Source organism: Aquarana catesbeiana, linkage group LG06 (genome assembly GCF_042186555.1).
Source record: "Aquarana catesbeiana isolate 2022-GZ linkage group LG06, ASM4218655v1, whole genome shotgun sequence".
NCBI classification, from domain to species: Eukaryota; Metazoa; Chordata; class Amphibia; order Anura; family Ranidae; genus Aquarana; species Aquarana catesbeiana.
Window position 1 is genome coordinate 48,134,055 of NC_133329.1, and position 235,896 is coordinate 48,369,950.

At 43.9% G+C, this 235,896-nt stretch overlaps 1 protein-coding gene and 1 pseudogene across 4 annotated transcripts; both read right to left on the reverse strand.

The window, feature by feature from the left end:
- Nucleotides 1-6,572: 6,572 nt before the first annotated feature.
- On the reverse strand, nucleotides 6,573-192,493 carry LOC141148377 (uncharacterized). Of its 4 annotated transcripts, none has more exons than XM_073635810.1 (12): nucleotides 192,338-192,493; nucleotides 168,006-168,144; nucleotides 96,276-96,563; nucleotides 82,183-82,477; nucleotides 79,688-79,888; nucleotides 77,828-77,902; nucleotides 73,480-73,680; nucleotides 71,618-71,692; nucleotides 43,450-43,557; nucleotides 42,010-42,323; nucleotides 32,559-32,634; nucleotides 6,573-8,012 (listed from the first exon to the last, which is right to left on the reverse strand). In XM_073635810.1, exons 3-11 carry the CDS (start codon nucleotides 96,354-96,356, stop codon nucleotides 32,614-32,616), a joined length of 1,371 nt encoding a protein of 456 aa, XP_073491911.1. In that variant the 5' UTR covers nucleotides 96,357-96,563; nucleotides 168,006-168,144; nucleotides 192,338-192,493; the 3' UTR covers nucleotides 6,573-8,012; nucleotides 32,559-32,613. The 4 variants fall into 4 exon arrangements, with proteins under 4 accessions (XP_073491911.1, XP_073491910.1, XP_073491913.1 ...); XM_073635809.1 differs by lacking the exon at nucleotides 192,338-192,493 and adding an exon at nucleotides 170,673-170,787; XM_073635812.1 differs by lacking the exons at nucleotides 96,276-96,563; nucleotides 192,338-192,493 and adding an exon at nucleotides 170,673-170,787.
- On the reverse strand, nucleotides 14,266-14,514 carry LOC141147557 (small nuclear ribonucleoprotein F pseudogene; annotated as a pseudogene).
- Nucleotides 192,494-235,896: the final 43,403 nt, after the last annotated feature.

A 235,896-nucleotide genomic window follows, 5' to 3' on the forward strand; every position in this document is an offset into this window, starting at 1 on the left:
ACTGGCTGCTGTTACCTGTGGTTCCTCGAGGTTCTTATGTTGCCTAAGCACTGGCACTGCAGCATATCACTGGGCGGCTCGGCCACTGACTGCACTTGAGTGGGCGGATCTTTACACACTACACACACAGGCAGACGGCCAATCACTGAGGAAGAGCGCAGAACGGCCGAGCAGAGGACAGTGTCAGTGCCAGGAGCGGACAGAGGCTGACTGAGTGGATGGATCTACACACTAGGCAGGCGGCCAATCACTGAGGAGCGCAGAGCAGCCAAGCTGCTGAGCGGAGGACAGTGTCAGTGTCATTGTCAGGATAGCCAGCAGAGTAGTGGAGCTAGAAAAAAGTCTGCGGCGCGGGTGGGCGTGGTGAACACTTCAGCACAATCTTGATGATTCCGGGGGGTGGCCATTTCCCCCCCGCCCCTACTTGCGGACCCCCATGGACGGGGATGTTGTGTACCATAACCAGTCTCTTGGGGTTGTGCTGACTACTTCAACCTGACATCATGACATTAGACTTTGCACCATTTTTGCACACCACTTTGTAGATTTGTTTGACATTTTATTGAAAATGGTTTGATGGAGATTGAAGTAATTACAGCATCAGTGATCTGCCCAGGGACATCATAATAGAAAAAAGTGATATCTGAGGAAGTAAAAACCTAAATAATGTCCATACTCTGACAATAGGACACTGCGTCAGTCTCTGTTACTGACTGGCAAAAGAAAAAGGGACGTGCTTCATAGTATGATGCTTAGTTGACATAATACGGATGGAAATATTAGGCTGTTGGCTCAATGTTGTTTCTATGAACTATGCTGTAGGTGCTGCAATATTTTGTACTGTGTTCTAAGGAAGAAATCCAGGTTTACTTTAACTTTTAATCGTTTGGGCCAAGCTGGCCAAAAATAACTATTTTGATCACTAACTGAGGTGGCCATTGTATACACTGTAATATACTGTAGTGCATTTGCATACAGTTAAAGCTAATGAAGTTCATAAGCATAATCCTAATCTTAGTTTGGAGGTAGGAAAGGCTTTTATTAGAAGCAGAATTATCTCATATATGAAAGCATACAAAAAAAAGGAAGAAGCCCAAAGTAAATTAAATCAAGTAATTACATTACAAAATAAAAATGAATGGGATTCTGACAAAAGATAGTTTGATTTATACGGCATATAGGAGATTTAGCAATAAGGCTGGAAAGATGCTAGCCAGATTGTGTAAGGGTATTGGGCATTCTACTTGTACCTATATCTAAATTGAAGAACGCAGGTATCTATACTAGTTCCCCCAAAAAGATTATGTATATTACAGAAAAGTAACATTCCTCTTTATATGCAAGAGATAGGTTAGATCTTAAAATTGGGGAAGAATTTTTGGCAAACTTACCTTTATCGACTGTTCATCCCTCTAAACTGGGAAGATTAAATATCAAAATAACAGTAGAGGAAATCAAGAGTACGATTAAGTACAGTGAATGGTCAATAATAAATCCCCTGGATCAAATGAATTTCTCATTGAATTTTTTAAAATGATATGGGAAGATATTGTCCTAATCCTTATTCCCCTATATGATACTATGTTGGAGGGGGACCATACCTGCACTCTGATTCATAGACTTTTAGAAAACTCCTTCTTAAAAAGGAAAAAGACCCTGGCATCATATAGACATCATATAGACCGATTTCACTATGAAATATGTATTTTAAATACTCTCAAAAATTAAAGCTGTGCATATGACTGATTTCCAGCTCCTATACAGTCTTTTCAATCAGGGTTTGTTAAAGGGAGGTTCGCTATTTCTAACATTCACAAAGTTATATCTGACCTGGAATATGCTAAAACCCTTCCTAAACGATTATGACTTTAGATGAAGAAAAAGCCTTTGGTAATATTGCCTTTGGAGTGCTCACCCCCTAAAGGGCCCACTGTTTAGATCCCAAGGTTCTTTCCTAGACATGTGCAGGATGAAAAAATTTGTTTAGTTTAGTTTCGTTTCGATTCGTTATTTAACTTAATTCGTTTAGTTAAATTCGTTGCATTCATTACATTCGTTTTCGGAATTCGTTTCGTTTCGTATTCGAATTCGAAAAAATTTGACAGCATTCGAAAAAATTCGACCGTATTCGAAAAAAACTATCAAATTCGAAAAAATTCTAACACATTTGAAAAAAACTGTCAAATTCGAAAAAATTCTACCACATTCGAAAAAAACTATCAAATTCGAAAAAATTCTACCACATTCGAAAAAAACTGTCAAATTCGAAAAAATTCTACCACATTCGAAAAAAACTATCAAATTCAAAAAAAATGTTACTACATTTGAAAAAAATATTAAATTCGAAAAAATTCTACCACATTCGAAAAAAACTGTCAAATTCGAAAAATTTCTACCACATTAGAAAAAACTGTCAAATTCGAAAATTCATTTTATAAGAAATTCAAATTTCGGAAGATGGTTATTTATATATATATATATATATATATATATATATATATATATATATATATATATATATATATATATATATAATACATATACATATATATATATATATATATAATACATATACATATATATATATATTATACATATACACACACACACATATATATATATATATATATATATATACATATAAAAAACCATCTTCCGAAATTTGAATTTCTTATAATATGAATTCAAATAGAGTAGAAGAGAAAAGACTAGAAAAACAATAGAACAGAATAGAATAAATTATATATATTATATTTTGTTCTGTTCTATTGTTTGTCTAGTCTATTATTTTCTATTCTAATCTTTTCTATTCAAATTCGAATTCATTCTATACGAAATTCCACTTTCAGAAGCCATCTTCCGAAAATCGAATTTCGTATAGAATGAATTCAAATTCGAATAGAAAAGTTTAGAATAGAATAGAAAAGAATAGCATAGAAAAACAATGAAACAGAATAGAAAATTATATATATATATATATATATATATATATATATATATCATCTTCCAAAATTCGAATTTCATATAGACCGAAATCAAATTTGAATGTAAAAGATTAGAATAGAATAGAAAATAATAGAAAAGAATAGACTAGAAAAACAATAGAACAGAATAGAAGAAAATATAATATATATATTATATTTTCTTCTATTCTGTTCTATTGTTTTTATAGTCTATACTTTTCTATTATTTTCTGTTCTAATCTTTTCTATTCAAATTCGAATTCATTCTATACGAAATTCAAACTTCAGAAGCCATGTTCCGAAATTCGAATTTCGTATAGAATGAATTTGAATTGAAAATACTATTATAGAATATAAAATAATAGAAAAGAAAAGCATAAAAAAACACATATATATATATATATACACACATATTCTATTGCTTTATTATTTTATATTCTACCTTATTGTTTTTTTTAGAAAAACGTTTTCTATTTTTTTTTAATTTGATTATGTTTTCGAATTCGATTCGAATATGTTTTCGAATTCGATTCGAATATGTTTTCGAATTTGATTCGAATATGTTTTCGAATTCGATTCGAATTCGTTCGTTTTTTTTCGGATTCGTTTAAATTCTTTACTTTTGTCATTCGGAAATTCGGATGCATCCGAATTTCCGAATAATGAAAAATTCGTCCGAATTTCGATTCGGAACTAAACGAAATGCACATGCCTATTCTTTCCCCAGTGAATGCCCTAGCATCCAGGTACACAGCAAAAATGGTCACTTTTTGGCTCAATAAGCAGTCTAGGGGTTTGTCTTTTGTAGATTTATTGCTGAATAAACTTGGATAGTGATGAAGGGAAGCATTGGGATACTCCAGTAGCACAGTATAATTATATAAGGACTCTCTTCACTATTTCAAACTTCTTAACATAGTTCTTCTAGTAGTAGCCAGGGGATTTTCCAGCACTAAAACTTTAGAGGAAATGTCATGAAACAAGCAAACACTGACACCAACGCTCAAAGAGTAGTAGCCACTACCAGTCGCTAAATTCCAGCACTAACCTTTATTTGCAATGTCCTTGGAACTGTCTGCCACCCAATCTCCACAGGAAAATCCTTAGTGAAGGAGAGACGAGCGATCCTTAATGAAAAACTCATAGAGTTTTCAGGAACATAGGCCCCCGTGGCTCTGCCACAATCAGAACCTCTAATGAAACACTTGCTGATCTGAAGCTGGGATGCCAAGAAGGGCAGCAGCTCTTCAGGCTGTGGACTTCTCCTCCTGTGGGAAAAAGATGCCTCTGCTCCTGGTCTCCTGGTCTCAAGGTATTTATTCTCCCTCCTAGCCACCATCTGGGCACTTCCCCCTCAGATTGGCTAGAGCTAAATAAATATTCAAGTGTTGACCTGACTCTCCTGACCCACTAATTTCCAGATCCATCCAGAAAACAGAGGGAAGCAGTCAATTCTGCAACCAGTGGGACACAGAACAGACTAAAGTAATCACAAGCAGCTCCACTGATTACAGGAGGACCATTACTAAATTTACCTAACCTAGCACCTATCTAGGAGGGTGCTACATCTTTAAATTGTTGTTTTGAGTTACGGACTTGTCTGGTAACAATTTTATTAAAAAAATCAATTGCTCTCCTTCAGTTAGAATTTATAATATGAATTATCTTTCAACACCAATTCAATTGATGAAAGGCTAGAACAAGAATGCCTGCTCTTATCACATTTATTTAATATAGCTATTAAATACTTTGACAGGAGTCACTTTGGGTGGGGGGCTTGTGAAACCCAGCTTAGGGGGCTTACGGGCACCGCCACCCCCCCAAGGCCATTTAAAAAAAAAATAGAAAAAAATGTCCTTTAACTAAGTGCACTGTGTTCGGCGGTGGACACAGTGCACTATGGGAAGCGCCCTGTCAATGCAATCACAAGATTGCAGACGAGGCGCTTCATTTGCAGGGTTTTGACCTGCTTTGTGGCGCATTCCAAAGCGCCGAACAGCTTCCGCCCGTAGTATCAATATGGATGGGAGATTTGTTGTTTAAGTTAAGAGGTTACTTCCAGCTTCCCTGTTCCAGAGGGAAACTGGAACCTGCTTAGCATTGCATTTTTCTAGACACAGGAGGTCCTATTCGAGATGTGTTTCCAATGAAAGCAGCAGGTGAATTTCATGCCTTTGAGCAGTACTGCCTCTGCCTTAAGTTCAAAAGACAGCATTTGGCAGCAACGCCCATGCCATGGGATTACTATACTTTATTACTTTTATTACTTTATTACTATACTTTTTTTATAATGTAGAGCCTGGTATATGATGTACAGAGCCCTGTGTATAATGTACAGCCTGGTATATGATGTACAGAGCCCTGTGTATAATGTACAGCCTGGTATATGATCTTCAGCGCCCTGTGTATAATGCAGAGCCTGGTATATGATGCACATAGCCCTGTGTATAATGTACAGCCTGGTATACGATGCACATAGCCCTGTGTATAATGTACAGCCTGGTAAATAATGTACAGAGCCCGGTGTATAATGTACAGCCTGGTATATGATGTGCAGAGCCCTGTGTATAATGTACAGCCTGGTATATGATGTACAGAGCCCGGTGTATAATGTACAGCCTGGTATATGATGTACAGGACACTTTTAAGCCCTTCATCGCCCTCGAGTTTTTATCCCCTTCCCTGTCATTTACACAGTAATCAGTGCATTTTTATAGCACTGATCGCTGTATAAATGACAATGATCCCAAAATAGTGTCAAAAGTGTCCGATGTGTCCGCCATAATGTCGTCATGATAAAAACCGCAGATCGCCGCCATTACTAATAAAAAAAACTGAATAATAAAACTGCCATAAAACTATCCCCTATTTTGTACACACTATAACTTTTGCGCAAACCAATCAATATACGCTTATTGCGATTTTTTTTTTACCAAAAATATGTAGAAGAATAAATATTGGCCTAAACTGAGGAAAAATGTTTTTTTTTTATATTTTTTTGGGGGATATTTATTACAGCAAAAAGTAAAAAATATTGCTTTTTTTTCAAAATTGTCGCTCTTTTTTTGTTTATAGCGCAAAAAATAAAAACCGCAGAGGTGATCAAATACCACCAAAAGAAAGCTCTATTTGTGGGGAAAAAAGGACGTCGATTTTGTTTGGGTGTAATGTCTCACGACGGCGCAATTGTCAGTTAAAGCCATGCAGCGTTGAATCGCAGAATGTGCTCTGGTGAGGAAGGGGGTAAAATCTTCCGGGGCTGAAGCGGTTAAACCAATTTTAAATCAATGACAAGTATTGCATTAAAATCATATTTTGTCTCAATAAAAAACAATTTATATTTCATTAAAATCCTTGCAGATGTCATTAAAATTGTCATATAGTTCATTAAAATCATTATACATTTCATTAAAATAATGTTATATTTCTTTAAATTTATTACATATTTCTTTAAAATCATCTTATTTTCATTTAAATCATTATATATTTAATTAAATCATCTTATATTTATTTAAATTCATTGTATATAATAATTGTATAGTCATTGTATATTTCAATAAAATCATTATACATTTTATTAAAATAATCTTGTATTTCATTAAAATCATCTTATATTTCCTTAAATCATTTTATATTTCATTAAAATCTTCTTAAAATTTCATTAAAAATCATTGCATATTTCTTTAAAATCATCTTATATTTCATTGACATCATCTTATTCATTATTTCTTTAAAAGATAAGTTCAACTTTAGGGTAGAACATGTAACATGTTCCCAGTGTTGCATCTGCTGATCACTGGTGCAATGCTTTCCAGGCTTCTACTACCAAAAAAATAAATGCACATTTTTTTTTACCTGTAAAAAGATGCGCATTTATTATTTTTTGTAGGAAGTGAACTTATTCTTTAACCACTTGCCGACCAGCCGCCGTCATAATACAGCGGCAGGTCGGCACGAACCCGTGAACTGTCGTAGCTGTACGTCGGTGGCCGTAAACGGAATAGCAGGAGCGCGCGCCTGCTGCACTGCAGGGGTGCCGATGCTCGTGACCGGCGGTTGTGATGACCGCCGGCCACGGGCGATTGCAGGCACAAGAGGCAAAACAGGGACGTGTGTGTGTAAACACACAAATCCCTGTTCTGTTCTGTGAGGAGAGAGAGTTCATGAGTTCCTAATAGCTAGGAACCACGATCTGTCATTTCCTATAGTCAGTCCCCTCCCCCTACAGTTAGAATACACAGTCAGGGAACACAATTAACCTCTTGATCGCCCCCTAGTGTTTAACCCCTTCCCTGCCAGTGACATTTACACAGTAATCAGTTCGTTTTTATAGCACTGATCGCTGTATAAATGCCAATGGTCCCAAAAATGTGTCAAAAGTGTCCGATGTGTCCGCCATAATGTCGCAGTCACAATAAAAATCGCAGATTGTCGCCATTACTAGTAAAAAAAATAATAATAATAAAAATGCCATAAATCTATCCCCTATTTTGTAGATGCTATAACTTTTGCGCAAACCAGTCAATATACGCTTATTGTGATTTTTATTACCAAAAATATGTAGAAGAATACATATCAGCCTAAACTGAGTAAAACATTTGCTTTTTTTTATTTATTATAGCAAAAAGTACACAATATAGTTTTTTCAAAATTGTCGCTCTTTTTTTGTTTATAGCGCAAAAAAATAAAACTGCAGAGATGATCAAATACCACCAAAAGAAAGCTCTATTTGTGGGAAAAAAAGGACGTCAATTTTGTTTGGGTTTAAGGTCGCACGACCGCGCAATTGTCAGTTAAAGCGACGCAGTGCCGAATTGCAAAAAATGGCCTGGTCATTGGGCAGTCAAATCTTCCAGGGCTGAAGTGGTTAAAATCATGTATATTTCATTAAAATCATTGTTTATTTCTTTAAAATCATTACATATTTCATTAAAATCATCTAATATTTCTTTAAAATAATCTTATATCCTTTCAGGTTATGATTCAAAATATTTCAGAGATTATAATACAGAAGGTGATTTTATCCATAAAGAATATAGAGGTCATGTCCTGAAATTAGAAAAAAAAAATTAGATTAAGACTGTGAATACATAGAACAGTTTACCAACATTAAAGCATCAAAAACACATATAAGTTTTATTAAAAGCAGTACTCCAACAACTGCAGTACATACATTTTAAATTTTTGAACCCCAATTACTAAAATCTCACAGAAGCTTTAAAAGCTAAGTCCACATTTCTGACCATGTTTCGTCTACATCCATATTTAGAGTGTAACATGAAAGTCCACAGCCCCCACCTTCAAACCATCCCTTCTTACAGAATTGTGAGGTTCTGCTCTCCATCAGCTCCTGTCCTATCTGAATTTAGTTCAGCTGTGTGTTGCTCCACCCACCATCCACCTCATTCATTCACTGAATGAAAAATAACTACCACAGCAGAGGAACTTGTAGTTCTCAATGGAGCACACGTGTGGAAACTTTTCTACATTCATACAGTAGTCCAGTGATACTTCCTCCAGCCCGATAACCAAAGGTCCATTACTGGCCATGGATCTGCCCTGGAGGAAAAGTCTGCAGAAGCCAAAGCATTGCACCCTGACTACAGTTGTGAAACCCTGCAGGCTTTAATGCAAAAACATAATAAATGGACATTTTTTGCTTTTTTGCACCAATGGTTCATTTATTTTTATTTTTTTCTGTAACAGGTGCAATTAGCCATTACAGTTTGTATTTAATTAAATAATGATTAATAATAGAAGAAAATGTATTTGCTTTCATTTAATAATGATTTGTAATGCCACCATGCAGGTCCTTGTTCAGGCACTTCTTGGTGTAGAGTGACAACGATCGGGAATTCAGTAAAGTCACTTTTTTGGCAGTATGGCCCTTTTAGCATGGACTGTGCAACGCTGTATCCAGGCCTAGGCCAACAAGTAGCGCTAGTCTTATGGGGTGGACTGGGCTGAGAGGCAAATTAGTCTAGTGCCCCATAAAGCGGCCGCACTGCTTAGTCCTCTCCATAAAATTATCAGAAATTTGTGCTTAAAGTAGAACTAATGGCAACACTTTTTTTTTTCCATTTTGGATAGAATAAGGGAGGGTTATAGCCCCTGTCAGTTTGTTTTTTACCATCCCTGTCCATTGCAGAGATTTCTCTTCACTTCCTGCCCCATAGCCAAACAGGAACTGAGAGGAAATCTATGCAAATTAAGGGAATCCATTGCCCCCCCCAGGCCCTCAGATCTAGTGTCCCCACTCGAAAATTTCAGGGTGGGTCTTAAACAGCAAAGGGTGTGGCCTTGATAGGAAGGGGTGGGTCATACTTAAATTAGGGGGTGCACGAGTTTAGTCAGGCCTAGTGCAGTACAAAACCTAAATACACTACTGGATCTGTGCCTAATTTATGAAATTAAAACCTTACACCAGTACCATGTACTGTCACCTATGTCAGAATCGGGTACTTCATACTACTACTACCACTTTTAGCATCTATCTTTATGGTTGGGACAGATTACAAAATAATTACTGCCAGTTCACAGATAAGCAAACCGGCAGTAAATAAGACTCAATAACTCAATGTTGGCATTTGGGGGGGGATTGTTGTGTGTTCATAACTTTGATAATATGTTTGAATGTGTTTTACATTTATTTCATTGGTTACTAGGATAAAGGTTGTCCTAGCAATCTATGATGATTCATCACACTAAACTGACAGAGGACAGAACGTATGGGGAACTCTGGGAGAATAGTCCCCCTTTAGGTCTGATTTGCCAGTGATTGACAATGGGTGGAGCTTGATGTGGAACTTTGAGACTAGTTCCTCATCAGGTCCCCCTTGCCAGTCATTGACAGTGCATGGCAGTGGACAGATTCGAAAGCCACTATTGGACTAAAGAGCAGATATGGATCCTCTCACTGCTGTGTACTGTCAATCAAAAGGAAAGCAAACCTAACAGGGAACTAATCTCTCAGTGCTCCATCAGGTTTTTCCTACTCTATTACAAATATCCCTGGCCATGCAGTATGGAAACTCCTGCAATCTTATTGACAGATTCATGGAGCGGTCTCTGACAGGCCCATGAATCAAGCACAAACACCATCTCTTTCCATAGTGAGGGGTTAGAGCCTATGTCCCTGTTGGTGAGATTCCTCCTCTTTATTTGTCCTGGTGACTATCATCACTGAGACTGAAAGTGAGGGGAAATCCAAAATATTGAATTGCCTCCAAAATAGAGGTGAAATCTTCCAGCAGGGATACTTTTGCTGGTGACAAAGTATAAGAGAAGATCAACCTTGCTTCTTATTGTGTCTACACAGATTGACAAAACAAAACAAAACAGAACTGACAGGCGTTTTATCCATTATCACTCTATACAAAATGGAAAATTGTTTTCACTTTAGATACACTTTAACCCTTTCACTGTCAGAGCCTGCTCTGCACCTTTAACCTCAGATGCCCAGAACAGTTTTGTTACTTTGCCCCTCTTTTCCAAGTTTCATTTTTTTATCTAACAGTTTTGTAAAATACCCCCCGAACCATACATTTCCTAATAATTTACTGTATAAAAATACACCTCAGTCATTATTAGCACACACAAATACAAGTTACAGAACGCCCGCTAAATCTAAAAGATTAAACTGCATTCATTAAAAAAAAAAAAAAAAAAAGCAAATTTTAACTGTGTAAATAAACTGTAAATAACGCTAAAAACAACTGTAAGTTGTTTTCACACCTATGATTTGTGTTAATGCCTGTGTGTGCTGGATTGGTGTGCATTGCAATAAAATGATCCAGGCATACATTTTAATGCACTGCGTTAAATATGTGGCATAGAGTTGAACAAATGTAATTTTCAAGAATGTTTTCAAAAAAAAAAAAAAAAAGCACTGCAATGAATTCAATGCACTGCAGCACATATACTCAAGGCACACCAACATGCGTGTATTATGCACACCAAAATGTGCTCCTACTGGTGAGAATGGTGAGTGTGTTTGCATTGCATTACCATAATATGTACAGTATCTCACAAAAGTGAGTACACCCCTCACATTTTTGTAAACATTTTATTCTATCTTTTCATGTGACAACACTGAAGAAATGACACTTTGCTACAATGTAAAGTAGTGAGTGTACAGCTTGTATAACGGTGTAAATTTGCTGTCCCCTCAAAATAACTCAACACACAGCTATTAGTGTCTAAACCACTGGCAACAAAAGTGAGTACACCCCTAAGGGAAAATGTCCAAATTGGGCCCAATTAGCCATTTTCCCTCCCCAGTGTCATGTGATTTGTTAGTGTTACAAGGTCTTAGGTGTGAATGGGGAGCAGGTGTGTTAAATTTGGTGTTATCGCTTTCACTCTCTCATACTAGTCACTGGAAGTTCAACATGGAACCTCATGGCAAAGAACTCTGAGGATCTGAAAAAAGATATTGTTGCTTTACATAAAGATAGCCTAGGCTATAAGAAGATTGCCAAGATACTGAAACTGAGCTGCAGCACGATGGCCAAGACCATACAGCGGTACAACAGGACAGGTTCCACTCAGAACAGGCCTCGCCATGGTCGACCAAAAGAAGTTGAGTGCACATGCTCAGCGTCATATCCAGAGGTTGTCTTTGGGAAATAGACGTATGAGTGCTGCCAGCATTGCTGCAGTGGTTGAAGGGGTGGGGGGTGAGCCTGTCAGTGCTCAGACCATACGCCGCACACTGCATCAAATTGGTCTGCATGGCTGTTGTCCCAAAAGGAAGCCTCTATTAAAGATGATGCACAAGAAAGCCCACAAACATTGTGCTGAAGACAAGCAGACTGAGGACATGGATTACTGGAAGCATGTCCTGTGGTCTGATGAGACCAAGATAAACTTATTTCATTCAGATGGTGTCAAGCGTGTGTGGCAGCAACCAGGTGAGGAGCACAAAGACAAGTTTGTCTTGCCTACGGTAAACCATGGTGGTGGGAGTGTCATGGTCTGGAGCTGCATAAGTGATGCTGACACTGGGGAGCTACAAATCATTGAGGGAACCATGAATGCCAACATGTACTGTAGAGACTGGGCTGCAGGGCAGTATTCCAACATGATAAAGACCCCAAACACACCTCCAAGACGACTGCTGCCTTGCTAAAAAGAAGCTGAGGGTAAAGGTGGACTGGCCAAGCATGTCTCCAGACCTAAACCCTATTGAGAATCTGTGGGGCATCCTCAAACGGATGGTGGAGGAGCGCAAGGTCTCTAACATCCACCAGCTCTGTGATGTTGTCGTGGAGGAGTGGAAGAGGACTCCAGTGGCAACCGGTGAAGCTCTGGTGAACTCCATTCCCAAGAGGGATGAGGCAGTGCTGGAAAATAATGATGGCCACACAAAATATTGACACTTTGGGCCCAATTTGGACATTTTCACTTAGGGGTGTACTCACTTTTGTTGCCAGCGGTTTAGACATTAATGGCTGTGTGTTGAGTTATTTTGAAGGGACAGCAAATTTACACTGTTATACAAGCTGTGCACTCACTACTTTACATTGTAGCAAAGTGTCATTTCTTCAGTGTTGTCACATTAAAAGATATAATAAAATATTTTAAAAAATGTGAGGGGTGTACTCACTTTTGTGAGATACTGTATGTTGTCCCACTAACTCTTAGCTGACAGATAGCTAACAAAACTGACAGAAGCAGTGTTGTGTATCATTCTAAATGGAATTTACTTCTGTAGAAAGTTTTCTAATAAAGCATATATGTATCAAAGGGAAAAAGAGCTTCACTGGTGGGCTTCTGAAAGCTAAGATGGCTCTGAACTCATGTGAGGGTGAAACGTTATTAACAAAAACAAAACACATCACACTTCCTTTTTCTTTTCTGAAAAAGAATTAGTCTGCAATTGAAGAGAACAATTAAGGCTCCATTTACACCATGGCGTTCTGTTTTGTGGGCAGAATCGCCGCGATTCTGCACGCAATTTGGAAATGCCAAAAATCATGGGACGCCCTTGCTATCCCTGTCACTTTGAAGTACAATTACTTCTTTTGGGTGTCGGGCATCCCTCGATTCTGTTTGAGCAATTTTACCACAATTTTACTGTGATTCCTTGGACGACAATCGCGGCAAGATCACGCCGCGATTTGGTACCATTCAAAGTAAGGGGAATCTCAAATGCATTCTGGGATTTGCAGCATTTCCAAATCACAAGCAGAATTGCTGCGATTCTGCCCGCAAACTGGAAATGCCATGGTGTGAATGGAGCCTAATAGATGGCTCCTTAATCAACGCAATAATAACAAATAGACAGTACACTCCCCCCAGTATATATATATATATATATACCACTATTGTATATTGTAACATTTAACTCTTCTTTGAAGTTGGGCTGAATCCCCCCCCCCCAGTTTGCCAGAACTCTCGAACATCGCAAAAGTTTGTACCCAAACCACGAACCCTATTAACTTGAAAAATCAAAAGTGATAATTTTGAAGGCTTATATGCAAGTTATTGGCCAGAAAAAGGGCATGGGGCCTGGGTACTGCCCTGGGGAACATTTTTTTTAAAAAGATTGTTTTTAAAGGAGTAGTGATTTTAATGATGCTTAAAGTGAAACAATAAAAATGAAACATTCCTTTAAAGATAGTGCCGGAGGGGCCCCTTAGTTTGCCTGTAAAGTGGCACATCTGGACCATGTATAAACCTGCTGCAGCAAAACTGACATATATACAGAAATAAACTGACATTTAAATTGATTTTCCCAGCAAGCTTACTTTTTTTTGTAAACAACGGCTTGGGGAGCCGGTCTATATGATGAGGCCACAATTTAGTGTACTCGTAACAAGACTAAAGATTTTTTTGGATGCTTTCTGGTGTCTTTTTGGCAGAATTTGAATGGAAATAGCAAATTTTTGCACCACAGTGAGAAAACCTTATGTCAAGAAGCCAAATTACAGTACAATTACAATTACAGCCAAGATTAACAATTTTTTTTAAGATAAAGTTTGGTGTCTCTTTCGCAGACTTTGGATAGAAGTAACAGATGCAGAAAAATTGGGCTTTGGGTGTTGGTGGTGCCTTCACACCGTAACCCTATAGAGGTACTTTTGAAAAAAATCTGTTTGTTTTGAAACTAAAAAATAAACAGATTTTTTTCAAAAGTACCTCTATAGGGTTACGGTGTAAAAGCACCACCAACACCCAAAGCCCAATTTTTCTGCACCTGTGTGATTTTTGTATGTTTTGTTAAGAAAAATAATGTCCAACAATAACCTTAAAAGAGAAGCTTCAAAATAAATTTAAAAAACCTGATTTGGTAATTGCTTTATTCTCTCATGTCGCCATCTTCTTCCTCCTTTTCTACTCCTCGTATATACAATACATTATTACACCTTATTAGAACTTCTCCAAGATGTCCAGACAACGCCCCATATACTCTTCTGTATTGCATTTTCATGTAGCCATCCACAGAGACCAGGTATCCTTTGTAATTCATACCCCACTTCAGTTTCACCATTACTGGCTCACCAGCAAGGCCATTAAGGAATGGTTTGGGGTTTAGTGGCAAACTCATTTTGCCGTTGAAGCCACCACTGATCTACAGACCAGTGAAAGTAGGAGAAAATTTCCCTGTGGAATGCTCTGAGAACACACCGCCAGAGAGAGCAGGAAATGGCTGAAGTACTCTTAATGAAAAGCAAGAATTGGCCTTTCTGTAAAAAATGTAATAGTATATGCACCTGTCAAACAGGTGCAGAAAAATTGGGCTTTGGGTGTTGGTGGTGTCTTCACACCATAACCCTATAGATGTACATTTGATGAATGCAAGAATTGGCCTTTCTGTCAATTTTTTTAATTATATGCACCTGTCAAACAGGTGCGGAAAAATTGGGCTTTGAGTGTTGGTGGTGCCTTCACACCATAACCCTATAGGGGTACTGTTGATGAAAGCAAGAATTGGCCTTGTAAAAAATTTAAATGATATGCACCTGTCAAACAGGTGCAGAGAAAATGGTTCTTGGGTATTAATTGTGCTCATGAAACCTATACCAACAAATTTCTGCAAGACAAAATCAACACCCACAAAACTAGGCAGCCTAGACAGTCTTGCAGAGATTCCAGATCCCAAAAACATTTAATCAGCGACATTTAGCATCAGGGAAGTGAACAACAAAGTTGATCGCCGCTCCAGGTAAGTGGCTCCACATGCAATTCAATTAAACAAGACTCTTCACACGGGTGCAAAACCCTAGCTCGCTTGCCGTGAATGACTGCTTGAAGGAAGAAATTGGCTGCACACCGGCATACTTGAAGTCCATTTATTAAAATTCCATACAAATAATGATACACACCATGGTTGCAGAGTCGGAACAGAGGTGGACTAGTTTCGCACAGCTACACTGTGCTTAATCATCGTGTGTGTCATTATTTGTATGGAATTTTCAATAAATGGACTTCAAATACATTGGTTTGCAGTCAATTTCTTCCTTCAATCGGCATCAGGGGCTTGTTAGCTGCTGCTAATCCAAGACTGGTTCATTTTGACAAATATCAGCCAGTCAACTGACTCTGTAGACAGACACACTCTTTTATTTGTCACAAAAGCTCCAGCAACACTGAATGCCTGTTCAGAAAGCACGCTGGTTGCAGGGCAGCTCAGCAGCTCAATTGCATACTGGGCAAGTTCTGGCTACTGGTCTATTCTCATGACCCACTAACCCAGTGGATCATTTATTGGAAAGCTCTCCATGTCTGTTTTCACCCTAGATAATCTTCCACAATATGATGCAGATGCTGTCGATGGGATGTGGAAGCTGACCGCCCTGGGTACCGAGAACTAAAAAGTATTTAAATGCATCACTTAGGCTAGCCCCCTTCTCCACTGTCCCTCTTTTGACCAACAGAAGCCTCAAAAATACCTTTTCTAAGAGACTGTAACCTACAAGAGTCTGGAAAGGTGTTACATAAACTCCTCTTTAAAGTGTCCTCAAGATATTTCATCCTATGCTCCCTCTGCGAGGGCAGGATGAGTTCTGCGACTTTCCCCTTGTAACAGTGGTCAAGGAAGGTTGCCAACCAATAATGATCCTTCTCCTTGATGCCACAAATTCTTGGGTCCCTTTGCAGGCTTTGATGAATAAGGGAGCCCATGTACCGCAAGTTTGCTGAGGCATGAGAAGCAGAGTCCTCTGGGTCACTGAGGGTTACACTATCTGGAACTGCCTCCCTCCAGCCACATACTACTCCTAAGGTTTCTGGTAATCGAAAAAGATCTCTTAAGATTTGATGTATTTTGTCCTCTGCTTCAATGCCTCCAAAACTGCCAGGATCCCCCCCCCTCCTCCCTCTGCTATTGTGTGTCCTGTGGCGTTGCAAGAATGGTGTCTGCATCAAGCGGGCTTTGAGAGAAAAGGAAGTCTTCTTCTTCCTCCTGCTGCTCTGCCTCGAGTGCCCTGTCCATAATGACATACAGAGTATGCTCCGGCAGGAACACAAGAGGGATAGTGTCACTGATGCTTGCATTGTCATGGCTCACCATCCTTGTCGCCTCCTAAAATGGTGACAGTACAGTGCATGCATCCTTTATCAGCAGCCATTGGTGTGGGGGAAAAAAATCTGAGCTCCCCTGAGCCTGTCCCTCTGCCATACTCATACAGGTACTTGTTGATGGCCCTCTGCTGCATGTGCAGCAGCTGCAACATTGCTAAAGTTGAGTTCCACCTGGTGACCATGTCACAAATCAGGCGTTTTACAGGCAGGTGGAATTCCCACTGAATTTCAGCCAACCAACACTGGCTGTGTATGACCGCCTGAAATGTCTACAGACTCTTTTGGCCTACCTTAGAAGAGCTTGCAACCCTAAATACCTGTTTAAGAAACGCTGCACTACAAACTTTAGGACATGTGCCAGGCATGGCACATGTGTCAACTTTCCCTGCTGAAGGGCGGACAGAAGGTTAGTGCCATTATTGCACACCACCCCCCCCCCCCCCGCCTCAAGTTTCCATGGTGTGTACCACCTCTGGGCCTGTACCTTGGAGAGTTGAAAAAATCTCTGCTCCAGTGTAGCTCCTGTACCCAAGACAGACCAGCTGAAACACTGCATGGCATCTTTTAGCCTGACTCATTGAATAGCCCCTATGAACACTTAGGAGTACTGATGGTTCATAGGACTATTCAGCAGAGGAAGGCATGGAGGAGGAGGGGGTGAAGCTGACAAATTTCACAACTTCACCACTAACTGTATGGGAATGTGGCAGCAAAACAAACTCCAGCACTGAGCCCTGTCCTGCATCCTTCCTAGTTGCAACCAGAGTTACCCAGTGTGCTGTGAACTAAATATATTGTCTCTGACCATGCTTGCTGGACCATGTGTCAGCAGTAAGGTGAACCTTGCTGCTGATTGCCTTGCTCAATGATGCCAAAACATTGCGTTCCACGTGATGGTACACTTGAATGGCCTTACGTGCAAAGAAATAGCAACTGGGAACCTGCCATTGTGGTACATTACATTCTGCAAATTCACAGAAGGGGCAAAATCAACCAGATGGAAAGGCAGGAGTTGTAAAGCCAGCAAATTTGACAAGCTGGAATTTAGACGCTGGGCATGCGGGTGGCAGGGAGTGTGTTTGCTTTTTTCTTTGATGCAACAGCTGAGGCAGAGAAATTTGCCTGCTACACTCCACAGCTGGTAGTGTGCTGCTGGCAGACAGGTTGCAAGGATCTGTGACACTCTTTGCTATACCATTATCCCTGTCAGTGGAGGCTGCTGAAAGGTCATGAGATATAATGGGGGTAGACGTGAAAGGTAAGAAATGAGGAGAAGAATTGCGTCCTTTTTGTGTGGCTTTAAGGTGCTAAGCTCTTGCTAACAGGCACAGTGGTGGGGGGTTAAATGCCTTTGCAAGCATGTGTTACCCAAATAGCTGGTGTTTTTCCCATGCTTGATCTGCTTGCGGCAAAGATTGCAGCTGCACATGTGTTCAAAAAAGGCCCACATAGCTAAGCTGTGGAAAATGGGCTGGGAGATAACAGCTCCACAATCTGATGGAATAGGGTGGGTGCTCTCTACTCTTCCATGATGGCTGCCTCTGGAGGACATCCTACCTCCTTGGGGTTGTGCCTCCTCCTCATTTTGCTCCTCTGCTCTATCCAGCACTCAAATTGCATCATCAACATCCCCTCCATCCTCATCATCACTGGAGCAAACTTGGTAATACGCTGCGGCTGGGGGAACATGACTGCCAATTTGCTGTTTATCAGTGTTCTCCCCTCTCTGTAGGCTCATATTACTCCCGTCCTTAAACTCAGAACCAACATCAGAATAAAGTAATGCCTGTGCATCGTCAAGAAGCAAGTGGCGGATGCTGTGTTCCAATAATTCAGCTGACTCCTCCATGCATGATGCTGGGTCTATGGCAGGAGTAGCTGTGGACAAGGAGGCAGAATAAGCCGCTCTGGCAGCTGCAGTGAACTGCACACTAGTCTCAGCTTGGGTGATAGAGGATGAGGAGGATGAGGATGGTTTAGTAAGCCAGTCCACCACCTCCTCTGCATGCTGTGGATGGATAGCACGGGCAACATCACTAAACAGAGAAAAACATGTCCTGCCTGAGGACAGACATGTCCACTCGTGTCTGTGGACACATACGCTTGTTGACCTCCCAGACATAATGGGGGGGTGTTTATTATCCAAATGTAATAGATACTGGTAAATGTGTAATTAAATGCACTTTATTCAATGCAAAGGGGTGTTTAGTGCACTTTAAATTGAGGACTGCTGATAGAAAAAACTTAAAAAAACGTGGAATAACAGTGTCGCAGTCAGAACAACTGCAGCTGACAATTTAAAAAAAAGGGGGCAGGCATGGGACAAAAAAACGCACACTACACTAACACTACACTATACTCCCACTATACTGACACACTACATTGACACTACACTATACTCACACTATAGTCAATTTATACTCAGACTACACTAATGCTACACTGACACTCTACACAATGGGGGTTATTTACGAAAGGCAAATCCACTTTGCACTACAAGTGCACTGTCAAGTGCAGTCGCTGTAGATCTGAGGGGGACATGCACGGAAAATAAAAAAACAGCATTTTAGCTTGCACATGATTGGATGATAAAATCAGCAGAGCTTCCCCTCATTTCAGATCTTCCCCTCAGATCTACAGCGACTGCACTTACAAGTGCACTTTCCCCAGCATCACACTAACTCTCTAGTAGCAAACAGAGCCCTGTTCTATATATCTCCACTCCAATACCACACTGCAAAAGGTTCCTGTTGGAAGGAACCTTTTATAGTGTGGGGTGGGACTATGACTACTGAGCCATGATGGAGCAAAGTCATTATGACTTTATCCACTCATGGCTTTAATTTGTGAGTGCATCACCATCTTTTTTTATCATATAATACCCAATAAAAATGTTACTGCCCGAGCAGCTGCTTGTCCCCTCTCTCTCCCTTCCTCCCTTTCAGTGTTCAGGTTCCCAGCCCATCCATGAAGGCAGCCTTACTCAGCTAGCTGTAGTCAGCAGCATTCTAATTAAAGAGGAACTGCAGTCTGCTCACATAATTTGTAATAAAAACATCTTTGCCATTCTGACGCTTCCCTACAACCACTTTGAATATTATTTTATATATTCTGTGATTCTTTACTTGCCAAATATGCTGCAGAAATCTCCCCCCACTGAGTCTGGCTGCAACCATTTTAACTGTGGGCAGCTGAAGCTGCTGCCTGTTCACTTCCTGGATTTACACAGACAAACAGAGGCACACCTCCAGCTCTACAGCTCTCATTGGCCCTCTTATGACACACCGCCTCCTTTCCTGGCAAACTCTCACGAGAGGGAGAGAGAGAGAGCTGTGAATGATGTCATAAGCCTAGGATAATGACCAGACAAGAAACAGGAAGTGGGCTGTATAAGGTATTTACTGGCAGAAAAAAAACTACTACCCAGAGTTAAAACAACAAGGGCAGAAGATTTAATAGATGGAAAGATGAAAAAATGACTGAATGTCCGCTTTAATTACTATCTGTTCGAGCCTCTGGGATTGTTGTTGTTGTTAACACATGTATCTTTTATTCATTGTATCTTTTATCTATTGTAGCTTTGATAGAGGTTTACATTTTATCATTTTGCTTTCTAATGTTAGCAGGCTGATTAATCCCAGTCCACCACCATGTGTGGTTGCCCTTTGTCTGTTTTACTGCATGTATTACCAAGCCCCATACACCATTCAATTTAATTGGATAGATACAATTGGTTCACAACAGGATGAGTGCTGAGTTTATGTGTTTGTACTTATAGATCCCGGGTGATGTCTTGGGAAGATGTCTTCCATGCTCAATAGTTCTCGGTGCAATCATCAAATGTCAGTAGCCTAGTGCTCACTAATTCTCACCAAATTAGGTTATTTGCTAGAGCAGTTGTCTCCGAGGATCCTAATGGGCTGTTTCTGAAGGAGGATGCATGATAACCCAGGTAACATGATGGATGCTGAGGGTTGGCATAGTCTTTGCTTTCTTGAATGTGTACACTTGGCACTGGGACATTTTTAGAGTTAATGTGAATAGCGGGGAGAAGTTCAGGTATCTCTGGAGAGGGCTGTCGATATGTCAAGTCAGGAAACTGTGAATCTATGTTGCAGGTAGGCTTGATAACTTGGTCTGGAGCATGGTTCTGTGCATATTCCTGAGCCCTTTGCGCCGAGTCATGGGTTGCTATTTTTGAAAGGTCTTGGCGCAAATTGCCTTCTGGCCCAACTGTAGTTTTTTGTATGTATCACAGCTTTTTCTGATGCTGCTGCTGCCACAAGGGATGAGCCGAACACCCCCCTGTTCGGTTGGCACCAGAACATGCGAACAGGCAAAAAACACCGGTCTATGGTCTAAAGTCTATGGGACACGAACATGAATAATCAAAAGTGCTAATTTTAAAGGCTTATATGCAAGTTATTGTCATAAAAAGTGTTTGGGGCCCCAGGGGACATGGATCAATGCAAAAAAAAGTTTTCAAAACGGCAGTTTTTTCGGGAGCAGTGATTTTAATAATGCTTAAAGTCAAACAATAAAAGTGTAATATCCCTTTAAATTTTCGTACCTGGGGGGTGTCTATAGTATGCCTGTGAAGGGGCGCATGTTTCCCCTGTTTAGAACTGTCTGACAGCAAAATTACATTTCAAAGGAAAAAAAGTCATTTAAAACTACTTGCGGTTATTAATGCATTGCCCTTCAATTAATGCAGGCCCTTCAGGTCTGGTATGGATATTAAGGGGAACCCCGGCCAAAATTTTAAAAAAAAATGGCGTGGGGTCCCCCTCAAAATCTATACCAGACCCTTCAGGTCTGGTATGGATTTTAATGCCGCGTACACACGAGCGGACTTTACGGCGGACTTTGCCCGGCGGATTTTTCTACGTACTTTACGACGGACTTTCTGAATGAACGGACTTGCCTACACACAATCCACCAAAGTCCGTCGAATTCGTAAGTGATGACGTACGACCGGACTAAAACAAGGAAGTTCATAGCCAGTAGCCAATAGCTGCCCTAGCGTGGCTTTTTGTCCGTCGAACTAGCATACAGACGGCGGACTTTTCGACCGGACTCGATTTCAACGGATACATTTTAAACAAGTTTCAAATCTAAGTCCGTCCAACTTTTGAGCAAACAAAGTCCGCTGGAGCCCACACACGATCGAATTGTCCGACGAAATCCAGTCCGCCGGGCAAAGTCCGCCGTAAAGTCCGCTCGAGTGTACGCGGCATTAGGGGAACAACTTTTATTGTTTTGACTTTATTTTATTGTTTTGACTTTAAGCATTATTAAAATCACTGATCCCGAAAAAACGGCCGTTTTTAAAACTTTTTTTGCATTGATACATGTCCTCTGGGGCAGGACCCAGGTCCCCAAACACTTTTTATGACAATACCGTGAATATAAACCTTTAAAATTTGCACTTTTGATTTCTCCCATAAACTTTTAAAGGGTGTTCCGCGGCATTCGAATTTGCCGCGAACACCCCAAATTGTCGCTGTTCGGCGAACTTGCGAACAGCCGATGTTTGACTCGAACTCGAAGCTCATCCCTAGCTGCCACCCTTTCAGTCTCCAGCACACGCATACTAGATTCTAGCTCTGCTTTTTGCCTCAAGGAATTGGCTTCTAACTTGGCTTTCTGCCTCATCAATTTGGCTTCTTTTTGAGAGTATCAGACTTCTGCTTGTACTTCTTCCACCTTTGCTGTTGCTCTGGGGCCTGCAGAACTGACTGATGATCTGCTGAAGTGCACTGAATATCTGACATGTGAGAGTTGGTCTCCGAAGTTTGATGCAAAATGTACACACTCCTATTTGGATTCATGGTGTATATGTTAAAGCGGAGTACTGTCCCAAGTACAGTTATGGATTCTTTCACTGTCAAATGAAGCTCCTCTATCTTCTCCTGTTATACGTATGCTTTTTTTTACTATGCTGTCCCACTAACTCTTAGCTGACAACTAGCTTCTAGAGTTGGGTGAACGGTTCGGGCTGAGCAAAAGTTCAGCCTGAACATCGCCTGTTCACCCGTTCAGCGAATGCCCAAATTTTCAGGTCATCAGTCATGCTGATAATGGTCTTCCCCACTGACAGCTAAATAAAAAAAATAAAAACACTGCCTACTATAAAAAAGTGAAAAAAAAACGGTGTGGGCCCCCTTCCCATTCATACTAGGCCCTTCGGGTCTGGTATGGATTTTAAGGAAACCCCATGCCAAAATGTATAATAAAAATGGCATGGGAGGGGGCGTGGCCAAGATGGCGCTGTGAGAGGACACTTGTCAGAGAGCTCCGCCGGGATCCGAGGCTGTCTTCCTGCTATTAGGCAGAAAAAGTGCTGTGCTACCGGCCAAAATCACCTATATGCGCCGCCGATCGGCTCGGGCATCCAGCGGCAGGGGTAAGAAGTTAAAATTCCCCCCCAGAGGCAGAGATACCTGAGGCGGCCTGTGCAGACCGCGTGGGGGCCGAGAGAAGGGCGCACATGAACATGGCGACTCAGACTGAGCAGCCGGGACAGTCCACCTCCTCCCAGCCTGGTCTGGCAGATGTGCTGGCAGCTATAGCTACCTGCCAGGCCTCTCTCACAGCCCTTACAGACAAAGTGGATGCCGTTCAGTCTGATGTAGGGCTGATCAGACAAGACATGGATAAAATCCGTTCCAGATTACACTCTGCTGAGCAACGCCTGGGGCATGTGGAGGACACTGTGGAGGCTCATGGCGCTGACATCCGCACCCTTCATACCAAAATCAAGGCTTTAGAGTATAAATCTGAAGATGCGGAAAATCGCAACAGGAGGAACAACCTCCGTGTAGTGGGATTGGCAGAGGGAGCTGAGGGTCACCGGCCTACAGAATTTATTGAAGAATTGTTCCGCAGCCCAATTTTCGCCATTTTATGCGGTTGAACGGGCTCATCGAATCCCACCTAAACCAGGCCCCCCTGGAGCGCCACCGCGCACTTTCATTTTGAAATTCCTAAACTTCAGGGACAGAGATGAGGTGCTCAGAGCTGCCAGAGTGAAGGGGGATCTGCAATTTCAGAATAATAAGTTACTCATTTTCCCTGACTACTTGGTTGAGACTCAGAAACTTAGACGCTCTTTCGATCAAGTCAAGGCAGCCATGCACCTAAAGGGCATTCAATACAGCATCCTTTTCCCTGCACGCCTCCGGGTACAAGACAGGGAGACTACAAGATTTTTTACATCTCCCAGAGATGCTTCCCAGTGGTTGGAATCGCTCCCTCCGAATCGCTGACAGGTGCCTGATGTGATATACCAGATTCCTTCCTGACATGCTGTGCAATGCTTCCTCTCCAGCTTACAAGTGAGTTTATGTTGCACCTGTTGTGCCTTTGGAATGACCTTTGATGAGAAGTTTCAAGTACTGAGCCCCTGGTAAATCCAGGAGAATTAGGAACTGTGACTGCCAATAGTTATAGCACAGTGCGATATTCCTACCTTTTCCTGATGCCATCATAATGACAGAGGACTTGCCGGAATGAACATAGAAGTGGTGTTTCTGTCCCTGGCTGTGATTTAGGGGACATATCTTATATTTTCAAATGTCCTTTTTCCCAGCCACAGATGATGCAGTGTGAAGGAGTGACCTTTGGCGGACTCTTGTGGCAGCCCTCAGTACTGCACAATTGCATTGCCTCCCATATGTGCTCAATCTGACATGCATACCAGCAATTATATTGGTCCCTCTATGTTTGTAAATCCTGGAAAAGTATGGTGTGCATACTGCATTCTGGGGCGGCAAGTGCCTCCGATGTCCGGAAGACTCTTCACTAAGACGAGGAAGTTACAGTAACCCTTTTCATAGTTTTTAGTTGTTTTTTCATTTTCCTTGCTTAAATTTTTTACTATACTAGGGAAACCGATGGCAACAGCCTAATACTATCTTGGTAACATTGGGGAGGTAACTCCTCTCCTCTTTTCTGTTTTTTTTTATGGCGGCGCAGACTCTCACCACTCTGACTGGACGTTTCATCTCCATGAGTGACTGCGCCCACTGGTCCACGTTCCCTTTTATTGGGTGTTAATGTTTGGGGAACAAAGCATTCCTTGGTTGGGGTGGGGGTGTTTTTGGAGTTTATTTTTGTTCTATTTTTGTTTTCTTTCTATGTGCTTTGGAGTATCAATACGGGGAAAATTTCTAGATAATGGAGTATGCATGACAGTGTATGTAATTGTGTGTGCAGATGCTGATCCCTCGGGATGGGTGATCCGTGTGCCCTCATTGATTCTCCCACCTAATGGCTGAACTTAAAGTAATCTCATGGAACGTGTGAGGCCTCAATACTGCAGTGAAAAGATCCCTGGTGTTCAAGTTCCTGCAAAAGTATCAACCGCAGATCTGTATCCTCCAGGAGACACATCTGCAGGGTAACAAAACTATTTGCCTTAACAAAACTTGGGTCGGCCTACATTACCACTCCACGTTTTCCACGTATGCCCGTGGGGTCAGCATCTTGGTGCACAAGACATTGCCGTTTAGGCTTCTGGAAGTCAAAACAGACAAGGAGGGTAGATTTATTATTCTACATGCTAAAATATATGACAAAAATGTGGTATTAGTTGGATTATATGTCCCCCCTCCGGCCAATGGTAGTATTCTTCATGAAATCATGCAAACTGTGGTACAATATGATACAGCTCTTGTTTATTTAATGGGAGATTTTAACATGGCCCCCTCGGTGGAACACGATAGGTTACACCTGTCGGCTCTTGACACTCCGGATCTCAGGCAGTGGGCTGATATTTATGCCCTCACTGATGTCTGGAGACACATCTACCCGACGTCAAGGGTATATACTTGTCACTCTGCTTCTCACAAAACTTTATCTAGAATTGATCTGACATATGCTTCATGCCCTGCCCTGCCCTGCAATTTGTTCAAGACATTTCTGTGCTTCCCAGGGGAATTTCTGACCACACGCCCCTCTGCCTGACGTTGACTTTGACTGCCCCCCCAGGCCCCCGACTTTGGCGACTATCCAAATTCTGGGCTGATGACGAGCGACTACAGGAGCCCCTTACAGCTGCCATTTGCAACTTTTTGACAGATAATGTGGATTCTGCCACACCACCCGTGCTGTGGGACACCTTTAAGGCTTGGGCTAGAGGGGAGTTTATGACCAGAATTGCTCACCTTAAACGTGACTCCGCTCATGCATTGGAGGAACTTGAGAGCCGGGCTGTTGCATTGGAGGCTGACTTTGTCGCTGACCCGGGAGATGACCGATATAGTAAGTGGAAACAGGCTTTACGTAGACTCTCCACGGCTAGGATGGCACAAACAGATCGGCACATCACGGATCTTGTGGACAGATTACTGGGAGGGGCTGGGGAAGACCCGGCTGTCATGGTGCACGTTGGCACCAATGACAAAGTCAGAGGCAGATGGAGTGTCCTAAAGAACGATTTTAGGGACTTAGGAGCTAAATTGAGGAAAAGGACCTCCAAGGTAGTGTTCTCAGGAATACTACCGGTACATCGAGCCACACCAGAAAGGCAGAGGGAGATTAGGGAAGTAAACAAGTGGCTGAAGAGCTGGTGTAGTAAGGAGGGGTTTGGGTTCCTGGAGGACTGGGCCGACTTCTCAGTCGGTAACCGGTACTATAGAAGGGACGGACTGCACCTAAATGAGGAGGGTGCAGATCTGCTGGGAATGAAGATGGCCAAAAAGTTAGAGGGGTTTTTAAACTAGGCGATGGGGGGGAGGGTCCAGAGACAGTGATAGCCAGCGTGGAAGATATTCCAGAGGGTAGTATTGGGGGCATTAGTGGTAGGTTAACCAAAGCACAAAAACACAAGGTGAGTATAGTAGCAAGTCCTAGTTGCAATCTCGAAACACCCAATACGAGGACAATATGCGACCGGTCTAAACTATGTGGCATGTTCACCAATGCCAGGAGCCTGGCGGACAAGATGGGTGAACTAGAGATACTGTTGTACAAGGAGGATTTGGATTTTGTGGGAATTTCAGAGACCTGGTTCAACAGCTCTCATGATTGGCTGGCAAACATTCAAGGGTATACCCTATACCGCAAGGATAGAGAGGGTAAAAAAGGGGGAGGGGTATGCCTATATATCAAGAATAATGTACAAGTGAATGTGAGAGATGACATCACTGAGGGGGCTAGGGAGGAGGTGGAATCTTTATAGGTAGAGCTCCAAAGGGATGAAGCTAAGGGGAAAATAATACTGGGAGTATGCTATAGGCCCCCTAACCTGAGGGAGGAAGTGGAGACGGATCTCCTATCACAAATTGGATTAGCAGCATGGATGGGAAGTGTTATCATAATGGGGGATTTTAATTATCCAGACAAGGACTGGGCGGAGGGAACCGCGCATTCATTTAAGGCTCGCCAGTTCCTTAGTGTCTTGCAGGACAATTTTATGGGTCAGATGGTAGACGCCCCAACTAGAAATAAAACATTACTAGATCTACTGATTACCAACAATACAGACCTGATAACAGATGTGGAAATACGGGGCAATTTAGGTAACAGCGATCACAGGTCAATTAGTTTCAGTATAAATCACACAAATAGGAAACATGAAGTGAACACAAAGACACTGAATTTCAAAAGAGCCAACTTCCCTAAACTACAAACCTTGCTAAAAGGCATAAATTGGGATAAAATATTAGGAACAAAGAATACAGAGGAGAGATGGGTTTGCTTTAAGAGCATATTAAATAAGGGCATTAGCCAATGTATCCCATTGGGTAATAAATTTAAAAGAGCGAACAAACATCCTGGATGGCTTAACTCCAATGTAAAAATGCATATAAAAGCAAAGGAGAAGGCCTTCAAAAAATACAAGGTTGAGGGATCATCCTCAGCATTCAGAATTTATAAAGAATGCAATAAGAAATGTAAGGGTGCAATTAGGATGGCTAAGATAGAACATGAAAGACACATAGCGGAGGAGAGCAAAAAAAATCCCAAGAAATTCTTTAAGTATGTAAACAGTAAAAAAGGGAGGACAGACCATATTGGCCCCATAAAGAATGAGGAAGGACATCTGGTTACAAAGGATGGGGAGATGGCAAAGGTATTGAATTTATTCTTCTCCTCAGTCTTCACGAGTGAATCGGAGGGCTTCAGTAACCAAAACTGCAGTGTTTATCCTCATGACACAACACAGGAAGCACCTACATGGTTAACAGAGGACGGAATTAAAATTAGACTTGAGAAACTTAACATTAATAAATCACCGGGACCAGATGGCTTGCATCCGAGGGTACTTAGGGAACTCAGTCAGGTGATTGCCAGACCGTTGTTCCTAATTTTTACAGACAGTCTATTGACTGGAATGGTACCAGCTAATTGGAGAAAAGCCAATGTAGCACCAATATTTAAAAAGGGCCCAAAAAACATCCCTGGGAATTACAGACCAGTTAGCCTAACATCAATAGTATGTAAACTCTTGGAGGGGATGATAAGGGACTATATACAAGATTTTAGTAATAAGAATGATATCATTAGCAGTAATCAGCATGGATTCATGAAGAATCGTTCTTGCCAAACCAATCTATTAACCTTCTATGAGGAGGTAGATAAAGGAAGGCCCGTAGACGTGGTGTATCTGGATTTTGCAAAAGCATTTGACACAGTTCCCCATAAACGTTTACTGTACAAAATAAGGTGCGTTGGCATGGACCATAGGGTGAGTACATGGATTGAAAACTGGCTACAAGGGCGTGTTCAGAGGGTGGTGATAAATGGGGAGTACTCAGAATGGTCAGGGGTGGGTAGTGGGGTTCCCCAGGGTTCTGTGCTGGGACCAATCCTATTTAATTTGTTCATAAACGACCTGGAGGATGGGATAAACAGTTCAATCTCTGTATTTGCAGACGATACTAAGCTAAGCAGGGCAATAACTTCTCTGCAGGATGTGGAAATCTTGCAAAAAGACCTAAACAAATTACTAGGGTGGGCGACTACATGGCAAATGAGGTTCAATGTAGAAAAATGTAAAATTATGCATTTGGGTGGCAAAAATATGAATGCAATCTATACACTGGGGGGAGAACCTCTGGGGGAATCTAGGATGGAAAAGGACCTGGGGGTCCTAGTAGATGATAGGCTCAGCAATGGCATGCAATGCCAAGCTGCTGCTAATAAAGCAAACAGAATATTGGCATGCATTAAAAGGGGGATCAACTGCAGAGATAAAACGATAATTCTCCCGCTCTACAAGACTCTGGTCCGGCCGCACCTGGAGTATGCTGTCCAGTTCTGGGCACCAGTCCTCAGGAGGGACGTACTGGAAATGGAGCGAGTACAAAGAAGGGCAACAAAGCTAATAAAGGGTCTGGAGGATCTTAGTTATGAGGAAAGGTTGCGAGCACTGAACTTATTCTCTCTGGAGAAGAGACGCTTGAGAGGGGATATGATTTCAATTTACAAATACTGTACTGGTGACCCCACAATAGGGATAAAACTTTTCCGCAGAAGAGAGTTTAATAAGACTCGTGGCCACTCATTACAATTAGAAAAAAAGAGGTTTAACCTTAAACTACGTAGAGGGTTCTTTACTGTAAGAGCGGCAAGGATGTGGAATTCCCTTCCACAGGCGGTGGTCTCAGCGGGGAGCATTGATAACTTCAAGAAACTATTAGATAATCACCTGAATGACCGCAATATACAGGGATATGTAATGTAAAGAGCTCTTCCCTCTGGACGATGTAGCTGCCTCTGGGCCACCATCCTCCCCACTACAATGGGTAACGGAGTTCAAATATTTAAGGATAGTAATCACAAAAAACCCATCAGACTTCATAATTAAAAATCTGAGCCCTATCTTGAATACTTTGCGTGAAAAGTGTTTGGCCTGGGCTGATTTACCATTAAATCTATTGGGGCGCATCAACCTCCTTAAGATGATGATACTACCTAAATTTAACTATGTCTTTAGAAACTCCCCAGTATGGGTCCCTGTTTCGTTTTTTAAGGAGGTTGATAGTTTGGTGGGAACCTTTATTTGGGGGGGTGGGAACCCCAGATTGGCGCGCTCTACCCTGTGGCTACCTGCTTGTTTTGGAGGATTGGGCGGCTATGTTGGTGTCGGCCTACTGGTGGTTTCAGGGATCTAAAATGAATGCTGCAGTCTGCCTTGAGGCAAACTATCTGGGCTCCCTCACTGATCTACGTAACTTTCCCTATCGAGGACCGGGTGCGTATACGCGAGTTCCTGGACCCACTCGGGCAACGTGGAGGGTGTGGGTGGCTGCAAGACGTAGATTCCTCTCACCGGGTCAATTATCGCCAGCAAACCCGTTATGGGGAAATCCAGCACTTAAACACTTCCGGACTGTGCCTGACCCACAGCTTTGGGCCAGGTTCGGTATTATAACTATAGAACAAATTATGCCCAGAGGGGAGTTACTTTCTATTACGGAAATAATGACTAAATTCCAGCTGCCCAGAGGGATGAGGTTTAGATGTCTCCAACTTAGGCATGCGGCACGGGCTCAGTTTCCTCAGGCACCTTTGCTTCAGGCAGATCCCATTGAAGAGCTCTTGGCGTCTGGTGATGTCTCTAAGCCCCTTTCCACCTTGTATGTTGTACTCCTAGGTAAGGACTCTCCTAAAATAGCAAAATTATGGGACAGCTGGCATACTGACAATCCATCATTAGATAGAGAGGATTGGGAGGAATGTCTGGATAGTGGTCCTAAACTGGTGATTGCATCTAAAGATAAACTAATCCAGGTTAAATTTATACATAGGATTTACTATACCCCACAGAGACTCCATCGCATATTCCCTGATAGAGACCCTATGTGCAACAAATGTAAGTGTCAAATTGGAACTTTTTTCCACATGTTCTGGGAATGCCCCTTGATAGCAACATATTGGTGTGCGATAGTCGCGGAGATAAATTCCAGGCTGCAAATATCCTTACCAATCACTCCAGAGTTGGCCCTTCTCAGGATTCATGACAATGAACAAAGAGCTTATCACCTAAAATTGCTTGTTTCCTTTTTGCTTTACTATGCCAAAAAGGAGATATTGATGAAGTGGATAGACTCTTCTCCCCCGACCGTGTCGGCCTGGGAGGCACAGATTGAGGCAGCTATACCCATGTATAGAATCACATATATCAATCGAGGTTGTCCATGGAAATTTGAAAAAGTGTGGACTCCTTGGCTCTCATCTTAGGGAACCACAGTTGATTCATGTATTATCTAGGGGGGAGGTGGGGGAGGTCCCCGGACACGTGAGGTACTTTTGTGTAATCATATTGCCTACAATTTCAATTTATACTGATGTAACACTTCTTGCACATGTATAACCCTGCTATGCGATTGCTCATGCTTATCTGTCATGTAATGTTCTGTACCATGTCAAGAGGTATTCTGTAATTTTCTTCTTTATGATACAATAAAGCACATCTGTTTTGTTAAAAAAAAAATGGCATGGGATCCCCCCCAAAATCCGTACCAGACCCTTATCAGAGCATGCAGTCTGGCAGGCCAGGGAAGGTTGTGGTTGTGGGGGGTCTGTGGGCAAGGGGCTTATCAGAATCTGGAAGACCCCTTTAAGAGGGGAGCCCCCAGATCCTGACCCCCCCATGTGAATGAGTATGGGTACATAGTACCACTACCCATTCACCAAAAAAGTGTCAAAAAGTAATAAAAAACAGAGAGTCAGTTTTTGACAATGTCCCCCAATGTAGATCCATTATCAATCACGCCGCTGCCGCACTGCCGGACTCGAAAAATAAAATGCTCTGCTGTCAACTAAGGCAAAATGCTAAATGCCTGGCTTGCCATTTGACAGTTCTTATATAGGTAAGGGGCAGAGACACCTGGCGACATCACCTGGTGGCACCGCCCCTTGTGATGTCATCCACCGATGCATGCTGGGTCGGTGAAGTCACAAGGGGGCGGTGCCACCAGGTGACATTGCCAGGTGACCCTGCACTTACCTATACAAGAACTGTATAAAGTTCTTTTATAGCCAGGCATTCGGCGGTTTGCCTTAGTTGTCAGCGGAGCATTTTATTTTTATTTTTTGGGTTTGGCTGTGGCGGTGTCGTTGTGATTGACAATGGATTTACATTGGGGACGCTGTTTTTTTCATTTTTAATAAAGGAATTGTCTGCCTCCTGTTTTTATTTATTCTTACACTTTTTGGTGAATGGGTAGGGGTATTATGTACCCAATACTCATTCACATAGGGTGGAGGTGGGATCTGGGGACCCCCCTTGTTAAAGGGGCTTCGAGATTCCGATAAGCCCCCTGCCCGCAGACCCTGGGCTGTGGTTGTGGGGATTGGGCCCTTGTCCCCATAAACATGGGGACAAGGTTCTTTGGGGTTGGGGGGAGACCCCCCTGCCCCAAAGCACCCACCCCCCCATGTGGAGGGCATGTGGCCTGATATGGTTCAGGAGGGGGGGCACTCTTTTTCCTAACCTGCCGGGCTGCATGCTTGGATAAGTGTCTGGTATGAATTTTGGGGGGAACCCATGCCATTTTTTTAAACATTTTTCTATTGTTGGCAATAGTATTGCATTGCCGGCAATTTAGTTCTCATTTTATATATTTTTTTTTCTTTAGAAATGTTAGTTTTGCTGCAGCAGGTTCTATACATGGCACAGATGCACCAGTTTACAGGAAGAGTAAGGGTACCCCCCAGGCACTATATTTAAATTAATCTTTCATTTTTATTGTTGCACTTTAAGCATCATTAAAATCATTGCTCCTGTAAAAATGATCTTTTTTAAAAACTTTTTTTGCATTTATACATGTCCCCCAGGGCAGTACCCGGACCCCCACTACCCTCTTTATGGCCAATTGAGCCATACAACTTGTTTAAGCCTTAGCTCAGTGGCTGCAAAAGAGTTACATAACATTCTCTTCAGAAAGTTTGAATTTGTAAATGTGGAGGAACATATAAACCAAGACATGTAAAATTAGGTAAGGAATTCATATACCGAATAATACTATCTTTACAGGGCTTTTAACTAAACTCATTTGGACTGTAAAAAAATGTAATCAATCTGTGGTCTTTAAAGGGCTCATATTGAAGACTCACCTTTATAAAATAACTTCACTCATCTCAAATTTTTCTAAACAATGACATTCTTCTTTTAAGTTGGTTGTTGATCTAGCTGTTAAGACAAGTTCAGCAGACCACAGATTTAAAAATTAACATGAAACATTCTAGGCCGATGAAAAGATAACACATATCACTGAAATATATAAAAAAGATTACAAATAATAGCACAAAGTCTATCAATGACTTTGCCTTAGATTCACACATTTTCCAAATTGAATCCATGTAAAATGATGTGAATCTAGGCTGAAATTTTTGATAGACCACAAAGCTTGCAAAGCTTTGTCTATGTTAGAATTTTCAGACTGTTGATTTTCTGTATAGTTCACAACAAGGGATGAGCAAAACTGTCTGATTTCACTTTGCAAAAATGTTGGCATCAGTTTTATTGTTGCATTGGAACATCACCATTTAGAAAAAATGCACTGAAGTCAAAAGGAGTCAAAAGGAAGAAAAATTCAGTTTGTTTAAGCTGATTTGTGACTCCACAACATGCTTGAAATGGTTTGTGAGTGTTTTTTCTATTTGAATTTTTTTAGTTTTTAGGCATTTAAAAAAAAAAGATGAAAAACTAGCAATTAAAAAAAAATATATAACATAGTGCAGAAAAGTACAGAAATGTTTTATGTTATTTGATGGTTTTACGCATTTAACATGAAAGTAGTTCTAAATATAAATACTAAGTTCTGCGCTAATATTTGAGAAATTAGACACAAATTATACAAAGTCATCAAATAGCAGTATAAAAAAAGGAAAAAAAAAAAGTCTGTTATAGAGGATGTGAAAGCCAATCTCTGTGCACCACTACCAGAGAAAACATGCTTATCTGCTTACCAAACCCATATGACTCTCGTGGATAAAAGATTCAAAAGTTCTTTTTATGGCAAATCCATCTCATGGGCTTAGTGTGTCTCCCTCAAAAGGAACTGAATTTATCCTCTCTTGAGAAGAGGAGATTAAGGGGGGATATGATCAACATCTATAAATACATAAGGGGTCCATATAGTGAACTTGGTGTAGAGTTATTCACCTTAAAGAGGAAGTAAAGCCTATGAAACAAAACAAAACAAAAAAAATACACCCTGCAAGACAAAGGCATAATGAGCTGGTATGCATAGGATACTAGCTCATTATGAATTACTTACCTGAGATCGAAGCCCCCAAAGCGGTCCTTGTTCCCCTCCTCCGACGCCGCCATCTATACCGGAGTGACTTCCGGGTATCGAGGCTCTGGTGCTGTTACTGGCCGGAGCCACAATGACATCACTCCTGCGCTTGCGCGCTGGTGCCGCCACTAACGGCATGATCGACGTTAGAAATGGCACGCTCAGTGCGCATCGGTGCCGCTATTTCTGCAAATATCTCCTAAACATTTTAGGTTTGGGAGATATTTCTTCCACCTACAGGTAAGCCTTAATGTAGGCTTACCTGTAGGTTAAAGTGGTTGTAATGGGTTTACAACCACTTTAAGTTCATCACAGAGTACACTCTTTACGTCTGGAAGAAAAGAGATTTAATCTCCAAATACGGAAAGGGAAGAGCTGTGAAAATGTAGATTAGATTCCCTCCAGAGGTGGTTCTGTTCAGTTCAGTAGATTGTTTTAAAAAAGGCCTGGATTCTATCCAAAATGTACATAATATAACGGGATACTAATATTTATAGGCAAAGTTGATCCAGGGAATATCCTATTCCATCTAGTGGGATCAGGAAAAAATGTTTTTGCCTGTTGAAGCAAATTGGATCATGCTTTGCTGGAGTTTTTTTGACATTCCTCTGGATCAACTGTGGGTATCGGACAGAGCAGCCTTTTTCAACCAGGGTGCCTTCAGGTATCTACAGGGGTGCCTTAGCAAATGCCTAAAAATTGCCCAAAAATTGTACAGAAGCCACCTGGTAAATCCAGGCTGCCTTTTTGTTACACAAAGCCACGGGTTTTCATGGTGCACCATTACAACCTTCTAGCCACTGGCATCCTAACAACCAATGACATCATCAGTTGACAAGGACGTCTGGCACCTGCACAGCATCCTTTCTTTGCCCCCAACCCTGCCCCTCTCCATCAGCACTGGGGTCACATTAACTGAGTAAGGGAGAGAAACTGAGTGAGAAGAGAAACATTAGCATACTAGTCGGTACCAGTGTGCAAAGGTGTTCTTGCTTTGGAAAAATAAATCACCTCTAATGTTGGATGTCCTATGTGTGTGGATGTTGCTATTAGTTTTGTTTTTTACATTTTAGATTGGAGTGCCTCAAGATTGTGCATCATTTTAAAGGGTGCCTTGACTGAAAAAAAGGTTGTGAAACACTGAGTTAGTGCATATGGAGGTTTTCTATTTGTGTGTGTTTATAGATGTATCACCCTGGAGTTTAGGCAGGGTTGCTCCTCACAAATTTACTTGCCAGGAGTAGTTATTCTGGTTGATTGTTAGAGATCTGTTGATTTCTCCCAAAGTTTGACCTTGTTGCACTTTTCTCTTCTATCACTAGGTGGCCGGGTACTTGGTGGTACTAGATATGAGAAGGGCAACCCAAGGTCAGGTTATCGGTATATGGAGTATCTCAGGCAATGGGCGGGGGTTTTCTTAAATCCCTTGGCCTGCTGGGAGAGCCTATGTATTCGGGTGGAGTCAGGTGATCCATGATCTGTGCCATCTGGACGTGTGTCATATTTCCTCGGGCTGCTAGGCTGGAGATTGGGCCTATCCCGGGGGCATCTGGCTCCCAGGCTGAGGGCCTATCCAGAAGCAAGACAGCAGCGCAGGGTTGGAACTGCAGCTTGCAGTCCAACCAGAGTTGACGGTTCTGCCAGCTGGAGACCCTGATGTGGTCGGAGGTAGAGGGGAAGCTGTCGCCACTAAAGTACCACCCGTCTTATTACCAGGGACCACGGTGAGTAACTGAAGCAAGAACCGGAGCAGTATTCTCAGTGAACGGGCATGGTGAAGAATCGGGAAACTTCAGGCGGTGATAAAGTCAGGGACCCTGCCAGCGGAGGTGACGCTTGCAGAGCAGCCTTGTGTGTCAAGCCAGGGACTGAGCAGGCCAGTGGGATGAAGCTTGAGAAGTATCAGGAGTGCCAAGCTAGGGAACCAGCACAGAGAAGCGGGGATGATGCTTGAGGAAGGTACCACCGTGAAGATTGCAGGAGCTCAAGGGATTCAGTGGCAGTGAATCAGTGGGTCTAGTGAGAGACCGGGAGCTCAGTGTGCTGAAGAACTACAAGGAGAAGTTGTAGAGTAAGTGAAGGAACTGTTATGCTTTGTGTTAGGAACTGTTAACCACTTGAGGTCCGGGCCATAGCCAAATGACTGCTACAGCGCGGACCTCAATCTCCGGGAGGACGTCATAGGACGTCATCCCCTGTACACGCGCACCGCGCGCTCCCTGCAGGGCGCGCGGTGTGCGCGCTGTGATCACCGAGTCACGGAGACTCGGATGATCACAGATCCGAGTAAGGGGCCGGTCCCGGCCCCTTACCATGTGATCAGCTGTCAGCCAATGACAGCTGATCACATGATGTAAACAAGACTCGGTGATCGGTTTCGTTTTCTCCTCACGCTGAGAGCGTGAGGAGGAAAAAAAAGCTGATCACCGGCTTATGTGAAAGGGACATCGGTCCCGAAGAGGAAGGAGGCACAGATGCCTCATCTGTGCCTCCAAGTGCCATTTGATATTGCCACCTGCCAGTGCCCACAGTGCCCACAAGTGCCACCAACAATGCCCCACGAGTGCCACCAACAATGCCCACAAGTGCCACCAACAATGCCCACAAGTGCCACCTATCAGTGCCACCTAGCAGTGCTGCCATCAATCAGTGCCCAACACTGCCACCCATCAGTGCCCATCACCGCCACCCATCAGTGCCCATCACTGCCACCTATCGGTGCCCATCAGTGCCGCCTCATCAGCGTACATCAACGAAGGAGAAAAATTACCTGTTTGCAAAAATTTATAACAAAATATAAAAAATATATAATTTTTTTTTTTTAAATTCTGTCTTTTTCAATTTTCTTAACAAAAAATAAAAAACGCAGAGGTGATCAAATACCATCAAAAGAAAGCTCTATTTGTGGGAAAAAAAAGTATAAAAATTTCATTTGGGTACAGTGTTGTATGACCGCGCAATTGTCATTCAAAGTGCGACAGCGCTGAAAGCTGAAAATTGGTCTGGACAGGAGGGGGGTTTAAGTGCCCAGTAAGCAAGTGGTTAAAGACTGTTGCCATAGCAGACGTGCAGATGTGCATCTTGCTGGAGGCCTTTCCCTGCACGGCTGTCTTCCTATTGAAGTCCCAGAGTCTGCTAATTAAACTAGTAACTACTTAAGTGTGTCCTGGCCCTAACTCTCTTTCCCCCATAAAAGTTTGTAAGAGGAGTAAACATCTTTTTTGCATTCAAGAAGTGTCTGGCGCCCAACAACTTTATCCACTTTGCACCCACTATGCCTCACAAACCACCATATACAGAAGGATGTCAGCTATCTCTGGCCCTTGAGGTTTTCATTAGACTGAAGGAGGCCGGAGACCTTGCTACATATATATATATATATATATATATATATATATATACACACACACAGTATCTCACAAAAGTGAGTACACCCCTCACATTTTTGTAAATATTTTATTATATCTTTTCTTGTGACAACACTGAAGAAATGACACTTTGCTACAATGTAAAGTAGTGAGTGTACAGCTTGTATAGCAGTGTACATTTGCTGTCCACTCAAAATAACTCAACACACAGCCATTAATGTCTAAACCACTGTCAACAAAAGTGAGTACACCCCTCGGTGTCATGTGACTCATTAGTGTTACAAGGTCTCAGGTGTGGTAAATTTGGTATTATCGCTCTCACTCTCTCATACTGGTCACTGGAAGTTCAACATGGCACCTCATGGCAAAGAACTCTCTGAGGATCTGAAAAAAAGAATTGTTGCTCTGCATAAAGATGGCTTAGGCTATAAGAAGATTGCCAAGACCCTGAAACTGAGCTGCAGAATGGTGGCCAAGACCATACAGTGGTTTAACAGGACAGGTTCCACTCAGAACAGGCCTCACCATGGTGGACCAAAGAAGTTGAGTGCACATGCTCAGCGTCATATCCAGAGGTTGTCTTTGGGAAATAGACGTATGAGTGCTGCCAGCATTGCTGCAGAGGTTGAAGGGGTGTGGGGGTCAGCCTGTTAGTGCTCAGACCATACGCCGCACACTGCATCAAATTGGTCTGCATGGCTGTTGTCCCAGAAGGAAGCCTCTTCTAAAGATGATGCACAAGAAAGCCCACAGTTTGCTAAAGACAAGAAGACTAAGGACCTGGATTACTGGAACCATGTCCTGTGGTTGTGGTCTGATGAGACCAAGATAAACTTATTTGGTTCAGCTGGTGTCAAGTGTGTGTGGCGGCAACCAGGTGAGGAGTACAAAGACAAGTGTGTCTTGCCTACAGTCAAGCGTGGTGGTGGGAGTGTCATGGTCTGGGGCTGCATTAGTGCTGCCGGTACTGGGGAGCTAAAGTTCACTGAAGGAACCATGAATGGCAACATGTACTGTGACTTACTAAAGCAGAGCATGATCCACTCCCTTCGGAGACTGGGCCCCAGGGCAGTATTCCAACATGTTAACTACCCCAAACACACCTCCAAGATAAGCACTGCCTTGCTAAAGAAGCTGAGGATAAAGGTGATGGACTGGCTAAGCATGTCTCCAGACCTAAACCCTATTGAGCATCTGTGGGGCATCCTCAAGCGGAAGGTCTCTAACATCCACCAGCTCTGTGATGTCATCATGGAGGAGTGGAAGAGGACTCCAGTGGCAACCTGTGAAGCTCTGGTGAACTCCATGCTCATAAGGGTTAAGGCAGTGCTGGAAAATAATAGTGACCACACAAAATATTGACACTTTGGGCTGAATTTGAACATTTTGACTTAGGAGTGTACTAACTTTTGTTGCCAGCAGTTTAGACATTATGGCTGTGTGTTGAGTTATTTTGAGGGGACAGCAAATTTACACTGTTATACAAGATGTACACTCACTACTTTACATTGTAGCAAAGTGTCATTTCTTCAGTGTTGTCACATGAAAAGATATAATAAAATATTTACAAAGATGTGAGGGGTGCACTCACTTTTGTGAGATACTGTATATATATATACAGTCCCTGACAAAAGTCTTGTCGCTTCTCTATTTTGTAGAAACTCCTGCTATTAACCTGACTTTTAATTAATCAATTGGTGTTAGAAATAGCTCATATGAAAAGCTAAAGCCCTCCCAAATGATGTTTAATGCACTGAAATAAATTAGTTTCACTGAAAAAAGATTTATCATTTAATCAAGACAGACAGGTCAAATTTTGGCAAGACAAAAGTTTTGTCGCCTATACAGAAATTGAACAACTTTACTGAAAATCCAAAAATATGTCAGCAAATTAAGTAGTGGTGCTGTGAGATCCAAATTTAATATCTTGTATGACTTCCATGAGCTTGAAGGACAGCATCCATGCGGTTTGGCAAGGATTCATACAATTTATTGATGAAGTCATCAGGAATAGCAAAGAAAACAGTATTGCATGCCTCCCAGAGTTCATCAATATTCTTTGGTTTCGTCTTCCATGCTTCATCTTTCATCCTACACCACATATGCTCAATGATGTTCATGTCTGGTGACTGGGCTGGCCAATCCTGGAGCATCTTGATCTTGTTTGCCTTAGGGAACTTTGATGTGGAGATGGAAGTATGCGATGGAGCACCATCCTGCTGCAAAATTCGGCCTTTTTTATGGTTGGGAATATAAGAGGTAGCTAAGATTTCTTGGCATTTTAGACTATTGATGTTGCCTTCCACCCTGCAGATCCCGTGCACACCCCATTCTGGATGTAACCCCAGACCATGATTTTGCCTCCACCAAACTTTACTGTTTTCTGGGTAAATCTCGGCTCCATGCGGGCTCCAGTAGGTCTCCTGCAATATTTGCGGCGACTGTGGTGTAATTCAACAGAAGATTCATCTGAAAAATCCACCTTCTGCCACTTTTCCAGAGTCCATCCTTTTAGCAGGCTGTGGCCCTTGGCAAATGCCACACGGTTTTTCAATTGTCTTTTGTTTAGTGCTGGTTTATGGGCACTGATTCGACCATGGAGGCCATTTCAAGACAGAATCCGACAAACTGTTCTAGTTGACACAGGGACTTCAGGTGACCAGGTCTCGTGGAGCTCTGCTGCAGTGGAAAATGGGCTGGCCTTGGATTTTCGAGCCAACAAACGGTCCTCTCGAGCAGTTGTCTTGTGTCAGCCTGACCTGGCCTTGTCCAAAACATCTCCAGTCTCTTCAAATCTTTTTTTTATCCTCTGAACTTGACGCTGAGACACATTGAAGGTGTCTGCCACATCAGCAGTGGATCTGGTCTTCAGCCTCTTGAAAATCAACACTTTAGTCTCCGGGTGAATCTTAGGCATGTTTGCAGAGGTCTAGTTGCAGTTGAGAAGGTCTAGTGTACTGGTGTTCTTTTTATACACACCTGAGACCTAATTGATCCATTATTAGTCACAGGTGAAGCTCATATAACAAGGCGACAACACTTTTGTCTTGGCAAAAATTGACTCAATGGACTTTACCAAGCTGTGAATATTAGAATACTTTTTGTCAGTTTCGTTTTGCACTGAAACATTATTACAAAAGCTGTTGGGATTAAAATGACCCATTTCTTGTAACAAAATCTTGATTAGAAATATATTTTAGCGGCACTTCAGGTCAATTTGTACACAAGCGACAAGACTTTTGTCAGGGACTGTATATATATATATATATATATATATATATATATATATATAAAACTGGATGGAAGTGTCTGTTTTTAACCAGATTAACTATGTAACTATTAACTATGTTTACATCCAGCGAAATGGGAAGTAACAAAATACTCGTTGCTTCCGGTTTCTTAGACCATAGAGATGATCAGGGACATTCTGGTCCTCGATCATATCTATGTACAGCCAGTTGATCTTCTGGCTGCAGTCCTGGACTCCCCGGTGGAACAGAAAAGCCCGGAAAAGTGTCAGAAGGTGGCAGGAGGGGGGCATCTAACTACCCCTGACATTGGGGAACAGGTGTTCCTAGACCTATAACAAAAAAGGAGACACAGCGAGTAGAATATTTCACAGGTTGAACATTTTTATACACTATTACCAAAGAGTGTTGTTTGGACTTTGCAACACTAGACATTTATGTTGAGGACCACATGGCAAACAAAGGTGGTGGCCATTTTCTAGTAGCCTTCCTGTTTACTCAATGGATGACTTATTGAAAATGTCCGCAACCTTTGTTTGCCATGAGGTCCTCAACAAAATGGCACTAATCTGTCACTTCCATCCTATTTAATGACACCTCACTTTTTATCCTTTCACCCCTGATGAAGTCACATGACCCGTGACAATAGGCATCGGGATTGGCTGACAGGCGCAACCTGAAGGGACACTGGTGACGAGCTCGGCACTTGTGGAGTTTTTACTTGCTTTACTACAAACAAATGTGAGTATTACCTTTACTGTGTTTTTATGAAATAAAACCTTTTACAAGATATACTACACTATCTGGGCATTCCTCTCCTTCCACCCCCCTTCTTTTTTACCACGTCTGGGGTGTATGTGGAAGTGGAGTATATCAACCACTACCATTTGCTGGATTTATACAAGGAGAACCCCCCCCCCCCCAGGAGATAGGATCCACCAGACATCTATGAAAGGACCCACAGAGGAAATCAGACCATTGCTACATTTTCATGCTGTTACTTTTCAGCCGTAAGGTAAAAGGCTACCCCCCGTTAGAGGTGTCACTGCATTCGCATTATATAGATTAGGACAATCACGTTTTATTTTTATCGAATTCTGAGAACACCATTAATGTACTTTACATACCTTTCAAGAACTTTGTGATTTCATAGACTGTGTGGATATAGTCACTTCATAATTTGTGTATTTGCACTGAACGTTTTATTTCACTATTGCGCTTTAAGAAGTTTATACAGTGGTTATTGGATTTTCATCTTGTGTTCATTTTGAGTAATACACTGTTGCATTTCAGAAGCTTTATGTAGTTGATATCAGTGTTTGTTTGCCAGCTGGTGTTCAAATTGTACTTGTATTTAACATAGTTTTTGTAGTTTATTACTTCGTTTTCAGCAGCACAGCACCCTTTACAGCATATTACTGTATAGACTACACATACACTATACACACAGTATCCTAAAATATTTTCTGTGGACGTGGAGCAAAATGCTCACTATATTTTTATATACTTACAGTATGTTTCTGATGGAGACACAATACAACCAGTGCCCACCCACAATCAAAATATACATTTTGTTGAATTGAACTGTTTTTGCATTACGGCAGAGAGAACAGTTGTTTTATTACTGTAGGCATTTGTTTTTACTCACCTCTCTGAAATCTTTCTCAATCAACGTTTTTATATTGTTTTCTTGCATTAATAGAAGAAATGTGTTTATTGTTTTTATCACATGTTCCACAGTATGGTGGTGAATGATGAGGTCAACCATATCCTCCACAGATTTATCTTTAACATCGCCTGTGAGAATTTTGTCTTCTTTTATAGGTGGTTCACTGAAACAGAGAAAGTCTTTAAATTGTTTTATGCGGTCCTCTTCCAGTTTTTTCAAATGTTTTGCCAGGATGTTGCTTATTTTCTTTTCCATGCTGGTGTTGGGCAGAGGTTGTTTTGACTGTGAAGGTTCTGGAATAGACAAGTAGATATGAGAATCTGAATAAATACAGCACATGAAAAGGTCAGTCCACCCAAAACTAATATTTTTAATGCAGTAAATGCTGATAGATTGAATCCCCTCGGCCTCCAGCACCACACATTTGTTTTCTATGTGTTCTCCTATACAGATTTTTACTACTACTTCTAGAGTAGTCCCGCCCATCACATTGCATATTCTGTAAAGTATATTATCTCTATAAAAGAAACATTCACAAGACTTAAAGCCCCACAAATGCAACAACAGCAGTTTAGAACTGAGCCTTCTATTCATAACTCATGAATACAATTTTGATTGACGGACCTTTTAATAATATTCAAAATTAGACAATAAATCTGGATATTACTATTAGAAAAAAATTTGCATTACAAGATTAATTTACAAAAATTAAGGCTAATTTATGAACACAGCAGGGGACATTTTTCCTGCATCAGTCCTCCGTAAAAAATTTTTAAAAAGTAATGGAATTGGTTGATTCCGAGAATTGCTCCACTTTTGCTTCAGTTTTCTAATGTAAATCAATTTGGAAGGTTTACCATACCAATATTATATGAAAAAAAAAGTAAGGTCACAGTAAGGATAGTTATCAATACAAAGAAAAAAGATTGACTAAAAGGTACATAGTGCTCAATTATAGGCTCTTAGTGCCAGCCATACTATTAATATGATTCTAAAGCTTCCAGGAGTTTTCCAATAAAATAACAAACATGTCAGTCTTACCTTCTCTGTGTAATGGTTTTGCACAGAGCAGCCCCGATCCGCCTCTTCTTGGGTCCCCTAGGTTCTCCCCCCCCCGAGTGCCACCACAGTAAGCGACTTGCTATGGAGGCACTTGTGCTTGCTCACTCCTGAGCCATCCTTGCGTGTCTATAAGACACACACAGCATGGTTCAGCCCCACCCCCCATTCCTTCCTCACTGGCTGTGATTGACAGCAGCAGGAGCCAATGGCTCCTGCTGCTGTGTCTCAGCCAATCAACCCTGGCGTTTCTTATGATCAGCATATTTGTACATGCACATTAAATGTAATAGAGTGTTTAGCTTTGTTCCAGATGTCTCTAGCAGCAAATGCCCTGTGACCATCATAAATTGGTCTTACCATTGGAGGATATATGGGAAGGAGATACTCCCAATTGTTTGTTTGAAGTTGTTCCAAATAAGTTCTTTGTAATATTGCCTTTTTCCAGATTGACTTGTGGTTGTGGTGCTGCAGAGCACAGAAAAGAGATGTGTAGTGATTAAACTGCAAATATATATATTTTTTCCATAAAGTGTTTATTAAAAGTAAAAGAGGACAAGCAAAATATGATACAATACAGAAACACTGAATATAGATCATTAGATGTATATCATTATCTTCACTAACTGGATCAATGAACAAGAGGGGTACATATTAAATATAGTTACAGAACAAAAAACATTTGTATAGGTACTTTACCAGAGATAAGCACGTGACAAAACAGGTATCATTAGAGGAGACGTAATCTAGGCAAATCACAAAGGAATAAAAAAGAAAAGAATGAATAAACCCCACCTAAGACAGGGTTACTCCGCTTAAAGGATCTCCAGGTTATGTGATGTCAGAAGGGGCAGTGCCACCCGGTTATGTAGCCGGGTGGCCCTGCCCCTTGCCTATATAAGAACTGTCAAAGCGAAGAGCGGGCAGTTGGCAGGTAGCCTCCCAGGAGGCGGAGCGGTTTTTGCATTTTTTCCGGCGGGCGTCGTGATTGTCAAAGAATACATTGAGGGCCACATTTTTTTGTTTTTTTTTTTTTAATAAAGGACTTGTTAAAAAATGTTACTTGCGGTTTTTAGTTTTTGACACACCTTTTTGGTGAATGGGTTGGGATACCCGATACCAATTCACATGGGGGGGATCTGGGGGCCAGATTTCAATAAGCCTCCCACCCGCAGACCCCGACAACCACAGCCCAGGGTTGTGGGGAAGAGGCCCTTGTTCCCATCAACATGGGGACAAGGTGCTTTGGGGTGGGGGGCTCAGAGTATGGTTCAGGGGGGTCCCATCTCCCCCCTTTTCTGACCTGCCAGGTTGCATTCTCAGATAAGGATCTGGTGTGGATTTTGGGGGGCACCCCACGCCATTTTTTTTAAATTTTGGTGTTTTGTCTGTTTTTTTAAACATTTTTCTATTGCCGGGCAATTGCCGACATTCTTTATCTTTACCGGCTTACCGTCCCGCTGCTTAACAACCAGCTATTTCTTCACACAGATTTCAAATCGGTCAATCATTTTTCTACCGATCCGAATTCTAATCGTTCTGAAAAAATGGAATTCGTTAGAAAACAAATAAACAAAACTAATTATAATGGATTTTAACTAAATTGGTTACTATTTGTTACTATTTCATTCGCAGATTCGGATACATCCGAATCTCAGAATAACCCAAAATTTGTCCAAATTTGTATTTGGACCAAAAGGAATTGCACATGTCTACGAGCAAGTCTTAGGATCCATTAGCACAGAGGTGGGGGTGAGCGTAATAGTCTCAGGGTTGGTTCCATCTATTGATCGATTATTTTGGTTTTAGGTTGATTGACAACTATCAAATGTACCTAGAAATGTAATTTGAATTATAAGAAAGGTGGGGAGATGAAGCTCACACAGGAAGTGATGGGAAGATATCCACAATGGGGTTGGTCTATGAAGCTCGAGTATGTCATAAACTTTGAGTAATATTTAAAGGGAAGTCTCTGTAATTTAAAGAGAGAGCTCAAGGAAGAGAAGAGGAAGGAAAGAAAAAGGAAAAGAGCTGCTAAAAGGGGGGGGGGAGGGATTCTAGGAGATCTATCTCTCCCTCTCTCTGCCAGATGGTGGAAGACAGGGTGAAGGGGTTGGGATTGAAGTTTGATAATGGATGAGAGGGATTATATCTAGAGGGAGGAAGAAAAAAAGAAAAAGACACTTGGTATTGGCGTTTCTTAGCAGACTAAATGGGTCAGGTCAATGGTCAGCTCAAGTTGTAGGTTGTTTGGTGGGATTCGTCAGGTCATTGTACTCTGCAGTGGTCAGGAAATGGGTCCAGCATGCCCATTTGGCCGAAAATTTAGAAGGGGTATCGCAAGCTATGCTGATCAGACGTTCGATTTCAGATATCTTATTAACTTTAGCTAGCCATTGTTTAACTAAGTGGGTTTGTGAAGTACTCCAGTGGACCAGTACGCATTGCAATAACCATGTGCATGGCTAGGGATTTAAAATAGATGCTTTCTGGGAGGGAGGAGTGGTGTAGTAAGAATTGCACTGGGGTGCAATATAACTCATACGTGGACACTTTTGAGCTAAAATGGTGGACCTAATAGGTTTAAATACTAGGGCATGCCCGCCATATGTGCAGGATGGTCCCCCAGTCGGATAGACATCTCCAGCAAGTCTGAAATGTCAGGGCAAATTTTGTGGATGAAAGTGGAGGTACAAGACCATCCCAATTGAGTTTTGTAACTGTGTTTTTGTGTAGATATATTTATAGAGCCCTTATGAATCTTTAAGTATATTTGTTCCCAATCTTCTGGTGATATGGAAAGTGGGAGATCTTTTTCTCAGGCTGTGCAAGCTAGTCCAGAATTGGGGGTGGTGTCTGCAAATAGAAGGGAGTGCATAGTGGATATTAAATGCCATTGAACAAAGACAGTTCCCCTAGAACTGTCTTTGTTCAAACTCTTATTTTAGGATGTGGCACAACCCGCAGATAATTAGCCGGCAAACAACCCTTGTTCTTAAATGCCATTGAGGACTTTCTTTAATGCATTGGGTTTCAAAGGGGATTTAGGGTCTAGAGACATTGAATTTCCTATCCAGTTAGTGGATATAGTGTGAGAGTAATGTATTAGTTCAAGGGTAGGTAGTGGACCCTTCTCTACTTGATATGAGGTTTTTTGTGTTAAAAATCTACCTTGTCACTAGGGCGTGGTTTGGCTATGCAGCGGTGAGCACGTGTCTCTCTCGTGCTCCAGCGCCGACACATTATTTTCAGCACTTTTACTGATCTGCTCGCTCCCATCCACCTTATAAAGATGCGGAAGAGATCTGGGAAGCCCCTGCCTAAAAAAGGAGCTGCCGTGGGATTGATTAAACGGTTCCTGGCCACAGAACCAGAGGATCCAGAGGACATGGACAGCCTAGGCCGCTCTCCTGGTGGCATGAGCTCCGGTACAGGCTCCGCCTCCCGACGCAGGCCTGAACACAGACACCGCTCTCCAGTATCCTCAGCCGGCTCGGAGGGAGAGGAAGACTCCTCCAGACGTTCAGGAGTAGAGGCACTGGTAAGCGACCTGCCAACTAAATCTGAGCTGGCTTCCATGCTATTGGGCCTAGAACGTGCTCTCACATGTTTTAGAGAGAGTAGAGGAGTCGGAACAGCGTCTTGATCGCCACGCGGCGGCCATTAGACATTTACAAACCTCAACCCGCGCACTTACTATAGCACACAGAATGGCGCTGTATAAAATTGAGGACCAGGAAAACTGCAACAGGCGGAATAACATCCGGATTAGAGGCTTGCCGGAGGCCACTGGGGATGAGGATCTTCTCCCCTCCGTCCGGGGCATTTTCAACGGCTTACTGGGCCAGGCCGCAGACTACCCATTGAAAATAGACAGAGTGCCCAGGGCCCTTCTCCCCCGGAATCTCTCTTCAGATGTCCCTCGCGATGTCATTTGCAGGATCCACTATTATGAGGAAAAAGAACTCATCATGAAAAAAGCTAGAGATGCTGCTTCACTGGATTTTGATGGTGCCATGCTATCTTTTTTCCCAGATCTCGCTAGGGAAACTCTGGAACGCCGTAGAGCTTTGCGCCCCTTGACGGAGAAATTGCGAGCTGCCTCGATTAAATACAGATGGGGGTTCCCGGCTGCATTGATCGCTAACAAGGATGGTAAGACTGTGATTCTCCGATTCCCCAAGGAGCTGGAAAAATTCTGTATGGATGTTAACATTTCTCCGCCGGAGCTTCCCGACTGGCAAGATCACATCCCACCTCTGCCTGCTAATGCCGAATCAAGATGGCAAAAGAATGATCGTAAAAATCGCTCTTCTGCTTCTGGAGGTTCACCCGAAATGGGTTGATACTATGAGTTGGATGGCTCAAGCTCTTTGCCCACTCCATTGCTGACTGATTAGGGTCGCATCTGCCTTTCAATGGGTCTTACGTAGCCTGGTAATAACACAGACTTTGACGGTTATTGTTTAGCCCCTCAGCTGTATGTCTACATGGCGTAGCCATGACAATCTTATGTTAGGCTATAATTTTGTTTATTTTGTTTCTTTTTATATATGTTCCCTTTTTGTTATAGGGGTTTTTTATTCATTAACAAGTGTTATATGTTTTAAGCTCCGGGTAACGTTTGGCCTTTCATGATCGGGTCATTGTGGCTATGACGCACCATAAGTGCCTTGATATTTGCAATTATCACTTTGTGATGTTTTGGTGTTGGCGCCGGAGCAACCCGACGACGCCCACGCCAACCTTGGTGACCGTGTGCATATGCACGGAGACCTTCACTCCCCTGTTTATGGGGTGCCATGCCGGCTGACATCCCATGCCCCAGCTCATATTTGGGCGACGGGTGTGGGGTTGTTTTGCCGCTGGTGTGCCCCACCATGCACCGCAGTTCAATGCGTGCACTTCTTGACCACCCCCCCCGAATGGTCTAAATTTCATTTGGTAATGGATATTGATCGTTCTTTTTTCCTTTTCTTTCTTATAACTTCTTTACTTTTTTTCACCTCCCCCCACCCCGTCCATCCCCCTCTCAAACTCTTCTTCCCCACCTCAGGTCCGGCTCCTCAGGTTACAGTGGACGTGGGTTCCCCTTGCTGGTCTTCATGGCTAAGGTAAATCTTATCTCTTTTAATGTATGGGGGCTGTACGCCCTGGGGAAAAGGCACAACTTATACAGGGAGCTGGGTCGCCTGCGGGGAGACATTGTTTTTCTGCAGGAGACCCACCTCACTCACTCAACACGGGTAAAACTTTTTTCTTAACAGTACCCCATGTGGTACTATAGCTTATCGGATGTACACAAAGCTAAAGGTGTGACCATTGGGTTCCGCAGGGGCACCCCGTTCACATTTGAAACCATGTTAAGCGATCCACTTGGACGTTTTCTGTTCATTAGAGGCAACCTGGGTAGTATGGCCTGCACTCTGGCAACTATATATGCACCCAACCGAGACCAAGCAGACTTTATTGCCTCCACTCTTAAAAAACTTAGAGATTTCGCACGCGGGTGTGTCCTCCTGGCTGGAGATTTTAATACCCCATTAGAACCTGCCATAGACACGTCTAGAGGCAGAACTAATATTCCACATAAACGTTTACTGTTTATTAGCAAACGCCTACATGAATCCCAGTTGGTTGATATATGGAGAATTATGCACCCGCGTACGAAAGATTATACCCATTTTTCGCAGGTACATCACACCTACTCCAGAATAGACTTTTTTCTCATTGATCACCACCATCTTTCACTCCCTACCAACACTCATATTGACTCATCTCCTCTATCAGATCATGCCCCAATCACACTGACCATTAAAATCCCCTCCCTACCACACAGATTTGCCAATTGGAAGCTTAACGAACATCTCATAGATGAGGAAATAGATAGAAAACAAATAGGTAAGAATTTATCCCTTTACTTTGCTGAAAATAAACACCCTGACATTTCATCAGGCACACTATGGGAGGCGCACAAGGCCCATATTAGAGGAAAGCTCATAGAAATGGGGTCTAGAAAAAAGAAGGAACAGATATTCCAACAATCTAAGTTGCTAAATGAGATTAAGGACCTTGAACAATCACATAAAGCGAACCAATCGCAAATGGTATTTCACAATTTGACTTTGAAAAGGGAAGAATTAAAGTCTCTTTTCCAAAAACAACAAGCTCGCATAGTGGCCCAAAGTTTTTACGAATGGGGTAATAAACCGAGTAGACTATTGGCACGTTCACTGCAACAAAAGAAAACAGCCACCTTTATAGCTAAAATTAAAAACACTGCAGATGATTTGGTTCATGACACGCCATCAATAGCTAAAGAGTTTCGGGAATTCTATCAACACTTATACCACGTCCAACACTCAGTAACAGATCGAGACACTAAAACTAAGCTTATCAGGGAATATTTAGCCCAAGCTAACCTACCCAGACTATCACCTGATATACTAGACACTCTGGATGGGGAGCTCACCACTGCGGAGTTACGCGTTTCATTAACCACTTGCCGACCGCCTCACGCATATATACGTGAACAGAGCGGCACGGGCAGGCAAAATCACGTACCTGGTACGTGATTGCCTTCCCGCGGGCGGGGGGTCCGATTGGACCCCCCCCGCTGCCAGCGGCGGTCGGCTTTTGTCTGGCAGCAATCAGAGATGAGGGGGAGGCCATCCGATCGTGGACCCCCCTCATCATCGCTCCCAGCCAATGATAAACATCCTCTGCCTCTGTATTGTACACAGAGGCAGAGGATGTGATGTCATCTCTCCTCGGCTCGGCAGTTTCCGTTCCGGCGCCGAGGAGAGAAGACATGTGAGTGCACAACACACACAGTAGAACTTGCCAGGCATACTTTACACCCCCGATTCCCCCCCGATCCCCCCCAATCACCCCTCCCCCCCTGTCAAACTGACACCAAGCAGTGTTTTTTTTAATTTTTTTTCTGATTACTGCATGGTGTCAGTTTGTGACAGTTAGAAGTGTTAGGACAGTTAGTGTTAGCCCCCTGTAGGTCTAGGATACCCCCCTAACCCCCCTAATAAAGTTTTAACCCCTTGATCACCCCCCGTTGCCAGTGTCACTAAGCGATCATTTTTCTGATCGCTGTATTAGTGTCGCTGGTGACGCTAGTTAGGGAGGTAAATATTTAGGTTCGCCGTCAGCGTTTTATAGCGACAGGGACCCCCATATACTACCTAATAAATGTTTTAACCCCTTGACTGCCCCCTAGTTAACCCTTTCACTACTGATCACCGTATAACTGTTACGGTTGACGCTGGTTAGTTTGTTTATTTTTTATAGTGTCAGGGCACCTGCCGTTTATTACCGAATAAAGGTTTAGCCCCCTGATCTCCCGGCGGTGATATGCGTCACCCCAGGCAGCGTCAGATTAACGCCAGTACTGCTAACACCCACGCACGCAGCATACGCCTCCCTTAGTGGTATAGTATCTGAACGGATCAATATCTGATCCGATCAGATCTATACTGGCGTCCCCAGCAGTTTAGGGTTCCCAAAAACGCAGTGTTAGCAGGATCGGCCCAGATACCTGCTAGCACCTGCGTTTTACCCCTCCGCCCGGCCCAGCCCAGCCCACGCAAGTGCAGTATTGATCGATCACTGTCACTTACAAAACACTAAACGCATAACTGCAGCGTTCGCAGAGTCAGGCCTGATCCCTGCGATCGCTAACAGTTTTTTTGGTAGCGTTTTGGTGAACTGGCAAGCACCAGCCCCAGGCAGCGTCAGATTAGCGCCAGTACCGCTAACACCCACGCACGCACCGTACACCTCCCTTAGTGGTATAGTATCTGAACGGATCAATATCTGATCCGATCAGATCTATACTGGCGTCCCCAGCAGTTTAGGGTTCCCAAAAACGCAGTGTTAGGGGGATCAGCCCAGATACCTGCTAGCACCTGCGTTTTGCCCCTCCGCCTGGCCCGGCCCAGCCCACCCAAGTGCAGTATCGATCGATCACTGTCACTTACAAAACACTAAACGCATAACTGCAGCGTTCGCAGAGTCAGGCCTGATCCCTGCGATCGCTAACAGTTTTTTTGGTAGCATTTTGGTGAACTGGCAAGCACCAGTGGCCTAGTACACCCCGGTCGTAGTCAAACCAGCACTGAAGTAACACTTGGTGACGTGGCGAGTCCCATAAGTGCAGTTCAAGCTGGTGAGGTGGCAAGCACAAGTAGTGTCCCGCTGCCACCAAGAAGACAAACACAGGCCCGTCGTGCCCATAGTGCCCTTCCTGCTGCATTCGCCAATCCTAATTGGTAACCCACCACTTCTGCAGCGCCCGTAATTCCCCCATTCACATCCCCAACCAAATGCAGTCAGCTGCATGAGAGGCATTTTCTTTATGTCCTCCCGAGTACCCCTACCCAGCGAACCCCCCCAAAAAAGATGTCGTGTCTGCAGCAAGCGCGGATATAGGCGTGACACCCGCTATTATTTTCCCTCCTGTCCTGACAATCCTGGTCTTTGCATTGGTGAATGTTTTGAACGCTACCATTCACTAGTTGAGTATTAGCGTAGGGTACAGCACTGCACAGACTAGGCACACTTTCACAGGGTCTCCCAAGATGCCATTGCACCTGGAACCGGTTACAGTTACAAAGAAAAGTGTAAAAAAAAAAAAAAAAAACACAAACAAAAATATAAAATAAAAAAAAATAGTTGTCGTTTTATTGTTCTCTCTCTCTCTATTCTCTCTATTGTTCTGCTCTTTTTTACTGTATTCTATTCTGCAATGTTTTATTGTTATTAAGTTTTATCATGTTTACTTTTCAGGTATGCAATTTTTTATACTTTACCGTTTACTGTGCTTTATTGTTAACCATTTTTTGGTCTTCAGGTACACCATTCACGACTTTGAGTGGTTATACCAGAATGATGCCTGCAGGTTTAGGTATCATCTTGGTATCATTCTTTTCAGCCAGCAGTGGGCTTTCATGTAAAAGCAATCCTAGTGGCTAATTAGCCTCTAGACTGCTTTTACAAGCAGTGGGAGGGAATGCCCCCCCCCACCGTCTTCCGTGTTTTTCTCTGGCTCTCCTGTCTCAACAGGGAACCTGAGAATGCAGCCGGTGATTCAGCCAGCTGACCATAGAGCTGATCAGAGACCAGAGTGGCTCCAAACACCTCTATGGCCTAAGAAACCGGAAGCTACGAGCATTTTATGACTTAGATTTCAAAAGGGGGGAGAAAGCAAGGGGGCGGGACTTTAAATGAAGCATGTGGTAGCAAAATGTCTTTGGGGGGGTGGGGGCGCCGCCACTACGCATCAACGTCACGCATCCCGTGTCTGACGTGCGGCGCCTGTCTGAGTGCCATCGCGCCATGACACGTGGGAGCCACGCTCGCAAGCACACTGGGGGTTTGTGAGTGCGGGCTGGCCGGACACCTTGCCCGGCACGTCTCGCCCCTCCCCCTGCCACGCTATGCGGCGTGACATCAGTGGGCGGTCCTGTTGCGGCGCCTACATTGGCGCCTTCCGGGCGGTGCTCGGCACACGAGGCTTCCATTCACTAAGAAAAACACTCAATCCAGGCTCTTTTGCTTCCCAATTACTCCGGTCTTATCACAGGTATCCATCTTACCATCACTTGTCTTTCACACTCTTCTTTTCCTTTCCACCCACGGTGGCAATCCTTGCTTTCTCTCACCTCTTTTCTCCATCACCTGCAGTGTCATTTCTCACCTTCCACCTTCACCTTTTCTTCCCCCTCCCCTCACCTTTCCTCTGTTTCTTCACCTCATTTGTTTCTCCCTATAACACTTTTGCTCACTTTACTTCTCACCTCACACTCAGGTTGCCTGGTTCCGTGCCCGCCCTGGTTGGCGCCTTTGGGGCGCCGCTGCAGGTCTGCCCGCTGCGGCTCCCGGTGGGGAATGCGCCTGGATGGCTCGTACCGCCCGACACCACACCTCCATCTCTTTTTTGAATTCGAGTAAGTTAGAATGCACTGGGGTTTTGTTGGGGGGCTTTTTCAGTTTCACCCCCGCGTACCCATGCATTCACTTCACCAACCATTAATCAAGTTAATGCCAATATTTCTACTTTTAGAAACATCAAGTGCTGGCTCCTGATGAGTGGCCCTTCAGCCACGAAACGCGTAGAGCTGCCCCACGCCTTGCCACCCTATATTTACATAGCTTTACCAGCTCAACTATATAACCCACTTTAAGATCCAAGAGGCTCGAGTCTCTGCAGGCATTATTATATTTTATCATCTTACCCTTATGATATATGTGGTGTACTTTGGAAAGTTGTTGCTTGCCATTTCTTGTGATATATAATATTGCTTGTTAATTCTTGTGATATTCAAGTCATGATTGAGATGTATTATATTATTATATTATTCATGCATTACTACCCTGTATATGTATATTTATTATTGTACCCTGTCTTTTATTTGATGGCAACCAATAAACTCCCTTTTATGTTTCACCACATGATGCTTTTGCTACCACATGCTTCATTTAAAGTCCCGCCCCCTTGCTTTCTCCCCCCTTTTGAATATGACTTAGATTTCGCTGGATGTAAACAGCGCCATTGGGAAATTGGGAAAGCATTTTATCACACCGATCTTGGTGTGGTCAGATGCTTTGAGGGCAGAGGAGAAATCTAGGGTCTAATAGACCCCATTTTTTTCAAAAAAGAGTACCTGTCACTACCTATTGCTATCATAGGGGATATTTACATTCCCTGAGATAACAATAAAAATGATTTAAAAAAAAATGAAAGGAACAGTTTAAAAATACGATAAAAATGCAAAAAAAAAAAAAAAAAAAAAAAAAAAAAGCACCCCTGTCCCCCCTGCTCTCACGCTAAGGCGAACGCAAGCGTCGGTCTGGCGTCAAATGTAAACAGCAATTGCACCATGCATGTGAGGTATCACCGTGAAGGTCAGATCGAGGGCAGTAATTTTAGCAGTAGACCTCCTCTGTAAATCTAAAGTGCTAACCTGTAAAGGCTTTTAAAGCTTTTAAAAATTTATTTAGTTTGTCGCTACTGCACGTTTGTGCGCAATTTTAAAGCATGTCATGTTTGGTATCCATGTACTCGGCCTAAGATCATCTTTTTTATTTCATCAAACATTTGGGCAATATAGTGTGTTTTAGTGCATTAAAATTTAAAAAAGTGTGTTTTTTCCCCAAAAAATGCGTTTGAAAAATCGCTGCGCAAATACTGTGTGAAAAAAAAAAATGAAACATCCACCATTTAAATCTGTAGGGAATTTGCTTTAAAAAAATATATAATGTTTGGGGGTTCAAAGTCATTTTCTTGCAAAAAAAAAATAATTTTTTCATGTAATCAAAAAGTGTCAGGGTTTTGTCTTCAAGTGGTTAGAAGAGTAGGTGATGTGTGTGACATAAGCTTCTAAATGTTGTGCATAAAATGCCAGGACAGTTCAAAACCCCCCCAAATGACCCCATTTTGGAAAGTAGACACCCCAAGCTATTTGCTGAGAGGCATGTCGAGTCCATGGAATATTTTATATTGTGACACAAGTTGCGGGAAAGAGACAATTTTTTTTTTTTTGCACAAAGTTGTCACTAAATGATATATTGCTCAAACATGCCATGGGAATATGTGAAATTACACCCCAAAATACATTCTGTTGCTTCTCCTGAGTATGGGGATACCACATGTGTGGGACTTTTTGGGAGCCTAGCCGCGTACGGGACCCCGAAAACCAAGCACCGCCTTCAGGCTTTCTAAGGGCGTAAATTTTTGATTTCACTCTTCACTGCCTATCACAGTTTCGGAGGTCATGGAATGCCCAGGTGGCAAAAAAACCCCCAAATGACCCCATTTTGGAAAGTAAACACCCCAAGCTATTTGCTGAGAGGTATAGTGAGTATTTTGCAGACCTCACTTTTTGTCACAAAGTTTTGAAAATTGAAAAAAGAAAATAAAATGTTTTTTTCTTGTCTTTCTTCATTTTCAAAAACAAATGAGAGCTGCAAAATACTCACCATGCCTCTCAGCAAATAGCTTGGGGTGTCTACTTTCCAAAATGGGGTCATTTGGGGGGGGGGGTTGTGCCACCTGGGCATTCCATGGCCTCCGAAACTGTGATAGGCAGTGAAGAGTGAAATCAAAAATTTACACCCTTAGAAATCCTGAAGGCGGTGATTGGTTTTCGGGGCCCATACGCGGCTAGGCTCCTAAAAAGTCCCACACATGTGGTATCCCCATACTCAGGAGAAGCAGCTAAATGTATTTTGGGGTGCAATTCCACATATGCCCATGGCCTGTGTGAGCAATATATCATTTAGTGACAACTTTGTGCAAAAAAAAAAAAAAAATTTGTCACTTTCCCGCAACTTGTGTCAAAATATAAAATATTCCATGGACTCAACATGCCTCAAAGAAAATAGCTTGGGGTGTCTACTTTCCAAAATGGGGTCATTTGGGGGGGTTTATGCCATCTGGGCATTTTATGGCCTTCAAAACTGTGATAGGTAGTGAGGAGTGAAATCAAAAATTTACGCCCTTAGAAATCCTGAAGGCAGTGATTGGTTTTTGGGCCCCCGTACGCGACTAGGCTCCCAAAAAGTCCCACACATGTGGTATCCCCATACTCAGGAGAAGCAGCTAAATGTATTTTGGGGTGCAATTCCACATAGGCCCATGGCCTGTGTGATCAATATATCATTTAGTGACAACTTTTTTGTAATTTTTTTTTTTTGTCATTATTCAATCACTTGGGACAAAAAAAATGAATATTCAATGGGCTCAACATGCCTCTCAGCAATTTCCTTGGGGTGTCTACTTTCCAAAATGGGGTCACTTGTGGGGGTTTTGTACTGCCCTGCCATTTTAGCACCTCAAGAAACGACATAGGCAGTCATAAATTAAAGGCTGTGTAAATTCCAGAAAATGTACCCTAGTTTGTAAGCGCTATAACTTTTGCGCAAACCAATAAATATACACTTATTGACATTTTTTTTACCAAAGATATGTGGCCGAATACATTTTGGCCTAAATGTATGACTAAAATTGAGTTTATTGGATTTTTTTTAGAACAAAAAGTAGAAAATATCATTTTTTTTCAAAATTTTCGGTCTTTTTCCGTATATAGCGCAAAAAATAAAAACGGCAGAGGTGATCAAATATGATCAAAAGAAAGCTCTATTTGTGGGAAGAAAAGGACACAAATTTCGTTTGGGTACTGCATTGCATGACCGCGCATTTAGCAGTTAAAGCAACGCAGTGCCAAATTGTAAAAAGTGCTCTGGTCAGGAAGGGGGTAAATCCTTCCGGGGCTGAAGTGGTTAAAAGCCATGGCAAATGGTAAAGCCCCAGGTCCGGACGGTTTTACTGTAGCATATTACTGTACATTTGCAGATATCTTACTTCCGCACCTAACCTCTTATGCTAACGCGATCTCTGATGGTGAGTCCCTCAGGCCTGAAACTACCCACACACACATTACTATTATTCCCAAACCTGGCAAAGACCCCAGTGCATGTGGAAGTTATCGTCCTATTTCACTGTTGAACATTGACGTCAAAATTTATGCTAAAGCTATAGCGAATAGACTGCTTCCCTTGATCCCGCAGTGGATTTCTTCCGACCAGACGGGATTCATTCCTGGTAGGGAGGCAAGGGACAATGCCCTTCGTACCCTATCTCTAATAACACATACCCGGGGGTCGTCCCAACCCACCCTCTTATTATCAACGGATGCTGAAAAAGCGTTTGATAGGGTGGATTGGGACTTCCTCATGGCTACACTGACCCATCTGGGCATTAAGGCTCCCTTATTGACTCAAATAAAGGCACTGTATAATTTCCCTACGGTCCAATTAAGAGTGAATGGCACCCTTAGTGCCCCATTTACTCTGTATAACGGCACTCGACAGGGCTGTCCTCTTTCACCTATTTTATTCGCCCTATCGCTTGAGCCCTTTTTGTCTACTGTGAGACATAACCCCATACATGGGATTACCATAGGCCCAACTGAACACAAATATGCCGCATATGCAGACGACATTTTGTTTTATGTACAACAACCCCTTATATCTCTCCCTAATCTTATGTCGGAATTCGCAAAGTATGGTGTCATCTCCAATTTTAAAATTAATATGTCCAAATCAGAAATACTAAATATAACAGACTGCTTCCCAACTGAAAAGTTCCTTTCCCTTTAGCTGGCAGGCACACAAAATGAAATATTTGGGTATTTACCTTACTCCAAACCCAGGCGCCCTATTCCGCTCAAACTTCTTGCCTTTATTAAACGCGATTAAAGCTGACTTACAAAAATGGTCTCAGATGGCTCATTCCTGGTTGGGGAGGATAGGGGTCATTAAGATGAATATACTACCCAGGTTGCTGTTTTTATTTCAAATGATCCCGTTTGGAATACCAGTAGGTTTCTTTACAATATTAAAATCGCTGGTTGGCAAATATATATGGAATAGAAAGCGTCCCAGGATTGCCAGGACCCTTCTCAATAGATCTAAACGAGAAGGAGGCTTAGCCTTACCAGACTTTAAAAAGTATTTCATGGCGATCACCTTGACCAGAATCTCTGACTGGAGTTTCCATAAAACAACTAAGCTTTGGGTAGAGTTGGAAGCAGAGCTAAGTGGCTCTGATCTCTTTACGCAACTATGGGTCCCTCAGAAATATAGAGCCCTATCATCCAAGACCTCTCCGCTTACTCATTCCACCCTTATGATGTGGGACTCTCTCTGTAAAACAAATAACTGGCCATATAATTCTCCCCTCATGCCACTGACAGGTCATAACTATTTCCCGCCGGGGAACTTAGACCTCAAAACTCACCCATGGACCCTGGGGACGTTGACCCAGCTACATCAGGTCACTACCTCGACGGGAGTTATCCCCTTGAATACAATTCTGCAAGACTCGATGGCTACCCCTATGGATCATTGGAGATATAGACAACTTGCGGCCTTTATCCATTCTCTTCCTAAACCCATCAGGCCTGTCACTGAACTGACACCTGTTGAAGCAGGCCGAGCCACAACCAGTGGAGAAGCCTGTCTCCCACTTTTATCAAATAATGCAAACACTAAACCCTGCAGGAGATCCGGCTTTCCTACACAATTGGGAAAAGGAACTTCAGAAAGAACTGTCTCCAACCCAAAAATCCGCTATCCTCATAATGTCTCATATTACTTCCTCAGCCACTAAAACAGCTGAAGTGAACTATAAGCTTGTAACAAGATGGCGTTACACGCCAGTCCTTCTTCATAAATACTTTCCACACATCTCCCCACTGTGCTGGCGGGGATGTGGGGAGTGTGCAACCCACGCCCACATCTGGTGGTTCTGCCCGCTGATACGACCATTCTGGTTGTCTATCCTTCACTGGATTAAGGAGATTCAAGGATCTGAGGTTCCTAATGATCCGTTTGTTGTACTATTACATTGTACAGGCAAATCAGTAGGTGCATATAAGAAATCTATAACCCCTCACCTCCTTAATGCTGCTAAAGCACTTATCCCCAGATTCTGGAAACAAAAAATATACCTACTTTACGCCAATGGCTAATGGAAGTTGATCGTACATACAGGGGAACCCTGCACCCAAATTAAAAAAAGGAAAGGCGTGGGGCCCCCCAGGCCCTATATACTCTGAACAGCAGTATACAGGCGGTGCAAACAAGACAGGGACTCTAGGTTTGTTGTTACCGTAAGTAGAATCTGTTTGTAATTTTGAACTGGTACATTTTTAAAGTGTAGCTCCAGCCAAAAAATCTATTTTTAAGCTTTTTGGAAAACATAGGGAAGGGTTATCACCCCTATAACATTTGTTTTGCTGTCTGTGCACCTCTTCAGAAGATTTCACCTCACTTTTTGTCCCAATGACAAATGTTTTTTGAAAACTTGGGGTTTTTAGTGAAACAAGGATTGGTGATAAAGCATCAATGAAGACGTTTTTCCCATATTAACTCTTACAGGAGAGAATTTCCCTTCCTAGGGGTAGATTTCATCTCACTTCCTGTTGTCTCCTTCCATTTGCAAGTAGGAGTCCTTTGTAAGTTGGATGTTTGAAAGTAGGGGCCTGCCCTATATACTCTACAGAAATTTGGGCCTTAGGTGTTGGTGTTACCACAACGCTGTAAGCCCTCACAGTTACTCTTGGTGGGCGCAGGAATGGGCCCTGCTGTCAAATATTAGATCAAGAATTGTAATTACATGTCCCTGTTGAACAGGGGCAGAAAAATTGGGCCTTAGGCACTGGTGCCACAACACTGCAACCCCTCACAGATGCTATAGTTGGAGCACAGGAATGAGCCCTGCTGCAAAGTATTGCATCAAAAATTGTAATTATACACCCCTGCTAAACAGGGGCTGAAAATTTGGGCCTTGGGCACTGGTGCTGGTGCCACTACACTGCAACCCCTCACAGATACTATAGTTGGAGCGCAGGAATGAGCCCTGCTGCAAAGTATTGCTTTAAAAATTGTACTTACACGCCCCTGTTAAACAGGGGCAAAAAAATTGGTCCTTGGCCACCGGTGGCGGTGCCCAGAACCAAAAATGTTCTTACAGGCTATCAGCATGAAAATTGAGGAGGAAGAGGACTGTAACTCAGCATAACAGGATAGTCACTCAGCAACAGCATAGGCAGTCTTGAAGGGATCTCACATTAAAAAATAAAAATCAATCGGTTACATCAGCATCAGGTGCTTGGTAGCTGATGATCCAAGACTGATTCATTTTTATGAAGGTCAGCCGATCGACCAATTCGGTGGACAGGCGCACCCTGTGATCGGTTACAAAGCCTCCAGCAGCACTGAATGTGCGTCCTGAAAGAATGCTGGATGCAGGACAGGCCAGTAGCTCAATTGCATACTGTGCAAGCTCTGGCCAGTGATCCATCCTCAAGACTAGGGATGAGCCGAACACCCCCCTGTTCGGTTCGCACCAGAACATGCGAACAGGAAAAAAGTTCGTTCGAACACGCGAACATCGTTAAAGTCTATGGGACACGAACATGAATAATCAAAAGTGCTAATTTTAAAGGCTAATATGCAAGTTATTGTCATAAAAAGTGTTTGGGGACCCGGGTCCTGCCCCGGGGGACATGGATCAATGCAAAAAAAAGTTTTAAAAACGGCCGTTTTTTCAGGAGCAGTGATTTTAATAATGCTTAAAGTCAAACAATAAAAGTGTAATATCCCTTTAAATTTCGTAGCTGGGGGGTGTCTATAGTATGCCTGTAAAGGGGCGCATGTTTCCCGTGTTTAGAACAGTCTGACAGCAAAATGACATTTCGAAGGAAAAAAAGCCATTTAAAACTACCCGCAGGTATTGCATTGCCGACAATACACTTAGAAGTTCATTGATAAAAACGGCATGGGAATTCCCCACAGGGCAACCCCAAACCAAAATAAAAAAAAAAAAAAATGACGTGGGAGTCCCCCTAAATTCCATACAAGGCCCTTCAGGTCTGGTATGGATATTAAGGGGAACCCCGGCCAAAATTTAAAAAAAAAATGACGTGGGGTTCCCCCTAAATTCCATACCAGACCTGGTGTATGGATTTTAAGGGGAACCCCGCGCCAAAAAAAAAAAAAAAAAACGGTGTGGGGTCCCCCCAAAAATCCATACCAGACCCTTATCCGAGCACGCAACCTGGCAGGCCGCAGGAAAAGAGGGGGGGACGAGAGTGCGGCCCCCCCCTCCTAAACCGTACCAGGCCACATGCCCTCAACATTGGGAGGGTGCTTTGGGGTAGCCCCCCAAAACACCTTGTCCCCATGTTGATGAGGACAAGGGCCTCATCCCTACAACCCTGGCCGGTGGTTGTGGGGGTCTGCGGGCGGGGAGCTTATCAGAATCTGGAAGCCCCCTTTAACAAGGGGACCCCCAGATCCCGACCCCCCCTGTGTGAAATGGTAAGGGGGTACTTACCCCTACCATTTCACTAAAAAACTGTCAAAAATGTTTAAAATGACAAGAGACAGTTTTTGACAATTCCTTTATTTAAATGCTTCTTCTATCCTCCTTCATCTTCTTCTTCTGGTTCTTCTGGCTCTTCTGGTTCTTCCTCCGGCGTTCTCGTCCAGCATCTCCTCTGCGGCGTCTTCTATCTTCTTCTCCTCGGGCCGCTCCGCACCCATGCATGGGGGGAGGCTCCCGCTCTTCTCTTCATCTTCTTCTTCATCCTCTTCTCTTCTTCCTTCTTCTCTTCTTCTCTTCTTCATTTTCTTCTCCGGGCCGCTCCGCACCCATACTGGCATGGAGGGAGGCTCCCGCTGTGTGACGGCGTCTCTTCGTCTGACGGTTCTTAAATAACGGGGGGTGGGGCCACCCCGCCCCCCTCTGACGCACAGTGACTTGACGGGACTTTCCTGTGGCATTCCCCGTGACGTCACAGGGAAGTCCCGTCAAGTCACAGTGCGTCAGAGGGGGGCGGGGTCACCGGGTGGCCCCGCCCCCCGTTATTTAAGAACCGTCAGACGAAGAGACGCCGTCACACAGCGGGAGCCTCCCTCCATGCCAGCATGGGTGCGGAGCGGCCCGGAGAAGAAAATGAAGAAGAGAAGAAGAGAAGAAGATAGAAGAGAAGAGGATGAAGAAGAAGATGAAGAGAAGAGCGTGAGCCTCCCCCCCATGCCATGGGTGCGGAGCGGCCCGAGGAGAAGAAGATAGAAGACGCCGCAGAGGAGATGCTGGACGAGAACGCCGGAGGAAGAACCAGTAGAGCCAGAAGAACCAGAAGAAGAAGATGAAGGAAGATAGAAGAAGCATTTAAATAAAGGAATTGTCAAAAACTGTCTCTTGTCATTTTTAACATTTTTGACAGTTTTTTAGTGAAATGGTAGGGGTAAGTACCCCCTTACCATTTCACACAGGGGGGGCGGGATCTGGGGGTTCCCTTGTTAAAGGGGGCTTCCAGATTCCGATAAGCTCCCCACCCGCAGATCCCCACAACCACCGGCCAGGGTTGTGGGGATGAGGCCCTTGTCCTCATCAACATGGGGACAAAGCACCCTCCCAATGTTGAGGGCATGTGGCCTGGTACGGTTCAGGAGGGGGGAGCGCACTCTCATCCCCCCCTCTTTTCCTGCGGCCTGCCAGGTTGCGTGCTCGGATTTTTTTGGCGCGGGGTTCCCCTTAATATCCATACCAGACCTGAAGGGCCTTGTATGGAATTTAGGGGGACTCCCACGTCATTTTTTTTTTTTTAATTTTTGATCGGGGTTGCCCTGTGGGGAATTCCCATGCCGTTTTTATCAATGAACTTCTATGTGTATTGTCGGCAATGCAATAGCCGCGGGTAGTTTTAAATGGCTTTTTTTCCTTCGAAATGTCATTTTGCTGTCAGACTGTTCTAAACACGGGAAACATGCGCCCCTTTACAGGCATACTATAGACACCCCCCAGCTACGAAATTTAAAGGGATATTACACTTTTATTGTTTGACTTTAACCACTTCCCACCCGCCCTATGGCGGATTGACGTCCGGGAAGTGGTTCTGTTATCCTGACTGGACGTCATATGACGTCCAGCAGGATAACATGCCGCAGCGCGCCCCCGGGGGCGCGCATCGCGGAGATCGGTGGAGCGGTGTGTCAGTCTGACACACCGCTCCACCGATCTTGGTAAAGAGCCTCCGGCGGAGGCTCTTTACCACGTGATCAGCCGTGTCCAATCACGGCTGATCACGATGTCAATAGGAAGAGCCATTGATCAGCTCTTCCTCACTCGCGTCTGACAGACGCAAGTAGAGGAGAGCCGATCGGTGGCTCTCCTGGCAGGGGGGGGCCTGCGCTGATTGTTTATCAGCGCAGCCCCCCCGCAGATCACCACACTGGACCACCAGGGATCGCCACTAGGACCACCAGGGAAGGGGCAACATGTGGATGGCCAGGTATGTACCCCATGGCCATCCACATGTGCCCAGTGTGCCAAATCTGTGCCAATCAGTGCCCACAAATGGGCACTGATTGGCACCATCATGTTGCAGTGATGCCCAGCAATGCCACCCTTAGGGGCATCACTGCAAACAAGCACTGCCATCAGTGCCACCCATCAGTGTCCATTCATGCCACCTGTCAGTGCCCATCCGTGCCCATCAGTGCCCATATATCAGTGCCCATCCGTGCCCATCTGTGCCAACTATCAGTGCCACCCATAAGTAACCATCAATGCCACCTACGAGTGCCCATCAATGCCACCTACGAGTGCCCATCAGTGCCGCCTATAAGTGCCCATCCATGCCACCTATGAGTGCCCATCAGTGCCGCATACCAGTGCCACCTATCAGTGCCCATCAGTGCCACCTATCAGTGTCCATCAGTGCCGCCTATCAGTGCCCATCATCAGTGCCCGTCAGTGCCACCTCATCAGTGCCACCTCATTGGTGCCACCTCATCGGTGCCCATCAGTGCCGCCGTATCAGTGCCCGTCAGTGCAGCCATATCAGTGCCCGTCATTGAAGAAAACGTACTTATTTACAAAAAGTTTTAACAGAAACAAAGAAAAACTTGTTTTTTTTCAAAATTTTCTTTTTTTTTTTTATTTGTTGCGCAAAAAATAAAAACCACAGAGGTGATCAAATACCACCAAAAGAAAGCTCTATTTGTGGGAACAAAATGATAAAAAATTTGTTTGGGTACAGTGTAGCATGACCGCGCAATTGTCATTCAAATTGCGACAGCACTGAAAGGTGAAAATTGGGCTGGGCGGGAAGGTGTCTAAGTGCCTGGTATTGAAGTGGTTAAGCATTATTAAAATCACTGCTCCTGAAAAAACGGCCGTTTTTAAAACTTTTTTTGCATTGATCCATGTCCCCTAGGGCAGGACCCAGGTCCCCAAACACTTTTTATGACAATAACTTGCATATAAGCCTTTAAAATTAGCACTTTTGATTTCTCCCATAGACTTTTAAAGGGTGTTCCGCGACATTCGAATTTGCCGCGAACACCCCAAATTGTTCGCTGTTCGGCGAACTTGCGAACAGCCAATGTTCGAGTTGAACATGAGTTTGACTCGAACTCGAAGCTCATCCCTACTCAAGACCCAGTAATCCAGATTTTCGGTGGGAAAGGTGTCCAAGTCTGATCTTGCCCCTAGGTAATCCTGCACCATGTGAATCAGACGCTCGCCCTGGTTGCTGGAGACCTTGGGGCTGCGGACCAAAAAATTGTCTGAATGCATCGCTCAGACGGCCACCTTCTCCACCGCTCCTTCTCCGACTGACCGAAGCCTCAGCAACACGTTGTCCAGGACCAAGAAATTGTAACCTCCCAGGCTCTGGGAACGCGTTGTACAAACTTTTCTGCAAGGCCTCACGAAGATGTTTCATCCTCTGCTTCCTCTGTGACGGCAAGATAAATTCTGCAACCTTACCCTTGTAACGTGGATCAAGGAGGGTTGCCAGCCAGTAATCATCACTCCCCTTAATACCACTAATACGAGGATCCTTCTGTAGGCTTTGCAGGATCAGGGAGGCCATGCAGCGTAGGTTTGCTGAGGCATTCGGTCCAGAGTCCTCTGGGTCACCAAGGACGACATGATCCACAGTCACCTCCTCCCAGCCACGTACAAGTCCATGGGTTTCTTCGGACTGTAAATGATCCCTTGAAGACTGCTGCTGATGCTGAGTGCCAGGCTCCATCTCCATGCTGACACAATCCTCCTCCTCCTCCTCGTCCTCTTCCTGTGTGATCGGTGGGCTGCAGAAACACTGTCTGGATAAAGGGGGCCTTGAGAGGTAAGGAAGTCCTCCTCTTCCTCCCTCTGTTCTGCCTCACGTGCCCGGTCCATTATTCCACGCAGCGTGTGCTCCAACAGGTGGACAAGAGGGACAGTGTCACTGATGCATGCACTGTCACTGCTCACCATCCTCGTGGCCTCCTCAGATGGTGACAGGACAGTGCATGCATCCCTGATCATAGCCCACTGGCATGGGGAAAAAAACAAGGTCCCCTGACCCTGTCCTGGTCCCATAGTCGCATAGGTACTCATTGATGGCCCTCTGATGCGTGTGCAGCCGCTGCAGCATGGCCAACGTTGAGTTCCACTTGGTGGGCATATCACAGATTAGGCGGTTCTTGGGCAGGTTAAATTCATTTTGGAGGTCAACCAGCCGAGCACTGGCATTATATGACCTGCGGAAATGCACACAGACTTTCCTGGCCTGCCTCAGGGCATCCTGTAAGCCCGGGTACCTGCCCAAGAACCGCTGCACCACCAAGTTAAGGATGTGAGCCAAACAGGGAACATGGGTCAGTTGTCCCTGTCGGAGGGCAGAGAGGATGTTGGTGCCATTGTCACAAACCACCATTCCTGGCTTTAGCTGTCATGGTGTCAACCATCTCTGAACCTGCCCCTGCAGAGCTGACAGAATCTCTGCCCCAGTGTGGCTCTTGTCCCCCAAGCACACCAGCTCAAGCACTGCATGGCATCTTTTTGCCTGCGTGCTTGCGTAGCCCCTTGAATGCCTACGGAGCACCGCTGGTTCCGAGGACAAATCAGCACAGGAAGAGGCCATGGGGGAAGAAGTAGAGGAGGGGGTGGAGGAGAGAGGTGTGGCAGAATCACCACTAGTAGAATTTTGGAGGCATGGTGGTGGAACAACCTCCAACACTACTGCACCCTGTCCTGCATCCTTCCCAGCAGTCACCAGAGTCACCCAATGCGCCGTGAGATAGGTAACGTCCTTGTCCATGCCTGCTGGACCATGAGTCAGCGGTAATATGCACCTTACCGCTAACCGCCCTGTCCAGCGAGGCTAAGACATTGCCTTCCACATGCCGGTATAGAGCCGGAATCGCCTTCCATGAGAAAAAGTGGCGTTTGGGAACCTGCCACTGAGGAATTGCACATTCCACAAACTCACGGAAGGGGCAGAGTCTACCAACCGAAAAGGCAGCAGTTGAAGTGCTAGCAATTTAGCCAAGCTAGCATTCAACTGCTGGGCATGTGGATGGCTGGGAGCGAACTTCTTTCGGTGGTGCAGCAGCTGGGGCAGGGAAATTTGCGTGGTACAAGCTGATGTCGGTGTACCAATAGCAGATTGCCCGCAAGTACTTGGCTGTGACACACCTAACACACCTAATTCTACACCTTCATTCCTCTCAGTGCAGGTTTCAGAGAGGACTGAAGGTATAGTGGGATTGGAGATCCCAGCTGATGAGGAGCAAGAAGAGGTCCGCTTTGTTCTTTGGTGTTGGTCTTTTAGGTACGTTTGCCAACGAACTGCATGGCAGGTCGACATATGTCTGGTCAAGCATGTGGTGCCCAAGCAGGTGATGTTTTGGCCATGCGAGATACGTTTGAGACATATGTTGCAAATAGCAGCGGTGGGATCCGATGCACTCATCTCAAAAAAGGCCCACACCAAAGCACTTTTGGAATAACGCGCAGAGACAGCAGCGCCCTGGACACGCGAAGCTCTGCGGTGTGATGCAGTCGGTGTGCTGCCCTTAAGCTGGCCCCTGGAGGGCATCCTGCCTCATTGGAGATGTGCCTCCTCCTCCTCCTCTCTCCTATCAGGCACCCACGTGGAGTTAGTGACCTCATCATCCCCTCCCTCCTCATCACTGGAGCAAAGCTGGCAGTATGCTGCAGCTGGGGGAACATGACTGCCAGATTGCTGTCCTTCCTGGGCACCCCCTCTCTCTGGGCTCACGTTACTGCCTTCCTCTAGCTGGGTACCATCATCGGAGCCTTCAAAACGCTGGGCATCCTCCTAGAGCATGTACCCAACACTGTGGTCAAACAGATCGGGGGACACCTCAAGAGGACATGGTGGGGCTAGGGAAGGAGTGACTGATGCCATTGAGCCGTGGGTAGAGGCTGCGTTGGCAGCTGCTTTGCCGAACAAAGTACCCTGAGCCTGGGTGAGAGAGGATGAGGAGGATGAGGACGGCTTCTCATCCACTCTACCAAGTCTTCTGCATGTTGCGGCTCAACACGGCCAGCTGCCAAAAAAAGGGCAAGCGTGTCCCACAGCCACGTGCTGATGAGGATGCACTGTCTCCACGACCACCACTGTTGCCTCTAGATACAGAGCCTGCTTGCCCTCTTTTATTGGCATGTGACTATCTGCCTTCTCCTTGACCTTCCAGACATACTAATGGCCTGCAGTGAGATGTAGCTGCACAAAGCTGGGATGTATATACAGTCAGGTCCATAAATATTGGAACATTGACACAATTCTAATCTTTTCGGCTCTATACACCACCACAATGGATTTGAAATGAAAGGAAGCTGGGCTTTAACTGCAGAATTTCAGCTTTAATTTGAGGGTATTTACATCCATTTCAGGTGAACGGTGTAGGAATTACAACAGTCTGTATATGTGCCTCACACTTTTTAAGGGACCAAAAGTAATGGGACAATTGTGTTATTCCCTCAGTATCCCATTTACAAGGAGCAGATAAAAGGTCCTGAGTTCATTCCAAGTGTGCTATTTGCATTTGAAACCTGTTGCTGTCAACTCTCAATATGAGATCCAAAGAGCTGTCACTATCAGTGAAGCAAGCAATCATTAGGCTGAAAAAACAAAACAAACCCATCAGAGAGATAGCAAAAACATTAGGTGTGGCCAAATCAACTGTTTGGAACATCCTTAAAAAGAAAGAACGCACTGGTGGGCTCAGCAACACCAAAAGACCCGAAAGACCACGGAAAACAAGTGTGGCGGATGACCGAAGAATTTTTTCTCTGGTGAAGAAAACACCCTTCACAACAGCTGGCCAGATCAAGAACACTCTCCAGGAGGTAGGTGTATGTGTGTCAATGTCAACAATCAAGAGAAGACTTCACCAGAGTGAATTCAGAGGGTTCGCCACAAGATGTAAACCATTGGTGAGCCTCAAAAACAGGAAGGCCAGATTAGAGTTTGCCAAACAACATCTAAAAAATCCTTCACAGTTCTGGAACAACATCCCATGGACAGATGAGACCTAGATCAACTTGCGCCAGAGTGATGGGAAGAGAAGAGTATGGAGCAGTAAAGGAACGGCTCATGATCCAAAGCATACCACCTCATCAGTGAAGCATGGTGGTAGTAGTGTCATGGCGTGGGCATGTATGGCTGCAAATGGAACTGGTTCTCTTGTATTCATTGATGATGTGACTGCTGACAAAAGCAGCAGGATGAATTCTGAAGTGTTTCGGGCAATATTATCTGCTCACATTCAGCAAAATGCTTCAGAACTCATTGGACAGTGCTTCACAGTGCAGATGGACAATGACCCGAAGCATACTGCAAAAGCAACCAAAGAGTTTTTTAAGGGAAAGAAGTGGAATGTTATACAATGGCCAAGTCAATCACCTGACCTGAATCCGATTGAGCATGCATTTCACTTGCTGAAGACAAAACTGAAGAGAAAATGCCCCAAGAACAAGCAGGAACTGAAGACAGTTGCAGTAGAGGCCTGGCAGAGCATCACTAGGGATGAAACCCAGTGTCTGGTGATGTCTATGCGTTCCAGACTTCAGGCTGTAATTGACTGCAAAGGATTTGCAACCAAGTATTAAAAAGTGAAAGTTTGATGGATGATTGTTAATCTGTCCCATTACTTTTGGTCCCTTAAAAAGTGGGAGGCACATATACAAACTGTTATAATTCCTACACCGTTCACCTGATTTGGATGTAAATACCCTCAAATTAAAGCTGAAAGTCTGCAGTTAAAGCACATCTTGTTCGTTTCATTTCAAATCCATTGTGGTGGTGTATAGAACCAAAAAGATTAGAATTTTGTCGATGTCCCAATATTTATGGACCTGACTATATATACACGGATACTGCAGCTAGCAGAATCACTTGCCTGCCTGTGGTACTAATAGGATCAGAAGAACACCACCAATTTTCTTCAGGTAAATTTAGGTGCACACTGTGCAGAGGACACAGTACACTAACTGTAAATACTGTAGCTGCTTGCCTGTGGTATTAATAGGATCAGTACAACAGCAATTGTCTTCAGATAGCTTTGGTGCACACTGTGCAGAGGACACAGCACACCAACTGTAAATACTGCAGCTGCCTGCCTGTGGTATTAATAGGATCAGAACAACAGCAATTGTGTTTGGGTAGCTTTAGGTGCCCACTGTGCAGAGGACACAGTACACTAACTGTAAATACTGCAGCTGCCTGCCTGTGGTATTAATAGGATCAGAACAACAACAATTGTCTTCAGGTAGTGTAAATACTGTAAAAACACCTGCCTGCCTGCCAGTAGGAAGAGAATAACAGGAACTAGGATCTAGCTAAACTTAGCTAAACTGAATACAGTGTATATATCTATATATATATAGATATATACACATACACACACACAAAACACCTAGAATGCATATATATATACACAATACACTGTAAGTATCTAACTTAAATCAAATGACACTGTCTCTCTGTCTATCTCTCCGCCGCAACACACTGCACAAGGCCACCAAAACCAAAACCTAAACCTAAAATGCTAAAACCCCTGAGCCATAATTGGCCAAAGCCACCCTGGCTTTGGCCAATTACGGCTCTCTGTACAGACGGCGCTGTGAATGGCCAAGCATGCAGGTCATAGCGCATGCTTGGCCAATTATAAGCCAGCAATGCACTGCGATGCCACAGTGAAGTATGGGCCGTGACACACCACTCGAATTTGGCGCGAACGGCCCATAACGTTCGCAATTTGCCGAACGGTCTAATAGGGCGTACACACGGTCGGACTTTGTTCGGACATTCCGACAACAAAATCCTAGGATTTTTTCCGACGGATGTTGGCTCAAACTTGTTTTGTCTACACACGGTCGCACAAAGTTGTCGGAAAATCCGATCGTTCTAAACGCGGTGACGTAAAACATGTACGTCGGGACTATAAATGGGGCAGTGGCCAATAGCTTTCATCTCTTTATTTATTCTGAGCATGCGTGGCACTTTGTCCGGATTTGTGTACACACGATCGGAATTTCCGACAACGGATTTTGTTGTCGGAAAATTTTATCTCCTGCTCTCCAACTTTGTGTGTCGGAAAATCCGATGGAAAATGTCCGATGGAGCCCACACATGGTCGGAATTTCCGACAACACGCTCCGATCGGACATTTTCCATCGGAAAATCCGACCGTGTGTACGGGGCATAACAGGCGATGTTCGAGTTGAACATGGGTTCGACTCGAACTCGAAGCTAATCCCTAGTCTACAATACCAATGTAGCCATGCCCCCATAGGACTCGCTGAATGTAGTGGTTCACCTGTCACCCTGCCCAGCCCAACATCCATCTCTCAGACACTCAGCCACATAGAACAGTCCATACACATCCAAATATAGACAGGAGACTCAGTCAGAATATGAGGGAAGTTCTTTACCTGGCAGGACTGCAGAGAAAGAGGGAGAGAATCCCTCACAACTGCAAACCTCCAAAATCATTTACACCATTACATGGTGTCTGGCAGTTCCCATCCTGTGCTGCCCATCTCCCTGCCCCCTGTGACACCATTCACAGCTGCTCACAGAATGACAATAAAGCCAGGAGAGCAGTGCGGTGCACTGCATATAAAAAGACAGGAAAAAACCCAGAGGCAATGATTACATTGCAGAGCTCTTATAATACCATACCTGTACAATATCAATGCTGTTTAACCATCATTTTGCCTGTGGCCTTGGCACAAGGCACCTAGTTTTTAGAAGGATTTACCTTCAGCACTCAGGGTCTTCCAACTCCATGAGAGGCTGAACATGGAGGGGTAGGTTGGGCAAGGGGGGATGCAGCAAACAAATTATATACCAACAGGTGGCCTGGAGCAGACCAAAAAAGAACATCCTAGTTGGAGGAGGGGCTGCTTTTTATTCAGCTAGATACAGGTGGTCATGTGGTGTTAACACGTTGTGTGCTGACGCGAGGTGGGCCAGGTAAAATAATTATACACATACAGTATTTTTATCAGAAATAGGTTAAATATGCTTCTTGGAATGTGTAACCTTGATACCCCCCCCCCCCCCATAATCCCCATGTGAAAAAAAATTATATGCATATTCCTATCAGAAAGAGGTTATATATGTTTCTTGGAATGTGTAACTATGATATTTCCCCCATAATCCCCAAGTAGAAAAATAAGTATACCCATGTTTTTATCAGAAATAGGTTAACTGAGCTCCTAGGCATGTTTAGCCATGATAATCCACCCATAATCCCCATGTAGAAAAAGAATTATACATATATTATATATATATATACACACACACATACAGTATGTACCTATCAGAAACAGGTGGAACAGCATGGGCACACATCCTATGTAATGCATTTGACCTAAGTATTGTAAAATAATTACTATTATTGTAAAGCTGCAAGTAAATAAATCAGCAAGTAAACAGTTAAACATTAGCATCTGCTTCTTGCAACATTGTATTAAGCACTGCAGAAAAGAATAACATATTTTGAGTCATTACCATATATGTGTGTAAAAAGTATACTGACATCTAGTGAGAGTTTTGTGCTTTGTAGCCAATAATCCAATCATCCCAATAAGCAGTTTAGTATATCATATACTACCAACATTTCTCTATATTACCTGGTTTTGGTTGTTTTTGGGCTGGTCTGGGTCCTTCCTTTTTATTCACACTTTGTTGAATTAATTGTGAAATTCCTGGAACATGAAATAAGTGAGACTCAGGCAGGGTTTCTGATGACATCAAGAAAAATACACAGATCAATGTTACAGAATCATCCACAATACCAATGTAGCCATGCCACCATTGGGGTCGCTGAATGTAGTGGTTCACCTGTCACCCTGCCCAGCCCAACATCCATCTCTCAGACACTAAGCCACATAGAACAGTCCATACACTTTTGTTTTTTTTTTGTTTGTTTTTTTATAGAGGGGATTGAATTTGGATGGCAATGGGAAATTATGGGATGCCCAGGAAAATTCAGCACAACTTGCTTGGGACTTCTATATACACTCCAGTATATACACTCCAGTTTTCTCTCCAGCACAAACTCTTGCTTAAAGTGGATTTAAACCCAATGTCATCCTTTCTAAACTACTGCCATAGGGGTTATCTATAAGGATATACACGCCTCCTGCATGTATCTTTACCTGTCAAATGTCTCCCCTCTGTCTGTTATGAGACCCGAAAAACTGCAGATTCTGTGGGTGGGTCTGTTGTTTGGAGCTCGGTGGGTGGGGTCATGATGTCAGTAGACTCCCCGCCCACCTCTACACTCACCTTGTAAATATGCATTTTCTCCTGTGTATTTCTAACACCGAACTTCTGCTATGATCTCTAACATCCAGTGAAAAGACAGGAAAGTAACCACATGACTTCAGCATGCCCAATCATACTGAGGTGTGGAACAGCCAATCCTTGCAGAGCTGCTGAAGAAAGGAGTGGGGGAGGGAATTAAAAAATAATGCATGTCTTAGGCTAATGCACGAGATATGTAAATCACCTGTCACTCACAGCAAGGGGGAGGATTTGACAAAGTTTTTCTCTGTCAAGTTTTATCTCACTGAACAATAAAAGAGGATTGCTCAGAGATGGATTAACTCTTTGTGGCAAGACTGGGCTCAAATGATAGGAAATCTTATACTCTACATTATGACATAAAAAAAAAAAAAAAGTTTGGGTTTACATCCACTTAAAGACCTCTTATCCTTCACTCCTCCAGCACTTCACTTGCTGCAGACTCTTACTCCTCCAGGCTAGCTAACACTGCATGGTTAGGTCTGACAATAACTCAACTAGGCCTCAATGAACTGCTTTTTGCGGGCAGGGACCTTGGGCCCCTGTGGTGTAGAAATAGTTCAGGTGCTAGCTGTCCTCTACTCAGCTACCAAGTCCAGATAGCTTTCTTCAGGCCTTGCCAGCCAGCCTCGCTGCAATGACCTCTTTCCACTGCCCTTCCCACAATCCTCTCTTCTGGTTCTGCTCCCAGTTCTCCCAGGCGTGCCTCCCCAGTCCTCCCAACTGTGCTTCATTCACCAGCCCTCCTGGCTGTGACCAGTTGTCCTCCCTGGAGTCTCTTAGCAGTGTTCTTTCCTGCTGTCCTCCCGTGGGCCCCAACAGTCTCCACACTCTCTCACTCCAGCTTTTCCACCCGACAACCCCCCCCCAGCTGGGCTGAACCAGGGTAATTATGGAGACCTGCACCCTGCCAATCCAAGTTGGGGATTGGTCAAGGCTCAGTAAAGTACCCCAGGCAGCTCCACCTCCCCTCTCCTCCTCTCTTTCTAGCACTTTCTAGAAAGAAGAGGGAGGTGACAGTGATGCTACCTGTGAATCGCTCTGCCCTGAGCCACTCCCAGCCAAGAATGAAAACAAACAGGCCTAGTCACCAGCTAGGCCTGCCTAAATATCCCTACGCTATAGAAAAATCCTCACTCTAGCACCTACCTACCTAGAGGGTGCTACACCAACATTTATCTGTTACCTTGACTTGCTTGTTTCTGGATTGGTCTGGTCTGTTTATTCACATTTTGTCCAGTGTTATGTGACTGTTTTGGAACATCTCCATCTCGTCTTATCATTTTCTTCGCTGGGATTCCAGAGCTTGATACAGAATAATCATTCGTAGTTGCAGCTTCGGAACCCATACTGCTGCGCACTTGCATATCATTCATGGCTTCAGAAGCTTTAAAAAAAACAAAAAGACACATTAGAGCTGTCACTATCAGTGAAGCAAGCAATCATTAGGCTGAAAAAACAAAACAAACCCATCAGAGAGATAGCAAGAACATTAGGTGTGGCCAAATCAACTGTTTGGAACATCCTTAAAAAGAAAGAACGCACTGGTGGGCTCAGCAACACCAAAAGACCTGAAAGACCACAGAAAACAAGTGTGGCGGATGACCGAAGAATTCTTTCTCTGGTGAAGAAAACACCCTTCACAACAGCTGGCCAGATCAAGAACACTCTCCAGGAGGTAGGTGTATGTGTGTCAATGTCAACAATCAAGAGAAGACTTCACCAGAGTGAATTCAGAGGGTTCGCCACAAGATGTAAACCATTGGTGAGCCTCAAAAACAGGAAGGCCAGATTAGAGTTTGCCAAACAACATCTAAAAAATCCTTCACAGTTCTGGAACAACATCCTATGGACAGATGAGACCTAGATCAACTTGCGCCAGAGTGATGGGAAGAGAAGAGTATGGAGCAGTAAAGGAACGGCTCATGATCCAAAGCATACCACCTCATCAGTGAAGCATGGTGGTAGTAGTGTCATGGCGTGGGCATGTATGGCTGCAAATGGAACTGGTTCTCTTGTATTCATTGATGATGTGACTGCTGACAAAAGCAGCAGGATGAATTCTGAAGTGTTTCGGGCAATATTATCTGCTCACATTCAGCAAAATGCTTCAGAACTCATTGGACAGTGCTTCACAGTGCAGATGGACAATGACCCGAAGCATACTGCAAAAGCAACCAAAGAGTTTTTTAAGGGAAAGAAGTGGAATGTTATACAATGGCCAAGTCAATCACCTGACCTGAATCCGATTGAGCATGCATTTCACTTGCTGAAGACAAAACTGAAGAGAAAATGCCCCAAGAACAAGCAGGAACTGAAGACAGTTGCAGTAGAGGCCTGGCAGAGCATCACTAGGGATGAAACCCAAGGTCTGGTGATGTCTAAGCGTTCCAGACTTCAGGCTGTAATTGACTGCAAAGGATTTGCAACCAAGTATTAAAAAGTGAAAGTTTGATGGATGATTGTTAATCTGTCCCATTACTTTTGGTCCCTTAAAAAGTGGGAGGCACATATACAAACTGTTATAATTCCTACACCGTTCACCTGATTTGGATGTAAATACCCTCAAATTAAAGCTGAAAGTCTGCAGTTAAAGCACATCTTGTTCGTTTCATTTCAAATCCATTGTGGTGGTGTATAGAGCCAAAAAGATTAGAATTTTGTCGATGTCCCAATATTTATGGACCTGACTATATATACACGGATACTGCAGCTAGCAGAATCACTTGCCTGCCTGTGGTACTAATAGGATCAGAAGAACACCACCAATTTTCTTCAGGTAAATTTAGGTGCACACTGTGCAGAGGACACAGTACACTAACTGTAAATACTGTAGCTGCCTGCCTGTGGTATTAATAGGATCAGTACAACAGCAATTGTCTTCAGATAGCTTTGGTGCACACTGTGCAGAGGACACAGCACACTAACTGTAAATACTGCAGCTGCCTGTCTGTGGTATTAATAGGATCAGAACAACAGCAATTGTCTTTGGGTAGCTTTAGGTGCACACTGTGCAGAGGACACAGTACACTGACTGTAAATACTGCAGCTGCCTGCCTGTGGTATTAATAGGATCAGAACAACAACAATTGTCTTCAGGTAGTGTAAATACTGTAAAAACACCTGCCTGCCTGTCAGTAGGAAGAGAATAACAGGAACTATGATCTAGCTAAACTTAGCTAAACTGAATACAGTGTATATATCTATATATATATAGATATATACACATACACACACACACACACAAAACACCTAGAATGCATATATATATACACAATACACTGTAAGTATCTAACTTAAATCAAATGACACTGTCTCTCTGTCTATCTCTCCGCCGCCGCAACACACTACACAAGGCCACCAAAACCAAAACCTAAACCTAAAACGCTAAAACCCCTGAGCCATAATTGGCCAAAGCCACCCTGGCTTTGGCCAATTACGGCTCTCTGTACAGACGGCGCTGTGATTGGCCAAGCATGCAGGTCATAGCGCATGCTTGGCCAATTATAAGCCAGCAATGCACTGCGATGCCACAGTGAAGTATGGGCCGTGACACACCACTCGAATTTGGCGCGAACGGCCCATAACGTTCGCAATTTGACGAACGGTCTAACAGGCGATGTTCGAGTTGAACATGGGTTCGACTCGAACTCGAAGCTAATCCCTAGTCTACAATACCAATGTAGCCATGCCCCCATAGGGCTCGCTGAATGTAGTGGTTCACCTGTCACCCTGCCCAGCCCAACATCCATCTCTCAGACACTCAGCCACATAGAACAGTCCATACACATCCAAATATAGACAGGAGACTCAGTCAGAATATGAGGGAAGTTCTTTACCTGGCAGGACTGCAGAGAAAGAGGGAGAGAAGCCCTCACAACTGCAAACCTCCAAAATCATTTACACCATTACATGGTGTCTGGCAGTTCCCATCCTGTGCTGCCCATCTCCCTGCCCCCTGTGACACCATTCACAGCTGCTCACAGACTGACAATAAAGCCAGGAGAGCAGTGCGGTGCACTGCATATAAAAAGACAGGAAAAAACCCAGAGGCAATGATGACATTGCAGAGCTCTTATAATACCATACCTGTACAATATCCATAGGCGTGCACAGGGGGTGTGCCAGGTGTGCCTGGGCACACCCTAATCATTATGGGCAGTGCCGATTCCCCCTACTGCCTGGGCTTCCTCTGTGTTAGCCCCCCGCCCCACGGTGCTGCTGGCTTCCCTCATCTCCCCACAGCTGCTGCGGAGAATGCTTCAGGATAGAAAGTGAGGGAAGAAGCTAGTAAATATGTAATTTACCGGCACTTTCCTTTTATAAATGAACACAGTGAACACACTCACTCACTGTGTTCATTCATAACTTAAGCATAGTAAACCGTGTTTACTATGCTTCAGTTTGTGAATAAACAGGAAGCTGCTCAGCACAGAGCACTTCCCATTCATTCCCTGTCCAGTGCAGCTGCGGCTATAGAGAAATGCGTGCTTGAGCTTTGGGGTGCACACCCTAATGCAATAGGCTGCGCACACCTATGACAATATCAATGCTGTTTAACCATCATTTTGCCTGTGGCCTTGGCACAAGGCACCTAGTTTTTAGAAGGATTTACCTTCAGCACTCAGGGTCTTCCAACTCCATGAGAGGCTGAACATGGAGGGGTAGGTTGGGCAAGGGGGATGCAGCAAACAAATTATATACCAACAGGTGGCCTGGAGCAGACCAAAAAAGAACATCCTAGTTGGAGGAGGGGCTGCTTTTTATTCAGCTAGATACAGGTGGTCATGTGGTGTTAACACGTTGTGTGCTGACGCGAGGTGGGCCAGGTAAAATAATTATACACATACAGTATTTTTATCAGAAATAGGTTAAATATGCTTCTTGGAATGTGTAACCTTGATACCCCCCCCCCCCCATAATCCCCATGTGAAAAAAAATTATATGCATATTCCTATCAGAAATAGGTTATATGTGTTTCTTGGAATGTGTAACTATGATATTTCCCCCATAATCCCCAAGTAGAAAAATAAGTATACCCATGTTTTTATCAGAAATAGGTTAACTGAGCTCCTAGGCATGTTTAGCCATGATAATCCACCCATAATCCCCATGTAGAAAAAGAATTATACATATATTATATATATATATATATATATATATATATATATATATATATATATGTATATATATATACACACACACATACAGTATGTACCTATCAGAAACAGGTGGAACAGCATGGGCACACGTCCTATGTAATGCATTTGACCTAAGTATTGTAAAATAATTACTATTATTGTAAAGCTGCAAGTAAATAAATCAGCAAGTAAACAGTTAAACATTAGCATCTGCTTCTTGCAACATTGTATTAAGCACTGCAGAAAAGAATAACATATTTTGAGTCATTACCATATATGTGTGTAAAAAGTATACTGACATCTAGTGAGAGTTTTGTGCTTTGTAGCCAATAATCCAATCATCCCAATAAGCAGTTTAGTATATCATATACTACCAACATTTCTCTATATTACCTGGTTTTGGTTGTTTTTGGGCTGGTCTGGGTCCTTCCTTTTTATTCACACTTTGTTGAATTAATTGTGAAATTCCTGGAACATGAAATAAGTGAGACTCAGGCAGGGTTTCTGATGACATCAAGAAAAATACACAGATCAATGTTACAGAATCATCCACAATACCAATGTAGCCATGCCACCATAGGGGTCGCTGAATGTAGTGGTTCACCTGTCACCCTGCCCAGCCCAACATCCATCTCTCAGACACTAAGCCACATAGAACAGTCCATACACTTTTGGTTTTTTTTTTTGTTTTTTTTTTATAGAGGGGATTGAATTTGGATGGGAATGGGAAATTATGGGATGCCCAGGAAAATTCAGCACAACTTGCTTGGGACTTCTATATACACTCCAGTATATACACTCCAGTTTTCTCTCCAGCACAAACTCTTGCTTAAAGTGGATGTAAACCCAATGTCATCCTTTCTAAACTACTGCCATAGGGGTTATCTATAAGGATATAAATGCCTAGTGCATGTATCTTTACCTGTCAAATGTCTCCCCTCTGTCTGTTATGAGACCCGAAAAACTGCAGATTCTGTGGGTGGGTCTGTTGTTTGGAGCTCGGTGGGTGGAGTCATGATGTCAGTAGACTCCCCGCCCACCTCTACACTCGCCTTGTCAACATGCATTTTCTCCTGTGTATTTCTAACACCGAACTTCTGCTATGATCTCTAACATCCAGTGAAAAGACAGGAAAGTAACCACATGACTTCAGCATGCCCAATCATACTGAGGTGTGGAACATCCAATCCTTGCAGAGCTGCTGAAGAAAGGAGTGGGGGAGGGAATTAAAAAATAATGCATGTCTTAGGCTAGTGCACGAGATGTAAATCACCTGTCACTCACAGCAAGGGGGAGGATTTGACAAAGTTTTTCTCTGTCAAGTTTTATCTCACTGAACAATAAAAGAGGATTGCTCAGAGATGGATTAACTCTTTGTGGCAAGACTGGGCTCAAATGATAGGAAATCTTATACTCTACATTATGACATAAAAAAAAAAAAAAGTTTGGGTTTACATCCACTTAAAGACCTCTTATCCTTCACTCCTCCAGCACTTCACTTGCTGCAGACTCTTACTCCTCCAGGCTAGCTAACACTGCATGGTTAGGTCTGACAATAACTCAACTAGGCCTCAATGAACTGCTTTTTGCGGGCAGGGACCTTGGGCCCCTGTGGTGTAGAAATAGTTCAGGTGCTAGCTGTCCTCTACTCAGCTACCAAGTCCAGATAGCTTTCTTCAGGCCTTGCCAGCCAGCCTCGCTGCAATGACCTCTTTCCACTGCCCTTCCCACAATCCTCTCTTCTGGTTCTGCTCCCAGTTCTCCCAGGCGTGCCTCCCCAGTCCTCCCAACTGTGCTTCATTCACCAGCCCTCCTGTCTGTGACCAGTTGTCCTCCCTGGAGTCTCTTAGCAGTGTTCTTTCCTGCTGTCCTCCCGTGGGCCCCAACAGTCTCCACACTCTCTCACTCCAGCTTTTCCACCCGACAACCCCCCCCCAGCTGGGCTGAACCAGGGTAATTATGGAGACCTGCACCCTGCCAATCCAAGTTGGGGATTGGTCAAGGCTCAGTAAAGTACCCCAGGCAGCTCCACCTCCCCTCTCCTCCTCTCTTTCTAGCACTTTCTAGAAAGAAGAGGGAGGTGACAGTGATGCTACCTGTGAATCGCTCTGCCCTGAGCCACTCCCAGCCAAGAATGAAAACAAACAGGCCTAGTCACCAGCTAGGCCTGCCTAAATATCCCTACGCTATAGAAAAATCCTCACTCTAGCACCTACCTACCTAGAGGGTGCTACACCAACATTTATCTGTTACCTTGACTTGCTTGTTTCTGGATTGGTCTGGTCTGTTTATTCACATTTTGTCCAGTGTTATGTGACTGTTTTGGAACATCTCCATCTCGTCTTATCATTTTCTTCGCTGGGATTCCAGAGCTTGATACAGAATAATCATTCGTAGTTGCAGCTTTGGAACCCATACTGCTGCGCACTTGCATACCTTTCATGGCTTTAGAAGCTTTAAAAAAAACACAAAGACACATTAGAATACCAAGTGACTTTTCAGCAACCCCTAGATTCAAAAGATCTATCTCATTAAAGCAGTATTAACCCCCCTCCCCCCCAAAAAAAATTGTTAAAATGCAGCTTACCAATTCTTAGATGTTATGGCTGTATTCAATTTTTTTAGGCGTTTTTCCTTTATATTCACCTGGTGAAGCGGCCAGGAAGTATGTTATTTTTAAACTTCCTTTAACAGTTCAGTTTTTAGTTATTTAGGTTAAAGTGGATATAAACCCCATTCATGACATCTGACATGGGCACATAACCTATATTGCCAAAAGTATTGTGACACCTGCTTTTACATGCACATGAACCTTAATGATATCCCAGTCTTAGTCCGTAGGGTTCAATATTGAGTTGGCCCACCCTTTGCTGCTATAACAGCTTCAACTCTTCTGGGAAGGCTGTCCACAAGGTTTAGGAGTGTGTCTATGGGAATGTTTGACCATTCTTCCAGAAGCGCATTTACGAGGTCAGGCACTGATGTTGGATGTTGAGAAGGCCTGGCTCACAGTCTCTGCTCTAATTAATCTCAAAAGGTGTTCTATCGGGTTGAGGTCAGGACTCTGTGTAGGCCAGTCAAGTTCCTCCACCACAAACACACTCATCCATGTCTTTATGGTCCTTGCTTTGTGCACTGGTCCAAATCATTTGGTGGAGGGGGGATTATTGTGTAGAGTTGTTTTTTAGGGGTTGGACTTGGCCCCTTAGTTCCTGTGAGGAAACTCTTAAGGCATCATTATGCCAAGATATTTTGGACATTTTCATGCTCCCAACTTTGTAGGAAAAGTTTGGGGATGGCCCCTTCCTGTTCCAACATGACTGCACACCAGTGCACAAAGCAAGGTCCATAAAGACATGGATGAGCGAGTTTGGGGTGGAGGACCTTGACTGGCCTGCACAGAGTCCTGACCCAATAGAACACCTTTGGAATGAATTAGAGCGGAGACTGCTAGCCAGGCCTTCTCGTCCAACATCAGTACCTGACATCACAAATGCGCTTCTGGAAGAATGGTCAAAGCCTTCCCAGCCTTCCCAGAAGAGTTGAAGCTGTTATAGCTGCAAAGGGTGGCACTACGGACTAAGACAGGGATGTCATTAAATTTCATGTGCGTGTAAAGGCAAGCGTCCTAATACTTTTGGTATTATAGTCTATATCTGTAGTGTTTACTTACCTCTCTCCAAAGCCCTAAGTGCCGTATCTTTCTGCTGCTCCGCTCCTCAGTTATCAGCATGATAACTTCTAACACGTTCTTCCGACACAGGAGGTAAAAGCAGCTGGAAATTGCTGGAGGGAACGAAGCAAAAGATAAGCAGAGAGCTTGTCTATTCACAGTACAGCGCTGCATGTTTCTTCCATCATCTGCCTATGTGGAAGGGGTGTGTGCCTTTCCTTCAATCAGCTCTCACACAGTGCAAGCCAAGAATCCACATCCACTGCTGAAACTGGAAGAAAATTTTCTAACACAATGTAAACTTTCTAAAAATTATATAAAGTTGAAGACAGCAGATATCCATGTAAAACTTATATAGGGAGATTTGTTTCATCTCTGTGTATCATCTGAGGCTGTTCACTTCACTGGGTATATGTGAGGGTTTACATACACTTTAACTCTTTATTCCAAAAGGAAAAAATAACTGTTGCTGTAACTGCTTATAAATGGTTAGCGGGAGTTCATCTTAAGGGTAGATTTACAAATGCTCTTGGATTGCACTCCAGAGGCTACTGACAGGCACTGAGGAAGTGATGCTTGTGTAAATTATTATCTGCCAGGGAAGTTGCTAATTTTACCCAAATTTTTACCAAAAAGTCAACTGTCATCTGTCTTTCACTGGGGCCTCTTCTGTGAGTGGAGACAGCTCATCCAGCACTGCAATCTATGCTTGCCGATGGCCAATCCCCTCATTGTGACATCAACATACTGTTGCAGTCTTCAGGACCTGAGAGGTCCCTGCTACTTGATAGCCAATAGGAAGTGTCCACATCACAGGCAGACGCTTGATGAAGAACCCTCCTACTTTGTAATCTATAAAATAGAAGACTCAGAACCTGGTGCATCATGTGACCAAAGTTTTGGGTAAGTAAAAGGGACTTTTAGCTTCTAATTTTTAAAACACTAACAAGGTAATTAGTTTGGGGAGTGGGGGTTGCTTGCTTTAAACAGCAAATGCACTCAAATTATGGCTGTGATCATCCTTATACAGAATATATCTTTAACACAATATACTGTAGAAATGTATGTTACCCACCTTTCCTAATGTCTCTCTCGATCGAACACCTTATCTCATTTTCATTTAGAGCTTTAAGGATGTCCTTGATGATTCCTGGCCCACGTCTATTGGTGAAACACCTGAAGATTGACTCAACAACGTACTCCACAGATTTATCATTAAGATTTCTCATCTTAATGCTTTCAGCTTTACCTGAAGGCTTTTTTCTGCAAAGAGCCAACTTAAAGTTTATCCATCTTATCCCTGTAAGCCCTATAAGATGCTTTGCACATATTGTTTGCTTGTTCATATTTAGGCTGGGAGGTACTGAACTCTGCCAAATGAAAAAAAATAAAAAATATATGGAGTATATATTAAAAAAAACAAAAACCTAGAATGGTCAAACTTAAAAAGATAATATTAGACGAAAGTTCTTCAAAATATGAATTTTTATGAATACTTATTTTTACACAAGCTTCTAGGGCTCATTTGCTGTAGCGGCAGACTTTGTCCCATCTTCCTAGTGCTGTCTAAGGCTAGCTGTGAGATTGGATGGGGTTCATCGTCCTCCCTCCATGGCCATCCGACAATGCAGCTAGCAAGGAGATTGCTGCCTTTACAGACAGCATAAGAGCAAGGTGCAGCGTGGTATGGAGGGTTGTAACACACATGTAAGGTAACAAAGGGATAGAAGGATTGGGCCTTTGAAACACGTTACCGGCCCCTTCTTCCATCAGCATGTAGAGCTTGCCATAAGGCAGTGCATTTCGGTGCTGGGTGCATTGGCAGCTTTTTAACAGCTGTCAAATCAGGTCCCCTTGATACCGGCCAGGGGATCAGGAGCTGCCGATGCACACATACAGCCTTGAGGTGTCTCTATCCTACCTCTTATGCTGAATGTCAAGAATTTTATTTTTATTTCTTTTTTAAGAATTTTAAATGTAAGTGTGCTATATTTTGTTTTAATAAATTATTACTATTATGCTATTAAGAATCTTATGTTGCTGTTTTTTTGTCGTTGGAGTCTTAAATAGACTATGCCTGACCCAAGATGGCCACTGGGGTCACACAGATAGCCAGCATCCAGTCAGACAACTGTCCCCCTGTGACCACAGGAAGTCAAAGAGGAGCCAAGTTCCTCGCAACTTCGGTTGAGCGCCACCTGCAGTGGGCAGTACAGACTGCATCTGCCTAAAAGCACTTTTCTCCATCTCCATAAACTCACCTGAGACAAGAATTCCACAAGGAATGGAGGAAAAGGGGGGCTTGTCAGCTAAAATGTTCCAGGTAAGTGTGGAAGTGTTTGGGGAAGGAGAAAAGTGCAGCCTGTCAAAGAAACCATGTCCATGCTAGCTGCTCAGGCAGCTATGGAGGCAGGAGGTACTCCCTGTCTGACTTCACAGCTAGCCTTAGACAGCACCTAGGAAGATGGAACAAAGTACTACATCTACTTTGTCCTCTGGGGAAAAGAACACATTAATAAAAATGAAAGTGGGGGAAATAGGCGGAGCTAAGTGGAGCGGACATGCATGCCTGAAGCACTGCTATCGGAGGAAGGCTAGTTCGCGAGACACACACACACTAATATTACCTACCTGTGCCCATTGAGCTCAGGAAGCCGGCGATATAGTTATAAGTGATCCTCCGTAGAATATGAGGGAGAGAAAAAGCAAAAACTCACCGGCCCATTCTACAGCTAAAATGGCACCGCCGACATTCTCCTCAGTTACCTCACGCAGTGCTGTGAGAGCCTTAAAGGCAAACATACAGGTACTGAACAATTCAGAAGAAGAAGAATGAGATTCTGTGTGTGGGGAAGATTCCTTTAAGAGTGAACATATATCCCCTGCAATGTTAAAACAAATTGAAAAAATGCTTCAAAAGGCCTTAAAGAGAAAGTAATCCCTGATGGGTTTACTTCCTCTTTGTTTGCCTGCAAAGGTAAAAGCATAATGGGCTACTATGCATCGCATAGTAGCCCATTATGTGTCACTTACCTGACACAGGAGCTTGCGTTGTCACCGCTGTTCGCTCTTGTACGACGTGTCCATCTTCCTTCCGGGTATCATCCGGGATTACGTCACTCCCGCACATGCACGCGGGAGCCGCCACTAACGGCATGGTCGCCGTTAGTGACGGCGCGCTCAGTGCGCCGCTGCGCACAGTGCGCCGCTGCGCTCAATGCGCCTGCACACCGTTGTCTACGGCGCCTGTCTTTTTGCAAATATCTCCTAAACCATGTAGGTTTAGGAGATATTTCAAGCACCTACAGGTAAACCTTAATCTAGGCTTACCTGTAGGTGAAAGTGGTCCCAGAGGGTTTACAACCACTTAAAAGCGCACCTCTGACCACATAACTACTAGATTCACTAAAGAAATTAGGGAACGGGGCCATCGCTTGTCAGAACTAGAAGCACGTGTGGCTGATATGGGAAAATATACTGTGAACTATACAGCTGAGATTGAATATCTAAAAGATGAAAATTTAATGCTGCAGACCCATTTGGAGAATTATGAAAACCATGCAAGACTGTCAAATTTATGCATAAGTGATATTCCTGAATCTGTGATAGATTTACAGGCCACAATGTTAGCACTATTCCAGGAATTACAACTGGCCATTCCAGTTGAACGCCATGAAATGGACAGAATTCATAGAGCTTTGACCCCCAAAAAAACAGGGCTCCCCTCGGGATATCTTTGCTAAATTTCATTTTTATCGCACAAAGGAACAGCTTCTGTATGAAGCAAAAGGAAAAGAGTCTCTAATCTTCCAAAGTCACAATTATCAACCCTTTGCTGACTTGGCGCAGTTAACAATCAATAAAAGACGGGCCTTGAAACCTCTGCTTCAAGTACTGTACTAAAACAAAACCAAATAATCTACCAATGGGGCTTTCCCTTTTCAGTCCGATTCTCATATCGTGGTTCCAAATACTGTATACTTGTCCTTCTGGGATTGAATTACAACACACACTTCAAGACATACATCTGATGGATCTATTACAGAATCCAGAAACTTTATGTAGTATGTGTATGTGTATGTATTTCATCTTCCACACACAACTCGCCTACCTTAGCAGGGAAGAATTAACAACAAAGTTCAAATAAAAGAGGTAATTTCAGATCCTCAGATCCAGATCCTGTTGACTCAATGGATTGATAGCCCCAATAAGCTGTGGTCTTTTTGTTTCCCAATGCTTGGTAGAATATGCCAACCTATACTGGTTATCCGTCTGTGGCCCTATGAAGGCCCCTAGCTCTCCTACAATTTTTTCTTCATTTTTTTATTCATTTTGTTATAAATTTTTAAATTTTTTTTCCCGATATATTAATATCAGGTTTTTGATTTGATTTACATATATATATATCCCTATGTCCGGAAGAGATGTGAGCCACATAAACATGTCTGTTTACAAAAGTTTTATTTGGAAGTTCAAGTAAACATACAATGAGTATAGTTAATGAGAGTATATAACATTAATACAAAACTTATTTTTATACAGGATTATGACTTCAAGTTACAGACAGAGTGGCAAGAACTTAGGGATAAGTTTCACAGGTATGATGTGTTGTGTGATATATCTCAAGTATAACAGGTTATAGAAATGAGGGGTAGTATGATATAGGTATATGTTAGATTGGATTCAAATAAGCCCATTTTCTTTTGTGAATATGAGTTGTATCATTAAGAGTGTGGTATATCCATTTGGAGAGTTTAACCACTTGAGCCCCGGACCATTATGCTGCCTAAGGACCAGAGGTCTTTTTCCAATTTGGCACTGCGTCGCTTTAACTTTTAATTGCGCGATCATGCAATGCTGTACCCAAACGAAATTTGCATCCTTTTCTTCCCACAAATAGAGCTTTCTTTTGATGGTATTTGATCACCTCTGCAGTTTTTATTTTTTGCGCTACAAACGGAAAAAGACCGAAAATTTTGAAAAAAAATGATATTTTCTACTTTTTGTTATAAAAAAAATCCAATAAACTCAATTTTAGTCATACATTTAGGCCAAAATGTATTCGGCCACATGTCTTTGGTAAAAAAAATGTCAATAAGCGTATATTTATTGGTTTGCGCAAAAGTTATAGCGTCTACAAACTAGGGTACATTTTCTGGAATTTACACAGCTTTTAGTTTATGACTGCCTATGTCATTTCTTGAGGTGCTAAAATGGCAGGGCAGTACAAAACCCCCACAAATGACCCCATTTTGGAAAGTAGACACCCCAAGGAAATTGCTGATAGGCATGTTGAACCCATTGAATATTTATTTTTTTTGTCCCAAGTGATTGAATAATGACAAAAAAAAAAAAAAATATTTACAAAAAGTTGTCACTAAATGATATATTGCTCACACAGGCCATGGGCCTATGTGGAATTGCACCCCAAAATACATTCAGCTGCTTCTCCTGAGTACGGGGATACCACATGTGTGGGACTTTTTGGGAGCCTAGCCGCGTACGGGACCCCGAAATCCAATCACCGCCTTCAGGATTTCTAAGGGTGTAAATTTTTGATTTCACTCTTCACTGCCTATCACAGTTTCGGAGGCCATAAAATGCCCAGGTGGCACAACCCCCCCCCAAATGACCCCATTTTGGAAAGTAGACACCCCAAGCTATTTGCTGAGAGGCATATTGAGTCCATGGAATATTTTATATTTTGACACAAGTTGCGGGAATGTGACCCTTTTTTTTTTTTTTGTTTGCACAAAGTTGTCACTAAATGATATATTGCTCACACAGGCCATGGGCATATGTGGAATTGCACCCCAAAATACATTTAGCTGCTTCTCCTGAGTACGGGGATACCACATGTGTGGGACTTTTTGGGAGCCTAGCCGCGTACGGGGCCCCGAAAACCAATCACCGCCTTTAGGATTTCTAAGGGCGTGAATTTTTGATTTTACTCTTCACTGCCTATCACCGTTTCGGAGGCCATGGAATGCCCAGGTGGCACAAAACCCCCCCAAATGACCCCATTTTGGAAAGTAGACACCCCAAGCTATTTGCTGAGAGGCATGGTGAGTATTTTGCAGCTCTCATTTGTTTTTGAAAATGAAGAAAGACAAGAAAAAACATTTTTTTTTTTTCTTTTTTCAAATTTCAAAACTTTGTGACAAAAAGTGAGGTCTGCAAAATACTCACTATACCTCTCAGCAAATAGCTTTGGGTGTCTACTTTCCAAAATGGGGTAATTTGGGGGGGTTTTGTGCCACCTGGGCTTTCCATGGCCTCCGAAACTGTGATAGGCAGTGAAGAGTGAAATAAAAAATTCACGCCCTTAGAAAGCCTGAAGGCGGTGCTTGGTTTTCGGGGTCCCGTACGCGGCTAGGCTCCCAAAAAGTCTCACACATGTGGTATCCCCATACTCAGGAGAAGCAGCAGAATGTATTTTGGGGTGTAATTTCACATATTCCCATGGCATGTTTGAGCAATATATCATTTAGTGACAACTTTGTGCAAAAAAAAAAAAAAAAAAAAAAAATTTGTCTCTTTCCCGCAACTTGTGTCGCAATATAAAATATTCCATGGACTCGACATGCCTCTCAGCAAATAGCTTGGGGTGTCTACTTTCCAAAATGGGGTCATTTGGGGGGGTTTTGAACTGTCCTGGCATTTTATGCACAACATTTAGAAGCTTATGTCACACATCACCCACTCTTCTAACCACTTGAAGACAAAGCCCTTTCTGACACTTATTGTTTACATGAAAAAGTTATTTTTTTTTGCAAGAAAATAACTTTGAACCCCCAAACATTATATATTTTTTTTAAAGCAAATGCCCTACAGATTAAAATGGTGGGTGTTTCATTTTTTTTTTCGCACAGTATTTGCGCAGCGATTTTTCAAACGCATTTTTTGGGGAAAAAACACACTTTTTTAAATTTTAATGCACTAAAACACACTATATTGCCCAAATGTTTCATGAAATAAAAAAGATGATCTTAGGCCGAGTACATGGATACCAAACATGACATGCTTTACAATTGCGCACAAACGTGCAGTGGCAACAAAATAAATACATTTTTAAAAGCCTTTAAAAGCCTTTACAGGTTACCACTTTAGATTTACAGAGGAGGTCTACTGCTAAAATTACTGCCCTCGATCTGACCTTCGCGGTGATACCTCACATGCATGGTGCAATTGCTGTTTACGTTTGACGACAGACCGCCGCTTGCGTTCGCCTTAGCGCAAGAGCAGGGGGCGACAGGGGTGCTTTTTTTTTTTTTTTTCTTTATTATTTTTTTGCTTTTTTTATCTTATTTTTAAACTGTTCCTTTCATTTTTTTTTTTTTTTTTATCATTTTTATTGTTATCTCGGGGAATGTAAATATCCCCTATGATAGCAATAGGTAGTGACAGGTACTCTTTTTTGAAAAAATTGGGGTCTATTAGACCCTAGATCTCTCCTCTGCCCTCAAAGCATCTGACCACACCAAGATCAGTGTGATAAAATGCTTCCCCAATTTCCCAATGGAGCTATTTACATCCGGCGAAATCTAAGTCATAAAATGCTCATAGCTTCCGGTTTCTTAGGCCATAGAGATGTTTGGAGCCACTCTGGTCTCTGATCAGCTCTATGGTCAGCTGGCTGAATCACCGGCTGCATTCTCAGGTTCCCTGTTGAGACAGGAGAGCCAGAGAAAAACACGGAAGACGGTGGTGGGGGGGGGGGGGCATTTCCTCCCACGGCTTGTAAAGGCAGTCTAGAGGCTAATTAGCCGCTAGGATTGCTTTTACATGAAAGCCGATCGCTGGCTGAAAAGAATGATACCAAGATGATACCTAAACCTGCAGGCATCATTCTGGTATAACCACTCAAAGTCGTGAATGGCGTACCTGAAGACAAAAAAATGGTTAACAATAAAGCACAGTAAACGGTAAAGTATAAATAAATATAATTACGTTTTTGGGAACCCTAAACTGCTGGGGACGCTAGTATAGATCTGATCGGATCAGATATTGATCCGATCAGATACTATACCACTAAGGGAGGTGTACGGTGCGTGCGTGGGTGTTAGCGGTACTGGCGCTAACCTGACGCTGCCTGGGGCTGGTGCTTGCCAGTTCACCAAAATGCTACCAAAAAAACTGTTAGCGATCGCAGGGATCAGGCCTGACTCTGCGAACGCTGCAGTTATGCGTTTAGTGCCTTGTAAGTGACAGTGATCGATCGATACTGCACTTGGGTGGGCTGGGCGGAGGGGCAAAACGCAGGTGCTAGCAGGTATCTGGGCTGATCCCGCTAACACTGCGTTTTTGGGAACCCTAAACTGCTGGGGACGCTAGTATAGATCTGATCGGATCAGATATTGATCCGTTCAGATACTATACCACTAAGGGAGGCGCATGCTGCGTGCGTGGGTGTTAGCGGTACTGGCGCTAATCTGACGCTGCCTGGGGCGACGCATATCACCGCCGGGCGATCAGGGGGCTAAACCTTTATTAGGTAATAAACGGCGGGTTCCCTGACACTATAAAATATAAACGAACTAACCAGCGTCACCCGTAACGGGGTAAAGGGTTAACTAGGGGGCAATCAAGGGGTTAAAACATTTATTAGATAGTATATGGGGGTCCCTGTCGCTATAAAACGCTGACGGCGAACCTAAATATTTACCTCACTAACTAGCGTCACCAGCGACACTAATACAGCGATCAGAAAAATGATCGCTTAGCAACACTGGTGACAGGGGGTGATCAAGGGGTTAAAACTTTATTAGGGGGGTTAGGGGGGTATCCTAGACCTAAAGGGGGTAATACTCACTGTTCCAACACTGTAACTGTCACAAACTGACACCAATCAGTAATCAGAAAAAAAAAAACAAAAAAAACAAAAAACTGCTGGTGTCAGTTTGTGACAGGGAGGGGGGTGATTGGGGGGGATCGGGGGGCGATCGGGGGGGGGGATCGGGGTGTTTTGTATGCCTGGCATGTTCTACTGTGTTGTGTAGTGTTGGTGCACTCACATTGATGTCTTCTCTCCTTGGCGCTGCAACGGAATACCGAGCCGAGGAGAGATGACATCATTTCCTTTGCTGCTGTTTAGCATACAGCAGCAAAGGAAGTGATCTGATTGGCCGGCGGCGATCGCGAGGGGGGGGCCACGAACGGATGGCCTCCCCCTCATCTCCGATCGCCGGGGGACCAAACGGGACCGCCTCGGGCGACGGGGGGGGGTCCGATAGGACCCCCCACCCGCGGGAGGCAAATCACGTACATGTACGTGATTTTGCCTGCCCGTGCCGCCTTGCCGACGTACATCGGCGTGAGGCGGTCCTTAAGTGGTTAAGCAATTCCATTCTGGTGATTACTTGTTGCCAGGGTAAATTATTGGTTTTCCAGTTGTAGGCTATCATCCAGTGGATTGAACTGCACAATGAGTGAAATAATCAAATGCAAGGAGAAGGAATGTTTGGTATGTTTGCGTATAATAAACATATTTGGGGGGTGGGAGTAATTTTTTGTTTGGAGGATTTTTCTATTATATCTATGGCTTTGTGCCAAATTTGATTAAGGTGATTGCAACTCCAGAATGTGTGCAAAAGTGTACCTGGTTCCGAGCATCCTCTGAAACAATTTGGAGAGATTGAAGGGTAGTATGTGTGAAGTTTTGAGGGGGTTAGGTACCATCTGGAGAATATTTATAATGGGGTTTCTCTAAATGAGATGGCTTTGTTACTTTTACGGAGGTTGTCCGACATGAAGAGCCACTCATCATTACTGTATGAGCTATCCAGGTCCGATTCTCAATGAAGCATCTGAACAGATTTATCTGGTACATCAAAGTTATTAAGGTAACTATTACTATTATTATTATTATTATTATTATACGAGATTTATATAGCTCCAACAGTTTACGCAGCGCTTTACAATGTATAAGGGGGACAACACAATTACAGTACAGTTAAATACAAAAGGTACAGGAGGGCCCTGCTCGTAGAGCTTACATTCTAAAGGGAGGGGGTGGTGGTACAAAAGGTAATAGCTGCAAATAATGATTTGATGGGGGTGGCTCAGGATTATAACTATATAATCTTGAGATGAGGCCTCTATCTCTGGATGAGGAGATGCAGATTTGTTCAAAGGTTGTGTTAGAGGGATTTGTTGGGAGTGAAAAATACTCAGCGTAAAAGGTTTTAATTAGATGGTAGTGGTGGAGCTCGGAGGAATGGAGATCATAGGTAGCTTGTAATGTGGAAAATGGAATAAATTCCCATTTTGACTGTAAGGATCTAAGTGTGGTTAGGTTTTTATTGATCCAAGGAGAAAAGGAGTGGCTGTTGTTATAGGCATATGCAAATCTAGTGTCTCCTATGAAAGAGGCTAAGGGAGGAGTGTCCAAGGAGAGTTTGAATATATCTTTGTCCCTAATTCATAGTTGATAAAATTGACCAATGAATATGTTGTGTTTGGAAAGTTTACTATAGGAAGTGGTGTTGGACCATAATATACCCTGTAGATGTAGTGAGTATATGGAGATGGTTTCAAATTATTTCCATGGAGTTTCCTGGGTAGAGGTGAACCATTGGGTTAGTTGCGTTAATCTGGCTGGAAGAAAATAGAGCCAAAGGTTGGGGAGACCCAGGCCGCCTGTGGATTGGGATCTATGCATAAGGGCATAGCTGCATCTGGGTTTTTTTTCCAACCATATAAATTTGTTGATGTCTCTTTGAAGGGAAGTCAATTTAGTTTTTGAGACATTTATAGGAAGGGCGTGGAAATGATATAGGAGTTTAGGGAATATCGTCATTTTAATGGCACATATTCTACCCAGGAAAGATATATGGAAAGATGACCAGGATTTTAAAAGGGAGGTGATCTGAGAAAATAGAGGGACATAATTGGTTTTATATAATAGGTTGTGTGTTGAGTTGATTGTAACTCCAAGATATTTAAATGATTGGGAACACCATATAAATGGGAAATTATTTGATAATAAGGTTCGAGTATTTTGGGTGTAATTAATTGGTAGAGCAGAACATTTATTAGTGTTAATTTTAAGGCCTGAAATGTCATGGAAGATTTTGAGTTCTTTAAGAAGAGATGGGATGGAGGTAAGAGGATCAGTAAGAAATATAAGAGCATCGTCGGCACATAAACTGAGTTTGAAATTTTTATCTCCCTTAGTGTAGCCCTTTATATCGATGCTATTTCTGATCTTGTGAGCTAATGGTTCAATTGCTAGGGCAAATAAAAGTGGGGATAGGGGACAGCCCTGTCTAGTTCCTCTACCGAGGGGAAAGAAATCAGAGTTATGCCCAGGGATTCTGATTCTGGTTTGAGATGAATGATATAATGCATTAAATCCTTGCAGAAATTTGTCTGAGATGCCATATTTAGGCAAAAGAAAGTTGAGGCAGGTCCAGCAAACGCTGTCGAACGCTTTATTAATATCCAAACTAAGGAGGCAGAGTTGACGAGAGTGTATATTTGCGTCCTGTATAATATTAGTGACAAGTCTAATATTATCGATAATCTGCCGACCGGGGATGAATCCTGTTTGGTCTATATGAATTAAATTTGTGATGACAGCTGCCAAACAGAGTCCGCAGCGCAATTGTAGGGCAGTAGGTTGTTTAGAAGGGAACGCTGTGAGGCGTGACCAGGAAGGGGCTCCTGACCTCCTGTTAGCGTGGCGTGGAATGGGCACAGAGTGGAAGTCATAGTGTGCCCCGGGTGTCCGTGTGACTGCTATGGTCCAACCCTGGGGGAGTGAGAGTAGGGAAAGCAGGGATAGACTGGGAAGGAAGAAACATGACAGAGTAAACGATGGGCACGGCATTCAGGACCACCCACAGCCGAAGCCCATCAATGTGTCAAAATAACAGTGCGCTCTCCAGTTATATACCTTAATTTTTACAAAAATACAAATATAAAATCAAAATTTCATTGAGTACATTAAATAAACAAATAAAGAAATGAAAAATCAATAATGAATGTTGAAAGAAAAAGAAAAAACCAAAGCATAAAAATGGTTAGGGAAAGAGAAAGAAAACAAAAGGATGGGAGGGGAAGGAGAAGGGAAATTCCAGTACTAAAATTATAAAAAAGGCCTGAAACTAAGGCTTTCATTAAATCCAGGAAATGTGGTCGCTCTGAGATCATATATACAACGGGCTTCAATTTGGAGCAGTGTCCTATCCACACTGCCCCCCCTTGCATCCAGTGGAACATGCTCTAATGCTAGAAATTTGATAGTATGGGGATTAAAATCATCCTGAATACCAACATGTCTGCTGCTAGCAGTATCCATCTTTCTTTTCTTTATAGGTTTAATATGATCCCTTATGCGTTTAAAGAATTGTCGCTTAGTTTTTCCAATATAAAAACCGCCACAAAAACATTGGGCTAGATAAATGACACCTGGTGTTTAGCAAGTAATCCTGGATTTAGTGGATTGCCATTTCCCATTAGGGAGTAGGAATCTATATTTGTGGTCCACAAATTCACAAACATCACAGTGTCCACAGGGAGAAATGTCCCTATTTGTTTGATTATTAATTGGTGGGATGTAATTGAAATGACTATGCGCTAAGCGGTCCTTCAAAGAAGGAAATCGTCTGAAGGTTATCTCAGGAAAATCTTTAATATATTTCCTGGCAACAGGATCTGCTGACAGGAGAGGCCAAAATCTATTCAGAATTTTTCTAATCTCGTTGTGTTGGTTTGAGTAGCGAGTAATGACTCTTACTGTATCCACTTTTTTTGGGGGTTTAGAGGCAAAGTTCAAAGAGTCTCTCTTCTGGACATTGACACGGTTATATGCCCTCTTAAGGCAGGTGTGACTAAAACCTTGAACTCTCAATTTATCATACAGATCTTTAGCAGATGCTTGAAAATCTGAGTCTCTGCTACAATTGCGTTTGAGTCGCAAGTACTGGCTATATGGAATGCTCTTTACCAGTGAATCTGGATGGAAGCTTCTGGCATGTAGAATAGTATTGCCCGCAGAGGGCTTCCTATATAGTGAAGAATCAAACTTTCCATTAGTGTCAATAGAAATCATCAAATCAAAAAAGTGATATTGGTTTGACTATATTCCATAGTAAATCCAAGATTGAAATCATTAATCGAGATCAATCTTAGAAACTCATTTAATTCTGATTCAGTTCCAGACAAAAAATAAGAACATCGTCAATGTAACAATGCCAAGAAATCACCTTATCCAAGAGGTGGATCAAATCATCCCTGGAAAAAACATCCTTTTCCCACCCCCCCAGGTACAGGTTGGCATACGATGGGGCACATTTAGTCCCCATCGCAACCCCCTGCACCTGGAGGTAGTGAGAAGAATCGAAAAGAAAAACATTATGTTTTAAAATATAATCAAGTAGCTCCAGCACAAACTTGATGTATTTGAAAAAGGAAGGACCTCTTTTGTTAAGATGATTTTGTATCACTTCAATGCCCTTATCGTGGGGGATAGTGTTGTAAAGACTTTCAATGTCAAGTGCTACAAGCCAAGTATCTGGGGGAAGCGAAATACCCTCAATGGTTCTTAAAAGGTCAATTGTGTCCTTAATTTAGGAAAAAAGCGATGTTACATGGGGATGCAGGTAGCTGTCTATCAAACAGCTTGCATTCTCAGTGAGGCTGGAACACCCTGAAATTATGGGATGTCCAGGAGGTTCAGTCAGAGACTTGTGTACCTTAGGTAAAGCGTAAAAAGTAGGGATCTTGGGATCCTTCACATTTAGGAAATTCCAGGTGTTTTGGTCAATAATTCCCTGATGATAGGCTCTAAAAATGATAGTGCGATATTGTGTATGAAAATGATTAATTACTGTTTTAGAGATGGGTCGATACCAGTCACGATTCAATAGAATTTTTTTACACATAATTACATATTGAGACACTTCCATAATAACCAAATTCCCGCCTTTGTCCGCGGGTTTAATTATTATTTCCCGATTGGATTCAGGCGATCTAATCGCTTCTTTTTGTTCAAGAGTTGAATTAGAGGGCCCTGGGAAAGAAAAGTTTGATTCTTCAATAGCTAGAGAGGTCTGTCTGACAAAAGCCCAAAAATTTGGATTAATATTTAAAAGTGGAAACAGCATTGATTTCGGCTTGAAGGATTGTAGAGAGGGGAAAGATATGCCAGTGACAGACAACCCCGGTAGGGAAACAAACCCAGAGTCATCGTCCGTGACATGTCCCTCTTCCCAAAGTTCCATCAAATCCTCCAATGCCTGATGCTCCCCGATGTTTTCTTGAATATTGGGAAGTTTATCATATGAATGTGGTTCTGTTGAAGATTTATCAAAAATAACCCTATAAAGAAACCTTAGTTACATAGTTACATAGTAGGTGAGGTTGAAAAAAGACACAAGTCCATGAAGTCCAACCTATGTGTGTGATTATGTGTCAGTATTACATCATATATCCCTGTATGTTGCGGTCATTCAGGTGATTATCTAATAGTTTATTGAAGCTATCAATGCTCCCCACTGAGACCACCGCCTGTGGAAGGGAATTCCACATCCTTGCCGCTCTTACAGTAAAGAACCCTCTATGTAGTTTAAGGTTAAACCTCTTTTCTTCTAATTGTAATGAGTGGCCACGAGTCTTATTAAACTCTCTTCTGCGAAAAAGTTTTATCCCTATTGTGGGGTCACCAGTACAGTATTTGTAAATTGAAATCATATCCCCTCTCAAGCGTCTCTTCTCCAGAGAGAATAAGTTCAGTGCTTGCAACCTTTCCTCATAACTAAGATCCTCCAGACCCTTTATTAGCTTTGTTGCCCTTCTTTCTACTCGCTCCATTTCCAGTACATCCTTCCTGAGGACTGGTGCCCAGAACTGGACAGCATACTCCAGGTGCAAGCAACCTGCGAGCAAATAAATGAAGGTCCTTAATAAGATGAAATTTATCAATTTGGGAATCAGGACAAAAAGTTAGGCCCAATTTAAGGACTTGTATTTCTGTTTCAGTTAGAACATGAGAAGATAAATTGATAATGGATAACTCTTGGTCACTTGGTACAGAATCTGGGGTATTAGGCAGTGATTCTACATTGGAACAATCTCCTGTTCTTTCCCTAAAAAAATTGGTGCTAATTTCATATGCGCTGGTACTGGGGTACTTAGAGGGGAAACAATCACATCAACATTGCTTACCTTGGTGGTGGTGTTCAAGTGTAAAGGAGAGACAGTGACCGAAGTGGAAGGTGATCTAGAAACAATAGTGTGAGTGGCCATAAGCTGAGGGCCTCGAGAGATATGTGATGAAGGGTGAAACAGCGGAAGGTCGAGAAGGTGCCTGTTTAGGGTGACTTGGCTGTGATCGACGAGGTAATGAGGTGCCTAATTGGTGTTTTAATGACTCTGTAGAAGCGGTGTCCGAATTGCCCTTGCGTTTTTTTAGGCAATCTATCTTCAGAGAGATCACGATACACCGTGGACTGACTGGAAGAAAGAGAAGAAGAAGATGACAGATTAGATACATTATCATCATTTCTAGTGTTGCGTTGATTGGTGGATCTGAAAGATCTAGTATTAGTATTTTGAGTCCACTTATAAGCAGAGCCATTCATATGGGCATTAGTGTCACATGCAAATTTGTTTTCTTTTGTGGGAAGGTATACTGCTCTATATGTGTTTTGAGTTTCATGTTCCTTTTTCTTAAATCTGGCACTGGCAGCAATAAGACCATAGTCATTATACCATTTTGATACAGACTCATCCAATACATTCAGTTCATGTTCATACTGGGTACATAATAATTCCATCATTCTAAAAGAACAAGATTGCAAGTTTGCCTACTATTTCGATTTCAAAGATTCTTCAATTTTTCTCAAATTGGGGAAAATCTGTACTCTGAGTCCCCATGGGACTATCTTATTGTCAATGTATTTGTGAAAATACCTCTAGTGCCAGAATATTCTTACTTTCCGTTCTAAAAGACGGTGTAGTCTCAAAAAGACCTGTTCCAAATCTTTGTCAGAAATTTCCCCTGAGTTTTAGGACTGTTGGATTTTGTCCATAAGGCCTTCCAAGGTCTCCCCACTGAAAGCAGCCATAATGGAAAAGGGGAGAGGATGAAGGGGGAGAGAGAAAAGATCAGGGGTGGGGAAGGTAGAGAGAACAGAAAGAGAAAAAATAATGAAAAAATGAGGTGAAAAAATCAAATAAACAAAAAACTACTAATACAAAAATAAGAAAAAAATGTGAGTTCCTAGAGTAGGACAATTTTTTCTAAAAAATATATCAAATGGAATTATTGTTTTTTGTTGTGTTTCCCAAATCGGACCAGAAGGAAGGTGTATTGAAACACTTGTGGTAAGCAAACTACAAAAAATTGGTCCTGATTAATGGTGAAACACCCAGAATAGATGGCACCACATCCCTGAAGGAAAAATGAGTAAAAGTAGGGAAAAGCAAGGGATTTTAACAGTACAAGAGAATCCACAAAAAAGAATGACCAGCAACTAGCACAGAACCCCAAGAGAGGCCATCTTGGTGCAGTCACAGAGGGCAGAAGGGTCAAACTAGGAGTAAAGAAGAATATATATATATATGTTTAAACATACATATATAGGTGATAACATGTGTATATGTAACAAGAGCCAAAAAAAGAAGGATTCTGGCTAAAAATGACAAATGGCCAGGAAAACAAAGGGACATAAGTTAGTACTTACTTTAAAATTATTAATTAACAAAGCATATGGTAAGGGGAAGACTTCAGACGGCCTGCTGATGGTGATCGCAGGGATACAGTCTGGTAGCTATTAAAGTAGAGAAGGAAAAAATAAAAAGGAAAAAATAAGGAAGGGAATATAAATTGCTAAATGTTCAACTGATTGATGGAAATGGGAAATAACTAAATAATGAGGTGTTATAAAAATATCAAAAATAGATTCTACAAAGGACAATGTCTCTCCAAAAGATGTAAGAATAGAAGGGTAAAGCATTATTTTTAAAAAAGGTTGATTGAATCTAAAATAAAAAATGATCATGTGGAACCGAACAATGGTCATATAAACGGAACAGGGGCATTACACAGTGTATGGCAAAGACTTACCAGTCACAAACACTGTCTATGTTGAGTTTCACCCTCCGGCTCTGGCAGCTGAACTGCCAGATGAGCCGGCTTTATCTGCCCTCCATCGTGTTGGCGTGTGACGTCACCAACACGATGCGGACATGTGGACGCCTATAAATATGCGCAGGGAGCTGAGAGCCCGGTAAACTACAAGCCCCAGAATCCAATGCGGCAAAGAGAAGGCTCCGACCGACGCACAGGCTAGAGGCTGGGCGAACGGCACGCAACCTAAACAGAGTCCGCAGCGCAATCGTAGGGCAGTAGGGTTTTTAGAAGGGAACGCTGTAAGGCGTAACCAGGAAGGGGCTCCTGACCTCCTGTTAGCATGGCGTGGAATGGGCATAGAGTGGAAGTCACGGTGTGCCCCGGGCATCGGTGTGACTGCTATGGACCAACCCTAGGGGAGTGAGAGTAGGGAAAGCAGGGATAGACTGGGAAGGAAGAAACATGACAAAGTAAATGATGGGCACGGCATTCAGGACCACCCACAGCCGAAGCCCATCAATGTGTTAAAATAACAGTGCCCTCTTCAGTTATATACCTCAATTTTTACAAAAATACAAATATAAAATCAAAATTTCATTGAGTGCATTAAATAAATAAATAAAGAAATTAAAAATCAATAATGAATTTTGAAAGAAAAAGAAAAAACAAAGCATAAAAATGGTTGGGGAAAGAGAAAGAAAACAAAAGGAGGGTGTCAGGTCTCTCACTTACCAGACCGGAGAGTCCACTTGGGCAGAGGGTAGGCTGCCTTACGTATCCGACTTGCGGCCCCTGGTAGAGCAGACAGGAAGCACATGAGTACGGAGTGGTATGAGAGCCTGTACAGGAGTCCGTATTCCGGAAGCTGGCAGTCTTCAAACAGCAGATGATAGTCAGGGGCACAGGCAACGGATGCTGAGCAGGAGCTAAAGACAGGTCAATACACAGGCTGGGTTTGGCAACAGGCGGGCAGCGGAGGTACAGGAGGAGCAGGCAGAAGCGAGGTCAAAACAAGCCGGGGTCAGATGCAGGCGGAGATTAGAATAGTCCAAAAGGCAAGCCGGGTCGTCAACAGATCAGGAACACAGGAACACAGAAACTAGGATCATGAAACAGGAACTAGGCACGGAGCTGTTGATCAGGCAGCACTGATCAGAGGGAGGCCTAAATAGGCTGATTGGTGCCAAATGCCGCGCCTGTGCGCCCGAGCGCGCCCCCAGACAGCGGCACGCACACCAGCACCACCAGGCAAACGCATAGCAGCGCCCACAGGTGAACGCGCGCTAACGAGAACACGCGTACGCGCCCAGGCACCACCGCGTCCACCACGGCCAGCCGGAATGCCAGCACCAGTGCCCATAGAGGCAGGTGCCCATGCACCCGCAGGAACGCACGCACCAACGCGCCCCGGCGTGCGACGACGCCCAATCAGGTAACCTCTCTGACAGTTCCCCCTCCTCAAGGGCAGACACCGGATGCCCAATTGGGCTAACTTGGAAGCATGTGAGTCCTTGAAAGCCTGCAAGAGTTCTCCAGCATGCAAGCTGTCTTCTGGTTCCCATGAGTTGTCCTCAGGGCCATATCCCTTCCACTTTATGAGGTATTGGGTTTGATTATGTCTCCTTCTGCAGTCTAATATTGCTTCCACTTCGAACTCCTCCTCGTTGTCTACAAGGATGGGTTTAGGTGGACCGACACTACGGCCAACAAAAGAATTGGGGATAACCGGCTTCAAGAGAGATACATGGAAGACCGGGTGCACCTTCAGAGAACTCGGCAGATCAAGCTCGTAGGCGACATTGTTAATCTTCCTCCTTACTAGGAAGGGACCCAGGAACTTAGGGCCTAGTTTTTTAGATGGACATGTCAGCTTCAGATTGGCGGTAGATAACCATACTGGGTTGCCAGGTTCCAACACAAAGTCTCCATGCCTCTTTTTATCAAACATCTTCTTATATCCTTCTTGGGCCCTGGCCATGGTATCTTGTAATAGTTTGTTGTTCACTGAGAAGAAATTCAGAGTCTCAGATACTGCAGGAACAGAACACTCAGGTATTGATCCAGGCAAAAAGGTCGGATGAAAGCCATAGTTGGCATAGAATGGAGTCTGGTTGGTGGCTGAATGCAAGGAATTATTGTAAGAAAACTCCGCAATAGGGAGTAGGGGAGCCCAATCATCCTGGGAGAAGGCGGAAAAGCAGCGGAGATATTGCTCCAGAGTCTGATTCATCCTCTCAGTTTGCCCATTAGACTGGGGATGGTAGGCCGAGGAGAACACCAACTCAATTTCCAAGGAGCAACAGAGGGCCTTCCAGAATCTGGAGGTGAACTGGACACCACGGTCAGAAGCTATACTCTTCGGAACTCCATGTAACCTGACAATTTCTTTAATAAAAATATCAGCTGTCTCTGTGGCCGATGGAGTACCCTTCATTGGGAGGAAATGAGCCATTTTAGACAATCTGTCTACCACGACAAAGATGGAGGAAAAGCCTTCTGATGGGGGGAGTTCAACGACAAAGTCCATTGAGATCATACTCCATGGTCTCTCTGGGACTGGGAGAGGTTTCAATAGTCCCCAAGCTCTAGCCCGGCTGGTTTTGCTTCTAGCGCAAGTATTGCAGGAATCAACGAACATTCTGCAATCCCTAATGAGATGAGGCCACCAGAAGGTACGTAGTACCAAATTACTCGTTTTTCGTGTGCCGAAATGTCCAGCTAATTTGTGATCATGACACGGTTCCAATACCTGTACCCTTAGTTCTTCGGGGACCACAATCTTGTTTTCATGCCAAAACAGGCCATCCTTGGTACAGGCCCCAGCGGGTGGCGTTGCCCCCATAGACGCCCGTCTCATTTGAGAGACTAGATCTTCTTGTAGAAGCAAGAAATTCCCAGGGGGAAGGATGGTATCTGGAGGTAAGGTTTTTTCCGAATCATGGAACATACGTGAGAGTGTGTCAGATTTAATATTTTTGGATCCGGGTCTGAAGGTGACGTGGAACTGAAATCGAGAAAAAAAAAGTGCCCATCTGGCCTGCCGGGGTTTTAGCCTCTTAGCCGTTCTCAGGTATTCAAGGTTTTTATGGTCCGTGAAGAGCAGAATGGGATAAGCAGCACCCTCCAGAAGGTAACGCCATTCCTCTAAAGCCGCCTTAATAGCCAGGAGTTCACGATCTCCCACGTCATAATTTCTTTCAGAAGATGAAAGTTTTCGTGAGAAAAACCCCACAGGGTACAGAAGAGCTTGGGTGCCTTGTTGTTGTGAGAGTACAGCTCCTACCGCAATTTCGGAAGCGTCAACTTCTAACACGAATGGTAGAGCTGGGTTGGAGTGCTTTAAAATGGTGGCTGAGGTAAATAGAGCCTTGAGTTCCTCAAAGGCCGACTGTGCCTTAGGAGTCCAGCAAAACCAACTTCCTTGTCTGGTGAGTTCAGTAATGGGAGCGATTATCAAGGGGAATCCTTTTATGAATTTTCTATAGAAGTTGGCAAAGCCAATAAAGCGTTGTACCCCTTTTTTATCAATAGGTGCAGACCAGTCCAGGACAGCAGAAACCTTTTGGGGATCCATCTTGATGCCCTCAGGGGAGATGATCAGGCCCAGGAACTGAATGCATTGAAGCTCGAATTCACATTTTTCAAGTTTTGCATAGAGCCCATGTTGCCTAAGTCGGGTGAGAACATTTCGCACATGCCTGCGGTGGTCGGCCAGAGAGGCGGAGAAAATCAGGATATCATCCAGATAGACTATGACATAGAGGTCCAGGAAGTCACGGAAGACGTCATTGACGAAGTGTTGGAAGGTGGCTGGCGCGTTACACAGGCCAAAGGGCATGACAAGGTACTCGAAGTGCCCAAATCTAGTACGAAAAGCCGTTTTCCACTCATCCCCTTGTCTTATGCGGATTAAGTTGTACTCCCCGCAGAGATCCAGCTTGGTGAAAACTTTTGCGGTTCCCAGTCTTTGGAATAACTCGGGTACTAAAGGTAACGGGTATCTGTTCTTTACAGTGATTTTGTTTAATTCCCGGTAGTCGATACAGGGGCGTAGGGTGTGATCCTTCATCTCCACGAAGAAGATGCCTGCACCAGCTGGAGACGTGGAAGGGCGGATGAACCCTTTCTTTAGGTTCTCGTCAATATAATTTTTCAAGGTGCCCAGCTCCTGCTCAGTTAGTGGGAAAATCCTCCCGAAGGGAACTTCGGTTCCAGGTAAGAGTTCTATTGGGCAGTCATAAGGCCTGTGAACTGGAAGGGTCTCTGCCCCCTTCTTACTGAAGACATCCTGGAAATCCCGGTAGGCCTCGGGAAGGGATTGGCAAAGCTTGGTATCAGAATCCAAACAAAGACACTGAGTCGGTGTCATGGGTGTCCCATGTAAGCAATGTTGCCTGCAGTAGTCAGATAGGAATTAGATTTTTCCTGTAGACCAGTCAATGCTGGGGTTATGTGCCTGTAGCCAGGGCATTCCGAGGATCATTGGGAAGAGAGGAGAGGAGATCACATCCAAGTGTAAAAGTTCCTGGTGTTCCGGGCCTATGGTGGCCAGTAGTGGAACAGTCCCACAGGTGACTGGACCAGAACTAAGGGTAGAGCCATCAGCTAAGAATACTGCAAGACCTTGGGTCTTAGGTTGAAGAGGAATGCCATGATTATTAACGAAGGTCTGATCGATGAAGCCACTGCATGCTCCAAAGTCAATAATGACCGACACCGGGATGTTCTTTCCGGGAAGCTGTAATACAACAGAGATTGTCAGATGGTTACCAGATTTGGGCAAAACAGATGCACAAAAAGAAGAGGACATCAAACACTTACGTATCCTGTTGGGGCAGGTCCTCACAAAATGTCCTTGTTCCCCACAGTACAGGCATAAGTTGTGAGTACGTCTGCGCATCTTCTCTTCGGAGGTAAGGGATGGCCGGAGCAGACCAAGTTGCATGGGTTCGGGTGCTTCCGTGACTGGAGTGGAGGAGAGAGGCAATTGGTTGGGAGAACTGGGAACCCTAGGGAGCATCCAGATAGGACGAGGATGATTGAGGACCTCTCAGAGTGTCTTTCTCTCAGACAAATGTCAATTTGAATAGACAGGTTTATGAGTTCATCCAGAGTCTGTGGTATCCCCACACGTGCCAGCTCAACCTTAAGAGGATCAGATAACCCCATCCGAAATTGATGACGCAAGGCAGCGTCGTTCCACTCTTTATCAGAGCTCCAACGTCGGAAATCAACTGCGTAGTCTTCGGCCGCTCTGCGGCCTTGCTGCAGGGAGTGCAAGGCTGCCTCAGCAGTAGTAGTTAGTTGAGGGTCCCCGTATAACTGCGACATTGCCAGGAAAAAAGCATCCAGGGTATCCAAGGATCTAGACTTCTGCTCCAGTAGATGTTGAGCCCAAGTCTGGGGCTCGCCGGACAACAGTGCAATGACAAATCCCACCTTAGTGGCGTCCAGAGAGAACATGCGAGGCTGTAATGCAAAATAGAGCTCGCAGGCATTACGGAAGGCCCGGTATTTGCGACGGTCTCTAGTACATTTTTTGGGTGTGGGTACCCTGGGCTCCGGAGGGAGCATTACTACGGAGGGTGCTGGGGAAAGTCCGGCAGATGGTGCCCCCTGGGGGGGAGGAGCTGCTGAGAGGGCTTGGACCTGACCCTCTAATCTGGTGTAGCCTTCTTGTAGGCTCTTGACTGCTTGGGTGAGGCCCGCAAGGTTCCTACAAAGTTCATCCATAGGGGAGGCCCCCTGCCCGGACTCGGTCATGGCTGCCTGATACTGTCAGGTCTCTCACTTACCAGACCGGAGAGTCCACTTGGACAGAGGGTAGGCTCCCTTACGTATCCGACTCGCGGACCCTGGTAGAGCAGACAGGAAGCACACGAGTACGGAGTGGTATGAGAGCCTGTGCAGGAGTCCGTATTCCGAAAGCTGGCAGTCTTCAAACAGCAGATGATAGTAAGGGGCACAGACAACGGATGCTGAGCAGGAGCTAAAGACAGGTCAATACACAGGCTGGGTTCGGCAACAGGCGGGCAGCGAAGCTACAGGAGGAGCAGGCAGAAGCGAGGTCAAAACAAGCCGGGGTCAGATGCAGGCGGAGATTAGAATAGTCCAAAAGGCAAGCCGGGTCATCAACAGATCAGGAACACAGGAACACAGGAACTAGGAACAGGAAACAGGAATTAGGCACGGAGCTGTTGATCAGGCAGCACTGATCAGAGGGAGAGGGAGGCCTAAATAGGCTGATTGGCACCAAACGCCGCGCCCGTGCGTGCGCCGTTATGCACAGGTGCCGGCGCACCCGCACGCGCCCAAGCTCACCCCTGGACAGCAGCGCGCACACCAGCACCACCAGGCAAACGCATAGCAGCACCCACAGGCGAACGCACGCTAACGCGAGCGCGCGTACGCGCCCGGGCACCACCGCGTCCGCCACGGCCAGCCGGAATGCCAGCACTAGTGCCCATAGAGGCAGGCGCCCGCGCACCCGCAGGAACGCGTGCACCAACGCGCCCGGGCGCGCGACGACGCCCAATCAGATAAGCTCTCTGACAGAGGGGAGGGGAAGGAGAGGGGAAATTCCAGTACTAAAATTATAAAAAAGGCCTGAAACTAAGGCTTTCATTAAATCCAGGAAATGTGATCACTCTGAGATCATATATCCAATGGGCTTCAAGTTGGAGCAGCGTCCTATCCACACTGCCCCCTTGCATCCAGTGGAACATGCTCTAATGCTAGAAATGTGATAGTATGTGGATTAAAATCATGCTGAATACCAACATGTCTGCTGATAGCAGTATCCATCTTTCTTTTCTTTATAGGTTTAATATGATCCCTTATTCGTTTAAAGAATTGTCGCTTAGTTTTTCCAATATAAAAACCGCCACAAAAACATTGGGCTAGATAAATGACACCTGGTGTTTGGCAAGTAATCCTGGATTTAGTGGAATGCCATTTCCCATTAAGGAGTAGGAATCTATATTTGTGGTCCACAAATTCACAAACATCACAGTGTCCACAGGGAGAAGTGCCCCTATTTGTTTGATTATTAATTGGTGGGACGTCATTGAAATGACTATGGACTAAGCAGTCCTTCAAAGAAGGAACTCGTCTGAAGGTTATCTCAGGAAAATCTTTAATATATTTCCTGGCAACAGGATCTGCTGACAGGAGAGGCCAAAATCTATTCAGAATTTTTCTAATCTCGTTGTGTTGGTTTGAGAAGCGAGTAATGACTCTTACTGTATCCACTTTTTTGGGGGGATAGAGGCAAAGATCAAATAGTCTCTCTTCTGGACATTGACACGGTTATATGCCCTCTTAAGGCAGGCGTGACTATAACCTCGAACTCTCAATCTATCATACAGATTTTTAGCAGCTGCTTGAAAATCTGAGTCTCTGCTACCATTGCGTTTGAGTCTCAAGTACTGGCTATATGGAATGCTCTTTACCAGTGAATCTGGATAGGAGCTTCTGGCATGGAGAATAGTATTGCCCGCAGAGGGCTTCCTATATAGTGAAGAATCAAACTTTCCATTAGCGTCAATAGAAATCATCAAATCAAGAAAGTTGATATTGGTTTGACTATATTCCATAGTAAATCCAAGATTGAAATCATTCATCGAGATCAATCTTAGAAACTCATTTAATTCTGATTCAGTTCCAGACCAAAAAATAAGAACATCGTCAATGTAACGATGCCAAGAAATCACCTTATCCAAGAGGTGGATCAAATCATCCCTGGAAAAAACACATTTAGTCCCCATCGCAACCCCCTGCACCTGGAGGTAGTGGGAGGAATCGAAAAGAAAAAAAAAATGTTTTAAAATATAATCAAGTAGCTCCAGCACAAACTTATTGTATTTGAAAAAGGAAGGACCTCTTTTGTTAAGATGATTATGTATCACTTTAATGCCCTTATCGTGGTGGATAGTGTTGTAAAGACTTTCAATGTCAAGTGCTACAAGCCAAGTATCTGGGGGAAGCGAAATACCCTTAATGGTTTTTAAAAGGTTAATTGTGTCCTTAATATAGGAAAAAAAGCGATGTTACATGTGGATGCAGGTAGCTGTCTATCAAACAGCTTGCATTCTCAGTGAGGCTGGAACACCCTGAAATTATGGGACGTCCAGGAGGTTCAGTCAGAGACTTGTGTACCTTAGGTAAAGCGTAAAAAGTAGGGATCTTGGGATCCTTCACATTTAGGAAATTCCAGGTGTTTTGGTCAATAATTCCCTGATGATAGGCTCTAAAAATAATAGTGCGATATTGTGTATGAAAATGATTAATTACTGTTTTAGAGATGTGTCGATACCAGTCACGATTCAATAGAATTATTTTACACATAGTTACATATTGAGACACTTCCATAATAACCAAATTCCCGCCTTTGTCAGCGCTTTTGATTATTATTTCCCGATTGGATTCAAGCGATTTAAACGCTTCTTTTTGTTCAAGAGTTAAATTAGAGATATTTAATAATAGCTATGATTAATTGCTGAAATTGTTGCTAAAACTGCTGAAACTGTTAAAATCTCATATATTGTCATAACAACATGTTTTGCATATGCCGTATCCTCTGTCTGAAAAAAGTGTATAAAACTGCAGGAAAAAGAGGAAATAAAACTCAGAAATGATTCACACTGAGCCTTGTCTCAGGGGACATTTTTTCAAGAACGAGAAGTGTACATTTCATATATATTTTCAACAATTTGATCGGGGGTAGATATAATAATATCAGACTTTGTTCTGAATCCAAAACATTTTGGCGCTCAAACGTGGGGCTCGAGGCTAGGGTCCCAAGTAGCCAATCCAAAAGGGACCGGGACAAGCCAACACGGTGAGATAGGAAGAGACTGATTACCTCTAAAAACGGTAAGACACTTTTGATATCTTGTATATCTAGTCTACTGTTAATCCTGTACCCGTGGCTGGTCAATCTCTGTGCCCATATCGGCTTCCTGCGGCCCTCAAAGACAGGTATTAATCTTGCCTCAAGTCTGTTGATAAGTTAAGGAACCTGCAATTATATCTACCACCTGTTTTGTTCTGTTCTGTTTTGTTCTGGTCAATTTTGTGTTTTGTGGTGGCTGTTGTAGTCAGGAATGACTGATGAAATTAGTTGACGTGGTTTAAACTTCTCCTGAGACTAGGAGAAGGCATCAGGACGTGGTTAAACTTCTCCTGGGGGGAATAAAATAAATAATTGTGTGGCAAAGCATGGGTAGTACAGTAAGTACGGGCAACCGGGAAACCCCAGGGGGGGCGTCAGGATCCCATGACAGTTTGAGTAATCCTGTACTTCACTGTGGCCGTCACTAGGGATGAGCTTCGTGTTCGAGTCGAACCCATGTTCGACTCGAACATCGGCTGTTCGATCGTTCGCCGAATTGCGAACGTTATGGGCCGTTCGCGCTAAATTCGTGTGGCGCGTCACGGCCCATAATTCACTGCGGCATCGCAGTGCATTGCTGGCTGATGATTGGCCAAGCATGCACTATGACCCGCATGCTTGGCCAATCACAGCGCCGTCAGTAGAGAGAGCTGTAATTGGCCAAAGCCAGGGTGGCTTTGGCCAATTATGGCTCAGGGGATTTAGTACACACCCCACACTATATAAGGCCGCCTGCACGGCGGCCCTGTGTAGTGTGTGTTCCGGTGTGCTGAGAGACAGAGAGAGAGAGAGACAGTGTCATTTGATTTGAGTTAGATAGATTAGGCAGAACAGTCAGTCAGTTAGCTGCACTTACAGTGTATTGTGTATATATATGCATCCCAGGTGTTGCATATATATATATACACTGTATTCAGTTTAGCTAGATCCGTTCCTGTTATCTTCTATCTAGACTATTTACATTTAATGCAGTGCGTCCTGCTCACAGTGTTCAGCTAGATCCGTTCCTGCTATTTACATTTAGTGCAGTGCGTCCTGCTCACAGTGTTCAGCTAGATCCGTTCCTGTTATCTTCTAGACTATTTACATTTAGTGCAGTGCGTCCTGCTCACAGTGTTCAGCTAGATCCGTTCCTGCAATTTACATTTAGTGCAGTGCGTCCTGCTCACAGTGTTCAGCTAGATCCGTTCCTGCTATTTACATTTAGTGCAGTGTGTCCTGCTCACAGTGTTCAGCTAGATCCGTTCCTGCTATTTACATTTAGTGCAGTGCGTCCTGCTCACAGTGTTCAGCTAGATCCGTTCCTGCTATTTACATTTAGTGCAGTGCGTCCTGCTCACAGTGTTCAGCTAGATCCGTTCCTGTTATCTTCTAGACTATTTACATTTAGTGCAGTGCGTCCTGCTCACAGTGTTCAGCTAGATCCGTTCCTGCAATTTACATTTAGTGCAGTGCGTCCTGCTCACAGTGTTCAGCTAGATCCGTTCCTGCTATTTACATTTAGTGCAGTGCGTCCTGCTCACAGTGTTCAGCTAGATCCGTTCCTGCTATTTACATTTAGTGCAGTGCGTCCTGCTCACAGTGTTCAGCTAGATCCGTTCCTGCTATTTACATTTAGTGCAGTGCGTCCTGCTCACAGTGTTCAGCTAGATCCGTTCCTGTTAAATTCCTACTGACCGGCAGGCTTGTCTGGTTACAGTATATAAAGCTACCTGAAGAAAATTACAGGTGTTCTATTTGATCCTATTAGTACCACGGTCAGGCAGCTAGACTATTTACATTTAGTACAGTGCGTCCTGCTCACAGTGTTCAGCTAGATCCGTTCCTGTTATCTTCCTACTGACAGGCAGGCTTGTCTGGTTACAGTATATAAAGCTAACTGAAGAAAATTACAGGTGTTCTATTTGATCCTATTAGTACCACGGTCAGGCAGCTAGACTATTTACATTTAGTACAGTGCGTCCTGCTCACAGTGTACAGCTAGATCCGTTCCTGTTATCTTCCTACTGACAGGCAGGCTTGTCTGGTTACAGTATATAAAGCTACCTGAAGAAAATTACAGGTGTTCTATTTGATCCTATTAGTACCACGGTCAGGCAGCTAGACTATTTACATTTAGTACAGTGCGTCCTGCTCACAGTGTTCAGCTAGATCCGTTCCTGTTATCTTCCTACTGACAGGCAGGCTTGTCTGGTTACAGTATATAAAGCTACTTGAAGAAAATTACAGGTGTTCTATCCCAGCTTAGTGCAGCTACAGGCCATTAGTATGTCTGGAAGGCCAAGAAGGAGAGGCAGACAGTCACAAGCCAATAAGAGAGGGCAAGCAGGCTCTGTGTCTAGTGCTGGTCGTGGAGACGGTGCATCCTCATCAGCACGTGGCCATGGGACACGCTTGGCCTTTTTTTCGGCAGCTGGCCATGTTGAGACGCAACATGCGGAAGACTTGGTCGAGTGGATGACCAAGCCGTCCTCATCCTCCTCATCCTCTCTCACCCATGCCCAGGGTGCTTTGTCTGGCAAAGCAGCGGCCTCTTCCCTCAGCTCAATGTCATCAGTGACTCCTTCCCTAGCTCCACCATGTCCTCATGAGGATTCCCTCGAACTGTTTGACCACAGTGTTGGGTACATGCTCCAGGAGGATGCCCAGCGTTTGGAAGGCTCTGATGACGATACTGAGCTCGATGAAGGCAGTAACATGAGCGCGGACAGAGGGGGTGCCCAAGAAGGACAGCAATCTGGCAGTCATGCTCCCCCTGCTGCAGCATACTGCCAGGTTTGCTCCAGTGATGAGGAGGGAGGGGATGATGAGGTCACTGACTCAACGTGGGTGCCTGATAGGAGAGAGGAGGAGGAGGAGGAGGAGGAGGAGGAGGAGGAGGAGGAGGCGGCAGCACATCACCAACGAGGCAGGATGCCCTCCAGGGGCCAGCCTAAGGGCAGCACATTGACTGCATCACACCCCAAAGCTCCACATGTGCAGGGCGCTGCAGTCTCTGCGCGTTATTCAAAAAGTTCTTTGGTGTGGGCCTTTTTTGAGACGAGTGCATCAGATCGCACCGCTGCTATTTGCAACATATGTCTCAAGCGTATCTCGCGTGGCCAAAATATCTCCCGCTTGGGTACCACATGCTTGACCAGACATATGTTGACCTGCCATGCAGTTCGTTGGCAAGCGTATCTAAAAGACCCACACCAAAGAACAAAGAGGATCTCTCCTTGCTCCTCATCAGCTGAGATTTCCAACCCCACTAGACCTTCAGTCCTCTCTGAGACCTGCAGTGAGAGGAATGAAGGTGTAGAATTAGGTGTGTCACAGCCAAGTACTTGTGGGCAATCTGCTTTTGGTACACCGACGTCAGATTGTACCAGGCAAATTTCCCTGCCCCAGCTGCTGCACCGCCGAAAGAAGTTTGCTCCCAGCCATCCACATGCCCAGCGGTTGAATGCTAGCTTGGCAAAATTGCTAGCACTTCAACTGCTGCCTTTTCAGTTGGTAGACTCTGCCCCCTTCCGTGAGTTTGTGGAATGTGCGGTTCCTCAGTGGCAGGTACCCAAACGCCACTTTTTCTCACGGAAGGCGATTCCGGCTCTCTACCGGCATGTGGAAGGCAATGTCCATGCCTCGCTGGACAGGGCGGTCAGCGGTAAGGTGCATATTACCGCTGACTCATGGTCCAGCAGGCATGGACAGGGACGTTACCTAAGTTTCACGGCGCATTGGGTGACTCTGCTGGCAGCTGGGAAGGATGCAGGACAAGGTGCAGTAGTGTTGGAGGTTGTTCCGCCACCACGCCTCCAAAATGCTGATTGTGACACACCTCTCTCCTCCACCCCCTCCTCTTCTTCTTCCTCCATGGCCTCTTCCTCGGAACCAGCGGTGCTCCGTAGGCGTTCAAGGGGCTACGCAAGTACGCAGGCCAAAAGATGCCATGCGGTGCTTGAGCTGGTGTGCTTGGGGGACAGGAGCCACACTGGGGCAGAGGTTCTGTCAGCTCTGCAGGGGCAGGTTCAGAGGTGGTTGACGCCACGCCAACTTAAGGCAGGAATGGTGGTTTGCGACAATGGCACCAACCTCCTCTCTGCCCTCCGACAGGGACAAATGACCCATGTGCCCTGTTTGGCTCACGTCCTTAACTTGGTGGTGCAGCGGTTCTTGGGCAGGTACCCGGGCTTACAGGATGTCCTGAGGCAGGCCAGGAAAGTCTGTGTGCATTTCCGCCGGTCATATAATGCCAGTGCTCGGCTGACGGACCTCCAAAAGGAGTTTAACCTGCCCAAGAACCGCCTAATCTGTGACATGCCCACCAGGTGGAACTCAACGTTGGCCATGCTGCAGCGGCTGCACACGCAGCAGAGGGCCATCAATGAGTACCTGTGCGACTATGGCACCAGGACAGGGTCAGGGGAGCTTGGTTTTTTTTCCCCACGCCAGTGGGCTATGATCAGGGATGCATGCACTGTCCTGTCACCATTCGAGGAGGCCACGAGGATGGTGAGCAGTGACAGTGCATGCATCAGTGACACTGTCCCCCTTGTCCACCTGTTGGAGCACACGCTGCGTGGAATAATGGACAGGGCACTTGAGGCAGAACAGAGGCAGGAAGAGGAGGACTTCCTTAGCTCTCAAGGCCCCCTTTATCCAGACAGTGTTCCTGCGTGCCCGCCGATCACCCAGGAAGAGGACGAGGAGGAAGAGGAGGAGGAGGAAGATTGTGTCAGTATGGAGGTGGAGCCTGGCACTCAGCATCAGCAGCAGTCTTTAAGGGATCAGTCCCAAGAAACACATGGACTTGTACGTGGCTGGGAGGAGGTGGCTGCGGACCATGTCGTTCTTAGTGACCCAGAGGACTCCGGACCGAATGCCTCAGCAAACCTACGCTGCATGGCCTCCCTGATCCTGCAAAGCCTGCGTAAGGATCCTCGTATTCGTGGTATCAAGGAGAAGGACCAATACTGGCTGGCAACCCTCCTTGATCCACGTTACAAGGGTAAGGTTGCGGACCTTATCTTGCCATCGCAGAGGGAGCAGAGGATGAAACATCTTCGGGAGGCCTTGCAGAAAGGTCTGTGCAACGCGTTCCCAGAGACTGGGAGGTTACAAACTCCTGTTTCTGGACAACGTGTTGCTGAGGCTTCGGTCAGTCAAAGAAGGAGCGGTGGAGAAGGTGGCCGTCTGACCGATGCGTTCAGACAATTTTTTGGTCCGCAGCCCCAAGGTATGATCGGTTCCAGCAACCATCGCCAGCGTCTGTTTTACATGGTGCAGGAATACCTAGGGGCAAGATCAGACTTGGACACCTTTCCCACCGAAAATCCTCTGGGTTACTGGGTCTTGAGGATGGATCACTGGCCAGAGCTTGCACAGTATGCAATTGAGCTACTGGCCTGTCCTGCATCCAGCGTTCTTTCGGAACGCACATTCAGTGCTGCTGGAGGCGTGGTAACCGATCACAGGGTGCGTCTGTCCACCGACTCGGTCGATCGGCTGACCTTCATAAAAATGAATGAGTCTTGGATCACCACCAGCTACCAAGCACCTGATGCTGATGTAACCGAATAATTTTTTTTGAAATCTCAGATCCCTTCAAAGACTGCCTATGCTGATGCTGAGTGACTATCCCTGAGTAATTATCCTCTTCCTCCTCAATCATCACGCTGATAGCTTGTAAGAACATTTTTGGTTCTGGGCGCCACCACCAGTGCCTAAGGCACAATTTTTCAGCCCCTGTTTAACAGGGGCGTGTAATTACAATTTTTGATGTAATACTTTGCAGCAGGGCTCGTTCCTGCATTCCAACTAGAGTGTCTGTGAGGGGTTGCAGTGTTGTGGCACCAGCACCAGTGCCTAGGGCCCAATTTTTCTGCCCCTGTCTAACAGGGGCGTGTAATTACAATTTTTGATGCAATACTTTGCAGCAGGGCTCGTTCCTGCGTTCCAACTAGAGTGTCTGTGAGGGGTTGCAGTGTTGTGGCACCAGCACCAGTGCCTAAGGCCCAATTTTTCTGCCCCTGTCTAACAGGGGCGTGTAATTACAATTTTTGAAGCAATAATTTGCAGCAGGGCTCGTTCCTGCGTTCCAACTAGAGTGTCTGTGAGGGGTTGCAGTGTTGTGGCACCAGCACCAGTGCCTAAGGCCTAATTTTTCAGCTCCTGTTCAACAGGGGCATGTAATTACAATTCTTGATCTAATATTTCACAGCAGGGCCCTGTGAGGGCTTACAGTGTTGTGGCCACAGCAACACCTAAGGCCCAAATTTCTGCTGAGTATATAGGGCAGGACCCTACTTTCAAACATCTAACTTACAAACGACTCCTACTTGCAAACGGAAGGAGACAACAGGAAGTGAGATGAAATCTACCCCTAGGAAGGGAAATTCTCTCCTGTAAGAGTTAATATGGGAAAACAATTTCTCCTTTCCACTGATGCTTTCCAATCCTTGTTCCACAAAAAAACCCAAATTTTCAAAAAACATTTTTCATTGGGACAAAAAAGTGAGGTGAAATCTTCTGAAGAGGAGGAAAGACAGCAAAACAAATGTCACAGGGGTGATAACCCTTCCCTATGTTTTCCAAAAAGCTTAGAAAAGATTTTTTGGCTGGAGCTAAACACGTTAAAAATGTTCAAAATTACAAACAGATTCTACTTAACAACAAACCTACAGTCCCTGTCTTGTTTGCACCGCCTGTATACTGCTGTTCAGAGTATATAGGGCCTGGTGGCCCCACACCTTTCCTTATTTTAATTTGGGTGCGGGGTTCCCCTTAATATCCATACAAGACCCAAAGGGCCTGGTAATGGACTGGGGGGTACCCATGCCGTTTGTCTCACTGATTTTCATCCATATTGCCATGACCCGACATGACATTAAACCCGCAAGCAGTTTTAAATGAGATTTTTTCCTTTAAAAATGACATTTGGTGCAGGGACTGTTCTAAACATGGGAAACACGCGTCACTTTACAGGCATACTATAGACACCCCCCAGGTACGATATTTAAAGGAATATTTCACTTTTTTTTTTTTTACTTTAAGCATCATTAAAATCACTGCTCCCGAAAAAACGGCCGTTTTTAAAAGTTTTTTTTGCATTGATACATGTCCCCTGGGGTAGGACCCGGGTCCCCAAACCCTTTTTAGGACAATACCATGCAAATTAGCCTTTAAAATGAGCACTTTTGATTTCGAACGTTCGAGTCCCATAGACGTCAATGGGGTTCTAACGTTCGTGCGAACTTTCGGTCCGTTCGCGGGTTCTGGTGCGAACCGAACCGGGGGGTGTTCGGCTCATCCCTAGCCGTCACATATCTTGTTGTTGGTTGATTATGTCATGTCCTAAATGTGTTTGCGGGGGCTGTTGTTTGGCATACATGAAGGAGGCTGGGGGTTGGTTAAAGTGGTAGAGCCAGGATATAAGAGAGAAGCTCTTGGTTACAAACCCTTGTTAGCGGAGATCACAGATATGTTGGTATTTAGATTAAACTTAAATTATCCAGTTAAACTTGAAGTTGGCAAGTCGCCACAGGCTATAGAGAGTGAAGTTAAAAGGAGGGGACACGCAGCCGAAAGGTGTCCGTTGCAACTTCAACAACCAGAACAGTTTGGAGAGGAAGAAAAAAATAGAGTGAGGAATTTGGGCATGGTTCTGGGAAATGTAGATGACATTTAAAGGGGTGCATTGAATATTAGTTACTGTACTCCTTTTCTGTTTGTTTACTGTCTTGTTGAGAGTAATAAGTAGGCAGGGCTGTGACTGGTCTACGTTTTGGGAAGACGCGTGTAAGGAGACTTGCACGGCAGTCGAACACTGTAGACGTTCCTTTCTCTCTCTCTCTCTCTCTCTATCCATTTTGTCCTCGTTAACTTGAGACTGTGATATGGTCTGAACCGGTACCAGGTGACAGATAGAGGAATTGTCAGATCCTTAAGTCAGGACAGCCTCGTGACCTGTCTGAAATCCTGAGCAGAAGTACATCTTCGCCAGCACACCATGGATCAGCAAACAAGATTGTCCAAAAAAGGTTTTTAATCGAAAACGGTCACATCACAAGGGAGGTGCAATGTTTCGGGGCCACGCAGGACCCCTTTGTCAAGCACTCGCCTGACGAAGGAGTCCTGCGCGGCCCCGAAACGTTGCACCTCCCTTGTGATGTGACCGTTTTCGATTAAAAACCTTTTTTGGACAATCTTGTTTGCTGATCCATGGTTTGCTGGCGAAGATGTACTTCTGTTTGATGCTTCCAGAACCCAACTGGTAATCGTTACAGCACCCATTAATGTTCTATTGCCATTTGTCCGGGAACGTGTGCGACTGGAATATCGAATTGAAATCCTGAGCAGACACACATAAATATCACAGTCATCAAGACAGAACATAGCAAGGTAGTGTTATATATTGGAAGGTAGTCCGAAAGAGGACAGGTGGTGGTCAGAGGATTGTCGGACCCTTGAGTCCAAGACAGCTCCATAAAACCGCCATACAAATCCTGAGCCTGGACACATAAACTTCCCAATAGCTAATGATGGGGCAAAAGTTAGAGAGACCTAAAGAGGGTAGTTTGGCTTGTGATTTGGTATTACAGCGAGAAGGAGAGGGTGCTGTAAAAAAAAAAAAAATAGAAATAAGTTGGCAAAAGTGTGGGGGGTTGATATACATTTGGGCAGAAGGCTACAGGTAGATGAATAGCGTACTGTTTTGAAACATAAAAAAAGGTCTGTTGTCAGATCATGGGTTGCTACAAACAGCAGACGCTTGGTTCAAAGTTGCAAAAGCTATTCATGAAGAAGGCTTGGTTCAAAGTTGCAAAAGCTATTCATGAAGAAAGGTGGACAGAACAGGAAATGTGTTGAAATGGTTGTATTATGTATGTGTACAAAAAGCCAGAAAAGGGGTCAAAATCAAAGACAGACAGTCAGCCACCGCCCTATAATGGCGATTGGACCCCAGGAAGTAGACACTCCCTTTCGTCTACTGCCCCTCTGCTACGAGTGACAGAGGAGCCTCTGACACCTCCCCCGCCCTGCTTAATAGTAGACAATGTACACTTGTCTTTGTACGGCTCGGGTGGTTGCTGCCACACATGCCCGACCCAAACTGTACCACCTGCACCACCGCCCAAACCTATCCACATATATCCAGTGATAGACCAGTCCTCGGTATCGTATTACAAGCCCAACCTACCCCATTAATGACAAGTGTACATTCTGGGGAAGACTCGGACATCTCCCAAGGGGGGAAACGCAGACACTCAAGCCTCAGGAGGTTCCCCCCTTGGCCCTCCTGCCCTAACAGACCTGGGACTAGGGACTCAGACTCAGCCCGACCTAATGCTAATGGATCACGCCGGCCCTGCCAGGATGCACCAAGCTGACAGGCATGCCAGAACAGGTACAACCCCAAAACGACAGACTGTTACATTTCAAGGCACACCTCGCATTGGATCCATCCCCATGTATGACTCATCAGCTGGGGCAATGGGTTCCTTCGCGCCATTGTCCAATGACCCATTTGACCACCTATATGGTGACACACATTTACAGTCCCTCTTACGCCCCTTGCAATCCAATACACAAATCCAGCAGCCATTACCCAGTACTTTCCCTAAACCCCCTTTGTATGGGTTCCTGGACCCAAAGACAATGGCCCCAATACGGCCCCTTCCCTTCATCACAGAGAGTCTGACTTTAAGGAGTTTCTCTAAGAACAGTGAATGTAGCAAATGTGCTATATTTATGCAAATGGTTTTAATTGTGTTTAAGCTGTATTAGCAATAACTGGTTTAAAATGTAGTTTTTCAATGTTCAATCAAAAATAGATTTAAGAGTATTTTAAATAAAAGGAGGTTTATGTATTCTGGGCGTTATGCCAAAAGAAGAACGAAAGAGGAAGTGCTTTCCTTGCTTAAATCTATATCTAGATTTAGGACCCATTCACATCTGAGCATTTTGTAGGTTATTCTGAAGAAAAAAAAAAAAAAAAAAAAATTTATTCTGTATGTATTCATATCTCCACTCTAAAATGCCTGAAGCCTATATGTGTACAAGAGGTCACACAAGGAAAGGCGAATCTGTTGAGAAATAGCACAAGAAGTTTACTGATTTGGGTTTTAGTGTGCTGAACAAAGCACATAGACACATGTTAATTTATTTTAGGTCTTAAAGAGTCAATCCGAAAGGGTCTGAGTATAGAGCAATGGAGCTTGAGACGTTGTTATTAATAGTTATTAGGTCCAAAATCCTCACAGAGCAGTAGATAGTAGCTCCTCTCATGATGGCCTCTGACACACCCTATCTGCGCCCACCAGTACCAACTCCACGTGTCTGCTACAACTGCGGAAGACCCAGCCATTCCAGAAGGGAATACCGAAACCCCCAGAAATTCACCCACAGGCAACCAAGCCCCAATTGTGGTCCACCTCGCCTACCACCTCGCCCACCTCTCCGGATCACATGGACCCCTTCTTCAAGCAAGCCTGTGTCACCTGCCCGCTACACCTGGACTGTTATGCCACAAGGTGCCCAGAACTCCCCCTCCCAATTTGCCAAGGCAATGGCCCTCATTCTGGACAACTGGATGAAGTTATGCCCAGACGTTGTACTCCTTCAGTATGTAGATGGCTTCCTACTTGTGCAGATACCTTTGGTGATGCCTTAATCTTCTCTGAAAGCCTCCTCCACTACCTGGCTGAGCAAGGATGCAGGCGACCACGAAGGGACTGGCCTTAAAGCAAAAAGTCCAGAGAGAAAGTGATTTTCCTAGGCCTCTGCATCTCCCAAGGCACTCGACATCTCACTGAAGAAAGAGTTGCTGCAATCAAAGCCATCCCTTTGCCTCAAGGTCATAAACCCTTACATGCTTTCCTAGGATTAATCTCCTATTGCTGCTCTTGGATCCCAGAAGCCTCCCTCTTGATACAACCCCTTTATGATGCCCTTTCTCGCTTTCTCCAGAAGCTGTGGACGATTTTGAAACTCTGAAGGAGATCCTTTCAACAGCCCCTGCTTTGGGACTAAAAGACTTTCAAACTGTTTGTCTCAGAGAGGCAAGGACATGCCACAGGAGTTTTGGCTCAGGCCCATGGTAACAGACTCAGACCCATTGGGTATTACTCCTGTCAACTGAACTCAGTGGCCAGGGGGGGACCCTCCTGCTTCAGAGCCGTCTTTGCAGCCCAATGCCCCTCATGACATAACTGCCCCGCATGACATAACTGCAATACTAAACCAAGTACAGCCCAAGCACCTGTCTTCAGCAAGACACCTCAGACTCCAGTGTGCCTTTCTCCTACCTGATAACATCACTTTCCTCCGATGTAATACTCTCAACCCATCCACTCTACTTCCACTTCTCGAGGGGGGAACCTCTTTGGAGAATGATGCTCATCTCAGCGCTCATGACTGTTTCGAGGTGATAAAAAAAGAGACTTCACATTTACAGACAGTCAGTGAAACAGCCCTTGAGAATCCTGACTTGACAATCTTTGTGGATGGTTCTAGGTATGCTGACAGCGCTGGACGGTACCACACAGGATACGCAGTCACCACCGAAGATACAGTTCTTCAAGCTTCAGCATTGCCTTCCTCCATGTCTGCCCAGGAAGCAGAACTCCAGTCCCTAACAATGGCATGCAAATTGGCAGAGGGGAAAAGAGCTAACATCTATACAGACTAAAGATACGCCCTCACCATTGCCTGGGATTTTGGGGTCATTTGGAAAACCAGAGGGTTCCTAACAGCAGCAGGTACACCTGTAAAACACAGTACAGCTATCAAGGATTTAATGGATGCCCTACTCCTACCAGCACAAGTGGCTATACTCAAGATAAAGGCGCACGGCAAGCTGGATTCCCAAGAAGCACGAGGCAATCACCTGGCAGATACTGTTGCGAGACAAGCTGCAAACAAAACACAAGAAGTGGTCAGTGGAGTGGATGCACCCATCCTCGATGGTACAGTGGATACCCCTGAAGAAACTATACAGACCACCATGATTCTACAAAACCCTCCTGTGAGCAGGACCTATCTCAAGGAGCAGCAAGAAGCAGCTGACAAAGAAGAAAAAGAAGTGTGGATCAAGAAAGGAGCCATAGAAACTGAAGGAAGCATGGAATTAAACAAGAGGCCGTGTCTGCCAAGATCAATGTTTCCTGCAGTGGTACAGTGGGCCAACGGTGCCTCTCATCTGTCAAAAACGTTGATGAATGCCCTGATCAATAAATACTACTTAGCCCCGGGGATTACACCACTTACCAACAACTTTTGCAAGTCATGCACTATCTGTGCTAAATGTAACCAAGGAAGAACGGAAAAGGTACCTTTGAAGCATCTAACAAAGGCCCAGTACCCCTTTCAAAGGATACAGATCGACCACATCCAGATGCCAAAGAGTAGCCAATATGAATATGCATTGATTGACAGCAAAATGCACGGCTAAAAGACTTTTAACGGAAATAGTGTGCGGGTATAGTGTGCCAGAGGTTATAGAGAGTGACCACGGGCCGGCTTTCACGGCCTCAGTGACCAAGGAAATATGAGCAGCTTTAGGGGTCACATTATCTTTCCACACCCCATACCATCCTCAGAGCAGTGGGAAGGTGCAAAGATTAAACGGCACAATAAAATTTAGAATGCTAAAAATGTCTCAGGAAACAGGGATGAGTTGGCCAGATAGCCTGCCCATAGCCTTATTCAGTGTTAGGTACACTCCAAGGGGAAACCATGGTTTGTCACCCTATGAGATATTATTTTGTTCAGCCCCCAGACTGGGTTGTTACTTTCCACCGCAATTACAGCTCCAATCTGATGTATTGACTGATTATGTGACTGCTTTATCTCGAGAATTAACCTGTATCCATTCGTAAGTATTCTCCTCCATTCCAGATCCTTAGCGAGATACAGGATCACACAAGTTGGTCCCCGGCGACTAGGTCGTGGTAAAGAAGTTTGTGAGAAAACAAACCCTTGAACCCAGATATGATGGTCCTCTCCTGGTTCTCCTAACAACTGCCACATCAGTCAAGGTGGCCGGGAAGAACACGTGGACACATGCCTCCCACTGCAAGAAAGTCCCTGTACCTGAGGAAGAGGCCAAGGGGACCGAACAATGATTCTGTATATCCTTTTCATAGTAATCATTGCCCAGGCGCAAGAGGTAGCCATCAAACAAAAAGATGGTATAACCCAGTTCTGGTATAACTCATCCAATACACATGTTGCCACTTTTATATCCTCTTATGAACAGATAATTCCAGGTACTATGTACAAGATCCGGCCCCGGGATGAAGCAGTAAGACCCATGACTGTGTATGTATGCGTCACCGACACCTATTGGGGTGACAACTGTGATTCCTGGGGAGCAGTGGGTTGGAACACTGGGGGTACAAACTGGGGGTACAAACCTGAAAACATAGATCAGCCTTACACCAAAGAGTTCAGGCTGACCATTGAGAATCATAGCCCAAAAGACAGTGGGACCTATGTTCTGGGCCTTTGGTGGGGAAGTGGGTATCCCGGTTTTAGAAAGCCTTTCCAACTGAAAGATATGTTCAATAACCCGGAGTGGGGAGTTCCCCAATCCACATCTAGCTCAAACCCCCCTGAGGCCCCATATACAGAAGTTGGGACATGGTGGCCATAGCAGACCCTACTTTCAAGGACACGATGGCCGCAGAAATCGGGTTCTCAGATGTCAACTTATGGCTCCTGGAAGGCCGCAGAAACCGGGTTCTCAGATGTCAACTTATGGCTCCTGGAAGGAGGAATATCCCATAGTCACCAAGACTCCCAAGGCAGGAGAAGGTATCACCATATATCCTGGCAATTACACATGCTATGGACGGTATTAGGGAGTGGGGAAACCCTTTGGGAATTTCACTAAGGGTTACTGTGGACCTTTTAGTGAGGCCTCTGTAGATCTAGTACAGAATCAAGTCCAGTCTTTGGGAGACGTATACTGGATTTGCAGAGGCATGAAAATCAGAAGCAGATTGACAGAGCAGTGGACAGGAGAATGCGCATTGGCCAAGGCCATAATGCCTCTGCATATTTTTCCAGAGGCCACTCCACAAATAGAACCAGACTTAAACAACATGCCCAGGCCTAACAGGAGGCGTAGGAGTGCCCCAGCAGGAAGCTTTGACCCTCATGTATACGTAGACACCACAGGGGTCCCTAGAGGGGTCCCATATGAGTTCAAAGCAAGAGACCAAGTAGCAGCAGGATTTGAATCTTTGATCCCCATCATCACTGTAAATAAGAATGTAGACTGGATAAATTACATCTACTATAACCAACAAAGGTTTGTCAATTACACCAGAGATGCACTCCAAGGTTTAGCCGAACAACTAGAAGCCGCGTCACACATGACTTTCCAAAACCACATGGCCTTAAATTTGGTCCTAGCTGAAAAGGGGGGTGTGTGTAAAATGGTGCCTAAAACAGGTACATGTTGTACCTACATCCCAGACAACACTGGCCCAAACAGTAAGTTGACTTTGGCCATCAGGAAACTTGAGGATTTGTCCGAGGAACTAAGAAAGAATTCAGGGCTCACCAACCCTTAGGATCAATACTTCACCTGGATTAGGGGAGGGTGGCACGGATTACTAACACAGATAGGAATACCAATCCTGATAATTTTGGTGACCTTGGCTGTCATAGTTTGCTGTATTCTCCCCTGTCTTAAAAAGTGTGTAGGAAAAGCTATTGACTAATGTTCTCCTACATTTATGAATCAGGAAATACCAGATGCAAATTATGAAATGCACTCCATTACAGTCACCTCCCCTCAGGATGCAACGCCATAAGGTTATAGGGACAGACAGCACCTGATTGCCCCTCCAAGCTGTATCGAGTAGGGTAATGAGTTAGTAATTGCTCTTCTCTATATACAGTTGAAAAGAGTTGCAGGGGAGCGGGCCAGGGGACTGGATAGGATTTTTAGTGTAAGGGACAGATTTTAAAAAGACATTTTGAAGGGGGGAACTGTAATGGATGTGATTAAGATGTTACCAGGTAAAAATGGTAAAATGCCTATTTCAAATGTAATATTGTGTCAGAAGCTTAGCTTGTTAAATCTTAACTCTAATGCTGTGTACACATGGTCAGACTTTTCGGCTACAAAAGTCCGACGGACGCCGCCGGACCAAATCCGTCGGACAATCCGACTGTGTGTGGTCTCCATCGGACTTCCGGCGGACCGTTTCGGTCGGAAATCCGACCTACTTTAGATTTGAAACTTGCTTCAAATCTTTACGTCGTAACTCCGCCGGACTCAGTTCCTGACGGAAAGCCCGTTCGTCTGTATGCTGGTCCGACGGACCAGATAAGACGGAAGGGCAGGGTACTGCATCTCGCACTCGCTGCAATAGGAAAAACAAATTTTCCTATTGCGACGAGCGCGGGGGGGGGGGGCAGCCCAGGCCCTTAGGTCTGGTATGGAACTGTAGGGGGAACCCCCTACGCCGAAAAACCGGCGTGGGGTCCCCCCAAAATCCATACCAGACCCCGATCCGAGCACGCAGCCCGGCCGGTCAGGAAAGGGGGTGGGGACGAGCGAGCGCTCCCCCTCCTGAACCGTACCAGTACCAGGCCGCATGCCCTCAACATAGGGGGGTGCTTTGGGGGAGGGGGGTGCCCTGCGGGGCCCCCCCACCACAAAGCACCTTGTCCCCTTGTTGATGAGGACAAGGGCCTCTTCTCGACAACCCTGGCCGTTGGTTGTCAGGGGTCTGCGGGCGGGGGGCTTATCGGAATCCGGGAGCCCCCTTTAATAAGAGGGCCCCTAGAGCCCTACATGGTACCCCTACACATTCACCTAGGGAAAAAGTGTCAATAATAAAACACACTACACAGGTTTTTAAAGTCATTTATTAGACAGCTCCGGGGGGTCTTCTTCCGGCTTCGGGGGTCTTCTTCCGACTTCGGGGGTCCCTCCGGTTCCTCTTCTCCCGGCGTCCAGTTAGTTCTTCTCCGCTCCCTCTGGCCTCTTCTCCCGGTGTTCCAGTTCTTCTGCCGGCTCTTCCGCTGTGTTCATGCCGCTCTTTTGCCAGCGGAGGTCCGGACTTCTGGCCTGTGGCTTCTGGGCTTCTTCTCTTCTTCCCATGTTGACACGACGCTCTCTCCAGCTGGAATGCTCTCTGGGCGCTCCGCTCTGACTTATATAGGCGGAGACCCCGCCCCCTTATGCCGTCACAGTCCCTGGGCATGCCGGGACTGTGACATTTTAGGGGGCGTGGTCACCGGGTGATGTTGACCACGCCCCCAAAAATGTTGCAGTCCCAGCATGCCCAGAGACTGGGATCTGGGGGCCCTCTTATTAAAGGGGGCTCCCGGATTCCGATAAGCCCCCCGCCCGCAGGCCCCGACAACCAACGGCCAGGGTTGTCGGGAAGAGGCCCTTGTCCTCATCAACATGGGGACAAGGTGCTTTGTTGTGGGGGGCCCCGCAGGGCGCCCCCTCCCCCAAAGCACCCCCCCATGTTGAGGGCATGCGGCCTGGTACGGTTCAGGAGGGGGGGCGCTCGCTCGTCCCCACCCCCTTTCCTGACCGGCCGGGCTGTGTGCTCAGATCGGGGTCTGGTATGGATTTTGGGGGGACCCCCACGTCTTTTTTTGGCGTAGGGGGTTCCCCTTATAGTTCCATACCAGACCTAAGGGCCTGGGATGCCCGCGACGGGGCTCGCAAGGTTTCAATCTCACCGATAGAAGTGGCGAGATTGACTTCCTTTTCTAGTCCCGTCGTACCTGAGTCACGTTCAAAATGAACGGACTTGTCCATGTTTGGGAAAGTCCGTTCATTCGGAAAGTCCGGTGGAAGTCCGTCGGGAAGACCCGATTCCGGAAAGTCCAGTCGTGTGTAGGCAAGTCCGTCCGTTCAGAAAGTCCGGTAGTCCGCCAAAAGTCTGGCGGCAAGTACGTCGGACCTAGCTTCCCAGAAAGTCCGACCGTGTGTACGCGGCATAAGAAATTCAGATAACAACAGATATCTGCTAGCTCCCTTTTTTCAGTCTGAAGCCAAACCGGATTTAACAGGATTATAAAAAGATTGCCCCTCCTGAGAAATTGCACCAAAGGCAGACATGACATCAACATCCTTTGATGAGGAAGTTACCAAGATATTTAATAATGGCTATGATTAATTGCTGAAATTGTTGCTAAAACTGCTGAAACTGTTAAAATCTCATATATTGTCATAACAACATGTTTTGCATATGCCGTATCCTCTGTTGGAAAAAAGTGTTTAAAAAATTAAAAAAAAAAATTTGGCTCAGGGTTCCCCTTAATATCCATACCAGAAGTAAAGGGCCTGGTATGGAATTTGGGGGGACCCCCACACATTTTTTAAAAAATTTTGCACGTTAATATCTCCTCAGCCAATCCCTGGTCAATATGGCAGATGACCAGCAGGGAGCTGGGTGGTATAAATGGGCTAGGGCCCAAAGCAGAGGTCTCTTGTTCCTGGGGGAGTAAGACCCAGCCTGAGGTTGTGGAATCCCTGGGAAATCTGCCCGGAACTGAAAGCACTTTTTATGGGGTCCCAGCTTCTGTTTGGCTTACAGAAAGCCTCCCAAGGAGCCAGGACCCAGGCAACCGGAGAAGAGAAGTTGACTGACCTTGCACGTAGCTGCACAGTGATGTCAATTAAACTGAACTTCTACCACCAGTGCAGATACAGGCTCATGCTTGTGCACATTGCACACATGCTAATATTTATAAGTGAAAGACTAAAGTCATTTGTGCAGTGCCAGTTCATCGTGCACGTATTTGTGCGCATGCGCGCACGTGAACGCGTGTGCGCACACGATCACATACCAATTAACATTTGGCACCCAGTGGTCTATAGCAGAAAGTAAAAAAAACATTGTTTTTTTTTCAAAATTTTTGGCTTTTTTATGTTTATAGCGCAAAAAAATAAAACCGCAGAGGTAATCAAATGCCACCAAAGGAAAGCTCTATTTGTGGGAAAAAGAGGACATCAATTTTATTTGGGTACAGCATCGCACGACCGTGCAGTTGTCAGTTAAAATAACGCAGTGCCGTATCGCAAAAAATGGCCTGGTCATGAAGGGGGTAAATCTTCCAGAGGGCAAGTGGTGAAAGTGTATGCTTTCCAAAAAAAGTTTGTTTGAAAAATCGCTGTGCAAATACCGTGTGACATAGAATATTGCAACGACCACCATTTTATTCTCAAGAGCCTCTGCTTAAAGCGTTTGTTAACACCTCCCCCCCCCCCCAAAAAAAGGATCCTGCTCCTTTAAAGCATGTTATATGACACAGTGCTTGTGCTGTGTTGTTTGGCCCCCTGTAACACCTAAAAAACCTGGCTGATCCTGCCAGTTTCTCCCCACCCCTCTGTAAACTGACCACAGTGTATTATGACTGCTGAGCCCTGACACTGTGGTCAGTTTACATGCCTCTGTCATAAGCAGATTCTAACTGCTCTCCTCCCTGCTTCTGTGTCCTCCTCCCCCCTCCCCTCCCTGTCTGTGTGTGAGCCGCCCTCCCCCCTCCTGCTGCTCTCATAACACTAACCTGTATACACTATCAGCACTGCCTCCTATTGCAGCGTCACCCTCTGTGAATGATTTATAAATATAAATGCGGTAAATACCTAATTTAAAAGCCAAGATTACGATCACATGACCAGCCAGCTCTCTCCTCCTTTCCTCCTCCCCTCCAGACTGACATCAGCAGAGGAATCTCAGCCCCGCCCACTGCATCTCTCAGAGGAGGCAAGGAGAAAGCTGGCCAGTCATGTGATCACAATTTCGGCAGTGAAATTAGGTATTTGCAGCATTTATTTTTATAAATCACACACAGAAGGGGATACTACATTAGGAGGCAGTGCTGATGGTGTATACAGGTTAGAGTGGCTTAACAACCACTTTAATATTAACATATATATATATATATATATATATATATATATATATATACATATATATATATATATATATATATATATATATATATATATATATATATATATATATATGTGTACAGTATCTTACAAAAGTGAGTACACCCCTCACATTTTTGTAAATATTTTATTATATCTTTTCATGTGACAACACTGAAGAAATGAAACTTTGCTACAATGTAAAGTAGTGAGTGTACAGCTTGTATAACAGTGTAAATTTGCTGTCCCCTCAAAATAACTCAACACACAGCCATTATTGTCTGAACCGCTGGCAACAAAACTGAATACACCCCTAAGTGAAAATGTCCAAATTGGGCACAATTAGCCATTTTCCCTCCCCGATGTCATGTGACCCGTTAGTGTTACAAGGTCTCAGGTGTGAATGGGGAGCAGGTGTGTTAAATTTGGCGTTATCACTCTCACTCTCTCATACTGGTCACTGGAAGTTCAACATGGCACCTCATGGCTCCCTGAGAACTCCCTGAGGATCTGAAAAAAAGAATTCTGGCTCTACATAAAGATGGCCTAGGCTATAAGAAGATTGCCAAGACCCTGAAACTGAGCTGCAGCTTGGTGGCCAAGACCATACAGCGGTTTAACAGGATAGGTTCCAATCAGAACAGGCCTCGCCGAGGTCGACCAAAGAAGTTGAGTGCACATGCTCAGCATCATATACAGAGGTTGTCTTTGGGAAATAGACGTATGAGTGCTGCCAGCATTTCTGCAGAGGTTAAAGGGTTGGGGGGTCAATCTATCAGTGCTCAGACCATATGCCGCACACTGCATCAAATTGGTCTGCATGGCTGTTGTCCCAGAAGGAAGCCTCTTCTAAAGATGATGCACAAGAAAGCCCGCAAACAGTTTACTGAAGACAAGCAGACTAAGGGCATGGATTACTGGAACCATGTCCTGTGGTCTGATGAGACCAAGATAAACTTATTTGGTTCAGATGGTGTCAAGCATGTGTGGCAGCAACCAGGTGAGGAGTATAAAGACAAGTGTGTCTTGTCTACAGTCAAGCATGGTGGTGGGAGTGTCATGGTCTGGGGTTGCATGAGTGCTGCTGGCACTGGGGAGCTACAGTTCATTGAGGAAACCATGAATGCCAACATGTACTGTGACATACTTAAGCAGAGCATGATCCCCTCCCTTCGGAGACTGGGCCACAGGGCAGTATTCCAACATGATAATGACCCCAAACACATCTCCAAGACGACCACTGTCTTGCTAAAGAAGCTGAGGGTAAAGGTGATGGACTGGCCAAGCATGCCTCCAGACCCAAACTCTATTGAGCATCTGTGGGGCATCCTGAAATGGAAGATGGAAGAGCGAAAGGTCTCTAACATCCACCAGCTCCGTGATGTCATCATGGAGGAATGGAAGAGGACTCCAGTGGCAACCTGTGAAGCTCTGGTGACCTCCATGCTCAAGGGTGTTAAGGCAGTGCTGGAAAATAATGGTGGCCACACAAAATATTGACACTTTGGGCCCAATTTGGACACTTTCAGGGGTGTACTCACATTTGTTGCCAGCGGTTTAGACATTAATGGCTGTGTGTTGAGTTATTTTGAGGGGACAGCAAATTTACACTGTTATACAAGCTGTACACTCACTACTTTACATTGTAGCAAAGTGTCATTTCTTCAGTGTTGTCACATGAAAAGATATAATAAAATATTTACAAAAATGTTAGGGGTGTGCTCACATTTACTGTATATATACATACTGTATATATATATATATATATATATATATATATATATATATATATATATATATATATAATAAGATTGGGGTGATCAGACTCAAACGGTAGGTGCGTTTTCAGTGAGTACTCCAGTACAAAACAGTATTTTTAAGGGCCTGGTAGCCCACTTTTATTTAAAAGCACAGAAAAGTTCACAAAGACATCAGTAGCCCATGTAGGGGGGTTCCACCATTACCGTATCTTGCACACTCAATACTTTAGCCTCCTGGCTTACATTCTTGTCATACGGCTGATTCAGGCCTCTAGCCTAGGCCTTAGGTCTGCTCCTCAGACCCAAAAGTTTCCCAGAGTTAAGCTCTCTCCTAGCGCACTCCTGATCAGCGCCTTGCTGCTCTGTCACCAAGTACGTCGGCCTCCTGCAGACATGCATACTCTGGCTGCCCCCTGCAGCCTCTGACTCCTCTCAGAGGAATGGGAGTCCACCTGACTCCCATGCACAGATTTCCTGTCTGTTGGGTGGAACCCTGAGCCATAGCCAGGTCACAACTAAATAGCCCAGCACACAGCTGTGAAATCAGCGTGCCTTTCCCTCCACAATCTGGCGTATACCAGCAATCAGCACAGGGTCCTACTGCCACAATATATATATATATATATATATATATATATATATATATATATATATATTTATATATATATATTTATATATAATGTTTGTGGGTTCTAAGTATATTTAAAAAAATTGAGATTTGAGAAGTGTTATGCCTCGTACACACGATCGGATTTTCCGCAGACAAACCTTAGGCTTATGTCTAAAGGTGTGTGCCTGGATTTTGTCTGTACACAATTTTCGGTCAACAAGCACGAACGTAATGACGTACTAGACATGGAAGGAAGTTCAATTGTCAGGCGCCACCCTTTGGGCTCCTTCTGCTAATTTCATGTTAGTAGAAGTTTGGTGAGTGTTGATTCGCAGTTTTCATTTCGCACTTTTCAGTTTGTTTCTGAATGGCCGTTTGTCAACCAGCCATGTTGCGGAATCGGAGGAGATAATGTGTTATTTATTATTGGCCTTAGAGTTATTGCTTTGACCCAAGTCCAGTCCAGGAACAGGAGGAGGAGGATTTCTTGGACCAAAAATTGGTTGCTTTATTAATCGTGACCAATTATGTCATATGCCTTTGCTGCGGGAGCTTCAGGAGAATAATCCAGATGTTTTTTGGAATTATCTCCGGATGACGGACCCCTGCTTTCACCAACTCTTGGCATTGAAGCAGGACACATGCATGAGGCTTTTATTTTATTTTTTGGTTGAATAATAATTTAATTTGTTATATTTTCTATATTTTTGGATGCATAGAATGCACTTTTTGGTTAAGTTCTATTGGCAGATAGCATGTCTCATTTGTTTTCTTTTTTTAATGTACAATAAAAAAATTGTGTAGAATAATACTTGGCTATGTGTTTCACTTCAAATGACGGTTTGGGAGTAGGCAGTTATATTTAAAAAATACAATGTAAAATTGACAAGAGACACCAACATAGTTGTATCTTTGATCTTAAAAACTACGGGATAATGGTGTTGTGGTAACTTGCACCAAAAAAAAAAAAGAAATCAAGCATAATAATATTATTCTTGATATCACTAGAAAAAAAAAGCCTTTGAAAATGTGTTTGCAATAACTCCATCAGTATCACCAGCAAAGCAGCTTCATTATTATCCCATTAAAGAAGAAGAGAATTGTGCGCTGCATTTCGAGATTTCATAATTTGCCACGTCGCGAATGTTAATTCTCCATTACGAGCGCTAGTTTACAAGACCGACCGATTCTGGCTCGTCCTTGCTTCTAAGCATGCGTGTTTGTACTTTGGACTTTTGTCTGATGGACTTGTGTACACATGATCGGAAAATCCGACAACAGACATTTGTCCGCGCAAAATTTTAAAGCCTGCCATCCAACATTTGTCCGCGAAAATCCAACAACAATTGTCTGATGAAGTGTACAAATGGTCAGATTTTCCGCCAACAGCCTGTCATCACACAATTCCTGTCAGAAAATCCGATCGTGTGTACGAGCCTTTAGATTTGGCCAGGAGCTGAAGTGGTTAGAGAAGCAAACAGACCTAATAATGACATCACTGGGTCTAAAATAAGGTATATAATGAAAATGGAAAAGGTTTATTTATAATGTCATTATCATGTTGATGAAGGGGAAGGAAGGAAGCATGAAAGACAAAATATTAAAAAAAGAAGCTTCTGATTTAAGTACGTTTTGGCGCCAAGACATTTGAAAGATTGACATTTGATCTTCCCCGGTGTTGACATTTTAGTACATGAAGCCTGAATGAGGAAAAACCGGTCCTTGTCTGTAGACAGTGAGCAAAAAACATGTTACAAAACAAGTTTCATCTGTCATGTCTATTTTTTTTACTTTAGTTTTTTCCTCTATGGAACTTTATTTTCTCACTCCTGCAGACATGTTGTGTTTTTTCTGCATTTTTGTCACATTTTTAATTCGTATTTGCCAGGGTTTCCATTCAGTTCAACTGCACCAAAAATGCAGCAAGCAGGACTTGCAACTTAAAAATGCAACTGAAACAAAATGCAAGGGACAGGTGTGAAGAGTTCCATAGGATGTAAAGGGATGCATTTTTTATGTATTTTTCTTCAGATTTTTTCTTTTTAATGAAAAACTGATCAAAAAGTGATCAGTGTGAAAGGACCCTGAGGAATACATACCTCGTAAAGGTAAGTAAATGTACCAACAAAGTACATATCCCTGTACTAGTTATTCTTCTGGCTGCCTTCAGTCTGGCTACCAGTAATACACTTCCTGTCCAGGAATGCTGCGTCCTTGTCACCTTCTGCATTCTGATACTTCCACACCTCCCAACATTTTGAGATGGGAATGAGGGACACCTACTAGCAAATGTATGTAGGCATAGGACACGCCCCCTGCCACACACCTTAAATGAGATTTAACCAAAAAAAAGATACAATTCAAAAGTGCTTTTTTTACCACTACTATTCCTTTATATTGGCTTTTAAATTTGCAAATGCAGCAATTTAGAATTTGGATGTACAGTTTAGCACTGGGAAACACTTTTTGAAAGATAAAAAGTGCATTTTATATACAACTATATAGATCAGAGCAAAATGAGGGACAAATGAGGAGGAAAGAGGGACAGAGGGACATTGCTCCAAATCAGGGACAGTCCCTTGAAATCAGGGACAGTTGGGAGCTATGGATACTGTACATCTTCTGTAAAACCCTAAATCTCTCCCATCTCCTTTTAATAGAGATAAGGAGAGGAGGACATGTTTGTAGTCCAAATTAAGAGAGCAGCCTATGATGACAACACTGCTCTTCCATGAATACAGTACAGGAAGTGTTGTCACCTCGGCTCCTGTATACAGCTGCTATAGAAATGGTGTCACTTGTCCTAAGCTGGTAATTCAGAGACTTGGTTTGCTGTTCTGTTGACAGTTCAAATTTCCCGTTTCCGCAGCAGCCGGTAATAGGAACAGGGAAAAGTATAGATGAAGATCAGTCACGTGTAGCATGCACCCCTCTGTCCTTGTCATTGTGTAATAATATAATTATACCAAGACCCTGTACACATGTAAACAGCGATCGCACCATGTGAGGTATCACTGCGAACGTCAGACTGAGGGCAATAATTCTAGCACTGAACCTTATGAGTAAATCTAAAAAGGTAACCTGTAAAGTCTTTTAAACATCACCTATGGATAATGTAATGTACTGTAGTTTGTTGTTGTTCCACAGGTGCGCCCAATTTTAAAGTGTGACATGCTTGATATCTGTTTACTCAGCATAACATCATTTTATATTTTACCAAAAATTGGGTATTATATTGTGTTTGCGTGCACTAAAATTCATTAAAATGTATGCTTTCTAAAAAATGTGCGTTTGAAAAACCGCTGCACAAATACCATGATATACTGATGAGTATAGCCTGTTTGCAAGTGATAGACAAAGATAATGCATCATTTTAAAATTAGAGTTAAATGCTGAAATTAAAAATAAAAGAATGCCCAGCAATCATTGTTATTATTATTATTATTATCATACAGGATTTATATAGCGCCAGCAGTTTACGCAGCGCTTTACAATATAAAAGGGAGACAATACAGTTATAATATAATAAAATACAAGAGGATTAAGAGGGCCCTGCTCAGAAGAGCTTACAATCTAATAGGGTGGGGCAGGTGGTACAAAAGGTTGTAACTGTGGGGAATGAGCTGATGTAAGTGGTAAAAGATTAGATGAAGATGTGATAGGCTTTCCTGAAGAGATGAGTTTTCAGGGATCGCCTGAAGGTAGCAAGAGTAGGGGATAGATGGACAGGTGGAGGTAGCGAGTTCCAGAGGATGGGAGAGGCTCTGGAGAAATCCTGGAGACGAGCATGGGAGGAGGAGATGAGAGAGCTTGAGAATAGGAGGTCATTCACTGCGTGAATTGCACAGTGAATTCTTTATCAATGGAGCCCTAGGGGTAAGAGCGGGGCCATCTTTAATGCAGGGCAAAAGGGGAAGCTGCCCTGGGCCCATTCATTGTTGTGGGGCCCAAAGCAACTGCCCCTTGAGTCCACACTGCTCACAAATACTTGATAAGTAGATTCGAGAGGACCCAAGAAAATGTTTGCCCAGGGTCCAATCAATATAATAATATAAAGACGGCCCTGGGTAAGAGTGTTTCCTGAAATGAATGATCTCTGTGTAAATCCTGTCATTGAGGTTACTGATTGTATAATTAAACTTGGTTGAAGCCACGCTCTTTATCTTTTGCTCTATTAATATGATACCATAATGAAGAATGCTGAGCAAGCATTCCATTTGGGGTGATATAAGGGCTGGTTCACACTAGAACACGTACACTCCCGTACATTCTGGTTTTGACAGCCCATTCAGTTCAGTGGGATGCAAAACACACAGGAACACGCATGTAGTGCAAGCATTACTTTACAAATCACGTCACACCAAACCACATGTTGCCATGTGGTTTGGTGGCCGCAAATGTTCTACATTTGTGAGATGCAATTCATGACACCTGAACATGTCCTGCGTGGGCAGTATGATCACGTGCGGTGCAGGAAACACGAAGGGAATGTGTCTTTCCAGAACTGTGTTCTAGTGTGAAATCCAGAACTCTATCCAAAATTTAAAAAAAAATAAAAGATTGCCTTTAGTTATAGGTTAACATTTGGTTTTGGAATGAATGGATTTTCCCGACCAAATACCACATACACTGTTTCTACTCCTTTGAATCTTATCATCACTCCAGTCGAAACTGAACATCTTATTTGTTCCCACTACTGATTAGAAAATGGAATGAAGGTTCTTAAAAGGAAAACATGTTAAACACAATTCTACTAGTGTATGGCCATCTTAAAGCTAAATCTTTTATTTTTAGTTTTGGATAGAATAAGGAAGATTTAAAACTTTTTTTTAGCTGTTTGTGTCTCATTGGGGAGATTTCCTTTCATTTACTGTCCCTCAAACACAGCATAAGGTGTGTAGCGCTGGTAGATTTTCCAATCTACCGCTTATAGGTAAATTTAGTGGGTTATCTGTTCATACATAGTCAGATTTGCCTCTGTTCCAGTTTGGCTGCGTTGCGTGTAGTTTCACACTGTGCCTGTGGGTGTCGTTGTCACCATGGGTCGGTGTTGGAAAGGCAACACGTTGAGTCGTATGAGTGCTCCTCTGTCCCGGAGATAACTCGGTGGAGGTGGTCCTCCAAGTTGCATTCTGGGAGAGGGTATTTATGGGAGAGACGCCATGTTTAAGGGTCTTTTTCGTTCCACCTGCTGGCCCTCCTGGCTGACAGGTATGTGTTAGGAGTGCTACCTTGTGGTCCTCCGGCCGGGAGGACCACGTTGCTGCAGCTTGTGGGTGGGCCCAGAAGTCTGTCTGGGGCCTACTACAGTGGCGGTGGGAATGGTCCTGTGCTGTCTGTCCTAAGGAAGAAGCTGGACAATTGAGAAGATCCCAGGGGAGGACCCGTCATGGAAGGATCATGCGGAGTGCTGGCATGGAGAGGGGCCTGGTGACTCAATTGAAGGACGCATCTTAACCACTTCAGCCCCGGAAGGATTTACCCCCTTCCTGACCAGAGCACTTTTTACAATTTGGCACTGCGTCGCTTTAACTGCTAATTGCGCGGTCATGCAATGCTGTACCCAAACGAAATTTGCGTCCTTTTCTTCCCACAAATAGAGCTTTCTTTTGATGGTATTTGATCACCTCTGCCGTTTTTATTTTTTGCGCTATACACGGAAAAAGACCGAAAATTTTGAAAAAAAATGATATTTTCTACTTTTTGTTCTAAAAAAAATCCAATAAACTCAATTTTAGTCATACATTTAGGCCAAAATGTATTCGGCCACATGTCTTTGGTAAAAAAAATGTCAATAAGTGTATATTTATTGGTTTGCGCAAAAGTTATAGCGCCTACAAACTAGGGTACATTTTCTGGAATTTACACAGCCTTTAATTTATGACTGCCTATGTCGTTTCTTGAGGTGCTAAAATGGCAGGGCAGTACAAAACCCCCACAAATGACCCCATTTTGGAAAATAGACACCCCAAGGAAATTGCTGAGAGGCATGTTGAGCCCATTGAATATTCATTTTTTTTTGTCCCAAGTGATTGAATAATGACAAAAAAATAAAAAATAAAAAAAAATTACAAAAAGTTGTCACTAAATGATATATTGCTCACACAGGCCATGGGCATATGTGGAATTGCACCCCAAAATACATTTAGCTGCTTCTCCTGAGTACGGGGATACCACATGTGTGGGACTTTTTGGGAGCCTAGCCGCGTACGGGGCCCCGAAAACCAATCACTGCCTTCGGGATTTCTAAGGGCGTACATTTTTGATTTTACTCCTCACTACCTATCACAGTTTTGAAGGCCATAAAATGCCCAGATGGCACAAAACCCCCCCAAATGACCCCATTTTGGAAAGTAGACACCCCAAGCTATTTGCTGAGAGGCATGGTGAGTATTTTGCAGCTCTCATTTGTTTTTGAAAATAAAGAAAGACGAGAAAATTTTTTATTTTTTTTTTTTTCAATTTTCAAAACTTTGTGACAAAAAGTGAGGTCTGCAAAATACTCACTATACCTCTCAGAAAATAGCTTGGGGTGTCTACTTTCCAAAATGGGGTCATTTGGGGGGTTTTTTTGCCACCTGGGCATTCCATGGCCTCCGAAACTGTGCTAGGCAGTGAAGAGTGAAATCAAAAATTTACGACCTTAGAAAGCCTGAAGGCGGTGATTGGTTTTCAGGGTCCCGTACACGGCTAGGCTCCCAAAAAGTCCCACACATGTGGTATCCCCATACTCAGGAGAAGCAACAGAATGTATTTTGGGGTGTAATTTCACATATTCCCATGGCATGTTTGAGCAATATATCATTTAGTGACAACTTTGCGCAAAAAAAAATAAAAAAAATAAAAAATTGTCTCTTTCCCGCAACTTGTGTCACAATATAAAATATTCCATGGACTCGACATGCCTCTCAGCAAATAGCTTGGGGTGTCTACTTTCCAAAATGGGGTCATTTGGGGGGGTTTTGAACTGTCCTGGCATTTTATGCACAACATTTAGAAGCTTATGTCACACATCACCCACTCTTCTAACCACTTGAAGACAAAGCCCTTTCTGACACTTTTTGATTACATAAAAAAATAATTTTTTTTTGCAAAAAAATTACTTTGAACCCCCCAAAATTATATATTTTTTAAAGCAAATGCCCTACAGATTAAAATGGTGGGTGTTTCATTTTTTTTTTTCACACAGTATTTGCGCAGCGATTTTTCAAACGCATTTTTTGGGGAAAAAACACACTTTTTGAAATTTTAATGCACTAAAACAAAATATATTGCCCAAATGTTTGATGAAATAAAAAAGATGATCTTAGGCCGAGTACATGGATACCAAACATGACATGCTTTAAAATTGCGTACAAACGTGCAGTGGCGACAAACTAAATACATTTTTAAAAGCCTTTAAAAGCCTTTACAGGTTACCACTTTAGATTTACAGAGGAGGTCTACTGCTAAAATTACTGCCCTCGATCTGACGTTTGCGGTGATACCTCACATGCATGGTGCAATTGCTGTTTACATTTGACGCCAGACCGACGCTTGCGTTCGCCTTAGCGCGAGAGCAGGGGGGACAGGGGTGCTTTTTTTTTTTTTTTTTTCTTTATTATTATTATTTTTTTTTATCTTATTTTTAAACTGTTCCTTTCATTTTTTTTTTTTTTAATCATTTTTGTTGTTATCTCAGGGAATGTAAATATCCCCTATCATAGCAATAGGTAGTGACAGGTACTCTTTTTTGAAAAAATTGGGGTCTATTAGACCCTAGATTTCTCCTCTGCCCTCAAAGCATCTGACCACACCAAGATCGGTGTGATAAAATGCTTCCCCAATTTCCCAATGGCGCTGTTTACATCCGGCGAAATCTAAGTCATAAAATGCTCGTAGCTTCCGGTTTCTTAGGCCATAGAGATGTTTGGAGCCACTCTGGTCTCTGATCAGCTCTATGGTCAGCTGGCTGAATCACCGGCTGCATTTTCAGATTCCCTGTTGAGACAGGAGAGCCAGAGAAAAACACGGAAGACGTTGGGGGGGGGGGCATTCCCTCCCACGGCTTGTAAAAGCAGTCTAGAGGCTAATTAGCCGCTAGGATTGCTTTTACATGAAAGCCGACCGCTGGCTGAAAAGAATGATACCAAGATGATACCTAAACCTGCAGGCATCATTCTGGTATAACCACTCAAAGTCGTGAATGGCGTACCTGAAGACAAAAAAATGGTTAACAATAAAGCACAGTAAACGGTAAAGTATAAAAAATTGCATACCTGAAAAACAAACATGATAAAACATAATAACAATAAAACATTGCAGAATAGAATACAGTAAAAAAGAGCAGAACAATAGAGAGAATAGAGAGAGAGAGAACAATAAAACGACAACTATTTTTTTTTATTTTATATTTTTGTATGTGTTTTTTTTTTACACTTTTTTTGTAACTAAATTTTATAACTGTAACCGGTTCCAGGTTCGGGTCTCTCAAAATGCGATGGCATCTTGGGAGACCCTGTGAAAGTGTGCCTAGTCTGTGGAATGCTGTACCCTACGCTAATACTCAACTAGTGTATGGTAGCGTTCAAAACATTCACCAATGCAAAGACCAGGATTGTCAGGACAGGAGGGACAATAATAGCGGGTGTCACGTCTATATCTGCGCTTGCTGCAGACACGACATCTTTTTTGGGGGGTTCGCTGGGTAGGGGTACTCGGGAGGACATAAAGAAAATGCCTCTCATGCAGCCGACTGCATTTGGTTGGGGATGTGAATGGGGGAAGTACAGGTGCTGCAGAAGTGGTGGGTTCCCAATTAGGATTGGTGAATGCAGCAGGAAGGGCATTATGGGCACGACGGGCCTGTGTTTGTCTTTTTGGTGGCAGCGGGACACTACTTGTGCTTGCCACCTCACCAGCTTGAACTGCACTTATGGGACTCACCACGTCACCAAGTGTTACTGCAGTGCTGGTTTGACTACGACTGGGGTGTACTACGCCGCTGGTGCTTGCCAGTTCACCAAAACGCTACCAAAAAAACTGTTAGCGATCGCAGGGATCAGGCCTGACTCTGCGAACGCTGCAGTTATGTGTTTAGTGTTTTGTGAGTGACAGTGATCGATCGATACTGCACTTGGGTGGGCTGGGCTGGGCCGGGCGGAGGGGCAAAACGCAGGTGCTAGCGGGTATCTGGGCTGATCCCGCTAACACTGCGTTTTTGGGAACCCTAAACTGCTGGGGACACTAGTATAGATCTGATCGGATCAGATATTGATGCGTTCAGATACTATACCACTAAGGGAGGTGTACGGTGCGTGCGTGGGTGTTAGCGGTACTGGTGCTAATCTGACGTTGCCTGGGGCGACGCATATCACCGCCGGGCGATCAGGGGGCTAAACCTTTATTCGGTAATAAACGGCGGGTGCCCTGACACTATAAAAAATAAACGAACTAACCAGCGTCACCCGTAACACTTATACGGTGATCAGTGGTGAAAGGGTTAACTAGTGGGCAATCAAGGGGTTAAAACATTTATTAGGTAGTATATGGGGGTCACTGACGCTATAAAACGCTGACGGTGAACCTAAATATTTACCTCCCTAACTAGCGTCACCAGCAACACTAATACAGCGATCAGAAAAATGATCGCTTAGCGACACTGGTGACAGGGGGTGATCAAGGGGTTAAAACTTTATTAGGGGGGTTAGGGGGGTATCCTAGACCTACAGGGGGCTAACCCTAACTGACCTAACACAGTAACTGTCACAAACTGACACTAATGCAGTAATCAAAAAAAAAAAAAAACCTGCTTGGTGTCAGTTTGTGACGGGGGGGTGATTGGGGGGGATCGGGGGGCGATCGGGGGGGGGATCGGGGTGTAATGTGTGCCTGGCATGTTCTACTGTGTGTGTGTGTGTTGTGCACTCACTCACATGTCTTCTCTCCTCGGGGCCGGAACGGAAAATACCGAGCCGAGGAGAGATGACATCATTTCCTCTGCCTCTGTGTACAATACAGAGGCAGGGAAATGATCCCATTGGCTGGGAGCGATCGCGAGGGGGGGGCCACGAATGGATGGCCTCCCCCTCACCACCGATCGCCGGGGGAGATTTGCCGACCGCCGCAGGCACCGGGGGGGGGTCCGATCGGACCCCCCACCCGCGGGCAGGCAGGGACGTACAGGTAAGCCCTTTTGCCTGCCCGTGCCGCTCTGCCGACGTACATCGGCGTGCGGCGGTCGGCAACTGGTTAAAGTTAACCTACCGCATAGTACTGCCGGGTTGACTTAAAGGTTCTGGTACTGTGTTTGCTGTTTATCGAAAACCATTACATCCTGTGGCATTGGATCGTACGGGTTTTATTTCACTCAAGTCTGTGGCAGAGACTTTTTGTTTGTGCTACGTACCGGCTGCTAGGTTAGTGAGAGAAACCTATCCGGGTGGGCAAAGATTTAATTCTGAAAAGAAAAGTACATTCATCCCCAAGATTTAAATTCCTTAATGCTACACCAAGAAAAGGTATTTGAACTTCCCTGCAACTCTTCTTCTACCTCTTTCCTGCTACTTCTTCCAGTTATCTCCCATTAAAGCATTGGAAAAAATACTCAAGTGACTGGTGCCTACACTGTCTGGTATTAGGCTCAACGGGACCCTAGACCCGGTACTGGTGAAATTGCAGGTAACAAAGGTGACGGCAACAGCCCGCTTTAAATCAGCAGCTCCACCGTGAGTTATTTCTACAGGTGTAAAGAGAGATCAAAGTTTGATGATCCCCCCTTAGGCTGTGGTCAGTAGAACGTTGTAAGTCATTGAAGATTTCCCCTCTATTCTTGTTCTGCTGGAACATTTTGGATCTCCCTTCACTTTCTGTCTCAGAGACATCAGTGGCCATGACAAATAAAGAAGATGAATCTCCCCAGTGGGGACACAAACATCACTAAAAACCCAAGAGTGGGTTTCAGCCTTCCTATACTCCATCCAAAACAACAACAAACACGTTTTGACTTTACATGCACTTTTTTTTTTTAAATCTTCATTATTTATTAAAGCTTTCAAACATTACAACAGATCAGCAAAACAAATTACATTATCTGTAGATTCACGTTATTTCTTTACAATACCACTCTCTAGTTACAGATAATCTCCAGAATACTAATTTTTTTTTAACAGAAACGTTTTTATTTATCTCTAGTAGAGATGATTTGCATTATACAATACAATTAGTGAACATATAAATAATAAAATCGAACAGATGATATATCAACAAATATTACAGTACTGTGTAAGACATATTAACCACCACGTAATTTACACATACTTCTTTATGCATAGAATCTGATATACATTCTCAGTACAAGAGGTGTCATAGTTGTCTGTTGACGGGACTTCCCTGTGACGTCACGGGGAATGCCACAGGGAAGTCCCGTCATGTCCCGTGCGTCAGAGGGGGGCGGGGTCACCGGGTGGCCCCGCCCCCCGTTATTTAAGAACCGTCAGACGAGGAGACACCGTCACACAGCGGGAGCCTCCCTTCATGCATGGATGCGGAGCGGCCCGCAGAAGAAAAGAAGAGAAGATGAAGATGAAGAAGATGAAGAAGAGAAGAGGATGAAGAAGAAGATGAAGAGAAGAGCGGGAGCCTCCCCTCATGCCATGGGTGCGGAGCGGCCCGAGGAGAAGAAGATAGAAGACGCCGCGGAGAAGATGCTGGACGAGAACGCCGGAGGAAGAACCAGAAGAGCCAGAAGAACCAGAAGAAGAAGAAGATGAAGGAAGATAGAAGAAGCATTTAAATAAAGGAATTGTCAAGAACTGTCTCTTGTCATTTTTAACTATTTTGACAGTTTTTTAGTGAAATGGTAGGGGTAAGTACCCCCTTACCATTTCACACAGGGGGGGGGCCGGGATCTGGGGGTCCCCTTGTTAAAGGGGGCTTCCAGATTCCGATAAGCCCCCCGCCCGCAGACCCCCACAACCACCGGCCACGGTTGTGGGGATGAGGCCCTTGTCCTCATCAACATGGGGACAAGGTGTTTTGGGGGGCTACCCCAAAGCACCCTCCCAATGTTGAGGGCATGTGGCCTGGTACGGTTCAGGAGGGGGGGGGGGCCGCACTCTCGTCCCCCCCTCTTTTCCTGCGGCCTGCCAGGTTGCGTGCTCGGATAAGGGTCTGGTATGGATTTTTGGGGGAACCCCACGCCGTTTTTTTTTTTTTTTTTGGCGCGGGGTTCCCCTTAAAATCCATACCAGACCTGAAGGGTCTGGTATGGAATTTAGGGGGAACCCCACGTCATTTTTTTTTTAAATTTTGGCCGGGGTTCCCCTTAATATCCATACCAGACCTGAAGGGCCTGGTATGGAATTTAGGGGGACCCCCCCACGTCATTTTTTTTTTTTTTAATTTTGGTTCGGGGTTTCCCTGGGGGGAATTCCCATGCCGTTTTTATCAATGAACTTCTATGTGTATTGTCGGCAATGCAATAGCCGCGGGTAGTTTTAAATGTGTTTTTTCCTTCCAAATGTCATTTTGCTGTCAGACTGTTCTAAACACAGGAAACATGCGCCCCTTTACAGGCATACTATAGACACCCCCTGTAAGGAAAATGGCTGCACTTTGGTTCACTTGGTTCACTATATATATATATTTTTGATAATAGGCCTGAACTCCTTTTTGAAATGCTTTTTTATGGTGTCAGAAGTGGGATATATATTCTGAGGTCCGGTGGTCAAGCCAAAGCCAAAGAAATTTTGGCCAAGGCCAAAAAGGTAAGGTCTCTTTAAATTTCTTTTGCAAGGTGGTTTTCTTGTGCTTGACCGGACTTCAGAATATGTAAGGTCGGATCTGGTAAGGTCAAGTAGCTCGTCAAAATATAATAGGAAAGTTATTGTATAAGTGTCCCCGCTAGGTTGGCCAGGACTGGTAGAATATTGTAAATATTTTACTAAGAAATAGGACTGGACATCAAGAACGTCTATGTTGTATTATGTTGTATTGAGTTATGTCTGATAAACTTAAGGTGGCCACCAAGGGTGAAAAATATCACGCAGGACGCTGCGATAATTTTAGTCTTGGATTGTTATTTGTGTCATAATCAGGTTCCTTTAAGACAGTAGGTGCTGTAAGAAGTTTTATAAAGATATCTGATGGAGTGTGCCAGAAAAACCCAAACCTCTTTGCTTGCCTTTTTTTCGCTTAGGAGATAAAATAAGTACATAAAATAAGGTAATCTGTTTGTCTGTGTGGAATTTGTCAGGTGTCATAAGGTAAGATGACACCTTTCCACTGCATTGTATTATCATTGTATTATAATGAAACGTAGAGTGATGTTATGATATTTGGTGATGTATTGATGCTGACTTTTAATGATTTATATATAAATGCTTTGACTCTAAAGTATAAGATATATATAGTTGGCAGGATGATTCTGGCATTGATGCAGTGAGTAGGCATGTGCATTTCGTTTCGTTCCGAATCGACATTCGGACGAATTTTTCATTATTCGGAAATTCGGATGCATCCGAATTTCCAAATTACAAAAGTAGAGAATTTAAACGAATCCGAAAAAAATGAACGAATTCGAAAACATATTCGAATCGAATTCGAAAACAAATTCGAATCAAATTCGAAAAAGATACAAAATATTTTTCTAAAAAAAACAATAAGATAGAATATAAAATAATAAAGCAATAGAATATATATATGTATATATATATATATATATATATATATATATATATACATATATATATATATATATATATATACATATATATATATATATATATATATATATATATATATATATATATATATTTTTTTTTTTTTTTTTTTAATTATTCTCTTCTATTGTTTTTTTATGCTTTTCTTTTCTATTATTTTATATTCTATAATAGTCTTTTCAATTCAAATTCAAATTCATTCTATACGAAATTCGAATTTCGGAACATGGCTTCTGAAGTTTGAATTTCGTATAGAATGAATTCGAATTTGAATAGAAAAGATTAGAACAGAAAATAATAGAAAAGAATAGACTAGAAAAACAATAGAACAGAATCGAAGAAAATATAATATATATATTATATTTTCTTCGATTCTGTTCTATTGTTTTTCTAGTCTATTCTTTTCTATTATTTTCTATTCTATTCTAATCTTTTATGTTCAAATTTGATTTCGGGCTATATGAAATTCGAATTTTGGAAGATGTTTTATATATATATATATATATATATATATATATATATATATATATATAATTTTTTTCTATTCTGTTTCATTGTTTTTCTATGCTATTCTTTTCTATTCTATTCTAAACTTTTCTATTCGAATTTGAATTCATTCTATACAAAATTCGAATTTCGGAAGATGGCTTCTGAAAGTGGAATTTCGTATAGAATGAATTCGAAATTTGAATAGAAAAGATTAGAATTGAAAATAATAGACTAGACAAACAATAGAACAGAACAGAATCAAATATAATATATATATTTTATTCTATTCTGTTCTATTGTTTTTCTAGTCTTTTCTCTTCTACTCTATTCTAATCTTTTCTATTTGAATGCGAATTCATTCTATACGAAATTTGAATTTCTGAAAATGGTTATACAGAAACAGAATGAAATAGAATGAAACCGAACTCTAATAGAAAAGACTAGAACAGAACAGAATAGAAAAAAAATTTATATATATATATATATATATATATATATATATATAAAACCATCTTCCGAAATTGGAATTTGGTACAGAATGAATTCAAATAGAAAAGATTGAATAGAACAGAAAATAATATAGGGGAATAGCATAGAAAAACAATAGAACAGAATAGAAAAAAATATAAAATATTCTATTCTAATCTTTTCTATTCAAAGTCATTCTGTACCAAATTCCAATTTCGGAAGATGGTTTTATATATATATATATCTCTATATATCTATATATAGATATATAGAGATATATATATGTATATATATCTCTATATATCTATATATAGATATATAGAGATATATATAGAGATATATATATATAGATATATATATATCTATATATACACAGAAAAGATTAGAATATAATAGAAAATAATAGAAAAACAATAGAACAGAATAGAAAAAATATAATATATATATGTATGTATAAAACCATCTTCCGAAATTCAAATTTCGTATAAAATGAATTTGAATATGAATAGAAAAGATTAGAATAGAGTAGAAAGAATAGACTAGAAAAACAATAGAACAGAAGAGAAAAAAATATAATATATATATTATATTTTATTCTCTTCTGTTCTATTGTTTTTCTAGTCTATTCTTTTCTATTATTTTCTATTCAAATTCGAATTCATTCTATGCGAAATTCGAATTTCAGAAGCCATCTTCCGAAATTCGAATTTCGTATAAAATGAATTCAAATTCGAATAGAAAAGTTTAGAACAGAATAAAAAAGAATAGCATAGAAAAACAATGAAACAGAATAGAAAAAAATATAACATATATATTATATTTTATTCTCTTCTGTTCTATTTTTTTTCTAGTCTATTCTATTTCTTTTATTTTCTATTCTAATCTTTTCTATTCAAATTCAAATTCATTCTATACGAAATTCTAATTTTAGAAGCCATCTTCCGAAATTCGAATTTCGCATAGAATTAATTCAAATTCGAATAGAAAAGTTTAGAATAGAATAGAAAAGAATAGCATAGAAAAACAATGGAACAGAATAGAAAAAAAATATAATATATATATAACCATCTTCCGAAATTGGAATTTGGTACAGAATGAATTCGAATTCGAATAGAAAAGATTAGAATACAATATATTATATTTTTTTCTATTGTACAATATATATACAATATATTCTATTGTTTTTCTATGCTATTCTTTTATATTTTCTATTCTATCCTAATCTTTTCTATTGGAATTCGATTTCATTCTATACGAATTTCAAATATAGTTTACTTTTTCAAATTCAGTTAATGTTTTTTTTCGAATGCGGTAGAATTTTTTCGAATTTTATAGTTTTTTTTCGAATGTGGTAGAATTTTTTCGAATTTGACAGTTTTTTCGAATGTGGTAGAATTTTTTCGAATTTGATAGTTTTTTTTCGAATGTGGTAGAATTTTTTCGAATTTGACAGTTTTTTTCTAATGCGGTAGAATTTTTTCAAATTCGAATACGGAACTAAACGAATTCCGAAAACGAATGTAACGAATGCAAAGAATTTAACTAAACGAATTTAGTTAAATAACGAATCGAAACGAAACTAAACTAAACAAATTTTTTCATCCTGCACATGTCTAGCAGTGAGTAAAAATATTTTCTTTGCCTTGCTGTAATCAGGCGTTCAGTGTCATCTTAAGGAGAGTTTAAAAAAAAAAAAGTGTCCTGATTGTATTACTGGTTTACACAAATTTGTGTTTCAAGAAGGATTGACAGTGCAGGGAGTAATGTCACTTATTGGAAGAGCAGGGGAGACTTATCAAGTCTGTCCCCGGTCTTTGAAGTATTGTGACATTAGGGACGTTTTTACCATTTAAAATATGGGTAGAGCGTTAACACTTTTTTAAGGTAATACATAAATTGGTAAGGCTAACTTTTGATTAAAACATGTTATTTGAATAATTCTTTTTGCTACTGACATCTCTTGCAAAGAGGAAGTCAGGTGCAAAATTTGGACATTTGCTTTTTGCCAACAGGGTACAAGTACTAATATCTCACTGACTGTAATAGATGGTGGGGAATTGTTTGCGGCATTAGTACTACCGCAATTGAAGGCACTGTTTGAACCTGTTGGCATACTGCAAAAAGGAATAAAGAGACTCAGTATCTAATTACAATGTTTAGAAAGAAAAAAAATAAATATATATGTTGTGGAGATCGGCTGGACCGAGGCTCCCTATAGTATCCTAGCCCATACATTGTTCATGATGGGTTTAGCAGAGTCATGGGATGGTAAATAAAGGTTTAAATCTTACATACCACAACGCAGAAATTGAAAGCTGCAGAGGCTGCACACGTTGTATAAAGTCAGAATACAAAACACGTAGTTTTAAAGCAAGCAGAAAGCACAGAGAAAAAAAAAAAAAAAGGAAGTAACTACGCAGTTAGTTAGTGCTCTAGGTTTCCTTTCATTACACGCCAGATTTAACACTTAAGATAAAATACACAGTCTTTTAATACAGACTTATTAAAGTCTGTCTTCAAAAAAAAAAAAACACGAGGAAATTTTTTTTTTATGTGAAGATTGTACGGAGGGTTGCTCTATAGGGATCAATGGAACTGATGTGGTACACAAAATTACACCTCTCCTAGAGGTCTGTGACTTGGAGAACAGAGTGTTAACCAAATCTAAGTTTGCAATATTACCACAATGTCCCCTATGCCTAATGGGCAGGGACCTAATGTCTAAATTAAAACTGAATATAACTTTTACAGCAGAAGGAGGGATTATTGCCAAATCCCCTCACTGTGATTTACAGATGCCAAAAAGACAAGATTTTCTGTGTTACTTCATGTCAGTTCCTACATACTTAGAAACACATACCATCTGGGCAAAGTCCAAAACTGATGTAGGACACATACCTTGTAAACCATATGTGCCTACCTTCAAACCAGACACAGTACCCACATTCCAGAAACAATACCCTTTGCCAAAAGAAAAGATCATGGGACTTCAGCCTCTGATAGAAGAATACCTAACATTAGGTATTCTAAGGCCTATAATTAGTCCCTGGAACACACCAGTTAATCCAGTAAGGAAGGCTAACAGGGAATGGAGGATGGTGCAGGATCTTAGGGTAGTCAACAAAAGTATACAACCCTTACCCCCATTAGTGACAGACATTTCAGGGATATTCATCAATATTCCTGCACGGTCCTCCATATACACGGTACTGGACCTGTCAAACGCATTTTTCAGTATAGAAGTGCATGAGGACTTCCAAGACATCTTTTCTTTCACATGGTCCACCGAGCAGGCCATTGGCCAGCAACTAACCTGGACCAGGCTTCCGCAAGGTTATGTGGACAGTCCGGCAGCCTTCTCAATGGTGCTTAAAGCCACCTTGGATGACTGGGTCCCCCCAATGAAATCCACACTCTTGCAGTATGTTGATGATCTACTGATATGTAGTGAAAGTAGGGCACAATGTGAGGTCGATTCCGAGAGTCTGATGTCGCACCTAGCACTCAAGGGTCATCTCGAGTCTAGAAAGAAGATTCAATGGGCCCAAGAGCAGGTAGAGTACCTGGGGTGCGTCATTGCAGAGGGAACACGGATGGTGTCTCCAAAACGGGTCGAAGCCCTCACTTGTCTCGGCCCACCAAAGGACAAAGCATCACTATTGTCCTTTCTAGGTTCAATAGTTTACTGCAGACAGTGGATTCCTGATTGTTCCTACTATGACTCTCTGCTAAGGCAGGCTTCAACAGCACAGGCGCCAAAGCTGATCACATACACCCCAGAAATGACTGAAGCCTTTCAAATTCTTTTGAAATCACTAGCCTCGGCCCCGGCCCTCGGCTTGGCAAATTATGAAAAGCCCTATGCCCTATACTGTGTGGTCAGGGGTCATGCCTTTGCTGCAGTTCTAGCCCAAATGCATGGCACCCACTACCGCCCCGTAGCCTACATCTCAAAAAAATTACCAGTGACAGTCCAAGGGATGCCGGGCTGCTTGCAAGCGCTGGCAGCCTGTGCAATGACTGTAAAAGAAGCACAAAAGATCACTTTAGCGACTCCAACCACCCTATACACATCACACAGTGTCCTCCATTTGTTACAAAACATGAACACCCAACACATGACTACGCAACGTTCATCAGGGTATGAAATCATTCTTACAAACACGCACAACTTAACTGTCAAAAGCTGTGCTGAAGTAACACCGGCAATCAAACTCTTACACGCTTTGCTAAAACTCCCAGTCACTCCCCAAGACTGTCATGACTGTACACAGGAACTTCTCACTGTCACAGCACCTTGAAGAGATCTCACTGATCTGCCTAATCCAGACTACCCTAATGTCTTTATAGATGGTAGCTGCACACGTCCAGCAGACAATCAATACAAGACAGGCTATTCGGTGGTAATGCTACCGGATCTCATTCTAGAGGATTGTTACCTTACTGGCGCAACCTCCGCACAACAAGCTGAGCTGTATGCACTCACCAGTTCATGTTTAATACACAAAGGAAAAAAGGTGAACATTTACACAGACAGCAGGTACGCATTCGGGGTCGCGCACGATTATTGTATGATCTGGTTTAGGCGTGGTTTCCGCACCGCAGATAACAAAAAAATAAATAACAGTGGTTATGTGTACGATCTAATTAATGCAATACAACAGCCCGATAAATTAAACATTGTCAAAGTTAAGGGACATGCCACTGACGGATCTCTAGAGTCACAGGGAAACGCTCTAGCAGACAGAGTAGCAAAAGCTGCAGCAGAAAGGCAGCCACAACCACATGACACAAAGCTCCTATTATTCCAGAATGACTTTAACACCCCCTCGTTCCAACACACATCTGCACTCTTGCAAAAACAGGCATCTGCTGATGACCTGGACTACTGGAGCGATTCAGGTTTGACCAGAGACCCTACAGGTCTCTGGACAAACAAGGAGGGAGTCATAGGGATACCTAGAGCAGCAGCGCCCCTATTGCTGTCTTATCTCCATGGCTTTCAGTAAGGCTAGGGGTCCTCTTCCAGATAAGAACCACCCCCCACAGTAGGACAGGCTTATCCCCATATGAAATACTAATGGGAAGGCCGGCCCAAAAGAAAGCAATTGAGGGAGAGGAGGTTAATCTTTATTCCTTACAGGAAGAGCACGTGAAACATCTGGTAAGTAGCCTTACTGAAAACTATGACAAGGTAGCTGTCACTTTTCCTCCTCTTTCCACAGAACCTACACACCCCTTCATACCCGGTGACAGAGTCTTGATAAAGCAGCTTGCAGCAAGGAAGGTACCAGGGCCCATCTACCAAGGACCATTTGAAGTACTCAAAGCAACCCGAAATGCCATCCTCACAGACCAAGGACCACAATGGATCCACGCATCAAGGATAAAGAAAGCACCAAGCCTGGAAGCAAGCCGGGGACCACGAAAGAAAAAGAAGCCAAGCCTAGAAGCAAGCCAAAAGAAAGAGACATTGAACTCAAACCCCTGCCCAAGCCCTCTACTATCTCCACCCGAAAGCCCCCCAACCCCCCCCCAATCCCTAGAGATCTTAAGCAATCCCTCTGCAGCACCCTCCCTAAAGGACTTGGGAGCCCCAGAAACATTAAGCAAACCCCCTGCAGCACCCTCCCTAAAGGACTCCGGAGCCCCAGAGACCTTAGACCTAATGACATTCGAGTAATAGATGTTCAGGTATTTCCCCCAGGTTCCCTGGACCCACCCGAGCAGCTCTGGAAATGTACCACTCGAATAATTTTAGTTTTTGCCATCCTGGTTACTTTTAAGATTATTCTGATAACTACTTTTGTATGTTGGATGACTAACAGTTGTAATTTTCATCCCCCCTCTAATTATACTAACCGTACTCGGCGAGGTTTTATGGGAACTTCTATTTATCCCTGCTGTACTCAGATAGCCGGCCAGATGTCCAAAGCCCAATCTCAAGCCGTTACGGGGTATCACATTCAAAGGAGGGATGGGAATTGTCACATAGCAGCCATTGTCTTTACAGCCAAATATAAGGGAGTAGAAAGGACTTGGTGTATGGATCCCAATCATAAACCAAGTCAGAGCCTGGTGTCCAAGTTTAAAAAGGCCAAACTCAGAGATATAGGAATCAGCCAAGTTATTCAAAATAAAAGATCAAATTATGCTCCCTTTGCACCATTAAATGATACTAGTATGAAAAAGGCCCCCAAATCAGAATTCCAATTTTTAGAATCCAGAAGGGAACTCCTAAGACCAGACTTTAGAAGTATTAATAATGGGGCACAGCTAGATCCTGAAACTTATTCAGTACCCGGGACCTCACAACCAATAGTAAACCCCTTCTCTTTACAGGATACACCAGGAGTCCACAATTTAATCTTAATGGAGCAGGTAAAGACTTGTATAACGGTAGATTTTGCAGAGACACAGTAGTAAATTTTACACTGGTGGATTTGGGGCTCATAGCCAATGGGACACTAGATATAGAGGGACTTCTCACACACAACATAACAGACCCTGATGAACGCATTGGGAACATGTCCTCCTACAGTATTTCAAATTGTATGAAAGGGAATAGCTCGATCACAGAATCTTGGCTTATCAGCACACATATGAATAGTTCATGGATGGAGGAGCGGGAGGATGAGGCACCCTCCATAGGGGACTGGATGTGCCTAGTGGGACTAAGGTTCAACCTACATTCAACTGGGGATGTACCCGCCCCTCATATGCCCCACGGATGGATGGTGTGCTGCGGCCTTTGGTGCCACACCACCATCCCATATCCCCTTGATAGAAAGACCTCAGGGTGGTGCACCCTGGTAGAAATGATTCCTTTCATGGGTGCTACTCCAGGGGACTCCCCTGTTGAGATGATACAAGCACATGGTCATTTAGAGTTTGGGAGGCACAAAAGAGAGGTCACAGTGTAATAGTGGGATAGTGTAATGGGTTTCTTTAAAAAGGCAGGCATGATATTGATCATGATAGTACTCCTGGGTATCGCCATTTATGCCACTATTAAATTCCTATTCTATATAACCAGTAAAGTCCCTGATATTACAGCAAAGATTAAATCGGACTCTGAGCTCAAGGAAACTATGGCCATATTCTACATTGACCCCCTCTACATTGAGCCAGAGGAAGCCACGGCTATGTTCTACACAGAACATACCTGGTACTCCAAACATTAGGAAATTTATGATCAGGGAGAATGAAATCCTCCCTGATCAAAGGAGGGATTGTAAGGAAAATGGCTGCACTTTGGTTCACTTGGTTCACTATATATATATATTTTTGATAATAGGCCTGAACTCCTTTTTGAAATGCTTTTTATGCAAGGCTTTGACAATGTTTAAGTGGAAATTTTACTGCGATCTGTCTGCAAAAACAGAAGGTTTGCAGTGACAGATCTTGTACATATGTACAGGAACAAGACAGGACATCTCACCACAAGTCTGGGCCTAATGCCAGGAGGCACCTTATCGAAAGTACCTTTAAAGGTTATTTCTATATTACTCTCTTTTGTAGGAATTAAGCTAAGAAAAATATATATATATATATATATATATATATATATTTGATAAGGAAACTTTGGGGTAACTTTTTTTATTAGGTACTTTTTAAGCACGTCATCTAGCAGAAAGGTCATTGTCTTTTTCCTATATGCCATATACCATGTAACTTGTGATACTTGTACTCTTGTGATTGGATAAGCTAAGGGACCGCCCCTTGGTTTGCCCCTTATGATGTATATTGAATTGTTATCATATATACCAGGGAAAGAAAAACATAAAGTTATATTTGCGATATCCAACTGACTTGTGTGGTGTCGTTCATATCACTCATTTTTCCAATCGATTGAAGAGGCCTTCTTGATGTCCAAGTTCAGCTCGAGCAAGGAAAAGGTTTGGGGGCGCACTTGACCAGTTGACCAGTTGACCACTACCCTCACACCCCCCAGGTACGAAATTTAAAGGGATATTACACTTTTATTGTTTGACTTTAAGCATTATTAAAATCACTGCTCCTGAAAAAACGTCCGTTTTTAAAACTTTTTTTTGCATTGATACATGTCCCCTGGGGCAGGACCCGGGTCCCCAAACACTTTTTATGACAATAACTTGCATATAAGCCTTTAAAATTAGCACTTTTGATTTCTCCCATAGACTTTTAAAGGGTGTTCCGCGGCATTCGAATTTGCCGCGAACACCCCAAATTGTTCGGTGTTCGGCGAACTTGCGAACAGCTAATGTTCGAGTCGAACATGAGTTCGACTCGAACTCGAAGCTCATCCCTATCCACCATGTGTGACTCCAAGCGAACATCAGTGGGAAATTGGGCTTGTATGGTGTGTCGCAATAGTAGATAACGAAAAAACATCTTCGCTGGAAGTTGGAAGGTGTGTTTTAGCTCATCGTATGATAGGAGTCTGCCTGCTGGCATAATATGCTGTACAATTTTTATTTTGTATCTCGCCCAAATAGCCGGGTCAGTGATAGATAGGAGATATGGTAGCCTAGGGTTGCCCCACAGTGGTGTATAGGGGGAGATAGCATTAGGTGGATTACGTTTAGCTGTCAGTTGTTCCCAAACCTTAATCGTGGTGCGCATAGGGACAGTCATCCCAACCTGTGCCCTCTGGCCCCTGAACACCAGGTTACTCAGTGCCGAATATGACTCCAGGATGGCTGCCTCTAGGTTAACTGATACTGATGTGTTATTACGTGATTGGGTGAACCACCAGCTTACTGTTACCAGCACCGCTGCCCAGTAATATTGCTTGAAGCACGGCAGTGCCAATCCACCTGCAGAGAGGGGAAGCTGTAAAGCAGTTTTAGCCACCCTAGGGGTCAGTCCGGCCCAAATGAAGAAGTTGATCACCTGGTCTAGTTTTTGGAAAAAGGAGTTGGGGATGGGGACTGAGGTGTTCTTGAAGACATATAGAAATTTGGGGAGGAACGTCATTTTGAGAAGGTTAATCCTCCCTACTGGAGTCAAATGAAGAGACTTCCAAGTCAAGCATCTTGTGAGTTCTTGTAAAATAGGATAAACATTATCCGTTAGGTAGCAGGAAGGTTCCTTCTGTACTTCAATACCCAAATATCTGAATTTAGAGACTGGTTGTAATGGTATATGGGAAGGAGGGAGAAGGGGTGGCGAGGTTAGTGGGAATAATATGGATTTAGTCCAATTAATACGTATCCCGGAGAAGGATCCGAACCGGTCAATAATCAGCAGGGCCTCCTCCAGGGAATCCGAAGCATCAGGGAGATAGAGGAGGGCATCATCTGCGTAAAGGGAGATCTGTTTCCTCAGTGGGCCCACCTCTATTCCCTTTGTGGCCGTAGATGACCTAATGAGAATGGCCAGGGGTTGGATTGCTAGAGCAAACAATCCCGGAGACAGTGGGCAGCCTTGCCTAGTTCCTTTGTGGAGATTAAAGGGGGATGAGAGTGTGCTATTAGTTCTGACTCTAGCCGTGGGATTAGCATACATTAGTTTCACCCATGAGATGAATTTGGGTCCAAAATTAAACCTCTCTAATACCTGCCAAAGGAATTCCCATTCGACCGAGTCGAAAGCCTTCTCGGCATCGAGGGAGGCCACCACCCCAGGGGATTTCGTGGCCGTCGCATGGGATATGTTCGTGTATAACCGACGTAGATTGATGTCTGTACCTTTCCCTGGCAGGAAGCCTGTCTGATCTCCATAAACCAGAGAAAGAATGACCAAATTGAGACGATTTGCCAAGATTTTAGTAACTATTTTTGCATCCACGTTAAGGAGCGAAATGGGTCGGTATGACTCACAAAGCTCAGGGTCCTTGCGTGGCTTAGGGATTACTACGATCACAGCTTCCGACATAGATGGGGGAAGACTCTGAGCCTCCAACATGGGTAAGAGAAGCTCGTGAAACTGTGGGGCTAGGGCTTCACTATTAGTCTTGTAAAATTCGACCGGTAGACCATCTGGGCCCGGTGTTTTGGCAGGCTGGAGCGATGAAATCGCCAGTTGTACTTCTTTAAGAGTAATTGGTGCATCTAGCTTGGCACTGTTAGCCTCTGATAAAGTAAGGAATTCTACCTGAGCCAAGAAATCCCGCAAAGAGTCTGGTGTGTAGCAGTGGCGTAGCGTGGGTTGTCAGCACCCGGGGCAAGGCAAGTCATTTGCGCCCCCTAACCTGTGGACTTTTAGAACCTAAGAAGGGGGGCTCAGGGACTGCTCTGCTGCTGCTTACGTGCTGTGGCTGTCGAAACACAAAGGATTTCCCCACTCACAGCCTGAGCCTCTGATTGGCTGCCTAATAATAACCCAGATTTAAGGGTTGTGCATAATATTTAGTGCTAGACATGATACAGAAGATGGTCAGAGACTGCAGACATGATACAGGAGATGGTCAGAGACTGCAGACATGATACAGAAGATGGTCAGAGACTGCAGACATACTACAGGAGATACAGTGAAAGACTGCAGACATACTATATGCAGGGCTATTTTCCTCAGATAATAGGTGCAGGAACTTAACCATGCCGCAACCACAACTTAACAGTGGGAGAGTCTTAATGGGGCATTGTTAAATACCACTTATGCATTCTACACAGAGTGAAGAGTTCAGGAGTTTGCTACGTACAGAATGCAAAGATCAGGAGTGTGCTATATACAAAATGCAAAGATCAAGATTGTACTACGTAGACTGCAGAGTTCAGGAGTGCACTGCATACAGAGTGCAGAGTTCATGATTGTGCTACGTACAGATTGCAGGGATCAGGAATGCATATCTCACAGGACAGTTTACAACCCCCTTCCAGTACAGAGCTCTCCTTCCACTCCCAAATCATCTCTTCCCCACCAAAAGCAACTACAACTTACAGTAGGAGTGCAATTTTAAGTGGAGAGAGGGGTCATTAGTGCAAAGAGAGGGGATAGGGGATGACATTGGTGCTACGTTAATGGGGCATTGGTGCTAAATGGGGGGGGGGCAATGTGCTAATTTCTAACTTGGGGGAGAGTGTAAACATTGTTGCTAAGTGGGGGGGAGGGGGGCATTGGTGCTAAGTGGGGGGAAATGAGGGACATTTGGAATAAGTGGGAGAAGGGGGACATTGGGGATAAGTGGGGGATAAATGGGAGGAGGGGAGGGACATTTGGGATAAGTGGGGGGAAAGGAGGGACATTGGGGATAAGTGGAGGGAGAGGAGGGACATTAGGGATATATGGGAGGAGAGGAGGGACATTTGCTACGTACAGAATGCAAAGATCAGGAGTGTGCTATATACAAAATGCAAAGATCAAGATTGTACTACATACAGAGTGCAGAGTTCAGGAGTGCACTGCATACAGAGTGCAGAGTTCATGATTGTGCTACGTACAGATTGCAGGGATCAGGAATGCATATCTCACAGGACAGTTCTCTCCTTCCACTCCCAAATCACCTCTTCCCCACCAAAAGCAACTACAACTTACAGTAGGAGTGCAATTTTAAGTGGAGAGAGGGGTCATTAGTGCAAAGAGAGGGGATAGGGGATGACATTGGTGCTACGTTAATGGGGCATTGGTGCTAAATGGGGGGGGGCAATGTGCTAATTTCTAACTTGGGGGAGTGTGTGAACATTAGGGATGAGCTTCAAGTTCGAGTCGAACATTGGCTGTTCGCAAGTTCGCCGAACAGCGAACAATTTGGGGTATTCGCGGCAAATTCAAATGCCGCGGAACACCCTTTAAAAGTCTATGGGAGAAATCAAAAGTGCTAATTTTAAAGGCTTATATGCAAGTTATTGTCATAAAAAGTGTTTGGGGACCTGGGTCCTGCCCCAGGGGACATGGATCAATGCAAAAAAAGTTTTAAAAACGGCCGTTTTTTCAGGAGCAGTGATTTTAATAATGCTTAAAGTCAAACAATAAAAGTGTAATATTCCTTTAAATTTCGTACCTGGGGGGTGTCTATAGTATGCCTGTAAAGGGGCACATGTTTCCTGTGTTTAGAACAGTCTGACAGCAAAATGACATTTCGAAGGAAAAAAAGCCATTTAAAACTACCCGCGGCTATTGCATTGCCGACAATACACATAGAAGTTCACTGATAAAAACGGCATGGGAATTCCCCACAGGGAAACCCCGAACCAAAATTAAAAAAAAAAAAAATTACGTGGACGATAGTAATGTTCGTGTCCCATAGACTTTAACGGTGTTCGCGTGTTCGAGCGAACTTTTTTCCTGTTCGCATGTTCTGGTGCGAACCGAACAGGGGGGTGTTCGGCTCATCCCTAGTGAACATTGTTGCTAAGTGGGGGGGGGGGCATTGGTGCTAAGTGGGGGGAAATGAGGGACATTTGGAATAAGTGGGAGAAGCGGGACATTGGGGATGCGTAAACAAGGAAGGGGGACATTGGGGATAAGTGGGAGATATATGGGAGGAGAGGAGGGACATTTGGGATAAGTGGGGGGAAAGGAGGGACATTGGGGATAAGTGGAGGGAGAGGAGGGACATTGGGGATATATGGGAGGAGAGGAGGGACATTTGGGATAAGTGGGGGGAGAGGAGGGACATTTGGGATAAGGGGGGGGGAGAGGAGGGACATTTGGGATAAGTGGGGGGGAGAGGAGGGACACTGGGGATAAGTGGAGGGAGAGTAGGGACATTGGGGATATATAGATAATCAGGGTTATAGTGTCCAGCAGCAGGACTCCTATCACGGATATTTTGTCTTTATAATTTATTCATTCACCAATTATCCACCTAGCGCAATTCTTTGTTATAGCTATATTGGGGATATATGGGAGGAGAGGAGGGACATTTGGGATAAGTGGGGGGAGAGGAGGGACATTTGGGATAAGTGGGGGGAGAGGAGGGACATTTGGGATAAGTGGGGGGAGAGGAAGGACATTTGGGATAAGTGGGGGGAGAGGAGGGACATTTGGGATAAGTGGGGGGAAAGGAGGGACACTGGGGATAAGTGGGAGGAGAGGAGGGACATTGGGGATAAGTGGGAGGAGATGAGGGACATTGGGGAAAAGTAGGAGGAGAGGAGGGACATTTGGGATAAGTGGGAGGAGAGGAGGCACATTGGGGATAAGTGGGAGGAGAGGAGGGACATTTGGGATAAGTGGGGGGAGAGGAGTGACCTTGGGGATAAGTGGGAGGAGAGGAGGGACATTTGGGATAAGTGGGAGGAGAGGGGGGACATTGGGGATAAGTGGGAGGAGAGGAGGGACATTGGGGATAAGTGGGAGGAGAGGAGGGGCATTGGGGATAAGTAGGAGGAGAAGAGGGACATTTGGGATAAGTGGGGGAAGAGGAGGGACATTTGTGATAAGTGGGGGGAGAGGAGGGACATTGGGGATAAGTGGGGGGAGAGGAGGGACATTGGGGATAAGTGGGGGAAGAGGAGGGACATTGGGGATAAGTAGGGGGAGAGGAGGGACATTGGGGATAAGTGGGGGGAGAGGAGGGACATTGGGGAAAAGTGGGAGGAGAGGAGGGACATTGGGGATAAGTGGGAAGAGAGGAGGGACATTTGGGATAAGTGGGGGGAGAGGAGGGACATTGGGGATAAGTGGGAAGAGAGGAGGGACATTGGGGATAAGTGGGGGGGAGAGGAGGGACATTGAGGATAAGTGGGAGGAGAGGAGGGACATTGGGGATAAGTGGGGGGAGAGGAGGGACATTGGGGATAAGTGGGAGGAGAGGAGGGACTTGGGGATAAGTGGGGGGAGAGGAGGGACATTGGACATAAGTGGGGGGAGAGGAGGGACATTGGGGATAAGTGGGAGGAGAGAAGGGACTTGGGGATAAGTGGGGGGAGAGGAGGGACATTGGGGATAAGTGGGGGAGAGGAGGGACATTGGGGATAAGTGGGGGGAGAGGAGGGACATTGGGGATAAGTGGGGGGAGAGGAGGGACATTGGGGATAAGTGGGGGAGAGGAGGGACATTTGGGATAAGTGGGGGGAGAGGAGGGACATTGGGGATAAGTGAGGGGAGAGGAGGGACATTGGGGATAAGTGGGGGCAGAGGAGGGACATTTGGGATAAGTGGGGGGAGAGGAGGGACATTTGGGATAAGTGGGGGGAGAGGAAGGACATTGGGGATAAGTGGGGTGAGAGCAGGTACATTGGGGATAAGTGGGGGGAGAGGAGGGACATTGGGGATAAGTGGGGGGAGAGGAGGGACATTGGGAATAAGTGGGGGGAGAGGAGGTACATTGGGGATAAGTGGGGGGAGAGGAGGGACATTTGGGATAAGTGGGGGGAGAGGAGGGACATTTGGGATAAGTGGGGGGAGAAGAGGGACATTTGGGATAAGTGGGGGGAGAGGAGGTACATTGGGGATAAGTGGGGGGAGAGGAGGGACATTGGGGATAAGTGGGGGGAGAGGAGGGACATTGGGGATAAGTGGGGGGAGAGGAGGGACATTGGGGATAAGTGGGGGGAGAGGAGGGACATTGGGGATAAGTGGGGGGAGAGGAGGGACATTTGGGATAAGTGGGAGGAGAGGGGGGACATTGGGGATAAGTGGGAGGAGAGGAGGGACATTGGGGATAAGTGGGAGGAGAGGAGGGGCATTGGGGATAAGTAGGAGGAGAAGAGGGACATTTGGGATAAGTGGGGGGAGAGGAGGGACATTTGGGATAAGTGGGGGGAGAGGAGGGACATTTGGGATAAGTGGGGGGAGAGGAGGGATATTGGGGATAAGTGGGGGGAGAGGAGGGACATTGGGGATAAGTGGGGGGAGAGGAGGGACATTGGGGATAAGTGGGGGGAGAGGAGGGACATTGGGGATAAGTGGGGGGAGAGGAGGGACATTGGGGATAAGTGGGGGGAGAGGAGGGACATTGGGGATAAGTGGGGGGAGAGGAGGGACATTGGGGAAAAGTGGGAGGAGAGGAGGGACATTGGGGATAAGTGGGAAGAGAGGAGGGACATTTGGGATAAGTGGGGGGAGAGGAGGGACATTGAGGATAAGTGGGAGGAGAGGAGGGACATTGGGGATAAGTGGGGGGAGAGGAGGGACATTGGGGATAAGTGGGAGGAGAGGAGGGACTTGGGGATAAGTGGGGGGAGAGGAGGGACATTGGACATAAGTGGGAGGAGAGGAGGGACATTTGGGATAAGTGGGGGTAGAGGAGGGACATTTGGGATAAGTGGGGGGAGAGGAGGGACATTGGGGATAAGTGGGGGGAGAGGAGGGACATTGGGGATAAGTGGGGGGAGAGGAGGGACATTGGGGATAAGTGGGGGGAGAGGAGGGACATTGGGGATAAGTGGGGGGAGAGGAGGGACATTTGGGATAAGTGGGGGGAGAGGAGGGACATTTGGGATAAGTGGGGGGAGAGGAGGGACATTTGGGATAAGTGGGGGGAGAGGAAGGACATTGGGGATAAGTGGGGTGAGAGCAGGTACATTGGGGATAAGTGGGGGGAGAGGAGGGACATTGGGGATAAGTGGGGGGAGAGGAGGGACATTGGGAATAAGTGGGGGGAGAGGAGGTACATTGGGGATAAGTGGGGGGAGAGGAGGGACATTTGGGATAAGTGGGGGGAGAGGAGGGACATTTGGGATAAGTGGGGGGAGAAGAGGGACATTTGGGATAAGTGGGGGGAGAGGAGGTACATTGGGGATAAGTGGGGGGAGAGGAGGGACATTGGGGATAAGTGGGGGGAGAGGAGGGACATTGGGGATAAGTGGGGGGAGAGGAGGGACATTGGGGATAAGTGGGGGGAGAGGAGGGGCATTGGGGATAAGTGGGGGGAGAGGAGGGACATTGGGGAAAAGTGGGAGGAGAGGAGGGACATTTGGGATAAGTGGGGGGAGAAGAGGGACATTTGGGATAAGTGGGGGGAGAGGAGGTACATTGGGGATAAGTGGGGGGAGAGGAGGGACATTGGGGATAAGTGGGGGGAGAGGAGGGACATTGGGGATAAGTGGGGGGAGAGGAGGGACATTGGGGATAAGTGGGGGGAGAGGAGGGGCATTGGGGATAAGTGGGGGGAGAGGAGGGACATTGGGGATAAGTGGGAAAAGAGGAGGGACATTTGGGATAAGTGGGGGGAGAGGAGGGACATTGGGGATAAGTGGGAAGAGAGGAGGGACATTGGGGATAAGTGGGGGGAGAGGAGGGACATTGAGGATAAGTGGGAGGAGAGGAGGGACATTGGGGATAAGTGGGGGGAGAGGAGGGACATTGGGGATAAGTGGGAGGAGAGGAGGGACTTGGGGATAAGTGGGGGAAGAGGAGGGACATTGGACATAAGTGGGAGGAGAGGAGGGACATTTGGGATAAGTGGGGGTAGAGGAGGGACATTTGGGATAAGTGGGGGAAGAGGAGGGACATTGGGGATAAGTGGGGGGAGAGGAGGGACATTGGGGATAAGTGGGGGGAGAGGAGGGACATTGGGGATAAGTGGGGGGAGAGGAGGGACATTTGGGATAAGTGGGGGGAGAGGAGGGACATTTGGGATAAGTGGGGGGAGAGGAGGTACATTGGGGATAAGTGGGGGGAGAGGAGGGACATTTGGGATAAGTGGGGGGAGAGGAGGGACATTTGGGATAAGTGGGGGGAGAAGAGGGACATTTGGGATAAGTGGGGGGAGAGGAGGTACATTGGGGATAAGTGGGGGGAGAGGAGGGACATTGGGTATAAGTGGGGGGAGAGGAGGTACATTGAGGATAAGTGGGGGGGAGAGGAGGGACATTTGGGATAAGTGGGGGGAGAGGAGGGACATTTGGGATAAGTGGGGGGAGAGGAGGGACATTTGGGATAAGTGGGGGGAGAGGAGGGACATTTGGGATAAGTGGGAGGAGAGGAGGGACATTTGGAATAAGTGGAGAAGAGGGTGATGCTCTGTGTATGTGTGTAGTGTAGACTGTAAGTGTAGTTTGTCCTATGTGACTGTGTTATACATGCTGAGTGTCACATACCACAGTGAGTGACCCAGAGATGTCCGTCATAACATGTTGGGTACAGCAGCACACATGTCCATGTAACAGCAGAGGACCTCTGAGCAGTATGCTTTGGACTGGAAGCTGCTCAGTGTCCCGAGTCTCACAGCCAATAGGAAGCCAGGAAAGTATGCATGCACTTCTTGTGAGGAGAGAGGCAGAACTCACAGTGCTGGCTTTGCCTTGGAGAGGATGATTAGCTGCAGTAAGGGCTGCTCCCTCGTCTCACCTGCTATTTTTTTGCTCACCATCGATCTGACCTCTGTCTGCCACAACCAACGGGGAATGATTCAAGTCCCAGATGATGCGGTCAGGAGGAGAGGAGACAGAAAAGAAGATAGCAGAGGCAGGACTCCAAGAGCATTAAGGACAGGTCAGCTCCACGCCTCAAATGACCGCATTCACCCATTTACAGGGTGCCGCCCACCCAACTGACATTAAACATGGCGGCCGGATCGCAGGGGACACAGTATATAGAAATTAGGATGGCGGAGCCAGAGTGACACACACTGACATGGGATTGCGCCCCCCCCCAAATGTTGCGCCCGGGGCCTCCGCCCCCCTCACACCCCCCATGCTACGCCACTGATACGTGGTATATATTCTGTGTTGTGAAAGTTTACATATTTATTTTTTATCTTTTAGCTAGCAAAAACAGCAAGATCATGGAAACTAAAATAAATGAGGGTAAGTAAGGGAGGCTTCTGTTTTACCTCCCTCTTTGATCAAGTTCTGCCATGAGAGTAGGAGCACCGTTATCGATGGTCCGATCATAGATGTTCCCCTAATATGTAAAGCAGTGTATAAATGCAAGCGAACCACCAGATACCTAATGCTGTTTTTGACTGCCTGTAATAGAGGTCAAAAAGTTCCGGTGAGTGGGCTGTGTGCTTGTGTGTTGGTGAAGAGGAGACACTCAGGGTCACATTCGGTGTGGAACTACTGTGGTGTTTTTTGGATTCACTTGGAATTTTTAAAGGACACTATAACTATATTGTTCGTGTTAACTACCTCAAACACATTTCACTGGAGTTTTAGCACTTTATGAGTACATTTACAAGTTTGTGGAGGTGAGAGCGCAGTTAATAACTATATTGTTATTTACAATTTTTCAGGCTATTCATTAGCTTTATAAAGAGCAGCTCTCTAACCTAAGTGTAAGGTTGTATTTTAGTATTTTGTTTGTTTTTTGCTTAGCATTTTTGTATTTTTAGCAATATCACAATTCTTTACTGATGCATAGATTTGTGCAGGTCTAGGATTGCATAATTCTATTAATTACAAGTAAGAATTGCGGACTAATAATGACTTGATGAGTTGAATTGTAGAGTTGCACAGGGGTTGATTTACTAAAACTGGAGAAAGCTAAATCTGGTGCAGCTCTACATGACAGCCAATAAACTTCTAACTTCCGCTTGTTCAATTAAGCTTTGGTAAAAAAAAAAACTGGAATCTGATTGGTTTCTATGCAGAGCTGCGCCAGATTTTGCACTCTCCAGTTTTAGTAAATCACTCCCATACTGTTTTTAGCATTAGGAGTAATAGTAATAGTGATAATAGTAAATAATTAGATAATTAAAGTAGAATTCCGGGATATCACTAACTAATCTCAAACACCCCACCCCCTTCTAACACCTATACTAACTAACAGTGCCAGCCGGTGGTTATTTTCTTTGTTGGGGGGCGGCAGCAAACAGTAACACCCCCCCGGTCCGTCCATCCGTCTGTCAGTCAGTCGGGTCTAATGCACTTACCCTATCTAGGCAGCGCTTTTTTTCCATCCCTGTAGATGAGGAGACACGGCCACTGTACTCCAAGCCACCCTTGGGCCCTGGACTGCCCCTCATGGTTCTGTACTGTTGCAGTATGTTGATGATTTTTTGATTTGTAGTTTTTCAGAGGAGGACTGCCGAGCCGATAGTCTATCTTTATTGAAATGGTTACATGTCTGTGGTCACAAAGTGTCTAAGAAAAAGTTACAATGGTGTTAAATAAACAGTTGAATATTTGTGCTCCCAAAAGGAGAAAGAAGAGTCAGTCACAAAAGAGCTGCGGCTCTGATGGGTCTGCCCCGTCCACTTCACAGGAAGCACATGCTCACCTTCCTAGGTATGATTGGTTACTGCCGCCAGTGGATACCTGACTGCTCTTTCAATGACAATATATTGAGACAAGCAACCCTCTCTGAAATGTCTGATACTGTAAAATGGTCTGATGAAATGTTAAATGCTTTTGCCATGTTGAAATGTGCAATGGTTACCAGCCCCAGCTTCGGCCTCCTTGAATATGGCAAAATGTTTCACTTGTTTGCCAGAGAAAATTGCAGAACCATGGCGGGAGTACTGGCCCAGGAACATGGTGTGAGACTGCGCCCTGTAGTTTTTTTGTCAAAGATGGTCCCGCGTGACTCAGAGGTCTAGCGTGCTTTGCGATGATGGTTGGTGGCAACATCTTTCACTCTGGGACACGACACCACACTTCAGACCACCAACAATGTGTCAATCTTGTTGAAAAATGTACATACACAGCACATGTCTGCTCAGGGGTTGAGCGGATATGAGGTGATCCAATCCAAAATTGCACATTAAATATGCTTCTCCCACTGCAGGCCCAGCACCAATTTTAAACGCCCTTTTAGGATTAAAAGGAGAACAGGATGAGGTCGTGCCACAACATGACTGCATAAACCTCATTCACCAAGACACATCCCCCAGGTCTGATTTATCTTCCACAGCACTACCAGAAACACAGAATGTTTTTGTGGATGGTTCTTGCTCTAGGCTATAGTACACTGCAGAGCACACACAGGCCAACAGACAGAGATAGCCAGGGAAAAATGGCTGACCTTGCTGCTAAACAAGCTGCTATCTCACAGACAGCAGACATCCAAATTGCTATGCTGATACCTGACCTATCCCCATTTGAACAGTCACTTGCAGATCTCCAGGATTATGCATCAAATTATGAATTAAGGGACTGGAATGGAAAGGGTGTGCAGAGAGATCCAAGGGCTGGACTTCTCTGCAAAGAGGGGAAACCATGTATACCAACGGCAAGTTCATTCACAGTACCACGGAATAGGCCACGCAGGTATACAAGTCACAGCTGATCTCACACACATGCCCAAACTAGGCAAAAGACAGGAATATCTTTTGATAATTGTGGACATGTTCTCAAATAGTCCAGCTTTTATAGCCAGGGTCTGCCAAGACTTGGTAAAAACTCTCAAGATAGAATGGAAGTTTCACATTCCCTACCACCCTCCAAGTTCAGGAATAGTAGAAAGAATCATTAGAACAATAAAAGACAAGATAAGAAAGGCCACAGGAGAAACCTTTGCCAACTGGAGAAAGGTCCTCCCAGCAGTCCTGGCAGAAATAAGTTTTTTAAGTTTTGATGGGTAGACCTTTCCCCACCCCATAGGCCAGAGCACCTTTAATGGTAGAAAAGGGAGATTTAGACTTAATACAGGAAGAATATGTAAGAAAACTGGTTGAAACATTGGATACAGTCAAAGAAATGTTGCTCGCACCTCTCCTTTTTCTTCACAGGAAGCTACTCACCTCTTTAAGGAGGGAGACACCGTGGTGGTCCAACAGCTGAACAGAAATAAGAAGCAAGAGTATCCCTTTGGACCTCCTACCACAGCGGTTGCAGTGACCAGATCATCTATCCTGGTGGAAAACTGCCAGTCCTGGATCCATGTCAGCCGAGTGAAAAAGGTTGCCCAAAGCCCCAAGAGCAGGAAGAAGATCCTAAACACAGGAGGCCCTCAAGCTGAAGTCCAAGCAGATGAAGGAGGAGTTCCTGGAAAAGCAGGTCCGGCCAGAGAAGATGACCTCGCTTATTTCACCACAGACTTCTGGCAAAGCATTTTGCCTCCTGTTATGGATCACCCTGATAGTGTTCCCACCCATTTGGATCATCACTAACTGTACTTACCACCCTGAAGATTTGGGTGCCAGTAAAAGTTTTTGTGGGAACATACATACACAGGAGAACATTACAGTGATACAAGTTAGAAACAAGAGGATAATTTTGCTGATAAAATGCTTTTGCTAAAATTTAAATATGCTTATGCTCAGAAATCAGGATTTCAGAAATGTTGGTTTTGTAGCAAATTGCACCCTAGCACTGTTAGGATACCATTAATGGCCATGCCTTAGAATATCACCCCCTTTTTTTTAAAGGAAAAACTCCCCTTGATCTCATAAAAATCAGTAGAAGAACAAATAATACCATTACCTTTCACATTATTAGTAGAAGCCATAATCCTACGGGGTGTTATAACTTAGAAAATTCCACTAGAAATGCTCACACTTGTAGTATGTATTATCAGAAACAGACTGATTGCACCATCGTGACAAGGAAGTGAGATCATACAAATATGATCTAAGAGGGGATTGTAAGGATATTTTAGCTTGCTGTCCACCATTTTAAAAGACTATCCATTTTAGAATAATATGTATATGTGACGTTTATGAGAAGTTACGTTTCAATTTCTTATAAATGGCCTGACTTCTTTTAAATTATGTGATAGCCCCTTTCCTGTTAGCCTTTTCCTGTTGTTAGTTTCGATATGAGAAAATAGGGCGTTATATTGTTTTATACATGTACTCAGTAAATTTCCACTCTTGCTTGCTAGATGAAACATCCTGTATGTCTGTATCTTTACCATATATTAATGAAAGGGTTTAACTTTTGTTGTGATGTCATTTTGGTTAAATAAGTGGAAACACGGAAATAAATTGAGCAGATCATTCTGAGAACTGCATGTCTTGTGTGCGTGTCATAACTTTCATCAGAATGGTCTCCAGATCTGAATGGGTTTGAAGGAACACTCTAGGCAGGATATCATACGAGGGTTCACTTGCTTTTAGAACATCCCTACACCCCATCAAATATCAATCAGTGCACAGCTCACTTCAAATAAATAAATTAGATAAGTTCAAAAAGATAATAGCCAACAGAATATAAATGTGCATAAAATTGCAAAAAAATTGCATAAATTTCATGTGATAAACACACTAATGATGTGTATACAAGTGTGCGTGAATTATATAAATTCAATAGATAAAGCCACCAGCACATAAATGCATGAATGTCTTACAAACAGGAAGTCAGCAGGCAATAACGTTTTTTTCCCAGCAAGTTCAGCAGCCTATTACAGAGCAACTACAGAGCTCAGAAGAACATGAATGGCAATCTTGGTGAAGATAGGAGATCAGAAACAAGGACATGGAAAAGAAAACTTTGGTCGGAGTTCTGCTTTAATGGCTGTGTAACCCAAAATTATCCCAAACAGGGGGGGACCAAGAAGAAAAGCGGGGCTCAAAGGATATGTGGCCGGCCATCCAGGTGCACCTGTTGCCCTCCATACGGCTGTTCCGAACCATGGAGCGGAACGCTCCCTCAGTAGGTGAGTCGGCTAGCCCCACCGGGGGATGACAGCGGGCGTGACGTCCGGGCGGAGTGACGTCAAAACGTGTGTAGCTTCATCTGGACGTTTTTGTTTAGTTTTGTAAGTCCATACATGTTTCATGTTCCCCATGTCTGTGATTTGTTTGTTTTTGATCAATCTAGGTATTGATCAATTTTATTAGGGCAGGGTTATTCATTGGTAATGCTCTTGTACATATCTCCATGTTTTTCTATTTTGTACCAATAAATATTTATTCGCATTCATCACTATTATTGTGCCTCTCCTTTGAGCCTCGCTTTTCTTCTTGGTCCCCCCCTGTTTGGGACAATTTTGGGTTACATGTGTATAGGGGTTGGAGGGCAACCTTAGTTCCATGGTACCGAATTCATACTGTATACATGTTAAAACAAGCCTCACTATACCTCATTTGTTTTATGTTTAATGGCTGTGTGTTGAGTTTTTTCGAGAGGACAGCAAATTTACATTGTTATACAAGCTGTACACTCACTACTTTACATTGTAGCAAAGTGTCATTTCTTCAGTGTTGTCACATGAGAAGATAGAATAAAATGTTTTACAAAAATGTGAGGGGTGTACTCACTTTTGTGAGATACTGTATATTGGTAAGAAATCACCATAGGCTTAAAGAACTCAGGAAACTGTTGTGGTGTACTATTGAGTGTCTGAACAAATTCATATTGTTATTAAGCTTTTTACTAATTGCCGTAATCGGCTAGAGGCACTGTCTTTCAACTATATTTATTATTCAGGCACCACCCTTTTATTAATCATTTACAATTCGCCAAGCTCGTCCTTTTTATCTTATTACATATTCCCCAAATTTATCACAATTCGATTTTAAAAACACACACTCACGACAACTCATCTTCCTCTGTACTGTTACTTTCACTTCTCCTGAGCTATAATCACAAAGCTCTTACCTGTTCTGCTGATAGTTTCGGTTTCCTGCAAAACCCTCTGGAAATAAAAATCTGTTGCAACACATCCAAAAGCAGTACAGTAAGAAATGGAGCTGTTAATTATATTAAGTGAATTCTAAGCTTCCACGTATTACTGTATATGGCACTGAAAACAATATTAACCGCTTGCAGACCACCCCACGTACATGTGTAGCACACCCCCGTAGGGACTGCTGATAACCTGGATCCCCCACTTCTGCACAGCCAGGCACACAGAATCTTCACAAGCACCCCAGAGACAGAGAACAGTCTGTAACTTTATTTTTATATTTTATTAGGGGTTTCAACTTGGATAGGGATGGGATGTTATGGGATGCCCACTTTAGGTGAGAAAAAAGAAAAAGGTGCGTGATCTAACACATAGATCAAAATGATATTGTTTATTCTAAACAGAGTAGATGAGTACAAAGGAATTACTACATATTCATGAAACCTAGGTTACAAAATATTAATTTAAAATGAGTTAAGCCCATGCAAGGGCAAACGCTCAATGGTAGGTTAATGTGTTTTGAGAGGTTCCCTCTTCCTCAGAGCCTTGGAAAACAAAGGGAGGTCTGTATAGTGTGGTAGGTTTACATAGAGAGGAGTGGCTGAGTGGGAGATGTATCACATGATGGGTGATGTATTCTGCTTGTCTCTAGTGGTATCCACATCCCAGTGCTCTATATAAAACAAATACAAAATATATATGTGTAGGTAGGTTGTAGATGAAGAGACACTTATGCCCCGTACACACGGTCGGACTTTGTTCGGACATTCTGACAACAGAATCCTAGGATTTTTTCCGACGGATGTTGGCTCAAACTTGTCTTGCATACACACGGTCACACAAAGTTGTCGGAAAATCCGATCATTCTAAACGCGGTGACGTAAAACACGTAGGTCGGGACTATAAACGGGGCAGTGGCCAATAGCTTTCATCCTTTTATTTATTCTGAGCATGCGTGGCACTTTGTGTGTCGGATTTGTGTACACACGATCGGAATTTCCGACAACGGATTTTGTTGTCGGAAAATTTTATATCCTGCTCTCCAACTTTGTGTGTCGGAAAATCCGATGGAAAATGTGTGATGGAGCCTACACACGGTCGGAATTTCCGACAACAAGGTCCTATCACACATTTTCCGTCGGAAAATCCGACCGTGTGTACGGGGCAATAGTGTCTCTTCATCTACAACCTATTCTATTTTATTTGAGAATCAATCCTGATGTGCTGACGGCCTATTTGATTTTTGAAAATTTCAGGACAGTACAAATACCCCCAAATGACCCAGTTTTGGGAAGTAGACAGTCCAAGGTATTTAGTAAGAGGCATGGCACATTTTTTTTAACCGCTTGCTGACCAGCCACCGTCGTTTCCATTTTTTATCTAACTGCTGCATCTGTTCAGTGCACACATATGACATATGACACATATGGGAGCTATGACTATAGGCGTGTGCAGGGTGTGTGTCGGGTGTGCCTGGGCACACCCTAATCAAGGACCCAGCATTTATGGCAGAATCAATTGATATTCTCTGTACTTCCTGAAAATTAACTATGCATTAAAAAAAACAAAAACAAATGCAGCCACCAAATCTAAGGACCGGTAAGATGCAATATGTCACATTTCTGTTCTTGGGGTTAGATACACTTTAAATTGCAGTTATAAGTGCAGATTGAGCACTTACCCCTTATAAGATGAGGGGAGTGATTTGACTTCAGTACAGATGGTGTCACTTATCCCGAGATGGTAATTCAGAGATTTGGTTTGCTGTTCTGCTGACGGTTCAAATTTCCCGCTTCTCCAGCAGTATCATGGGATTCTCACTGTTGCAGCCAATAGGAACAAGGAAAAGTAGACACGAAGATGAGTCACCTGTAGCATGCACCCCCTTGTCCTTGTCATTGTGTAATAATATGATTATAGCAGCACCCAAAGCTGAGAACTCGACTCCATCCTCTACCTGAAATCAGTAAGCCCAGGTTCACATCGCCGCGATTTGACATGCCAGACAAATCGCAGCCTATTGCCGGCAATGGCACTGTCCCAATCGGTGCAACACCGACTTTGCGGCGCCTCAACGATTTCAAAAAGTAGTACTTTTGGTGACTTCGGGGGCGAATTCAATAGACATCTGTGCATGACGCTGCACAGATGTCTTTCAAGCCGTACCCGATGTCGTACTAAAATGTGGCTTTGAAATTGTACGAGTTTAGATGTAGTCACACGATTTCAAAGCCTCATTCAATGTGAATGTGGGCAAAAGTGAAGGCTAAAATGAACTTAACTGCTACAGATCACTCCATGTTAACCTGTCATTGTTAAAGAGGAACTCAAAGCACCTATAGAAAACACATTAACCACTTCACCTCCCTGAATGTACTACGTAAACCTAGAAAGTGAAGGGTTTAAAAGAAGCTTGTGGCTGCAGTAGCAGATATAAGCTCCGAGTTGTCATGTAAAAGTGATCCAGGTGGCTATATAGCCAACCCCCCCGCTAATCCACCTGCTAATCCACCCTCTGTGGTTCCTGGGCTCTCCAGCTAAAACATCCACACATTTATGCCCTGTACACACGATCGGACATTCCGACAACAAAATCCATTGGATTTTTTCAGACGGATGTTGGCTCAAACTTGTCTTGCATACACACGGTCACAAAAAGTTGTCGGAAATTCCGAGCATCAAGAACGCGGTGACGTACAAAATGTACGACGAGCCGAGAAAAATTAAGTTCAATAGTGTAACTCTTCTGCTTGATTCTGAACATGCGTGGCACTTTGTGTGTCGGAATTGTCCACACACGATCGGAATTTACGCGATCGGATTTTGTTGTCGGAAAATGTTATAGCCTGCTCTCAAACTTTGTGTGTCGGAAATTCAGATGGAAAAAGTCCGATGGAGCCCCCACACGGTCGGAATTTCCGACAACAAGCTCCGATCGGACATTTTCCTTCGGAAAGTCCAATCGTGTGTACAGGGAATAAGACTGAAAATTTACATACTTTCTCTTATGTGTAGTTTCTATATCAACAGCATCACTTAGTGCCCATAATTTTTTCCCATAAATATCTCAATCAGGTTAAAACTCTCTAGGTTCACTAGGTGGTGCTGATAAGGGGGCTATATATATATATTGGAGAAAATAAGTTGATTTTCATTCTAAATGTGTGGATATTTGTCACATCCATACAATGAACATTTTCTACATAAACCCCTAAGTGTTCTTTGTATTCAGATTTTTCCCTTTTTTTTGCATGTATATGGTTGGTATTTCTGCACTATCACTATAAGGGGTCTATTTACAAAGGCTCCATTTAGATTTGTGTGACTTGTCATGCGCCTTTGGACACATTAAGTCGCAGCCCATGTATTTTAATTGAAACCAATCTATCAAATGAGGACCGAGACAGCAGCTGGAGCTGCTGGGCTCATTCTCACTGCTGGAACGATCGGGTTCAGGTAAGTAAGGGGGGGGGGGGGCAGCTGCATGACAGGAGGTTTTTCACCTTAATGCATAGAATATATTAAGGTGAAAAACCATGAGACTTTACAACTCCTTTAAACTCACGTTTAGCTGTATCTCCTTTAGAGGCGTTTTTTTAAAAAAAACGCTTCTAAACGCAGCAAAACGCAGCATGTAAACACAACAAAACAGATGTTTTAAATGTGGGTTACTATCTGTCAAGTTAAATCGTTCAGGAGAGGTTGTAAAAACGTCCCGTGTACATGAAGCCTTAAAATCAATCACACCTTCTTCTTTGAAACATCTAAAAGGTAAGAAATATATATATATTTTTATATGCAGTGTGAATAGGAACATATAGTGAGGTTTTCTTAAATTTGACTGCCAAAGTGGAAATACACTTTAAAGGTAAACTTTAAAACGTGTGAATGAGCACAAAAACTTGAATTCAAATGAATATGTGGTTTCTGGTCAGTAAAGTCTATTTGTTACAAAATCAAATGTGAAAATAAATAAATAACATTTTGAACTACTTTTGAACAACATTCATCAAGCCATCAAATGAACTGAGAATTTTTATAGGAACTTTCGTTCTACATTCTACTAGTGTATACTCAGCTTTTGACTGGTCAGCAGAAAAAAATGATTTATTGAAGATTTCCCCTTTATTTTTGTTCTGGTGGCACACTTTGGATTTCCCATAACATTCTATTCCAGAAACAATGGTGACCAGGACAAATGGAGAGGGGGAATCTCCCCAGTGGGGATACAGACAGCAATTAAAACCTGACATAGTTTTCAGTCCTTCTACACTCAACACAAAAAAAAACACTTTAGGATTTTCATGCACTTTAACTTGTAGCTATGAAAAGCAGATTGTGTACTCACCTTCCTCTGAGACACGACGTGGCTTCTGTACTATCAGTTTCACTTCTCCTGAGTTATAATCACGGACCTCTTACCTGTTCTGCTGATAGTTTGAATTTCCCGCTCACTCAGCAATGTCGGGGAAATTCCCCGCGTATTGCAGCCAATATGAGTGCAGAAGGAATAAATAATGAATACAAGTGTGTCATCTGACACCGGTTTATTCAGTAAAATAGTGTAAGGAATGAAGTTCTAAGAGCAAGCACACATTCCATAGTTTGGTTTCAGTAAAATCTATTACTGTATGAGGAACTGTTAATAAAATTAAAACTCAACTCCATGAAACAGAAAAAATCTACCCTTGGAGTGCCACCCTCTCCCCCTGCAATATTTAAACAATTGTTTTTTCTAGGGTGGTGGAATAAAGAGAAATACTTTCCATATTTCATGATCCAGCAGGGTCTCTTCAGTGTGCGACCAATCCCGCTCCTCTAACCCACACACCCCCACCAGATTAATAGTAATGATGCCCACAGATTGGTGACAAGAGGGCAGCACCGGAGCCAGGTGGACAGGGGGAAGAGGGAAAAGCCTTGTGCACAGTGGTAGCTGGTGCTCCAAATTTTTGGGGGGCACAAACAAACTGAAAAATTCTGAAAAAAAAAATCAATTACAGCCACTGTGCCATCAAACGCAGCCACTGTGCCATCAAACGCAGCCACTGTGCCATCAAACGCAGCCACTGTGCCATCAAACGCTGCCACTGTGCCCATCAATTGCAGCCACTGTGCCTATCAATTGCAGCCACTGTGCCATCAAACGCAGCGACTGTGCCCATCAAACGCAGCCACTGTGCCATCAAACACTGCCACTGTGCCATCAAACACTGCCACTGTGCCATCAAACGCTGCCACTGTGGCCATCAAACACTGCCACTGTGCCCATCAATTACAGCCACTGTGCCATCAAACGCAGCCACTGTGCCATCAAACGCTGCTACTGTGCCATCAAACGCTGCCACTGTACCCATCAAACGCAGCCACTGTGCCATCAAACGCTGTCACTGTGCCATCAAACGCTGCCACTGTGCCCATCAAATGCAGTCACTGTGCCCATCAAACGCTGCCACTGTGCCCATCAATTGCAGCCACTGTGCCATCAAACGCAGCTACTGTGCCCATCAAACGCAGTCACTATGCCATCAAACGCTGCCACCGTTATTTTTTATCGCTTGAATTATTTTTCCCATTATGGGTGTGAGTGGGGCCTCATGTGTGATTGTATAGACAGGGCCTCAGTGCACTGTATTGCCCGGGGGCCTATAATGCTCTTAGGATGGCACTGGCCACTGTGCCCATCAAACGCTGCCACTGTGCCCATCAATTACAGTCACTGTGCCATCAATTGCAGCCACTGTGCCATCAATTGCAGCTACTGTGCCATTAAACGCAGCCACTGTGCCCATCAAACTCAGCCACTGTGCCATGAAACGCAGCCACTGTGCCATGAAACGCTGCCACTGTGCCATCTAATGCTGCCAATGTGCCTATCAAATGCCGCCACTGTGCCCATCAAATGCTGCCACTGTGCCCATCAAATGCTGCCACTGTGCCCATCAACTGCAGCCACTGTGTCATCAAACGCAGCCACTGTGCCCATCAAACGCAGCCACTGTGCCATCAAACACTGTCACTGTGCCATCAAACGCTGCCACTGTGCCCATCAAACGCAGCCACTGTGCCCATCAAACGCTGCCACTGTGCCCATCAATTGCAGCCACTGTGCGATCAAACGCAGCCACTGTGCCCATCAAACGCAGCCACTGTGCCCATCAAACGCAGCCACTGTGCCCATCAAATGCAGCCACTGTGCCCATCAAACGCAGCCACTTTGCCATCAAACGCTACCACTGTGCCCATCAAACGCTGCCACTGTGCCATCAATTGCAGCCACTGTGCCCATCAAACGCAGCCACTGTGCCCATCAAACGCAGCCACTGTGCCATCAAACACTGCCACTGTGCCATCAATCGCTGCCACTGTGCCCATCAAATGCTGCCACTGTGCTCATCAATTACAGCCACTATGCCATCAAACGCAGCCACTGTGCCATCAAACGCTGCTACTGTGCCCATCGGATGCTGCCACTGTGCTCATCAATTGAAGCCATTGTGCCATCAAACGCAGCCACTGTGCCCATCAAACGCAGCCACTGTGCCATCAAACTCTGCCACTGTGCCCATCAAACGCAGCCACTGTGCCATCAAATGCTTCCACTGTGGCCATCAAACGCAGCCACTGTGCCCATTAAACACAGCCACTGTACCATCAAATGCTGCCACGGTCAGGGCCGTCTTTTCGCATGGGCATGCTGGGCAGTTGCCCGGGGGCCCCATCTGCCCAGTGACCCCAGCCAAGCATCATTCAGATGTCCGGGCTGCCCCAGGTGCCACACACTGGGAGGGGGTGTCAGGCAGGCACCCCCCCTCCGCGACTGAATAGGAGATAGCAGGCGGGTTAAGGCAGTGGCACTGACTAGTGGAGATAGCAGGCAGTGACAGGCACATGGAGAGCCTGAGGCGAGCTTCAGTGGCTTTGCAGGGGGGTGCGAGCCACACCCGAGTGACACCCGTCGGCACACCCGGCCACAACGATCCCCTTCTCTCGTGACCGCCTCCTCCTCCTCCATTATATTTACACATGGGGAGGGGACCCAACCAGTGCTGAGCATGTCCCACCTGATCATATGAGGACTGAGGTACATTATGGGTCTGAATGGGGGGGTCTGTATTGTAGGGAGGGTCTGCACTGTAGGGGGGGGTCTGCACTGTAGGGGGGTCTGCACTGTAGGGGGGTCTGTACTGTAGGAGGGGGTCTGCACTGTAGGGGGGGGTCTGCACTGTAGGGGGGGGTCTGTACTGTAGGAGGGGGTCTGCACTGTAGGGGGGTCTGCACTGTAGGGGGGTCTGTACTGTAGGGGGGTCTGTACTGAAGGGGGGGTCTGCACTGTAGGGGGGTCTGTACTGTAGGGGGGGTCTGCACTGTAGGGGGTTCTGCACTGTAGGGGGGTCTGTACTGTAGGAAGGGGTCTGCACTGTAGGGGGGTCTGTACTGTAGGGAGGGGGTCTGCACTGTAGGGGGTAAGTACTGAATGGGGGGGTCTGCACTGTAGGGGGGTCTGTGTAACATGCAGGGGGTCCAGAACTGTTAGGGGGTGTCTGTGTAACATACAGGGGTCCAGAGCTGTGGGGGTCTGTGTAATGTAAAGGAGTCCAGAGGTGGAGGGTGCTGTGTAATGTAAAGGGGTCCAGGGTTGCAGGGTGCTGTGTAATGTAAAGGGGTCCAGAGGTGCAAGGGCTGTGTAATGTAAAGGGGTCCAGAGGTGCATGGTGCTGTGTAATTTAAAGGGGTCCAGAGGTGCAGGGTGCTGTGTAATGTAAAGGGGTCCAGAGGTGCAGGGTGCTGTGTAATGTAAAGGGGTCCAGAGGTGCAGGGTCCTGTGTAATGTAAAGGGGTCCAGAGGTGCAGGGTGCTGTGTAATGTAATGAGGTCTGGAGGTGCAGGGTGATGTGTAATGTAAAGGGGTCCAAATGTGCAGGGTGCTGTGTAATGTAAAGGGGTCCAGAGGTGCAGAGTGCTGTGTAATGTAAAGGGGTCTAGAGGTACAAAGGCTGTGTAATGTAAAGGGGTCCAGAGGTGTAGGGTGCTGTGTAATGTAAAGGGGTCCAGAGGTGCAGTTGTGGAGAGGGGGTACACAGTAGTGACCAAGAGACATTGAAGGATGTGCCGCGCGATCAGTCCCGATATCAGTCAGCGACTCAGCGGTGGGCAGTAGGGTTTCCATCTGTTCGGTTTTGACCTGGACATTATGGGCTTAGGAGGCTGTGCCCAGGTTTCCCTCTGCCTCACACCCAGACACCATTTCCAGCTGACAGGGGGTACCATAGGGCCAAAGTCAGCTGTCCCATTCTCCCCTCCGATCCACTCTGCTGTTATCACTGAATTGCTGGAGGAAGCCAAGGATACAGAGCTGCGGGGAAACTGCAGTGTGTTGTCAGATAGCCTGGGACGCTGTGACCAATCAGAGCGTTCCGGAGGCTTAACTACGCCTCAATAATCAGAGGCTGACAGTTCACATGAGTTTCCAGCGGCTCTCTGTTTCCTCCAGAGATTTAGTAGTAACAGCAATGTAGATCAGAGGGGAGAATGGGACAGCTGACTTCACAGACTGACATATACAGCTCTGACATGAAGATTGAGTGGATTGTTTTTAAGCATTTATTTTATTAAAAAACATCTGCCCCAGCAGCTGCCCGTCGCCTCTCTTTCCCTTATGTTTTGACTCCTCTGTGTTTGCCCCGCCTCTGTATTTGCCACCCCCTCCTTTGTATTTGCCACCCCCTACTCTGTATTTGCCACCCCCTCCTCTGTATTTGCCACCCCCTCCTCTGTATTTACACCCCCCTCCTCTGTAATTGCCCCCCTTCTCTGCAATTGCCCCCTCCTCTGTAATTGTCCCTTCCTCCTTTGTAATTGCCCCCCCTCCTCTGTAATTGCCACCCCTCCTCTGTATTTGCATCCCCCTCCTCTGTATTTGCACCCCCCTCCTTTGTATTTGCACCCCCCTCCTCTGTAATACCCCCCCTTCTTTGTAATTGCCCCCCTCCTCTGTAATTGTCCCCCTCCTCTAATTGCCCCCCTATCTCTGTAATTACCCCCTCCTCTGTATTTGCACCCCCTCCTCTGTATTTGCACCCCCTTCTCTGTAATTGCCCCCTCCTCTAATTGCCCCCCAATCTCTCTAATTGTCCTCCCTCCTCTTTAATTGCCCCCCACACCCACCGCTCAGAACCCCCTGCTGTCCGGGCCCCCCCTGTGTGCTGGGGCCCCGTGATACCCCCTGTCGGCTGCCATGGGGGTATTGGAGGGAGGAGGATTTGTGCTGGTAAGGGAAGAAGATTTTTAATAGGAGGGGATGGGGATAATGGCACCCCAATCGCAAAGCAAAACTTCTTTTAGGTGACAGGCATCCCACAATTCTGTTTACATGATTTTGCCGCGATTTGTCGGGTGACAATCGCGACAAAATCGCACCGCGGTTGGGGTGCCATGCCGTGTCCCACTAAAGTGTTTGGGTTTGGCTTGAAGAAAAGGTGGCAACCCTAGCGGGCAGTGTGCAGTGTGAGTCAACTGTCACTGTGAAGAACGGAGCCGATGCTTTCTGTGTAATTCTGGCTCTTTACAGACAGAGTGATATGAAATGCACTCCGCCTGGGACAGATACAGGAAGCATTGGCTCTGCTAATGCGTCCAATCACAGCGCCTGATGTTTCAGCCAATCAGGTGACGGGTAACAGACTGGAGCACCTGATTGTCAGAGAGGTGGTTCAAATATTCATTCGCTGTTCTAACACACCTGGGTGAACTCCGAGCATCAAGCATGGCTATAATCAGGTATTCAAAAACACCCCCGCCACTGTAATTCAGGCACCCGGCGTCTGGAAAGGGGGGTGTCAGCGGCGGCCATGGATAGATTCATGCATAAATCTATCTATTGGTGATAAAGGGGGTGGCTGGAGAGAGGGGGCGCCGCCCGTGCGCCCTTATGGACGCACCGCCACTGCGAGTTGTGCACATGTGCCAAAAAATCTTCTGGTTCAGCAGGATCTAGCTGACTTTTGGTCCATTTGTACAACTTTGGATAGAGAAGATTACCGCACTAGTAAATTTGTGCAGAGCTGCTAGCACCACAATTTACAAATATTGTGTAAAACCTCAGAAATCAAAGTGTTGCGCTGAACAATTGTTTCATAGATGATCATAAATGTATGCATATGTCACAAACCAAGTGGAAAAGAAATACAAAAGTCCAAGGAAATGTCCACAAGGGGTAACCAATAATGTACCCATGCAAAATCAAAGTCCATGAAAGTGCTTGAAGTGATGATCCATAAATAGTGACAGAGAGACAGAGAGTGTGGACCCAGACACCCTAAGGTAGTGAGTCAAATAAGCAGGGGTAAGTAGACATCTCATAGGGAAGCAAAATCGCTTAGGTGTCTCATATGGATGGATCTTACGAATCCCTTCGTGTCAGGGAAATGCCAGAATCAGGGCCTGTCAATATAGGCATTTCCCCATGCGCCTGCGTGGTAGAATTGCACATCGGCACGTACCGTTTCACAGTCAGCGGGTACGAGCGCGTGTTCCGAACAGATCCGCTCACGTGGGTGCACGACGCAGCGCATCGTTACGAACGTGTGCACGCACATCGGGACGTTCCCCTGGCGGGCCTATATAAGGACGGCTATGGCCTGTGTTTTGTTGCTGGTTTGTCTTTTCAGCTCCTGTAACCTGCTCCTGAATCCGTGTACCTGTGCCTACCCGTTGTGACCCGGACCAACCCCGACTCTGCTTGAACCTCTCTTGTGCTTGACCCTCGGCTGCCTTCTGGACTTCGCTACCTGCCTGACTACCTGTGTTTGACCCTCGGCCTGCTCCTGGACTTGCTTCTGCCTTACCCTACTGTGGATTATCTGCCTGCCTGATTACCTGTGTTTGACCCTCGGCCTGCTCCTGGACTAGCTTCTGCCTTACCCTACTGTGGATTATCTGCCTGCCTGATTACCTGTGTTTGACCCTCGGCCTTTTCTTGGACCTTGTCGCAACCTTACCCAGTGTTGGACTTTTGCCTACTTGCATACCGGTGACCCTCGGCCTACTTCCAGACGTCTGCCTTGTGGTTGACCCTCAGTACCCGGCTCAGCTACCCAGCACGGATCTCTTCCCTGCCTGAAGAATCGCCCAGCTCCTCTACTACCTGCTGGCGACCCGTGCTTCTTCGTGCCCAATACCCGCTGTGCCACTTCCAGAGGGTATCGTGCGCCCAGCTGCAAGGGGAGCCTCTCTCAGCAACTCGGCCTTGGTGAGTACCTGACAGTACAAACCAGCCATGAGCGAGGCCGACAGAGCTGGCTCTCCCATTGAGGCACTCTGCCAGCAAGTCACAGCCCTCACCCAGGCTGTCCAGAGACTCCAAGACGGCTACTTTCAGATTGAGGGTCGTCTGCAACATCTAACCACATTTCCTAACCCCTCGGACGCCGCATCAGCATCTGCTAGTGGAACCTCTCCCTCTCGGGATCAAGCCAACCCGGCTTCTGCAGCCGTAATGGCCTTACCTGAACCCAGGATTCCCATTCCGGAACGATTCTCCGGTAACCGGAAGAAGTACAGGGCATTTAAGAACGCTTGCCTACTATACTTTGCCCTTCAACCCAGGACTTTTTATTCTGAGACTGTGAAAGTGGGGTTCATTATCTCTTTGCTTTCTGACGAACCGCAATCCTGGGCTCACAACCTCCTTGAGCAGAAGAGTCCCCTCCTTGACTCTGCAGATGCATTTTTTGTTTCCATGGCCCAGCTATACGACGATCCTCAGCGTACTGCCACGGCTGAGTCCGTCCTGCATACCCTAACCCAGGGAAAGAGACCAGTGGAAGATTACACTGTGGAATTTCGCAAATGGTCAGGGGACACCAGCTGGAACGAGGCTGCATTAAAATATCAGTATCGCCAGGGACTCTCTGAGATCCTAAAGGATGAACTGGCTCGAGTGGATACCCCGGCCTCTCTAGAAGACCTGATCCAGCTCGCTATTAAACTGGACAGACGCCTCCGGGAACGTCGCAGCGAGCGTTTCCAGTCTCCAAGGCCCACTTGGATGATGCCACGGGTACCACCTGTTCCTGCACCCCCTACAACTTCTTCGTCATCCTCTCATGGTGAGCCCATGCAACTGGGCCTAGTTCGACCCCCACTCTCTCCTGATGAAAAGCTCCGCCGGCGCCAGGCCAACCTTTGTCTATATTGTGGAGGAGCCGGTCACTTCCTAAACAACTGCCCTGTGAGACCCAGTAAGTACCGCACTCGGTCTGCCACCAACTTTCAAGTCGCTAATTCAAGCCAGTCTCATCTTGTCCTCATGATCTCATTACAGGTGGCGGAAGAGAAGGTCCGGTTGCCAGCCATCGTTGACTCAGGAGCCTGCAGTTGCTTCTTGGATGCATCTTTGGCCCAAAATCTGCACATCCCTCTCCGAGTTAAGGAGCAACAGCTACAAATCCATCTGGCAGATGGATCCCTACCCTGTTCTGGCCCTGTCACACAGGAAACAAAGCCTATCCTCACTCATATAGACTCAGATCACTCCGAATTTCTTTGCTTTGACATTATAAGTTCACCGATGTTTCCCATCATTTTGGGGTTTCCATGGTTGCAGGCCCATGATCCTCAGATAAACTGGAGCAAGAAAGAAGTCCTCTTCTCTTCCATGTACTGCTCTCAACACTGCTTTTCACCAAAATACGACAGAACGGTTCCATGTCTAACGTTACAACCAGTACCAGATAATCTCCAACACGTCCCAGCAGTATACCATGAATTCCTGGACATCTTTGATAAGAAGAAAGCTGACAGTCTACCTCCACACCGACCCTATGATTGCCCCATCGACCTCCTACCCGGTTCCGAGATCCCCTTCGGCCGCATTTTCCCTCTATCAGAGATCGAGCTAGAAGCTCTTCGCTCCTACATCGATGAAAATCTTGAAAAGGGATTCATCCGGGCTTCTTCTTCTCCAGCTGGAGCGGGAATCTTTTTTGTGGAGAAAAAGGATGGATCCTTGAGGCCTTATGTGGACTATAGGGAGCTTAACAAAGTTACCATCAAGAACAGGTACCCGCTCCCTCTTATTCCTGAACTGTTCCAGCGTCTCCGAGCCGCCCAGATCTTTACTAAATTAGATCTTCGGGGGGCGTACAATTTGGTTCGGATACGAGAAGGAGATGAATGGAAGACAGCTTTCCGGTCCAGATTCGGGCATTTCGAATATTTAGTGATGCCTTTTGGTGTCTGCAATGCCCCGGCTACGTTTCAACATCTAGTCAATGACATCTTCCGTGAGTATCTAGATAACTTTGTAATTGTTTATCTCGATGACATCCTGATCTTTTCCACCACTTTAGAAGCACATCGTACCCATGTGAAGAAAGTACTCTCGGTCCTCAGAAGACATGGCCTATACTTAAAGGGGGAAAAATGTGACTTTGAGAAAACCACCATCCAGTTCCTTGGATTCATTATTTCAGTAGGAGGGGTCGCAATGGATCCGCAGAAAGTTAGGGCCATCCAGGAATGGCCAGCTCCCATAGATAAAAAGGGAATTCAGCGATTCGTTGGCTTCGCCAATTTCTATCGCAGATTTATTAAAGATTTCTCCTCTATCATCTCCCCTATTACTCAACTAACCCGCCAGCAGACTAGATTCCAATGGTCCCCAGATGCTCAAGAAGCCTTTGATGAACTAAAGAGACTGTTTATATCGGCTCCTGTCCTCCAACATCCCAACCCAGTCCTACCCTATGTGCTTGAAGTGGATGCTTCGGAGTCGGCAATAGGGGCGATCCTGTCTCAGAGAAGTGGCTAAAAAGCCTTGCTCCATCCAGTGGCCTTTGCCTCTCGCAAGCTCACCCCTCCTGAGAAGAATTATGATGTCGGGGATCGAGAGTTACTTGCTATAAAGTTTGCCTTAGAAGAGTGGAGATATCTGCTGGAAGGGGCTTTCCAACCCATCATGATCTTCACCGACCACCGTAACCTAGAATATCTTCGAACAGCTAAACGCCTCCGACCTCGTCAGGCCCGTTGGGCATTATTCTTCTCCAGGTTTAACTTCCATATTACCTATCGACCTGGCTCCAAGAACGGGAAGGCGGACGCACTTTCCCGTATGTTCCCAGAAACCAGTGGACCGGAAGAACCCGGAACCATCCTAGCTCCTCACCACTTTCTCAGCCTGGTTCAGCCCAACCTTAGGTCAATTATTATACAGGCCTCCAGTCAATGTACAGAACCTGAAGTATCCGCCCTAGAAAAGAAGGATGGTCTGCTTTGGGCCCAGGACAAGGTATTTGTGCCACTCCCAGTAAGACTTCAGATTCTTCAAACCTTCCACGATCACAAGTTGGCAGGACATTTTGGTATACAAAAGACCTCCGAACTAATTAATCGCTCATTCTGGTGGCCGGGGTGGAGACAAGACTGCAGAAGATATATACAATCTTGCATCACTTGCCAACGCAATAAGGGATCTAATGCCAAGTCGTGGGGACTTTTAAAATCTTTATCTATACCAGAACGTCCCTGGACAGAGGTCTCTATGGACTTTATTGTCGATCTGCCTCCTTCCGAGAAGTTTACTACCATCTTAGTGGTTGTTGACCGCCTTTCAAAGATGGCCCACTTCCTGCCATTGGTAGGCACCCCCTCTGCTTCCACAACCGCAGAGGTTTTTATAAAAGAAGTAGTGAGACTCCATGGCGTCCCACACAACATTGTATCCGATAGGGGGATTCAGTTCACGTCAAGATTCTGGAAAGATATGTGCAAGTCCTTAGAAATCAAGACATCCCTTTCTTCCGCCTATCACCCACAAAGTAATGGCCAGACAGAAAGAACAAATCAATCTTTAGAGCAATACCTTCGATGTTTCTGCTCCTGGTCCCAGGACAACTGGTCTTCCCTCTTACCGTGCGCAGAGTTCGCCTACAACAATTCTGTACATTCCACCATCAACCAAACACCTTTCTGGGCAAACTATGGTTTTCACCCTTCCTTTCTCCCGGATTCTATTCCCGAAATCACTACTCCCGCAGTTCAAGACCGTATACGTGCTATTCAAACAAACTTTTTGCAAATTCAGGAAACGATGAAGAAAGCTCAAGAAAGTTATGAAAAATTCTATAACAGGGGAAGAAGAAGTAACCCAAGTTTCAAGGTTGGAGATAAAGTTTGGCTATCAGCCATCAACCTCAAATTGCCTTGCCCATCACGCAAATTAGGGCCAAAATTCATTGGTCCTTTTGAAATTAAGAGAGTTGTAAACCCCGTGGCTTTTGAACTGACCCTACCTAATTCTTATCGGATACATCCGGTGTTCCATGCCTCCTTACTAAAACCGGTCACTCCTAATTCTTTTCCAGGAAGGGAAGAACTACCTCCTCCACCAATCCGGATTGAAGGGGAGGAAGAATTCGAAGTGGAGGCAATAGTAGATCACAAATGGAGGGGGGGGGCAGGAACAGTATCTAGTTAAATGGAAAGGGTACCCCCCGGAGGACAATTCTTGGGAGCCCGCTAGCAATATTCATGCCCCTCGTCTTGTGCGAGAGTTTCACAGAAGACATCCTGGGATCCGAGCTAGGTTGGGCACCCGGAGGTTGCCCCTTGGGGGGGGGGCACTGTCAGGGAAATGCCAGAATCAGGGCCTGTCAATATAGGCATTTCCCCATGCGCCTGCGTGGTAGAATTGCACATCGGCACGTACCATTTCACAGTCAGCGGGTACGAGCGCGTGTTCGGAACAGATCCGCTCACGTGGGTGCACGACGCAGCGCATCGTTACGAACGTGTGCACGCACATCGGGACGTTCCCCTGGCGGGCCTATATAAGGACGGCTATGGCCTGTGTTTTGTTGCTGGTTTGTCTTTTCAGCTCCTGTAACCTGCTCCTGAATCCGTGTACCTGTGCCTACCCGTTGTGACCCGGACCAACCCCGACTCTGCTTGAACCTCTCTTGTGCTTGACCCTCGGCTGCCTTCTGGACTTCGCTACCTGCCTGACTACCTGTGTTTGACCCTCGGCCTGCTCCTGGACTTGCTTCTGCCTTACCCTACTGTGGATTATCTGCCTGCCTGATTACCTGTGTTTGACCCTCGGCCTGCTCCTGGACTAGCTTCTGCCTTACCCTACTGTGGATTATCTGCCTGCCTGATTACCTGTGTTTGACCCTCGGCCTGTTCTTGGACCTTGTCGCAACCTTACCCAGTGTTGGACTTTTGCCTACTTGCATACCGGTGACCCTCGGCCTACTTCCAGACGTCTGCCTTGTGGTTGACCCTCAGTACCCGGCTCAGCTACCCAGCACGGATCTCTTCCCTGCCTGAAGAATCGCCCAGCTCCTCTACTACCTGCTGGCGACCCGTGCTTCTTCGTGCCCAATACCCGCTGTGCCACTTCCAGAGGGTATCGTGCGCCCAGCTGCAAGGGGAGCCTCTCTCAGCAACTCGGCCTTGGTGAGTACCTGACACTTCGGTTCTGGTGTGGATGGACTCCAACTTGGACACACCGTCTCTCTCAGATCAGACACATATGTGGAAGCACACCAAGTAATTGCACACAGAGTAAAACCATCAAAAACAGTTTTCTTTTTAAACTACAGAACACTTATAGGAAAAAGATGTATACAGCACTTGTTAAAATATTTTCCCAAATGGTATGCAATGACCTCAGCAGGAGCTGAACCCAACACATTTCATCAGAAATGACATCCTCATGGGGAGGGACCCGTGTGTACAACTGACTGTACGGGCATGCTGGAAAACTAGCATATGACCCACATACAATCAGTGCTTGCAGCCAATGGCTAAGTGCTTTCTGGTGGGTGGGGGCACAGAAAGGCACAGGGTGGTAGATCGCTGCACTAGCATCGCTTGTGTTAGTAAATCAATCTCTCTGTTTTTTGTTTTTTCTTCATTCAGCTCGCTGGTTTGAGAAAGGCTACTCTAAACATAATGAGCATGTAACTTGTATGTTTTATGATATTCTAGGCAATAGGGAGTGGTACTATCCTATTGATCTACAAATGGTCTCATCATTTGAGAGTGAGTTTCGAGACCTGTGTACTCAGGCTCACATGAAAGGACTGATTGCTAAAGATGTTTTGAAGTATCTTGTCAATCCCTACCCGCGGACCTCCACATTCTACACTTTTGTCCATCAGGGAGACCTATTATTTCCGGTATTGGATCTCTATCTGAATGTGCAAGCAGATATGTGGACTCATTTCTTCTCCCACACGTAACTAGTCTACCTTCCTTTATTAAGGATACACCCGGTCTACTTAGACATGTGGAGGGTACTCACATCCCTCCGGGTGCCCTGCTTGTTGCTACTGATATTGAATCCTTGTGTTAGAGTACTCCGTGCGAGCAGGGCGCCTGAATGGAGGAAGACAGACACTAAACCATTTTGTTTTAGATTTACTTACTTTCATCTTGACAAAAAAATATTTTGTCTTCATGGATCAACTGTTTTTGCAGGTGCAGGGAGTAGCCATGGGCACATGTTGCGCTCCATCCTATGCTAACTTCTATCTAGGGGGGGTGGGAGAGAGAGGTTTTCTCCAGCGATATATAAGTGTCCTGGCTCCCCTGCATCTTGTGTTGGTTTAGGTACATCGATGACCTTTTGGTCATCTGGCCTGGCACAGAGAGGGACCTACATAGGTTTTTGGATCGATTGAACTCCAATTGTTACAATTTAAAATTCACATATGCGTGAATATATCCTTTCTCAATTTTTTTTTCCATCGACCCAGAGGCTTATATACAATCTGACCTTTACCGCAAGCTGAGTGCCGGCAATACCTTACTCCATGCCAGCAGCTCCCACCCAAGCTCACTGATTCGGACTATCCCGTATGCCCAGTACCTCCGCTTGCGGAGGAACTGCACTTCTCATTTAGATTTCAAAAGACAGGCAAACCTGCTGCGTGAGAGGTTACTAGCAGGAGGCTACTCTCGCACACTTCTGAGACATTCCTATAATAGGGCATGGACAAAAACAAGAGGGTCCTTATTGTACAATATTCCATCCAAACAAAGTCCCCAAACTGTGTGCCTAGTTACAAGGTTCTCCACTCATGAACCACAATTGCGAACACTGATCGCAAAAAATTGGCATTTCCTCACTAAGGACTACACCAGTTTTAAATTTGTAAGATCTACTCCAGAGCTGATCTTTAGACGAGCCATCACTTTAGGAGAACAACTTACTAGCCACTATGTGCCGCTTAAAGATAGTAATTCCTCACCACGAAGAACATAACGCTGTGGCAGCTGTCCACGCTGTCGCTGGATTAAGGAAGGCCAGGTCATCATATTACCAAACGGCCAATTGCATAGATCTAGAACCTTTGCCAAACACACACAACAAACCAAGTTTAGCGCTGTGCCCACTACATCTATTCCAACAGTAAACAGTCTGTATGTATATTCCTCGCTCTAGGTGTTGCAGCTCTCCCACAAGTCCACTGGGTGGCGGACATGAATCTGAAAATATAAAAAGCAAGAGAGTGCGCATGCCAGCCCTAGTGTATGGGACCCTACCATATACATTTTTATAATATATAATATATTGTTCTTATAATTAATATCAATAAACCAAAAAACCATATAACACATTATACATATAAATTAATTCTCAGATTTAATATTGTATTTTTATATATCATGAATTGATTTAAAATGTATGACTATGATCTTGCAGCGTGATTTTCTGTTGTTGATGATATTAACCTATATATAGTACATTTTATATAGTACTTCTCATATAAGTACTTTTTATTAAGTTTTAACAATATATGATTAGTATTCTTTTTTCATTTATTTAGATTGATATTAAAGTTAGTGTAATTCTTCTATATTGAACTGTATTAATATCATTTTAGGAAGCTGTTGCTATATAACCCCCTCCCATTTATATACATCTTTTACTGGGAACTCCGTGCCCCTGGTCTGCTATGATGCCATTGGTTCATTGATAGGAGGGGCGGGGGGTTTGAGCATATAATGTCACTTGAGGAGAGTAGGGCGTTACCTGAAGAATTAGGCCACGCCTCCAAAACATGTTGTCTTAGCAACCGCATGAAGTGTATTAGAGTAGTCAGCTGCCACACCGTGCATCCCCTCCCAAGCCACGAGTGACGTCATGCAACACCGGCTGGTCCGTGCGAGTGCCCTGAGCGGCGGCGTGTGTTACAAGGTAGCAGGCGGCTTCAGCTTACTGAAACCCTTCACCACGCTGCAAATCACTGTGAACCAACTGATTTCAACAGACCAGGAGAGGAGGCATTTATGGAGCTGTTTATGCCATTTAACATCGGATGTTTGTGAGTGCAAACCCTCATTTTTAATATACTGATATTCATCAATTAAAACGAAAATACACTAGGGCTGGCGTGCACTCTATCTTGCTTTTTATATTTCTAGAACCTTTGCCGACTGCTCTACAAGAGGAGTTATATACATTATGTATTGCCGATGTGGTGTATTCTACATCGGCAAGACTAAACGTGAACTTAGACAGAGAATCGGTGATCATACTTATTACTCAAGTGGAGGTAAAAGCCTTACGCCCGTCACTAGACATATAGGTCTATACAATTAATACCACACTGAAATAGTATCTTTTTTTTGTCCTTGAGGTGATCTCAATGAACCCCAGAGGAGGGAATTGGGAAAAACTCATACTTCAACATGAGATGCTCTGGATAGAGCGTCTGAAGGCTATGACCCTGCCTGGCCTGAATGAGGCCAACTCATACAAACCTTTTCTTTTAATGTATGTGTTCAATGCCTTTTGCTGTTTTTGTGTCCCCCTCATCTTTCATTGTTCATCAATTCTTTTCCTGCTTTTCTTTTTTTCTTTCCTCCTTTTTTTTTCTTTTTCTTTCCTTTCATAATGATTTGTAAGTTTAGGACTTCTAGCGGTCACTTTGCAGACAGACTTTAATGTATTGTATATGTTTATTAATGACGTTTTATGTTATACATTTTTTTCACCTTACTTCTATTGTTGTGATGAGTCTCTGCTGTGGTGTATGTGCCCCCTCTTTGGGTCATTATTGATGCTCCCTTTGGAGCGTCTACCCATTTTGATCCACTAGGGGGCCCCCTGTCATTATCATCTAGGTAGGGTCTTCAACATGTCTGCCCCTTACTCCTTGCCTTGGAGCGTGGTGTTTGCGCAACGGCCCTGTTTTTTTTGTCTCTCCCCGGCTGGTTTGCTGTCCTGGAAGGGCGCTGAAGTATATGCAGCTGCAATGCTCAGGCCTCGTTGCCTTTATGGCCATGTGCGGATGTCCTCCGTGGTGTGCAAGATGCCGTGTTTGGACACCAAACATGCCCTGAACTAGCGCATGTGCATTCCGAGTCTGGAGACGTCACATGCTATGCGGCGTTGTGGGCATCGCCAGATAGGAGCTCACTTGTGCATGGGCACATAAATAGAGAGGATGCTATGCTCATCCTCTCTGCTGTCACTGGGGCTATGCTGGCGTTTTGGTCTGTCAAGCTAGGCTCACTCCATTTATGTCTTTCATTCCAACTTTCCAGTTTTTCCAAGTCTTGCATAGTTTATATATCTCACTGCTGCCTATGTGCCCACTGTGTTTCATTTTAGGGGGTTTACTATTCATAGTAGCCCCGGTGGATATCTCTATATACCTACCCCCCCATGGGTGTCAATGATCTTTCTCAATCTTTCAAGGTGAGACAAGTGTACTACATGGTGCATGTAGCCTTTCTTTGCTATACACACTGATGTCTTTATAATACCCTATATTTTGGTTCTGGTTTCAGACTGCCTTGAGAATTTTCTGAACAGAGTCCCAACCACCATTCCTATATAAGATATACCGTTTGTGATACACAGACACATTGAGGTATAGTATATATATATATATATATAGAAAAAGAGTCCAAGAGGTTGCTGCACTTAAAAATTTCTTTGCTTTATTTCACAATATCTTCAGTAGGGGTTTACAAAGCAAGTATAATCCAAAATCACAGGCACAAAGTGCCTACACAGTTTCAGACACAAGTAGGCTCAGATATGGATGGATGGATGGATTACAGATGTGCTTCAATGGATCTTAGGAAGGGCGTAAGCTGACTAGCCCGAGACGTAATCCATCCATCCATCCATATCTGAGCCTACTTGTGTCTGAAACTGTGTAGGCACTTTGTGCCTGTGATTTTGGATTATACTTGCTTTGTAAACCCCTACTGAAGATATTGTGAAATAAAGCAAAGAAATTTTTAAGTGCAGCAACCTCTTGGACTCTTTTTCTATATACAAGGTCGGTGGGAAGACCTGATTGCTGGCACTAAATTGTAAGCAGAGTGCGGTTCTCCTCCACAAGTGAATATATATATATATATATATATATATATATATATATATATATATATATATATATATATATATATATATATACACAGAGGGGACGGAAAGCATTTAGACCCCTTAAATTTTTCACTCTTTGTTATATTGCTGCCATTTGCTAAAATCATTTAAGTTCATTTTTTTTTCCTCATTAATGTACACACAGCACCCCATATTGACAGAAAAACACAGAATTGTTGACATTTTTGCAGATTTATTAAAAAAGAAAAACTGAAATATCACATGCCCAATGTGAAGATGGCAATGTTTACACACCCCTTCCAGAGCTGAGATGGATCATTCAGTGGCCAGGTCAATAAAATTACAGTTGCCCCTTCTGTTGGTCCATGGAAAACTACATGTAGTTGTTGATGAAAGGGGGATCTGCACTACTGGAACCCTTGTCATTTAGTAATGAGTATTGTGAAACAGAGGCAGGTTTTTACTATATAATAACCAAAATGTTTTAAATGTTTCTTTTTTTTTTTTTTTTTTGCGGTTTGGTAACCAATGCATATTTTAACCTAATTTGTATTTTAATTTTATTACAATTTCATGAAAATTTTGACACTAAAATTTTGTTTTTGGCACAATGCATGGTGATGTTAAATTAATTCCACCTGCGATTTGGAATGCGGAGTCCCATTGTGTCAGCAGGGCGGGAAAAATAATGAGTGATCGGTCCCACCTAGGAAACTATCTTTTTGAACTTCTGCCATCTGACAGGAGGTTTAAAAAGATAAAGTTGAGGACAAACCGATTGAAAGAAAATTTCTTTCCAAGAACTATCAAGGCCCTAAATCAGGGGTCCTCAAACTTTTTAGACAGGGGGCCAGTTCACGGTCCCTCAGACTGTTGGGGGGCCGCACTATAGTTTAAAAAAAATATGAACTAATTCCTAAATTCCTATGCACACATCTTTTTTGTAGTGCAAAAGAATAAAAGAATGAATAATAATATATTATAGGGGATGGACAGGGGGACAGAGGGATGGACAGGGGGACAGTGGGATGGACAGAGGGGTGGACAGGGGGACAGAGGGATGGACAGGGGGACAGAGGGATGGACAGAGGGGTGGACAGGGGGACAGTGGGATGGACAGAGGGGTGGACAGGGGGACAGAGGGGTGGACAGGGGGACAGAGGGGTGGACAGGGAGACAGTGGGGTGGACAGGGGGACAGTGGGGTGGACAGGGGGACAGTGGGGTGGACAGGGGGACAGAGGGGTGGACAGGGGGAGAGAGGGGTGGACAGGGGGAGAGAGGGGTGGACAGAGGGGGGGACAGGGGGACAGTGGGGTGGATAGAGGGGGGGACAGGGGGACAGTGGGGTGGACAGAGGGGTGGACATGGGGACAGAGGGGTGGACAGGGGGACAGTGGGGTGGACAGGGGGACAGTGGGGTGGACAGGGGGACAGAGGGGTGGACAGGGGGACAGAGGGGTGGACAGGGGGACAGGGGGACAGAGGGGTGGACAGGGGGACAGTGGGGTGGACAGAGGGGGGACAGTGGGGTGGACAGAGGGGGGACAGTGGGGTGGACAGGGGGACAGTGGGGTGGACAGGGGGGTGGACAGAGGGGGGACAGTGGGGTGGACAGGGGGACAGTGGGGTGGACAGGGGGACAGTGGGGTGGACAGAGGGGGGACAGTGGGGTGGACAGGGGGACAGAGGGGTGGACAGGGGGACAGTGGGGTGGACAGGGGGACAGTGGGGTGGACAGGGGGACAGAGGGGTGGACAGGGGGACAGAGGGGTGGACAGGGGGACAGAGGGGTGGACAGGGGGACAGTGGGGTGGACAGAGGGGGGGACAGGGGGACAGTGGGGTGGACAGGTGGACAGTGGGGGGGACAGAGGGGTGGACAGGGGGGTGGACAGAGGGGGGACAGTGGGGTGGACAGGGGGACAGTGGGGTGGACAGAGGGGGGACAGTGGGGTGGACAGAGGGGGGACAGTGGGGTGGACAGGGGGACAGAGGGGTGGACAGGGGGACAGTGGGGTGGACAGGGGGACAGTGGGGTGGACAGGGGGACAGAGGGGTGGACAGGGGGACAGAGGGGTGGACAGGGGGACAGAGGGGTGGACAGGGGGACAGTGGGGTGGACAGGGGGACAGTGGGGTGGACAGAGGGGGGGACAGGGGGACAGTGGGGTGGACAGGTGGACAGTGGGGGGGACAGAGGGGTGGACAGGTGGACAGTGGGGGGGACAGAGAGGTGGACAGGGGGACAGTGGGGTGGACAGGGGGACAGAGGGGTGGACAGGTGGACAGGGGGGTCGTCACCTGTTCGTAGGCTGTTGCTTGAAGCCTCCGCTCTCTGTCACTCTTCGCGCCTTCTGTCTCACTCTCCGTGCGGGACTGTGCTGGGAACTACACTTCCCAGCATGCAGCGCAGCACACGGAGCCCTCCAATACTGGTGTGGGGGAGGCGGCTTGAGCGGAGCGGATATGCTCCCTGCCGAAGCCGAGCCGACCTGGCCCCGGCCCGAGCCTGGATTGTCAGGAATCCGGCCCTGGGTCTTTTGGGCCGGATAAATGTCCTCGGCGGGCCGCATGTGGCCCGCGGGCCGTAGTTTGAAGACCCCTGCCCTAAATGGTCATTTTGAATAATATTATCTAACTGTAGGTGACTTGACTTTGCTGCGGTAGCGGAGGTTTCCTTTAGGCTTTTTATATGGGGGGCGTAATTGTTTACATGTGTGTATGTTGAGGTTGTTATATGTTTACATATGTGTGGAGCTTGACTATGGCATTAAATATGTCTTGTTACTGCTATACCAAGAAAACCCCACCTTTTCCCTTAGTGACCACACCACACACAATGGAATAAATTGGCCATAGCAGCCTTTTTATTAAACTAATATAAATAACCAATAATTAACATTAATAACATAAAAAACCAGACCAGACTGTTTATTAAAGAGAAAAGGCTGCAAGGTCCTAATAGGCATAAAACCCAGGACAGTACCTGCTTGTCACTTCACCAACTCGAAGACAACTAGCAGGTACACATCCACCACCTGGGAGCCGTACCTCAGACGGGTCCCTACACCATACCTTTTGGTGCCCATATAACTTAAAAAAGGACCTTGCACTCCGCCATCAACACGTCTTGCTTAGAACGACCCCCTGACTCCTTAACTGGTTCCAAACCACCATATTCGGGACGGGAGGGTGGGAAGTTGCTCAACTCTCTCTTCTCCGACTGGAGCCCTTCCCTTCCTGTACTGCTTCACTACCCTTTCCTCCTCCCAGCTCAAACCCTGCCCCCTGCAGCCTGCTCACCTATCCTGTACCCTTAGACTAGGTACCTAACAAGCCCCTTTAACCCCTGTCATGCCGGCCTTATGTCTACTGCTTTCTTTCCTTTACTCCAGGCCTTTCTTTTATAGAATTTCATTGTAATTTGCGTTGCAATGACAATAACGTACAGCATTTATCTTTATCTTATTTTAGCATGTATGCTCAAGAAAAGAAAAAAAATAAGCTGCCTTAGGCACACTCTCTTGGGCGAAAGGTTAATCAAGTCCAGCCCTGCCTGGTGAATGACACATGGAATTCGACTTTTGAATCTGGTTGGTGTCAATGCGAAATAACAAGACATGCAATATAATTAATGAGGAAAAAACAGTTTGCTTGATATGTTCATGTATAATCATGTTTTCATAATCATGTTTTATTTGAAATGTTGAAGTTATTCTTTAGCTAAGGATTCTGAGATGTATTTTTGAGGTCCACAGACCTAAATTGCTGTTGAGGATGTGGGAAGTTTCCTCCTATTGATTGTTATCTGAACTTTGAGAATATTATCGTTTGCACACAAACTCTGCTATTCTGAGATTTTCTTTCCTGAGAATGTATTCCTGCTATACATACATCTGTTTCCTTTACGTACAGGCCTATTGTTAATTATCTTTTGTTGACTATTAATCGTGAAGGACTATTTCCTATTATGCATAGGCAGCTGGTGTTTTTTCTTTCTTTTGGGGGGATGGGCAGCAAACAATCCACCCTCCAACAACACTGACGGTACAAGCCAGCCCCCCCCCCCCAAGTCGGTCAGTCAGTAGTCGAGGCCCCACACTTATCCCATCTCACAAGCAGCGCTCCCAGCGGCGGGTGGCAGAGGCTTCTCTCCAGGCTGCGGGCGGCTGTTTCCTCACTTTCCCTTGTGTCTCCTCCCTCCTCCTCCTGGCGGACAATCCGACCGGATCTCCTGATTGGCCTGGAAGGAGAATCAGTGTTACAATATGCAAATATTCATTCGCTATTGTCACACAACTGGGTGCTCTTCGGGAGCAGTGCTCTGCACCCCGAGCCTACCCTTTTTTGAAGCCTATTCGAAAAGCTCTGATCAAAAAAAACTGTGATTGGAATTCATGCATCCGATGCCTTGCATGTAGATCAGGGGTCCGGACACATGGATGGGGGGGGCGCCCGTGTGCCCCTAATGGGCATAGGTCTATTATGCATAGCTCTATTGTTCATTGTATGTAGAATATTCCGTGTATAAAATGGAAATATGGCATGGTCATATCCTGTTGTGTAAACTGTATTTAATACATTTAATTATTAATTAAGTATTTAAGGAGAGGAATTAAAACCAAGTAATCATTCACCATGATCTTGTATGTGGACATGTTGCTTCCAGGACTCTGAAATCTGGATCTGTGGAATGGAAAGATATGCCAGCAAAGGTTAGTAGAGATTACATAGATAGACAATATAGAAAGAGATAAATCCCTTAGATAGATACAGTTAACTCGTTACAGAGCTGGGATAATCTTTTAGCTAGAATATAAGTAATTTATAAGGGAATATGGATGTGTACCATTAACTTGTTATACAGTATCTCACAAAAGTGAGTACACCCCTCACAATTTTGTAAATATTCTAACATAACTTTTCATATGACAACACTGAAGAAATGACACTTTTCTACAATGTAAAGTAGTGAGTGTACAGCTTGTATAACAGTGTAAATTTGCTGTCCTCTCAAAATAACTCAACACATAGCCATTCATGTCTAAACCGCTGGCAACAAAAGTGAGTACACCCCTAAGTGAAAATGTCCGAATTGGGTCCAACATGTCAATATTTTGTGTGGCCACCATTAATTTCCAGCACTGCCTTAACCCTCTTGGGCATGGAGTTCACCAGAGCTTCACAGGTTGTCACTGGAGTCCTCTTACACTCCTCTATGATGATCATGGAGGTGGTGGATGTTAGAGACCTTGCACTCCTCCACCTTCCGTTTGAGGATGTCCCATAGATGCTCAATAGGGTTTAGGTCTGGAGACATGCTTGGCCAGTTCATCACCTTTACCCTCAGCTTCTTTAGCAAAGCAGTGGTCATCTTGGAGGTGTGTTTAGGGTCGTTATCATGTTGGAATACTGCCCTGTGGCCCAGTCTCCAAAGGGAGGGGATCAGGCTCTGCTTCAGTATGTCACAGTACGTGTTGGCATTCATGGTTCCCGCAATGAACTGTAGCTCCCCAGTGCTGGCAGCACTCATGCAGCCCAAGACCATGACACTCCCACCACCATGCTTGACTGTAGGCAAGACACACTTCTCTTTGTACTCCTCACCTGATTGCCGCCACACACGCTTGACACCATCTGAACCAAATAAGTTTGGTCTCATCAGACCACAGGACATGGTTCCAGTAGTCCATGTCCTTAGTCTGCTTGTCTTCAGCAAACTGTTTGCAGGCTTTATTGTGTATCATCTTTAGAAGAGGCTTCCTTCTAGGACGACAGCCATTCAGACTAATCTGAGCACTGACAGGTTGACCCCCCCACCCCTTCAACCTCTGCAGCAATGCTGGCAGCACTCATGCGTCTATTTCCCAAAGACAACCTCTGGATATGAGATTCATGCATCCGATGCCTTGCATGTAGATCAGGGCATGTGCAATTGACTTCTCTGGTCGACCATGGCAAGGCCTGTTCTGAGTGGAACCTGTCCTGTTAAACCGCTGTATGGTCTTGGCCACCATGCTGCAGCTCAGTTTCAGGGTCTTGGCAATCTTCTTATAGCCTAGGCCATCTTTATGCAGAGCAATAATAAGGTGGAAATGTCATAAGGTTTCACCAAGCTTGCTCAATAAGGGCCACATGTCCAATAAAACAGTATTTACCTACCCTGGTATTTTTTGCCCCCTTTTTTTGGCATACCGACCAGCTAACCAGGGCACACCTCAGGTCTGTGTTATGTTGTGAGTCTTGTGGCATTTTTGTGTTTCCATGTCTATCTTGATTGAAGGACTCCGACCATAAATAAGAAGGCCAGTATTGTGGCCTGAATTTATGGGAGAATTCTGGGGGGTATATTAGCAGCCCACTCACCTGTATTCCTTGTCAGTCCAGGTACCCTCCCACCCATTCCCCTTTTCAGGGCACCTCCTTGCAAATCCCTCTTCTACTATCATCCATTACTTATCTTGGGTATGCCCCTTTTTTAGCATAAAGACCAGTTGACCAGGGCACACCTAAGGTCTGTGTTATGTTGTGAGTCTTGTGGCGTATTTATGTGTTTCCATGTCTGTCTTGGTTGAAGGACTCCGACCATAAATATGGGATGTACACTGTATGCAGTGTGGTATAAAATGCAAAAGAGAAAGAAATGCACTTAGTGCAATGGCAAGCTTCAACATTCCTCCACAAAACCAATGTGTAACTATGAATTTAATAAATTAACCTCTTGCTGACTGTATAACACAGATATACGGCGGCAAGGTGGCTCTTCTGCGCTGGATCATGAACTACGTTTGTGATCCAGCACTTCCGGAAAGGGGCGCATGCGCGTGCCACCGGCGACCTGGCTCAGCTGTGCATAGACACAGAAGTTGCCGATCAGCGGGTATCGGCAAATGGATTACCGTCAGCAATCACTGATTGTCTGGAAGACACACAGGACTGAACTCTGTATGTAAACAAGGCAGAATTCTGTTCTGTCATTGGGGAAACAATGAATTTTCTTTGTCTACAAAGCAGGGAAAGAAAATCCAGCACATGCCTTAGTAAAAGAACAACACAGCTTACACCAAAGCACTGGTTAGGCACACATTTAACCCTTTGATTGCCCTAGCTGTTTAACCACTTCCCAGTGAATGCCATTAGTACAATGACAGTGCATATTTTTAGTACTGATCACTGTATTAGTGTCACTGGTCCCCACAAAGTGTCAAAAGTGTCAGTTGGTGTCAGAATGTAATACAATTTTACAATAATTTTAATAAAGCCACAAAGTTTACAATGTTCTGTAAGTCATTCTGGTAATTGACTACTAGATGGAAACAGAAGGCTGTTAGTAATATTTTCCATGATACATTATTATTATTTTAATGCAGGATTTATATAGCGCCAACAGCGTGTGCAGCGATTTACTATGTGAGGGCAGACAGTACAGTTACAATACAATTAAATGCAGGAGGAATCCGAGGGCACTGCTCAATAGAGCTTACAATCTAAAAGGAATAGTGTGGGTGGGAGGTCTTGTGTACAGAGAAATCCAGATCACAAAAAAGGGGCGGCACAAGCCTCAAAAATACAATTAGTAAAGAGGATAAAGACTCCCAATTGGGAGTTTTAGGGAGTCTTTATCCTTTTTACTTACAATCTAAAAGGGACTGTCAAGTTATACAAACGGTAATAACTGTGGGGATGAGCTGATGGGTAAAATAAAAGTACAGTTGTTAGGTGGAGGCCAGAAAAGTTTTCAGGGATCGCCTAAAAGTGGGTAGAATAGGAGATAGTCAAACAGATTGGGATAGGGAATTCCATGGGGGAGGCTGGGGAGAAGTCCTGGAGGCTACTTTACCACCGGGTCATGTGTTGAGCTGCTGTCCTGCTGCATAGCAACCACAGGGGGGTCACTAGCTTAGCATGGCTGCCTTTCACAGCACAGTTAGTATTTCTCTCAACTAATGTAAAGCATTTTCTGATTGGATGAGATGAAGATGTAGGACGATGATATCACAATCACCACCTCTTACATCAGAAAATGCCTTGTACTCTTTGTGCAATGCCTTGTATTAAAAAAATACAAGGTGTTTTTCGGAATGGTGTCCGTGTAGAATGGGTGACTACCTAGGGTTCCTATGCAGCCGCTTGGCACAGGACCCGGACGACAGTGAGGATTACTGTAGTAGTGATGATCCCTACAGTGATTCTCCATCCCATGTTGATGAGGACAAGGGCCTCTTCCCCACAACCCTGGACCAGTGATTGTAGGGAAGTGGGGGTGGGGGGCTTTTCAGAATATGGATGCTCTCCATAACAAAAGGTGGCCCCCAGATATCTACCCCATGTGAATAATTAAGGGGTGTATATATATGGGGTACATACAGTATATAGTATCTCTACTAACAAAATATACTTGTAAATAAGCACACACAAGTTTTTGGCAAGTCCTTTATTAAAAATAAATAAAAAACAAACTCCCCAATAGATCCAGCGTTGATCACAATGAACATTGCCAGTAAATTGTTGAAAGAAGAAACCTGTCTATACGCCAACCTGTCCGTTGCCACACTCCAACACTCATGGCAGCTCTCCAGATCTGTCATTAGGTTTACATACAAGTGGGTGGGATATGGTGACAACACTGACCAAGCATTGACATGATCATGGCCATATTTGTTCGGTGATGTCACCATTATCCCACCCAAAACCCTTTTGCTTACATGGCTGGGGATTCAGTGGGGTCTGCATTCTTAACAACCATTGATAGTGGGAAACTGTCATGTATAATAGTTGCAGTGATACCGCTTTTATACCTGAGGTCCAATGTTCAGGTGTTTGTCTGAATGTCCAAACAGTCAAGGTTCTGTCCAAACTTGTGTTCATCCCCTAGAGATCATCCCAATTGGATAGCCAATAAGAAATGTCTATGCTATACCGGCAGACACTAGAGGAAGAACTCTCCCACTTTGCGATGTAGAGGATAGAATACTTGGTATTCAGAACACCACATGACCACACATTTAGGTAAGTGAAAGGGACTTTTAGATTTGTTGGTGATTAGTTTGCTTAGCACTGTACTGGGATCATGGCTGTGCTAGAGCAAATTCTCATTAACCTATTGCATTCACACCTGTGACATGTTACATGTTGTGTTTCTTGTTTTCGTGCGTTTTTGGCGCATTTTCATGTGACAGTCCATTGACTTGAATGCGCTGCCTGTTGTGGGACAAAGCGCAAAAGAAGCTCAAGAACCAAATTTTACCACTGAGCCAACGTGCTTTTTTGTGGTTTCCACCTTATGTCCAAACAACTGTTCCCCGTGTTTGAGGTGCCATTAGGAAAGAATGACGCTGCAAGCACAGTGCACAGTTTAATGCATTTATTATGCGTTTCCAGAAACATGGGCACAACCGTGCATTTCTGCCCGCATTTCCATGCTGATCAGGTGTGAATGCAAATTTATACAGAATATATTGTTAGACTTGTATACAATATACTGTATAAATTTATGTTATCCACCTTCCCGAAGTTCTCTGTATATTTTAGTCCTTATCTCATTTTCTTCTGTTTTGAAGAATCTTTATGATGATTCCTGGCCCGAGTCTTTCAGTGTAACACCTGAAGATTAATTTGATTGTAAAGTCAGAATTTTTTTTATCTTAATGCATTCTATGCCTTCTGTGTATAGCAGCCCCCCTTAGCCCCTCTAATACTTATCTGAGCCCCCTCTCTATTCAACGATGTGCACAATTCCCTCAGCCATCCGGGACTCTCCTCCTGATTGTCCGAGTCACAGCAATGGCGCCATTGGCTCCTGCTGCTGTCAATCAAAGTTAGTTAGCCAATCAGGAGTAAGAGGGAGTGGGGCCAAACCAGGGGTTCTGTGTCTGAATGGACACAGGGAGCTGTGACTCGGCTTGGGGGGGCCCCATAGCAAGCTGCTTGCTGTGGGAACACTTAACGGGAGGGAGGGGTCAGGATCACCAAAGAGGGACCCGAGAAGAAGAGGGGGAGAAGAGGGGGATCCGGGCTGCTCTGTGCAAAACCAACGGCATAGAGCAGGTAAGTATAACATAAAGTATAACATAAAGAAAAAAAACAAGACTTTATTATGACTTTAACTCAACAATTTGCTTATTGGATTAACATGTAAGACTTCTATTGCAATGCCTTCACCACTTTGAGACTTCATGTTACAAAGAACCTCCTGGAATGTTCTCTGTCTTTTTCCTATAAATTCTTTAAGATGTTCTGCTATCATTGTTTGCTTTTTCATCTTTAAGTTGGTAAATGCTAAATCTGCTAAATATACAGTGGGGACGGAAAGTATTCAGACCCCGTTAAATTTTTCACTCTTTGTTATATTGCAGCCATTTGCTAAAATCATTTAAGTTCATTTTTTCCTCATTAATGTACACACAGCACCCCATATAGACAGAAAAACAGAGAATTGTTGACATTTTGCAGATTTATTAAAAAAGAAAAACTGAAATATCACATGGTCCTAAGTATTCAGACCCTTTGCTCAGTATTTAGTAGAAGCACCCTTTTGATCTAATACAGCCATGAGTCTTTTTGGGAAAGATGCAACAAGTTTTTCACACCTGGATTTGGGGATCCTCTGCCATTCCTCCTTGCAGATCCTCTCCAGTTCTGTCAGGTTGGATGGTAAACGTTGGTGGACAGCCATTTTTAGCTCTCTCCAGAGATGCTCAATTGGGTTTAAGTCAGGGCTCTGGCTGGGCCATTCAAGAACACTCACTGAGTTGTTGTGAAGCCACTCCTTCATTATTTTAGCTATGTGCTTAGGGTCATTGTCTTGTTGGAAGGTAAACCTTCGGCCCAGTCTGAGGTCCTGAGCACTCTGGAGAAGGTTTTCGTCCAGGATATCCCTGTACTTGGCCGCATTCATCTTTCCCTCGATTACAACCAGTCGTCCTCACCCTGCAGCTGAAAAACACCCCCACAGCATGATGCTGCCACCACCATGCTTCACTGTTGGGACTGTATTGGAGAGGTGATGAGCAGTGCCTAGTTATCTCCACACGTACCACTTAGAATTAAGGCCAAAAAGTTCTATTTTGGTCTCATCAGACCAAAGAATCTTTTTTCTCACCATCTTGGAGTCCTTCAGGTGTTTTTTTAGCACACTCCTTGTGGGCTTTCATGTGTCTTGCATTAAAGAGAGGCTTCCGTCGGGCCACTCTGCCATAAAGCCCGACTGGTGGAGGGCTGCAGTGATGGTTGACTTTCTACACCTACTTTCTTTACCTCTCTCACCAAGGCTCTTCTCCCCCAATTGTAAGGATATTTTAGCTTGCTGTCCACCATTTTAAAAGACTGTATCCATTTTAGAATAATATGTATATGTGACGGTTATGAGAAGTTAAGTTTCAATTTCTTATAAATGGCCTGACTTCTTTCAAATGATGTGCTAGCCCCTTTCCCGTTAGCCTTTTCCTGTTATTAGTTTCTATATGAGTTATTAATATTCTATTTTTGTTTGTCTTAGAACATCCTGTAGAATGTCCTATATGTCTGTATCTTTACCATATATTAATGAAAGAAGGGTTGGACTTTTGTTGTAATGTCATTTTGGTTATATAAGTGGAAACACGGAAATAAATCGAGCAGATCATTCTGAGAACTGCATGTCTTGTATGCGTGTCATAACTTTCATCAGAATGGTCTCCAGATCTGAATGGGTTTGAAGGAACACTCTAGGCAGGATATCATACGAGGGTTCACTTGCTTTTAGAACATCCCTACACCCCATCACGATAGCTCAGTTTGACCGGACAGCCAGCTCTAGGAAGGGTTCTGGTCGTTCCAAACATCTTCCATTTAAGGATTATGGAGGCCACTGTGCTCTTAGGCGCCTTAAGTGCAGCAGATTTTTTTTGTAACCTTGGCCAGATCTGTCCCTTGCCACAATTCTGTCTCTGAGCTCTTCAGGCAGTTCATTTGACCTCATGATTCTCATTTGCTCTGACATGCACTGTGAGCTGTAAGGTCTTATATAGACAGGTGTGTGGCTTTCCTAATCAAGTCCAATCAGTATAATCAAACACAGCTGGACTCAAATGAAGGTGTAGAACCATCTCAAGGATGATCCGAAGAAATGGACAGCACCTGAATTAATTCATTTTTAATAAATCTGCAAAAATGTCAACAATTCTGTGTTTTTCTGTCACTATGGGGTGCTGTGTGTACATTAATGAGGAAAAAAATGAACCTAAATGATTTTAGCATATGGCTGCAATATAACAAAGAGTGTATATATTTAGAACTAAATAACTGTTCTCATCCAATTGGAAAATAAAACATATAAACTTTAACTGCAAACATCTGCACTCTTGCTCAAATTTAACAATCACATTTTTTCAGAGTATTTTTGTACAATTTTTGTTCACTGGTTAGTGATCTCAAAAAAGAAACTGTAAACTTCTGTGGTCCTGTGCAAATTTATCAATTACTTTGTCAATCAACTGTTGTTTGTTTTCAGCAATTTTTGCTCTATGTATGCTCATCATGCACAAACCAGATAAGTGATCATCTGCCATTGTCGATCTCAGGCAGGTTTTCACCCTTCTCATTGTGCTGAAAGACCTTTCCACTGTACAAGTGGTCACTGGCAATGGGAGAGCAATGAGAATTGCTTGCTGACGGAAACAAATCTGTGTGGTTTAGCAAATCCAGAAATCCATTGTCAAGCTGCTCATCCTTCGTTGACCAGATCTGAAACCATGTGACTGCTTTGGCTTCCAGGTTTTCAATGCCGTAAATTTCTTTGATGTCTGCAATATGGCATTTGTATTGCTCAAGTGTCATTTTTGTCATTTGTTTTGGGTAAAGTGAGAACAGACTGAAATATTTCTTGTTTTCATTGCCAAATCGGCTTTGTAATGATGCAATGATTGAGTCCATGTATGGCACATAGATAGACTGGCCATAGTATTCTTTCACAGAATAGGAACCAAAATTAGAACAAAATACTTGCCTGCCACACTGTCTGGGAACACAAAGTTCGATGTTCAATTTTTCTGCCATTGTTTGAACATTTGAAAAAGTTAAATTGTTCTTATGCATTTTCTCTGTGATCACGGAACACAGTCAGAAGGTCTTGCGCGTGATTACACACATTGAGGATATCAAGCTGAATAGCTTGGAGAGCCTGGCTTACTGATTCCAATCTTGATGAGTAATTTGAAATGATGGTCAAGCAAAAGAGGAAGCTCACTGTGCTTGAAGAACATTGCAATCGATGTGCATCCTGATGTGTTTTCCCTGATGCTGTAGTGACCAGTAAGCTTAATTGATTAAAAATATCTTCAAAGTTTGAGCTAAAAATTTGAATGGTTTTTGTATTTGGCTGTCCACCGTGTTTCACTCAGCAATGGCACATTAGGAATAAGAGATCTTCTTTTTGGACTCTCACGGAAAAACTTAATGATGGTTTTCACTGTGCCAATAGAATTCCGTATATCAGGAACAGCATTCAGGTCATTAACAACCAAATTGAGTTTATGTGCAGCACAGTGAGCAAAAGCAGCTTTAGGATATTTTCTCTTTATTATGGCTTGAACTCCACCTTCTTTTCCTGCCATTGTAGAGCATCCATCATATCCTTGGCCATAGAGTTTTTCTAAGTTTAATCCAAATTTAGAACATGTATCCATAATCATATTTGCAATTGAGATGGCATCCATTTCTTTTAAAGTTTCCAAGGAATTCTTCTCTGATGACAGCTACGGTGCTGCTTGTGTCTACAAAACGTACTCCAAGTGACATCTGTTCTTTTCCAGAAATGTCAGCACTTTCATCAGCAACGATTGAAAACCCATTTGACATGTTGACTAAGGATACGAGATCTTCTCGGAATATTTCTTCACATAATCGAATCAATTCATTTTCAACATGAACTGATGTATAACGTGCATTAACTGGTGCATTTTCAAGATGGTTCTTTAGGATCACATCTCCTGCTTCAATGTGAAATTGGTACAGACTTTGCACGTTTCCAGTTGTGGTTTGTTTCCCACGTAAAGCAATGTCATGTGTTCCACAAAATAAGATAGTAGGCAAAATTGGAAATAACTTTTTCCGATTTTCTTCAACTTGCCTTTTCACAGCGCTGTCTATTTGGCAAACAATACTTGTTTCAGGTTTCTTTCTGATCTCAAAAAAATTTGTTGCATCCACTTGTGCATTTTTATATTCTGTGAAATCTTTATATTTTGTGAAAGGCCTAGTTATGAATGCTCCTTGTATCCCACGATGAACTGGCTGTGGAAAAACTGTACAATACTTGCAAATCGCACCTTTCAGTTGTGGAGAGTAGCTAAGCCAAGGTGAATATTGATTAATCCACACCTGACAGAAAAAGCGTGGTCAGGTTGAATCCTTCTTGAAGTCATAATTTTCTGGTTGGTTATATGTATTTATTAGCAGATTGTATTTAAGATCATCTGTTAGTTTTTTTGATGAATTTAAATACAATCCAATATCATTTACAAGAGCATCAACAGGAGCATCAACATGGCTACATTCTGTTGGAGCTGGACCTGCAGAACTGCTTGTGCTTGATTCTGCCTCTTGGTTGCCTTGTCTAGATTCCTGCGTTGCTCCCTTATCAGATTCTACATCATCCAATTTGCGTTTTGAAAAAAATTTGCGGATATCCATTTCTAAAAAGAAATGGGGATCATTAAATACTCTGCTCATCGCCTGGCTACATCACTAGATTGCACCCAAAAGACTTTCCACAGCACCAGCTCTATAGATATAACCCCACGGCACCAGATCCACAGCACTTGAAATAACCCCACAGCACCAGATATAAATTCACTGCACCAGATATAGATCCACTGCACAAGATAAAGATCCAGAGCACTAGAAAGATGGCACCACCAGCTATAAAACCACAGGACAAGATATAAACCCACAGCACAAGATATAAACTCAGAATGCAGGGTTCAGGAGTGCGTTGTGCTCAGAATGCAGGGATCAAGAGTGCATTATGCTCAGAATGCAGAATGCAGGGTTCAGGGGTGCGTTGCGCTCAGAATGCAGGGATCAGGAGTGCATTGCGCTCAGAATGCAGGGATCAGCAGTGCATTGCACTCATAATGCAGGGATCAGGAGTGCATTGCGCTCAGAATGCAGGGATCAGGAGTGCATTGCGCTCAGAATGCAGGTATCAGGAGTGCATTGCGCTCATAATGCAGGGATCAGGACTGCATTGTGCTCAGAATGCAGGGATCAGGAGTGCATTGCGCTCAGAATGCAGGGATCAGGAGTGCATTGTGCTCAGTTTGCAGGGATCAGGAGTACATTGCGCTCAGAATGCAGGGTTCAGGAGTGCATTGCGCTCAGAATGCAGGGATCAGGAGTGCATTGCACTCAGAATGCAGGGATCAGGAGTGCATTGCGCTCAGAATGCAGGGATCAGGAGTGCATTGTGCTCAGAATGCAGGGATCAGGAGTGCATTGCACTCAGAATGCAGGGATCAGGAGTGCATTGTGCTCAGTTTGCAGGGATCAGGAGTACATTGTGCTCAGAATGCAGGGATCAGCAGTGCATTGCGTTTAGAATACAGGGATCAGGAGTGCATTGCACTCAGAATGCAGGCATCAGGAGTGCGTTGCGCTCAGAATGCAGGGATCTGGGGGAGGGGGAAGGTGGGGGATGATATGAAGGGTGCTACAGGACACTGCTATGGGGGTGACCCTGCCCATAACAGTGTCCTCTGCCCCCTTCACATCACCCCCCCCCCACACACACAGTGGTGTCTTCTGCCCCCCCTTTACCCTATAGCAGTAACCAACCCCCAGTGTCCTACCTGTTTCCACAGTAGAGACCGGGAGGCAGCACAGTTCTGGACAGAGGGCGGGAGCTGGCAGAGTAACTTTTTATATTAGCAAGCTGGTGATTGGTTGCTTAGAACCACCCTGTGTGCTAGGAACCAATCACCAGTGGTTTAACATAAAAAGTTTGTTTGGCCATCTCCTCTTCCCGCCCTCCGTCCTGGGCTGTGCTTCCTCCTGGTCTCCGCTGTTCACTAATGACAGTGGTGGATAGAGGAATAGAGGTGGATAGAGGCGGGAGGGCGAGAGAGAGACGGGGACATAGATGGTGGTGGAGCCACAGAGGAGGCTGGGATGGGAGACAAGGACTGGCACATTGAAGGCGGGGGTTGGCGGCGCAGAAACCCGTTCGCGGGCAACAGGTGGACTAAGATCAACAGGTTGCCGACCCCTGTTATAGTGAGTACTGAAACATTTTCAGTCTTGTGGAGGAAACCTGGAGCATGGGCTGTAATAACAATTCAGTCTTTTTAAAAACCACAAAAAAATTTCAAGTATAGGCTGTTTTCATCATCAAATCAAAATATGGTCAAAACAGATCATGTATTGCTATACATTGCAAATACATTGCAAATTTGCAATATAAAAAGGATGTACATTCTCCAGGCTATATTTATATGGACTGGTACGCATGCCTGGCCTGAGCAAATTCCAATACAATGTGGAGCTGAATATGATCTATTTTGTCTTGTATAACACCTATACCTTTCAAGCATAGGGAATGAACATCTTTTTATTTTGCAATACATCTGTTATGGCCATATTTTGATCTTGATGAAAACAGCTATACAGACTGTATAGCTGTTTTCATCAAGATCAAAATATGGCCATAACAGATGTATTGCAATACAAAAAGATGTACATTCTCTAGTTTATAAAAATCCTCCTAACTGGCTGCTGTTACCTGTGGTTCCTCGAGGTTCTTATGTTGCCTAAGCACTGGCACTGCAGCATATCACTGGGTGGCTCGGCCACTGACTGCACTTGAGTGGGCGGATCTTTACACACTACACACACAGGCAGACGGCCAATCACTGAGGAAGAGCGCAGAACGGCCGAGCAGAGGACAGTGTCAGTGCCAGGAGCGGACAGAGGCTGACTGAGTGGATGGATCTACACACTAGGCAGGCGGCCAATCACTGAGGAGCGCAGAGCAGCCAAGCTGCTGAGCGGAGGACAGTGTCAGTGTCATTGTCAGGATAGCCAGCAGAGTAGCGGAGCTAGAAAAAAGTCTGCGGCGCGGGTGGGCGTGGTGAACACTTCAGCACAATCTTGATGATTCCAGGGGGGGGCCATTGCCCCCCCGCCCCTACTTGCGGACCCCCATGGACGGGGATGTTGTGTACTATAACCAGTCTCTTGGGGTTGTGCTGACTACTTCAACCTGACATCATGACATTAGACTTTGCACCATTTTTGCACACCACTTTGTAGATTTGTTTGACATTTTATTGAAAATGGTTTGATGGAGATTGAAGTAATTACAGCATCAGTGATCTGCCCAGGGACATCATAATAGAAAAAAGGGATATCTGAGGAAGTAAAAACCTAAATAATGTCCATACTCTGACAATAGGACACTGCGTCAGTCTCTGTTACTGACTGGCAAAAGAAAAAGGGACGTGCTTCATAGTATGATGCTTAGTTGACATAATACGGATGGAAATATTAGGCTGTTGGCTCAATGTTGTTTCTATGAACTATGCTGTAGGTGCTGCAATATTTTGTACTGTGTTCTAAGGAAGAAATCCAGGTTTACTTTAACTTTTAATCGTTTGGGCCAAGCTGGCCAAAAATAACTATTTTGATCACTAACTGAGGTGGCCATTGTATACACTGTAATATACTGTAGTGCATTTGCATACAGTTACAGCTAATGAAGTTCATAAGCATAATCCTAATCTTAGTTTGGAGGTAGGAAAGGCTTTTATTAGAAGCAGAATTATCTCATATATGAAAGCATACAAAAAAAAGGAAGAAGCCCAAAGTAAATTAAATCAAGTAATTACATTACAAAATAAAAATGAATGGGATTCTGACAAAAGATAGTTTGATTTATACGGCATATAGGAGATTTAGCAATAAGGCTGGAAAGATGCTAGCCAGATTGTGTAAGGGTATTGGGCATTCTACTTGTACCTATATCTAAATTGAAGAACGCAGGTATCTATACTAGTTCCCCCAAAAAGATTATGTATATTACAGAAAAGTAACATTCCTCTTTATATGCAAGAGATAGGTTAGATCTTAAAATTGGGGAAGAATTTTTGGCAAACTTACCTTTATCGACTGTTCATCCCTCTAAACTGGGAAGATTAAATATCAAAATAACAGTAGAGGAAATCAAGAGTACGATTAAGTACAGTGAATGGTCAATAATAAATCCCCTGGATCAAATGAATTTCTCATTGAATTTTTTAAAATGATATGGGAAGATATTGTCCTAATCCTTATTCCCCTATATGATACTATGTTGGAGGGGGACCATACCTGCACTCTGATTCATAGACTTTTAGAAAACTCCTTCTTAAAAAGGAAAAAGACCCTGGCATCATATAGACATCATATAGACCGATTTCACTATGAAATATGTATTTTAAATACTCTCAAAAATTAAAGCTGCGCATATGACTGATTTCCAGCTCCTATACAGTCTTTTCAATCAGGGTTTGTTAAAGGGAGGTTCGCTATTTCTAACATTCACAAAGTTATATCTGACCTGGAATATGCTAAAACCCTTCCTAAACGATTATGACTTTAGATGAAGAAAAAGCCTTTGGTAATATTGCCTTTGGAGTGCTCACCCTCTAAAGGGCCCACTGTTTAGATCCCAAGGTTCTTTCCTAGACATGTGCAGGATGAAAAAATTTGTTTAGTTTAGTTTCGTTTCGATTCGTTATTTAACTTAATTTGTTTAGTTAAATTCGTTGCATTCATTACATTCGTTTTCGGAATTCGTTTCGTTTCGTATTCGAATTCGAAAAAATTCGACCGCATTCGAAAAAATTAGACCGTATTCGAAAAAAACTATCAAATTCGAAAAATTTCTAACACATTCGAAAAAAACTGTCAAATTCGAAAAAATTCTACTACATTCGAAAAAAACTATCAAATTTGAAAAAATTGGACCACATTCGAAAAAAACTATCAAATTCGAAAAAATTCTACCACATTCGAAAAAAACTGTCAAATTCGAAAAAATTCTACCACATTCGAAAAAAACTATCAAATTCGAAAAAATTCTACCACATTCGAAAAAAACTGTCAAATTCGAAAAAATTCTACCACATTCGAAAAAAACTGTCAAATTCGAAAAAATTCTACCACATTCGAAAAAAACTATCAAATTCAAAAAAAATGTTACTACATTTGAAAAAAATATTAAATTCGAAAAAATTCTACCACATTCGAAAAAAACTGTCAAATTCGAAAAATTTCTACCACATTCGAAAAAAACTATAAAATTCGAAAATTAATTTTATAAGAAATTCAAATTTCGGAAGATGGTTTTATATATATATATATATATATATATATATATATATATATATATATGTATATATATATATATATATATATATATATAAAATACATATACATATATATATATTATACATATATATATATATATATATATATATATATATTATATTTTGTTCTGTTCTATTGTTTGTCTAGTCTATTATTTTCTATTCTAATCTTTTCTATTCAAATTCGAATTCATTCTATACGAAATTCCACTTTCAGAAGCCATCTTCCGAAATTCGAATTTCGTATAGAATGAATTCAAATTCGAATAGAAAAGTTTAGAATAGAATAGAAAAGAATAGCATAGAAAAACAATGAAACAGAATAGAAAATTATATATATATATATATATATATATATATATATATATAGATTAGAATAGAATAGAAAATAATAGAAAAGAATAGACTAGAAAAACAATAGAACAGAATAGAAGAAAATTAAATATATATATTATATTTTCTTCTATTCTGTTCTATTGTTTTTATAGTCTATACTTTTCTATTATTTTCTGTTCTAATCTTTTCTATTCAAATTCGAATTCATTCTATACGAAATTCAAACTTCAGAAGCCATGTTCCGAAATTCGAATTTCGTATAGAATGAATTTGAATTGAAAATACTATTATAGAATATAAAATAATAGAAAAGAAAAGCATAAAAAAACACACACACATATATATATATATATATATATATATATATATATATATATATATATATATATATATATATATATATATATACACACATATTCTATTGCTTTATTATTTTATATTCTACCTTATTGTTTTTTTTAGAAAAACGTTTTCTATTTTTTTTTAATTTGATTATGTTTTCGAATTCGATTCGAATATGTTTTCGAATTCGATTCGAATATGTTTTCGAATTCGTTCGTTTTTTTTCGGATTCGTTTAAATTCTTTACTTTTGTCATTCGGAAATTCGGATGCATCCGAATTTCCGAATAATGAAAAATTCGTCCGAATTTCGATTCGGAACTAAACGGAATGCACATGCCTATTCTTTCCCCAGTGAATGCCCTAGCATCCAGGTACACAGCAAAAATGGTCACTTTTTGGCTCAATAAGCAGTCTAGGGGTTTGTCTTTTGTAGATTTATTGCTGAATAAACTTGGATAGTGATGAAGGGAAGCATTGGGATACTCCAGTAGCACAGTATAATTATATAAGGACTCTCTTCACTATTTCAAACTTCTTAACATAGTTCTTCTAGTAGTAGCCAGGGGATTTTCCAGCACTAAAACTTTAGAGGAAATGTCATGAAACAAGCAAACACTGACACCAACGCTCAAAGAGTAGTAGCCACTACCAGTCGCTAAATTCCAGCACTAACCTTTATTTGCAATGTCCTTGGAACTGTCTGCCACCCAATCTCCACAGGAAAATCCTTAGTGAAGGAGAGACGAGCGATCCTTAATGAAAAACTCATAGAGTTTTCAGGAACATAGGCCCCCGTGGCTCTGCCACAATCAGAACCTCTAATGAAACACTTGCTGATCTGAAGCTGGGATGCCAAGAAGGGCAGCAGCTCTTCAGGCTGTGGACTTCTCCTCCTGTGGGAAAAAGATGCCTCTGCTCCTGGTCCCCTGGTCTCAAGGTATTTATTCTCCCTCCTAGCCACCATCTGGGCACTTCCCCCTCAGATTGGCTAGAGCTAAATAAATATTCAAGTGTTGACCTGACTCTCCTGACCCACTAATTTCCAGATCCATCCAGAAAACAGAGGGAAGCAGTCAATTCTGCAACCAGTGGGACACAGAACAGACTAAAGTAATCACAAGCAGCTCCACTGATTACAGGAGGACCATTACTAAATTTACCTAACCTAGCACCTATCTAGGAGGGTGCTACATCTTTAAATTGTTGATTTGAGTTACGGACTTGTCTGGTAACAATTTTATTAAAAAAATCAATTGCTCTCCTTCAGTTAGAATTTATAATATGAATTATCTTTCAACACCAATTCAATTGATGAAAGGCTAGAACAAGAATGCCTGCTCTTATCACATTTATTTAATATAGCTATTAAATACTTTGACAGGAGTCACTTTGGGTGGGGGGCTTGTGAAACCCAGCTTAGGGGGCTTACGGGCAACGCCACCCCCCCAAGGCCATTTAAAAAAAAAAATAGAAAAAAATGTCCTTTAACTAAGTGCACTGTGTTCGGCGGTGGACACAGTGCACTATGGGAAGCGCCCTGTCAATGCAATCACAAGATTGCAGACGAGGCGCTTCATTTGCAGGGTTTTGACCTGCTTTGTGGCGCATTCCAAAGCGCCGAACAGCTTCCGCCCGTAGTATCAATATGGATGGGAGATTTGTTGTTTAAGTTAAGAGGTTACTTCCAGCTTCCCTGTTCCAGAGGGAAACTGGAACCTGCTTAGCATTGCATTTTTCTAGACACAGGAGGTCCTATTCGAGATGTGTTTCCAATGAAAGCAGCAGGTGAATTTCATGCCTTTGAGCAGTACTGCCTCTGCCTTAAGTTCAAAAGACAGCATTTGGCAGCAACGCCCATGCCATGGGATTACTATACTTTATTACTTTTATTACTTTATTACTATACTTTTTACTATACTTTTTTTTATAATGTAGAGCCTGGTATATGATGTACAGAGCCCTGTGTATAATGTACAGCCTGGTATATGATGTACAGAGCCCTGTGTATAATGTACAGCCTGGTATATGATCTTCAGCGCCCTGTGTATAATGCAGAGCCTGGTATATGATGCACATAGCCCTGTGTATAATGTACAGCCTGGTATACGATGCACATAGCCCTGTGTATAATGTACAGCCTGGTATATAATGTACAGAGCCCGGTGTATAATGTACAGCCTGGTATATGATGTGCAGAGCCCTGTGTATAATGTACAGCCTGGTATATGATGTACAGAGCCCGGTGTATAATGTACAGCCTGGTATATGATGTACAGGACACTTTTAAGCCCTTCATCGCCCTCGAGTTTTTATCCCCTTCCCTGTCATTTACACAGTAATCAGTGCATTTTTATAGCACTGATCGCTGTATAAATGACAATGATCCCAAAATAGTGTCAAAAGTGTCCGATGTGTCCGCCATAATGTCGTCATGATAAAAACCGCAGATCACCGCCATTACTAATAAAAAAAACTGAATAATAAAACTGCCATAAAACTATCCCCTATTTTGTACACACTATAACTTTTGCGCAAACCAATCAATATACGCTTATTGCGATTTTTTTTTTTACCAAAAATATGTAGAAGAATAAATATTGGCCTAAACTGAGGAAAAATGTTTTTTTTTTATATTTTTTTGGGGGATATTTATTACAGCAAAAAGTAAAAAATATTGCTTTTTTTTCAAAATTGTCGCTCTTTTTTTGTTTATAGCGCAAAAAATAAAAACCGCAGAGGTGATCAAATACCACCAAAAGAAAGCTCTATTTGTGGGGGAAAAAAGGACGTCGATTTTGTTTGGGTGTAATGTCTCACGACGGCGCAATTGTCAGTTAAAGCCATGCAGCGTTGAATCGCAGAATGTGCTCTGGTGAGGAAGGGGGTAAAATCTTCCGGGGCTGAAGCGGTTAAACCAATTTTAAATCAATGACAAGTATTGCATTAAAATCATCTTTTGTCTCAATAAAAAACAATTTATATTTTATTAAAATCCTTGCAGATGTCATTAAAATTGTCATATAGTTCATTAAAATCATTATACATTTCATTAAAATAATGTTATATTTCTTTAAATGTATTATATATTTCTTTAAAATCATCTTATTTTCATTTAAATCATTATATATTTCATTAAATCATCTTATATTTATTTAAATTCATTGTATATAATAATTGTATAGTCATTGTATATTTCAATAAAATCATTATACATTTTAATAAAATAATCTTGTATTTCATTAAAATCATCTTATATTTCCTTAAATCATTTTATATTTCATTAAAATCTTCTTGAAATTTCATTAAAAATCATTGCATATTTCTTTAAAATCATCTTATATTTCATTGAAATCATCTTATTCATTATTTCTTTAAAAGATAAGTTCAACTTTGGGAACATGTTACGTGTTCCACCCAATTTTAGGGTAGAACAAGTAACATGTTCCCAGTGTTGCATCTACTGATCACTGGTGCAATGCTTTCCAGGCTTCTACTACCAAAATAATAAATGCACATTTTTTTTTACCTGCAAAAAGATGCGCATTTATTATTTTTTGTAGGAAGGTGAACTTATTCTTTAACCACTTGCCGACCAGCCACCGTCATAATACAGCGGCAGGTCGGCACGAACCAGTGAACTGTCGTAACTGTATGTCGGTGGCTGTAAGCGGAATAGCAGGCGCGCGCGCCTGCTGCACTGGGGGGTGCCGATGCTTGTGACCGGCGGTTGCGATGACTGCCGGCCATGGGCGATCGCAGGCACAAGAGGCAAAACAGGGACGTGTGTGTGTGTAAACACACAAATCCCTGTTCTGTTCTGTGAGGAGAGAGAGTTCATGAGTTGCTAATAGCTGAGTTACTAATAGCTAGGAACCATGATCTGTCATTTCCTATAGTCAGTCCCCTCCCCCTACAGTTAGAATACACAGTCAGGGAACACAATTAACCTCTTGATCGCCCCCTAGTGTTTAACCCCTTCCCTGCCAGTGACATTTACACAGTTATCAGTTCATTTTTATAGCACTGATCGCTGTATAAATGCCAATGCTCCCAAAAATGTGTCAAAAGTGTCCGATGTGTCTGCCATAATGTCGCAGTCACAATAAAAATCGCAGATCGTCGCCATTACTAGTAAAAAAAATAATAATAATTAAAAATGCCATAAATCTATCCCCTATTTTGTAGATGCTATAACTGTTGCGCAAACCAGTCAGTATACGCTTATTGCGATTTTTATTATCAAAAATATGTAGAAGAATACATATCGGCCTAAACTGAGTAAAACATTTGCTTTTTTTTTATAGCAAAAAGTACAAAATATTGTTTTTTCAAAATTGTCGCTCTTTTTTTGTTTCTAGGGCAAAAAATAAAAATTGATCAATGAGATGATCAAATACCACCAAAAGAAAGCTCTATTTGTGGGAAAAAAGGATGTCAATTTTGTTTGGGTACAACGTCGCACGACCGCGCAATTGTCAGTTAAAGCGAAGCAGTGCCGAATCGCAAAAAATGGCCTGGTCATTGGGCAGCCAAATCTTCCAGGGCTGAAGTGGTTAAAATCATGTATCTTTCATTAAAACCGTTGTTGTTTATTTCTTTAAAATCATTACATATTTCCTTACAATCATCTTATATTTCTTTAAAATAATCTTATATCCTTTCAGGTTATGATTCAAAATATTTCAGAGATTATAATACAGATAATACAGGTGATTTTATCCATAAAGAATATAGAGATCATGTCCTGAAATTAGAAAAAAAAATTAGATAAAGACTGTGAATACATAGAACAGTTTACCAACATTAAAGCATCAAAAACGCATACAAGTTTTATTAAAAGCAGTACTCCAACAACTGCAGTACATACATTTTCAATTTTTGAACCCCAATTACTAAAATCTCACAGAAGCTTTAAAAGCTAAGTCCACCTTTCTGACCATGTTTCGTCTACATCCATATTTTGAGTGTAACATGAAAGTCCACAGCCCCCACCTTCAAACCATCCCTTCTTACAGAATTGTGGGGTTCTGCTCTTCATCAGCTCCTGTCCTATCTGAATTTAGTTCAGCTGTGTGTTGCTCCACCCACCATCCACCTCATTCATTCACTGAATGAAAAATAACTACCACAGCAGAGGAACTTGTAGTTCTCAATGGAGCACACGTGTGGTAACTTTTCTACATTCATAGTCCATTGAGACTTCCTCCAGCCCGATAACCAAAGGTTCATTACTGGGCATGGATCTGCCCTGGAGGAAAAGTCTGCAGAAGCCAAAGCATTGCACCCTGACTACAGTTGCGAAACCCTGCAGGCTTTAATGCAAAAACATAATAAATGGACATTTTTTGCTTTTTTGCACCAATGGTTCATTTATTTTTATTTTTTTTTCTGTAACAGGTGCAATTAGCCATTACAGTTTGTATTTAATTAAATAATGATTAATAATAGAAGAAAATGTATTTGCTTTCATTTAATAATGATTTGTAATGCCACCATGCAGGTCCTTGTTCAGGCACTTCTTGGTGTAGAGTGACAACGATCGGGAATTCAGTAAAGTCACTTTTTTGGTAGTATGGCCTTTTTAGCATGGTCTGTGCAACACTGTATCCAGGCCTAGGCCGACAAGTAGCGCTAGTCTTATGGGGTGGACTGGGCTGAGAGGCAAATTAGTCTAGTGCCCCATAAAGCGGCCGCACTGCTTAGTCCTCTCCATAAAATTATCAGAAATTTGTGCTTAAAGTAGAACTAATGGCAACACTTTTTTTTTTTCATTTTGGATAGAATAAGGGAGGGTTATAGCCCATGTCAGTTTGTTTTTTACCATCCCTGTCCATTGCAGAGATTTCTCCTCACTTCCTGCCCCATAGCCAAACAGGAAGTGAGAGGAAATCTATGCAAATTAAGGGAATCCATTGCCCCCCCCCAGGCCCTCAGATCTAGTGTCCTCACTCGAAAATTTCAGGGTGGCTCTTAAACAGCAAAGGGTGTGGCCTTGATAGGAAGGGGTGGGTCATACTTAAATTAGGGGGTGCACGAGTTTAGTCAGGCCTAGTGCAGTACAAAACCTAAATACACTACTGGATCTGTGCCTAATTTATGAAATTAAAACCTTACACCAGTACCATGTACTGTCATCTATGTCAGAATTGGGTACTTCATACTACTACTACCACTTTTAGCATCTATCTTTATGGTTGGGACAGATTACAAAATAATTACTGCCAGTTCACAGATAAGCAAACCGGCAGTAAATAAGACTCAATAACTCAAAGTTGGCATTGGGGGGGGGGGATTGTTGTGTGTTCATAACTTTGATAATATGTTTGAATGTGTTTTACATTTATTTCATTGGTTACTAGGATAAAGGTTGTCCTAGCAATCTATGATGATTCATCACACTAAACTGACAGAGGACAGAACGTATGGGGAACTCTGGGAGAATAGTCCCCCTTTAGGTCTGATTTGCCAGTGATTGACAGTGGGTGGAGCTTGATGTGGAACTCTGAGACTAGTTCCTCATCAGGTCCCCCTTGCCAGTCATTGACAGTGCATGGCAGTGGACAGATTCGAAAGCCACTATTGGACTAAAGAGCAGATATGGATCCTCTCACTGCTGTGTACTGTCAATCAAAAGGAAAGCAAACCTAACAGGGAACTAATCTCTCAGTGCTCCATCAGGTTTTTCCTACTCTATTACAAATATCCCTGGCCATGCAGTATGGAAACTCCTGCAATCCTATTGACAGATTCATGGACCGGTCTCTGACAGGCCCATGAATCAAGCACAAACACCATCTCTTTCCATAGTGAGGGATTAGAGCCTATGTCCCTGTTGGTGAGATTCCTCCTCTTTATTTGTCCTGGTGACTATCATCACTGAGACTGAAAGTGAGGGGAAATCCAAAATATTGAATTGCCTCCAAAATAGAGATGAAATCTTCCAGCAGGGATACTTTTGCTGGTGACAAGGTATAAGAGAAGATCAACCTTGCTTCTTATTGAGTCTACACAGATTGACAAAACAAAACAAAACAGAACTGACAGGCATTTTATCCATTATCACTCTATACAAAATGGAAAATTGTTTTCACTTTAGATACACTTTAACCCTTTCACTGTCAGGGCCTGCTCTGCACCCTTTAACCTCAGATGCCCAGAACAGTTTTGTTATTTTGCCCCTCTTTTCCAAGTTTCATTTTTTTATCTAACAGTTTTGTAAAATACCCCCGAACCATACATTTCCTAATAATTTACTGTATAAAAATACACCTCAGCCATTATTAGCACACACAAACACAAGTTACAGAATGCCCGCTAAATCTAAAAGATAAAACTGCATTCATTAAAAAAAAAAAAAAAAAAGCAAATTTTAACTGTGTAAATAAACTGTAAATAACGCTAAAAACAACTGTAAGTTGTTTTCACACCTATGATTTGTGCTAATGCCTGTGTGTGCTGGATTGGTGTGCATTGCAATAAAATGATCCAGGCATACATTTTAATGCACTGCGTTAAATATGTGGCATAGAGTTGAACAAATGTTCCTGTTGTTACTCTGCCTGATTGACCTTGTTCCTGAAAACCCGGCTATCTTCTGACCATTCTCTTGGATCTCCCCTGCCTGCTGAACCTGCCTCTACTTGCAATACTGACCTTGACTTGAACTTATGATTACGGCTCTGCCTCCTGATTCTGTACCCTGCTGCCCGTCTGTTGCCAACCCCTGCCTGTTCCTGACTACGGTTTTGCCTTCTGACTTGGTACCCCGCTGCCAGCCTGTTGCCGACTCCTGCCTGTTCCTGATTCTGCAGTTGATCCTGATCTGGCTCCCGCTGAACAAGTTTGGTGATCAGTTTCCACATCTCCTCAGCAGAGGTTCCTATATCTCCAAGTTACAGCCTCCTGCCTGCAGGCACCTGCACCCTTTCGTCGCCCTCGCACTCCCTGTACCCACCACCAGGGGTGCTTGGACCGGAACCGTGCAAGAATCCACCCTCATCATTTCGGGCTCTGCTGTAAGGTACGTGACAGACCCCAAACAAACCTCCAAGACGACCTGCCTTGCTAAAAAGAAGCTGAGGGTAAAGGTGATGGACTGGCCAAGCATGTCTCCGGACCTAAAACCTATTGAGCATCTGTGGGGCATCCTCAAACGGAAGGTGGAGGAGTGCAAGGTCTCTAACATCAACCAGCTCCGTGATGTTGTTGTGGAGGAGTGGAAGAGGTCTCCAGTGGCAACCTGGATCTCTGGTGAGCTCTGGTGAACTCCATTCCCAAGAGGGTTGAGGCAGTGCTGGAAAATAATGGTGGCCACACAAAATATTTACACTTTGGGCCCAATTTGGACATTATCATTTAGGGGTATACTCACTTTTGTTGCCAGCGGTTTAGGCATTAATGGCTGTGTGTTGAGTTATTTTGAAGGGACAGCAAATTTACACTGTTATACAAGCTGTACACTCACTACTTTACATTGTAGCAAAGTGTAATTTCTTCAGTGTTGTCACATTAACCACTTCAGCCCCGGAAGGATTTACCCCCTTCCTGACCAGAGCACTTTTTACAATTTGGCACTGCATCGCTTTAACTGACAATTGCACGGTCATGCAATGCTGTACCCAAACGAAATTTGCGTCCTTTTCTTCCCACAAATAGAGCTTTCTTTTGATGTTATTTGATCACCTCTGCCGTTTTTATTTTTTGCGCTATAAATGGAAAAAGACCAAACATTTTGAAAAAAAATTATATTTTCTACTTTTTGTTATAAAATAATCTAATAAACTCAATTTTAGTCATACATTTAGGCCAAAATGTATTTTGCCACATGTCTTTGGTAAAAAAAATGTCAAAAAGCGTATATTTATTGGTTTGCGCAAAAGTTATAGCGTCTACAAACTAGGGTACGTTTTCTGGAATTTACACAGCTTTTAGTTTATGACTGCCTATGTCATTTCTTGAGGTGCTAAAATGGCAGGGCAGTACAAAACCCCCCCAAATGACCCCATTTTGGAAAGTAGACACCCCAAGGAAATTGCTGAGAGGCATGTTGAACCCATTGAATATTTATTTTTTTGTCCCAAGTGATTGAATAATGACAAAATTACAAAAAGTTGTCACTAAATAATATATTGCTCACACAGGCCATGGGCCTATGTGGAATTGCACCCCAAAATACATTCAGCTGCTTTTCCTGAGTATGGGGATACCACATGTGTGGGACTTTTTGGGAGCCTAGCCACGTACGGGGCCCCGAAAACCAATTACTGCCTTCAGGATTTCTAAGGGCGTAAATTTTTGATTTCACTCCTCACTACCTATCACAGTTTTGAAGGCCATAAAATGCCCAGATGGCACAAACCCCCCCAAATGACCCCATTTTGGAAAGTAGACACCCCAAGCTATTTCCTGAGAGGCATGTTGAGTCCATGGAATATTTTATTTTTTTGACACAAGTTGCGGGAAAGTGACAATTTTTTTTTTTGCACAAAGTTGTCACTAAATGATATATTGCTCAAACATGGCATGGGCATATGTGGAATTACACCCCAAAATACATTCTGCTGCTTCTCCTGAGTACGGGGATACCACATGTTTAGGACTTTTTGGGAGTCTAGCCGCGTACAGTATTTCTAAGGGCGTAAATTTTTAATTTCACTCCTCACTACCTATCACAGTTTTGAAGGCCATAAAATGCCAAGATGGCACAAAACCACCCCAAATGACCCCATTTTGGAAAGTAGACACCCCACGCTATTTGCTGAGTGGCATGTTGAGTCCATGGAATATTTTATTTTTTGACACAAGTTGCGGGAAAGTGACAAAAAATTTTTGTGTTGCACAAAGTTGTCACTAAATGATATATTGCTCACACAGGCCATGCGCATATGTGGAATTGCACCCCAAAATAAATTTTAGCTGCTTCTCCTGAGTATGGGGATACCACATGTGTGAGACTTTTTGGGAGCCTAGCCGCGTACGGGGCCCCAAAAACCAAGCACCGCCTTCAGGATTTCTAAGGGCGTAAAGTTGTGATTTCACTCCTCACTACCTATCACAGTTTTGAAGGCCATAAAATGCCCAGATGGCACAAAAACCCCCCAAATGACCCTATTTTGGAAAGTAGACACCCCAAGCTATTTGCTGAGAGGCATGGTGAGTATTTTGCAGCTCTCATTTGTTTTTGAAAATAAAGAAAGACAAGAAAAATGTATTTTTTCTTCTTTTTTCAATTTTCAAAAGTTTGTGACAAAAAGTGAGGTCTGCAAAATACTCACTGTACCTCTCAGCAAATAGCTTGGGGTGTCTATTTTCCAAAATGGGGTCATTTGGGGGGGGGGGGGTGCCATCTGGGCATTCCATGGCCTCCGAAACTGTGATAGGCAGTGAAGAGTGAAATCAAAAATTTACGCCCTTAGAAAGCCTGAAGGCGGTGCTTGGTTTTCGGGATCCCGGACGCGGCTAGGCTCCCAAAAAGTCTCACACATGTGGTATCCCCATACTCAGGAGAAGCAACAGAATTTATTTTGGGGTGTAATTTCACATATTTCCATGGCAAGTTTGAGCAATATATCATTTAGTGACAACTTTGTGCAAAAAAAAAAAATGTGTCTTTTTCCCGCAACTTGTATCACAATATAAAATATTCCATGGACTCGACATGCCTCTCAGCAAATAGCTTGGGGTGTCTACTTTCCAAAATGGGGTCATTGGGGGGGGGGGTTTGAACTGTCCTGGCATTTTATGCACAACATTTAGAAGCTTATGTCACACATCACCCACTCTTCTAACCACTTGAAGATAAAGCCCTTTCTGACACTTTTTGTTTACATGAAAAAATTATTTTCAAGAAAATTACTTTGAACCCCCAAACATATATTTTTTTAAAGCAAATGCCCTACAGATTAAAATGGTGGGTGTTTCATTTTTTTTTCACACAGTATTTGTGCAGCGATTTTTCAAACGCATTTTTTTGGGAAAAAAACACACTTTTTAAAATTTTAATGCACTAAAACACACTATATTGCCCAAATGTTTGATGGAATAAAAAAGATGATCTTAGGCCGAGTACATGGATACCAAACATGACATGCTTTAAAATTGCGCACAAACGTGCAGTGGTGACAAACTAAATACATTTTTAAAAGCCTTTAAAAGCCTTTACAGGTTACCACTTTAGATTTACAGAGGAGGTCTAATGCTAAAATGACTGCCCTTGATCTGACCTTCACGGTGATACCTCACATGCATGGTGCGATTGCTGTTTACATTTGACGCCAGACCGACACTTGCATTCGCCTTTGTGCGAGAGCAGGGGGGGACAGGGGTGGTTTTTTTTTTTTTTTTTTTTTTTCTTATTTTTTTGCTTTTTAATCTTATTTTTAAACTGTTCCTTTCATTTTTATTTTTTTTAATCATTTTTATTGTTATCTCAGGGAATGTAAATATCCCCTATGATAGCAATAGGTAGTGACAGGTGCTCTTTTTTGAAAAAAATTGGGGTCTATTAGACCCTAGATCTCTCCTCTGCCCTCAAAGCATCTGACCACACCAAGATCGGTGTGATAAAATGCTTTCCCAATTTCCCAATGGCGCTGTTTACATTCGGTGAAATCTAAGTAATGAAATGCTCATAGCTTCCGGTTTCTTAGGCCATAGAGATGTTTGGAGCCATTCTGGTCTCTGATCAGCTCTATGGTCAGCTGGCCGAATCACCAGCTGCATTTTCAGGTTCCCTGTTGGGACAGGAGAGCCAGAGAAAAACATGGAAGACGGTGGGGGGGGGGCATTCCCTCCCACTGCTTGTAAAAGCAGTCTAGAGGCTAATTAGCCGCTAGGATTGCTTTTACATGAAAGCCGACCGCTGGCTGAAAAGAATAATACCAAGATGATACCTAAACCTGCAGGCATCATTCTGGTATAACCACTCAAAGTCCAGCAACATACCAGTACATTGCTGGTCCTTGTTGGGCATATATTGTAAACTTTTTTTTCATGCAGCCTGTGGGCTGAACGAAAAAAAGATATTGATCGGTGGGTATGCCCACCATTAGAATACCTCCCTTCATCCACCCACTTCTAATGATGGGCATACATGCACCGTTTATATATGCCGAAGCATGGGGGGCATCCTCCCGCAAAAGGCAGAAGCAAATCTCCTCCACCCACTACTGCCCCCACGCTTCGGCATATATGCTGAAGTATGTAACTGTGGTGGTGAAATCACTTCCGACAGCGCTGGAGTCATGGCTTAATGTATCGTGGGAGCAAACGCTGTTGTTGTCACGATAAATAAATCCGCGCTGCAACTGAATGGCGTACCTGCTAAGCAAATGATGGTTAACAAAAAAACAAAGTAACATTACAGTATAACAGTAATACTTACCATACCTGCAAAGCAAATACCAAAAAAACATAGTAAAAAATAAAACATTAAACGCAACCTGTGCCTAAAATATATATATGCCGAAGCATGGGGGCATCCTCCCGCAAAAGGCAGGAGCAAATCGCTCCTCCACCCACTGCTGCCCCCACGCTTCGGCATATATGCTGAAGTATGTAACTGTGGTGGTGAAATCACCTCCGACAGCGCTGGAGTCACTGCTTTATGTATCGTGGGAGCAAACGCTTTTGCTGTCACGATAAATAAATCCGCGCTGCAACTGAATGGCGTACCTGCTAATCAAATGATGGTTAACAAAAAAACAAAGTAACATTACAGTATAACAGTAATACTTACCATACCTGCAAAGCAAATACAAAAAAAAACTGTAAAAAATAAAACATTTAACGCAAACTGTGCCTACCTAAAATATATAAATGCCGAAGCATGGGGGCATCCTCCCGCAAAAGGCAGGAGCAAATCGCTCCTCCACCCACTGCTGCCCCCACGCTTCGGCATATATGCTGAAGTATGTAACTGTGGTGGTGAAATCACCTCCGACAGTGCTGGAGTCATGGCTTTATATATCGTGGGAGCAAACGCTGTTGCTGTCAAGATAAATAAATCCGCTCTGCAGCTGAATGGCGTACCTGAAAACAAAAAAGTGGTTAACAATAAAAAAACAAAGTATAAAAAATTGCATACCTATAAAGCAAACATGATAAAAACATAACAATAAAACATTGCAGTATAGAATACAATAAAAAAGAGCAGAACAATAGAGAGAGAATAGAGAGAGAACAATAAAACAACAACTATTTTTGTTTTTTTTTTATTTTATATTTTATTTGTATTTTTATTTTTTTTATTTTTTATTTTTTACACTTTTTTTAGTAACTTTAACTTTTTTAACTGGTACCAGGTTTGGGTCTCTCAAAATGCGATGGCATCTTGGGAGACCCTGTGAAAGTGTGTCCTAGTCTGTGCAATGCTGTACCCTACGCTAATACTCAACTAGTGTATGGTAGCGTTCAAAACATTCACCAATGCAAAGACCAGGATTGTCAGGACAGGAGGGACAACAATACCGGGTGTCAAGCCTAAATCCGCGCTTGCTGCAGACACGACATCTTTTTTGGGGGGCTCGTTGGGTAGGGATACTCGGGAGGACATAAGTAAAATGCCTCTCATGCAGCCGGCTTACTGCATTTGGTTGGGGAAGGTGAGGTGGAGCACCGTGTGGAAACAGAAGGGCTCTGACGATGTCTTCCTGGAATTTAAGGAAGGATCCAGTCAGTCCTGAAGCTCTGTATAGCACATGAGCATTCAGCAAAGCCAATTGAAATAAATAAACAGACACTTTTTTGTACCAGCGTCTGGCCTTACGGGCAACTAGGTACGGCGCCAACAACTGGTCGTTGAAGTCCACCCCTCCCATATTGAGGTTATATTCGTGGACACAGAGGGGTTTCTCCACAACACCAGTCGCCGTAGTAATTTGGGTCGTCTTGTCTGCATGAAGGGAGGTAAGAATGAAAACATTCTTATTGTCCCTCCACTTCATAGCGAGCAAATTATTACACTGCAAGCAGGCTCTCTCCCCCAGCCTAAGACGGGAATCTACAAGCCGCTGGGGAAAGCCCCGGCGATTAGGTCGCACAGTGCCACATGCTCCAATCTGTTGATCAAAAAGGTGACTAAAAAGTGGCACGCTCGTGTAATAATTGTCCACGTACAAATGGTACCCCTTTCCGAATAAGGGTGACACCAAGTCCCACACTATCTTGCCAGCGCTTCCTATGTAGTCAGGGCAGTTTGTCGGCTCTACGTGACTATCTTTGCCCTCGTAAACCATAAAACTACATGTATAGCATGTGGCCCTGTCACAGAGCTTATACATCTTGACCCCGTATCTGGCACGCTTGCTGGGAAGGTACTGTTTGAATGACAAGCGGCCAGAAAATTTAATCAGGGACTCATCAACGCAGACAACTTGATGGGGAGTAAACAAGTCTACAAAACGTTGGTTGAAGTGGTTTATGAGGGGCCGAATTTTGTAGAGCCGATCGTATCCAGGGTCTCCACGAGGACGACAGAGTTCATTGTCGTTGAAGTGTATGAACCACAAAATCTGCTCGTATCGTTCCCTGGTCATGGAGGCAGAGAACACGGGCATATGGTAAATTGGGTCAGTGGACCAATATGACCGCAATTCACTCTTTTTATTTATGCCCATGTTGAGGGAAAGGCCCAGAAAGAGCTTAAATTCGGGGACCGTAATTGGTCTCCAATCTCTGGCAAGGGAGGACTGGGGAATAGTGGCAATGTGTATACCAGCGTATAAATTGCTTTGGTCCACAATAGATCTATAGAGATCTTTCGTGAAAAACAGCGAATAAAAGTCCAGTGGCGTAAAATCAACTGTTTCCACCTGAATTCCGGGTTGGCCAGTGAATGGGGGAAGTACGGGTGCTGCAGAAGTGGTGGGTTCCCAATTCAGATTGGCGAATGCAGCAGGAAGGGCACTATGGGCACGACGGGCCTGTCTTTGTCTTCTTGGTGGCAGCGGGACACTACTTGTGCTTGCCACCTCGCCAGCTTGAACTGCACTTATGGGACGTCACCAAGTGTTACTGCAGTGCTGGATGTACGACCAGGGTGTACTAGGCCGCTGGTGCTTGCCAGTTCACCAGAAGGAATATCGGCGCTAGTACTTCTCTGCTCCATACGAGGGACCTGCGGTTCTTGCACTTCAAGAACAGAAGAAGTTCGGGGTCTGGTACGCCTGACCTTGGCAGGGACCACAACTCCGTCGTCAGAGCTATCTGTCATGGAGCCGCTGTCCTCTACAGGATCGTATTCTGAGCCTGAATCTGACAGATGAGTGACTTCCTCTTCACTATCTCTCATGCTCAGAAACGTGTAGGCCTCTTCACTAGTGTACCTTCGATTTGCCATTTTGGGCTCTAAATTTAGGGGTACACTAGTGAGACTCACAGGCAAAAAAGCTCCTGACTGTTAGCGACTGATTCAAAACGCTACCAAAAAACTGTTAGCGATCGCAGGGATCAGGCCTGACTCTGCGAACGCTGCAGTTATGTGTGCTTAGTGTTTTGTAAGTGTCAGTGATCGATCGATACTGCACTTGGGTGGGCTAGGCTGGGCTGGGCCGAGGGGCAAAACGCAGATGCTAGCAGGTATCTGGGCTGATCCCGCTAACACTGCATTTTTGGGAACCCTAAACTGCTGGGGACGCTAGTATAGATCTGATCGGATCAGATATCGATCCATTCAAATACTATAGCACTAAGGGAGGTGTATGCTGTGTGCGTGGCTGTTAGCGGTACTGGCGCTAACCTGATGCTGCCTGGGGCAACGCAGACCTTATCTGATCCTAAAAACATAACTTATATCACCGCCGGGCAATTAGGGGGTTAAACCTTTATAAGGTAATAAACAGCGGGTGCCCTAAAACTATAGTAAACTATAAAAAACAAACTAACTAACCAGCGTCACCCGTAACACTTATACGGTGATCGCTGGTGAAAGGGTTAACTAGGGGGCAATCAGGGGGTTAAAACCTTTAGTAGGTAGTATATGGGGGTCCCTGTCACTATAAAACACTGACAGCGAACCTATATACTTACCTACCTAACTAGCGTCACCTGTGTCACTAATACAGCGATCAGAAAAACGATCGCTTAGCGACACTGGTGACGGGGGGTGATCAAGGGGTTAACCTTTATTAGGGGGGTTAGGGGGGTACCCTAGACCTAAAGGGGGGTACCCCAGACCTAAAGGGGGCTAACCTAACTGCCCTAACACTTATGTCACAAACTGACACCAATGCAAAAAAAACAAAACTGCTATTGGTGTCAGTGTGACGGGGGGTACAGGGGGGTGATCGGGGGGTGATCGGGGGGTGATCGGGGGTGAAAAGTGTGCCTAGTGTGTTCTACTGAACGTGTAGTGTTGGTGCACTTACTTGGATGTCTTCTCTCCTCGGCGCCGGAACGAAAAGACGGGCTCGAGGAGGGATGACATCACTTCCTCTCCCTCTGTTTACATTACAGAGGGAGAGGAAGCATTTTCATTCGCTGGGAGCGATCGGGAGGGGGTGGCCAACAATGGATGGCCTCCCCCTCACCTCTCATTGCCCGTGAACAAATGTTGGCCGCCTCTGGCACCGGGGGGGGGGGGTTCCGATCGGACCCCCCACCCGCGGGAGGCAGATCACGTATGGGTACGTGATTCTGCCTGCCCGTGCCATTCTGCTGACGTATATCAGCGTGAGGCGGTCGGCAAGTGGTTAAAATATAATAAAATATTTACAAAAATGTGAGGGATGTACTCACTTTTGTAAGATACTGTATGTTGTCCCACTAACTCTTAGCTGACAGATAACTAACAAAACTGACAGAAGCAGTGTTGTGTTTCATTCTAAATGGAATTTACTTCTGTAAAAAGTTTTCTAAAAAAGCATATATGTATCAAAGGGAAAAAGAGCTTCACTGGTGGGCTTCTGAAAGCTAAGATGGCTCTGAACTCATGTGAGGGTGAAACGTTATTAACAAACACAAAACACTTCACACTTCCTTTTTCTTTTCTGAAAAAGAATTAGTCGGCAATTGAAGAGAACAAGTAGAGCTCCATTTACACCATGGTGTTCTGTTTTGCAGGCAGAATCCCTGCGATTCTGCACGCAATTCGGAAATGCCAAAAATCGTGGGACGCCCTTGCTATCCCTGTCACTTTGAAGTACAATAACTTCCTTTGGGTGTCGGGCATCCCTCGATTCTGTTTGAGCAATTTTACCACAATTTTACTGTGATTCCTTGGACGACAACTGCGGCAAGATCACGCCGCTATTTGGTACCATTAAAAGTAAGGGGAATCGCAAATGCATCCTGCGATTTGCAGCATTTCCAAATCACAAGCAGAATTGCTGCGATTCTGCCCGCAAACTGGAAATGCCATGGTGTGAATGGAGCCTAATAGATGGCTCCTTAATCAACGCAATAATAACAAATAGACAGTACACTCCCCCCAGTATATATATATATATATATATATATATATATATATATATATATATATACCACTATTGTATATTGTAACATTTAACTCTTCTTTAAAGTTGGGCTGAATCCCCCCCCCAGTTTGCCAGAACTCTCGAACATCGCAAAAGTTTGTACCCAAACCACGAACCCTATTAACTTGAAAAATCAAAAGTGCTAATTTTGAAGGCTTATATGCAAGTTATTGGCCAGAAAAAGGGTATGGGGCCTGGGTACTGCCCTGTGGAACATTTTTTTCAAAAAGATTGTTTTTAAAGGAGTAGTGATTTTAATGATGCTTAAAGTGAAACAATAAAAATGAAAAATTCCTTTAAAGATTGTGCCGGAGGGGCCCCCTTAGTTTGCCTGTAAAGTGGCACATCTGGACCATGTATAAACCTGCTGCAGCAAAACTGACATATATAAAGAAAAAAAAGACATTTAAATTGATTTTTCCAGCAAGCTTACTTTTTTTGTAAACAATGGCTTGGGGAGCCATTCTATATGATGGGGCCACAATTTAGTGCACTCGGAACAAGACTAAAGATATTTTGGATACTTTCTCGTGTCTTTTTGGCAGAATTTGAATGGAAATAGCACATTTTTGCACCACCGTGAGAAAACCTTATGTCAAGAAGCCAAATTACAGTACATTCAGGCCAAGATTAACAATTTTTTTTTAGATAAAGTTTAGTGTCTCTTTCACAGACTTTGGATAGAAGTAACAGATGCAGAAAAATTGGGCTTTGGGTGTTGGTGGTGCCTTCAAACTGTAACCCTATAGAGCAGTGGTTCTCAACCCCTTAGTGCCGTGACCCCTTGATAAAATTTCCCACGTTGTGGGGACCCCTAACAGTAAAATAATTTTTGTAGCGTGGGTTGTCAGCACCCAAGGCAAGACAAGTAATTTGCGTCCCTAACCCATGGACATTTAGCGCTCCCTGAGTCCCTTCCACTCGTACAGTATTAAAACCACTTATGGTACATTTTGGCATGTACCACTCTTTCTCTTTGTTCTTCTTTCTTTCCCTTTTATTTCTCCCTATCCTAATTTCTGAGAGAGTGGTGCGGGCTTTAGGAACAGCCCAGGATTTGGTGACCCTGGCAAATCATCATTCGACCCCTGAGGGGGTCCCGACCCCCAGGTTGAGAACCACTGCTATAGAGGTACTTGTGAAAAAAATCTGTTTGTTTTGAAAATAAAAAATAAACAGATTTTTTTCAAAAGTACCTCTATAGGGTTACTGTGTAAAAGCACCACCAACACCCAAAGCCCAATTTTTCTGCACCTGTGTGATTTTTGTATGTTTTGTTAAGAAAAATAATGTCCAACAATAACCTCAAAAGAGAAGCTTCAAAATAAATTTAAAAAACCTAATTTGGTAATTGCTTTATTCTCTCATGTCGCCATCTTCTTCCTCCTTTTCTACTCCTCGTATATACAATACATTATTACACCTTATTAGAACTTCTCCAAGATGTCCAGACAATGCCCCATATACTCTTCTGTATTGCATTTTCATGTAGCCATCCACAGAGACCAGGTATCCTTTGTATTTCATACACCACTTCAGTTTCACCATTACTGGCTCACCAGTAAGGCCATTAAGGAATGGTTTGGGGTTTAGTGGAAAACTCATTTTGCCGTTGAAGCCACCACTCATCTACAGACCAGTGAAAGTAGGAGAAAATTTCCCTGTGGAATGCTCTGAGAACACACCGCCAGAGAGAGCAGGAAATGGCTGAAGTACTCTTAATGAAAAGCAAGAATTGGCCTTTCTGTAAAAAATTTAAAAGTATATACACCTGTCAAACAGTTGCAGAAAAATTGGGCTTTGGGTGTTGGTGGTGTCTTCACACCATAACCCTATAGATGTACATTTGATGAATGCAAGAATTGGCCTTTCTGTCAAATTTTTTTATTATATGCACCTGTCAAACAGGTGCGGAAAAATTGGGCTTTGGGTGTTGGTGGTGCCTTCACACCATAACCCTATAGAGGTACTCTTGATGAAAGCAAGAATTGGCCTTGTAAAAATTTTAAATGATATGCACCTGTCAAACAGGTACAGAAAAAATGGTTCTTGGGTATTAATTGTGCCCATGAAATCTACAGTAGGTGACCGCGATATTGTGTCAATTTTGCCGCATTTCTCGGTGAGATTTGACACCTGCGAACCCTGTCGCAGGAGCAAGCTCCGAGATGGCTCACTCATCGGGAAAGGAAAACTTTTTTTTCCTTTCGCGATGAGTGACAGGCAGTGCTGACAGCTGTCTGGTATAAATCGTGAGGGGGAACGCCTCGCCAAATTTTAAATGAGAAAGTGGCATGGGTTCCCCCCTAGAGGCAGAGGCAAAAAGTTTTCCTTTCCCGATGAGTGAGCCAGCGCGACATGCACAGCACCCTGTCGCCGAGAACCAGCGCGATGGGATCGCGCTGGAAACACAATCTCACGGTCAGGTACTGTATACCAACAAATTTCTGCAAGACAAAGTCAACACCCACAAAACCAGGCAGCCTAGACAGTCTTGCAGAGATTCCAGATCCTAAAAACATTTAATCAGCAACATCAGCATCAGGGAAGTGAACAACAAAGTTGATTGCCGCTCCAGGTAAGTGGCTCCACATGCAATTCAATTAAACAAGACTCCTCACACGGGTGCAAAACCCTAGCTCGCTTGCCGTGAAGGACTGCTTGAAGGAAGAAATTGGCTGCACACCGACGTACTTGAAGTCCATTTATTAAAAATTCCATACAAATAATGACACACACCATGGTTGCAGAGTCGGAACAGAGGTGGACTAGTTTCATACAGCTACACTGTGCTTAATCATCATGATTAAGCACAGTGTAGCTGTGTGAAACTAGTCCACCTCTGTTCCGGCTCTGTAACTGTGGTGTGTGTCATTATTTGTATGGAATTTTCAATAAATGGACTTCAAATACATTGGTTTGCAGTCAATTTCTTCCTTCAATCGGCATCAGGGGCTTGAAAGCTGCTGCTAATCCAAGACTGATTCATTTTGACAAATGTCAGTCGGTCAACTCTGTAGACAGACACACTCTTTTATTTGTCACAAAACCTCCAGCAACACCGAATGCCTGTTCGGAAAGCATGCTGGTTGCAGGGCAGCTCAGCAGCTCAATTGCATACTGGGCAAGTTCTGGCTAGTGGTCTATTCTCATGACCCACTAACCCAGTGGATCGTTAATTGGAAAGCTCTCCATGTCTGTTCTCGCCCTAGATAATCTTCCACAATATGATGCAGATGCTGTCGATGGGATGTGGAAGCTGACCGCCCTGGTTGCCGAGAACTAAAAAATATTTAAATGCATCACTTAGGCTAGCCCCCTTCTCCACTGTCCCTCTTTTGACCAACAGAAGCCTCAAAAATACCTTTTCCAAGAGACTGTAACCTACCAGAATCTGGAAAGGTGTTACATAAACTCCTCTTTAAAGTGTCCTCAAGATTTTTCATCCTGTGCTCCCTCTGCGAGGGCAGGATGAGTTCTGCGACTTTCCCCTTGTAACGGTGGTCAAGGAAGGTTGCCAACCAATAATGATCCTTCTCCTTGATGCCACAAATTCTCGGGTCCCTTTGCAGGCTTTGATGAATAAGGGAGCCCATGTACCGCAAGTTTGCTGAGGCATGAGAAGCAGAGTCCTCTGGGTCACTGAGGGTTACACTATCTGGAACTGCCTCCCTCCAGCCACATACTACTCCTAAGGTTCCTGGTAATTGAAAACCATCTCTTAAGATTTGATGTATTTCGTCCTCTGCTTCAATGCCTCCAAAACTGCCAGGATCCCCCCCCCCCCTCCCTCTGCTATTGTGTGTCCTGTGGCGCTGCAAGAATGGTGTCTGCATAAAGCGGGCCTTGAGAGGAAAGGAAGTCTTCTTCCTCCTCCTGCTGCTCTGCCTCGAGTGCCCTGTCCATAATGGTATACAGAGTATGCTCCGGCAGGAACACAAGAGGGATAGTGTCACTGATGCTTGCATTGTCATGGCTCACCATCTTGGTCGCCTCCTAAAATGGTGACAGTACAGTGCATGCATCCTTTATCAGCAGCCATTGGTGTGGGGAAAAAAATCTGAGCTCCCCTGAGGCTGTCCCTCTGCCATACTCACACAGGTACTTGTTGATGGCCCTCTGCTGCATGTGCAGCAGCTGCAACATTGCTAAAGTCGAGTTCCACCTGGTGACCATGTCACAAATCAGGCGTTTTACAGACAGATGGAATTCCCACTGAATTTCAGCCAACCAACACTGGCTGTGTATGACCGCCTGAAATGTCTACAGACTCTTTTGGCCTGCCTTAGAAGAGCTTGCAACCCTAAGTACCTGTTTAAGAAATGCTGCACTACCAACTTTAGGATATGTGCCAGGCCTGGCACATGTGTCAACCTTCCCTGCCGAAGGGCGGACAGAAGGTTAGTGCCATTATTGCACACCACCCCTCCTGCCTCAAGTTTCCATGGCGTGAACCACCTCTGGGCCTGTACCTTGGAGAGTTGAAAGAATCTCTGCTCCAGTGTAGCTCCTGTACCCAAGACAGACCAGCTGAAACACTGCATGGCATCTTTTAGCCTGACTCGTTGAATAGCCCCTTGAATGCTTAGGAGTAATGATGGTTCATAGGAGTATTCAGCAGAGGAGGGCATGGAGGAGGAGGAGGGGGTGAAGCTGACAAATTTCGTTTCATCACCACTAACTGTATGGGAATGTGGCAGCAAAACAAACTCCAGCACTGAGCCCTGTCCTGCATCCTTCCTAGTTGCAACCAGAGTTATCCACTGTGCTGTGAACTAAATATATTGTCTCTGACCATGCTTGCTGGACCATGTGTCAGCAGTAAGGTGAACCTTGCTGCTGATTGCCTTGCTCAATGATGCCCAAACATTGCATTCCACGTGATGGTACACTTGAATGGCCTTACGTGCAAAGAAATAGCAACTGGGAACCTGCCATTGTGGTACATCACATTCTGCAAATTCACAGAAGGGGCAATATCAACCAGATGGAAACGCAGGAGTTGAAAAGTCAGCAAATTTGACAAGCTGGAATTTAGACGCTGGGCATGCGGGTGGCAGGGAGTGTGTTTTTTTTTCTTTAATGCAACAGCTGAGGCAGAGAAATTTGCCTGCTACACTCTACAGCTGGTGGTGCGCTGCTGGCAGACATGTTGCAAGGATCTGTGACACTCTTTGCTATACCATTATCCCTGTCAGTGGAGGCTGCTGAAAGGTCATGAGATATAGTGGGGTTAGACGTGAAAGGTAAGAAATGAGGAGAAGAATTGCGTCCTTTTTGTGTGGCTTTAAGGTGCTATGCTCTTGCTAACAGGCAGAGTGGTGGGGGGGTTAAATGCCTTTGCAAGCATGTGTTACCCAAATAGCTGGTGTTTTTGCCATGCTTGATCTGCTTGCAGCAAAGATTGCAGCTGCACATGTGCTCAAAAAAGGCCCACACAGCTAAGCTGTGGGAAGTGGGCTGGGAGATAATAGCTCCACAATCTGATGGAATAGGGTGGGTGCTCTCTACTCTTCCATGATGGCTGCCTCTGGCGGACATCCTACCTCCTTGGGGTTGTGCCTCCTCCTCATTTTGCTCCTCTGCTCTATCCAGCACCCAAATTGCATCATTATCATCCCCTCCATCCTCATCATCACTGGAGCCAACTTGGTAATACGCTGCGGCTGGGGGAACATGACTGCCAATTTGCTTTTTATCAGTGTTCTCCCCTCTCTGTAGGCTCATATTACTCCTGTCCTCAACCTCAGAACCAACATCAGAATAAAGTAATCCCTGTGCATCGTGAAGAAGCAAGTGGCGGATGCTGTGTTCCAATAATTCAGCTGACTCCTCCATGTATGTTGCTGGGGCTATGGCAGGAGTAGCTGTGGACAAGGAGGCAGAATAAGCCGCTCTGGCAGCTGCAGTGGACTGCGCACTAGTCTCAGCTTGGGTGATAGAGGATGAGGAGGATGAGGATGGTTTAGTAAGCCAGTCCACCACCTCCTCTGCATGCTGTGGCTGGATAGCACGGGCAACATCACTAAACAGAGAAAAACATGCCCTGCCTGAGGACAGACATGTCCACTCGTATCTGTGGACACATACGCTGCTGGTCCCCTCATAGTGGCATGGAAATGTCTGCCTCTCTCTTTGTTGACCTCCCAGACATGATGGGGGGGTTGTTTATTACCTAAATGTAATAGATACTGGTAAATGTGTAATTAAATGCACTTTATTCAATGCAAAGGGGTGTTTAGTGCACTTTAAATTGAGGACTGCTGATAGAAAAAACTTAAATAACGTGGAACAACAGTGTCGCAGTCAGAACAACTGCGTCTGACAATTTAAAAAAAAGGGGGTGGCCATGGGACAAAAAAACGCAGCAACCAATAAAAAAGAAGGGGGGTTTACAGCACTGTATACTGCACTACACTAACACTACACTATACTCCCACTATACTGACACACTACACTGACACTACACTATACTCACACTATAGTCACATTATACTCAGACTAAGCTAACGCTACACTGACACTCTACACAATGGGGGTTATTTACGAAAGGCAAATCCACTTTGCACTACAAGTGAACTGTCAAGTGCAGTCGCTGTAGATCTGAGGGGGACATGCACGGAAAATAAAAAAACAGCATTTTAACTTGCACATGATTGGATGATAAAATCAGCAGATCTTCCCCTCAGATCTACAGCGACTGCACATACAAGTGCACTTTCAGTGCACTTGTAGTGCAAAGTGGATTTGCCTTTCATAAATAACCCCCAGCATCACACTAACTTGCTAGTAGCAAACAGAGCCCTGCTCTGTATATCTCCACTCCAATAATACACTGCAAAGGGTTCCTGTTGGAAGGAACCTTTTATAGTGTGGGGTGGGACTATGACTACTGAGCCATGATGGGGCAAAGTCATTATGACTTTATCCACTCGTGGCTTTAATTTGTGAGTGCATCACCATCTTTTTTTTATCATATAATACCCAATAAAAAATGTTACTGCCCGAGCAGCTGCTTGGCCCTTCTCTCTCCCTTCCTCCCTTTCAGTGTTCAGGTTCCCAGCCCATCCATGAAGGCAGCCTTACTCAGCTAGCTGTAGTCAGCAGCATTCTAATTAAAGAGGAACTGCAGTCTGCTCACATAATTTGTAATAAAAACATCTTTGCCATTCTGAAGCTTCCCTACAACCACTTTGAATATTATTTTATATATTCTGTGATTCTGTACTTGCCAAATATGCTGCAGAAATCTCCCTCCACTGAGTCTGGCTGCAACCATTTTAACTGTGGGCAGCTGAAGCTGCTGCCTGTTCACTTCTTAGATTTACACAGACAAACAGAGGCACACCTCCAGCTCTGCAGCTCTCATTGGCCCTCTTATGACTCACTGCCTCCTTTCCTGGCAAACTCTCACGAGAGGGAGAGAGAGCTGTGAATGATGTCATAAGCCTAGGATAATGAACAGGGCTGTATAAGGTATTTACTGGCAGAAAAAAAACTACTACCGAGAGTTAAAACAACAAGGGCAGAAGATTTAATAGATGGAAAGATGAAAAAATGACTGAATGTCCGCTTAAATTACTATCTGTTCGTGCCTCTGGGATTGTTGTTGTTCTCAACACTGTATCTTTTATTCATTGTATCTTTTATCCATTGTAGCTTTGATAGAGGTTTACATTTTAACATTTTGCTTTCTAGTGTTAGCAGGCTGATTAATCCCAGTCCACCACCATGTGTGGTTGCCCTTTGTCTGTTTTACTGCATGTATTACCAAGCCCCATACCCCATGCAATTTAACTGGATAGATACAATTGGTTCACAACAGGATGAGTGCTGAGTTTACGTGTTTGTACTTATAGATCCCGGGTGATGTCTTGGGAAAATGTCTTACATGCTCAATAGTTCTCGGTGCAATCATCAAATGTCAGTAGCCTAGTGCTCACTAATTCTCACCAAATTAGGTTATTTGCTAGAGCAGTTGTCTCCGAGGATCCTAATGGGCTGTTTCTGAAGGAGGATGCATGATAACCCAGGTAACATAATGGATGCTGAGGGTTGGCATAGTCTTTGCTTTCTTGAATGTGTACCCTTGGCACTGGGACATTTTTAGAGTTAATGTGAATAGCGGAGAGAAGTTCAGGTATCTCTGGAGACGGCTGTCAGTATGTCAAGTCAGGAAACTGTGGATCTATGTTGGAGGTAGGCTTGATAACTTGGTCTGGAGCATGGTTTATTCCTGAGCCCTTTGCGCTGAATCATGGGTTGCTATTTTTGCAAGGTCTTGGCACAAATTGCCTTCTGGCCCAACTGTAGTTTCGTATATATCACAGCTTCTTCTGATGCTGCTGCTGCCACCCTTTCAGTCTCCAGCACACTCATACTAGATTCTAGCTCTGCTTTTTGCCTCAAGGAATGGGCTTCTAACTTGGCTTTCGGCCTCATCAAGTTGGCTTCTTTTTGAGAGTATAAGACTTCTGCTTGTACTTCTTCCACCTTTGCTGTTGCTCTGAGGCCTGCAGAACTGACTGATGATCTGCTGAAGTGCACTGAATATCTGACATGTGAGAGTTGGTCTCCGAATTTTGATGCAAAATGTTCACACTCCTATTTGGATTCATGGTGTATAAATTAAAGTGGAGTACTGTCCCAAGTACGGTTTTAGTATGGATTCTTTCACTGTCAAATGAAGATCCTTTATCTTCTCCTGTTATACGTATGATTTTTTTTTACTATGCTGTCCCACTAACTCTTAGCTGACAACTAGCTACTAGAGTTGGGTGAACGGTTCGGGCTGAGCAAAAGTTCAGCCTGAACATCGCCTGTTCACCCGTTCAGCGAATGCCCAAATTTTCAGGTCATCAGTCATAACCTGATAATGGTCTTCCCCACTGACAGCTAAATTAAAAAAATAAAAACACTGCTATAAAAAAGTGAAAAAAAAAAACGGTTTGGGCCCCCCCCATTCATACTAGGCCCTTCGGGTCTGGTATGGATTTTAAGGGAACCCCATGCCAAAATGTAAAATAAAAATGGCATGGGATCCCCCCCAAAATCCGTACCAGACCCTTATCAGAGCATACAGTCTGGCAGGCCAGGAAAGGTTGTTGTTGTGGGGGTCTGTGGGCAGGGGGCTTATCGGAATCTGGAAGTCCCCTTTAAGAGGGGAGCCCCCAGATCCTGAACCCCCATGTGAATGAGTATGGGTACATAGTACCACTACCCATTCACCAAAAAAGTGTCAAAAAGTAATAAAAACACAGAGACAGTTTTTGACAATGTCCCCCAATGTAGATCCATTGTCAATCACGATGCCGCCGCACCGCCGGACTCGAAAAAGAAAATGCTCTGCTGTCAACTAAGGCAAAATGCTGAATGCCTGGCTTGCCCTTTCACAGTTCTTATATAGGTAAGGGTGGAGACACCTGGCGACATCACCTGGTGGCACTGCCCCTTGTGACGTTATCCACTGATGCATGCTGGGTCGGTGAAGTCACAAGGGGGCGGTGCCACCAGGTGACATTGCCAGGTGGCCCTGCCCTTACCTGTATAAGAACTGTCAAACGGAAAGCCAGGCATTCGGCGGTTTGCCTTAGTTGACAGCGGAGAATTTTATTTTTATTTTTTGGGTTTGGCTGTGGAGGTGTTGTTGTGATTGACAATGGGTTTACATTGGGGACACTGTTTTTTTTATTTTTATTAAAGGAATTGTCTGCCTCCTGTTTTTATTTATTTTTACACTTTTTGGTGAATGGGTAGGGGTATTATGTACCCAATACTTATTCACATAGGGTGGAGGTGGGATCTGGGGACAGCCTTGTTAAAGGGGACTACCAGATTCCGATAAGCCCCCTGCCCTCAGACCCTGGGCTGTGGTTGTGGGGATTGGGCACTTGTCCCCATCAACATGGGGATAAGGTGCTTTGGGGTTGGGAGGAGACCCCCCTGCCCCAAAGCACCCACCCCCCCATGTGGAGGGCATGTGGCCTGATATGGTTCAGGAGGGGGGGCACTCGTTTTCCTAACCTGCCGGGCTGCATGCTCGGATAAGTGTCTGGTATGGATTTTGGGGGGAACCCATGCTATTTTTTTAAACATTTTTCTATTGTTGGCAATAGTATGGCATTGCCGGCAATTTAGTTCTCATTTTATATATATATATTTTTTTTAGAAATGTCAGTTTTGCTGCAGCAGGTTCTATACATGGCACAGATGCACCACTTTACAGGAAGAGTAAGGGTACCCCCCAGGCACTATATTTAAATTAATTTTTCATTTTTATTGTTGCACTTTAAGCATAATTAAAATCATTGCATTTATACATGTCCCCCAGGGCAGTACCCGGACCCCCACTACCCTCTATATGGCCAATTGAGCCATACAACTTGTTTAAGCCATAGCTCGGTGGCTGCAAAAGAGTTACATAACATTCTCTTCAGAAAGTTTGAATTTGTAAATGTGGAGGAACATATAAACCAAGATATGTAAAATTAGGAATTAAGGAATTCATATACTGAATAATACTATCTTTACAGGGCTTTTAACTAAACTCATTTGGACTGTAAAAAAAATGTAATCAGCCTGTGGTCTTTAAAGGGCTCATATTAAAGACTCACCTTTATAAGGTAACTTCACTCATCTCAAATGTTTCTAAACACTGACATTC

What these genes read in the sequence shown, in the direction of transcription:
- LOC141148377 (XM_073635810.1), bottom strand. Translation starts at nt 96,356, where the DNA reads ATGGCCACTCACACTATTGTTTCTAGATCACCTTCCACTTCGGTCACT. An exon ending in CGAGAGAGACATTAGGAAAG is followed by an intron (nt 79,889 to 82,182) that starts GTGGGTAACATA and finishes TTTTTTTTAAAG; the next exon opens with CTTCTAAAGCCATGAAAGGT. An exon ending in TTCCCATATATCCTCCAATG is followed by an intron (nt 42,324 to 43,449) that starts GTAAGACCAATT and finishes TGTCTATTCCAG; the next exon opens with AACCTTCACAGTCAAAACAA.